General features: G+C 45.9%; 1 protein-coding gene across 1 annotated transcript; it reads left to right on the top strand.

Moving 5' to 3' along the window:
• The first annotated feature begins 10,259 nt into the window (after positions 1-10,259).
• EIF4E3 (eukaryotic translation initiation factor 4E family member 3) lies at positions 10,260-133,263 on the top strand. Its single transcript, XM_086938916.1, has 7 exons — positions 10,260-10,594; positions 54,086-54,158; positions 63,602-63,696; positions 82,535-82,595; positions 88,361-88,427; positions 91,143-91,298; positions 131,016-133,263. Exons 1-7 carry the CDS (start codon positions 10,446-10,448, stop codon positions 131,060-131,062), a joined length of 648 nt encoding a protein of 215 aa, XP_086795042.1. The 5' UTR covers positions 10,260-10,445; the 3' UTR covers positions 131,063-133,263.
• Positions 133,264-251,377: the final 118,114 nt, after the last annotated feature.

The following is a 251,377-nucleotide window of genomic DNA, read 5'->3' as shown; positions in this document are numbered from 1 at the left end:
TAGTGACGAGTAAAGTGGAGGAGGACCTCCAGGCCAACCCCCGGCCTCTCCCCACCCTGCGCTAAATCCTCACTGCAATAAACAAATCTGGATACAACCAGTCTGCCAGAACAAAGGATTATAAGAATCTTTGTTAGCCTGCAAAGCTACATAGTCGCATAACCATTCCGTGCCTTCCTCCCCTCCACCAGCCAGTTAGCAGTCCTTGCGTAGTGAAAACATCCCTAACCTTAGCCCCCCCTATCAAGCTCACCCAAACATAGCAGCCAGTCGGCATCAAAGAAAGTTTTTACGGAAGACTCGGGTGCACCGAGTGGGGGGAGCAGTCGGCCATGTAAAAGAACTTCGTCGCAGGAGTCAATCCACCCCAATATGTTCACCAAACATCGTGGCAAGTCTGAGCGTGGGGCCCTTAGTAAGTGGGGAAGAGTCACATTGTCAATCCACTGTCGGAACCTTGTCGGATTGTTCGAGGGCGCTGCGTGTTCAACCGTCCCCTTCGGCGTTGCAAGTCCAAAACCTCCCGAGTCATGTGAACCTCTTGTGGGCCAGATAGGAGTTGTAGGGTTCCGCCCCCAGAGTCTCACTGGTCGGTGGGGTATCAAAATCACTACCCACTGATTTGGAATCAGGCAAATTTTCAATCGCCCTAGATCCGACTGGCGTCTTCCTCCTCGGGGGGCCATAATGGCGTCTAACTTTTCACCCAGGTTTCGTGTGCCACAGCCTAGGGCAATGCGCAGGGCGCCGAGAGCCAGAACAAGATCACCAACCATTATCTCTTCGCAATGCGCCCAGACCTTAGCGTGTCTCCCTGCACCGAGCCCCCCATTGCCTTGGGATATATGAGGCAAGGTATTACTGTCCCAAATGGCGGCTCGTCCTGCATCCAGCCCTGTGCAGAATCGGGAGCGGGTTTCAGACAAAGGAGTGGGGGATTCCATGGTGCCACTTCCAAGCCTGTAGGAGCGGGTTCATCAATCAACCCACCGGCGCCCCCAGGTATATCCCTCCATGCACGAGAACAATCTCCTTCGTGTTTCGGGAGACTCCCGCAGTTATCGGGAGAGGCAACACTCCACGTCCGAGTACCACACCAGCAAGCACTCCGGTTTCGGGAACTGATGTAGATGCGGCGGTTGTCCGGACCCTCTCAATGGCACCGCTAGTGGGGCTGAGCCGCTGCCGATGGAACAGGGCAAGTCATTCTCCCGCTCCGGGTGACCGATCAGGCTTCGTCACTGGTGGCCGCCATTGTTGTATCGGCGGTCAGCGTAGTGTCCCGCTCCGGCGCCATCACAGGCCGCAGTCGAAAACGGAATGTATCTCCGGCATCACAGCTAATAGAGACCTCGGAGGCACACGATCGGTGGTCCAGACTACTCATCCTCACAGATCTATAGCGTAGGCACAGGATATCGGGCAGGATATAATCGCGGGGCGGAGAGGTCCACGGAGCCGGGCGGCTAAGCGGCCATCGCGGTCGCCAACCTGGCTCCTTCATCCTTAGAGAATTCTTGAGTCAGATTCTTGGCAAAACTAACTTAACTTAAACTGCAACTCCCTTACTCCTTCCCACGTACTAGGCTTAGGTTAGGTACACTGGGGTAGGCGTATTTAGAAGCACCAGTTGAGTACCTTTAGTCAACTTTTATCATAGTATGTAATTGTATATATTTTATCCGTTTTAAGTATCATATGGCTCAGAAACCATATCAATGCTTTTACAGTATTATTTCATAATACTCCTTTTACTGTACGCACTTTACTTTATAACAAGTATTGCAATTGTGGCAATTCATTTCTCTTGCATGAGAAAGAAGACTGCTCAATAAATAACACCTTTAATTGAAAACGCCTGTCTCTCTATTTCTCTGCAGTCTGATGAAACTAAGTATGCACGGTTGACTGAGTGAAATAGCTATCTATTGTTTTCACATGACTCTGGAGATATACTCCTTATTCTGGGGGAGCAAAGTTGTCATGTTTATGCGGTTGTCAGAAACGAATCCCTTCTTGTCTAAATCAGGGAAGTTAACTCCTCCCTGTTCATTCGAGAAAGTTTCTAGTGACCTCTGAGCTAGCTGGCATACCTAATTAAGTCTAACATATTAAGTAGAGACCTAGTCGACCTCAGTCCTACGTCTAAACTGCCGTTTATGTTATTCCAATGCGCAGAGCCTATTGGGAATATAGGAACTACACTACACCTCGAACACCTACCAGAGAGGTGATGGTGTCAACAGCAGAGGCAGAACAGCGGAGCTGCTGGGGGACAGTGCTGGTGGTGCTGGCCAGGTGGCAACCCTACGTACAGAGTTTACATGACAACTGTCTTGCCTCTTAGTTTGCTAATGGTTTATTTTTTTTAACTAGCACTTTTAATAAGCATTTCTCAGTGCAATGCTGTAATGTGATGTATTGATGTCAAAGCATACACATTACAGTTTCTTCAATTTTTAAGACCCTTTATCATAATTTATATGATGTTTGCTGTATACTTTACATATCAAACCTGTGACCTCTGTTGTCTCGATCACCGCTACCCTGCTGCCACTTATAACTGCCCTGGCTCCCCGGGGAAGTGACTGCGCCGCAGTCTCCTGACCCCTAAGTTCGATTCCGCTGTGGGAACCTCGCCTGCCCACAACTACAAGTCACCTTTAGTTATAAGTTATGTTTTGGGTTGTTTAGCCTTGTTTCTGCCTTAACTCTAATTTAAATTAATTTTTGCCTTGTTTTATCCTGAATTCTAATTTAATTCAATTTTGTCCAATTCACATTACGCCACATGGTTAGTATTCCAGTGGTTGCTTACTGTACTTTGTTTTTTCTGGTCTTAGGATGCCGATTCTCCTGCCTTTTTCTCCCACTCCCTGCTGGCCCTTCCTACCTCCCAGGACTACTGGCTGGCCAAAGGCAAGCCCGTCTGTGCCTGTCCACGCCTGGACCGAGTCCAGCGCCAGGACCCCTGGCCCTTCCACCCCACAAAAATACACCACTGCAGATATCCGAGCCCTGGACACCGGACGCACCAACAATCTCTGCTGCTGCACATCTCCATGGACCAACAAAGGACCATTCTCCTGCCTACACTGCAGCTTCACCTTCAGCACAGAATCAACCAACGGCACCGCCAACATCACTAATGCAGTTACACTTGCTACATTGATTGAGACCGCCACAACGACACTCCAGTGCATGATACTCAATGCAAATTTGCTCGGGAAACATGCCACCGAAATTTGGGAAACAATCTCTTCCATTACCCCTGAAGTCACCTTCCTCATAGAATCCTTGCTTCAACCCCCGTCCACACCAGACGTCCCCACCGCCATCCCCGAAAGTTACAAGATAGCACACTGGGACCGAACCATCCGCTGCACAACATCCCCCAACGACCTAACACGTGAAATGGAACACCTCAATTTCCAACTTCACAGAGAAAGGAAAAACACCGTCAGAGGCATCCTCACCTACAGACCCCAGGACCGCACCCCAGCTTCTGCAACACCATCCCAGAAATCACCACTCCGCTCCCAATCGAATCCAAACACTACATCTTCCTAGTAGACCTCAACGACCCCAGCGACGCCTATTCCACCGACGTCCTGGAAAGCATGAGCAACATTGGTCTCAAGCAGCTAGTCACCGACCCCACCCTCATTGCAGGACACACGCTCAACCCCATCTTCACCTCCAGGGACAGAGTCAGATACATTCGCACCACACCACTCACCTGGTCAGATCACCACAGTGTACACTTCACCATCGCAGGGCCCAGATACCCCAGTGCTGGGCCCATCAAATCCAAGCATAGAAACTGGAAAATGGTATCAGAAGACCAGTGGAACAACACTATTTGCTCCCACCACCCATACTCTTCTGATGACACTAAATAAGCAGCAACGTACATCGCCTTGTGGATCACCAATTGGGCCGATGCCATTGCCCCCGCCAATATGGCAAGGGCCATAAAACAAAGCACAAGAGCACACTGGTTCACTGGGGAACTGCACTCCACCAAATGCAACTGCCGACAACTCTAAAGGAAATGGCGTATCTGCAAAAAAATAGAAGACCCCACCCCGCTCAACCAGTACCACTACCTCCTAAAAGAAACCAAGAACAACGCCCTGTCAAATCACATGGAAGCCAGCAAAAATCACAGCGAAGCGCTTTTCGTCAACGTGAAAAAGTTCACAATCCTGCAACCACTGAGATCCCTCATCCCACATCATGCCCTCCCAGGAAACGTGCAACAATCTAGCGGAGTTCTTCCATGACAAGAACTAGCCCATCTACAAAAACTTTGCTCACCAGCCCTCCACCGCAGACAGCATCAACCGGCTCACACTCACAACCAGAAACATTGGACACCATCTCCATCATGAACCCTGTGCACTCTGGGGCACCCATATTTCCATGCCCCCACCATGTCTTCAACCTCGGACATCACCACAGCCACATTCCCCGAGGACTGGAAACATGCAGAAGTGAGGCCGCTCCTACAAAAACCATTTGCCGACCGGTCCGATTTAAAGAAATACCTCCTCATCTCACTGCTCCCCTACCAAGCAAAAGTCCTTGTGAAAGCAATCAACTAACAACTCACTAAAGAATTGGAAGATCACAACCTCCTGGACCCCACCAAATCAGGATTTTAGGCTAACCACAGCACTGAGACATCCCTGATCACAGCCACAGACCACATCAGAGCCTGCCTAGATCATGTGAAAGCAGCAGCACTCACTTGACCTGTCTGCCGCGTTTGACACAGTCTATCACCACATCCTGATCAACAGACTCCACCACATTGGGATTCAAGGAAACCCCCTCAAATGGATCGCCTCATACCTCACTAGCAGAACCCAAAGCATCTTTCTCCCACCATTCTCCTCAAAGCCCAAAAAGATCGCCTGCGGAGTAACCCAAGGTTCGTCCCTCAGCCCGACCCTCTTCAACACCTCCATGACCCCCCTGGCCGACGCTGTCAGATAACACGGAATCAACATTATCTCCTACACATCCAGCTCATCCTCTCTAGGCATGGGCGGAAAATCCGTTCCGCTCGCGGATTTTGCGGATTTTCGGGAAATCCGCAATCCGCGAGATTCGCGAATCTCCCGCAAAATCCGCAAATCCGCGAGCAGCGGATTTTGCTCGCACTGCTCGCACTGTTCGCGTGAGTTCGCGCCCCGCGAATAAGTGCAAAATTGCAGAAATACGATCTTAGCAAAACTGAAAGTAACTACTTACCAGGTTCAAAAGTTCAGGCTCATCATTAGTAGCCATTTCCTGTAGTGCTTCCTGAGGGGCCCCTCCAGAGTTCAGTTGCCAGTTGAAACTATTATGTGACCCTGCTCTGAACCTCAGAATAGTTACACATATGCCACAAAGGTCCTGAATTACAGCTAAGGGAGACAAGCAGGAGCCAGGCTGGAAGTTAAAATCCATTAATCAGCCCCTAATTCATTATTGTCAGTTGGGGCAGGGCAGGTGTTGTAACTAATTTTGCAACAATGAAAGCACTTAGCAAGTGCAAAAGATCACTAATCAGGGCGCACTAAGGAAGCAGGTGCCAGCTAAAAAAATATTCTGTGACACATTAATCAGCCCCAAATTAATTCAGGTCACTTGAGGCAGGGAAGGTGTGCTTTGCTTTGCCGAAAATAATGTACACTGGACAACCAGAGGGTGTGGTGATGAAACAGAGGGTGGCATGGGTGGGCCAGAGGGTGGCATGAGTAGTCAGAGAGTGGCAGTGGTGACAGAGAGTGGCAGTGATGAAGAAGAGTGTCCCAAACAGGCTGGACACGTAGAAACAACAAGTTCGCGAAACTTGCGACCCGACAGGTAAGTTCGCAATTTGCGAAAGTGTACAAAACCCTCGCGAACTGGCAGAAACACGGGCGAACACAAAAAAAAAAAATTCGCGGGAATTTGCGGATTTTGCGGATTGCGAATCCGCAAATCCGAAAAATTCGCGAACGCGAGATCCGCAAAATTCGCTCATGCTTAATCCTCTCTCTGTCTCAAGATTCTGCTACCACCAAAGCTAACTTCCACAGCTGATCGCACCCCAACTCCATAAGATCTTCAACAGCTCATTCGAGACTGCCACCTTCCCGGATAAGCTCGAAACACGCAGAGATCAACGCCCTACTGAAGAAACCCAAAGCAGACCCAAAGGACCTCAATAAATTCCGGCCCATCTCCCTGCTCCCATTCCTGGCGAAAGTAATCGAGAAGATTGTCAACAAACAACTGACCCAATTCCTCGAAGAGAACAACACCCTGGACTCGTCCCAATCCGGATTCCGCAGCAACCACAGCACCAAAACCGCCCTCATCGCCGCCACCGAGGACATCAGGGCCCTGTTGGACAATGGCGAAACCGCAGCCCTCATCCTCCTGGACCTCTCAGCCGCTTTCGACATCGTCTGCCACCACACCCTACACACACGCCTCCATGACGCGGGGATCCACAACAAAGCCCTGGACTGGATCGCCTCCTTCCTCACCGGCAGAACCGTAAGAGTCCGCCTCCTTCCATTCCTATCCGAAGCCGCCAGGATCACCTGCGGCGTACCCCAAGGATCATCCCTCAGCCCGACCTTCTTCAACATCTTCTACATGACACCGCTCGCCAACATTGTCCGATCACACAACCTCAGCATAGACTCATACGCCAACGACACCCAGCTGATCCTCTCCCTAACCAAAGACCCCGCCACCGCCAAAACCAACTTCCACGCAGGGATGAAGGCCGTCGCCGAATGGATGAAGAGAAGTCGCCTGAAACTGAACTTAGACAAGATGGAGGTCCTCATCCTCGGCTCCACCCCTTTTGCCTGGGACGACTCCTGGTGGCCAGCCTTGCTGGGAGCTGCGCCAATACCCACCGACCAAGCCCGCAACCTGGGGTTCATCCTGGACTCTTCTCTGTCAATGACCCAACAAGTCAACGCTGTCTCCTCCTCCTGCTTTAACACCCTCTGCATGCTTCACAAGATCTACAGATGGATCCCCTCCGAAACCAGAAGGACGGTCAACCAGGCCCTCGTCACCAGTAGGATGGACTACGGCAACGCCCTCTACGCGGGAACCACGGCCAAACTGCAGAAGAGACTCCATCGCATACAACACTGCTCCGCACGCCTCATCCTCGACATCCCCCGCAACAACCACATCACTGCCCACCTGAAAAACATGCACTGGCTTCCCGTCAACAAGATCACCTTCAAGATTCTCATCCACGCTCACAAAGCACTCCATGACGCCGGGCCAGTATATCTCAACAAGGGACTCACCTTCTACACCCCCAACCGCCAGCTCTGCTCCGCTGACCTTGCCCTCACCACCGTTCCACGCATCCACTGCCGGCAGATCTTCTCCCACCCGCCTCCAAGATATGGAACACCCTCCCCATCCACCTTCGACAGACCCAGGACCTGCTAACCTTCAGGAGACTCCGCAAGACCTGGCTGTTTGATCAGTAGCTGCCAACCCCCCCCCACCCAGCTCCTTGAGACCCCCGCGGGTGAGTAGCGCACACATGCCAACCCTCCCGATTCAGGCGTGAGACTACCGATTTCAGGGCTAGTCTCCCGCCTCCTGATTCCTGCAAGCAAAAACCCGATTCCTCTGGGGTTTCAGCGGACAGGGCTTGGTATTGTGTAACGTGCTATTTCTTCCAGCAATAGTCAGCAATAGTTAGAGTGGCGATGCAGGGGCTCTAGAAGAGGTGAAAAACAAACAAAGCCTCATTAACAAGCTAATGGACTTTTAAAGACCTGTGAAGTACTCGGGTGGCTGTGTGTGTGCCCGGGAAGCTGTTTCAGGGGGGACGGAGGGGGGGTTGTGGGGGAGGTTGTAGGCACTTCCAGCAACCTGCCAGGCCAGTGTTCAACTCTTGCATCACCATGCTTGTGAAAGGTAAGAAAAAAACATACATTTGCGTTTCAAATGTCCGATCCTGCAGGAGCACACTTCCAAAGCCCATACATGACAGTAACCCGATTAACCCCTTGGCTGCTAGCCACATTCCCCCGTTGTGCTGGGGGGAGGAGGGCGCGCGCAGCGCCCAGGTGCTCATGACGAGCTCTGCGCGCCCAGGTGCTCATGACGAGCTCTGCTCGTCATGAGCCACGGTGGTCGTGTGCTCATGACGAGTTGAGCTCGTCATGACCACACCCGTTTCTTTAGAACGTTCGCACAGCAGGGGAATTTGCCCAGCGTGCGAGCGTTCTAAAGGTCATGACTAGCTCAGCTCATCATGAGCACATGGGAAGCGTGGCTCATGACGAGCTGAGCTCGTCATGAGCATGGGAGGGGTTAAAGGCCCCATTCTCCCGATTTTTTTTTTTTTAATCTCCCACTTTGCTCTTCTGAAATGTTGGCATGTATGGTAGCGCTTTACAAATGTCTGATTGATTGATTGAAAGATAAGCGATGCAGACTGGATGAAGGATAACTGAACTCAGCAGCAAAATGCATACTAGACCTCCCCAGAAGATCCCACATCACACTCCATCTCAAGAAACTACACTGACCCCCTATGCAGAAAAGATGGTAGTTCAAGATGCTGACCCACGCCTACACAGGCATGCTTAAGGAAGGACCCGGTTTCATCAATAGCAGCCTGACCTTCCAACATCAGTCCAAACCCTCGCTCAACCTCCCTCTCCATCACAGACACCCCACGGATACGTCAAGCCAATACCTCTTGTATTTTGTTTGCTCACTATTGTCACTTTTGCCTCATGTAACTTAACGTTTGCTTTTGTAATTTGTTCACTTGTAATTTTCTCCTCATGTATCAGTTCTGTTCCTATTGTGAAGCGCTCTGACACCTTCGGGGAAAGTCTGCGCTATATAAAAACGCATAAATAAATAAATAGTCGTCTCTACGCAGCAGCAAACTCCAGAGCTTTGAGACCCTTCACATGTGATTTGCTGCGCTCTATAAATGAGTAATTGATTGGACAAACGTTTTCAGGGCTCGGCTCGTGCATGGGGTCTAATCACTAGTATATGCAGTAGACCATTGTACTCTCTACCATTCCTATGTGACTCTTAGAGTATATCCTTTTGTATCCCTTACCTATGTATATAGAGATAACTCTAATCACTAGTTTACGCAGAAGACCTTTGTACCATCTACCGTTCCTATGTGACTCTTACAGTATATTCCGTCATATCCCTTCCCTATGTATATAGAGATAACTCTAATCACTAGTATATGCAGTAGACCTTTATACTATCTACCATTCCTATGTGACTCTTAGAGTATATCCACGTGTATCTCCTCCTTGTGTGACTTTACATCTTGTACATTTGCAATTTGTATCCGTGTGTATCCTTTTTGTAACGCATGTAATCCTAAATCCTTATGTTTTTCAACTGGTGCTCATGTAAAGCGCTCTGACACCTTCGGGTAAAGTTCGCGCTACAGAAAAATCGCATAAATAAATAAATAAATAAGAGATGAGCCAGACCATTGGCCGTGCTCTGGTTCAGCTTTCCATTCATTAGTTGGCTTTCCCTCCTCTAATGTGAATGTTTATATACACATATACATCAAATATATATCGATTACAAATAAATCAGAATCAGGAAACACAAGAATAATTGGAGGTATTTCTACATGTAACTGAAGGTTCAGTAAGGTAGGCCACTTCCTATTCAAAGATGTCCGTCTGCGTTCATGCATTTCACCGTTTTGTTTCTATGGCTGCAAATAACAAAGCACTTTCTTGCTCTGGGGCAATCCGCCCATTGGAGCACTATGAGATGACGACAGGTGCTGTACTCGTGACGCAGGCGTTGGAACCATCAAGAGGGTTGCGGGTAAGGTCAATGAGTCAGCGACCCCAACTTGGGAAAGGAGAGCAGCAGAAAATAGAGAAGGACAATGAAGGCAAGCGCCTCTACGGATTACTGTCTGGTGTTCGCTATCATGGCTGACATTTTGACTGTCCTATTTTTTTTCTCAATGCAGTATGGTTACATCAACTGGTGAATGGTCAAAGTGGGAAAGTGATTGCACTTAGTCAAATCTAGAAAAAAAACATGGCAAATACTGATAAAACTAAAGCAGCAATAGTAGTGTAAACATACTTGACAATGCTATAAACAATTTCGACACTAAATTAAAAAGTACAATATTCTTGCTATTGTTTATTAGCATTTTAATTGCAATACATATTGTATGTAATGGCCCAGTACAAAAAGGCCCAGTTTGTTGTGAAGAAGACACGTAAAAAGTTGTACTAGCGAGAACTTCCACGGTAGAAACGGCAGCTTGCGCGCTATTGTGAGACTGTCCTGTCGGGTCGTCCTTTTTCTATTTCAACCGCCTGAGGCTGGCGGCTGAGAGCCCGCTTTCACTGTCAGCACCGTCGCTATTGCTTCCCCTTCTTCCCCACCGAGATATACCGAGTATGGCTCTGCCAGCCGACCGTAACCCTCCTGTGCGCTCCGAGGAGACCCGGCGCATCAACCACAAAGAGTTGGACAACATCAGTATCAACCACCAGGATTCTGAGCCCGGGGTCCCTTTGCACTCTCCCTGGACCTTTTGGCTTGACAGGTAAGAGGGGTTTTATTATCTCGTCGTTGCAGTTGTGTACCCCTTCGGGGTCCGTTGCGAGGCGCCTTATTCCCTATCGCTATGGTGGGGAGAGCGGTTAACTGTAAGGGTGTTTGTTGTACTTGTTGTGAGCCTAGGTGGGAAACGTTTTGCTGCCGTTGGAGAGTGAACAAAAGCGGTGCCCTAGTAGCCTGTTCAGTCTGACCACTTTACGGTGTTATGGATATAGAAAGATGCGTGAGAGATAAGGTAAGCTTAAATTCAAGTGGTTGATATAATTTGTGGTGATTACTGAAGATTTTTCAACCTACTATGTATGCTGTTCATACCATCGCACTGTTGTTAATTCATGACTTTGTACATATTGTTGGTTTTGGGGAAGGTTGGCTATGGGAAGAGACAGGAAGACTGCCGCGAGAAAAGGGGATAGAATATAAAGGTATGTATGTGGGTCAAGGAATAGACACGGGCAAGCCAGCACATTCTTAAGCAGAGATCTGGCTTGGCCGTAAGAGCCAAAACATGAGTCAAGCCATAAAAATACTTGGCATGTAAAAGATACAGTCAACACCTTGGAAAAATATGATAAACTCTTTGAAATGAAACTTGTTTTTCTTGAATGCTTGTGTTTAACTTTAATGCATACTATGATATCATTGCTTTGCTAGCTGTTTAAAAATTGATTTTTTTTTTAAACGTGAACATACCTCGCTCCTCCCATGTCCTATCACTGTCACAAATAAACCAAGGAGTGTTCGTTTGTTTCGGGAACTCTATACATGGCTAATATTGTTATTTGCCAAGCTACATTATCTTGTAAATCATACACAATGTTTTCTTTTTATACTATACACAACTGCATCAGTGATTTAAATGGGCCTTTTGCTGTCAAGTACTGAGTACCTGAACTTCATATTTTGAGATGGAGTGTACCTGCATTTTCTCAAAACAGGTGTAATACTTTTTAATTGATGAGAACCATCTCATTCTCAGAAACAAATAGGTGCTCTGGTATATGGTATCTGCACTTCTATTTTTCCACTTCAAGTTCAGAACTGAATTGCGTAAGTGTTCTCATACCTGACACACAGTCAAAACAAGTCACAGTGAAGCAAAGTTGAGGTTGCCTAAGGTCACACAACTTCAAATGGGGTAAGAACTTGAATCTAGATTTTCCTAGTTTCATATTGTGCAGTTTAACCTCTTTATCAATATCTTCTTCTTGCACACTGTTTTACTAACAAAGGACAGTGTTTTTTCCCTGTTCTAAATTAGTACAATGTTTTCAATAAGTATGGGTAGCCCATTGTAATTATGTACGTTGTAGCTCAGCTTCCAACAGATTTGCACACAACAGTAAAGCACGTTTTTAGATACCATTCATTTACTTATCCTCCTTTTGTCAGACTTCGCCTTTTAAAACTGTTTTAGTTTGGGGATAGTGTCGGTGTGTCTGATGCTTTGCTCAGCTTTATTTTGACTCCTCATCCACTCGGGACAGTGGGCATTCAGACATTTGGTTCGAGCCAACTCAGCTTGACTTACGTTATGAAGAGGTAGGGAAAGAACAGTTGTATTGAGGACCTAAAGAGTAGTAAGTGAATATTTTTTGTTGAGTTTTTTTAAAATTAGCTACAAAAATATGCTTGAAGAAAACAAAAGCAATATAACTAAAATAATCCTATACAATGCCATACTGTTAAAAAACTTATAAAAATACCCTGCTATTAAGAACCACAACAAAAATTATTACCATAAAAGGATTGTGCCTTGTTCTCAGATATTCATAAAATGGTCAGATTACATGTTTGCAGTGCTTTTGTGTTACAGACCTATATTTAATCGCGCAACAAATTATTTTCCCTGAGTTCATTTTATGGTTTATTTCTTTTTATTATTAAAGTTGCAAGACGAGACACAGGCAGGTGCCTACAACCCTAAAGGGCCCGCAGCGCACTGCCGTTGAGAAGGAAAATGTACAAGCTTTTACCTGCAGCTCTTGGGTCAGTAGCAGTGCAGAAACAAGCAGCCATATTTAACAAACCTCTAAAAACAACGCCCCCCCCCCTTTGCTTACACTTCCGAATCTGAGACTAAGTGAAAGGTGTTAAGGATCAGTCATGTCTAGGGTTGGTGAGTGGTAGAGCTGGTATCTAAGGGAAATCAAGTAGCGGTATAAGGCGCTGATGTGTCAGAAATGGGGAGTAGATTCAAGAGGTGAGGCAGGTCAGTTTGTAGAATCCTGTGGATAGGATGCAAATGAAGGGAGCCCATTCTGTGTTATAGTCTCTGATCTAATGTAAGTGATATTTACTCCATTCCTAGATTGGACAATAGTTTGTGCAACCAAGCCTTGTATTGCAGAATTTTAGCAGTTCCTCAAAAACCGAGTATTACTTGGTGTGCTGCCCCTAGCTCCAGTGCATGTGTTTTCAGCTGCAGGAATTATAGGGAAACGTCAGGGAGTTAGAGAGCACAAGGATTGTGTAAACTGGGAACGTAGGAATGGAGTTCTGAATGCATGGTCAATATTGTCCAAGACCTGTTCCCAAAAATGTGTAAATTGGGATAATGCCACAACAGAGGAAGAATAGAGCTTGTCCCTCCGCAGCCCCTTCAGCACTCTTAGATTACACAGAATGCCAAGTGCTGAATCTGGCCGAGTTCAGGTACCAGTAGTATACTATCTTTAAGGCTGACTCAGTGCTTGAGATGTGTGTTGTGGCGTGCTCTGTAGCAAATGTCTGCACATTCCGTATCAAAGAATGACCTGCCAATCTCTGCTTCCCACCTTCTCTGCCGAGGTGTGTGGGTGATGGGTCCCCCCGGCAAGAATGGCATACAGTTCTTGAATTAGACGTCTGTCGTTGTCCTTGCTAGCTAACTATTTTTCGTAGGAAAATAGGGGCCTCTGTGCATGAGGCCTAATGGAGGGGTGCAGCACCCAATAGCAGACTTGGAGGTATTGGAAGCGATATACCTCCTCTGGGGCCATAGTCTGCCTTGAGCTGATCAAAGGGAATTATCCCTTGAGGGTCAAACAGACATCCTATCTGTTTACAGCCCTCCACGTGCCAGCGCCAGAACCGCTCAATGTGGAGCTCTGGGGAGAAGTCTGAGTTATGAAAAATTTGTGTCATTAGGAAGGAACGGCTGTCAACCCCGACTTCACTGCTGAAGTGACCTATACATGAATAGAGCTCATAACAGGGTAAGAATAGAGTCCCCAAGCTCTGTGCCTCTTGGGGGGCCATGGTTCCTTCCAGATGTGGGAGTCAGCCACCACCTGGTCCATGGAACACCAGTGCTTTTCCTAGAGTGGTCTGGTCCATTCCACTAGAACCGTAATTTCGACGCCTGATAATACCGCTGGAGGGATGTCACGACGAGGCCATCTTTGTGCATAGTGCATAGATGAGATGTTTGTGTAGGCGGGTTTGCCCCCACCATCCCTGCTACCGCAATAAACCTGTTAATTTCTGCCTGTAGTGATGGGAGTGCATACTTGGGTGGAGTCAGTGGTAGAGCCTGGAAAAGATCTAGAGTACGCGGTAGAATGTTAATATTTATGGCTGCAATGCTGCCTAAGTCTACCTTAATTTGTCTGGTCATGGTGTTGTAGGTAAGGGTGATGGTTTCAGTGATAGAGTTCGCCAGTTGGATCCCGAGGTAGGGAATAGAGTACGAGGCCAGCTCAAATAGGAATTGAGTACGCAATATAGCTTCATTGCGGACGAGAACGAGAGATTTAGGATTTGCGATTTTTGCATGTTGACCCTGAAGTTGAAAAAGGTGCCACAAGTTTGAAGCTCTGCGACCAGAGCATGGAGAGGTCATGGGGTCTGCGACAGTCAGGATTATGTCATCAGCGTAGAGGCTGATTAAATGTTCACTTCCTAAATGGATTCCTGAGCTGTCCAATTGAGCACATATATGTTGGTCTAGGGGCTTCATTTACAGAGCAAAAAGGAAGGGGGACCGGGTGCAGACCTGCTGCGTGCCCCAGCAGACTGGCAAGGGCAAGGAAGAAAGCCTGTTAACGCAGACCGTAGCCCTATGGGAGCTGTAAATGCTTCAGACTCATCTCAGAAATCGAGTACCAAAGCCAATATAGTTCCAGAGTTCTAAAAAGGAATGGCCATTAAACTCTGTCGAACGCCTTCTCAGCGTTGATTGAGAGCAAAAGGGCCTCCTGTTGCATCCTTGACACTTTGTCAAACAGATGGTAGATACGTCTGGTGTTTCCCCCCCCATTGATGCCCCGGTATGAAGCCCGTCTGCTTTGGGGAAGTCTGTCCCGGCATGAATAGGTTCAATCTGTGTTCTAAAATCCTTGTGAATAGTTTGGTGCTAAGATTCAGGAGGGATATGGGTCTCTATGACCTGCAGTGTGTCGGGTCTGTATGACCCGTGAAGTGCCTGGTCTTTGCCAGACTTAAGGATGACCGTTATGGAGGCTTCTAGCATTGAATCTGTAAGGGAACCCATGGAGGCAAAAGAGTTAAAAAGTTGTATGCGGCTTGGGGCTAGTTCTTGGCAGAAGGTTTAGTAAAATTTAGGAGGGAAGCTGTCAGGACCCGGGGACTTCATGAGCTTGAGGCAGACGATGGCAGAGACCACTTCTTCCATACTTGGAGATGTATCTAGAGTCAGCCGATTTTGGAGGGAGCAGAGTTGGAGGATAGGAAGACAGATAGTCAGAGGGGTTGGCAGAGGCCCCTGTGGATTCTGTGAATAGAGATTTGTAGAAAGTTTGAAAAGTGTCAGTGATCGGAGGGTCTGAGTGTGCTTCTGTAGTCTGAGTCGGGCGGATCATCCCAATGGACACAGACTATCTTAGCCCATAAGCGGTGGGCCAACAGTCTCCCACATCAGTTGCTAGTGCTACCCAATTAAAACTTGTCTCTCAGGCGGATGAGGGCTTATTCTGTCCTGTCTAAGTCTAGTCACTTAAGAAGCAACTCCGCTCGCTCTACCTCTCTCCACACTCGTTGAGCCCTAGTGCGTTTATGAATTGCCTCCAGTTTGAAGACTTTCGTTTCAACAGCCTTCTGCTTCTCCTTCCTGAGATGGTTTTCTGAGGCAGATATAGCAATAAATTCCCTCTGACCACCAGGGCTTCAGGGCTTCTCAAAGAGAGGATCGGGCTTCCTGCGCAGTGCCATTGGTCTGTAGATAATCAATTTTCTTCTGTATAGTGGTAACCATGGAGGGGGACTGGAGTAGCGAATCTCTGAGGTGCCAGCGTGGAGTGTTTGTCTGTTTAGTGCTGATGCGTATGGTGTTTGTTACAGTTGCGTGGTCCGAGAGTCATCAAGGGGCAATCATGGAGTCGTCACTAAAGTCTTGAGAGCAGAGGTTGCTAAAAAATAATCGATTCGGACATAGGTTTTGTGCACTGCAGTGTAGTAAGTGTAGTCCCTTGTAGCAGGGTGCAATACGCTCCAAACATCAGTCAGTCTGCAGTCTGCTAGCCAGTGGAGACCCTGGGGTGTAAAGCCCCCAGCTTGGTTAGAGCACTGTAACGGGAGGGTGGGTCTCAAGGCTGCCTGCATTGTGATTCAGTCCAACCTCCGTCCCCAATGCCCTCCTGCCTGAGAAAGCAGAGGTGTCGTAAAGGAATTCCTCATTATCAGGACCCCACTGGCATCTCTGCGTCTCACGCCAGTGTTTGGAGCTATGATTGTCTTTCTTTGGCCAAAGTTCCAAGATCCGGTTTAACTCCAGTAGGGGGACCCCTGGTACATTGCCTCAGAAGTTTTTTTACGTTTCTTTCTGTCTGTCTGTCGAGTCGTTGCGACCGTCATTCGTGTCGGGGGCCGTAATGTCAAGTATTTTGCAGGCCTTTGAACCATCGTAACTGGGGCAGTTTTCCACTATGACAAAATATGATCCGGAAGGGGTTGCTCCTGGAGTATGGTATGCCGGCCTCACAGTGGTGAGCTGTAATGGGGCAGAACTCTCAGCGTTTCTGGAGTTATTGCGAGCAAGTCTTGGTACTATACTACTACACTGGGGTGTGGCTCCGGAAGTGAATCTGATGCATCTCCCGGGCTTTGCGGAGAATATTCTTTCACCTGGTAGTCATGCACACAGATTAGAATATCAGCAGGGAGCAGTATTACCCGGTCTTGATGTTCCCAGGCAGTTGCTTGTTCAAGTTTGAGGTCTGTGGCCTCTAACAATTGTACTATTTGGTGAAACAGGCCCCTACATATTCTTGGAGTTCAGATCCTTCTGCCTGAGTCAGGACTGCTTCAAGCGGTTTTCTTAGTCCTCGGCATTAGCTTGTATGTAGACTATTGTTGCTTCAGGCGCAGGGCCACTTGTAACCATTTGATCTCGTCTCCTCCAGTCTCGCTGTGTTCCATAGCAGACACCCTGTCGCCGACCTATTCCAGCTCCCGTCGAACTTCTCATAGGGCTGCAGAGAGATGACGCTTCGCCTCTTGCCTTGCTCAAACAAAGCGCAGCCCCGTGTTTCAAATATGAAATTGGCCACCGTGCATGTAAAATTTAAGCGCTTGACGCCTGTGAAGTGACTAGTATGTTTTTACAATATTTCTACGGCGACCCACGCATCAACAAATTTGTACGGCTGCCATTGTTTAAATGAAATCGCCAAATGTGACGCTTTAATAAACAGACTTTGTTTGCTAACCTGAATACAGCGAAGCGCGAATAAAGAAAGGTACGCGGCCACCATTGTTTAAGTGAAAGCGTGGCATGGGGCGCTTTAAAAATCAAAGACTTTCAGTCTTTAAATTGTAAAATTAAAAAATGGCGCAGCCACTGCCAGAAACTTAGTAAACAGAACAGCGACCTATGAGAGGTGGTCAAGCACTATTGTGGGAGTGGTATGGCAAATGAAGCTGTCAGAATCGAAGTTAAAAGAACAATTAAGGGCAGCATCCGGGCTTTGTCATCCTCGTGCACCTGCTGCAGGTTCCGGAACTGCTGCAGGGGCCCGCCGCTGGCTCAGGATAGACCGGCTGTGGCTCAGGGTAATGCCGGATCCAGCGCCCGCCCTGGCGGTCTTGTAAGGCGACTCTGCAGGAGAAGATGGCGGCTGGTCAGTGAGCCCGTTCGGGAGCTCCGTGTTTTCTCCGGATCAGAAGACCGCTAGAAACGATGAGGATACTCTGCCGACAATAGGAAAATGCACATGAACTCAACCCTAGTGAGATTTGCTGCCTCGATGGGGTCCTATCTCTGTCCCGTTCACCCAGCCGGAGCATAAAAGAAGAAATGTGGAAAGTGCAGCGAAAATACTCGGATCCCGAAATTTGACCCTGTCCCTCTGCTTCCGTTATTTGGCCCATGTGGGAATGCCTAAAATTACTCGCAGCACCGAAAACGAGGACTTACCTGAGGTATTTGGACTGAAGAATTCTGTGCTTCCTGGATATATCCAAAGCTGCTCGGCACACCAGGCATACGCTGGCTGGTGGGAGGTGGCATCTGCAGCTCGAGGAAACCGCAGTAGGGCTGCAGGCAGAATAGCGGTCTTCTTCCGGGGCAAAGGAGGAAGCGTCAGAACCTGCAGCAGCCACGGAACAAGGGTAAGTAGTTCTGAGACCTACGCAGGTCTGAGGGGATGTGTACCAGCTTAGCCACAAGAACGGGCCCGACAGTAACATACGGACCACGGAGACAGATACGTTTTCCAGGGACCCTCAAACTCAGCACATGAACCGGGTAAGCTGGGAAAAAGGTCGAAGGATGGAGGGAGTTAAGGAAAAAGCAGCAGCAACACCAATAGCAGTGAGAAGTGGGTGCCACAAGCAACAAACTATCAGTTTTGAAGCAGCCTCTAGTACACTTACTAAGGAAGGGGTTGAGATATCAGATGGGAACATAGAAAAGACGGATACAGCTCCCTCTGCCAAGGTGATCCAAGCCGTAGAGGAAGAATTAAGCCAAGGCTCAGAATTTAAGGGGCGATCCACTTATTGCTTAAGAAACAGGCTGTTTTTTAAAACTAATCAACCCCCAGAGATAAGGCAACCCGTTGTCCCTCGCACTGCAAAAAGAAAAAACAAGAACACCCCTAAAATTCAAGCAAGGGCAAGCAAAAAGACAAAACAATCAGGGGAAAAAGTGGACATAGGGGAAGGGGCTGACGGCACAAAGATCAAGATAACTCACTCCTTAAGATCTTTCTTTAAAATACAGGAACAGGGCCAAGGCCAGGAAAAACAACGAGAACAAAAACCACAGAGTAAGCCGTTACGCGCAGAACAAAAAAGGATGGAGGTCCCCCAGGTGCCCGCTCCTACCCCCACTTCCTCCAGCCCCCCTGCAGGTTCAGCAGGTCAGGCAGACGGCCCTAGTCAAAGCCCAGCCCAGAACCAAACCCAGATACAAACCCAAAGCCAAATGAAAAACTCCACCGAAGCCTTCTTTGAGAAAATGCTAGATGAAATGAGGTCTAGATTTGTAATCTCAGAAGGGAACCAAAACGAAATCCAAGATGCTTGCGAACTACTAGACACAAAATTAAATGCCCTGGGAGAAAGAGTAACAGCAATTGAGGCAGCAGTAGACTCACTAAGCAGGAAAGTAGAATCAACCCAAAAAGAAATCAGAACCCTGAGGGCAAAAGACAAAAACCATCAACGATGAGCTCGAGGCTTTGGAAAATCAATCCAGAAGAAGTAATCTAAGAGTTTTAAATGTACCGGAAGGACGAAAAGGCACGGACATGAAGAAATTTATTGTCACACTTCTAGAGGAATACTTTCCTTGGAGTAAAGACCTGGGTATAGAAGAGGATATCTAGCGGGTGCATAGAGACCCATTTGAGAAAAATAAAGAGAAAAAATCTGAGAAAAATACTGATTAATTTCAGAACATATTCTCTCAAAGCAAGAATCCTAAGCGAGACCTTAAAAACTGGGTTACACAACAAGGATGACTGGTCCTTCAGAATATGTTCGGATATTGCAAAAGCAACACAGGACAGGCAGTGGGAGCTGGGGCAGATGATGCCAGAGCTAAAAGCCCTCGGAGCCACAATCCAAATGAAATTCCCGGCCTCCCTCAGGATCATGTGGAGGAATAAAATGTGTAACATCAGGGACCCGAAAGAGGTGGAAACCTTCCTAGAACAAATGCGTGATCAAACACGAGATCAGACGCAGTAATAATAATCTCTACTGGAAAGAATAAGAATAAGCAGAGTATGCTCAATAAAGTATGGTAAATAAGTAAACACGGAGCTCAAAGTGGGCTATCAACAAACCCCAAGAAGAAAAGGGGAGGCTTCTCCAGGGAGGAGAATGTTTTAAACATGCACAATACAAAAAAGAAAAAAAGGCAGAAAATAAATATGCACGGGAGATTGGAGCAAGTTAGGGGAAAAAAAACAAAAATATGTCCTCCGCATCACACAAGATATAAGGAAAAAGGAGGAAATCGGGGGCTGACAGAAGGAAAAAGGGAGACAAATGAAAAAAGGCCTAAATTATGTTAAAATAACCTCCTGGAATGTCAACGGGTTACGAACCAAGAGTAGGCGGACGAGAATATTGGAGTATTTGAAAACAATACATAGTGAAATCATAATTCTCCAAGAAACCCTTTGTTAAAAAAGAGTGGGAGGAGATTATAAAAAAACTTCACTGGAACAATACATATATATGCACAGATCAAGATTGTGTTGTTAAGGGGGTTGCCATCCTTTTTAAAAAATCGTTAAAAGCAAAGGTGGAGTCAGCGGAAACGGATTCAAAGGGAAGGTGGGCATTGGCTAAAGTAAGAATACTGGGCGTTGTTTTTACAGTGGCAGGCTACTATGATCCAAACACGGATGATCCAGCCCCCTTACAAACTTTATATTCACAATTAATCTCGGTTACGTCCCCAATAATACTAGGGGGAGATTTTAATATTATTCTCGACCCGGAAGTGGATCGTTTCCTCCAAGGAAGACAAACAAGCCTACTGAATAAAAGGGAAAAGTTAGGGCCGTGTAGAAGGGACCTGAGTCTAGCTGACATCTGGAAAGTGAAAGGGGGGGAAAACCAACAAAATAACTTAACAATCAAGAATAGACTACTTCCTGGTGGACCAAGGGTTAGTCGAAAACACGCTTAAGGTAATACATATTCCAGCTCATCTCTTGGACCACTCAGCAGTCCAGATCACTTTTCAACTAAAAGATAGTATCGAAGGTTCAAGATGGACTATGTATCGCACAATCCTTTCAGACCCTCAGATTGTTTATCAGCTCAAAGAAGAGACAGGGTTCTACTTCGAGGATAATAAGGAAGGCGCCTCAGTGCAGACCACCTGGGACGCGTATAAAGCAGTAATTAGGGGGGAAATCCTTAGTCTGGCAGCATATAAAACAAAATGAATTAAACAAATGATTTATGATCTGGAAAATAATATCAAGTCTCTCGATCTACAGATAGCTGCGGAAACATCCTCCTCCAGCAGAGAAAGTTTGGAGGTTGATAGACTGAAGTACAAAGAAAAAATAACAAATATTGGAAGAACGAGTTAGCGAGAAATGGGAAGCTAGTAAGCTTGCCCACTACGAGTATGGGGAAGGTTGTGGAAAGATGCTGGCACGGCAAACCAAGACCGATCAGTCCAGGAAAAACATTGCTAGCATTGACCCTCGTGATGCCACACACAACGGCTCAGAGGAGTGTGTAATAAAACAAGAGTTTTCCGCCTTCTTTTCAGATCTCTACAGGGAAGACTGTAACCCCGAAATTGAGGAGATAAAACACTTTCTGAATGACCAGAACCTTCCTTCCTTACCAGCTGAGGTAAGAGAGATTTTAAATGCTGAAATAACAACCAAAGAAGTAGAAGAAGTTATAAAGAATCTTAAGAGGGGTAAGGCTGCTGGCCCGGACTACATCCTGAATTAGTTTTACATAAAACTAAGAGTTACTGGTGTCTCCTCTAACAGCGTTACTCAATAAAATATTCTTTAAAAAAGGTGATCCCCCCCCCCCCCCCAGAATCTTGGAACGACGCCACAATCCCCATCCTTTTAAAACCTTGCAAAAATCCCCAAAAAAGCTAATCTTACCGTCCAATCTCCATCTTGAACTGCGATTATAAGATCTTCACGCAAATTATGGCAAAGAGATTGGGAAAAATAGCAGGGTCTTTAATAAATGATAACCAAAAGGGATTCATAGCAGGAAGACATCTACAAGACTTAACGCAAGAACTGATTGGGGCTATAGACATAGCTGTTAATGAGAAACCCCCCCCCCCCCCTCTCAATAATAACCATCGACGCAGCCAAAGCGTTCTATAGAGTCAACCGGATCTATCTGAACGAAGTACTAAAGAAATTTAATTTGGGGACAAACATCCAAAACATGGTGGAAAAGATCTATAGTTGTCCTAGGGCGAAAATTTTAATTAATGGCAGCCTCACTGAGAACATTCAGATAAAAAGGGGTACAAGACAGGGATGTCCTCTTTCCCCTTTACTTTTTAACTTTTATATTGAACCAGTGGCAGAAAGTCTCAGAAAACAACCATTAATATCCCCTTTTTCCTTTCAAGGCTGGGTCAAGAAAGTAGCTCTTTACGCAGACGACTTAATGATCTTCACTAACAACTTGAGCGGATCCCTTAACACATTAGAAGAGACCCTGATCAGCTTTGGAAGAATTTCTGGCTACCAAATCAACAAAGTCAAAATAGAAACCATGAGCTGGAACGAACATACAAAGAGCCCATACACCAAAGATAAAATCAGATATCTAGGTATAGATATTGTCGAAGTCTTGGATAAAGTAGCACAAACCCATATGCATAGAATTTAGGGAAGTAAAAAAGTTATTAAAAGTGTGGAGTGGCCTGCTATTGACATTACTGGGCAAGTCAAACATAGTAAAAATGTCAATTAGACCGAAATTTACCTTTGCTTTTGGCGCTATCCTGTTGGAATTTAAGAGGGAAACAATAAAGAAAATCCAGGGAGAACTCACAAGTTTCATTTGGTCTTTTTCACTCTGAACATTCCTTACTACAACGATCTGGCCCCAATATGGGAATCTCCTGGCACTCCGGAATGTCTTAAAGATAGGCTAGCACTTCCTTTAAAAACAGCAGGAATAACAGAGTGGGAACAACTCTTGTCTCGGAACAAAATAAAGGACTGGGAGATACTATCTTTAACAACAAATGCTTCCCTAGCAAAATTTAAATACTATCCGCTTTCAAGTTGGGCGAAATCGCTAAAAGAAGTCAGGAAGGGAACATAACTCTGGAAAATGCGATGCTGAAAAAGGAAGCTTTCCAAAAGGAAATCTCCTATTGGTACTGGGCCCTAATTGTAGCAGGGGAGGAAGAATTTCTAATTCCAGAGAGAATATGGGGGAAAGATCTGCCAACGCTGGATATAAAGAACCTCTGGCAAGTATCTATGAGCAAATGCTGGTCAATTGTAACATCCGCCGCCTTAAAGAGGAACCATCTATTTACCTCCCATAGAGTATACTGGACCTTAAAAAGCTTTCCAAGTTCAACAAGACAATGGTGAAGAACTGCCCAAAATGCGGTTTGGAAAAGGCTGACGACCTGCATATGTTTCGCAGTGCCCCCTTCTCGATGGTTTTTGGAATGATGTGGGTAAGACACTAGATAAGGTATTGGGAAGACATCTGAATGTAAGTATTGACCTAGTTATTTTTGGGGTAATGGGTTCAAATGTCATAGAAAAACTGTCCAAAACACATGTAAATCTGTTATTTCTTTTGATATTATTAGCCAGGAGAGAGAGAGATGTGTGAAATGGGTAAGCCCTGTACCACCTCTTCACAGAGAATGGCTGGCAACTGTATTGAAAATATACAAATTGGATAAAAGGAAAACACCTAGTAAGAAGTACAAATTTTGGGAGATATAGGAAAACTATCATTTAAGACAATCTTAGATAGTTACTTCGGTATTTCTACTGATAATGCTTCAACTGAATAGCTGGCACAGTTCTCTTTATCCACTGTCCAATGATTGTGTGAGCAATGTTAATTCAGGTGAAGGCCTGAAAGAGTAGCCAGAAAGGCTAGCTCAACCCTCTTTCGTAAAAATCCTTCGTTAGAGTAATGGAAACAAGGGGACCTCTCTCTTTAAAAGCTCTATAGGGATACTGCCTACTCCCACACATCCAGCCAATTGGCAGTGAAGGCAAAGGACAAAGAAAGAAGAGACCACCGACAACTCCTTACCAACAATGTTGCACAAATGAGGACCAAAAAAAAGAACAATTAAGGAGCGGAGGCACACCAAAAAAAATAGTGCAGTCAAAGATCTCTAAATAAATGTGACGAAAAAGACACGCGTAACTGGGGCTGTCCTCATGGGAGGTAAAAAGAAAAGCATTTTGGAAGACACTGCAAGGAGCAAATAAAATGCTTGGGTGGCACATAGGCGGAGCTTCATGCCCATATTATGAATACAGCATGTCTTGAAGAGACAGCTCAAGTGCTGCCTAGGCGAGACCAGCTGTTCTCGTCCCATCAAGTCAGAGGTGTGGTCCACATCCTGCATGGATGATTTGTTGTCTCCTGTATGTCCCAGAGTTTTGATTAGCATGTCCCGGAAGTAGCGGTCCTTCTTTGACTGGACTGTTGACATGGTGTAGAGCTCCTACAAGGATGGTTGTGATGGAGGGCATCAAGACCACCACTAGCTGCTAAGCCGGGTAACCACTGTGGAGGCCTGACAAAACGGCAAACCTCTCAAGGGTAGCGGGGAGGGAGGAGAGTAGGGGCAGCGCACTTTCCTTACCTCACTGGGGCAATTATCTGGAATACCATGCATGTAGTCTGCTGATTGCTTCTCTCATCGTTATACGCGATGTCCGACAAGCTTCCTAGAATCACGAGAGACATGCTATGCTGATTATGCTATGCTGATTTCGCCATGCGAGCAGTGTCTCCAGTACTTGTAGTGTTGAAGTGCCAGTGTAAGCCTTGCTTAGGGAGCAGGTGCCGGCCAGTCATGTGCCAACTTGCTGATCCCATCACTCCCAGGGAAAGTCCTGTTTATACGAACTAAAAGGCAAAAAAACTCAGGAACTGGGCAGAAGTATCTGGGCACCACTGAAAAAGTGGAGAGTTTTAAGATTTTAATGGATCGCCTTCTCACTTAAGAATGATTGCTAAAGTCAATTGTTGAAATTTTAACATCTTGGCTTTTACTATCTACCGGTGGTTATATGTTGTTTATGTACTGCTAATCAACTTTTCTGAAAAGGTATGGTGACTTTTTTATGTATTGTCTAAGTAATAATGAAATTATATCTGTCTTTTTTTTTATATTGCATCAGAAAATCTCAAATATATATATTAAAAAAAGAGCTGCCGATGTGCACATTTTGTGAATTGCCTATGTTCCAGATAAGAGACAATTTAAATGTGGAGATAAGGGTTATGGAGAGGGGACCTATATACCAGTGATCATTGTAAAGAGATTACCCATGAAGAGTCCGAAAGAAGTATAGAAAGCTGAAGGCACACTCTTGTTGGAGCTGAAAAATGCTTCCAAGAGAAGAGTGATATTAAGTGCTGCAATTTACATTAAATCAGTGACTTTTTATAGGGCCACTGTTTTGCTATTCCCAGACCTCAGAAGGTGAAGCTTCAGGACTGCAGCTGATTCAAAGCAAGTTTATGAAGTTGTGTTATCAGCTGCTCGTATGTTATCCGGCAAAACTGAGGGTAGCGTGTGATGGTGTGATTTATATATTTTCAGAGTGAAGATGCACAGCATTACTTATTAAGAAGCTCTGCCAAAGCACAGAATGATCCCAGATGTCTTTAGTTTTACAGCTATTTGCTGATATGTATCTTTTTATATGATAAAGTCTGCTGTCTTAAGTTGTGGGTGGTATGATGGTCTTTGTAGGAAGCTGGCTCTGTAAATGATATTATCATTAGGTGGTAATACCATGTACAGAGTCCAGGGCTTCCCAAAAAGTGTACAGACCTCAATGCAAAACCCATAGAGTTCTATTAGTGGTAGTGGGTGCAAACAGCCTTAGCCCTAACACAGGAGTGTAAGGCATTTATTGCACACCCATGATTAATAATGGACACACGACTAAAGGAGATCCAGACCAATTCTTTAAAAGTATGCTTTGTATTTTTAAGACCAAGACTTCGTAATAAGGTAAGTCAGTTTCAAGTAAAGCTACTTTTCACATTCAAAAATAGACAGTGCTATATTATAATAGTTCAAGATTCTTGTGGAGGGAATCAATTGAGGGATGTATCAAGCCAGCGTCGGATTGGTAACGCGGGCATTCGGGCAATGCCCGAGGGGCCGGTGTCAGAGTGCTGCTGTGGGCCTCTTTTTTGAGCAGACTGTGGTGGCCATTTGGGCGCTGTCTCCATTGTTCGAATACAGCCATCGGCCCAGTAGGTGTCTGAGTGGCCTTTCTAGAGGCAGATGGGCGTTCATTACCTCCGTTTAGCAACAGGTCACCCCCTTTGTCTCGCTGGCCGGCCAATTAATGTGTGCACATACTGAGTGGGGGCAGGGAGCCTGAGTAGAAGTGGCCTAACTTGTTTCACCACTGCAAACTAATGCGTGTAATTTTTTTAACCCCCTCCTAAAGTTTTTTTCATATGATTACGCCATAGCAGTGATTTGAGGAGTGATTATGCAAATGTGGGCCGATTTTCAATCCTAATCCAACCCTGTATCAAGCTAATATACAACTTACAGTTCCAGTCCTCAGGTGGTCAGACCCACACTGAGGGCAGTGTCTGTTGGAAGGGACTAGGGCGCCCATACAGTGCAGATTTTAATACCTTCCCCAAAGCATTGCGGTCGTCGAAGGCAAGGAGCAGGATAGGTTTCAGCAGGCGGCCAACACAGTTACCATCTTGGTTGATGGCTGTTGTTTGGATGGAGGTCCTCCGCCGTCAGATCGTCTTGGAGAGATTGTGGTCGGGTCAGTAGTGCAGGAGGCTACCGGCAGAGGCACTAGCAGGGGGGTAGTGACTCTCTGGCCTGGAGCTGTGGGCAACTCTGGTTGTGGGGGAGCCGAGAGGATTATTTGAGGTTGTGAAGGTCTTCAAGTTGCAGGGAATTTTGTGTGCAGGATCGCGTCGACACAAGTGCTAGTCCTCTACCACTACGGTCTTTGGGAGATCTGTGGTCACAGTGAGTCGTGTCAGCACCAGTGTTGGTCCTCAACTGCAGCGGTTCTTGGAGTTCTTGTGCAGCAGGGAGTCACGTCAGTCAGGATCTGTCCTCCCTTTGGCAGTTCTTGGATTTTGGTTCTTCTCGGACAGGTTCGCTGTCCTCAGGACATTAGAGTCTTTATTGAAGACAACAATCCTCCAGGGGTTTTGGAGGTTGTGCTGCAAGATAGGTCGCAGGGTTTGTCTAAGCTGGAGACAGGCCAAGGCAGTTGTCTTCTGGCTTCTGCTGCAGGGTGTCATCTTGCTTCTTAGGTTGTTGCAGATCTGCGGTCCAGGTCTGGGGAAGCCACCTAAATACTACATTTAGGAGGTGTTTTAGGGGTGTAGCAGGTAGGGCCAATGGACACACACCTGGGGTGACCACACCCTCTATTATGCCACCCTCCTATGGGAGGGGGTTTAGACCTAGCCCTAGCCCTGAATGAAGGGGACCCCATCCTCAATATGCAGGGACGGAAATGCGTGCTTCACCTCTCTACCACCCACCTGAGAGTTTGGGTTGGTAGAGGTGGGCACACCCATCTTTTTGAAATTTCCTGCCACTTTTCCCATCCAACGTGGGGGTGTAAACCAGTGGCTGCCATCTGCTGCCAGCAGCAGAGGCTGAGGATCGCATTACAAAGGCGGCAGGCCTTTGAAGCTGCCCTTCTTCAAGCACTGGCCCATCCCCTGGGAGACAGCATGGCAACTCTGTCCCAGAGAACAGAGGCTTTCTACCCAGGGGCCCAGACACATGTCTGTGTGCTAAAGCCAGTCAGTGCCCTCACCAGGGTTGGTAGGTTTTCAGGGGCACCAGAGGTGCCCTCTGAGTACATGTTTAAATAAGTCTCTCACTGGCATCAGTGTGGATTATTTACAAGGAGCTGTTTGGCACCAAGCCCTCCTGGGTTCAGTGAAGACATCATTGTGCTGTGGAACTCAAGTTGCCAAGTCCCCAGCCCATGTACTCTCTGTGGCTTCCCTGGCACTTAAAATATTTTGAAATAGACACTCCTACTGTAGGGGCATTTTTGTTCATGCACATATGCCCGCACCTGGGATACAGTGCAGCCTGCCTTAGCGCTGATAAGGCCAGTAGAAGGGTGACTTGCCTATATCTTACGCAGTGCTAGCTGGCATGTTACACAGGCAGTGAGCCATGTCAACGTGGTCATTTCGTTACCTCACAGGGGCCTCCCAGCTGAAGGGGCGTGGTCCTAGTGAGAGGATCCCAGGCAGTGCTTAATTTGAGCTGATGGTTTCTAGTGCTCAGTACCAGCACTTAATTGTCATCACCACACTTGTGACACTCTAATTTAGAGATGAGCAGAACTGTTGTTTAGGAATACAATATGCATTAAAAAATATCAATGCTTGCCTCCCCAGCCAATCATTTGGCTTTGGGGACCTGGAATAATCTGAACACTCACACTTGCAGGTGAGAGAGATGCTTAGTTGTTTTGGTACCGCCATTAGCAGCCATGACTGGGCAAGGGGTGGTGCAAGCTGCAGTGGCCTCCTGTTCAGTGTCCTGGTACTTATTATTTTACAAACCAACTAGAGGGACCCTTTTCAGCCTCCAGTCCCTAGGTACCCAATGTGGCACTTATTAGGGACTTACAGGGGGGCATAAGTAACAATTGTGGTCATGTTTTTAGGGAAAGATCCCTGGTACTGGGAACGTGGACAGCAGAGGCCAGTACTCTACAGCCAAAGTTGCATCAAAAGCCAGGCAAAAATTGGGGGGTGGGAGGGGGGGATGTACTGCAGCAGAACCTCAGTCGTCTACCAAGTGAGCATGTACTTTGGTGTCTAGCAACCAGCCTCCCCCGGTTCTCTTTGGGAGCTCTGAACCCTCAGAATTTATTTGGTGCATTACTTCTAGTGTTTAGTATCATATATTTAACCATCTACTTGTGGATGAATTAATCTGTTTTTGAGAAATACCTCGTAATGGGAGCATACTTTGTTTGTGCAGGTAATGTTTTAATAAAGTTTTGGATTATAAACTAGTTAATGGGCCAGTGGTAAGAGAGATAATAAAATCTGGGGAATAAAAAACAAGTAAAAAAGGTTGGAGCTCGAGGATAAGAGATACTGGGACAGATCAGAGTGAGACACAGTAGGGCTGGCCCAGTAGAGTAAGAAATTGAGTGAACAGTCGGAAATTGGGTGAAAAGAAGGAAAGCAAAGAATTGTAACAGGTGGAGTAAAGAAAGATAGACTTAAATACAGCTCATGGTTTGAATGCATTGACAGCAGCTGTAGCATATTACAAAATTTGTAATTGAATTAATAAATCACAGATTTACCATTAAATATAATGCTGATACAAAAAAAATATGAAGCATATATGGTTCAAAATAGCCTCCTTATCGTAAAAACAGACAGTTGGTCTAAAAAGAATGATCAGATTCTTTAGTTTCTACTTCCGGTGACATGTCCCTCTTCTGGGAAGGTATCATCTGTAAATATTTTGCCTAACTTTTCTCGCAGACGAAAAGTATTGAGTTGTAGCTATTTAGATACATGGTGGCAGGAACTCTACACTCTGCAACGCTATGGAACAAGTATTGATTTTATAATTTAACATTTCAGTCTCCAAGCGGGCAGAAGAACACACAATGACAAACTGCATCCTTAAAAGTGCTGTCGTGCAAGTTCCATGCACATTTTCAGTGCCTGCTTACTTTTTGGTCCCAGTTGCCGAAATTGCATAAATGATCGGAGTTTTAAGACCTATGATAAGCTTGACTGATGAAGTACTCGAAAAATGATGTTCATTATACAGTGTCTAAGTCTGTGCTTCTCTGATGCAGGTCTTTCCAGATTTTTGATGGAGATACCGACTCAACAAGCAGGCCATTGAACTGTGGAGTCCCTCAGGACTTTTCCCTAAGCCCTGCGCTTTTTAATATCTATATGAAACCACTAGATGAGGTTGTTCGTCCGCTTGGCATTAAAATCATCTCATACGCGGATGACACTCAGCTAGGGGTCTCTCTGGCGCAGGAGGGCGGCCAATCATCTTCATCAGGACTATCGAAATGCTTGGAGGAAGTCAAGGGATGGATGACCACATCCTCCCTCAAACTCAATGGGGATAAAACGGAGCTGATGCTTCTGGGACCCACATCTCCGGTACACTTCAACTCTCTCTGGCCTCCCTGCCTAGGCAACCCCCCAGCCCCCAAAGACAACATAAAGAGCCTGGGGTTCTGGCTGGACAAAGCTCTCTCCTTTAACACTCAGGCCACGAAACTGTCCGCAACCTGTTTTGGTCTTCTTCGGATGTTGAGGAAAGTCCTCCCTCTCCTGCCTATGGAGACCAAACAGGTAGCCGTCCAGGGCCTGATTCAATCTCGGCTGGACTTTAGTAAGGCCTTGTATCTCGGTCCCCCGGAATACACATTGCGAAAGCTGCAGATAGTGCAGAACTGCAGTGCTCGCACACTGCTCCAGTTGTCCCGCAGACAATCAGCCAAACCTGGGCTGAACAAGCTGCACTGGCTACCCGTATGACAAAAAATCGCATTCAAGGCGATGTGTATTCCCCACCAGGTATTTTGGCGCACAGGTCCAGCAATCGGCTGCGCCAATTAATAACCCAGTACCACCCCACCAGAAATCTTAGATCAAGTCAGTCTTTTCTGGCCTCAGTGCCCAGAATAAATAGCAAGAGCTGGTGGCAGGATGTTCTCCCTCAATGCCGCCAAACTATGGAACTCCCTTCCCCTCCAACTCCGGTCCAACCCCAACCTCCTCTCGTTTCAGAAACCGCTGAAAACTTTCCTGTTAAATGCCCACCATTAATCTCCTAGCCGAACCTCTTCCGTTCAGCAAATACACCTCATACTAGCACTTGGACGCCCCTGGGCAGCAACCGCGCTTTGTAAATACACCATTTCATTTCATTTAATTTCAGCTAGTCATATCCTATCTAGGATTGCATCCTTAAAATCCTCTTTTTATTACCCGAATCAATGTTCTGATGAGTGCCTAACTGATCAAGAGAGGGTTGTAGAAGAAACATATCTCTGAACCCAGAAGAAGAGTCTAAAACATGTTTATTAAGCAAAAATAAAGTGATACCGTTTCTCTTCAAGACGGGGCTCAGCCTAACAAAAAAAGTGCCTCCAATTTGCTCAACATTTATACATTTTCTTCAGATAAGCAATCAAAAATGCATGCATGTATCGGAAACCAAAACTTTATAAAGCCATGTTAGTAGGTGCCTAGACTAGTTCAAAAAGACATTTTCCAAAGATAAAAGTGGTATCTCAGATGCTTAGGTAGGTAGATCGGGATTTCTTGTTCCGCAGTACCAGGCATATGACTGATTAAGTACTTCAGAGGCAAGAGAACTCAATCATGTTAGTATAGCATAGGTATACAAAATGGCTGGAGGTTATTCAACATGGCAGTGTAGCAAATGCGTTACTAATCATTGGCATCTTGTGTGTGGTTCAGAAGCTTGTACTAAACATTACAAAAAAGTATATAATTATTCATCCACATTTAACCCATTAGGCACTTTACAGTACATTTATAGAATCAACTTAGCCTCCAATTTCCTCAATTGTTGTTCTCTATCTCTGCCCTGTATATTTCTAGGTATGTGTGCTATACCACTAAATTGCAGTTTTATTTCATCTCTATTGTGAACTTTATCAAAATGTCTTGCTTCTGGGTATCTTGTGACACTGGTCTTTATTGATCTCAGATGTTGCAGTATTCTTTTGTGTAAAACTTTAGTGTAGTGCTACTTATGTAGTTTTCAGACACCAAATATATATACTAAAAACTTACTTCTGCAAGTTAGTCTCTCTAATTTTTATATTTTTTCAAAATGACATAGCAAATGAAATAATGCTTACAACGTGTTTACAACCCTTACTTAATCTTGCTACATTTCACGAAACCCTCTCTTGGTGTCAACCAACTTTCTTTACCCACTGCAGTTTTCACATCGCTTCTAAGTGTTCTTGCATAGAGCTTCCTCTTCTAAAGCACATAAAAGACGTTTAGGTACATGTTGCCTTATAATCGGATCACTCCTGACTAAATGACATTGTTTAAGGGCCTGTGTAACCTGTGAGTGTGGAAGGTTGTATGTTGTTACAAAGGTATGACCTGTTTCTTTTGATTTTTCTTGATTTTGCGCCAGACCGTTTTCTTGCTGCAGTTTCTAGCCCTATCAGAAGCCATTTTTAAAACTTTATTAGTATATACTCTGTCTTTAAATCTTAACCGCATCTCCTTTTCTGTTTTTTGAATATTCTGTTTCTGTACTACACACTTTGCTAGCTCTATACAGTTTACCAAATGGTATACTCTTTATGGCACAGGATTGAAACTGAGCCTGTAGAATACTTTCCCTGCTGTGGGTTCCCTGAAAAGCGTAGTAACCAACTTCTGTTCATGCACCCTAATTAAAACATCCAGGAACTCAATTTGTGTATCCCATATCATCCTTGTCAAATTCAAATCATTTGTGCTAATTTCACCTACAAACATCAATGCTTCCGTTAGACTCCCCTTCCAAATTATAAATAAATAGTTTATAAAAATTAACCCAGATTATGTTGCTCACCCATTTCTCCATCTCTATGCCTACGACCGCCTGCTCCTCCTACCAGCCCATATGCAAATTTGCATAGCTTGGGGCGAAACAGGTGCCCATTACTGGCCCTCTAAGTTGCATGGATCTTTCTTCATTAAATATGGATATATTTTTGGTAAGGCAGTATAGTATTCGATCATCTTTAATAGCATGATAGTGTGCTTGTAAAATGTAATGGGTCACACTCTTAGGAAATGCTTGACTGCTCTACGCCTGTCATTGTGGCATATGCTAGTATACAATAAAGATACATCTAATGACATAAGCAGCATATCCTCTTCCCAACTAACATCAACATTTCTACATTAAAAATCAGAGAAATCATATATATGAGGGAAAGCCTGAGGTCAATGGATTCATGGAGGAATTTATGTATCTAGAAGGAATTTATGTATCTAGAAAGGTCTGAAAATATATCTCTTAACACTGCTATAATGGGTTGGGGGCAGGGGGAGGGTGGTTACACATTCTTATGAACTTTTAGAATAAGATAAACAGGGAATTTTGGGTGATCCTGTTTCAAAAATGTATATTATCCCAACTGATTAGTTGAGCAAGCATGAGCGGTCCGATTGTATAGCTGTTTGAGACCTGCAGTAAATCTAGTACATTAAAGGCCTTCAAAATTGTGCAGTAATGTGTGACAGATCCCTTCTGTTATTCCTTGCCCCTTCATTTAGTGATGTTTGGATGTACAGTGCTGGTGATGGACAACTCTCAAAGCAGATATCTTATGTGAATTTTATAGGTAGGAAGTTGCAACTTATTACTGACCGCTGCATTATTATTGTTTTAGTATTGTGGGTGATAACTGTTGTGGTTCAACTGCACTTTCCATAGAAGATGTAATTATAAATTTTCCTATAACTTTTTTTTTTTGATTTCAGTAAATTTTTATTGGAAATTATATTTACATGGTGCGTGACATATACATGGTGAGAAATTTGAGTAACAGACCTATGGAAAAAGAAAAACGCCCTGGGCGGGGGGGGGGGGAAATCACAAATAACATAAGTCCAGCATATTGGTAATCAATACTTCTGACTGTGGCTGCTCAGTTCCGGCCGCCCCCTGGACACTGTTCGATTATCTCTCGCGCGGTTGTTGGTTTCCAGCTCCTACAGTGGATAAGAAAGAGAGAGAGAAGAGTAGAGAAGCACAGGGTGGGAGGAATAGGTAGAGTGCTGTTCTGGTGCCGTGTCTTGTTGTTATTCTATGACCCAGTTGGAGCTCTTGTGGCTCCTGTGGCTGTGTGTTGCTTGTTGCTGTGGCTATGGCGGCTTGTGTGAGGACATGTAGTTGTCTAGCGAAAGCCACATTTCGCACTTGTGTGTCAGCGGTGTGTGTTTGGCCGCTATGGTGTCTGCTCCCCTTAGAAATGTGACCCAGTTGAACCATGCCTTGACTGTGGCTTTCGCTGTGTCCTTCCAATTGTTCAGCACTGTCTTGACTGCTGCAGTCAGTAGCAGGTCTATCAGGTCCCTGTCCTCTTTTGTTTTGATTGTAGGAGCCATAAACCCTGTGGCCAGGCTCTGGAACTCAAATTGAAGTGGGGCGCCTGTTATGTCGTTTATCAGTGTGCCTATTGTGTACCAGAACTTCTTGACCTTGGTGCAGTGGAATAGGAGGTGCGCTAGATCACCTGTTTGTTTGTTACAGTTCACACCGGAATCGCTTTCTCGGATTCCTATGGAAGCTAGGCGGGCCGGGGTCCAGTATGCTTTGTGTATCAGCCAGAATTTGGTTTGGTCTAGGGTAGTCGTTACTTTCTTTCTTGACGTTTAAGTCCAGAGGTTGGTTTTTTTCTTCCTCGCTAAGCTCCCTGCCTATAAGTTTCCCAGTATGCCATGACCTTGTTGTTAAGTGTGGTGTATTTAGGGCTTTATAGAGGTGTGCTACCTGGTGTCCCAGTTTGTTTAGGTTGATCGCGTATTGCAGGATTGAGGGTGTGTGTTTGTGGAGGTCTGCCTTGCTGATCGCCACTTTAATCTTCAGGAAGTTGTATAGTTCGATGTTGTCAAGTTTGTGTTCTTCTTTGAGTGTGTTGAATGTGGTATGTGAGCCCTGCTGTTGTAGTTGGCTTACTGTGGAGATGCCATGTTTGTACCAAGAGTGCATGTCCAGTGTTGTGTCTCTGTATTTAATTCTGGGGTTGTGCCATATTGACTCTAGCTGGGACTTCTTGACGCTTGTCTCTAGTAGTTTGTCTATCTTGAGGAGGGCCTTCCTAGTGGTCCTTAGTATGGGGTTGTGTCTAATTGCGGGGTGTTTGGTTGCGGTGAGTAGGGCAATGGGTTCTATGCCTTTTTAATAGTCATCTTTCTAGCGAGAGCCAAGCCGGGGTGTAGTCCTGTTTAGGGGTGAGCCAGTTTAGTCCTTGCTTCGCTATGCATGCGGTTTGGAATGTTTTAAAGTTTATGTTGAGGCCTCCCAGGCCTTTGGCTAGTCTAAGCTTTTGTAGGCTGAGTCTGGGTTTCTTCCCCTTCCATAGGAAGGTGTTGAATAGTTTGTCCAGTTTTTTATGTAAGTCCGCTGTGTTGATCAGTGGGAGCATGTTAAGCAAGTAGTTTACTATCGGTGTGAGCATCATCTTGACAGTCTCCACCCTCCCCCACCATGAGGTGAATTTGGGTGACCACCCCTCTATCCTTTCCTTGATTTTCCGTAGTATTGCTTGTTCGTTCTGGTCTAGTGTGGACCTGAGGTCTTTCTCGAAAAGGAGGCCTAAGTATTTAATGGACTTTTTTTGCCACGTAAGTCCTGATGCGCCTGGTACTGTCTTCGTGGTGTGGATATTTAGGGGTTTGCATTCTGATTTTTCCCTATTTAGCTTGTATCCTGACACGTGTGCATACTGCTCTATGGTGTCCATAAGGGCCTTTATTGACTTCTCCCGGTTTTCAGTTATTAGGACGTCATCCGCGTAGGCAGCTAGTTTGAAAGTTTCTCCTTCTATTGGTATCCCCGCAATGTTGATGTTTGTCCTTATCATATTGAGCAGTGGCTCTATTGCTAGGAGTAAGGGCCTGTGAGAGTGGGTATCCCTGTCTTGTGCCGCATTCTAAGCAGAGTAGCTCGGATGTCCCCCCGTTAACTACTACGCGTGCTTTGGGCTCTTGTATAGGGCCAGGACCATCTTTCCTGTAGTTAGGTCCCAGTCCGAATTTCTGCATGCACTGGTCTAGGAATGGCCAGGAAACTCTGTCAAATGCCTTTTCTGCATCCAAGGCTATCATTAATTAATTGTGTGCTTATATAGCGCTGGAATCACTCCCGAAGGGGTACCTCCGCGCTTCGACCGCTGCGAAACCCTTCCTGGCTTCCCTGAGAGATGGTCCCTTAATGGGTATTGCCAGGGTGAGACCAGGCATCCCCGGCGGTCTGGTGGGGCCGTTAGTGAAGATGAGGCAAGCTAGTGCCCAGAGTTGCCGAGTGTGATCGCTGATCAGAGTGGGCACCGAGGCGAGAGAATTATCGAGTCTGCTGACCCTGGTCCAGAAACCTGCCGCGTCGGGAATCGAACCCTGGTCCCGGGCCGTCCTCTGCTCTCGGGTCTGCCGCCTCTAACCAGTGAGCCACACTACTTCACTGGTTAGAGGCGTGGTTACAGCTGCATTGTTACTTCTGCTGGCGTGGTTTATTAAATGGCGGAGCAGTCTAGTGTTGTCATGGGACGTGCTGTTTTTAAGGTAGCCTACCTGCGAGCAGTGTATGAGTGTTGGCAAGTATGCGTTTAGTCTGGATGCTAGAATTTTCGCATAGATCTTGCAATCTACGTTTATGAGTGAGATTGGCCTGTAATTTTTGGGATGCTGTGTATCCTTGCCTTCCTTGGGTATAACTATAATGTTGGCTTCTGCCATTGTTGGTGTCATGTTTCCGTTGTTGACGCAGTTTGTGAGAACGTTTGTTAGCGTCGGTTTGAGTATCAGTAGGAATTGTTAGTAGAACCTAGCTGTGAAACCGTCCGGACCAGGGGCTTTGTTGTCTTCGAAGCTGGCTACAGCTCTTTCTATCTCCTCGCCTGTGATGCTTGATTCTAGCTTTTCTCGCTGGGTGTCAGTTAGTGCCGGCGTAGTGATGCGAACCAGGAGCTCCTTACCCCCGTCGCCGCCTAGGGTGGTGTCTTTTTTGTAGAGCTGCTCATAGAAGTCTCTAAATGCATTGAGTATCTCCTTGTTAGCGGTCTGGGATTTATTATTGCTATCTCTGACTGCTGCTATCGAGTGCTGTTTGTTTGCCCTTGAGGTAGGACGCTAGTGCCTTCCCTGCTCTATTGGCGATACATAGGTTTATGGCTTTGCACTTGTTTATCCAGGTTCCAGCCCTTTCGCTGAGAATTCTGTTCAGTTCGTATTTCCTTTTTAGGTCTCGCCTGGACATCGCATCCGAAGGATGCGTCCAGGCTGGAGACTTAAAGCTGTCTGACACGGGGGAATGAGGGACAAGAAACTGTGACGAGCTTATCCTGGCTGGATTGAGCTGCGTGCATGCGCGTCAACATTCACGCATGCGCACATCACAGCCACACGCATACACAGCACTCACGCATGCGCACATACACACGCATACACAGGCACACCCCCGTCACCTACACGCATACACAGAGACCCCTCCACACACACCAGCCCCTCTCCTCTCGGCTCCACACACACGCACACGCATTTACACTTACACAGACACGCAGGCACCCAGACAGGCAACCCCCCCCCCCCCGTCACACACACGCATACACACAGACTCCAGGACACATACACACACACATGCACGCTCACACACATACACAGTCCGCCGCCGCGCGCGCACAGATGCCCCCCCCCTAACAAGGCGACGCCCCACTCACCGGCATCCTCAGTGCAGCGGCTCCCACCGGCAGCAAGACTCTTCTTCCCTTCTTCGGCACCGGGGCGCAGGGTAGGCTCCTGCCTGCTCCGGTGCGCCAAACAATCGCGGCTCTTCCGTGGGAGGCGGGGTAGGCTCCCGCCCTCCTACTTCCGGTTGTCCCCCACTCACCGGCATCCTCAGTGCAGCGGCTCCCACCGGCAGCAAGACTCTTCTTCCCTTCTTCGGCACCGGGGCGCAGGGTAGGCTCCTGCCTGCTCCGGTGCGCCAAACAATCGCGGCTCTTCCGTGGGAGGCGGGGTAGGCTCCCGCCCTCCTACTTCCGGTTGTCCCGCCCGGCCTGCCTGACTTCCTGGTCGCAGGCCGGCGCAAAACGACGCTGCATAAAAAATGCTTAGAACAGTGGTTCCCAAACTGTGCGCCGCGGCGCCCCGGTGCTCCGTCATGAGCAGCCAGGGGCGCCGCGCTCACGTTGGGAAAATTGACCTTATTGCAGCTGCAGCGCAAAAAACTTGCTGCCTGCATAATCCGGGAAAATTATTTGGCCCAAGAGCGCACGTACGTACGAGTCGTGCTTTCACAGGCGTAGTAGTCGCCATTACTGGCATATGCAGCTCGCCTCTGACCGTTTGAGGCACGTTATTGCTGCCCACCGTGGGATCCTCTTCGCAAGTAAGGTAAGGAACTGGCATGGGAGGGATTCCTGTTCAGTAGAACAGGAGAACAGGAGTACGGCAGTGATACACAAGCCAAGAAGCCAGACTGTAAAAAAGCGGGCTCCACGGAGCTTGTTAAAGCAGCCAGAGAGAAGGCTTTGCCTTGTCTTTTTATGTCTGATTTCTTTAACGAGCTCCGTGGACCCACCTTCTTACACTAAAACTAACGCAGGTGATACAGGTGTTAAACGGAGGTTGGGCAGAAGATCGGCATGGCATTTGATTATCATCAATTATTAATTAAATGACATGCCGATCTTCTGCCCAACCTCCGTTTTGCACCTGTATCACCTGCATTATTTTTAGTGTAAAAAGGTGGGCTCCACGGAGCTCGTTAAAGACTCGGAATGCGGGCATGATGTTCCCCCCAGATCCAAACAGCGTACAGATGCACATTTGGCTCCCCTCGGAAATGACATGGTAGAAGTAGTTTTGGCTGTCATGGTTGAGCAGCACATATTGGGAACATATTACTACGTGACAAACAGCACATTCAGGCCTAAAATTGGTATTTCCTTAGTATTCCCCCTCAGCGAAAAAGTTGCAAACCTTTGGTAATGTTTCGTGTAATGGATACGGTTTTCTTTCTGCAGACTCTTTTTGCGTTTCCTGACAGTCCTCAATTTAGGTTACTCTGCAAGATAATTTTAGGAACTAAAATAATTAGATGTTGTGCAGAGTGCGTGCAGAAACAGTGAGTGCAGAGTGAGTGCAGAGTGACAGTGAGTGCAGAGTGACAGTGAGTGCAGAGTGACAGTGAGTGCAGAGTGACAGTGAGTGCAGAGTGACAGTGAGTGCAGAGTGACAGTGAGTGCAGAGTGACAGTGAGTGCAGAGTGACAGTGAGTGCAGAGTGACAGTGAGTGCAGAGTGACAGTGAGTGCAGAGTGCGTGCAGAGTGACAGTGAGTGCAGAGTGACAGTGAGTGCAGAGTGACAGTGAGTGCGGAGTGCGTGCAGAAACAGTGAGTGCAGAGTGACAGTGAGTGCAGAGTGACAGTGAGTGCAGAGTGACAGTGAGTGCGGAGTGACAGTGAGTGCAGAGTGACAGTGAGTGCAGAGTGACAGTGAGTGCAGAGTGACAGTGAGTGCAGAGTGACAGTGAGTGCAGAGTGACAGTGAGTGCAGAGTGCGTGCGGAGTGACAGTGAGTGCGGAGTGACAGTGAGTGCGGAGTGACAGTGAGTGCGGAGTGACAGTGAGTGCGGAGTGACAGTGAGTGCAGAGTGACAGTGAGTGCAGAGTGACAGTGAGTGCAGAGTGACAGTGAGTGCAGAGTGAGAGTGAGTGCAGAGTGAGAGTGAGTGCAGAGTGAGAGTGAGTGCAGAGTGAGAGTGAGTGCAGAGTGAGAGTGAGTGCAGAGTGAGAGTGAGTGCAGAGTGACAGTGAGTGCAGAGTGACAGTGAGTGCAGAGTGACAGTGAGTGCAGAGTGACAGTGAGTGCAGAGTGACAGTGAGTGCAGAGTGACAGTGAGTGCAGAGTGACAGTGAGTGCAGAGTGACAGTGAGTGCAGAGTGACAGTGAGTGCAGAGTGACAGTGAGTGCAGAGTGACAGTGAGTGCAGAGTGACAGTGAGTGCAGAGTGACAGTGAGTGCAGAGTGACAGTGAGTGCAGAGTGACAGTGAGTGCAGAGTGACAGTGAGTGCAGAGTGACAGTGAGTGCAGAGTGAGAGTGAGTGCAGAGTGACAGTGAGTGCAGAGTGACAGTGAGTGCAGAGTGACAGTGAGTGCAGAGTGACAGTGAGTGCAGAGTGCGTGCGGAGTGACAGTGAGTGCGGAGTGACAGTGAGTGCGGAGTGACAGTGAGTGCGGAGTGACAGTGAGTGCGGAGTGACAGTGAGTGCAGAGTGACAGTGAGTGCAGAGTGACAGTGAGTGCAGAGTGACAGTGAGTGCAGAGTGAGAGTGAGTGCAGAGTGAGAGTGAGTGCAGAGTGAGAGTGAGTGCAGAGTGAGAGTGAGTGCAGAGTGAGAGTGAGTGCAGAGTGAGAGTGAGTGCAGAGTGACAGTGAGTGCAGAGTGACAGTGAGTGCAGAGTGACAGTGAGTGCAGAGTGACAGTGAGTGCAGAGTGACAGTGAGTGCAGAGTGACAGTGAGTGCAGAGTGACAGTGAGTGCAGAGTGACAGTGAGTGCAGAGTGACAGTGAGTGCAGAGTGACAGTGAGTGCAGAGTGACAGTGAGTGCAGAGTGACAGTGAGTGCAGAGTGACAGTGAGTGCAGAGTGACAGTGAGTGCAGAGTGACAGTGAGTGCAGAGTGACAGTGAGTGCAGAGTGACAGTGAGTGCAGAGTGAGAGTGAGTGCAGAGTGACAGTGAGTGCAGAGTGACAGTGAGTGCAGAGTGACAGCAGAGTGACAGTGAGTGCAGAGTGACAGTGAGTGCAGAGTGAGTGCAGAGTGACAGTGAGTGCAGAGTGACAGTGAGTGCAGAGTGACAGTGAGTGCAGAGTGACAGTGAGTGCAGAGTGAGTGCAGAGTGACAGTGAGTGCAGAGTGACAGTGAGTGCAGAGTGACAGTGAGTGCAGAGTGACAGTGAGTGCAGAGTGACAGTGAGTGCAGTCACTCAGCACCACCACATTATCAGTCAGAACCACCACAGCATCACTCAGAACCACCACAGCATCACTCAGAACCACCACAGCATCACTCAGAACCACCACAGCATCACTCAGAACCACCACAGCATCACTCAGAACCACCACAGCATCACTCAGAACCACCACAGCACCACTCAGCACCACCACAACATCACTCAGAACCACCACAGCATCACTCAGAACCACCACAGCACCACTCAGCACCACCACAACATCACTCAGCACCACCACAGCACCACCACAGCACCACCATAGCACCACTCAGCACCACCACTGCATCACTCAGCATCACCACTGCATCACTCAGCATCACCACTGCATCACTCAGCATCACCACTGCATCACTCAGCATCACCACTGCATCACTCAGCATCACCACTGCATCACTCAGCATCACCACTGCATCACTCAGCATCACCACTGCATCACTCAGCACCACCACAGCACAAATATGTTCTCTCAATGTTTCAAGCTTTATTACAAATGTCACAAAAAGATGTTAATATTTCACTTCTGTTCTTGGATTTTGTTACAATAAAATACACTGAACATAATCTTCACAAAAGTTATTTACAAAAGTTTAAGCTATTGCCATTATAAATTACAATCACTTTTATTAAGTATTAAAAAACATTAAAAGCCATTGTTATTTGTAATATCAATACATCTAAGTCACGTAAATACAAATGTTGCATTACAAATGCTATAGGTGTCACATTTGCGAGTTATAACTATTGGCATTGTAAATGACAAAGCTATTAATTCAGCTATTTTCAAAACCAACACATAAATGAACATTTGGTGAATTTCCATTAAAATATTTGACTTTTTTACTAAGATATTATTATACTGTTTTATGCAAACAAAATTTAGATACTGCATAAATAACTTTAATAAAACATATTTTATATGAAGCTTTTTATGTAAAAAAAAAACTATAGCATAACGCAAAAAACAATTGCCATTTACAATGCTAATAGCTCCAACTTAAATAATGCGAGAATTATTGCATTGCAAATGCTTGTTATTAGTGTTGTGAGTGTGTTCCTGTCTTCTAGGTTGGCTATGTGCCCTGTTTCTAGGTTTTTTATCTCCTTTTTTAGGTCTAAAATCTTTTTGTTCCGCTCTCTGTTTAGCCTGGCCTTAATGTTAAGTATTACGCCTCTGATCGTGGCCTTTAGGGCATCCCACAGGGAGTTCCTGTCTATTTCCGGGGTGTTGTTAATTGCTAGGTATTCTTTTATTGCCGTCTCTATTTCTGCCTTGGCTGTTACGTTTTTGAGTAGGTCATCGTCAAATCTCCACCTACGTGTTGGCCTTTCGTTGTGTCTGCCTGTCAGCACTAGGCTGATGTGTGAGTGATCTGAGCTGGCTCGTGTGCCTATTTCTGTCTGGTTGATTGAGGTGAGTGTGTGTCTGATATCAGGATATAGTCTATTCTGCTATTGGAGTTGTGTGGGGTTGAGTAGAACATGTACTCTCTGCCGTCTGGGTTCTGAAGTCGCCATGGGTCTCCGAGTTTGAGTCTTGTGTAGAGGTTCCTCAGAATGTTCCCTCTGTGATGTCTGGCTCAGTCTCTGCGGGTGTCTGTCTATGGCTGGGTCTAGTGCCTGATTCATGTCTCCAGCTACCATGAGGAGTTCCCCCAGTGGTATGGTGTCTAACTGCTCTCCGACCTTGTCCCAGAAGGACTTGTCATCAATATTAGGACCGTAGATGTTGGCTACATATATGGGTTCATCCCCTCTTGCTAGACTGATCCCTACGAATCTGCCCTATGTGTCCGCCTGCGAGTTTTTCAGTACTAGCTTTGCTTTCTTACTTACTATTGTGATGACACCGTTCTTTTTATTTTGTGCGGGTGATCCTATGACTTTGCTTATCCAGCCAGCCTTTAGGTGGCCTATGTCTTCCGCTTCAAGTCTAGTTTCTTGTAGTACATATGTGCATGCTCGAGTTCTCCTGATAAACAATGGTATTGCAACCCATTCAAATATGTTTCCTTATACAGTTTTATATGCTATCTAATAACATTTCAACAGCATTCATAAAAACCCTGCATCTTTCTTTCGAACAAATCTCCAATTTCTTTCCATCCCCTGCATGCCTCCTCTTTGAGCACGACCTACTTTAAGCCACATGTATGTTTTGCCCTAACCCATATTATCTAAGCAGATTACCCACACCTCATTTCAAGGATCACAACCTCTGCTTAAGTTATACATGCATACCCCTGCATTCTAAAAATATAAACATTTATGTATACCCTCAAATAAAGCCGCCAACCAATGCATGAATTCGCATTTAAACCCCTACCTAAAGATCACACCTCCTATTAATTTAATCTACCACACAGAAACTGGAGTAAAAGCATATTTTCTTTAATAGCGCAAGACTAATCCCAATAATCACCAAAAACGTACTATCCTTGGTATCCGAAGTAGCTTGCTAATAGTAATGTAACACACAGTGGTTGGGCAATCGATTTGTAGTTTATACTGGGTGTATAATAATTCCCTTTTACTGCCAGACACTTACATTCACATATTACAGAACTGCTAAGAGGCATGTTTATCATCCAGTACCGTACCAGTCCACAGCAAATAAATAATCCATCAAACTGAACAGGCATTGAATAAATGAAGTCATATGCCACATGCTGCTAGCCAATGTAGGATTTCAATTTAGTCCACCTCTGCTGGTCACAACTGGGAACGTACTACAACTGCTTCTCGACATCTCACAATGACCATCAGATGTAGGATGACATTTGCAAGGTCCATCCCAGCAGGTTGCTTCACCATTTCTCTATTTAATCTATGCCCGTTTCGGCCAAGTAATCGAAACCAAAGATTTCAGAATGGACAACGCCATGCAGTAATCCATTAACTGGACTATGAAGAAGATAAGAAATACCATAATGGGGCCTGGTCAAAGCTACCACCTTACTGAAAATAAAATGCGCACGTGCCTCTCTCTCACACTTCCAACCATCACACTGCGAAGAGCTGCATTCCATTTCACAAAAAATGCACCTCCAGGGTAATCTCGCATCACATGGAAGCACTTCCTACAGAGGATCAAAACAAAGACCACACCCTTCCAGGCACACACCCATCATAGTGTAGCATGCTACCCATGTATGCAATAGTTTCAGTGCCCCACTTAGGGGTAGTAAGCGCTATACAAGTATTACAATACAGTACCTTGATCCACCCTGTACACCATTGCATCTTTGGTTTGTGTAATCTTGTTATGCTAACCAGTCATACAGGGGGGTGTTCCAAAAAGTCCAGTGCTTTATCTTTTTGTTAATGGAGGCTGTGCGGTCTCCACTACATTTATTATTGTTCTATTCCTAATGTTGAAAACGTGGATACAAATGGACTGTCCTTGAAGAAATCTTATTTAGATGCACAACTCCACTTGAGATTCTGGTCTGCTCCAAGCATCCAACACCTCTAACACAGCCTGCACCTTATCCAGACCTCCAAGCCCAGCACCAGCTCAACCCCACAAAGACAGAAATTCTGCTACTTGCCAAGAATAAAAGAGCAAACAGTAGTCAATACCTGGCTCGGTGACATGAACCTTAATGGCTTCAGACACCAACTATCGCTCAATGCCAAGTCATTTGGAGCATACTCTTCTCACCTTCAAGAATCTCATTGCTGCATGTCTCATCCAGTACCTGAAGAACTATGATCACCTCATCACCATCCTTTGCTGGCTCTCCTTGCTGGCCCACACCATTTTCAAAACGAGTCGGACAATGGTGAGCCATACTGCGTGTAGAGCGGCATACACGAGGGAGACCGCTCAAAAACACATGCACTCTAATGGCGTGCTTCACACGAGACATGCAGCAGAAGCAGTGATGCCAGCCAGGCAGAGATTGCAAAGAGGCAATACTCCATGGTAGCAACAAACACAAGATTGACCAGCTGGGACACCAATAAGAAGCAGGCTAATGAGACTGACCAGGGAAGTCAAACAATAGTAAACAAAGGGCGGGATCTAAGCCCCCTTATGTTCTGGGTAAGCCACATAATGCCTTGCAACACGCAGCGCATGAGCTGTCTAGTAGGAGGAAATCTGGTATCTTAGAGGTCACACATTTCACACCTGCCACAGTAAAATCCATTCTGCATGGAATTGCCTCTCACCTCAGTCAAAAACAGGACACATTCACTACCCATGCAAGCCAAAATGAAAATTAAGTATTTTACTACTTTCAACACTCTCCGTTTCGACCACCAGTCCTCACTGAAGCATTTCCTTTGCGAATGACCGAGATGCAACAGATACAAGTGCCACCTAAGCGTTCTGAACACAAACCCAAGAGCGGCATCCATGTCCTCGCATTTACTGCCAAATGTCTTCTTTTTTTAAGTTCAAGAAAATTTTATTAATAGTAATAAAAAAAGAAAACCAGGTGTCAAAACAAAGTACAGCGAGATATCAGAATAAGAGTCTAAGCAGAATAATACAATCATACAAATGCAAGCATGATAATAAAATAACTCTGGGTGCAAGATGAGAGAAAGGGAAAGGGTAAAGAAAAAATACGATAAGCATAAAATATGAAATACATGAGAACATTGGAGAGTAATAAACAAAATTGGTACAACGAAGGATAAGTGGAATGCATCCGGCATTTAAGGAGGTTCAGGAACTTCCTGTTGTGGAGGCGAGGGGTGGAACAAGCGTTTACTACATGAGTCCAGATAAAGTGTGACGGGAGTCCATAAGTCCATGCGTTTTGTAGCCATACACGCCGGGGAAACATGGGCAGTGTCAAATCTATGGTTATGGCATACATTGAACCACCATGCTTTGAAGGAAATTTTGGAGAAGTCTTTCCAGTTGACTGTAATTTGTTGGAAGGCAGCGGCAAGTAATAGATCAGCAATCTGAGGTTTTAGATCAATGCCATGCCAACAAGGAGAGAGACTACCCATAAAAACATGTGTGTGAGAAAAGGGGATAGAGGTGTGAAAAATTAAATTAAGTTGAGCCCAAACCTGTATCCAAAAATTACGAACATGAGTGCATGAAAATAACATATGAAATAAATTGGCTTGCGGTGACGAGCAAGACCAGCATGTGTGGGGAGTAGCAGGAAAGCGTTTGTGAAGGTCAGAGGGTGTGTAGAGGAGTCTATTGTAAATAAAGAACAAAGTCTGAGTAAGGGTTGCTGCTCTGGAGGATTTGCGAAGTTTGGTCCAGATTTTGTCCCAAAAGGAAACCGACCAAGAGACAGACAAATCATGCTCCCAAGATTCTTCTACTTTAGATTTGGGTCTCGGAGTCACACCAGTGTGGAGATATTTGTAAATAGCAGTAGCTTTTGGTGTAGTGCGTAAGAAGGAATAGAGTGCGGTAGTGGTGGTGGATGGAGCAGGAGGAGGACAGGGCTGAGAGAGATCATTGTATTTAGTTAGAACTGTATTTTTAAGCAATTGATATCTGCGTGCAAAGGAAGTAGGTAAGTCATAGAGGGAGTGAAGGGTGTCAAAAGATAAAAAGGAGGAGTGAGAAAAAAGTTGGGAGATCCACTGTATGCCTCGAGCATGCCAAGTTTTCCAGAAAAAGGGTCTATTACGGATGAGTAAGGAAGTGTTATGCCATATGGGAGAAGAAAGGAAATCAGCAATGGTAGTGGGAGGAGAGTGCGTAGAGGAGAGGAGTAATTTAGTGGTAAACTTATGAATCGGAGTAGAGATAGAGGTGGGTTTACGGGAGAAGGAAAGGTACTCAGCAAAGGAGAAGGGAGAGAGAAGAAGGCGTTCAAATTTGGTCCATAGAGGACAAGGGGTGTCAGAGTCTTGTAGCCAGAAAGAAGCTTGTCTCAACTGAAACGCCTTGTGGTAGGCTGGAAAGTCAGGAAAATTGGCCCCACCTTCCGACTTAGGACGAATCAGATGTGCTAGAGACATTCGCGGCTTCTTTTTATTCCAAAGAAAGGACGTTAAAATAGAGTTGATCTTTTTGAAAAATTTGGAGGGGACAGGAACCGGAATGTTGGAGAGGGTGTAGAGAACAATGGGAGATAACATCATTTTAATAGTGTCGAGGCGACCCCACCAGGATAGGTAAAGGGGATGCCACTTGGATGTGAGATCTGTCAATTTCTGAATGCATTTGGTCATGCATAGGGAAACGGTATTTGGGATGGTGGGAGTGACATGCATTCCAAGGTATTTGATGTTGGAGGGTTTCCATGTAAAATTAGAGGCAGCAAAATCGGGTTTGAACGTAAATTTAGTCAAGGGGAGGATCTCACATTTATCATTATTAAGTTTGTAGCCAGATATTTGGGAGTGAGCGTGGACTTCAGTGAGAAAAGCAGGAATGGAAACGGAGGGGTTGGAGACAAATAGCAGGATGTCATCCGCATAAGCGGCTAGTTTGATGTGGGAGTCTGAGAGTTGGAAACCATGGATGGAGGGATTTTGACGGAGCTTGGATAGGAAGGGTTCTAATGCTAGGTTAAAGAGGAAGGGAGATAATGGACAGCCTTGGCGAACTCCTCTTTTTAAATCAAAAAAGGAAGACATTTGACCGTTAACACAGACTGCTGCGCGTGGGTTAGAATAAAGAAGTGAAATCAAGGATATAAAAACAGGACCGAAACCAAACCATCGGAGGGTGTGAAATAGATAAGTCCATTCGACCCTATCAAACGCCTTTTCGGCATCTAAGGCAATGGCCGCAAGGGGATGGGGTAAAAGGCGGGACTGAGAAAGGATATTGAAGAGGAGTCTGGTGTTATCAGTTATGAAACGGCCCTTGACAAAGCCCGACTGTTCCTCGCCCAAAAGGTCTGGGAGAAGAAGGTCAAGACGTGCCGCGAGAGACTTTGCAAAAATTTGATAATCAATATTAACCAAAGAGATTGGTCTGTAGTTTTTGCAGTGTTGAGGATCCTTCCCCTCCTTGGGTATGAGGCAAATATAGGCATCCGAGAAAGAGCCGGAGGAGGAACCTAAGGAAAGAAAGGTGCCGATGAGGGAATGTAGTCGGGGAAGGAGGAGCTTTGAGAAGTGCAAAAAAAATTCTACTGTGAAGCCGTCGGGTCCAGGGGCCTTGTCTTTTTGGAGGGATTGAAGCGCTTTGAATAGTTCTTGTTGGGATATATCAAGTTCTAATTGAGAGAGATCAAGTGGAAAGTGAGATGGTTTTTGAATGGAGGAGAAAAACGTGTCTAGAGAGTGGGAGGAGGGCTGGGTTTCAGAAGAATATAAGGTCTTATAAAAGCTAGAGAATTCAGTGAGAATGTCTGCGTCTGTGTGTTTGAGATTTAAATCGGTGTCATAGATTGATTCAATGTTTAATTTATTGTGTTTCACCTTGAGATAATTGGCTAAGATCTTGCCAGCTTTATTTTTGCCTCCATAGAACTTGGCACTGGATTTTAATAAGTACAGGGATGCATTGTCCGTAGATTTTTTATTAAACTTCATCTTAGCGTTAACCAGGGCAGTTAGAGTTTGCTGTGAGCGAGAAGTGAAATAAGAATGCTCCAATTTCTTGATATCCAAAAGGATAGCCTTGGTAAAATCGCGAGCAGCTTTACGTTTTTTAGCAACAAAGCCAATGATAAAATCTCTTGCCGCCGCTTTAAAGGCATCCCAAATGGTGTGTTTAGGGACAGGAGAATTATCATTTAGGGAGAAAAATTCGTGAGAGAAGGAAGTGAAGGAGGCAGTAAATTTAGGGTCTAGGAGGAGAGAATTGTTGAAACGCCAACGTTTAGGGCCTGTTGATTTGGGTAGGATATCCAATTGAACTAGTGTGGGGGCATGGTCAGAAAGTAAAATCGGACCAATTTCTGCATGAGTGAGAGTTTGGGCAATATGATGGGTGACAAAAATGTAATCAATCCGAGATTGGGAGTGGTGACAGGGAGAGTAAAAGGTAAATTCCTGGAGTTCTGGATTGCAAAGACGCCACGCATCAGTGAGTTTGTGTTGGGAAATAGCTTGAGAAAAGGATTTGTGAGATTTGTTAGGGACGAAGTGTGCTCTGGAGTTCCTGTCGAGAAAGGGATCTAGGGGCTGATTGCAATCTCCTGCTAGAATAAAATTATCATCAATGAATCTGGTGATGTGTTGGGAGAATGAGTGCCAGAAAGTGGGATCTCCAGTGGTAGGGGCATAAACATTTAGGAGAGAAATTGGAACATTCTTGATAGCAAGTTTGGTATATATCCATCGGCCTTCAGCATCGGATTCTTGGGCAAGCAGGGAATGAGCAAGATTTTTGTGACATAAGATTGCAACGCCATTACGCTTACCATCCCCAGGAGAATAATAAACATCGCCCACCCAACTTCTTTTCAGTTTAACAGATTCATCGGCAGATAAATGGGTTTCTTGTAAAAAAGCAATGTCCACATATAAACGCGAAAGATGAGATAAAATCCTTTGACGCTTGATAGGGGAGTTGACGCCCTTAACATTCCATGTGATTACCTTTAGAGACATAACCTCTCAAAGAAGAGGGAGAGAACAAAGAGAGAGAAAGATGTACAAAGGAGACCCAGAAGAGTGAGGAGACCATGGAGGATAAAAAAGTCAATGAAAGACAGCGCAATATAATAATGAAAGAAAGAATGAGAAAAGAGAGAAGAGGAGAAGGAAAAGGAGAATAGGAGCAACCGATGCCGAGAAAATGAGAAGATAGGCCAGAGACATATCATATCGAAGAAGAAGATGAAAACAAAAGAAAGAAAAGGGGATGCAAAGGAGACCCAAAGAATTGAAAAGCCAAGAAGAATGAGTCGGTAAAAAGCAGCGCAGTATAATAAAGAGTAAAAGGATGAATAAAGAAGAGATAGGGTGAGGAAAAGGAAAGTAGAAGCAAGTTGTGTAGAGCAGAGGATAAGGTAGTCCAAAAAGTAGTCAGAATAGGAGATATAAGACCGCAATAGAAGAGTATTCGAAAACCAAGAAAGAGAGACACCTGTGAAACAGAGAAAATTGGGGGACATAAAAGTGGAAAAGATACAAGGAGGAAAGTGAACAACTGGGAGGAAAGGGAAAACATACTTACGAAGGGTAGAGATGGGGAGGTTTGATCACCAGGGGAAGGATACGCGAGGAGATGAATGAGGGGGGAGCGCCAGGCAAAGGAAGCAAGCGTCCAATGCAAACGAACCAACAGGTCGGGGGAATAACGCCAAACATATTGGAAAACCTGCAAGGAGAAGGGAGGAAAAACAATAATGAATGAGACGAATGAGAGAAGGTGAGAACAAGACAATAATGAGTAGTATAAAGGTACGCAAATAGGCGGCAGTGAACAATACTAATTAACGAACAAGGATAGAAGGAAAACGACGGGGAGTGAGGGAAAGAACAGGAAAACATGAGAACAGGAGCCGCCTGAAAACGTGGCAAGAACAAGCAAAAATACATTCAACAATGCACGACAAGCATGCAGATTAATTGAAATTTCAAAGCTTTATCACGCAGAAATCATGGCGGGAAAGCTGACGAGGAGCTGGAAAAGTCCATGTCAGAAGCCTGAGTTGCATTCAAAAAGCTTCGTAGGCGAACAGGATCTTCATATGTCGTAGTTTTGTTGTTGTAGGTCACTCGGAATAGGCAAGGGTGGAAAAGACCGTATCTGGCTCCAATGGCGCGAAGTTCTGGTCGCATGTCCAAAAAGGCCTTGCGACGAGTAGCTGTAGCTCTTGCATAATCCTGTGCAAAGAAAAGATTGGAGCCTGACCATTGCAGTCGAGGTGAGGCACGGGCCGCTGAAATTACTTTGAGGAGGTCAGTATATTCTAAGAAGTACATGATGATACCTCTTGGTCGTGAAGAAGGAGAGGAAGTAGAAGGGAGGCGACCCAACCGGTGTGCACGCTGCATGTTAAGCGTGGTATCTTCAGGTAGGTGGAGAAGCTTGGGCAGAAATTATTTGAAGAAGGCAATGGGATCAGTCCCCTCACAATTCTCCGCCAGGCCGTAGAGACGTAGATTGTAGCGCCTGTTACGGTTCTCCAATTCTTCAACCTGCTTTTGAAGGGAAGAAATTTGAGATTGCATGTGTGTTACTTTGGAGGATGACTCCTGTAGAGCTGTTAGGGAATGTTCGACTGTAGTCACTCTGGCATCCATCTGAGACCAGTTGTCAGTAAGAACCTGCAACTTAGAATTAGTTTCTTCCATGAAGGGTCTGAGGGCGCGTATTCCTTCCAATAACAGCTCCATAGAAACAGCCGATGTGGACCCCGTTGGCGATGGAGGATCTTTTTTAGGGCGTTTCGACGTGACCTTCCCTGGAGGCTGTATGGGCCGCTCCGTGTTAGACTGCGACATTTGAGTGATGATTCCTTGAGAGGCCTCGAGGTGCGCCAGTGCAGAAAAGACTTTGGAGTTTTTAATGAAGACACGGCGTGGAGGTTTGAAGGTGCGAGAGAATGCCTTCTTTTCCATAAAGACGAAGAACAATAATGTCCACTACTAGTCCAGAGGCAATGAAGAGTATGCGTCGGAGCTTCTAACTGAAAAACCGCTCAAGGTGCAGGTATGCCATGGAGTGAGGAAAATGGGTGAAACAGCAACCAAATCTCTAATTGAAGGAGTTAGAACATAGATGACGATAACAGAGAGCCATCGTGGTGATTGAGTGTAGAGAAATGGCACCTTGTGGAGGAGTAAAGGTCCGTCAAAAAGAGGACATCAGGAGTGCAAGGGGAGCATATGAAGGAGAACGTACAAAAAACCGTACTTAGCACTGCTCCCAATTGTAAATAGCGTCAGACATGTGACCAAGGGAGAAAGCAGGGCAGTTGGTGTATAATTAAATGAGTCTGAATGCACCTGCAGGGTGTCTGAGGAGAGAGAAAAACATTTGCTCAAAATGGCCGCCAGAGAAAAAAAAAACGCGAACCAAACTTGCCAAAGTCCGTTGAGAGACAAATCATAGCATACGCAGGCAGCGGTGAAATATATAAGCAGAAATCACCTCACTATGAAGGGTTGGCGCTGCGTAGGGCTCCATGGTAAATTCGCATTGTTGTGGGACGGGAGCACCGCAGTCCGCGCTGAGAAAGCACAAAATGGCGGGCGCGACTTTCACTCAGCCGCGTCCGCTGCGAAAACACGAAAAACGGCCATGCCGCCGCTTGAAGAGGACCGCAGTCAAGAGCCCCTTTGTCGCTGCAGTCTCCCTTTGCAGAAAATGAGCCTTGCAGGTGCCGGGATATCGGTGGAAGCGGCGAAATCCCCTGGCGACCGGGAGCGCTTACATCTGCGCTGCCGTCCTTGCCGGGCGCCAAGCCACGCCCCCCAAATGTCTTCTTTTTAAGAGAAACCTTCCTCTTCGAACCCTGAATGTGGAATCCCTTCTAAGATACGTCCCGACCCCTATCAACATGTTCTTGATTCCTGCTCTTGGCTTGAGTTATTCTTGTTCTCTTTAGTAAAGCATGTAAAATCGCTTTGATACTCTGCACATAAATGTACTGTAAAAACATTGCAAATACAAACCATAACAAATGTGTGCATGGTCTCCATACAAACTGAGGTGTCCTGAGGTATCCTGAGGCTTCAGAAACAAACGTTTACCCAGGCCAAGTGACTGTGTGGAGTAGTTGGTACATAATAAAAATGTGCCTGGTCAAATTCTTTGATTATTCACGCAATTCAGAGCATTTCGATTAGAAATGTTGTACATGCAATACAGCGGTCGGAATACAGGACATTTATTAGTTTGGATGGGTAAGGAGCTATGGAGGTGACTGATAAATAGTGTATGACCGCATCGTCCAAACTGTGGGCCGGATCCCACTTGTGTTGTAAGCTGATTTTTGTGGGTAGAACAGTACCTGTCTGTATGTAAGTAATATTTAAAATCATTAGGCATGTCTGTGCCCCAGTGCAAATGTGCGGAACTGTGTCTAAGTCCAGTTTTCAAAACAATCCTCACAAGTATTCCCAAGCAAGACTCTGGTGAACCTTCCAGTATTGCTGTGTTTTTTTACTTGACAAAGCCATTTCAATTGAAAATGTGCTCTCTATAGGCAAGCATACACAACCATACTACTTGTGTATGACTTTAACACACAGATTGAGAAATATGGGTGTGGCATAACCGCCAGAGCTGCCGTCTTTGGATCTGGGGATCCGAATACAAGTGCAGATGTCTCAAAATTCTTAGATTCTGGACAAATCATTTAATCTTCCTTGCTTTAAATAAAAAGAATGTGACCTTGTGCACTGTAATCTAGTGCTCATGTAAAGTGCTTCAGTGCTCTTGGGCCATTTTCGCTCTATATAAAATAGCAAAAATGCACCACTTGGCTTTGTTTTAACATAAAAGTTGATATGCGGCCAAACCTCATACTCTGTTGTGGAAGGGGTTTTTCATATGTGTTCAAATCAATGGTATCGACACCACTATTCTTAAAAAGCCTTGTGATTTTACGGATGCCTCCGGCCAGCATCAGCTCCAGACTGAGTACAGCTCACCATCATCTTCCACCTTCATGTGCAGAGGAATATATTGGACTTGGTCTGATATCAAAAGGCGTGGTTTTACACTAAAATTGCTATTACATAAAAAAATTGACCGCTCTTGTGTGCATTAAAGCTAGGTGTGTTGCGAAAGTTTGTTTTTGTTCAAATTGCACCTTAGTTTTAAAAATGTTGTGAAGTATGGTATATGACATAATATACATGTATCATGACATTACATAAGCTCATCATAAAGTCTTTCTCCCAACATTGTACATGCTTCTATTGCTGCGTAAAGTATAATTATATGAAAAGTTAATATACTTTCCTGGAACCTTTCATAGTGTCTTTGACATATGATCTTATCTAACTGTAAATTATTTCTTTTGCGATCTCGTTATCCAGGTGTCTGGTAAAATATTGCTCTCTAGTGTTCTAAAGTGAGATGTTTAAGAACTAGGGCTTTGCATTTGCATGTCTGGGTCTTTACTCCAACACTGCAAATAATACATTTCGCTTACAAGTTTAGTTTGCAATTGCCCATTATATACTCTTGAGTAAGACTGAATCCTTTTGAAAAGATCGCTAAGCTAAATATATCCATTTGGCCAGATTCCATTTTCCTTCCCCGGCATCTCCTTTGACCCGTCGATCACAGTGGCCTCTTGACACGAACGATATCTAAAGTACAGCTGGCAAACAAGATGTAGCTTGTGGCTGCATGCGATCTTTATTAATGCTTTACATATTTTACAGACAGTGTCCCTTCTTAGGGCGGTGAAGGGAAAGCAATCCATCTAAAAATTATATCACCACAAAATCTTTGTTCTGTGTGTTTGAAAGCCCTTGGCTAAATACTTTGAATTGCGTGGAATTGTATTTTTGTTTGCACTGCCTTACATCGCAATTCTTTCTAAATTTAACGCGCTCCAGAACATTCTTTGTTTATCTCCACATTGAACCCAAACTCCCTTACACGAACTACCTGCACCACTAGGGTTTTCAGCGTCACATCTTCGCATATATTTAGTGAATAATGAATTATTTACCTATTTATCATATGTTTATCTTTTAGGTCACTGCCTGGAACCACAGCTGCAGAATGTGAATCAAATTTAAAGAAAATTTATACAGTGCAAACAATTCAGGTAAGGTTTGAATATGCCGTTTTGTCATAGTGTTTTAAGTAAAATGACACTATGTCTTCAGGGAGCGTCCATTTACCAAATGTTTCTGTCCTACTCTTTGGATTGCATGGAAAAACCGTTCCTTTTACTTATGGGGACCCCCACTGATTCCATATCGGCCTCCCCCTTAGGCAAATTCTTCAATTTGTACCTCAAAACAATTCAGAAAAATACATAAACCAGTATGCATTAAACCAACATTCAAATTATAAAAATGTAATCGTAATTTTAATGGATTAGATGTAATAAATCTAAATTTAGATTTATTTTGAAAGAGCAAGCGATATACCAGATTCTAACATATCAGTTTCTCTTTTTCCGTTCTGATGCATGCTCACTTTCTGTCTGCGCATACCAGTGCTTCAGTTGGGGCTACCAAGTGTCCATTTTAGGTTCCGTTTCCTGTGCTTGTACTGCTTGCACGAATCTAGATAAGAATATCAACTTAGTTTTTGGCCTCTAATTTTTCAATTTTAAGTAGTGTTTTTAATGTTCCTTTTGTCTGTACATGTCCTTTATTCTGCTAATATTTACGTTTTGAAACCGTCGTAGACCCTCTGAGTAGGTGTTGTGGACACCAGGTTGATAATTGCCGGCATAGACAGTTGCGTGTAAATGTATAGGGATAAAATGCGCGCAAACATGCATACTCTGACTATTGTATGTCACGGAAGGATTCTTAGACCGCATTTATGCAGAAGCCACAACACAAGTGACTTTTTAAGGTGCAAAACATTGAAGGGACATGAAATATACCTCCTATGTGTATGGGGGGTACTTCATTTTTTCCCCAAATGTAGTGGACAGGTCATGGGTTAGTAGATATAAATGTTGTGCTTCCTTAGTGTGCGTCACTTCTTTCTTCCAATCCCAGGAATTGTGTCTTTAGTCTGTTTGTAGTACCTTTCTTTTACTCTCTTAGGCTTCTGATCCGGGAGGGTCCTTAAATTTGGAGGATAACTGAAAATCTGTCAATCCTATCCCCCGTAAAGCTCATTTGCATTTGTATTTAATTTATTTATAAAGCGCTAACAATCATCCTAGGTAGGATATCACGGCGCTGAGGTTTGGTGCTGAGGGGTACGGTGACCGCATTGATTACTGATTATTCTGGTTTAGGGAAGAGTAGTGTCTTTAATTGTTTCCTAAATGATAAGAGACATTCTGTCAGTCTGAGATTGGGAGGTAGTTCATTCCACTTGGTTGCAGCTAGATGAGAGAAAGCCCGCTCTCCCATCCTGACAGTCTTCACGTGGGTAGTGTTTGCTCTTCCTGAAGTTCTGGATCGAAGGTTCCTCGATGGTCTATGGAATTTGACTTTATTGTGTAGAATGGTAGGGCCTGTATTGTAAAGTACCTTGTGTGTGATACACAGTAATTTGAAGTTGGCTCTTTGTCGCATTGGGAGCCAATGTAGTTCTCGCATGCAACTTTTGGCCGAATCATATCTCTTCTTAGTGCAAAATGCCGCGGCAAAGGCTGTATGCAATATCTGCAGTTTAGAGAAAAGATAGTCTGCCATTCCAACAAACAGAGAGTTGCCGTAGTCCAGTCTGCTCATCAGCAGCGACTGGACCAGGGTCTTCCTACACTCAGTCGGAATCCAGGGGAAGACTCGTCTGAGCATTTTCAATAATGCAAAGCCTCTGCCACAGACAGTGGAGACATGTGATTTCATGGATCATCTTTCTCATCAATGGTGACCATCAGCTGGGTGTCGTCAGCATAAGAACACATTTCAACACCCCACTTTCTTCCAATAGCTGCCAATGAGGAAACAAATACATTAAACAGGGTTGGGCTTAATGAAGCCCCCTGAGGAACCCCATATTTAATGTTTCGCTGGGGAGAAATGAAATCACCCTAGTTGAAGCTCATCTTTCACTCCTTCAACTAGCCTTGGATTTTCAAACTACGGAATTTGTATTTGAGCATGTATGTATTGTTGAAATTTCAATTACAAGTTTTAAACCTCCTTGTTCTGTTGGCTAAAAATCCAAAACTGACTTGGAGAATCGCATTTGATTTGGGACCACTTTCCAGCTATGCCACTGCACCGGAGACCCCAATGAGTTCAACTTTGAGTTGCAATTCCTGAAAAGGATTTATGAACTGATTAACTAGGCTCTACTAACACAATATTGGATACCAAGTATTTATAGAGCTATCTAGAATCATTCCTGTAGTTACTTCCCCAACTCCAGAATGAATAATGGCAGGTAGTTCAAAGGAGATTCCACTGCAAAATGTTGCTGTTTTGTTTATGATCATTTTGGCTAGACTGTAAATAGCTTGTTGAATGAATTTTTGGATGTAAGCTGTGTGGAATTAGCTATTTTTGAAGGTAGCCCGGAAAGGACGGCTAAGGTGCCTTGAGACCCTACGGGTATGTAGTGCGCTTTATAAATGTCATTGATTGATTGATTGAGGCAAATCTGCGCTCCAGTTATGAATTAACTGGATATTAATTTATTATGCAATAATGCGGAATGTTTGTGTGTGTGTGTGTGTGTGTGTGTGTGTGTGTATATGTATGTATATGTGTATGTATGTATGTGTATATATGTGTATATTGCTTTCACTCCGTTCGATACCACTCGTGCAGCATCACAGTCAAATCCAGACAGTTCACCAAACTAATAAGCCAGACCCAGAATAAGGTGCAGTGATTTTAATCCAGTTTACAAAGTAAAACCCAGCAAGCCCGCATGACGCGTTTCACCTCTAGCCAGAGGCTTGATCACATGATACATTGCTTGACATAGATGAGGGTATTTAAGGAGTACAAAAAAGGGGGGCGGCACTGTATAATTCTGACCTGCCTGCAATTAACCCCTTGCTAGACATTTCCTTATTCATGCTGGTGGAGCTAGGTTGAAAGAATAAAGGGCGTAGTGCCCTAGTTTAGAAGACATTGCATGGTTGTGAAAATGTGCAAAATATATCTATTGTGCAAAGACATGCAAATTATAAATTATCTCATTATATACAAAACTGTACATTATAAAAGACATGGAAAAATATATTGTAAATATAAATATGGATAACAAACAATTCTCTATCATTGTAGTATATACATTATTTACAATAAAGGACAAAGTGTCCCTATATTTTCTCCTTAAAATTACATCCTAAAGTAAAAATGTTATGCAGCAAAAAATTGATTGTGCAAAAACTGTCAAGTTCTGTAAAACTTCAATAAAATTTGTACAAAAATCACACGACCAATAAATGAACCATATCTATAGTCAACCAAGAAAACACCCTTTATAGCATTTCATTGTAAAGAAGACAATATTCGCTATATTTCGTGTAAACTCCTAAACTATACCAAAAATTACTCATCAAAAGTTTCCCTAAACCCTAAGTGCAAAAAAGTGCAAATATCTAATTTGTAATTCTTATATTTTACTGTATGTTTAAAAAAAATCATGGTAAAAAAGGGAAAAGTTGTGGGAGGAAAATATACAGTATTCTTATGAATCCTCACTTAGTTAAGATGCTAATTCCCATTGAAAGATTACAATCATTATTACAAAAAAACTCATATTGTAAAGGAGGTTTAGACTCTACAGTATCTAAAACAATTATCTGGACTCGGGTATATGTTATTGGACATCTATAAACATGTGTATAAATCTTCACTCGCGTTAAGGCCCCGCGGGGCTTTGCTGTCGAGCTCTATTATATACCTGGTCTCCAATAATCGGAGCCGTGCATCTCTGTCTCCTCGTCTCATAAGTGGCATTACACAGTCAATCGCATAATATGACAGGACAGAAGGGTCACTGTTGTGCAGACTTTCAAAGTGGCGGGCCACCGGGTAAGTTTGCTCTTTCCCCACAATGGCCCTGATGTGCTGTAGTACCCGTTTATGCACTGCAAATTCCGTTCTGCAGGACATGCGTTTTTTAATCAATACAGGCTTGGTATTAAAAGGCACCATATATTGGGTCTTATTACACCCATTCTTGCATGCCTTGCAGACAGTGCATTTCTTGAACCCTCCTCCGAGGGCGCCCCATGTATCAGAAACCGGCCTTTCGAGGAAGTTACTCATTAATTTATCTCCCATTGAAGTAGATTTTCTAAAAGTGATGTTGGGTTTGTTCAATACAAATTTCCTAATAACAGGGTCCCCTGAAATTAGGTTCCAATTTTTATAGAAAATTCGCTGAATCTCCTTGTGCGGTCTGCTGTATGTGATAATGACCCTGGGTTTTATCACATTATCTTTTGTTGCCTGAACACTGGGTTTTTCTTTCATCGCTAAGGCTTCTTGTCTAGTTATGGATGCCGAACGGTTGATGGCTCTTTGGATAGTTTTAATGGAGTAGCCCCGGGAAAGGAAACGTGCCTTGCTTTCCTCCTGTGCTTTAATGCATTCTGCATCTGTACTGCTTATACGCTTGATCCACAACATTTCCCCGAAGGGAATGCTGCTGATCAAGTGATAAGGATGCTGACTAGAGGCATGTAATACCGTATTCCCTGCGGTTGGTTTCCTATGTAACCTGGTGGCGATTCCAGTGTCTGTTATATATACTTCTGTGTAAAAAAAAAAAACACAGACCTGGCATCTATATGTGTGGTGAATTTCATATTTAGGTCGTTATTATTAATCTCTCTGATAAACTCTTGTGCTTGCTCCAATGATCCTTTCCAGACCATAAATAGGTCATCAATGTACATTACATATATAGGTATATGTTCCTGATTGATATGCCTAAGAGTGTTGCCGAGGACCCGCTCCTCCCACAGTCCCATATGGAGACAAGCCAGACTCTGGGAGAAGCAGGACCCCATTGCAACACCCCTAACCTGCTGATACGTTTGATTATTAAACAGGAAATAATTCTGTTCAAGACAGATCTGGATCATAGATAATAATATTTTGTTATGCGCAGAGAAATTCATAGACCTTTTGTTTAAATAAAATGCAACTGCTTTTACACCGTTGGAATGTTTGATAGACGTGTACAATGAAGTCACATCTAGTGTGCTAAGCAAATAGTCAGTGTTCCAGACAACCTTGTCCAATTTTCTGATAAAATCAGAGGTGTCCTGTACATATGATTTTAAACCGTTCGCCCACTCTTGAAGGAAAAAGTCTATATCGGGAGATATCTTCGATCGAGCTGTTTATGGCCGAAATAATCGGCCTACCTGGTGGCACATTTATGTCTTTATGCACTTTCGGTATCAAATAGAAAGTTGGTATAACTGGATGGTCATTTTTCATGAAGTTGTATTCATCATTAGACAATAATTTGGCGCTTCTCCATGCCATTAGTTTCAGATTTTGCTCTTGCCAGGCCATTTTTAATGCTGTCAAGTTGCTTTTCTTATAACATGTGGAGTCCAAAAGTTGACTTTCTGCCTCTGCAACATACACATCTCTCGGCCATAAAACAATGTTGCCGCCCTTGTCTGCTTGGCGGACGATCACATTTTGATCACGTTCCAATTTATTGATTAGATCATGGTAACATTGATTTTTCTTATTAATGGCTTTGTGTTTCTTGTTGGTAATGGCATAGAGTTGCTTTAAATCCTTGATGACTAACTCATGATAAACCTCCAGATTTTCGTGGGTTAGAATCGGTTGGAAAGTTGATCTGGGTTTAAAAGGGGTATGACTCATTGCTTGGTCTTCCGTTGAAGTTGTTAACAGTAAGTCACTTGTTGATGCCCCCTCTTGTTGTAAACTCCAGATTTCATCAAAATCTATTCGATCTCCGACTTCTAACAATGAGGGACTCTTTGGCGTCCCTATCGCTTTTTTTCTTTTTCGGTTGCAGGAGAAAGAATTTATTGAGTTTTAACTTTCTTACAAAACGATGTGTCCATTCTCGCATCCACGTAATTGAAGTCCGAGGGTGCACAATATGATAACCCTAGGCCTAGGATCATCTCATCATTGGCGGAAAGGGTAATGTCAGTGAGGTTGATAATCGATTGTTTGTTTAACTTGGGGGTTGCTTCCGGTTTGATTTGTTCCAGCGGCCCCTTGCTGCTTGGTTCACATTAGATTGCTTTGTACCTGCGGCATTTCCTCCTGGCGCGCCGCTTTTGGTTAGCCAGGTGGCGTTTGTCTGTGGACCACCTTTGACTCGAGACCACAGTGTGTCTCGTCGATCTTGACATAGGCAGCTCACTTCTTGTGCCAATGTAAGCTTCCCTGACCCCACCGTGGAGGGTCCTGCAGCTTCGTTTTCCGCCTCACTCCCCGATGTAGCACTGATATCTGTTGAGGAAATTGACACTGTTTTGTTATCTGCATTAGTTTGTCTAGTTTTCCTCGCACGGGCTTTAACATTCTCATATTTTTTAGCATATGTGAATATTTGTCCATTCAGATAATCGAGGGGGTCTCGCTCAAACTTGAACGCCTTGTGTTTCTTGATTATTTTCTTCTCTTCTTTTTTTACCCTTTGCATCATTTCACTTCTGAATTTATCAGCCTGTTCACTGGGTCCCAAGTCACTTATTTCCGTCTCAAGCTGTTCAATTTCTGCCTGAATTTTTAAACGGTCACTTTCTGCGTAACGGACCAGGATTCCCATTAATTTGCCGGAGCACTCCAAATTAGTCTCTGTCCACTCGGAGAGCATTGCAGGGTCTGGAGTCTCGTAGCTTGGCGCCAGAGTTATTCTTAAACCTCTCGGAACTCTACCGACTTTTATGTACCTCGAGAGTGATTTAGTTTCCCACCACTTCGATGTTTCCTTTTTCATGAGTTTCTCCATTTTTCTAAAAAGGTCTTTCAATGTGGGATTAGCATTTTCGGTGATGTTAGAAACCGAAAGGCCTTGCGGGTTTGTCTCCCCAGCCGGGGATTTGTCAAACATACTTTCCGCCGCTTCCTCCCTTTCACGCAACGTATCTGCAAACATCGTTATGCTTGCAACCTAAGTTGTATATTACGGGTAATTCGTTAAGGATTATTTTCGCTGACACAGCTGTAGCCGCTTTTCCTCGAACATAGTTAAATTGTGCTTAAAACAGTCTGTATTTCTCCCCACTGGCACATCCGATTAAGTCCTACCTTTCACCCGGGCTGTCTGAGACGCCGTCAGATTTCTTCACTTTCTGACGGACTTGACTCCCGTTCTCCAGGCAGGCTGTTCCTTCGGTGTCCACTAGCAGCCCGTCCCGACGTTGTCCGGGTATGAATTGCTGCCGGCCAGTAGTATATTGTTTTGTAGGATTTCGTTTTGATAGCATTTCTTATCTGTGACAGGCCTGTGAAACGCTCCGATTCACAGTGCACTGCTGATGCACTTAAGAGTGCGCGTTCAGTAGTGTGTGAACTCGAGTTTCCCTACTTTATTTTTCCTTGCAATATTACATAGCGCAAACCCGACAACATGGCATGAGCACAATTTACATTACAGAAGAACACATTCATTTGTGGTAGGCACGCGGAGACAAAACGATTTGCCTGGAATAACAGGATGTTGAGCTGATGCCGGGATTCGAACGTAGCTCCCCAGCTCAAAAGTTCGCAATTCTAGAACTTGTGGCGGGAGGTGTGTCTAAAAGTGTATGTCGGTGCTGGCCATCAATGAGAGAGACATGTGCAGTTTTCAAATCGATGGTGAAAAAATGAGTATGTTGCTGCAGATGTGGGCCGCCGTGCCACCAATGTACTTACCGGGGGAGGGTAAACACCCATTATTCTGCAACTTTCTTTCAGCATACCATCACTCCGCATACTTTCATTACGAAAGTACCATGACTCTGCAATGCCATTATAACGCATGGCGTTACATTTTATATGCGTGTACCACGCATACATTTACAACGAAAATCGTTGCAAATGCATGAACGGTAGTAGAATTTTTTTTAATGTTTGGATAAGGTAAGTATGGGTATAGGGTTATATGTTTTGGAGTTCTGAGGTATATGTTTGGGGTATTTGGGTATTTTAAGCATTCAGATATAGTTTTGGGGTACAGGGGTAGTTTTAGAGTTTAGGGATAAGTATGGGTTTTGGGGGTACAGGGGTATTTTAAGGTTCAGGGCTAGTTTTGGGTTCAGGGCTAGGTTTGGGTTTTGGGGGTACAGGGGTATTTTAGGGTTCAGGGCTAGGTTTGGGTTTTGGGGTATAGGGGTATTTTTAGGGTTCAGGGGTGGGCTTGGATTTTGGGGTTCAGGGGTATTTTACGGGTTCAGGGCTAGGTTTGGGTTTTGGGGTACATGGGTATTTTTAGGGTTCAGGGCTAGGTTTGGGTTTTGGGGTACAGGGGTATTTTTAGGGTTCAGGGCTAGTTTTGGGGTACAGGGGTATTTTTAGGGTTCAGGGCTAGGTTTGGGTTTTGGGAAAACGGGTATTTTAGGGTACAGGGGTATTTTTTAGGGTTCAGGGGTAGGTTTGCGTTTTGAGGTACAGAGGTATTTATAGGGTTCAGGGCTAGGTTTGGGTTTTGGGGTACAGGGGTATTTTAGGGTTTAGGGGTAAGTTTGTGTTTTGGGGTACATGGTATAATTATAGGGTTGAGATGGGTTAGTGTTTAAGGGTGTTGGGGTATTTTAAGGAGTACGGGTGGGTTATGATTATGGGGTGCAGGGGTATTTAAAGGGAGCGGGGTGGACACCCAGAGCTGGAATGTACAGCACCTGGGAAGAAAAAACAATGAAATATTGGGCCATATGCTCGCTTTTTGTTTTCGTAATCCCACGCCCACAGCACACGATATGAGACATGGCATGAAGGGCGGAACGTACCACACGCCCCCAGCGTTTGTCACGCCCCCAGCACACGCCCACAGCACAACGCAGACACGCCCACAAGGGACTACTTTGCTGGCACTGTTCTTTTACCTTTTTAAATGTATATGGTGGGCGTCTGCATAGCCTATGTCCTTCTGCTGCAACTGCCCTTTCCAACGCTGTATTGGGTGTTGTGATTGAGGTGGGTAGTCTCAGGAACCACAGCACCAAAGGTTTGAGCTCTCTCTTTATTATATTAGTATAGACATATATATATATATATATATATATATATATATATATATATATATATATATATATATATATATATATATACTCTAAATGTGTGTTACTGGAAAATATATTCACAGCCGTTTAAGATATGCTCATGCCATCTGTTTGTTCTGCTTTTCCCACTTTTGTTTTGCTTTTGTAACCTTAATCGTTATACTTGTAGACAGATCTATTAGAGTCAATATTATTATATTACGATCTGAAGATCTTTATCGATATGGGAATACAGTCTCTGTGCAGTTTAAAACAAATTAAAACCTTCTAAAAGAAATTGACCCAATTTTGAAATTCATGACATGTGAATGTTAATGACATTTCTTGTAGTCTGATAATGTTAATAGGTGTTGCATTTCTATGCTGAAATAATCATTAAACTCTTCTATTTTTCTGTATAGAGTTTCTGGAGCGTTTATAACAACATACCTCCTGTGACAGTATTGCCTTTGAGATGTAGTTATCATTTAATGAGAGGAGAAAGGAAACCACTGTGGTAAGTTTATACGTATGTGCATTACATATATAAATGGGCACTCTACATAATAAACTTAGCCCTGTGTTGGGTAGGTTAGAATGTTAATTCGCAAATTGGTAAGCAGTCCAATTTCTTATGATTCTGTTCAGATGTATCTTACATTGTTCAGTTAAGCACAGAAAGCGATAACATTTAACACCTGTTTCCTTGCCTTACTCGCTGCAAAATATATTTCCAGTGCTTCATCTTCTCTAAATAGTCTGGATTAGTGTACACCTTTCTAAAAACTGTTTGATATGATTTACGATCACAATGATTCTAAAGGGGGCAGGCTGCTTGCACAATGTTTTTTATTCATTAGTTTTGATGCTATAGTGTCCTTGATTAATCTTAGTTGTAAAGGTAAGGTTAGATCAAAGTTCCTAAAATAAAAGCTTTGCTGTATGTTGGTGTCTCCTCCTTGTGCATAGAAGATAGTTTCTGAGAGAGGATGTCTGATGAAAACATTTGTAAAACGTAATAACCTCACCTTCCTTTCACACGGGCCTGCATTCCTCTGATGTCATCCCTTGTGATTCTATCTACTTCACCCTTCACAATAAGTGTGGTGAGGTGCCCTTCCAACTGTTACTGAGCTTGCCCACAGCAGGGTGGCAAGAAGCTGGTACAGGAGCTGCAGTTTCCAGGCTGACTAGTTGTTACCTTGAGGGTCAGCAGAGTTGAGGTGGTTGGTTTGGGTGCTGGAGGGGGGAGTTTTGAAGTCTCAAGATTTAGTGCGATTCTTGATTGTTCAGCCTAATTCCATTGTCTGCATTATTCAGACCGTTGTACAGTTGTTGAGGCTAAAATACAGGATCGTCGGAGGAAAGAAGGGTGTCCCTGACATTAAACATAGACCGGGAGAGAAACCGCACAAGGCATTCACTGGGCGGGTTTTCCAGTAGTGAGGGTAAGACACTGCCTATCATGGACTAGCAAGTATGCTGAATATAGCTCCTTATGTTGATACAAACATACTGGATTTGGATAAAGAAAAGCCAACTTTTGTTGCTCTTGTTTCCTGGTTTGTTCTTGTGATTACTGCAGGACCATTGATTCCCATTGAAATATGGAGTATGATTCACAGTATGTTAACAGGTTCTGTGCACAAGGAACTACTACTATTAATGTTTGTTTAAATGTTTTGGTGTATAAACTTAATTTTACATGTAATATGTATAAAGCAAAATGGCACAGTATTGTCCCTGCAGCTAGCAATAAAAGGCAAGCAACCAAAACGCATAGCAAAAGCCTAACATCTATAGATTAAATGGCATCTTTAAATTACCTTCCAATGAACCCAATTACTAATCAGCAGGAACTGCAACTCCCACTAGCGAGCAGCTATCTTGTAGCTTGGGCTGTGGCTACCTGTACAGATATGTTGTTCTGTGAACTCCATCATGAAGTGCATCGTTCTGCTAGAGGGGAAAAAGAATATTGGGGTTATACTGTTTATGGCAAGTACCTTGGATGCAGCTTTTCCAGAACAACTGAATTTGGATTTTAATTCATTAAATTAAAATGCCCAAAGACTGCCTCTATAGGCAAAGTGTGGCTTGGCAAATTGTAAAATAAACCATAAGCTTTATTTTTAATTACCAGCTTTTGGTTCATGACCTTCAAAACTACACCTACATGATGATTTAGAACTATTCTCGTGGCCAAATGTTTATTTATTTTTGAAATTTGTAAAGCGCAAACAAATGCCCTTGGGCGTCTCGGCACTACAGATTCAGTGAGGATGTAGGAAAAGGCTGGGATTACTGATTGAACAGCTGTGTTATCATTTTGCGAAATTGTAGCAGAGGAGCAAAGCGGATCTGTAATGGTAGAGCATTCCATAGCTTTGCTGCTGTCACCACAAAACGTCTGTCTCCCCAGGCCGTTGTCCTGGTACGAGGCACCACTAGCTGATTGGCAGTTATAGATCTAAGCTGTCTGGTGGGACGGTATACGACCGGCTGTTTAGATAGAAATGTTGGGCCTTGATTGTGAACAGCTTTGTAAGTCAGACATAAAGTCTTGAATTTTATGCGATTCTTGATCGTCAGCCAGTGGTAGTTACGAATAATGTGTGAGATGGTCTGGAATTTAGGTGTTCCTGAAAGCAAACGAGCACCTGCATTTTGGACCGTCTGCATTTTTTTGATAACCCTGCATTGTGCATTTGCAAACAGTCCATTACAGTAATCTAATGACTACATTACCAGAGTGCTAATCAGTGTCTTCCCTGCACTTTCTGGTAGGAATGGGATACGTTTTTTGATATTAAGTTTAAAAAAGGCTGTGGACGTAACTTGGTTGGCAAGGGAAACAAAATTTAAGTTGTCGTCAAATATTATTCCCAAATTCCTAACCTTTGAGACTGGTTGAGGTATCGGGCCCCATTGATGGAGGCCACCATAAACTAGACCACACTGGGGATAGTTTCCCAAAAATAACCACTTCCGTCTTCTCGGAGTTAAGTTTGAGGCAGTTTCTGGCCATCCAATCCTTGATGGCCAGCATGCCTTCTTGGAAAAATTTTGCCACTTGATCTCCATTCCTGTTAATTGCCAACACCAGCTGGGTGTCGTCGGCATAGGAGGTAAGGCCAATCCCGTGAGATTTTATAACTCTGGCTAAGTCCGACACGTAGATATTAAAAAGTGTCGGACTTAGGGATGAGCCTTGAAGAACTCCACAGGGGAGGATTAGCTCGGCCGATCGAAATGGCCCCAGGCTAACTGCCTGCGTTCTTTCCGACAGGAAGGAGGTCAGCAGATCCTTAGCTCTGTGTTGGACGCGATTGCCTCGACACGGCCGATCAAAATAGCAAGATCGACCGTGTCGAAGGCTGCAGACAAATCCAATAATATAAGCACTGCAGTGCCTCCCTGGTCTCTTATTATTCTAATGTCCTCTGTAGCTTTAACTCCATGGCTGCTATGCGTTTTCCCCCTCTGTGCTGCAAATTGTTCTTTTTCATTGTTTTATGACGAGCTGGGCTCGTCATCAGTGTTTGAGGAGGCTACACCATGACGAGCCCAGCTCGTCATGAGTGTGGAAGGGGTTAATGAGAGCGGTTACAGTTCCATGAAGTTTACGGAACCCAAAGTGCGTATCATCCAGCAGATGATGATTCTCAATGAATTCCGAAAGTTGCGAATTTATTGCCTTCTCTGCAACCTTAGCCAGAAACGGCAGACTAGCTATAGGTCTATAATTTTTCAATTCATATGCCTCCAGGTGAGGTTTCTTTAAGAGAGGTTTGAGAAGTGTGTTTTTCAGTACGGCTGGATATATACCTGTCTCAAACATGGCATTACAAATTAGGGTTATCACTGGCGCAATCAGATTCGTGACTGGGGAGAGAGCTTTATTTTATTTTTGGCCTTCATTACGTCCACTATATCCTGTTCATTAACTTCCGAGTAATGTGATAAACAGTGGTCAGGGGGGTTAATACTAAATAGGTTATTAGAAGTGGTTATTTTAGAGGAGAACTCTACATAGATATTAACTTTTTCAAAAAAGTATAGAGCTAGGGCGTCAGTAAATGCTTGCGTTTGAGAAGGAACAGTAGCTTGTGTGCTTCCAGATAGTTGATTCACAACTTGGTACAGTTCTCTATGGGAGATTTTAGCTGTTTCAATCTGTATGGCATAGAACATTCTTTTTTTCTTCCATAATTATTTTTTTATACTTATTGAGTTCTTGTTCATACTGCATCTTTTGTTCTATGGAGTACGATCTGCGCCAGTGTCTCTCATAGTTTCTGCACTTCTGTTTTTGTTCTCGGAGTGCGTTGGTAAACCATGGCGCCGAGGGAGAAGATCTGTTTTTAGAGATGGTTTTGATTGGTACCAGTTGATTCATGGCATTACTTATCCAGTCCATGAACTGTTCAGTAGCTATGTTAGGGTCAGTTGAAATAGCCGGGCAAGTGTCATTTAGGAGGGTGGATAAATGCAAATTGTTTATATCCTTCCAAATTCTAAATGCACAATGACCTGTTATCACCGCTTTTTTAATAGGAGGGCATTTAAAGTTTTTTTTAAAGATGATTGCATAATGATCAGACCACGGAAGTGGTAGAATATCTTGGATGAGGATTTTCTTAGAATTTGTGAAAATACCGTCCAACACATGACCAGCTTCATGCGTGGGAGAAAAAACTAGCTGGACCAGGCCTAGGGCTTCCATGTCTGTCAGTAATGTGTGAAGGTGTCATTGCTGTCTGTTTTCTCCAAATGAATGAAAATCACCCAGTACGTTGAGTGACTCATCTAACGCTAATGATTCTAGTAATGTGTTAAAGTTAGCTAGAAAATCAGTCCGTGCTCCTGGGGGTCTGTATTAAAGAACTCCTTTTGAAATTTTGTGAGGGAGTTAATAGAATGGAAAAATGACCAGCTTCGTAAAAATCTGAGGGAATAGGATGAGTTCTAACTAGATATTGTTTGCGAAAAATGATTGCCAGCCCCCCACCTTTTTTATTACGTCTATCTTGTCTTTGAACTTTGTATCCTTCTGGGATCGCAACCACCAGATCCGGATCTGATGCATTGTCCATCCATGTTTCAGTCATGAACAATATATCTATATTCCTATCAGTGATAAAATCGGCTATCTCCTGTTTGTTTGCCTAGTGAGCGAACGTTGATGAGTGCTATCACTAAGCTAGATTCTTTATGGGTCATATCCACCCTAGATCTAGAAACGGGGTTGATATGAGAGAGCAAAGACTTACAGTGTAAGCAGCTGATTGTCTGGTTGTTCAATATATCCTCAGGTTCCACGCGAGAGCACCTGTTACATGACGATGGGCGTAACCACATTAGATCATTTCTGGAGTAGGGTATCGAGGTGGATAGAACAGGGGGTATGACCGTGGGCCCGGTCCCGGCGCAGACGGGCTTGCCTTTGGCGCGCCATCGGCGCGCCCGCTGCGCCCGCCCGGGTAGTAGGGGTCATTTTATAGGAGGGGAAGGAGGGCGGGAGGCAGCTAGAGCGCTGTCCTCGGCGTCCACCCAAGATGGCGTCCACCCCTGTCTCCTACCACGTGAGCACGCAATCTGCTACGCGGGGTTCGGGATGCGGCCAGTGCAGTAGTGCAGTTGATATTTAGTGCAGTATCTGCAATGAGTTAAAATCTAAAGAAAAACGTGGCGTTTTGTTTAAAAATGATTCACAGCACCTCAAGCCTATCCCCCGGCTTTCCGCCTCAGGGGAGATGGCACAACTAAATCTAAGCGCACGTGAAGTGGCGCGATTTTAAATAGCCAGGAGAGCGGGAGGCAGCCAGCAGCTAGAGACACCCCTGTCTCCTACCACGTGAGCACGCAATCTGCTACGCGGGGAGCGGGGTTAACCGCAAGACATCTGAAGTGAGTGGTACATTGAACTATATTTTGACCTTTTAAGGCTATACTCCTATTTGTGTTTTCCCAGAGGAAACCAACAAGCTTTGTTAAACTTTCTCTACAATGTGTGTGAGGTTTTTTGGAAACAAGAAGGCCGTGGCAAGTTTTTTGGTAATAGAAATCTCAAGTTGAAATGCCCTTCCATCCCATTCTGGCAGAGCTGGTATGTTTTGTTTTTTGTGTGCAGAAAACCCATCTCACAGGTTTTCTAACCTGGGTTGCTATGTTGCTTTCTAATAAAATAGTAGACAATGGTGGCCGATGGGACCCCACCGCAAGTTTTTTCACTACAAGATATAGGTCCCAACTGATTATAGTAGTGTGGAGTATACGTATTTTTAGCTATACCCAATGGGAACATTATGTGCTTGCTGGCTGTGACAGTAATCTGGAGTAGTTTTCATGACCTGGCCAATTGATGTCTCTGTATTGTATGTGGTGTGCATGAGTGCTTGGGTCAGGAGAGATTGGGTATACCTGATCTAGGGTACACTTGATTTCATGCGTCCCCTTAATGTGTAGCACCCTCCTTGGGGTTTAGTGGAAGCATATGGTTCAGTTTGACTGGGGGAGAATGTTTGCATTGTCCGCATTCCGTCCATCATTTGTTTGCTGTAACACTTTTCGCTTTAAGTGGGATGGGTATGCCCGGACGCGGGTCCCTTGCTCACTGTGCCATTGGATTCAAGCTAGCGTGGCTGAAGAAGGGTGGCATATCCTGAAACTGGTCCCAGGATGCTTGTTTCTGTTCCAGGGAGGACCTTGCCTGGCAGTTCGGTCTGGACTGTTCCCATGAGGCACACTGTCTAGACTGATTTGCATATGGCTGGGTCCAAACTGGGGTGGTGGTGTGGGCAAAAGAACTATGGATTTAACCCAGATCTTTTGACTGGGGGAGAATGTTTGCATTGTCAGCATTCCGTCATCATTTGTTAGCAGTATCGGTTTGTGCTGCTGCCTTCCTTTCTCTCTACATATCCCCTGTGCTGCCATATTGATTCTTCCCCCGCCACTCCTGCCCAGTAGAATATGTTAGAAAGACTAGTTCTTTTGTCTTGGTTTGTAGTCGTATTCTTTGACTAGGAAAATGTTGTCATCACTTAACCTACACCAGTGCAGCCCATGCAGCTCAGCATGTGGTTTGAGGGCAGCACATGAACCAAGACTGTGGCCAAAGGCATGGAATAGTATTATTACGAATTACAAGGAGATGGGCTACCTACCCACTTCTGTGATATGTTGTGCTAAAGAGGCATGATCTTACCACCACCACCTGAATGCCCAGTGGTTGTGTGGATTCCATAGACTCCCCGAGAGAGATAGCTTCCATATAGCTAATTGCAGTAAAGCTGTGGTACACCTGAAATTAAAAGGCACCTTGGCATGCCTTTGCTCTCCTTGAAAATTGAAGGCCAACTTGAGTCCTGACCAACCGACCACCCAGATTCTGCTACTGCACTGAATTAAAGTGTACCCTTTTCCCTTATCCACTGTTGTGTTTTTACCCAAAGATCTGTATTCCCCTGCTTAGAGAATGGCTACTAATACAAGAGGAAGACTTTCTGGCTGTCTCATCCAGAGGGATATCCACCACTTCAAAGAAAAGACTGCTTCATTTGAAGAAAGAGGTTTACTTACCTGCTTGTCGATTAGCTGTCTTAATTAACCTATATCCTAATTGTAATATTTCACTTTGCAGACTGCCTCTGCAGCATACAGAGACGCTGTAGAGTAACACATTTATTTATTTTGGTTTTTTGCATAATGCAAAATGGCACCTTGTGGCTAGTTAAAAACACTTAAGAGCGCTACCGCCGCCTCTCCTCGGCTCCTGGACACTGCAGCAGGGCTGCAGCCCAGACGAACAGGTGCCAGAGGAGACTGGCGCCCGGGGAACCGTGGGTGGATTGAAACTTCAGACTCCTTGGTGCTGTGCAGGCCCGCCACAGAGAGATGGACCACCGGTTCAGCAAGTTGGGGAACAAAAGAACAGGGTTTACGATCTGACACACCAGGCGATTTGTATAGGGCCACTAGAAAGTCCACAAGGTTGTCCCTGTCCGCCCACCCCCCCAGAATTAACCATCCTGGTCAAGCTGCACGCCTTCAAAACGAAAGAGGCCATCCTGAGTACAGCGAAGAAGAAGGCGGACATCTCCTTCCATAACTTCAAGTGCTCCATATTCAAATGATTTGGCGCCTGCCACCCTCGCACAACGACCACTCCTGAGGCACATCACCGCCAAGCTGAGAGATTAATACATCGGATATCGTTTGTTGTTCCCCTTCGGCTTGGCTTTGAATACAAGAGTAAAATGACCAAAGAGGCTGCAATGGAGGGAAGGTGAACGAGGGGTGGTAGTGACCACTACCTAATCAACACACACTGACAATCTTTGAGCATACTCCTAATCCCCATCCTGACAGCGGAGTCCGAGCACTATGTCTGACGCCCGGTGGAGCTGCTCTGTTGAGGTATTGAGGAGATCGACCTTGGTTCATCCCCTGACTGTCACCTACCTAGCCGGACTTTGGGCACAGTTTTCTCCCCATCTCCCTGTCTTGCCCACCCTCCTATTTCTGTGACTTTGCTTTTTCCTTGTCTCCTATCGATCTGTTCCTATTCAGAATTCTTTTGTTCTTTGTCTACTTCCTTGCTCCTTTCCCCGCTCACCTGAATCTTTCCCCTAGACTGCTTCACCGCCTAGCCCCCTGTCCTTTTGTGCCCTTTGACTAAGCACTCCTTCTCCCCTATTTAGGGAAAGATCCAAGATATATACGCTAGAGTCTCAGCATACCCGCTGAAAGAGTCCACAGTGCCAAGGGAGCCACTCACAATTGAGGTGTTGTATGGCACCCCTTGCCAAAGCACTCCCTCTCCCCTTTTTGGGGAAGGATCCAGTAAAGTAGGCCTTGGAGTCTCGGAGACCCCTCTGAGAGAGTCCACTGCGCTTAGGGAGCCTCTCGCAACAGAGATGGGGAAATGATACCACTCCTCCTGGGTTCACAGGTTACTGGACTTTGGTCGCAGTTTTGACTCGCCTACAGATTTGTGTCCCTGTCACCCTCCCCCTCCTCTTGCCTTGCCGTGTCTCTAATCCTACCATCCTCTTTCCCTCCTCCACTCTGTCTACTTCACCTGTTCCTACCCCCCCCCCCCCCCCCACTCTCCGGAATATCTCCCCTTGCCTGCTTTCACCACCTAGCCCCTGTCCTTTTGTGCCCTTTGACTCAGCACTCCTTCTCCCCTTTTTGGGCAAAGATCCAAGGTATATACGCTGCAGTCTCAGCATACCTGCTGAGAGTCCACAGCGCCAAGAAAGCCACTCACAATTGAGGTATGGTATGGCACCCCTTGCCAAAGCACTCCCTCTCCCCTTTTTGGGGAAGGATCCAGTAAATAGGCCTTGGAGTCTCAGAGACCCCTGTGAGAGAGTCCACTGCGCTTTGGGAGCCTCTCGCAACAGAGATGGGGGAAATGATACCACTCTCCCTGGGATCACAGCTTCGGACTTTGGGGGCAGCTTTGACTCGCCTACCGATTTGTGTCCCTGTCACCCTCCCCCTCCTCTTGCCATGCCGTGTCTCTAACCCTCCCCTCCTCTTTACCTCTCCCACTCTCTGCCTACTTCCCTTACTCTTACCCCCCCCTACTCCATGAAATATCTCCGCTTGACAGCTTTTTTCCCTACCTATATGTTCCTTTTTGTTTGTCTCAACTTTACTTGTAAGTAAAATTGCCATGCTCTAATAACAATGTAACCTTTGTAAAGCTGTAACATGCAGTTTATTGTCTGATACCCATGTAAAGCGCTCTGATACCTCCGGGTCTAGCCAGCGCTATATAAAACCTTTTAAATAAATAAATATAAAATAAATAAATTGATGTGCAGAATCGATATTTTGAAGCGCAGGGCAGCCTGATACTGGGTGCAACCACTCTCCGATATTAACTTGCTTCCCCTGAATTTATTGCATGGTATATCAAGCTTGAACAATTCCTTATGCAGTAGTTTTCAAGTGGAGGTGAATTATTTCTTGGAAGGTGTGATTAAAAATAAATCTGGAGTTTGGAACCCAGTACCCCTAGGCTGGCCTCTGTGTTTTTCCCATATGAAGGTCTGCAGTGCAATATGGTGCAAGTTCGGCAGGTAAGCGGTTTCTGGAGGGGGTCCAGTGAGAACCCAGTTTTTGAAGGTATGCTGGCTCTTGTTCCAGCTAGTCTTGAGGGACAAACGGAATATAAACAAATGGGGAGTACCACTGTATCAGTAAAAGGAGTATGCTGATGTCCGCTAAGGAAAGCGTTGGGTATATGGGATGTTATTATTAAATTAGGGTTTAGTGAAGTACATAGGTTTGTGGCATGCAAGAAATCAGAACTAGAATGTGAACCATCTTCAGGGCAGAAATAAATAATGTTTAGTGGCCACTTAAAAAAAAAAACATATATATATATATATATATATATATTACATTCTCTAATGGCTAGGGTATCCTTAAAGGTATCAAAAAGAGGTTATAGCTCATCACATTTGGAATGCTCACCCTGACATTACTTGCTGACAAGAAAAAGCATCTCATTTACAAAGATGGGCTAATGGTTAATTGTCAAAAAATGTATTTCCAGAGCACTCCTCTTCTGCAGCAATAATGCATGTGGAGTAGCTGTTTAGTTTTAACAAGGGTTTAATGTCTCCAAAGTGTCTTGCTATAAAAATTGACAGTGGGTTATTCTTCTGTTCTTTTAGCTAGGACAAACCCCATACAAGAAGCGTCACCCTTGGGTTGTCAAGCCAGAAAGGTCACGTTGGCCATCATTTAATGACCACATTTTTGTGGAGGAGCTTTGGCAAAGCCAATCCTCACCAGAGTCTAAAACCTCCTTCCTTAACTCCCATGCCTGAAAGGCATATGTTCCTTGAGGTCCCTTCCTTGACAAACCAAGGACATCTCAACACTGCTTTGTGCACAGTTCTAACCGTCTGTGTTTCCGTTCGTAGTCTCTACGCCTTGAACTTTATTTCCTCCACTCCTACAATCAAACTCCTCCTTCCCACCCATAACCAGCCAGGGCTCATTTTGAAAGTGGTCTTACTCCTCATACCATCTAAAGGAGAAATACCTGGGCGTAGTTCTGTGTGCCCCCACAGTTTGATCTAACCAAAAGCACTCTCTTCTGTAAAACCCTCTGCACAGACCTTTTTGCCAGACTGTAAGAGCCCTTTGTCAAGACATTAACTGGGGGTGAATACAGAGCTGTACTGTGATGAGAATTGTTAATCTTCTCAGGAAATCACACTTTTCCTCTGAGGTGCACTGAACTCCAATGTTAGTCACTATGATCTTGGACACACCTTCCCTGACACATTCATCCCTTAAAAAATCGGTTACTGCGCTTCTAGTTACTGAGTTGAGAAACATGGTCGTAGCCCGCATAGTCAACTGAGACCATCACAAATATTTCCAGTGGTTGCCGCAAATCAGAAGGTCCTACCACATCTGTCTATTTCCAACCAGGTTTACCAAACACTTCCACAGATGATCCAAATTACCCTCCTTGTAGTTTTGTTTTTATTGCTATTGGCACAAATCAAACATTCATTCACTAAAAAGTCCACTGTCCCATCTAACCCAAGTCACCACTATTGTTCTCTGACTCTTGCCTTAGTCATAGTCCAATTTCTACCGGGGCGGCCTTCATTGACAAAGTTCACCAAGTTTTTTCTCATTCCCTAAAATGGAACCTTCCTTTCACTTCTAGATAACCAGTTGTCTTACACATATAGGTCATCATGATCCACAACGTACCACTTCATACCAAAACTTGGGGCATTGCCAAAAATGTCATCGTGAACCACCCCCTTTTGCAGCTTAAGCGGCAGTTGTGCTGACACAGTTATTTATGAACCTGTCCTGTCTGCAGCCCTGCAGATAAAAGCTCTTAAAACAAAAGCAAGGGAAAACTATGACAGTGGTCAGGGATGCAAAGTTAATTGCAGCAAAGAAATGAGGAGACAAAGCGAAAAATGGACACAGGCCTGGTAAGGGAGAGTGAAATGAAGGACGTTTGAAAAGAAGGAAGAAGCAGTCACAAAAAGGAAGGCTCAAAAGGATGAAAAGATGGATGGAAGGGTTACAGGACTGGTGGATGGAAAGGTAAAACCACATTTGCAGAGGTGGGTGAAATAATGGCTGGAATGGTGAAAAGCTGAATGAATGAGTGGACCTCTTGCTGGAAGGGTGAAAGGATGGATTGATAAATGGTGAGTGAGTTGGTGGATGGATAAAAAAGAATAGCTGGATAGGTAAAAGGATGAATGAACAGTTGCAAGTGAGTGGAAGGATGAATGACTAATAAAAGGTTATATTGACTGAATGGTAAAAGTATAGATTTATGGAGCAGGAGAATAAGGATAGATGCATGAAAGGTAGTAACTACGAAAAAATAGACTGAGGGTCCCAGGGAATATTTAACGACCACACAGTTACAGCCCCCTATTTGTATAGATGCATGAAAGCCATAAAGATTGTTGAATGAAGGGACCTCCTCTATGGTAGGTAGGGCTTATTATCTTCACTCACCCTTTCGCCCTCAAGGGATGGATTAAAGTGGGTGGGTGTTTTAAATGTCTGGAGGCTCTCTTGATTGACAACTCTTTACTATATATCACTTAACATTTTAATTACAAAATATGTCTCTTTGGCCTTTTTTCACTCTTCTCTATACAAAGCATCCACACACACACACACCCAACAACACTGATCACGCTTCTTCATCTGTGTTCTTTTCTAATGACTGACGGGGGAAGTTGTCTGCAGCACCATGTTTTACACCAGTCAAATACTGCACTACAGAATTGAGCACCTTAAATCAGTCTATCCATCTGCTAATATTCGGGGCAGGTCACTCACTTCCTTTACAGGAGAATACAGCAGAATACATTTGTTACATTATGGTCACTCATGACTAAGAACGACATCTGTTACAGAAAGACTTTGAAATGCTTTATGGCCCATGTGCATGCCACAGTCTGCTGCTTAGTTACAGAATAATTGGTTTCTGCCCCTTTGACTGAATGAGAGGCTAAATCTACAACTTTATGCTTTCAAAGTACCACTTGAGATAAGACCTCTCGCCATCCTTTGAGACTATCATCCATTATCAAAACACTATCCTTGTACATGTCAAAATGCCCCAATGTGTAGATCCAACCTAACTACAGCTTCACCTGCTCTAAAGCGTCCTAACATTCATTAGTCCAGGTGAATGCTTCACCTTTCTTCATGCGACTTTTAATGGCTGATTTAAACTGACAAAACTCCTGATCAATTTGGAATAATATTTAGCTAGTCCTAAGAACAAACGCAACTTCCTTTGTTACATGATCCTGTTGACTTAACAGTGGGCCTGCCATGTTTTTCTTTGCCCTCATTATTCTCATTAGAGATGGTAGGACACATTGCCTATCAGAAACCAGCATTCATCTCTCTTCACTCTCTGTTCCTTTCAACTTGACCAGCACTTCCATAAGGATATGATCATGGTATTTGCTATTGTTCCCCATAGACCAGGATCTCATCCTGGAAAAACAGGACCTGTTCCACATTCACCATCACCCTCTTCATTCCTCGTTTGAAGCATGCTACAGCGAACGTGAATGTGAACTAAAAAGGCATTCTTATGAATGGGAATGCTCCATGCAATGTTGAAAAGGCTGTCAAGGGTCTGCATTCCTCACATAACCGCATTTTATGGTATGCGGAAAACAGAACCATCATGCTAAAACTTGTGCACTATTCAACATTTATATTTCATAGGAATTTCAAGTATGGGTTGTGGAGATTGCGAAGGTCTATGCTCATATGTATGTTTCTCCCTCCATCCTTCTGGACGAAACTACTGGGGTAGGCTATTTAGGGAGTACAAGGTTCTCCATCACGTCTGACCTTCATAATTTTGTGAGATCTTCTCTCTACCGCTCCATAATAAGATGCAGCACCTTTCGAACATTGTGCACCACAGGTCTTACACCTCTCTTGAACACCGTTTTATGCTCCATCACCCAGAAGTCTATATACTTGTCGCCTCGTCTCAGGTCTGCTTCTTCCACAAAAAGACAGAGATCATGAAAGGTGAACCTTGACTTTAGTCAAAGTAATCTTTTCAAGTCAAAAAGACTGCAAAGCATTGCTCTACAAAGCCTCTGACTCAAAGAACCATCAGAGCCTTGCAGCGTTGCACTATAGGGAAGGAGCTAATTAAATGGGTTCATTCTATTCTTAGATTTCCCCCCCAGAGACCTAGCCAGAGCACATCGCACAAACCAGATGGGTTTACACAATATTCATAATACCCAGTGGGTTGCAAAAAACAGTTTTACTCTTGTCTTCCTTTTATACACCTTGCATATCGAGCTTAGTGAACACCTGTGCCCCTTGCACTGACTCCAGACTGCCTTATGTGAGCAATAAAGGATATTGATCTTTAATTGTAACTTGATTTAAACCTGTATAATCGAATAAAGTCAAAGTTATGCCTCTGTTTGGTATAGAAAATAAAGGTTCCCCAGGTGGTGAGGAAGATGGTACAATGGACTCCTTTTTCAAATTCTCCTATAAGAAAGTTTTCATTATGTCTCTTTCCAATAAAGAGTAAATGTGTCCTGAAGGAACAGTCACACCAGGTTCAGTTGGTATGGCATAATCCTATTCCCTGTGAGGGGAAAATGAACATATCTTGGGTTCAGCAAAAACTGTAGAACAGGCATGATAACTGAAGTGGAACCAAAGAGACAGCAGCCACTATTAACTTGATGTGTTATCTTGTCACTTGGTGACCAGGAACATCCTGAAACATAGCAATGGTCGAAACATAACTGTTATAACAAGGACATTTATCCATTAGCCCATTTAGCATGCAGATAATAGTTCTTAAAGGAATTGAACATGTAGCAAAATTGGTAGATGGTATAATGTCAATCAAAGTACTTCAGTATGATTTCCAAAACTGGCCTGCTAAAGTGAAGTGGATTTCTGTGCCAGATCTGAAGTTAACCAAATAGATAACCATCAACAGTTTGAATCACATGAGGAGTTTTCTTAGTTCTGAATAACCTAAATCAGATCAATAAATATTCCAAAAGGAAAGAATGATTGCCAGCATTATTCATAAAAGATAGTGTGCGGAAACCAACACACTTGTTTTCTTTTTCCAGGAGGTTATTGAATTGTGCTCCTTAAGTGAACTTTTTCTTCGCAATTGAATTGTATTGACCACATTTGATATACGCCATATACAGTCTTTAAAAATAAATATATATGAATAATCCTTAACTTCTTGGGATTCCAAGAAAATATGAGGTGCTTGAAGGGACAACTGGAAATTCAGTAAGACCTTTATACCTAGGTGTACTTAAAAGTTGACATTTTAAGCAGTAGTTGTAGCATTTGTGGTAGGTCCTAAGACTGTGAAGATCTGTCAAGTTTGTGTGTTGTCTCCTTAAGAGGTGTTAGGAGGCAATAGACACATCGGCAGCAAAAAACCTCTTCAGCAATCATGTAGTTTTTGACCAAAGGAGATAATTCATGCACTAGTAGATTACTCTGTTATCACACACTTCCTGACATAATAGCAGAGACCTTCCAGGAGAGATCTAAAAGAAGCCTAGCTGCAAAGGAGCAGAAAATAGGGCCTATAATAGTAGCAACTGGACAATGAACATGAACAAAAAATAAAAAATAAAAATGGGGAACAAATAATTTAAAAGCAATGCATCACTTGTTAATACCTCCTTGTCTATGGGTCAGGCCAAAACGTACCTCACATGGTGCATGCACTTTCTTCTTCCAAATTCTTGCCACCTCAGATAAGTTGCTGGCATAATAATAATAATAGGGAAACTTATAAAGCGCCTGGTTACGCACCCCGGCGTGTCCCTGCGCTGTAGTAAGTGGAGGCAGCATGCCCTCAGCTCTGCTCACTGCTACTTAGCTACTGCACAAACAGATGGGTCTTGAGCTTTCCCCTGAACCTTGCCTCTGATGGCTCCAGACGGAGCTCCAGCGGAAGTTTATTCCAGCTCCTTGCTGCAAGGTGCTGGAAAGACCTGCCCCCCATACGGGCTTTTTTAATTCTGGGAATCACTAATAGACCACCACCAGAAGATCTAAGGGAATGGGCCGGCCTGTACTTAGTAATAAGGCTGTGTAGCGCCTTTGGTGCTTTGCCTCAGATAATACGGTGGCACATATACAGAGCCTTAAACTCAATTCTCCTTCTAACCGGAAGCCAGTGTAGTGCCTGCAGCGCGGCCTTCGAGGCAGATCTTCTAGGGATCCTCAGAACCAGCCGGGCTGTGGCATTTTGTAACACCTGTAGGCGATCAAGGCTCCTCACCGTGGCACCCAGATAGGAGGTTACCATAGTCCGTCTAGCCTCCGTCAGGAGGAGGTCCAGCACTTTCCGCACACCTTTCAGGACCCCAAAACACCCTCCCACCACCCGACTAATCTGGGGCACAAATGTTAAATCAGCGTCGAGCCACACGCCTAGATTTTTGGCTTGCAGGCACGGCGTGGAAACCGGGCCCAAACAGGTGGACCAACATGCCGATGACCACACAGACGGGCCTCCCCCCCCACCACGAGCACCTCTGTCTTGCTACCGTTCAACCTCAGGCAGTTAATAGACATCCATGCGGCAAGCTCCTGCATGCATGCTCTGAAGTTGACCGCAGCCAGATCCGGTGTCCGCGACAGGGAGATGACCAGCTGCGTGTCATCGGCATAGGACACAATTCGCAAACCATAGCCCCCTACTATAGTTGCTACAGGAGAAACATAAAGATTAAATCGGGCTCCAGGCCGAACCCTGCGGTACGCCCTGACCCATGTTGACCACTCTAGAGTGGTAATCTCCCTGCCTAACCTGAAATTCTCCGATTAGACAGGAAGGACTGACTCCATTTCAGCGCAGCCCCTGAGATCCCTCCCTTATTCAGACACTGTAGCAAGGTGAAATGTGCTACAGTGTCAAAGGCTGCGCTCAGGTCTAGGAGGATCAGGGCCATAGTCTGACCCTCGTCCACCCCCTGTCTGATGGTCTCAACAGCCATTAGCAGAGCTGACTCCGTAGAGTGGCGGGGTCTGAATCCAAACTGTGTTGAGTGGAGTAGATTCGCTTCCTCCACATACGTCATCAGTTGGGAATTTACGACCTTCTCTGCCACTTTGGCCACATAGGGTAGAAGCGAGATCGGGCGCAGGTTCTTCAACTTCTCATAGCTGATATTAGGCTTTTTCTGAAGGGGGAGCACCACCGCCTGCTTCCACCCCTCAGGCACCATATGCGTCCTAAAAGATACATCTAACAGATGTCGAGCTGCAGATCTGTCGTAGTGCTTCAGGGGGAGGAGTAATAAAATTCTCTAGTGTGTTCAAACCCCTGACTTCCCGCTCATCCTCCATGAACTCAGATCCCATTTTAGTATCTCCCGGAAAAGCGGAGTAGATCTTAGCTACTTTCTCTGAAAAAAATTCCGCAATCAGATTACATGAGTCTACTGAGCTTTCCATGGGCATAGCCGGTGATTTAGACTAGGAAATTTCCCTGTAAATTTTAAATAGTTCCTTCGTGGAGTTTTCCGCATAGCCAATTCTACCTGCATAGTAGGCTGCTTTAGCCCTTCTAATAAGTCCATGGTAGGCCCTCCGCTTAGCTTTGTACCCCTGCTTGGCCTGATTCAAAAAGGCAACCCTCCACTGCCTCTCAAGATGTTTGCATTCTGCCTTTGCTCGATGCAAATCCTCATTATACCATGGAGCCGATTTCGGTGACCCCCTCCGTGGATTGTTCAAGCATAGTGGGGCTGTACTATCCAAGGCCTCAATTATGCGTCTATTCAGATTGTTACGTGCAGATTCAGCATCCCTCCTTTAGTCAAAGCAGCATTGAACTTGGCCTGGGAGAATTTGGCCCATTTACGGCTGGGGTAGTTAGAGAGAGGCTGTTCCTGAACTCTAGCATCAGGAATTCGCACCATAAAGGGCACAAAAAAGTGATCCGAACAGGGGACGTGGATAGGCGGATTTACTTCCACTTCTTCCCAGTTGGCAAGTACGGGATCCAATAAGTGACCCTGCTGATGGGTGGGGACCTTTACTTTCAAATCCAATTGGAGTGCCTTCAATTCCTGACAGAAGCCTGCCAGCCCTCTATCAAGCGAGTTCTCCAAATGTATGTTGAGATCCCTTAGCACCAGAAATGTATCCCTCTGTAGAGCCGCTTCCGTAATTCCCTCCACCAGGCTGTCTGTGAAACTGGTATAGGGGCCTGGCGGTCTATAAATCAGGAATCCTTTTATTGTAGCACGGGCATTTACCCTAATAGTAAAAGCTCCCGTCTCACTATCTGCTACCGTTAGCTGTTCCAATTAGTAGCACAGCTGCTGTTTGGAAACAATTGCTATTCTCCCCCCCTCTACCTAAGGCCCGGTCCTGCCTGACCATCGTATACCCTTCAGGGAGTGCCTCAATTATGTCTGACTCCAAATCCGCATCCGGCCATGTTTCCGTAAGGAACAGGAGGTCCAATTTTTTATCTGTCAGACGGTCATAAACATCTAGCTTGTGTTTGTGCATAGATCTGACATTTAATAACCCACATGCCAGCCTAATTTCCTTCAGCTTTACTTCATCTGCCACACAGAGCGTATATTGTCAGTTTCTGCAGCAGACATCCTCCTTCACCTTCATGCTATGGGTACATAAGTTTGGGGTTTTAGGACGGAGGTCCAGGAGTTGGGCCAAACTCCAATGTGTTCTTACCCCATTTTGTCCAGGGGTTGTGGCCCCGGTCCCCGCATGGCTGCGGAAGGGCGCAGACGGCTTGCCTTCGGCACGCCACCGGCGCGCCCGCTGCGCGGCCGAGTGGACATCCGCTTTTTATCCATCCCAGCGTCTAGATCTCCTGATCACTAGAACGCTGAGCACCCCCCTGCACACCGGAAGTGGCTGCCTCTGACCTTCCTCGCCCTCCGCGCAACGGTGCTTGTCACCGCGTCGGACCAGGGCGGGAAGGAAGAGCGACGAGAGCAGCCCCCGTAATGGCATGTGTCTAACAGTTTGTGTTAACCTATAGTGGCAAAATATTTATTGCTCTTCACTCTCATTATTAGAAACCTTTCAGAAGCCTTCATTCTAAAGTGGTTTAACTTGGTCTTTGATAAGCCGATTGTAGCCTTCCATCACTAAATTTCTATATAGGCAGAATGATAGATTGCCTCAAGACACAATTTTTTCATATAAATCCTTATTCTAGACTTCTGTTTAGGTTGGTGTTCAAAATGTACACCAAATCGGCTTTCGCGTTTATGAATGCAACAATTTCATTCTCATTTTCCTTCCAGGGAAGAGGCAGCCAATGCTAAAGGAGGTGTATGGAGAATGAAAATTAATAAAGAAAGTACGGTAGGTTGTATGATTATACTTTGGCACAGTACTATTTTTATTGCTTTTCATCAGTGTAAAGGTATCCAGTTACTAAATGTTGAACCCACACTATTGACGTTAAGTACCTTAATTATACTTTTGCCCCATCATCCACCTAGCTAGATGAATATGCATTTAGGTTAGGGAGTATGTAAGACAATTAGAATGTTTGATAATCTATTCTCTTCTTGTATTGTTAATTACTCTCTAACATTTTCTGGTACACTATAGATTTAAATCTTGTTTAACAATGTACCATTAGGTCACCCGTACAATGCATGTGTTTTTTTTTTTTTTTACTGTAGCCATGAAAGCTGATAACGTTAGCAGGTTTCATGGCACTTTGTATTCTAGCAGTGGCCTATGTTGAAACGATCTTGTGTAGTCTTATTGTAAAGGGTGCGGGATGGCCATTACCGAGAGGCAGAACCTTCATATGGCAAAAGTTGCCCTTTAATGCAGGCCGGGAATTGCTCTCTTTAATTTTTTAATTCAGGCAACACTGTTTTCAGCATGGTTTTTAGCTATTGTCATCCTAATGCACCCATGGAAAAGCTTATTGAAATTCGTGGCGCCATTAGGGCAAATAAAGTAATTATTTTCGGCCATTTAAATTTGTTTAAATTCACCTGAGTGCAATAGTGACATACTTGGAGGAGCTAGATCTTTAACAAAAATGATCACCCATTCAGACAAGGCATCTGCAATACTCTATTTATCCACCAGTAAACGTTTCTGCTAGATGACCTAGTTTATGCAATATGGACTGACCAATTTGGGATTTATTTCTGAGATGTGCAGTGCAGCTCTGATTTTAACTCGCCTTTTGTTGTGCTTTTCCAGCCTTGTTGCCTTTAGCTTCCATTGTTATCAGGCAGTGTGTTTCAGCACCATTCCATTCGTGCTAGAGTGACATTGTTCAGTGGAATAGGTAAACTATCAGCTGTCGGATGCAGGCAGCCAAACTAAGATGGTGAACTATCGTGGTCAAACCATAGAGTGCCATGAGAAAAGAGTCCAAGCCAAGTTATCATCTGAACTTTTGCGCTTTTCCTCATTGATGTGAGGCAGAAAAGCACACTCACAAAGCACTTTCATTTCTAGGTGTTTAGGACCACAGATGGCACAATTAGTACCAGGGATCCCTGAGAGATTTAGTCACCTCACAGGAACAGTAGAGCAATCATGTGAGGCCGCGTATTCATTCATTCAGGACGTTAGTACAAACAGTTTGTGTGGAAAATATTTGAGAGTAGGTATAATTATGATCATTTTGTGTTGTGATTCCTTAATTTAATAGTTCTCGGTTGCTTGTCTTGGCTCAGAGCCTCAGTCTCAGATGTGCCCGAACAGCTCAGTTTTGAAGACCCTCCTGAAGTGCATGTGTTACTGTCCTGCCCTTGTGCATTGGTTTAGCACATTTTAGAGTAGGGCTGTGGGCTTTCGAGAATCTGTCTGTCTGTTTTTGAAACTAGTAGGGTTGATGTGACTGGTTTGAGTAGTCAAACAAAGATTCCAGTCAGTGTGTGGCCTCGCTGGGCCTATATGCATGTGCAGTGATGGGAGTTTGATCCCAATTCCAATAGGAGCCAGCACAATGCTGAGAACTTCACATGTCTGTCTTTTTAAATATTCATGTACATTCTGGCCTTAATGTTTTGATGTTTTTCTGCTTATCTGTGATCTTTATGGGGAGCTTGATGTCAATTACATCACAGTAATCCAAGTGTGCCATCCCTTCGAGAATCTTTGTTATGTCAGGAAAGTTACCAGACCATGTAGGGTTGCTTTTTGGACATCTGCGTTAAATGCATTTCAATTGAGGTACAAGTTAAACTGTATCCATTTTTTTGCTTTTTAATCTGCATCAGATTCTCCACAGCTAAGATTTCAATTGTGTTAGCCTTTTAGCAACATAGAATGAGCCAGATTGCCAAACACGGACTTCTGAGATGTCAAGTTGTATCCGATTGGTTTGAATATCTTCGTTTGTTGATGAGGTTCTCCCCCTTGTTTGCCAGCCATCATTCAGCACTTCTCAAGTGCCTATAGCCCGATTGCTGGGTGGCCTTAAAGATAGTTTCTTTTCCCTACACATTGTAGCTGTTTGTTTCTCTTTTCAAGATGTAGGTTGTAGATCCACTCTTTAAAATGTTTCAGGAGGTTTGAACGAGACTCCGTTAATAATGGTTGCAAGTTTTTAAAGTTTAGCACGCCTCTTCACCATTTCTTTTTAGTGGGTCTGTAATGAGTAAATTAAGTTTGAGGAGGAGCAGTTGTAGGTGTAGAAGGATCGAATGAAGGTGTAGAGTAAAAGGTTATGAAGAGTCTGAATTTGTTGTTTTGGACTCTTAACATCTTGGCTTCTACTTTGAAAGTCACTAGCGACTTTGACTGGTACAGAAGGAGGAGGGCTGAGGGGAGGGAGGAGGGCCGAGGCGAGGGCAGGAGCGAAAAAAAAAGAAAATAAAAAAGACTGGTACAGTGCCACTTTAACACAAGCCTTTAAAAAGTGGTGAGGACGTGTTGTACATAGTCCAGAGGTGATTTAGAGCTTATGTTGTTTGAGAAAGCTGCTTGACTGGCTCACTTTTACGTTGCTCGTTGAATACATCACATCAACCTACTCAGTTCTATAATCCTAGAAGGTTCATCACTCACTTAAATGTTACGCTTGAAATCAGACCCATAAACAACATGGAAGCTCTAGCTCTCCTCTCTTGAATATGTATTATATGTCTTCGCCACCACGTTGTCCTGCCCGGGACATGGGGATTTTCTGTGAACTTCGGAAATATTAACATTGACAAAGTCTATTGCGGGCAAAACATATGTTGGCTGTTGTGCTTTTACCAGGCTGTTTAATTGTGCCTTTTGTCAGTCTCACTCATCAGCTCAACAAGGAAAAATAAAACTTCTCATTGTTGGAACTTTCATTTACTATGTACACTGCCTACTCATCACTTTCTAAATTCATTGCTGACTTGTGTGCTCCATCCACTTGTTTGTATAGGCACATACATTAATAGTTTTGAAAACAGGTGTGGGGTTATCCACATAATCGATTGGATGGGAGTGCAGCAAGTGATGAGTCTTTCTCATGGTTCCAGCTGGAGATGACAAAATCTGCGTGGTAGCACTAACTACCCCAAATACAAAGCCGATATGGAGCTGGGCCAGCAACCTATTTATTTTTTGTGGTGTAGTTGAGCACAACCAGTGAGAAGTGGAGTGGCCATCTTGTACCTGCAGACACTGCGTCTAGGCCAAGGTACACCAAGTAGTGACCTCCCAATAGAGAGATTCAGGGCAGGATTGAGACCACCTGATAGCGGATTATGTCCAGTTGAGCTGGAGACATTGCAGAGGGGTATGTAAAGCTTTATCGTGTAGTTCCTATAGTAACTGTGCAGGACCTGCACGTTTGGATAACATAAACTGTGGGATTGGTGGCAGACTGGTTCCGTACACCCCCATGGGAAATGTTAGCCTATTTGCATTTAGCTAGCTCACAGTGCCACTAGTGTCTCCTCTTATCGGGGAGAGATTTGTTTCTGGTAGCCTTAGAACTTGACAACCCTGATCCCTCGGGATCGTGGGAACAATGTACTACTTTTTGCTCAGTCACTCATGCTCATTTAGTTTAACTCCGGGATACACCGAATAAAGAGTCTGGGCGTTTCAATAAGAGTTTATTGAACAATTGTTATTCTTGTGTAAAATATATGAGCTGCAACAACCATTAGACAGTAGCAGAGATATATGATTAGCAGTACAGTGAATATAAAAGGATAGTACAGTTCTACCATCTTACAGTAAACATGAATAAATAGAGGAATATAAAATGCATGATAAAGTGCGCGTACTCCCACAATGCCTATCTAGATATCCGTAAGTATACCTAGCATGTGAGTAGGTGTGAAGCCAAGAATCCCTCTAGTATTTAGTCCAACTCAATTACCTGAAGTATGAGAATGTAGAAGCCCTTCTTGGTCTCGAGTTGGATTCCCCGCCAGGGATGTTCATACCACTGTCAGCTGGTGCGTCTGCATGCAGGAGCCTCAGCGTTTCTGGTCAGTGTGTCGGCCTGGAAGTCTTGTTTCTCTCTAACAAAGACTAGCAAGAGGTGCTATATTTATAAAGAAAGTATCTAGGGCTCCTTTGTCCAATGTTGCTTGTATTAGCCATTGTTGGATTTGATGATCACTTATGGGATGAACCGTGCACATAGATATGGGGAGGAAGGTGGTGTAGCCCCAGCCTGGTTTTTAAGAGCCCTTTCATACATACTCATTCATATTTCATTCATACTGTGTGTCTATTGATGGATTTATAGGACTCTATTGTTTAGGAGAAACACTCCTTCTCCTTCCAGGACTAGAACTAGCTAAAGGTTCAATCCTAAAAGGCTCCTTACAGCGTAGTGTAGGGGAGGTCGTCTAGGTGAAGGGGTATGATGTTGCCCAGGCCTATATTAGGGTACCTATATGAAACACAACAGCTTGGCATGAGATGGCTGTTCGTTCATGTGGGGGAGCCAAAACAGAATCCCCTGGGATGGCTTGGGGGTACAGAAGAGTTGTCTTATCCCTCACAATTGACCCACTGATTCGGCAATCGTGGCTTTATCTCTGGTGTCAATGATGGCGGATTCAGGACCTGGTGAGAAGCTAAATGCTTGATTGCAGGATCACTGTAATAAAGCGAAGATTACTTGTTTTGAGGAAATTAAAAAAGACTTTGGACTGCCAGAGATGAAAAGGTTTGATTATTTAATGGTAAGACTACAGCCCTTAATTAGTACTACAACGTCTCGTGACCTCACAGAATTCCCAGGACAGAAACATAGGGAGAAAAGAACTGGAAGTGAGATTGCAGATAATGAATGGGACAAGGCCTATGAAAAGGCCCATACAGCAGTACACACTGAAAGGAAAAGAAACTCTGAAAAGATGATTTCATACTGATACCATACTTCAGAAAGGAGGTCAGGCTGGAATAGGTCTGAGCAGAGCACCTTGAGGAGGGGAATATGACATAACTTTTACCTTTGCCCATCTCCTTTGGCAGTGCCTTAAACTAAGTAGGTACTGGGCTGAGATCCAGCAAGCAATATACACAATGTTTAACATTCAGATGATGCTGGTCACGATGTCTGAAATTGCAATTGAACGAACAGTTGCCACTGGCCTTGATGACCACAATGCCATCTATATTTATACTGGTCACCCTTTGTGTACTTCCCATTGAAGGAATTTAAAGCATGCACATGTTCCAGGTACCTCCTACTAAACATTTGCAGCACCTTTTAAAGGTGACACACTGTAATGTTTAAAATTGGCATTGTGTGCAAATGTTACAGATGTACAAGAGGCATCATTTATAATTCACTGTACTAGTTATAGATACACTCTTGAGTGGGCTGGGGTGGGGCAACAGTAGTCTTACTAACCAGGAATTCATGATTGTTCGCCGACTGAATAGTTGTAGGTGATGGTATGTGTATGCAGAAACCTGGTTAATCCTGAAACCAAACGTATATAAATGGGTACACCGCAATGAAAAGAGTCTGATAAGATAGCTGTCATTCTGTATTACGTTCCGCACTTTTTATATGTTGCTGCTTATACCAATGACTTTCCTCTTGATGCTTTCGCATTTGTTTGTTGCATCTACCGTCTACGAGGAGTGGGTATGTTTAAGAAGCTTTGCATTTATATTAGTATTTTTATATAACGTTTTAGGCTGTTGTTTGGAAGGAGTTGCTGCTGGCCACTATTGGGGAACAGTTTACAGATTCCTGTGCAACAGGTAAGGTTTTTTTGTTAGGTATGCTGCTTTAAGACTAGATAAGGGCTCACGTGGCACTGACAATCCCTTGTGAATTGCATAGAGGAGTGTACTCTGTCCCAAACTTTGGTGGGTTTGTTATTGCATTTGATGATTATGTTTCAAAGTCCACAGTATAATGATCATATAACTAACTAAACCCTGCTATGCATCCCTTCTATCCAAGTTACTTGCCATCCAAGTTTAATTCATAAGGAGATAGAACCCCACAAAACAGGTACCTTAAACAAAATCAGCCTCTATAAACCCTTTAATGGTGATTGAAAAGATTATCAACATGCAGTTGTCATACGAGTGTCTTCCACTAATGACAAAATAAAGCAGTACACACACACTTGAAAAAATGCTTTTGGATGTAATCCAAAATTGCAGTGAAGTGATAACATGTAGGGTCCTCCTTAGCATAGTTGGTTTCAAATGTAGACCAGGAGTACCACCCTTAAAAGAAGGCAAGATTGACAAACAGCAAGTATTAAATAAAAGCACATGGCTTAGTACCCCACCCATAGAGCAGAAGAGGTAGTGACTGTAGAACAAACCAATTCATATTCTTTTTCCAACAGTGACCAAAGAATCATAATTGTCGGATGCCCTTTTGAAATTCCCCATGTAGCTTTCAAACAACTGGCTAATTGATTTTATTGTTGAGGGAACCATTGTGCCGCAGGTCCTGCAAACTTTGTTAAAGAGGGCTAGAAAAAGACCCCAATTTCGATGTCCCAACAGGCACTGGCAGTTCTGATCTTTGTCATGGCCTTTCCAGACCTCAGTCCCAGCCACTCGTATTTGAATTTAAAAAAATGTAGAACACGCATAAATGTATAACACGCTTAAAAGCAAACTGCATAGAAGCGCTGTCACTAAATAAGGCACCAAAAAGTAGGGGACAACCCTCGCAATATAAATGCCGCCAAACAAGTCCGGGTGTCACCCAGGCAATACAATGATAACCTGCTCCATGCGTTGGAATGTAACTTTCCCCTGTGGATCTGTATCTGTATCCAAAGTTTGCTCCTCAGAGTGCTCAGCTATACAAACTAGACACAGAATGCAGAGACTAAGTCTGGTCACCAGGGTGAGGACTTGTTTCATACCAGGCGTTATCATACGGTCCTGGCCAAAGTCTGCAGCTTGTTCACCATCGAGACAATAGAACATCTACTGGATAATGAAGTTATGTATGCATTGGTAGCATCAGTACATTTTCCGCCAAAAGTGTACTAAGAATTTGAGGAGTACACCTTGTAAGCTGCAAAAATGATGCAACTTTTGCATTTTCCAGCAATAGTTGCATGCATACACATTTAACTGTTAGTAAATGCTGCAGGTGTCTGGGCACAAGTTTATTCAACCTTGTTAACTTTAATTTATTTTGTCAGGTTTGTCAATGCGGAAACAGTTTCTTTGTAGAGAAACATGTCCGCTTCAAGCTCATTAATAGTGGTGTCATGAGAGCAGTGGGAAATATCCTGCTCAAAAGTAAAAAAAACAAAAAAAAACACAAAAATAGCACGTGCCCAATGCGTGGTTAGTGGCTTCCAAAAAGAAAAGTACCCTCTATCGTGCATGATGCAAAGCTTGTTTTCTTTTTGCTTTTCCTGTTGGAATTGGGAACCAAGATATATTCTTGCAAGTGATATCTGGGAACAGTTGGTGCTCTTATAAGTTCCAAGAAGAATTTTCTTTGCATGCACCCTATCCAGTTTAAGACAAAGTTGTTAAAATGTTCATTATTGCGCATAAACATTTTGAAATTGAGACTTCTAGTGATTGGATACCACTGTCTCGCTGGTTATAATTTCTTGTAGTCCACTTGGAGTGATATAATGGAAGACCTTCTTACAAATAACTTTAGATTTTATATCATAATAACAAGTTTGACTTTTTGAACCACCCTTACTTTTTACAGAAGGTCTTTTTGGATTTTCCCATAAACCCACAAAAATATTTCCCTTCACATTTCAGAGCTCCTCCGATTGATCGTCATAGTAAGCATGTCCAGATAGCAAACAATTTTTATTTTGAACTTAAAATCAGATTTTCAGATGCATGTGTTTGTGGTCTTTTGTGTTCCTTCTACAATTAAGCTGATGTCAAAGGCTTAATTAGTCCATTTTTGTTTCTCTATTATGAATATTACGGTCAGGCATTCTGCTGGCTTCATTTCCACCTTGAAAATAAAAGAACATATTAGGGGCTGGGGATGTTTTATAGCTCTCACTCTCTTCACTGGTATCTGTCTTCACTGGTATCTGCATCAGACTACTGGGCAGTTACTATCCATATGATATAACTTCTTCTCTCTTGGAAACTTTTATATCTATTAACATTGTGGGCGGTGAACAAAGACTTGGTGCCTTTGATTGACCATTTGAGGTGCCACAAGTTTCGAGGGCCGTAGTCTTGCTTCTACTTGGAGTGCTGAATTCAAACAGCTGAATGCAGTGCAAAAATACTTGCATTCTTTGCTGCACTACGAGGTCTCAGTACCATGGAGAATGAGACTACACTTAGGAGTGCAAGAGTTGTTTCAGTGGGTACTTGGCTCCACCACCACATGCTTGATTTGACAACTCTGCCTTATTTCTCTTGCATGTTATGTATATTGTGATAAGTTTTCAAGCCTACTTTAAATATTTAATTCTTTGTATTTTTTTCTGGAACTTATATTTTTAGATGATGAAGTAATTGGTGTTAGTGTCAGTGTTCGTGATCGTGAAGATGTTGTACAAGTTTGGAATGGAAATGCACTGTTAGTGGGCGGAGCAACAGTTTTAGAAAAGATTTACGAGCTTCTTCCAAAAACTACTTTCAGAGCAGTATTTTATAAGCGTAAGTACTTCATGAATATTTCAAATTGGAGTGTGTGCAATCTGAGGTAATTGATCTACAGCTGTACCATGTGACCTTACGCATAAACCTCGAGAGAACCAGATTTGCCTAGTAGTAATAGGTTTGCATTTGGGTTTGTATGAGTTTATAGTCCAACCCAAGGGTGTTGTATTTAATAAAGTTTCTGCTTCATTAATCTACTTGTCCTGTTAAAGTCCACATGGCCCTTTGGTAGCAAGAAATGAGGAGACAAATTATGGCAGCATTATCATTACATCAGAGCTCTGATTATAGTCTTTCTGACTATTCTAGGGCTCATGTTATGGCAGGGTTTGTAAACTAGCAACTGCCTTACTTTGCCACTTTTCTGCAAATCTACATACTGGGTCAGTGAGTAGCAGGAAGCTGTAGTTGTAGGGTTTGATTTCCCTTTAGAGTCTGTGCACACCAGCAAACTAACATGCATGTTTAAGGGCTTACACAAACTCTTCTTTAATCGCTAATTATTGCGGAAGTTTGGAAATTTTCTCCTGACAAGGTCAAAAGGAAAACTTTTTTTAAGGATGGGAGAAAAAAAAGAGGTTGTAATGATAGTGAACTTTCAAACACTCAGCTGATATTCACACTGTGAAAGGTTGGAAATTATACCCAGGGCCGGCATAACTTAAAATAAAGCAAGCGAAAGCTGCATAGGAGTGAACATTTGTCCAATATTTTAGACATCAGCTAATGATGACATCCAGAAATTCTGACTACTAGTTTGTGCAAGAGGTGGGAAATTCAGGAAGCCTGAAGTAGTCTATTCTGTGCTGTGAATGGGATACCCACTTTGTAAACCTTTATTCCAGTGGCTACTTATTAGATCAGGCCTCTCTGTGCTTGATGGACGTCTCCACGTCTCCACGTCCAACTTACACTCCACTCCTGTCGTTTTTTTCTCCAGCAGAGAATGCTTTGGCTGTAGTCTCATTGAAACGAGAGAAGGCCCCTGGATTAGAAAAGATCCCAGCTTTTTAAAATCGTATCCCACCATTTGGGTTCTCAATGCGCTCACAAATGAAATTGTGGCGAGGTAGCTATGCCTGCTACGTGGAAAGGGGCAGAGATTGTCCCTATTTTCAAGAAGGGGATCCATCTCTCCCCCTCAAAATCCTGCCCAATTTTCCGCTTGGACAACTCAAAAAGGTCTTCTGTAAACCAGTCTTGGAGCAGCTTTTGTACTGAACCGACGAAAACCATATTCTATGTCACCTACAGGCAGACTTTAGGTCAAAGACTAGTTTAATCGACCAAGTCTCTGCTTTCTCTCAGTTAAGTGGAAGACTGTAGATAATGGAGGGAGAGAAGTCGTTGTAGTGCTTATCGACCTCTGCTGTTTTTTTTAATCTGGTGCCCAGAAAGAAACTCTGGGACGCCCTGTGTGGGATGGGGATCCCATGTTATTTGCTAAATATAATCCTGTTCCTCCATGTGGAGAACTATGCTAGAGTCTGGTGTGGCATAAGAGGGAAGTTCCTATTGATAGGGGTGAGCGAATGGGCTGCATCCTGGCTCCTACCCTCTTTCTTCTTAATATTTACAATTTTATTTGCCCAGTTGCTTTCCCTTCCCTCCATCATGGCAGAACTGAAAGTTCAGTATCTTCTTTGCACAGGCGATACCCTTCTAGTGGCCAAAACTAAGATGGGCCTCCAAAATCATGTGGACAATTTCAGCCTGTACTGATCTGAATACGATCTTGAAATCCATGCTACCTAAACAGATGACCTATTCTAGGAAGAAAAGGGCGAAGGGGACTGTAAATGTAGGAAAAGAAGCTCTGGAAAGGGTTGGGGAGTCTGACTACCTAGGGATCCACTTGACAGTTTCAGGTTCTTGGGCCCCACAGATTTCTAAAAGTTCACACATGATAAACCATAGAGCGGGTTCAATTCTCATGTTTGCAAAAAAGACTTCTTGGTTTCTAATCCTTCCAGCTATGGAAAGATGCAAGAAAGGGGTGAAGCACAATATGGTGCTGAACTATAGGGCCACTGTAATATGGGTACCTTAGGCACCACCAAAAACAATGTTATCAGAGCTCTAACTGGTCTAGGGAGGGATACGTCCTTGGTGCCATTAATACAGGACCTAGGTATTAACCCTGTTACTGAGTTGGGCGCTCTGAGGCCATTAGTCTACTGGGTGTTTGTGGTTTACCAGTGAACTCCCCAACTATAGAGGGGGACTTCATGAGATTATAAAACTGCCATCCTCTATGGAGATTAAGTAGTTGGCTTATGCAAAAAAAAAAAAAAAAAAGCACAAAAAGGCCTAAGCCTACTTAATTTATGGGAATATCCATCCTTTACCTCTGGCAACGCTGGTTCTGGTCAAGTCGCAATTTTGGGAGAGCTGCTTCCCATAACGAACTGTTGAGCTGTGCGGGCAGCTTTACAACACTTATTCTGCTTTTAACACAAATCTGTGCCCAAAGCAGAGTAATTTTTAAACTACACTCGTCCGGTGTGTGCCCGTTGATTGTTTTTGCCTGTTTAAATTTGGAACCTCTGCAATTGCAGCTAATACTTCAACATGGGATTCTGTTAAACCGGTGTTGCTTTTTTTGTACTCTCCTAGACGAAACTGAGGAACACTTTGTTGTTTTTCTGTCCAAAATATGCTGAACCTAGAAGTACTGAGATTGTTACCCTATCACGGTGCCTAAGTTTGACAGACCAAATACAATCTCTTAGGATTTGTAAAAGTGATTCTTCAACTGTAGTTGTGATGGCCTTATTTAAATGTTTGTATGTAGCATGGTCTAGTAGGCAAAACTTGTTATGCCAATCTTAAGGAATTGATGTCTTGAGATTTGTCCATGCTGTTTTTTAGTAATTTAAACTTTTTTATTGTAGTTGTGAATATGTTGGAATTTTAGAGATGTATCCATATATAATGATTTAGATAAACCGGCCAACAGGGCGTTATGGCAAGATATTATGCCCACCTCAATATTCAATACTGGCAAACTCAAATACAGGATGAACCCTCAGGGTCTGTCGGTAGTCCACCTGCGGAGAAAATGATGGTCTGCAGACCCAAACCCAGTGCCCACCCCCACCCCTGAATACTACAGTGTGAGCCAGTGAATTCCGTCAGCTCTAAATCACACCTACTAACCCTGTGCAAATAACACCCAACAAATCCCACCTCCCCGGCCTTCCCAACTCGCCCCTAACCCCTCTTCCCTCCTCACCCCCTAGGAGTGCTGCATTTGAGCATTGGTTGATCCAAGAATGCATCGTGGGCTCTATGCCCTTGATCCCCGGCTAGTGGTGTAATGGGGTAAAATGTTCACTATGTCAGCATTCCCCAGCAACAGGACCCTCTCAGAGCAACAAGGTGACCCCGAGCACAGTCTCCTGCCAGAGGGACCACCTCCTCTTGGTCGTCAACAGCGTCGTCAGTCTTTTTTTTCCCCCAACAGTGCCACCCATGCCCTAGCCATCTCCATTGATTTTTCGTTCCCAGTGAGGAGGGCCGTCTGTAAGCGAAAGGTCCCCTCTCAGTCCGCCCACTTCACTAGTTCTCTCATCCACCTTGTCACACTCTGGCCACTCTCCGCTTCCCAATGACTGGTGAGTTCTCTTTCTGATAGATACATCTGCCAGTGGATTCCTCACCTTGTGAATATCCCCCTTGCGTCAGCAACATTCGGAAATTCTTTCGTAGCTTCGCGCCGACGTGGGCGACGTCATAGAGGCACGGCATCGCGCGCGACTCCGCTGACGTCACCTACACCATATTAGGCCGACGCCGGCGTGATGACATTAGTTCCCTTTTTTCCGCGTTGTCGGCGCTAACGGTTTTCTAGGGATCGTCCGTAGCAATTGCTGTAACATTGTGATAATTGTGCTTCTTGTCTTCTCACTCGACATGTCTTCGAAGAAGACCGGGTTTAAGGCTTGTGGCGAGTGTGGGAAGACTATGTCCATTACGGATCCACACGAATGCTGTATATGTTGTTTAAGCTCCGACCACGATGTCGAGGACTGCCAGTCTTGTAGGAAAATGACTTCCAAGGCCCTCCGAGAGAGAGAAACCAAGCTTCTCGTGGCGAAACTTAAAGGCAGAAAAGAGAAGAAAAGTTCAAGGTCGCGAACTCTGCGTTCGAGGTCTCGATCGAGGTCGCGCTCGGACTCGACTTCGGCCCATGCATCACATTCTTCAAAGAAGAAACACAAGAAGAGAACCCATGAGTCCAGGCATCATTCGAGGAAGGGCTCTGGTTCAAAGCCGAAGTCGCAGGTGAAGCTGGTTGAAAAGGTTGTGGTGTCTTCGGCTTCGGAAGAGCAGGACGCCGAGGGTGAAGTGTCGCCTGCGAATTCGCCAGGTTCACCAGGGTAGGTAGCGAATCCATCTCCGGCACCATCCCATCCTTCAGGTCGGGAGGATGAAGGTGAGGAGGAGGAGGTGGTTGGTGAGGAAGAGACTCCGTTGCCAGCGGGTCCGTCTACTCCGGTGGACGAGCCCGAAGAGGAGGTCGACGTCCCTTCGACTCCACGCCCTCATGAGCAGCCCGGGGGTATGTACCCTGCCTTCCCGGCTCCAGGTCAGGATCCGTTGCAGTTCCTGAACGCGATGTTTGGGATATATAACAGGGCTATGTATCCCACTGGGGCACCTGCTGGTCCCAAGGGTCCGTTGGCGTATGGTTTGGGTGTTCCCCAGACCATGCTCCTGCTCCCTTTATGCCCTTCATGCCGGCTCTGGCGCCGCATTGGCATTTTTCGACGCCAGCGAGGCCTTCGACTCCGAAGCCATCGACGCCGAATCCATCAACTCCGATGCCGAACCCTGATCGACCTCGTCCGAAAATCGCTCGTCCGACGTCGATGCCGGCGCCGTCTGAGTCGACAGTGGATCCGTCTGCCTCGTATTTGAAGCACAGGTCGAGGCGTGAAGCCCAGATGCTTTTGGAGGAAGAAAGGTTTCGAGAAGGTAATTTAGAGGAGGGTGAGCTACAGGAGTCTGAGGACCCATTTGATGACCTAACAGTGGCTAGTGGCCTTGAACTGTCTCCTGAGTGGGATTTAGTTTCAGTGCCGGATGCACCCTCTAAGGATGTGGCTCCTTACCATATGGTGATAAGGAAGGCGGCAAGTTTGTTGAACATTACTCTACCAACTGCTGAGTTTAAATCGAACCTTCTTACGAAGGTCCTTCTCTCGCCATCCTCAGTGGTTGAACCAATTCTGCCGTTTAATTATGCACTGGCAGAGCCAATTTTGGATGTTTGGAAGAAACCTTTGTCCGCTCCTGCAGTATCTAGGGCTGTTGCCAGGAGATACAGAGTTGCTCCAGATGAACCTGAATTTTTGTCCACTCACCCTCTGCCTGAGAGTTTAGTGGTGCAGGCTGCCTGTTCCAGGAAGTCAACGGGAGCATTCCCACAGGTACCTGCAGAAAAGAAGTCGAGAAAACAGGATCAGGCTGCTAAAAAGATTTTCTCCTCTGCCAGCATGGCGTTAAAGTTCACAAATGCGACCTGTCTGATGGGACGTTATATCCACGCCCTTATGGACACTGCGAAACAATCGGTGCCAAAGTTACCGAAAGATGATTGAAATTACCTCCTGGAAGTCCTTTCTGACACTCCGGCTGCAGCAAGGCAGGTAATCCAGAGTGGCTTAGACACAGCGCATTCTGTGGCTAGGGTCATGGGCTCTTCGGTGACTACGAGGAGAGCTGCATGGCTAAAGTCTTCTGAGTTTTCCACGGATGTCCAGTCTGCGTTGTTGGATCTGCCATTTGACGGATCTGGTCTGTTTGGCAAAAAGGCAGATGCTGCCTTAGAACGTTTTAAAGACAGCAGGGCGGGGCGTGGCCAAGATGGCGGGCTGAGAGGTCGCACTTGCCGAGAGCTCCCGGACCCCTGAATCCCTGCACCGCTTGTAACCGCTGATTCCCCCCCGGATTACGCGGCGACTGAGCCTGGTGCCCACGGTGGAGGTGTGGAGCGACTACTGAGCCCGGTTTGCGCCGTCGGGGGTGAGATCCTGGCGGTGAAGCCCGGGTCGGGGCCCGCTGCATGGCCCGTGTGCGAGCCGGAAGCCGCGAGTCTCCCGACCCTCGGAGCGTGACGGAGCGCCCAGCCGCCTGTGTGTGAAGCCCGCAGCGGCGCATGAACTGTCGGAGTGGGAGTCAGCAGCGGCTTCGCGAACGGCTCGGAGTTGTCCGGCGGTTGTGCGGAGCGGAGCAGAGCGGAGGTGAAGAGCGGAGGCGGAGTCGACATCGCCTCACTACGCCAGCCCGTGGATTGAAGAGGCCCGCTGGGAGAGGCCGCTCCGGCCGGTTGTCTGAGCGGAGCAGAGGAACGGGGCTCCCGGGGCAGATCTCCCCCTGAGGCTACGGGCCCCGGCGACCATCGCACCGTGACTTTGCCCACTGGCCGGATTTTTGGGTCCCGGATCAGAGACGGAGAGGGGTTCTCCATCTTGGGCGTTGGCCCCTCGACATCACAGAGCGGCCATTTTGTGGTCTCCGGCCGGACAGCTCGGCCTTCCTGGTGCTCTTTGTGTGGCGCGGCCCCCGGCTGGCATATAGCTGCTTTCTTTGCCCTCAACGTCCTCTACTCAGCTGCGATGTCGAACGCTAGAGGACAGCGACGGGGCGACCGAACCTTGCCGGACATGCTGGGTCGCGGCGCCCTACGCAGCGGTGGAACCCAACCCACCACGACCTCCCCGGCCCCGACCAGGGGAGCAGATGGCGGAGAACCCCCGGTGACGAGATCATTTCTCGAATCGCTCTTTAGCTCCCTTCGGGAGGACTTTCAAACGCTCAAGCGTGAGGTGGCCGGGGAGGTCCGCGAAGTAAGGAGAGAGATGGACTCCCTGGGGGAACGTGTGAACACAGTGGAGGAAGCGGGTCACTCCAGGGATGAAGAGATCACCCATCTGCAGCAGGAGGTCCTGCGACTGCGGGAGCAGCAGATTGAGCTACAGGCCCACGCCGAGGACCTTGAAAATCGGTCCAGGCGGAACAACATACGGGTCCGCAGTGTGCCGTCCGGTGAGGAGGGTGAGGACGTGACTGCATATCTGGTGGCCCTCTTTCGTGCGATCCTGGGAGAGTCGGAGGACTTTCGGATCCGCATAGACCGAGCACATCGGGTGGGCCGCCCCCGCAGAGCTACGGCGCCCGCCCCGGACATTCTGGCCTTCCTCCCGAACTTTCCCTTGAAGGAGCGGATCCTCCGAGAAGCACGAGGGCAGCAATCTTTCCGATTCCGGGACCACCCTGTGACCCTGTTTCAGGACTTATCTACAGTCACGCTGCAGAAGAGGAAGTCATTCAAGATTGCCACTGACTTCCTCCGGGAGCAAGGGACACAGTACTCTTGGGGGCACCCCTTCCGTCTGATATTTCGATGGAACGGTGTTTTACATCAGCTTCGGTCCCTCCAGGATGTCTGCGCGGTGTTGGGCCTCACAGCATCGGATACAGATACCCCGGCTCCGCGGCGGAGGCGAAGCACTCGTGACGGATGGCAGCAAGCTGGAGGGGGGACCTCTTCTCAGTCGGAGCGTCCGGGCTCGCCCATGATCAGGGCGGACATGGCGGCCGCCATCCAGGAGGCCTCCAGAGTGGCGGCGAACGGCGAAGTGGCCCTGACGGCCTGAACTCACTCCGGGGGGAGTCTACTCTAGCTTATTCCTCTTGCAGGTGCGGGGATCCGGGGGGTGGGCTGGGAGGAATGGCGAGTGCTGGAGGAGGTGGCTGCACGTCCACTAGACTGATTTACCACGGCCCTGCCCGTTACGGGCCGGACTGGGACAATGTCTTTTTTGGAAAGTTTGAGTAGCAGGGAATGGGGTTGGGACAGGTGGGCAGATGTTTTGATTCTGGGGCCTAGAGGGGGGGCCAGTTGCGGGGGATGGTGTAGATTTGGTTGTGTGGGGACATGGGGTTTTTTTCTAGTTGTGGGGTGTTGGGGTACGGGGACTGTACTGTGCCAGTGGACGGTTCAAAGTTGCTCTGTTTTGAGGCCTCGAGTTGTGCCTTCTGTGTTTGCCTGCGGGGCTTTGCCTCTTGACATGTGCTCCATTGATCCCCCTCCTTGATGGCTCTTAAGGTGCTCACTCTCAATGTGAAAGGGCTGAATAATCCGGTTAAGAGGCGGGCAGTGTTATCCTTGTTAGAAAACTCACAAGCGGATATCTGTCTGTTGCAGGAGACCCATTTGCTGGCTAAGGACTACTCGAGGTTGCGTACCCCTAAGTTCCCCACGCAGCTGTTCTCCTCTAGCGCCTCCAAGACGGCAGGGGTGGCGATCTTGTTTTCTAGAGGGTTCAGGGGTGAGGTCGTGTGCAAGGTAGCAGAACAGAAAGGGAGGCTTCTAGTGTACAGGATCAAGATGGGGGGTTTAGCACTGACTGTTGGCACCATCTACTGCCCCAATGATCACAAGGACCAATTCTTACACAGGGCTTTGGAGGACGTAGCATCCACCTCTGATAGGCACATAGTGTTGGGGGGTGATTTGAACCTGGTTTTCGACGCGGCGATGGACAGGTCTGTGCAGCGGCGCCACCAGTTGGGTGAGCTTTCGGGCTCGATTCGAACTCGACTTGAGGAGCTGGATCTGCATGACATGTGGCGCCACCTCCACCCCACCACCCGCGCATACTCTTACTTTTCACATGCCCATAGATCTTATGCGCGATTAGATCATCTCCTTGTGTCGGGCCCAATGCTCCCTTTGGCTTAGAGTGTGGACATGGGGGTCCTCTCTCTTTCTGACCACGCCCCGGTGGAGGGCGCTTTCACTCTGCCCCCGGTGGTTCGGCCGAGAGGGGTCTGGCGGCTCCGGGACACGCTTTTGCACAGGTGGTCGGTGGTGGATCAGATCCGGGCGGCCATTTTGGATTTTCAGACCATAAACGATACTGGGGATACTTCTCGTGCGACACAGTGGGCAGCCCTGAAGGCGGTGCTCCGAGGCGAATTTATAGCGATTTCCTCGGCCGAGAATAGGGACCGACAGCTCAAGAGAGATGAGCTCACCCAGCAGGTGAGGGAGCTGGAGCAGGTTCATCACAGGACAGGGGCCCCCAGGGTGTGGCGGCAGCTGAAGGCGGCACGGAAACTCCTGGCGGCCCTTGACACGGACCGGGCGGAGTATGCGATGCTTCGCCTGAAACACAAATATTATACAGGGGGCGATCGGTGTGGGCGGCTCCTGGCTAATAAACTTAGGGTGCAACACCAGCAGCACCGAGTGAAGGAACTGGTGGACCCGACCGGTGGTAGGGTCACGGCTGATGAGCAAATAGCAGACGTCTTTCGCAGCTTTTATGCTGACCTTTACACCGGGAGGCCCCTTCGGCCCGGGCTGAGATGGCCTATCTGGACTCGGTCCCGCTCCCGTCGTTGTCTCAGGAGCAGGCTCAGTATCTGGAGCGTGACATCCGTATCGAGGAGGTGATCACGGCGATATCCCGGCTTAAATTGGGCAAGGCCCCGGGTCCGGATGGCTTTATCCCGCTGTTCTATAAAACTTTCTGTCAGGAACTGGCGCCTCTACTGACCCGCCTTTTTAACTCCTTCGCAGAGCCGGGAGCCATCCCCTCCGAATTTCTCCAGGCCACGGTTTCCGTGATTCCGAAGCCGGGTAAGGACAGGACCGCCTGTGGGTCCTACCGTCCCATTTCGCTACTGAACACAGATTTGAAAGTGTTCACCAGTATATTAGCTGCACGCCTGGCGTTGCACCTCCCAGGCCTGGTTGACTCGGAGCAAGCGGGCTTCGTGCCCGGTAGGCAAACAGTAGATAACACAAAGAGGGTGACGCACATCCTCGAGAAGGCTTCCAGGATCCCTGGGGAGAGGATGCTCCTGTCCATAGACGCGGAGAAGGCTTTCGACAGGGTGCACTGGCCCTACCTAGAGAAGGTCCTGAGCAAATTCGGGATTGGGGAGAAGTTCCGTCATCTGATCTTCACTGGATGATCCGCGGAGATCGCTGCCGGCCTGTGTAGAGGAACTGAACTTATTCGCCGACGTGGCGGGCTTCAAGGTGAACCTGGGGAAGCCGGCCGCCCTTGACATTTCGCTTACTAACGCCACTAGAGCGGAACTACAGAGGCTTTACCCTCTGAGCTGGTCCAGGGACCGGATCCCGTACTTGGGGATCCTATTGGCGTCCTCCCTCCCGGAGATGGTCACGGCCAACTACGCCGCTCTGGGCGCGAAAATCAGGGAGGAATTGGGCCGGTGGAATAAGGGCACGCTGTCGTTACTGGGCAGGGTGGCCGCGGTGAAGATGACCCTCCTGCCTCAGGTGCTTTACCTCTTCAGAGCGTTGCCGCTCCAGCCCCCCGCGGGGTGGCTTGCGGAGACACAGACTGCCATTGCGCGGTTCGTGTGGCAGGGTCGCAGGCCGAGGATCAAGAGAAGCATCGCTATGCTGTCACCGGAATCCGGGGGGCTGGGGATACCGGACTTGCGGAAATATTTCCAGGCCGCTCAGCTCCGCTATCTAGTGGAATGGAGCCGGTGGGAGTCTGATAAGCACTGGCTGTTCCAGGACCAGGCGGTGGCGGGTAGGACGCTGCAGGAAGTACCATTCTTGAAGCGGGCCCATCGACCCCCCAATCTCTATGGGTCTCTGGTAACGCGGGTCCCGCTCCGGACGTGGGACTCGGTGGCTGCCAGGTGCGAGCTTACCACCTTCCCCTCTCCCTTTACGCCGCTCATTGGCAACCCGGACTTCGGCCCCGGGATGGAGCAGGGCGCTTATGAGCGCTGGCGGGTGGCCCGCTGCTGCACTCTGTATCACTTGTACTGCCCTGAGGGAGTTGTCCCCTTCCCGGACCTGAGGAGGGATTATGGCCTCCCGGAAACGGAGCGCATGCGATACATGCAGGCGCGCCACTGGGCATTACAACCCCAAGTGAGCGACGTGGCACACCGGGAAATCACGGCGTATGAGCGTTGGTTAATTACTCGCACGTCGGACGCTAAACTGATCTCAGACCTGTATAAAATGCTGCAGCCCCCCTCCTTTCATATTCACAACCCCGGTCGGGAACGTTGTGAGCGTGAGCTCGGGCGCGTGTTGAGCCATAAATAATGGGAACACATCTCCTTCCGCGCACGTCATTCGGCCTACCACACGGGTCTTACGGAGACCTTCACTAAAATCTCGACCTACTGGTACCGTACTCCGGAGAAACTGCACGAGATGGACAGGGCAATACCAGGGACGTGCTGGCGCAACTGTGGCAATACTGGTACCCTAACACACATACTATGGGAATGTCCCCTGCTGGCTCCTTACTGGGAAGAGGTTTTGGGCGAAGTAGACAAATGCTTTGGGATAGAACTGCCTAGATTCCCGGCCTATGTTCTGCTAGGGTTGCCGAATGGGCTGATGTATCCCCTTAGATCTAAGAGAGGTAGACAGATCGCAATTGCGCTGGGGTCAGCGGTGCAGAATATTCTCATACACTGGCGCACTACCACACTTCCCTCTGTAGTTGGTTGGCTGCACAGATTCTAGCATGTCCTTGGAATGGAGAAGATGTCCTTAGTAGCCTTGGGGGATACTGATACCTTTGAGGAACTGTGGGAACCCTTTCACAGCCTGTTATGTTCTGAGTTTCGGGAGATCACCTGCCCTAGATACCTTAGGTTGTTAAGACTGACACCGCCACCGGACCCGCCTGCTTGATTGGGTGGGGTCGGTACTGTATAGCGGGGATTTTCGGAGAGTTGCATGTAGTGGAGACTGTAGATATTGGCACAGTACAGGGGGTGGGTTAGGGTTAGGTAGTTGGGGGTTCTGTTTGGTTAGGTAGGTTCTTGGAGCGGGGTTGCTTCTCCTCCCTTCACCCCTCCCTTTTTTCCCCTCCCCTCTTCCCCTCCCCCCCCCTTTTTTTTTTTTCTTTTTTTTTTTTCTTCCGTTCTCTCTTGGTCCCCCCCTCCCCCCCTGATTTTCTTTCCTCCCCCCCCCCATCCCGTCCCCCCCTCCCTTTCTCCTCCCCCCCCCTCGTTGTTTGTATGTGACCACAGGTGCGAAAGCTATGCTCCCGAGTCGGATGGGGCCTCTTGCAAACTTGTAACTGCATTACTGTACTTGCTGTATGATGCACATTGCTGTGCGGTTCCTGTGGTTTATTTGTTCCTTGCCCCCTTGTGTCCTACCCCACCCTGCTTCAATAAAATACTTTAAACCTAAAGACAGCAGGGCAACCGCTAAGTCATTGGGCCTTCAGACCAGGGGATCCTTTGGAAAACGCTTTAGAGGTTTTGGCAGAACTTCTTTTCGTTCCTTCAAGTCCAATCAGCAGCAGCCTCAGCAGCAGCCAAACACTCTGTATAAGGCGTACAGAGGCAGACTGAGAGCACGCCCCAAAGGTCGTCAAGTCGCCGCCTCCTCTTCATCTTCTCCTTCCCAGCCCCCTGCCAACGCAGCAAAGCAGCCCTAGATCCTCCATTCCTGATCATGCCGGCCCAGTGGGGGGCCGTCTTACCCATTTCCTACGAGATTAGGAATTGATTACATCGGATCTTTGGGTTCTCAATCTCGTGGGGAATGGGTATGCTCTTCCTTTTCGGGAGTTTCTCCCAAATTACCCTCCTTGCCAGGGTTATTGTACGGAGGACCACCTGCTTCGCTTGCAGGAAGAAGTCCTGGCGCTGTTCAGAAAGGGTGCGATGGAGGTGGTTCCAGAGCAGGAAAGGGGTCAGGGGTGCTACTCCTGGTATTTTCTGATCCCTAAGAAGGATGGCAGGCTTCGGCCAATCCTGGATCTCAGGATCTTGAACTTGTTTCTGAAGAAGAAGTTCAGGATGCTCGCCCTTGCTCAGGTTCTTCAGGCGCTGATGGAAGAAGACTGGATGGTGTCAATCGACTTACAAGATGCGTATTTTCATATTCCCATCTTGAAGTCGCACAGAAAAAATCTCCGTTTTACGGTTGGGTCGCAACACTACCAGTTTGCGGTCCTTCCGTTTGGCCTTACTACTGCGCCACGAGTCTTCACCAAGGTGATGGCAGTGGTGGCGGCACATCTCAGGAGGTCGGGGATTCCTGTATTCCAGTATCTGGACGACTGGCTGATCAAGACAGAGTCGCCGGAGAAGATGCTCCATCACCTGCAGGAGACAACTCGGTTGTTGCACAGGTTGGGTTTTTCGATAAATGTACCCAAATCTCACCTGGTGCCCTCCCAGCGCAACCTGTTCATAGGTGCGGTACTGGACACTACTGTATGTCGTGCATTCCCTCCTCCTCAAAGGATTCGTGACATATAGGAAATGATTCCTTTGTTTCACAGTGGAGCGGTCATTCCAGTCCTGAAGGTCCTTCGCTTGCTCGGTCTAATGGCTTCTTGCACACTGCTGGTCAACCATGCACGCTGGCACATGAGGGCACTCCAGTGGTGCCTCCGCAGGCAGTGGTTTCAACACAACGGAGATCTCAGGTAGTCAGTGAGGATCTCCAGAGAAACTGCAGCGGATCTGACTTGGTGGAGTATGGAAGGCAATCTGTCACAAGGAAAGCCTTTTCATCTACCTCCATCGGTGGCCACGGTTATAACGGATGCATCCACTCTAGGGTGGGGTGCTCATCTGGGGGATCTGGAGGTCAAGGGTCTTTGGTCTCCAGAGGAAAGGTTGCTTCTTATCAACCTTCTAGAGTTGCGGGCAATACGTTTGGCACTCAAGGCCTTCCTCCCTTCCCTTTGCGGTCGGTCAGTTCAAGTTCTGATGGACAACACGACCGTGATGTGGTATGTCAACAAGCAGGGAGGAGTGGGGTCGCAGTGTCTCTGCAGAGAGGCTCTGCGTCTCTGGTCCTGGGTTCAGGACCACCAGTTTTGTCTGATGGCAAGTCATCTGGCCGGGGTACTGAAAGTACGTGTGGACACTCTGTCGGCAGTTCTCGGCCGACCACGAGTGGGGGCTCCATACAGAGGTAGTTCGTTGGGTCTTTTGGACTTGGGGAACTCCTCTGGTGGATCTATTTGCCACTCACGAGAATGCTTACTGCCCGTCATTCTGCAGTCTCCAGTTTCGAATGCAGGGAACCTTGGGGGATGCGTTTCAGTTGAGTTGGGACTCACAGCTCCTTTACACGTTTCCCCCCCATACCCTTGATTCCTCGGGTTCTGAGGAAGGTTCGCCAAGACCGGGCCCAAGTTATATTGATCGCCCCGGATTGGCCAAGAAGGGTGTGGTACACAGATCTTCTCCACCTCTCCTCGTGCTCGCCGCTCCGTCTCCCTCGCAGGGCAGAGCTCCTCTCCCAGATGGAGGGGCAGGTTCTACACCCCCACCTCCAGACCTTACACCTTCATGCCTGGATATTGAACAGGGCAACCTGAGTTCATTTTCTCTCCCACACGATGTGGTGGATGTCATCTTATCGGCCAGGCGTGACTCCACTAAGTCCATTTATTCCTATAGATGGTCTAAATTTGTTTGGTGTGGGGAGAAGTCCATTGACCCTTAAGGGCTCGTTTGTCCAATATTCTTCAATTTGCTCTCTCCTTGGCCCAGCAGGGTTTTGCGGTGGCAACTATTGAGGGTTATTTGTCGGCCTTATCGGCATTCCTTTGTTTGCTGGACCAGCCCTCTTGGTTTAAGTCACCTACTGTTTTATGGTTCATCAAGGGCCTAACCAATAAATTTCCTCCAACTCCTTTTATTGTACCTCAGTGGGACTTAAACCTTGTACTAAGTTTTCTAATGGGTTCGCCTTTCGAACCATTACACAAGTGTCCCTTGAGGCTTTTGTCCTTAAAAACTGTTTTTCTGATAGCAATTAGCTCGGCAAGGAGGGTAAGTGAGCTTCAAGCTCTAAGTTCAAAGCCCCCGTTTTTATCCATTCATGCTGAACGGATGGTTCTCAGGACCAGGGCTGTTTTCCTGCCATACGGTGGTAACTCCTTTCCACCTGGGGCAGTCCATTACCCTTCCTACCTTTTATCCTCCCCCCCCCCCCCCCCCCCCCCCCCCCCACGGAGGATAGACTTCACCGTCTTGGACCCTAAAAGGGCAGTGAGCTTTTACCTGGACAGAACGAGTGAGTTCAGGTCAGATGACCAGCTGTTTGTCGGATTTGCTGACTGCAGGAAGGGGAAGGCAGTGCACAAGCGCACGCTATGAAGGTGGATAATTTTATGCATCAAGATCTGCTACTCCCTGGCGGGTAAGGAACCTCCAGAGGGTATAAGGGCTCATTCCACTAGAGCAAAGTCTGCAACATCTGCTTTGGCCAGAGGTGTGCCTGTAGAGGAGCTTTGCGGAGCTGCGACTTGGGCCTCCCTCCACACTTTCGCGAAGCATTACTGCTTAGATTCCGAAGTGAGGGGGGACGGCCGCTTTGCACGCTCTGTCCTCCAGGATTTCTTGGTATAGAAGAGTGGACATCCTCCTCCGGGAGTGGGGACTGCTGTGGGAATCTATTCACAAGGTGAGGAATTCACTGACCGATGTATCTATCAGAAGAACAAGTTACTTACCTTCGGTAACGCTTTTTCTGGTAGTTACAATATCTGCATGTGGATTCCTCACTGACCCACCCGCCACCCCGTTGTCCACTCTTCTATACCAGAGTTACTGTAATATGTTTACTTTATTGTCAAGGAGTTGATTATTTCAAATGTTTTATTGCATTTGTTTCACACTGCGTATGTTACCTTGATGTTTGTGTACTGTGTATACTATGTATATTTCTACTGTTATTGGTCTGTCCGTGTGCCTCGAAGGCACGGAAAAAAGGGTGGAACTGATGTCATCACGCCGGCGTGGGCCTAATATGGTGTCGGTGTCGTCAGGGGAGTCGCGCGCGATGCCGTGCCTCGACGTCGGCGCAAAGCTACAAAAGAATTTCCGAATGTTGCTGACGCAAGGGGGATATTCACAAGGTGAGGAATCCACAGGCAGATATTGTATCTACCAGAAAAAGCGTCACCGAAGGTAAGTAACTTGTTATTTAGCCAGCACCAATCCAAGGTCTATGAATTTACTAGTGACTTGATTCCTGGCATTGTGGGGAAACCAGTGCAGCAAGCAACAACCTGGGCCCAAGTCTTTGTTCCTCTGTCGTGATCGCTAATCCAGTTGTCACCCCTCTCCAAAACTCTCCCAGACATGGACAATCCCATAGCATGTGGAGCAACCCTGCGCGTTCTAATTTACATCTCGGGCACCTGGTCTGGGCTCCAAACTACTCCTTAATCTTGCCTGGGGTAATGAAGTGAATTAACTGGGAGCGTTCATTCCTGGAGCTCTTCCAGGCCCTTTCCACAAGTTTCTCCCAGGATTTTTCATCAATCGCCTGGGTGATACACCCGTAGAGGCAAGTGACTGCTTTGAAAGTACCCGCCGCCATGACCACATATTGATTCAGAAAAGGGGGTGGTGATGGACAGAGTATCTGAATTAAACAGAACACTCATACCCAGTCAAGAGATCAGGGCTTGATCCATCACCGTTTTTTAGCTCACTGCACCATCCCAGCTCAGAACCTGGATATATTCAAATTAGTCTGTCCCTGGCCCAGTGCATCATGGGAACAGGGCAGACCAAACTACCAAGCCAATTCTTATACTGGGAAGGAAAGAAGCTTCCGGGGACCGGTTTCTGGCATTACAGCCGCCTTCTGCCCGGCTTGCTTGAATCCTGGTGGTGCAATGAGCAAGGGACTCACATCTGAGTATACCCTTCCACGCTTATGGTGGACAAAACGATTCAGAAAAGGGGGTGGTGATGGACAGAGTATCTGAATTAAACAGAACACTCATACCCAGTCAAGAGATCAGGGCTTGATCCATCACCGTTTTTTAGCTCACTGCACATCCCAGCTTGTCTCCTTTCCGGTGAAGAATTGGCTTGGTAGTTTGGTCTGCCCTGTTCCCATGAGGCACTGGGTCAGACTAATTTGCATATAGCCAGGTTCTGAACTGGGGTGATGCAGTGAGCTAAATAACGGTGATGGATCAAGCCCTGATCTCTTGACTGGGTAAGAGTGGTCTGCTTAATTCAGACACTCTGTTCATCACCACCCCCTTTTTGAATCGTTTATGACCACATATTGGCATGCCAGGGAGGTCTGGGGTTCCACCATCCCCTCCCGCCAATGCTTTCAGATGGCTGCCGTCCGAGCGGGATGTAGAAAGAAATCGCCTCTTGGGAGGTCATGGCGCTCCAGCAGATCATTGAAAGGGAGCATGGTAGAGTCTTCAAACAAATCCCCTATTGTAGCGATCCCAGCCTCACTCGATAATCGCAAACTGTTCCTATCTCCACCATGTGGCAGAGCCTCGCAAGCGATCAACTGGATCTCAGGCGCGTATGGGGTTCACGCTTGTCGAGCTAATCGGTTCCAACACTGGCTAACCGTATGGAGGTCTGAAGGAATCGTTCCAGACGCTCCAGACGCAGTAACACCCGGGATAGATACCCCCTGCTCGGGTCCGGGCTACCAAGTGAAGATCTTATGTGGGAACCAGGTTGGGAGCGACCCAAAGAAATAGAGAAGTCTGGGTAACGTTACCATTTTCACCAATGCCACCCTTCCCGCCACTGATAGAGGAAGAGTCCCCAGGAATTCAAAGTTACTTTTGCTGTGCACGGTGCAACCTATATTACCCTCTAACAGATCTACAGGGTCATGATATATCCGAGTGCCCAAGTAGGGCAAACATCTGGTTTCCCAAGGCACACCCTCTGTATCCCTTAACCCGTCTCTGCCCGAGCATGTAGGAAAAAGGCACGCCTTGGCCCAATTTACTCTGAGCCCTGCAACTCTCCCCAAGAGATCCAGCATTTCTTTGGCCCCTTCCGAATTGGCCAGTAGGAGGTCATTCGCATATAAGGCTATGTGCTGTGGTTGTCCCTCTACCAGTATCCTCAACATCCCCTGGTAGTAGCATAGTAGCAGTCCGATCTGGCATGTACAGCCATGGGTTTCATTGTCAGCGCGAACAACAAGGGTAACAGCGGACAGCCCTGTCTCGTACTCCTATCCACCATGCAGGCCTCTGAAATCAACACCCCACCTCCTTCCCCCCCCCCCCCCGGTCCCACTCTGGCAGTGGAATTTATATACAATATTGCTGCCCATTCCTCAAAGCAATCCCCCAAGCCAAATGCTCGCATTACCGTAAAAAGTTATGACCACTCAAAGGCTGTCAAAAGCCTTCTCAATGTCGATCGTGAAAATACATGCTTCTTCCTTACAGTAAGTGTCCGCCCTCAATATGCGCAAGAGCATATGGTCCTTCATCGCAATGTTCCTGGCTGAGATAAATCCTGCCTGATCCATGTGAATAAGCGTTTGCATTTGAGCCTACAGTCGACTGGCCAATATACGGCTTAAAATTTTGTAGTCTAAATTGAGCATGGCGAAGGGCCAATATGTAGCCGATCCCCGGCCGGTTTCCCAGGTTTAAAGAGTGGGATGATCACTGCTTCCCTTGTTGAAGCAGGGAGACAGCCCTCCTGCTTTGCTCTTATACAGTGCCACTAGCTGCACGGCCAAAACATCAATGGCTGTGGAGTAAAACTCCACCGGGAGCCAATCCGTCCCCGGGGTCTTGTTCCTAGCCATATGCCTGATTGCACTACGTACTTCCCCCAACCTCAACTTCACTACCTAAGTCCTCCACCACCTTGGCATCAACCATGGGAAGCTTCACCTTGTCCAGGAAAACCACCTCGTCTTCAGCCCCAGGGTCTAGCCTGCTCCGGTATAGAGAAGCGTAGTACTCCAAAAATTGAGCGTTGATATCCTGTTGACCATAGTATACCTCATCTCCCTGCAACTCCAAAATCGTCCTCCGTCTACACGCTGGGTTGGGCAGCCAGGCCAACGACGCCGCAGATTTATTCTGTTCTGCATGGGCCCGAGTGATTGATATATGCCTGATAGTCGAAGCAGCGCTGCTTTTCTACCTGCGTCGCTAGGAGTTCTCAAGGCACAACGAGTTCAATGGCCTATCCATTCGCTCTGGCCTCTCCTTCAATTCCCGAAGCCTGTGTTCCGCAGTTTGCACGTCTTGGAGCAGCACCGTCCTCACTCCTACCATTTCTCCAATGCAGCGTCCCTTGACGACAGTTTTAAAGGCATCCTACTCGATGCAGACCCGGCGTTAACCAAAAAATAATCATTGATAACTTCCTATTGTGGCCCGAAAAACTGAATCTTCTAGCGCCTCAGGTCGCAAGTGCCAAGTAGGTATGGTAGGTCTAACCCTTAGCCGATCCAAGGACACCAGGAGCGGGTTATGATTTGATATCGGTCTAGCTAAATATTCGCAGAGTATGGCCCCACCCTGCACGTCGGGGGTGCATAAAATGAGTCCAACCAAACATGCAGTTTGTGTAATGCAGAAAAATAGGAATAGTCCCTCTTGTCTGGATGATGTGCCCTCCAAGTGTCCGTCAGCCCCCAGTGTTATTGCCAGATGTGCCTGATCGCTGCCAGTCTGTGGATGGGAGCGTCTGGGAGTGGAAAGTGTGAACGGTCCAAGCCTATGTTAGTAGTACAATTAAGTCTCCCCCCAGCAGCACCAACCCCGTTAACATGGTCGCCAGCGTCCTCGGCAGGAGCGCGAAAAATGCAGGCTGATTGACGTTGGGGGGTATAAAGGCTCCCTATCACTATGTCCCTGCAGTCTAACCTCCCTGAAACCACCACATATCGGCCATCTGGACCTATCAATTGTCTGACACTCTAAAAAGGGACTCCCACACGTACCCAGATCATTGTACCCCTGGCGTATGCCGACTACGTAGTGCAAAACACCTGGCCCCTACATCTTTTCTGCAATGTGACCCCTTCTTTCTGTGTTAAATGAGTTTCCTGCAACAGGGCAATATGTACCCCTCTCATCACTAGATAGGTGTGGATTTTATGGCGACACATCATAGTGTGCATCCCCCCAACATTCCAGGAGATGCATGTGTTTCCTATTGGGAGTCCCATTGCACGAACTGTCTGTCCTCCTTCCCATCTCCCCGCAGCGACATGCCTGGCCCCAAACATGAACCCCTTATTAACCAAACCCCCCAACTTTCCCTCCCCAGGACAGGTACAAACTAACTAGTCCCCATCCCAACTAGCAACATAAACTACAAGACACAAAGTGGTAAGGTGTAGACTGGCCCTGTCGAACCCAGAACCCCTAGGCTATCTCCCCCACCGCAAAATCTGAATGGCAGTCCCATCAGTCGCCCTGATGCCAGCAGCCTGTTGCCACCCCACGGTGGCCTCTTCAGTATTCAATTCCCGCCGTCGTGATCGCTATTTCCATGCATCTTGGCGTGCGACCATCATATGATACCATCTGCTGTTTGGGGTGTGGTGTCGGGCAAGTCTGCCTCAGAGTCTCCATTCATGCTACTGGGATGCGAGCTTTCGGATCCGCCCTTGCCATGGTCGCTGTTAGGCGAGTTTGGACTAGCCTCTCTGTGGCTTATCTTCACGACGGCCTGCACGGCCATGTGTCTTTCTAATTGGCGCCCCGGTGGTTTAGGAGTCCTCGGCAACCGCGTGGAGTGACTGACATCCACCCTGTGCTGCCCTTTGGTGAGGCCCCCTTTGCCTGTGGCCGCCGTGTCTCCAGCCAATGCCAAGCGTCCTGTGGAGCTGTAAAGAAGTGAGTTTCGGCTCCATTGATCTCCCGGAGGCGTGCTGGGAACAACATGGCGTAGGGAATCTGCAACTGGCGCAGCCCCCACTTAAGAGCTTAAGAGTTAGGAAAGAAGCACTTTGACTTTGTATCTCCCTGGTTAAGTCCAGAAAGACCATCACCCTGGCATTCCCAATCTGTACATTTTGTTTCTCCCGGGCTTTCTGCAGGAGGTGGTCCCTGTCCAGATAATGAAACAGCTGCACCACCATCTGCTGAGGGGCAGCCCCAGGTTTGGGCGGTCTAGCCGGGACCCTGTGAGCGCACTCAAGTGCATAAAAGGAGAGGCCTTCTGGGGCAACCTTCTTTCTAAGCCAATTTTCCATGAAGTGCATTGCATCGTCCCCTTCTACTCGTTCCGGGACCTCTACGATTCGCAGATTTTTCCTGCGGGATCGCCCTTCGCTGTCTTCTGCTCTCATTTCCAACACTTTGACATTAGCTTCTACCACTTTGAGAGAGCATTGCAGTGTGGTGACTACCTCCGGTACCACCTCCAGGGCTTTCTCATTAAGTTTCACCCGTTCCTTAAGTTTGCGATGATCATCCTACAGGAGATTGAGGTCTGTCCCGATTGAATCCATCTTTGTCTCCAGAGCTTCTCTCGAGGAAGTGATGGCCTGTATGATATCCACCAAAGTGGGGCCCTCTGGGGCGCCATCTTTCCGTCCCGCCACGATCTCGTCATCATCATCTGTGTTGTGTCCCGTCTCCTCCACATGTAATACAGCGAACCCCTTCTTTCTGGACACCCTCCCCATAGTTGATGAGTACGTAGGGCCGCAAAGGTCTCCGGTTTGGCAGCACCAGGGCATTCCAAGCGTTGGTGGCGAGAACGGCGGAAGGGTGAGCCAGCTCGCACCTCCAAACCACAAGTTCAGGATTCTGAGCCCTCTTCCTCTTCCACGGGCCCTCAGTGCGAAACGCAGGTGTGGGGAAATGCCTCCTCAGTAATCGCCACCTGCACGGGCGTCCAACAGGTCAGTTCATACCTGCAGCGTTAATGCCCTCCGTACACCGCTCAATCAGCTCACAAGAGAGCACTCACCCTCTCGTCAGCTGCCGCTCTCCGTCCTGGCACACTCTGTTAGAGTCCTTCGTGGCACAGGCCCAGCACACTGCCGCCCAGCTCCTCTTCAGGACCTCCTGCACAGCACATGGGGTGGCCGCCCCAGCACACCACAGATCTGCAGGCAAAAGCGGGTCGATTTACAGCGGCCACCCCCGCTTCTTGCAGTTGCCTCTCAATACTCAATTTGTTGAGGCCCGGCAGCGCCGTCCACAGCCGCCAGTTTGTTGATGCACTGCGTCTCCAAGGCCTGAGGAGCGCGTTCTGTTCTCTGCCAGTATCGGGGCTTCGCTCCCCCCTCAGTACTGTTTCCCAGCCTGCAAGTATCAACCGCTAAGCAGTACTTACGGGAAGCCGCAATTTGCGTTCTACAGTACGTGGTGAAGGCTGCCTCGTTAGCGCTCCGCCGCCATTTTGGACTCTCCTTGCTCAGAGCCTTCCGGAGATTTATCTGTTTTTTCGGCGCCGTCCGAGCACCGCTGCCCCTCCAGTGCCGATCAGCGCCGGCACCGGTGTATTCGCCACCAATTTGGCGGCAAGGGACCACACTAAGTCATCAGGATCATTGCGGGTGAGGGGAAGTTACGGACAGAGCTCCGGAGTCCGCTTCCTCTCACATCGGCGCCTAGCCACGCCCAAAAGATTTATTTCTAGTTGTTATATTTTTTGTATATATTTTATGTTGAAAGAAAAAAATCGACAATCTTGCTTTCAATGTTCTGCAGTTATTGTTGGAGCATTATAGGTTGCTTCAAATTGTTAAGCTTCGCAAACGTCTGTACACATTTTTATGCTGGAACCACTCTCAGTAGTAGTAGTGGAAGCCTTTAAGTGTTCACCCGATTAAAAAACGGTTTTCCGTTAGTGAACGATGAATACAAATATGAACAGCATTAACAAAGGAGTATACGTATTACTTTAAGAATTCTAAAAGATGCCCTTTCATATTGTCTTTTCTGTATAGGCTATTCTACATGAGTGGCCCAACTGCCATAACACACGATTATTGTTTTGTGACTAATTTCATTCTGTGGAGCCTTCAGAGACCTAGAGAACAAGAAACCAACTTTGAAGATACTTTTAGCCCCTGGGTTATATTGGACAATAATATACTGATTTGTTAAATCCTTTTTTATACTAAAATAACAAGCTAGATAATTGAAAGCAGTCCGACTACCAGTTGCTTCATTCCACCATCGATTTTAAATACTGAAATTCTGTGTCTATGCCAGCTCCTGACTAACTGGCTGCCAAAGGCCTCTCTATGTTTAATCAAAAGGAGACTAGCTCATGTATTACGAAAATACCAAAAGTAAAGGACTCAAGTATGTTTCGTCGGGGGGTAGGAACACCTGGTAAGTGCGCTCATGAAGCCCTCACCCACCAACCTAGTTGGTGGCATCCTTCATCATCGGGCCCACCCAGTGACACCTAGTGTGTCCCGAGTGTGCTTCGACGCCTGATTACAGCGGAGCAGGTATGTCGCTGAGTGTGCAGTGAAGAGTGTTGAAGTGATTTTAAAACGGTTTGGCGGGGGTCCCAGTACCCAAGGGTAAATTAAACTTTAATACCTGGGCCTCCGTCAGCGGTTAAAGATAAGACTGTTGGATGTTAGAGGCGAGTTACGACCTCCCACATCCAGTGGTGGGTCAACATGTTTCAGCCAGTGCCTTATGAATATGCTGGCTTTCTTCAGGACCTATATTAAAAATGTGAGTGTGATTAAACTAGTGGGTGTGTAATTCAGACTGTGTATACACGCCCTAAAGTGTTTATCTATGTGTGAGAGGGGGGATTCCCTTCTCAAAAACACGCTAGTTTTAGCAGTTTTGGCTTCAAAGTAGAGAAGTGGCAAGGGGTTGACCAGCTTTTTGGGGCAGAGCCTGCTCTTGACCTGTAGTGCAGAGCTTTCCAAACTGTGTCTGGACACGTTACTGTGTCGCCTGCCATGTGTTGGTGTGTCGCGCAACAATGAAGTCTGCGGGCAGATTAGTGCTCTAGTATTCTAATATGCATGAACGTCGTAAATGATAAATGTTAATTACATAAAATACAGTATGGCTCTAGTGACGTGTCCCAATTGCACCCTATTTTCCATGGTGTGGTTTTATTTGCATCTTGCACACATTACCGTTCAATAAAAGCACTCGGAAATTAATTTTATTATGCTAATAAGCAGGACGATCTGCGCATGTCAGACACAGTTCGCAGAGGCAGGAGACGACCGTGCCCGCAAAGCCTTGTTCCCTTTGCCATGCGCGTTGAACATTGAATGCGCAGTTAGTCCACGGAGCCGCCTCTGCCATCCCAGGCACTCGGTATGGCGCACATTAAATGGAAGAGGCAGCCCGGAGACGAGGAGCACTGCCCGGAGGTAAAGTCTGTTCAGAACTTTTCAAATGACATGCTGGTAGCGGGAAGGTAGTTTCACCAACTTCAGACTGCCGAGTATGTGGTGCCAAAAGTTTGAAGCAAGTCTGGTGGAACTTCATACTAATGCAAACTGGCATCGTTTAAAAATGCCGGTAGTTAAGCAAAGGTGGGCATTCATCACACTTCAGCATTTTCATTTTATATGCATAAATTTGAAGATGAACCGGGGATAAAATACCGTTTATTTCATTCAATCCGTGACACACCAGATGGCAACACTGAACCATGCAAACACATTATTATACATTTTATATATCACGTTTAGTTCAAAGATAGCTTGAAAATGTGCTTTTTAAATAGGGAAAAGTTTACTGAAAATCGTACGAGAAATACTGCGCTCTGCCCTTTGGTTGCCTAAAGCAAAAAGAAGAGAACAAGATTAACGTTTTTAAGTTAAGGGTGTAGATTAGAAATTTAAAAAAATGCAGCTTTGCGTTATGGGAGCTATAATTTATGATGCTGTCTTCAAGGTGCAGATAATAATTTTGAGGTTGTGTTTTAAGCTTTCATGAATAGATTGTTAATTTAAAAAAACGTACAAAGGTTAGGGCCAGTAGAAGTATACATGTATGTGGCTGCAGTGTTGAGCAAGGAGGTACGGTCCTACCTTCACCTTGTCCTTGATTCCTAATCCGCCTGTACAAAGCCAACCCTTAACTCCCATTCCAGTTACTACTAGAAAAACCTGAAAGGAGATGCTTTTGACAGATTTATTGATTAGGAAGGGGGGGTCAAATCACGAAGGTACCATAAAAATGCATTTCCAGCCTAAAACTCAAGCCATGGTTTGCCTTTTAAACGCCCAAAGCTCGTACATTTGTGGGCATTCTCAAAATCCAATCAATAACTCTCTCACCCTGGTAATGATCAGAGACTTATATCAGCCAAGAAATGAGGTAACTCCTTCCAGGATGGGAAGGGAAATTAACCATCCTCCAATTTAATAGGAGTACACAACAGGCCTTTCTCCACAGGAGATGAAATGTAACTCAGCACCCATTCACCAACCTACTTTTATAGATTCCCATTTACTACTTTCTTTTTTAATTGGTCCATATATTTATAATTGAGTACTGTAAAAGGTTAAATGATGGTGTGACTGAGTTCTTGGAGTGACACTGCATACTGGTAAATGCTTTGTCCGTGCATGAGGGCCAAAGTGTTGTAATATGATGGTGAATGTCAGATGGTGGTTATGAACATGTACCATTGCAAGTGTCTGATGCAGGATGGTAAGTGTGTTGGTTTATAATGGTGCATGTGTGGGCATTTGATGCTGGAGTAGGGATGTATGTTGGCGGGTGTGAGCATATAAAATTAGCCATGTATTTGTCCGTTAAGTAGTGTGAAGTCATATACCGGTGACTATGCCGATTTGTAATGGTGGTTGGGCAGTCCTACATCATGTTGTGTGGATAGATGTTTTATGGGGGATGTGTTATCTTTCAATGGTGGGTTTGTCAACATATATGGCTGACTGTGAGGACATTTAAGAGATGTTGGAGGTGTTGGAATATAAAGTAGTTAATGTTTTACATTGTGTCTAATGTTATATTACATTACTCTGATGGTGAGAAGGCTGGGTGCCTGGCATGACAGTTAAGGATCAATTAGTATGGTGGGGTTGGGCACATGAGGTAAAGGTAGCCCATTTCCTCATTAATTGTACGCCTTGTTAATTTTTATGGCAAAGTCACTGTTAATATATTAGTCAGCCTTAACGCCCATTCAACTTAAGGGTTTTTAGGGAACTTACAGGAGTTTTGTTGTGATGTGGTATGGGTGGGTGTATGGTGGTGTGTGGAGTATATGATCGTTGGTTGTGTTGATACATGGTGTTCTTTGTGTGGCTGTATGAAGGGGGTGTTGGCATAACCTTCTCCCAGTTTTGCCAGTCACTGTCTTTGTTAGAACAGATTCACAATTGCTTTATTAACCTTCCTGCTTTCTCAAATATGCTGGATAATGCACCATTTGCCCACTAATTTTTCAAAATGTTCTTGTGGGTGAGAACCCCACCCCCAACCCTCTTTAGGTGGTTCAGGCTTGCTCGCTCGCTATACTGCATTACCGTGTCGCAAAATGATGCATGTCAAAAAAGTGTGTCACCAACATGAAAAGTTTGGAAAGCTGTGCTGTAGTGCCTCCTTCGCATACCTCTCTCATTCTCTCTTGATACGCATTCAAAGGCCTCTCTATGACAGCCATAAGAACTCTCTAAATATTCATGAGAAAATAATTCTTGAAATGATCTCAATTGACCAGCCCGCTTTAGTATAGTTGAGCTATAAATATATTGGCTCCTACGGGTAAGAACATGTTTACCCATCTCCTTTTTACTGAGAATCGACCATAGGGCACCAACCTAAATGGCTTGATAGAGAATAGGAAATGGCCAGAGATGAGCAGAGATAATTAAACTTGAAGTCTGTGCATCTGATTTCGTTTTTCCTATCACTTTCGTTTTTTTTTAGTATTGATTGATTTTGCCCCTTTTTACAGCCTCTTTAACCTCATCATCAAAACTTCAGTTTTAATGAGAACCTTTTCAATAACTTGCAGGGAAATGGGTTCCTGTTTCCCAAAATGTTCTATTTATGTTGTTAGTCAAGCTTTTCCAAGCAAAGGTGCTTAAAATGAATTTAAAAAAAACACTTTAAACCAGTCCTTTGTTTGTCAAGAGTAAATTCGGATGTGAATGGTTTATTCAATAAATAGCTCAATTCTTCTTTTTTTACATTTTGTAGCACAAATAATGGCAATCAGTACTAGCTTATATCTAAAGTTGTCCACTGTAAACCGTGCAGAACATGTCAATCTTCCCATTAGGCACATCTTGCAAATATACTTGCACAAACACGTAGTAAAATCCAGGCTAGTATTACATATTCCATTGCTGCAAAGCAAGTAGCTGCTATCCATGGGGCATCTACGAATGGCAACTGTGCTTAGCCAATAATAGCACAAGTGGTGTAAAACCTGTATCATCAAGTGGAATTCGTTTAACATAACCCAGTAGACCTATATCTGGCCTCATTTCCACTCTTTTGTCAGTTATGGTAGAAATAGTGGAACGTTTCTTGACACAAATCAAGGATGGGAGGGTTATCACGACCCAGAGTGATGCATTAACTCTTCATGACATCATGGGAAAATATACGGTTATGGTAGATCTATCGTTTTCTGTGTATTCCGGGTAAAATAAGCTCTCTAAAACGTGCAGTGAACCAGCTTATTTTTTAAAGTTCATAGAATAATTTTTGGCTGAGAAAAGCAATTACACCATTTAACATCTCTGATGTGAGAACCCATGCCTAACTCCCAGGCATGTCTACTATTATTAGTGCTGGTCTCTTTTTAAATAGATATCGCCTTGTATTGCCTAGATACCCATCTGTCATTAGATCTGATTATTTGAATCACTGGTATGAGCTCTGCTGGTTCTTAAGGGAATTCCTGTATCACCTCACAGATTGTGTCTCTCAACCTAATGCAAGTAAACGCATCCAGGGGTGTGGTTTTGCATGTAGAATTATATTGCTTAATAATAGAGAATATACCCTCCATTTAGAGATGGAGTAACTTGGTGAGTACAGCTGCAGAGAGTGTTTACATCACTCCATGTTATTTGGTGAGCATGCAAATCTGATTGTGCGCTAGGAAGGGTCGCCGGAAAGTATAACTAACATTGGCATAGCCTATAGGTCTCTCCTTTGGGACCGTGTAAGTAAAAAACAAAAAACTAAAGTGCAAGACTTCACATTTACTGTATCCTAAATACGAAGTAAAATCAAACGTGAAGACTTCATTTTTTTTACTTTCAAGGTCCCAAAGGTGAGACCTATTGGCTATGCCAATGCTTGTTTTCGGACTGCAGTGACCGCAGGCACATCGATGTGCGCCTGCTTACTTCTCACTAGTGGAAAAGGTACGGCATGACGTCATGCCAGGTGAGGGTTGCACACCGATGTGAGTGTGCTCACACTGTTCACTTCTCACTAGTGGAGAAGTTACGGCATGAGGTCATGCCAGTTTAACGTTGTAGGAGAAGGGAAATCCTTTAAAGAGTCATTTTCTCTCTGGATTTCCCTTCTCTTTTTGAAACTCAGGACCAGCAACATCGTGGTGGTGTCAGAAGGTCGTTAAGTGGAAGCGTTTTCAATATTATGTACAACAAGCCATAGTTGCTGCTTATTTGTCTCATGCAACTAACAACCATTGGCAAAGCCAATAATCCTGCCTTGTTGTAGGTATGATGTTACTTCTATCATATATCTGGATGCAATGACAGAACCCGCAAAATACAAGTCGGATGTCACACTATGCTGAACACAGATTTTTAGCATATGTGCTTTTAAGCCACACCCTTAATTGCCTCTTTGAGAGACCCCACAGTTTTTTCATCCCACTTAAAGCCTTGGCTAGGAGCAAGAAATTAAGGACAACATCTCGCTTCCTAGATCTGGGCATGATAACCGCAAAACGCATGATAACAAAGGGGTGGAAAAGGCCAGAACTGCCATCAATAGGGGCATTGAGTCACTCTCTAATGGTGTGGGCTAGAGCAGAAGCCTCTGCGCTCTGCATAGAAGATATTCGGGGGCTCTGCAAAATCCTATTACCACAACACTGGGACACCATGCGGACGTTACAGCTCATTTCCCTGATGGAGATCTTGTGCCGGAGGGAGTATGCAGCCAAAAGGTCCTCATGGGGAACAATGAGTCTGGGGGATAGCCCTGGCTCCTCAGTCACAAGAGCTGGGGCTTCACTTCAGGCGGTAGGGGCTTAACAGAGCTGTGGTAGGAGGGAGCCAGTAGGGTTAGTTCAAACACACTTCTCCCGCTCACGCACTCCCAATTTTCGATCTGCATACGCCAATTGCAGTGCGCCCCTCTATACACAAACATTCCGAACTATTTCCTTTACTGCACACGAAACATAGGGTACAACCTGGAACCTCTACAGGCCATAAGGAGCACTTTCCAAGACGCCACACTTTTGGCATAAAGCCATGGGTGACTTAAGGGTAACCGCGTAGCAGAGAAGTTCTGCATTAGCTAGAGATGTCATTATATTAAACTGCTCAAAGGTTGTTCTTTTTCTTACCCCCCTTTGTTTTTGTACTATAAGACTTAATCGTTTTTTCTAATAAATTGTTACTCAGCCATAGCATTGAAAGGGATAGTGACATACGCCGGACATGGCAACCCCATCGATGTGACTTCTTGCTGGCCAGTAATTGCACCAAAATAATACTGTTTATACTGTTCTCCTCTGCATTATGCAATATGTATGCTACTGTACTTGTACTGCAGTAAAATTAAACCCATTAAACAGATGGTTAAAAAAGAATTGTGGGATGCAAAGGCACAGTCTTTGACGGGTATCCCCACACCGTGGGGTAGCTTGGTTGGCAAAGAGAACTGTATTTGTTGCGATCCTTTGTTGGGCGTGTTCGGTGTTGTGTGTAAGTGATGCGAGGGAAAGATGCTTTTATGTTGTCTTGGAGTCTCTGCCTAGCAGTGGGATTGAGGAGGATGCGTTGGATATAAAAGCACAAGCTACAACTGTAATTAGCTGCTGGTTCTAATCTCCTCTGCAGCTCCTGTGCTATGTTTAGTGGTTTCTATTTTGCTAGAAGCAGAAGGCAGAGGCCAGGATTAACCGTGGTGGTGTGCTATAGGTCGCCCTGTTGGAGTAGGGGGCTGCTGGGCTAAATCATTAAGGCGGCTTTTCATCAACAACACTGAGGGGCAGAGCGGTACGGAGCCGGCAGACACCACAAAAACGAGGTGAATCGAGAAGGCTCGGCAGTTCATATCAGAAGAATTTGCATAAGACAGACGCTCTGAATGCAAAAAAATGATGCCAAAGTGGGCGAGTGGAAGTTGGTGACGTGAGCTGTAGCCATGAGCCTTTTTAAAGGCAAACAGGCCAAGCTCTGCATAAGTGCCAAGAGGACAAGCAACTGGTGAACACTGCACCAGAAATACCACATAACAATCCGTGCTCGATCCAGTCACCTAACCAAGATGAAAGGGTCAACGAACCGCACTGCCCGTTTCAGCAGGACTGGTAACTCTGGACCCTGGACTGACTGTTTTTGGAGCTTTCATTAAGATACATCCGAATGATTCTGCGAGTGGAGAAAATAAAGGGAACAACATCCACCGGATCATGCCTTGGGGATGTAACCTCCCACAAGCACGTTTCAAATGAAAAGATAAACATCAACCGCTTCTGCTTGCAGGAGCTCCCAGCGAAGGAATAGAACGGTGGAAAGTTCTCAAGGCATGAATGAAAATACGTTGCAGAGCAGAGACAACTGGCTCTCTAATTCATGTTTATTCAGGTAAGTGCCTCGAACAACCGGCTGCCAGGACACACTTCACCAGCTGCCCCAACTCTCAACCCGAACACTTCACCCAGGGCACAAGTCCTATAACCAGCACAAGCGCCTTGCGTGGCAGCAGGGGGGAGGAGGAGGGTCTGCGAGATTTACTTGTGGGAGCGATAATTGCTACCATATGGCACCGCTCGCTTCGCAAGTGAATCGCCACACGTGCACGCGTTGCCATTGCATGCACGTTTTTGGCTGAAAAGCCAAAGCTACAACTAAAGGTCTCTTTTGCCTATGCAGCACATGCTCGCTGTGTAGGCAAGACCTAAAAAGAGTCCCTGGTCCTTCTGTAAACAGCTGTCCAAGTCCAGCTAGTAGAGATCACTGTGACTATTTCCATTCTGGGTCTCGGCAAACTCCTTGGTAAGAGGGAGGTCAGTGGGGTGTCCTCAGTTTGTTACCTCTCAGGAGCAAAAAAGGGTAATTTGGCATCCGGGTGGTACCAATACCTTACAACACGGCACTGTGCCGCTAAAAAAGAAATTTCTAGATCTGGTACCTCCAAACTCTTTCTTGTATGGAAGCGTTTTGACTTCCAGCAAACAGGGAATTGTTGGTTTCCCCAAATCAATGTGGTGAAAGGTGTTCTTCCGGACGGAAACCTGCTCGTGTTTAGAAGGCAAGGTATATTGTGAAGTGATACAAGATCTCAGGGAGGGCTACCATTTTTAAAAGTGCCACACAGCCATTGGTAGATAGGAGCAATTTAACCCAAGTGTCAATCTGGACTATAATTCGCCTGTATCGTGGATCTGGTGTATCTGCATAGAACCACTCCCAAATATGTAACTAGCTGCCCCTCCAATGAGTAGAATACTTGATAGTAATCTTTGCTGTTGTCTTTGTAATAGAAAGTATTCCAACTTTTCCCAGTTATAGGTTTTACCAGAAAATCTGCCAAATGTTATCACCATTATTAGGGTAGGGAAGTTATTGAATGGTATCTAGAAAAATGAATAATCTGCTTATGGGGGTACACGCCTGAAGGCATTGTGTGCCAACAAGCTTCCTTGCCTATTGCATCATAATATATGGCTCTAAAGGAAGGGCGGTATGCCCAACATACACATAAAAACGGACCTCATCCACATTTGAGCTACTAAGCTAGGCATCCAACTTGATGGATGCACTAAATCGGGCCGGAGGAGCCTGCTAATAGTCAGCCCTAGAAACAATATTTGCTAGTGGAGAAATGCAGATACTCTGAGATGTCCTTCTATTTTGTATAATTGGGCGTATTCCAGCAATTCCCCACTATTGATGGAAGAAGAGGAATGCTCAGTCATTGATAGTGTCTTTTCATCATTACCATGCTTTTTAGAGAATTTTAACGGTTCCATTTGCCTGTCTGAGTTGGTATTACGTTTTGCAGTGTATAACATTGCATATTTTATTCTTCCAGAGTGAAGGGCTCATTTGGCATCTGCATATTTACATCTAGTCTTATGTACTGCTGTAGTGAAATCCGGATAAATTGCAATGGTAGCACCTTGATGTTGTAATGGGCTCTTTCTCCATCAGCACCTGAGGTATTGTTCCCAGGCTGTCCATATTTGGTGGATTTGATCACTCCCACAATTGATATACTATTGCCCCAGGAGCGCGTCTCCAACGCTTCCTTTTTTGCTGCAGTAGTAGTCATATGTTTGGCTATTTGCAACAGCTTTTCCGAGGAACTGAGTCATTCTCCAAATTGGAAACCAGCACCATCAACCCTTACGCTGTGACGGTCTATACATTCTGTAAGATAACCCAGGCGAGATGTGACCTCGTCAATTTTACTGTCAATGGACTGGCCTTGAGTTCCATGAGGGTCGCTGTTGTATCTCCAATAGTGTTTTGCTGGTCTGAAGCACCCTCGACCACTGCTGGAGGAGTCCCTGTGCATCTCAACTGTTTGCGCTGTTCGAAAAGAAATGGCTCCATTTCTACTTGTTTGTTTTTATGTGAACAGAGTGCAATTTAAAAGATTAGTTTACATACAATTATGGCTCTTCAGTTAATCTGCTTTCTGATCTTTTAATTTCCTTTACCAATTATTTGGTTTCCCAACTACTACTTACCTTTTAAATTGGCTTTTATACTGAACTGCATTTGAAAATGAACAGTGTGGCCCAGAATATCTTTCATTTCCACTTTAACCTGCAGTGTTGCACAGTAGAGAACGCACTGCATGGGTAATGAAAACCACCTAACTATTAGAGGCACCCACAGCCCCCATCCCCCCCCCCCCCCCCCCCCCCCCCCCCCAACCTGGCAAAACATGACAGGGTGATGGAGCAGGCAGGAAAAAAGCTGCATACGTTAAATGACCGCAGGAGTGGTGTACATCAGTGTTAATTGTGCGATACCTAACAGCAAACTCCAACTCGGTCAGTTACTATATATAACGTTTATTAAAATATAATAATGATTTGTTTTTTAAACTAAACCACCCAGCAAACTGCTCGCGCTCCATCAGTTTCAGAACATCTACAAGAAGTGAATAATCCATAACGAAACAGTATTAGAACGCTTTATAATAAGTGGCAACAAATATGCAATAGAAAAACCATATCCCCATACAAAACCAATGTAAGTAAACATTTTGTCCGTTTTATCAGTGTGTCTTTTTTGCATGTGTAGACAGTTGCTGATAATATTCCTTTCAAATTCTGCAACAGGCAACAAAAGTGAATTGTGGGGTTCTATTTCATATACATCTTTGCCTGGAATACTTCTGATTAGTTTACTTTATTTTTCCTGGGCTATTTCTTTATCTTGGTTAATGTTTAACCGTGAACACAACCCAAGACATGAAAACTTGGAATATTTTTACATTTAGAGCACTGCCTTCAGCCCTGCTAGTTTAACTGTAGTCGTACTAATATTGTGCGCTCTCTGATTTGCAATTTTGGGTTAAAATATCTGGCCTAATTGAGATCTTGGAGCAAGGCAATCTATAATGGTGCAGACTGCAAACATATATCAAACCGATTAGATTTCAGATTCCTCAATGTAGGTTTTAGCTGTAAATCAGTCAATGTAATGTGGTTAAACAACCTTCGAGGTCCTTGATCTCGGCCTGAACTTGGGTGAGCACCCTCCAACTTCTGCAGTATGGTTGAAATTCTCTGATCTGTGCCCTCTAGTGTGGTGCTCTGTTCAGCCTCTTCCTGGCTTCCAAAGTGTTTATCAGCTTGAACTGTATATTGTCTTCTTTACGTAGGCGCCTCAGTATTTTTTTTCTGTAGAGTGCACTAGCCTATCTCTTGCATCCCCACATTGATCACCTGTTTGGGATATCGGATTGTCTAAACTCAGTTTAGTTAGCAGTGTGCTGGTTTAGCCGATCAAGGAATCTTGATTACTTGGACATCATTATAGTTGTATGTATAAGCTCAGTAGGACAACCAAGCTGCTCTCGTACTGCAGGGCTCGGCAACTGATTTGCTTTCTCAACTGCAGTGTTAAAAATGTTTTCTAACTACACTTTTCAGCACATTGGCCACAGGTCTAAGTAATATGTTAAGTAAAGCAGGAGTCTCCAAGTCCAGCATTCAGTGTGGTTGTAAGTAGCATAGCTTAAGCATGCTGGACACACCCTGTGCAGCGGCCTGCACTGTAAAATAATCCACTTTTTTCCACCAGTACATCACATCAAGTAAGATACCAACCTGTACTACTTTTTCGAATGCAAGGAAATTACCACAAGACTTGCCACTCCAGCAGCGTACATAGCAAGCAATAAGGAGCAAAGAGCAAGCAAAAGGAGCAAAGGTTGCTGAAAAATAGCATTCGTACTGGTGTGGCTCCAGTTCCACGTCTAGAGGCTCCAGTATACTCTCAGTACATCCATTTGGCATGGCAAATTATAGGGACACATACAGAAGAAGTCTTGCAGAAACACAGCCCCCAGAATTTACAAAGTATCGACTGGCAGTGGTCTATCAATTTTCTCTGTGGTAGATTTAGACCAGTCTCTGTGTGGGGAGATTAACATGATCAATAGTCTCCTTCCTTTCAATATTTGCCAAACAGGACCACTATGCTCACTGCTGCCTCTGACACCTTTACAGGTGCTGTGGCATTTGGGCTGTAAGCAAAATGCCAGATCCAGATTGTGCGAACACCTGTTGTATAACATTTTAGGACCCTAGTGTAATTTTCCCGATTCATGCCCTTATATAGGTATAAATCACCATATCCTTATATAGGCATAAAAATCAATCAGAACCATATTTAGACATAGCCCATGCAGTCCAAATACGGCATGGCTACTTCCACTAGTTCCGAAAATCCACAACGATTTCTTGGAAAACTGGTGGAGTTTTCAAAGAACAGACACTTTGATGACATTATTATGTCCACCTTTACGTCAAACTCTGCACCTTCATGGTATAAATATGCCCACGCCTGCCCTAGCAAACACACAGTGGTTTGGAGCAGTTCGACTCTTTACTTGCCCGACGCATCCTGCTGCAGCAAGTCCCGAATGAAGCTGACCCTCCTGCAGACGCACTGAAAGAGACACTGTCTTTTCTCTTGCCGAGAAATCCAGCTCCAGTGTTTCCAAGCTCCCCTTGCAGGGTGTTGGGAAATAGAGTCCTGAGACTGACCTCCTTCATTCTAAACCAAGGTACGGAGCTGACTAGACCCTAAGAGAAATCTTGGATAAATTCTTGGCAAAAGAATACTAAACTTATGCTACACCACACTTACTACTTCCGTCGTACTAGACTTAGGTTAGGTAAATCGGGGTAGGCGTATTTTAGAAGCACCAGTTGAGTACTTTTAGTCTTCATTTATTCATGTATGTATTTTATGGCTTAGAAATCATACCATGCTTTTACAGTATTATTTTATAATACTCTTCTTGCTGTACGCATTATACCTTACAGCCAGTATTACGATTGTAGCAGTTCATTTCTTCTGCATGAGAAAGATGACTGTTCAATAAATACTTTTTATTGAAAACACCCGTCTCTCTATTTCTCTGCACCTCTGGTAAAAACGAATCATGCACGAATGAGTAAAATATCTATCTATTTTTTCCACGACTCTGAAGATCAGTTTTATCTTGGGGAAACAAAGTTGTCATGTTTATGCGGTTATCAGAAACTAATCCCTTCTTGTTCATTCGAGAAAGTTTCTAGTGACCTCTGAGCTAGCTGGCACTCACAATTAAGTTTAATATATTCGATAGAGACCTAGTAGACATAAGTCCTACGTCAAATCTATAGGATATATTATTCCAATGCGCAGAGCCTATTGGGAATCTAGGAACTACACCACACACCTGCTAGGCCACCTCTGATAATACTACCTTATTTGTTCTGCTTCACTGATGCAGCTTCTTTTAGCGTTTTTTACAAAATAGTGGTGAAAAGAGGTAGCACTGAGGAGGAGGCAGAGACCTTCTTTAATAACCAGTCTCTGTACTCGAAGCAGCGAAAGGAGAATCAGATTTGATGTCTGGACATGTGTTTATCAAATAAGTACCACTATGCCGTGAGCACCCTACCTCTGCGCTACAGGTGCAACAACATTTGGGCAGGTGAATTTATTCAAGATTTTTTGTAGTTCTAGGTGTTTGTCTGAAAATTCATCATTGAAATTAGATTTGAAACTGTGTGTAGAATTACAATTTACTCAGTGTGCTGAGCGATGGTGTTTTCATAACTAAAAAATCAATAAACAGATTGCTTAAAAATCATTGAATTTAGACACCCAACAGGTATACAAAAGGTCTTGTTGACGCTTTTTTCCACAATGGAATACTGTAGCCCAAAAGCCCAATGGAGGGGAAAGAGTTGATTACCTTCTTCAGTGGCTAGCACTGGGAATAGTTACTTATGTAAGTGGCGGCAAGACGATACTGGTATATTAGAGGCTTAAATATCAAATAACTTATTTATCCACAACTGCTTTTTAACGTATTAAGGTTTACAGCAGAACGTGTGTGAAGGGGATAAGGTGATGACTAGTGCTTATAATCACAGATTCTTTTTCATTGACTTGAATACCAAAGTAGATATTCAGGTATGTAGGCTTTGGCTCTTTCTTTCTGAGCCTCAAACACAGTGCCTTATTCTTCTCAGTGATGTTTTGCAGCAGCTCTTTAAACTCCATTAAACTGCCTTTTCAGTTTTCCTAGCTCAGTGTTGAACCATTTGTTGGTGGCTTTGAGACGCTGCTTTGGTTTCCTCACTTTGAAGGGTCCGTTTTTCAAGGGAAATGTGATGTTTTTAATTTGTTTTTCTCAATTGCTTTGGTATCGATAATTGCAGTGAGTGAATGGCTCTGCTGTTTTGTATTGATTCTACATTCTGCTTTTTAATCATCACAAAGAAGTGTGTTTTAATCATTCCTAGTCCGGGGCCATGGACTGCACAACTATTTGGTGCAAAGTACTCAATTAATGGACCGACTAAGTCTGAAGATGGATTAGTAAATTAAACAATGTTTTTGAGTCCAGGATGTTATGCTACGTTTACTGGGCATTGTCAACTTGACTTGGATTGTTTTTAACGTAATCCTTTTTTACTACCCACAACTTGATGGCACGAAGGTCTGCAAGTGTACGGAAATGTCTATCATAACTTCCAGAAATGTTCATTATTATCCTGCGACTTAGTATATTGCTGCAATGATGAAGGAACTATCTGGGTTCAGTGTCGGGCATTTTAAAAATGTAGTTTGAACTGATGAACGTTTCCGATAGGTTGTTATGTTTAAGTGTATATTGGTGTCATAGAATGCAAATCTAAACAGATGACCTAGCTATGTACTTTACATGGAAGACCTGAAATTAGTATGGGATGGGAATATATTTTAATCATGTCCAATATTTTGGAGACTGCAAATGAGTGGTTAGGGCTTCATTGTATATCTCGAGTCTGGTGGAGATTTGTAGATCTTAACCCCTTCGATGCGTGTGACAAGGTCAACTCGTCATGGGCGTTACCTGCGCTGTGCGTGTGACGAGTTGACCTTGTCACGTAACGCGGGATTTTTGAAATCTCAGCACTCAGCGGGAAAACCGCTAGTGCGCATGCGGTTAATCGGTGACTAATAAGTGCTCCTACAAGTGATGAGTTTATAAACTGTTTCAGTGAGATAGGGTTGTCGCCCCAGATCTTCAGGGCATGGTGTGACAAAGCTGATATGGCTGTTTCTTGTCTTTATTGAATTAAGGCATGGTGGTGTTGTAACTCCTTGTCCTTTGTCTGCCAGAGGTGGTTAAATTATGGAGCAGGTATGTTTGTGTGCTATTTTTAAATATCTATAGAACGGGTAAGAGGAGGGCTTATAGCTGGAACTTAGTTATTGAATATATTTTACTAAGCATGAGCGTAGAACGCACTTCACCGGGAAGACTGAGTGTGGACACCGAAGTCCAGGAGTGAGTTGTCCTGGGCTTTCACAATTCTGTTGTGCAATTCAGGAACATCACGTTTTAGTTTGTGTGAAAGTGAACAGTGACCTAATGCCGTTTTAAGTTCCTGAAACTGATTTTATCTGGTGCTGTCGACAGTTAAAATGAAGTTAAAAAAATTGAGTGAATGCAATATCCGCACAGGAGATTGGGTACATTTATCCTGACCTATGTGAAGGATTGTTTTGACTATATTGGGCAATGGTGCAAGCTCCCCTCTGTTGAAGGACATTGTCACGGGTATAGCCTTTGTATGTAGTGGTCTTAAAATAGAGGTTGTGTTGTGGGCGGAAGTCTGCCTTTAAAAGTAGTTTGAAGGTGTTATTATTGTCTCCTTTTGTGTTACCAATATTTAATCTGGTCTAGTCAGTCTCTGTAAAGTTTAGGTTGAAGGCCTTGCAATAGTCAGTAGCCTTGGGAATGACTGGGTTTGGAAGAGGAATGACGATGTTTGATATCTGTGAAAATTGCTATGCTTTCGTTCGAGGCTTCTGGGATGTGTTCACATGCAATAGGTTACTTTCACTGGAGTGAATTGGGTGATTTCAGCAGAATAGACTGATTTAAGTCTTTTCACCGCCTTCCTGGTCCTAATCAGTGTAGAATCATTTGCATTTAGCGACATTGACTTACCAAAGTACAGAGAGGATTTATTTTGTGGAGGCATGGGGCATCCTTTTGACTTTAATGGTAACGTTTTATCTCTTAGTGTTCATGCTGGTTGAATCGTGGTTTACAGGATGATGCCCTGTTTTTTGGTCGTAACGAAGGGAGTCTTTGAAGGTTCTTAGTAATGGTGTTTTTAGTTAATGCAAGTTAGTGTGACAGGGAGTTTAGTGTGGTGAAGTAGTCTTAGTACAAAGGGGCCAGAGCTGCAAATACGTAATGACATAAGGCAAAAGGAGTATGTTGATGAATGGTTCTGGTAATGTGGGTTAGTTTAGGGGTGGTGTGTGATAATTAGTGTACAACGGAGGTCGAAGACCTTTTATTTTCTTGGTTGATTAAGTTCTAGAGACTTTCAATCTCGGAGGAAGATATTGTTTAAATGTTTGGTAAATGGTCCGGTGTGTGGGTTCTTTTGCATGTAAGGGAACCTTTCAGGTGATGAGCAGCAGGAAGTTAAAGTTTGTGAGTTCTTGGAACGTCCAGGATTTAGACTACTTGTGGATGCCTGCTTTTATGTCTTATTCTTTGTGCTGTATGCAGTATCCTAAGTGGAAGATGATGTAAGGGATTGTGAAGGCAAGTCCGGTTTCAGTGATGAGACTAAGTTGACATTTTATTTCCACAACATGAAATATTAAGTTGTGTGTTGGTGCACATGTGGCCAAGGGCATTAAAAGGTGGTGGGTTGTCGGTGGGGGAAATTGGGGTGTGATTAAGGTTAAGCTTTGAGCTACTTGGATGTTTGTTTCAGGTGTGTTTAGATGAGGTAAATGTACTTGCAGATAATCTAAATGGAGCCCATTTATCTGGAAAATACAGCATTGACTCAGTTCTCCAGGACCTAAGCTTGATACCCCTGATCAACAGCTAGGATTAATCTTGGAGGACTATTATTGCTGGATATGACGTGTGTCCCACCTTACAGTCGTTTCATTGAAAGTTTAATTTGAAAGGGAACCATGTACAATTTGAGTTCCTTGTATTCTGCTTTGAAAAAACTGAATTTCATTATGAAATGTTTTGTCTTTTGCAGCCCATGAAGAACACCATGCATTTGAAGGTGGACGTTCAAGGCATTAACTGTACCTTCCAACGAATAAACTTTACTTTGCCATCTTCTTGAGCAAATTCTACACAGAAGGGAGGGTTGCTTGATGGACGTTTAGCTGGAGCACTATGCTTGTCATTTTTAGATATTTTTTAAATACCTTCTGATTAAATATTTGGGCAATTAGTACTCAAAGTAAAAAATATTGTATATATATTTCTAAAGCAATTTTTTTAGACCTCCAAATTTCCCTTTTCTGTATGATCTGGACAATTTATTTGTTGCTGCAATGTCTTTTAGTCCATTTGTATATGACGTTTCAATCGGGTATAAGCCTTCCAGATGTTATGTTAATTGTACTGTCTTTAAAGCTAAATGCAAATATGCACAAACATGAAATGCTGCTTTTTTATAAACTTGCTGTACATATAGAAGTAATGGTTTGGTTAAACACACTCAAATTTTTTTTTAAACATTCCCATCATGTGGAGAAGCTGTCTGTGACTGCCTTGGTCCCAGTAAAGGAAAAAAATGCACTGCATTTTTTTAAATTAATCTTTTATTGCACTGACAATAGCACACATACTGTAAATTATTGCCGGGTACTAACGTAAAGCTAAAGATTGTAAATTGGTCAATTTCACTTCAGGGGAAAATAATAGTGGGCGACTTCCTTGTGCCATTTCTCCCGTAGCATTCATGCTTTTTGACTTGGAGGACTTTATTCCTTTAGCACATTACGTTTTTTGGCCACTGTATTTGACAATTTTATTTGGTGAACTATTTCAGTTGAAATGTCGTCACAATCATGATTTCCCTACTTTTTTCCTACATGTTTTTAGTAAACCACCTATCTGTACCTTTGTAGTTATTTTTTTTTTGTATACGCAGTATTTAGATCTGAAAGCACCTTAAGCAATGCGAGTCATTTTAAGTCCAAGCAGCAGAACTACCCAATATAAGTAGACTGTGTCAGGCGGCCAAAAAAAAAAGGCTAGATGTGCGAATAGGTCCAAAATCTGAAACTTGCAGTAAATGTGACTTTTTGAAGCCTTTTCTGAGTTTTCAGCTCACCTCTTCCAGTTACTCTTCCCTATACTTCAAAGTAGGACTTGAAGTAAGAGGGGGACGTGCGTTAATGACTCTGCTAAAGGAAGAGCTGCTACCATGGGTGGAACTCTATGAAAGGTGTTTCTGTTGAGGAAGAAAGTGTAAGGGTGTGTGTCGGGGATGCACAGATAATTCATAGTCTTGTATGTTTAGAAGCAGGAAAACTGCATTGCCAGATCCTCGTTGAAGTGGATCTAAACATGGTTTCGTTTTGGCAAATTAGATTTATGTGCCTGTTTTATTAGGGCTGCCAAACTTAAGATGAGCATCTTGGTAGCACTGCTGCTTTCAGAAAGGGTCTGAGTAAATTTCCAGTAGAACTGTGAACGTGTACAATGTTAAACTTTGAGTGCATTTTGTCCTTATTTTGGGAGCTGTCCATAGGTTTTATTCTTCTAGTACCAAAGATTATTGGTTTAGTTGCCTTTCAAAGATGCTGCGAAGCACTTGTTCATGTTTGCACCCGACTGAATAGTTTTGTTTCTGGGAGCCCTAGCCTGCACGGATTATTTAATTGAATTGAAAACCGGAACCTCTCTACTCAAAATCACATGCTAAAGAGGGCTTTTGGTGCTTTCATTTGGAAACATTGAGGTTGCACTGATTTCCACTCATTTGTAGCAGAAAGGCAAGCATTTACATTGAGTCCGTTTTTAAATAGTTTATATTTTCAGCTGTATTTAAACATTAACCAAGTGTGCTTTTCACTTCAATCATGAAAGGTATTTTGTGAAGAATGCTTTGCTTCAGTAATACTCAGGGCCCTGTTTTAAACAAACTCCTGTTTTGTTATTTCTGGAAAGAAAACATTTTGGAATGGAGAGCCATCCATTACTGAGGTTTAAGTGTTGCAGACCGCCTTTGCCAGGTCTGTTTCAGTGAAAATGCACAAAATGTCCGGATCAGTTGAACCTTTGTGGATGATCACTACTTAAAAACTAGATCACAGATATAAATCTTATTTTATGCAAGCATACCTAATGTTTTCTGTCATGTTACAATGGAATATGGTTGACTTTTATCTTTATCAGATTTGTGCCTTGTGTGTTATAAAGAGTAAAACTAGTTTAGAAATGTGTTCAGTTTGAACGTCTTATTTAAATAAATTCTATATATGCCAAAACAGTTTTCTTTATTGTTTCTGCGGTTCCAGTTAAGGTATTTTGAATAAAGCATTTGTGCATTGAACACCTATAAGCTGTGTACACTATTTCAGTAAATTCCATCACACCATATGTGAAATCTGAATTATTATTTGTCATTCTGTTTTCTTAAACTCCGTTATAATGCTCAATGCAAGAACTCCGATAGCCAGCTTGACAAACTCTTCTCCATAGACTCAAGAAGATCTGCAAATCACCCATTAAGAAAGCAAAATTATACTATTAATTGAACTGAACTACCAAAAATGGAAGTGTGAAAGGTCTGTGTGGTAAGGGTAAGGGTCAAAGATAATGGGGAAAAGGGCGCTAGAATCAGAATATTTCTCCACAGTGCCCCTTATGAATAATTTCTTTGCACAGCAGCATCATTGGTAACCGGTCAGAATGGGGATGATGAGCAGGAGAGACCAAGACAGAAAGAGAAGACAAGAGACCAAGAAAGTTGTTCGCTACCAGGAAATAGGCGTCCAGAGAGGGAGCAAATGAAAGAACCTGTTGTGCTCTATTGTGAAAAAAAAGTACTACGATGTTTGAGTTGGTTATTCATATAGCTCTTTAAGTCATCATAGGGTCCTGTCCCATTTCTGAGGATGGTACCGGACAGGAGAGATGGAAAAAAAGAACATGAGAGAGGAAACAAGAGAAAATAGGATTGATTGAAAAAGAGGTGTTTCCTTCCCATAAATATAATTCTCTGAACAAAGAAACCATTCTTTATGTGTAGATGGCATTAGGCATCTGGCCAAAAGGTAAGGAGTAAAGGAAGTTAGAAACTGGATGCAAAAGGCAACAGGAAGGAACAAGAGGTTGAAAAGATAGTAGTTGGTATGATGGTTGACAGAGTGGAATCAGGGACTGGTTGAGTTCTAAAGAAGAGTGCAATATTCAATAGATACTAGTGGAGGCAAGAGTCAGACTGCCTACCCATTCAGTTTCAACAGCCAGATCTGTCATAAGTCTGATCCGTATATTTAAATTTAGGCAAACTACCCACAGCTAAAGAGGGAGCAGGAGGGAGAATGTAAGGGTTTTCCAGGTTAGAGATGTCCGTTGTTTATCAGTGCCTTAAGGAGGAAATAGAGTGTTTACCTATCGGGTAAGGCAGTGCTTGAAATGGAAAATACTAAATGAGAGTATTTACTGTCTTGAAGTATCCACTTCCTGCTTATAGTTGGTATTTAACCTCTGCGGAAGGAGATTGGTATTGCCAAGCCCGTCTCAAGAGCCTACTGTACTTTCTGCAGAAGCAGTAATTTAGTATGCCTAAAACTGACACCCTTCTATGTTGATAGCATTTACTTATAAAAAACCTTTTTAAATTGTACTTATAAACTCCACCTCTCCACTTAAGTCTCTTCTGAAAATTCTGTTGAGTTGTAGCAGTTGTGTTAAATATTTACACAAAGGGTATTTCCATTTAAATTCTGCAGTTTGTGAGTCTTTTGCACGTTTGCGTATCCATTCCATGTTGTGGGGGCACCTTTGATAATCATACGGTATACTGTACTTTTTGTACCAAAAGTGGGCTGTATTTCAGGCTATCATAGTGCCCATGCCAATCACAGCCAAGAATGTTTAATAGGAGCTAAAATTGCTTTTAATGCCGTGATTTTTATTTTTTCTTCTTTAAGTCTTTGTCGAGACAATGTAATTTTGTTTGATTGTCTGGCCACAAAACTATTAAACCACTGCCTGTCTAACAATAGAGCTGCTCTGTTTGTTATTTGGATGAGAGATGAGATTACCTGCCAATGCAAGTTGAGTGCCAAGAAATTGTTCCATTTTATGTTGGTGGACTTCTTGAGGACTGTTGCTGTAGCAGTTGGTATTGCAAGAGGGTGACAAAGGAGATGACGTGGTGGTTGCTCCAGATCATTGGGATTATCCCGTTACTGTGATTAATCCAGACCGATATGAGGGTTGCTGCCATGGTGTGGCCATCTTTATGTGTAGAGCCAGACAGAGGTTGTGAGTAGTTGAGAGCCTCTAGAAAGGCCCTACATGATCTTTATTGGAGAAGATGGTTTATCAAAGTAGATGTTCACGTCAGTCTGAATGCTGTTGAGGTGGGTTAATGTCAGAGATGGCATCCAGGCAGATGTATTTATTTATTTAAAAGGTTTAATTTAGCGCTGGCTAGACCCAGCGGTATCAGAGCGCTGTACATGGGTATCAGACAATAAACTGCATGTTACAGCTTTACAAAGGTTACACAGTTATTAGAGCATGGCAATTTTACTTACAATTAAGGTTGAGACAAACAAAAAGGAAAATATAGGTAGGGAAAAAAGCTGGCAAGGGGAGATATTGCGTGGATGTATGCATGCAATTTTTTTTTGTCAAGGGACAACATTTACAGAAGAAAGAATCTAATGCAGGGGGTTTTAGTGAGAAAGGAAGTGTTCGGGACAAAGGTAGGGTAAGGAGGATGTAAGGAAGAAGAAGGTGGGGAAGGGGAGAGATTTGAGAGGATAACCTTTGAATAGATGGGGTATTGACATGGCTGGCCAACATGAGGGTTGCAATGGTAAGAAGTGGGCAAAGCAGTTGAAGTGCGGATCGTTTACCTGAGGTGGGCTAGGCCTCGATTGGCTAATCCTGCCCCATTAGCTCTAGCAATTACCACATAAAGGTTGTTGAGTACAGGACAGGTCTTAAATTGCACGAGCAGTGACACATGGTAATGTAGGTAACCGACCTGGTGGAAATTAATGTTTTGTATCTCTATTTAATTCAACTTGTATCTCACAGGAACGTCATACCATGACTGATTTCTTTCAGAATTTGTGGAAATTGCATCATCCATCTGAAAACCAATGAGAAACGCAAATAATTTTATAGTATGCAACACATGTATGTTATATCCGGCTTTTAATACCCTATATTCCTTTTTAAACAATGTTATATAAAGCATGACTGGTATAATGTTATGGAAATTTGGAGACATTTTAAACTTCTGTGCTTCATGTTTGGTTGATATTCTACAAGAAACATATGTTCGCACTATGGGGCTGTAGTATTGTTAACTGTATCTGCAGGGTTTTTTATAGTGTATACCAGACTCACGGGTGTTTAAGTGCTTTTCAGGAGCCAACATCATAGCAATGGAGCACAACTATAACTGTATAATTAGACATCAAAAGAGGGAATATTCTGTTTTCCCTTTGCAGCATAATAGACATAAAATTAGACACTTAGAATCAACATATATACAAGATTTTTTGAGGACTATATCATTGGAGTAGTACATGTTTGCCTTCACTTTGAATGTTTCAAGAGAGGGATTTGTATGTATCTCAGGGAATGGTTGGAGGGGGCTGTTTAAACAGAGTTCAAGGTTTTAGGAGCACTTCCCAAGAATGTTTGAGAAGGGATTCTTTTGTTTCTTGAACTAAGGTTGCTCCACACATGGATTCAGTTGTACACCGTGCACGTGAATCCCCAGAAATTACTGCACTTTTGAATCCTTTGTTTGGGGCTGACTTGGGGGGCATGTCTGACCGCATCCTGGAAGCCCTGATTGCTTCTGCCCGCATCTTCGCCATCTCGCACCTCACCCTGGTGGGACCACGAGTCTCAGGGTGCATCGGCCACTTTCTCCTGCCGCCGCTCACAAGAAGGAGGCACCACCATCGTGCTTAAAGTTCTGCCTCGCTCCCCGCGGTGCAGGTCGTGCCCTGGTGAAGCCCGGGCAAAGGGCAGGCCTGCCTGCGCCAGTCAGCGACTGCAAGAGGCTGGGCTGGGCCATCCCTCTTTGCTGCTTTATCGGGACACAAGCTACCTAGTCCTAGCCAACGGAACTGGTACTGTAATCATCTGGAAGGCAAGGCGGTGAGACCTAATCTCCATTCCCCCATTTCTTGCTCCTGTAGTCATTTCCCCTGGGGACTGGAATCTCGTCAACACTGCCATTAACTTGTACAGATTGCTTAATTAGTGGAGGCAACCTCCCCCAATGTGGCACGAACGAAACTGTTAAATGAGGTTTTGTGCTTTTAATTATTTACTTAGAGTTAATGACCAAGTATTGGATTGCATATTCTATTCTTTTTAGTTACTCTGTATTTCTATGGACTTTACTTCCACCACAACATTGGTCATTAAACTGCATCTGAACCAAGTTGACCTTAGCGTTGATTGCCCCTTGTGATCGGGTTGCAGATAGAGCCTTTTATGATAGGCATTCTTATCTGTTAGCCCTGCTAACCCTATGTAGATTCATACTGGGGCCTGTTCCCACCTGCACTTGCACTATTGTTTTTTACGTTTTTGTGCAGATTATCTGGCATATTGTATCTGCTCTCTGTACTTTGCCTGAGCTCCTACGTACTTTGATTTTCGCACTTCTTGTCTCCAATTAACTCTCCTTCTACCCTGAGTTTCCAAGTTAATTAGTAGTGCCCAAATGAAACCATCTATAGTACAAAAGGTAATCGCCACAAGTAAAGTAGAATGGGTAAATGAGGGTGTACAGAAAAGAACCAAAAGGCCCCTCCTTTGCCTTAATCTAACACCAAATCGACCTCTATAGATAGGATGTTGAAAAAGGCTCTTGGAGCAGTGGCTACTGAAATCGAACGGACAGACAGTTATCCTTAACCCCTAACCTGGAAATCCCTCTGGGAGATTCAGACTCCTCGCAAACCTCAGGAGTCTTGATAAACGATACACCCAGGGCCCAAACCCCAATAGCCTGTCATTAACTTTGATCAAACCAGGGTGGAATCTCTTGTACAGCCCACTATAAAAGGGAGACCTAAAATACAAGTAAAAACAGTGGCAAGAAGGAAGAAAGCCATGGGAGAGAAGATAGTTAATAGTAACACTGGGACAGGAGGACTAGTAAACAGCATTGAAACAGCCAGTGTGGGTCACTAAGCTAGTGGTGGATCTGCAAATCCAAGTAAGGGACATAGTCAAGGATGAACTTAAATCACTCGTAGAAAAGGTTGACAAACTGGCCTCACTACTTAATGACTGGACAAGTAACAGGGTGGTAGTAGATGGGAATGTAGGACCTGACACAAGACCAGGCCGCTGTGAATACCGTAAGGGCCATTCCGGCCCCCAAACACAATGATTGCCCAGCTACTCAAGTACCAAATCTAGAGACAGCAACCATCAGCCCCCACTAGAGCCAATGGAGAGAGGCCCCTCACCACCACCACTAACAGAGTAAATCCACCCCTTTACTCCAACAACCCATCAGGCAATGGCAGCCGAATAAACAATGGGTATGGGTAGACTTTCCCACACTCACAGAAGCCACTAAAGAACCCCCCCTCCCCCATTTATAAACCTACCACCGGCTTCAACTCCATATATTCTCATCCTTGTAGGTATCCCCGAGCTCCGAAGGGGCCAACATAAATCACACCAAGAACTAAAACAAAAATGCATGCAATGGCTAGCCAATCATAGGCACTTCAGGTACGACGATGCAGGAGAGATCTTAACTACACGCAGCGTTGGATGGCTAGGATGGAGGCCTAAGGACAAGCAAGGAGACTGTATAGTGATACATTTTAGAAGTCCTTGCATTCTCCAAGAAATTTGAAATAGAGGATGGGAGACAAACTGGTACTATCCAAGCCCTCCTACTGGGTTATTTCTATCCCCCAGAGAGGGTCCATCACGATATAAAGCATTATGGGTGTGGCCGAGACACGAAAACTATAGCTATAATATAGCTGCTTTGGATCACCACTGGCCCAGGCAACCAATCTTTAATATTCCCACAGCAAACAGATTTAGCAGCCTAGAAGGAGGGGATTGACTTGAAGCTCAGGCACTGCACGATGTTAGGGGAAGAAACCTGTGTGAGCATGAGCAGCTCCCCAGGAAACACCCATAAGGGCCTAAATATGACCATCTCATGCAACCAATCCCCTCTATCGAATAGCGGGACCATCACGAAAGCTGACTCTGGGCTTTGCGGGTCTCCCCTTCAATCCACCCCCCCCCCCCCCCCCCCAGTTGCCGATCAATCCAACTCTGCTGATCGCCCAAGGCTGCAAGTCTTAACTTGGAACGTAGCAGGTCTGAACAACAAGATAGATGACCCCGAATGGGGCCATTTAATCGACCAACATGAGATGTGCATGTTCCAGGAGACGTGGGCAAGAGGGGACGTCTCGAAATCGGGTTTTGCATTCTTCAATATTCCTGTAATATCTGGTGGAAAAGGGAGACCCTCAGTTGGACTAAGTACATGGGTGGGAGTTCACCTAGGCTGTTCAGCAAAACAGATAGAAACATCTTGAAATAATATTCTGTGTGTCCCCCTGCACTTCTCGCCCAAGACCTCTATAGCCCTTATAAATGTGTTCTCAAGACCAATTAGCCAGGGACAGGAGTCAAAAACACTCGAGGAACTAATGTCATTTCTACCCACCATTAAAGACAACCATACGGTGATTGATAGTGTGCTAGTGATTGTTCTGAGGCGGAAGCCGGGACTCGTGTGCTCTCATTTCATTGTATGCTTGTGTGTTTTAAAACTGCACTTTTCATTTCGTTTTGCACCCAATTTGTTTTTAATCTGGTGGCACTGTAATAATGTTAGTTACTCTTGTGCAGCACTGACCTGTCTCTACCTGACCAGTTACTCAGTCTCTGCTCCCTCAGCCTCACCGCAGACGATTAGGTGCTGCCTGGGGTTCGGTCTCTTAGCGTCCACCATCTTGGGTGTGGAGCAGGCGAGCGGTCTAGTGCTCGGCCCCTCCCACCCCAGCAACTACAAAATGGCCCCCCTTTACAGGGAGCGCAGCGGGCGCGCCAAAGGCAAGCCCGTCAGCGCCCGTCCGCGCCAGGCTGGGCCCAGGGGCCAGTGATGCTGGCCGACTCTTCTCATATCCAGCAAACCTCCTCAGACAGCTACAAACCACGCATTTGCCACTCTCCCCTGGTTCAGTGAGGCAGATTAATTCTGCTGGCATTGCTCGTAGGGCAGCTAGCACTCCCGACAGCTGTAAGTACACTGTGTGGCCTGTAAGGAGTGAGACATCTGTTCGTGTGATGTACTTGAACACACGCTCCTTGGTAAAGCACTATTTAGACATCTTTATTCTCCTTACCACTGAAAAACTCGATATATTACTAATCACAGAGACATGGCTCACCACTGACTCCCACCCCGATATCCTGGCGGCCCTTCCGCCAGATTATTACATCCTCCATGCTGATCGCTCTCCAGGTCGCACTGGGGGCGGGGTGGCGGCCATAATACTGAAACAATTTAAATTTATCTCCACTGCTTCCCCTCTTCCAGAGGTGGACAACTTGGTCATCAGTCTATAAATAGAGGCTGGTGCCCTCACACTTATACTTTTATATCGGCCTCCCCATTCCATGCCTCGTTCCCTATCTCCATGAGTGAACAGTTGGCAAATGTAATGACACATCACGTCAGAATCGCTCTTTCAGCGATTTTAACTATTGGTTCAATGACGAGAAAGCTGGCCCTCATGCCACGGAACTGTTTGAAGTCTTAACCAGTCTTAATCTTGTTCAACAAATCTCGGTGCCCACTCATATCAAGGGTCATACCCTTGACCATATCTGGACTCAAGAGTTAGCATTATCCTGTCCAGTCATCTCCCCTTGCATCTGGTCAGATCACCATCTAATTGATTCCACTATTACTGTCAGCGGCAGGATCAAGGTCCCTATCCTGGCAGGTGGGTTATCACGCAAATGGAGCTCTTAGGACTCCCAAGGCTTCTTCGTGCCCTGGCCAAGACTCAACCGACACTGACATCAGCGCTAATGTCGAGGCAATGGTAGGTGACATCTGCAACTGGCTAAAGATGGCCAGTGACCAGTTTGCTCCCTTTACTAAATTTCCACGCACTAGACACAGCAACTCACATAGGTGGTTCTCTAGCGCCCTCAAAGAACAGAAACTGAGGGTGCGTCAGCTGGAACGGATTTGGAGAGGCAACTACTCCGACCTCAACAGATTGCTCTTTGTGGCGGCTCGCAAAGACTACAAAGGAGCGATCTCCCCGGCCAAATCCACACGTCTGACAGAATTCTTTCTGCTCATAACAAATCTAAAGAATTTTTCAAAATTATGAATGAGCTCACTACGGATAACAGAACCCTTCCCACCCAGGCTCCAACCCAAGAGACCTGTGATGCTCTGAACTCCTTCTTCATTGAGAAAATAGTTAATATCAAGAACTCCATTCCTCCCCTTACCCCCGCGAGGCTATCGGACACCTCTCCTACTAATCAACTGTCCTTCACTCAGTTCCCTATCCTTAACTCCAATTCTCTGGCCGAGCTCGCGGCCCGTGTAAAATCAGGGTCCCCTAATGATTGTTGCCCTTCCTCTGTCCTCCGGGACGTCTGTCTCACTATACCGGATTGCATACTGCCCTTGTTGAATGCTTCCCTCAACACTGGCGGGTTCCCCAACTGCTTCAAGGAGGCCATTCTAGTGCCCCTGTTGAAGAAACTAGGTGCGGATCCTGTCGATCCCTCCAACTATCGTCCCATTTCCCTCTTGCCTTACCTGTCCAGGCTCCTTGAGGCTCATGTTACCCGTTGCCTCTCAAATTTCATCGAGAGCTCCTGCTTTCTTGAACCTAATCAAGCCGGCTTCAGGCCGGCCCATTCTACGGAGGTCGTCATTTTGGCAGTTTTGGATGCCTTGAGGGGAAATGCCGACAAAGAGACACCTCAGGCCCTTGTGCCACTGGATTTGTCGGCTTCCTTCAACACGGTGGACCATAACATCCTTCTCCACCGTGTCGGACAGGCCGGCATCCAGGGCTCTGCCTTTGATTGGATCGAGTCTTTCCTCGCTGGCAGAGCACAAGCTGTTCGTCTGGGCCCTTTCACGGCAGCCAGGGCAACCACGACCTGCGGAGTGCCTCAGGGCTCCTCTCTTTCCCCCCTTTTATTCAATTTATACCTCCGGCCATTGATCCACTCGCTCAAGAGGTGGGATATCACAGTGTTTAACTATGCTGACGATCTGCAGATCATATTTCCTCTCAACTCCCCTGATGCTGCTAATAGCTTTCAAGCGGTGATGATCCATATACAGCTGTGGATGAACCACAATCAATTAAAATTAAACCCAGGGAAAACGGAGCTCATCCTTCCGAGTAATAGCCCAGCATACTGGGGTCCCCAGTTTTGGCCCAAGGAGCTGCCCCCCCCCCCGCAAGTTCGGTGAAGAGCCTGGGGGTGGTCATTGATGCGGAGCTCTCTCTCAAGGCTCAAGTAGGGGCTGTGATCTCCTCTACTATGTTTCAACTGCGTAAAATCCGCAAAATAGCCCATCTACTACCGCATGCGGCATTGGTCCAGGTTGTGATCTCCTTGGCACTATCTCGCCTCGATTTCTCGAATTCCCTATACCATGGACTCCCACACTTACTGCTCCGCCGTCTGCAGATTGTACAAAACCAGGCTGCCAGACTTATTTATAAAACTCCAAAGTGGCAATCAGCGAAACCATTACTGCGCAAACTGCATTGGTTGCCAGTCGAACAAAGGGCGGCCTTTAAGATCGGTTTCCTGACCTTCAAGGCTCTCCACTGTACTAGTCCTGATTTCCTCAAAACATTGATTACGCAGCACCGTCCGGTGCGCAATCTTCGGTCGGCTCACCTTCACCTGCTGGTCGCCCCTACAGTAAAACTGAAAAAGTTTGGCGGCCGCAAGTTTGCTCACCTGGCCCCTAAACTATGGAATCCTCTTCCTCTGTTAGCCAAGTTAGGCTGTTCCCTACTGAATTTTAGGAAATTTCTGAAAACCCGGCTTTTCACTCAAACCGGTTAACCTGCCCCCTGCAATCTATACACTCTCTCAGCGCCAGGAAACTTATGGTGTCTGTGCGCTCTATAAATTTCGCTTAAGATAAGATCATTGGTGGAGATTTCAATTGTCAGTATGAGCCATTAGATCTCATGCTTAAGGACAGTCTATGTGAAGAAAATAAGTACTGGGCCATCCCGGAGACTATGTGTCCACCAGTTAAAATGTGGTCCCCTTTGGTGATCCAGAGGAATTGCCTTGTTTTGAAATATTCCTTAAGGGCATGTAATGGAAGAACACAATCAGGTAAATCTAGTGACTACACCTTCACTAGAAATGGGCGAGGATCCTACTGGACTATATTTTAATTGACTTCAAATCCTGGCATAGGGTAATTGACTTCAAAGTCAAGGTAAGGCACAATAGTGACCATAATGCCCTTGCACTAGAACTAAACACGCTTAATCCCGGGAGTGCCACAGGTGTATACTCCCCCACTGATGAGTTTGTCCCTCTCAAACTGTAGGAGGAGAGTGCGTTGGGCAGACATAAACCAGTCTCAAGATAGACTAGGCCCCCTGTATAAAACCATCATCCTGGTGCTCTCGACTGCAATTAATTCTGTACTTACTAACTGTGCCAGAATTGATCCCCAGATGGTCTCCCAGAACCATATTAGGCTAATGGCAATCACTGTAGATTTCTTCTTTCCCATAAAAACACCAAGCCAAATAGGAACCCCACCCCTGGTATAACAACCAATGCCGTAATGGCCAAAATAGCCCTGATGACATCTATTAAGGCCAATGACTGCTCCTTAAATAAAATATCTAGAGCGGCCTACAAGGCCAGTGTTAAGTAGGCAAAAAAAAGGGTGGGAAAGCGACAAGTGGGATACCCTGAGAAGCTCCTGGGGTGCCAGTGAGAGAGAGAAACTTGTTTATTTAGACCATGGTCTTTTAAACAATACAAACAAAATGCAATTAAAATCCAGAAAGTACGAACAGACAAAATTTCTACTACATCATAAATAATTAAAATTCAATACAGGTTAAAAAAGGTTAAAAGCGGGTGGCACCCTCAAACGCACAGTTCTTTAAACCCAAATTTTATATAAGTTCTCACATATCTAGAGGAATAAAAAGACATTTAAATTTTATGAAAAGGCTTAAATAAACTTAAAATCAGTGTCCCTCCTTCGATAGCTCCCTTCCAAAATCTTTTATGGCCTTCAGGAATTTACCTGGGTGCCAGTGATATGAGGACCTTTTGGAAAGTGGTCAACACAGGCTGTTCCGAGGCTAAATGACCGATTGAGCCAAACCTGGAGGCAGATGTATGGAGGGACCATTTTGAGTCCCTCTATTCAAGGGTGGAAACACTGGACGACTCAGCCGCCAAAGGCTGTTCTGCGGGGATCTATCATCTGATTGCACCCATGCTTACTAACAGAACTTTGGATGACACCCCGATAACAACTCTTAATGATATAACTGGCACCCTCTCCAAAATAGCCCAGGGCAAAGCTCCTGGATTAGATAAGATCCCAGGGGACCTATTCCGCAGCGAACCCATCGTCTGGACAACATATCTCTGGGTCCTATTTAATGCCATACTCCAAGGTATGAAGATCCCTGTTAGCTGGGCTGATGCTGAAATAATACCCATCTACAACAAGCATTTGCAATGCAATAGGTCTCGCAGCATTAAAGTTTGAGTTACTGGCATTGTAAATGACAATGCTTAGCATTAATTTTCTTTTAATTTGCAATTGGTATATAAACATTGTTTGTGAGTGGTTAGCTGTTGCTAACAGACACCCTCACAGACCTAGAGCACTGCACAGCTCATATAATCGAATATGCACTGAAATCAGAATGCTGCAATGGTGATTGAATGCATAGGGCCCAGGGCCCATGCACACCCGATGTGCAGCCGAGGCCTACCTTACAGGGGGCCCAACACACCCCCACAGGCCATGGTGCCAAGTAACCCGGGAGCAAACAATGTGTCACGTGAGTGGATGCCTGTCATCAGCTGTGGCCCAGCACCACACTGGCACGAAATGCAGCACACAGGCCTAGAATTCGGCATGGCCTCTTTTTAGAATCACTATGCATCCAATCAGCGGTGCTAAGAGGTACCTATGATTAAAGTCACAGGAAAGCAGCTTTGGCATGCTGGGGAAAAGCCCTATGAAGTGAAACTCACACTTTGTTTTGCTTTTTGCAGTTTTATATAGCACAAACTCGACCTGAAGGTGCTGCAAGGCACCGGGAGATAAAGTGACTTGCTCAGAACCACAGGATGTGGAGTCCAAGATGAGGCTCGAACCCGGTAACCCAGCTCCAAGGTCGGCAGCTCCGGCCGTTATGCCACATTCTATTTTTACTGCAGCGTCCACGCACACATTACAAGAAGCAACTAACTTCATGTACAAAACGCACATTGTATTTGGGAACATGTGGGCTGGCGCCTTCTGCATTTTCAATGGCACATATCCACATCTCCATGGTGTACTCTGCTCATTTGTTAAGTATCCATGGCTCTGCTAAGCAACTTCAAGCACACAAATCCCCCGCCCCACCAGCTGGGTAAATGTGGCACATTCTATCCCAGAGTCAGTGTGGGAGATATTTTGGCACGGAAATGCCTGACGGGGCGGGGTCCTTCATAATTAGCTAGGTCTGAAGCGAAGGAAACCCCTCTAAGCCACTGCTCCTTTGCCTCAGTGTTGTTCTTGCCAGCTGCCTGTCCTCTTTCTATCTCGTCTATCTTTCCAGGCAGGGTGAGAGGTGCGCGCAGTCCCCAGAGAGCAAATAAACCCGCCTCCTGGGGACTCCTCTTCAGAGCGGGGTGAGAAGGGGTGCGAGGGGCTGGGGAGGGTAGTGAGGGGACATTAGTCATTCTGGCATTGGGGAATGCTCGCCTCCTGCCCTTCTCGAGCACTAACTCCGGTCAATCGCACTATCTTGCCAAGAAACCGAAACCTTGTGGTATCTCCCGGCAACTTTGGAGCACTGACTCCTTAGTACTTAAAATCCCAGCTATCCAAAAAAAAACACGGCGGACCCTGAAACAATCATTCCCTGGGACTCAATTAACATGTGGAAATACCTCCGGCATATGTGCACTAACCCTCAAAGGCTCTGACCACAAGTTCACCATAAACTAAGTGCCGGCGCTGGAATGAATGATTGTGACTGGCCTGGTAGCTCCCGATGAGGTTATGGCATACACAAGTCTCATTGTGGAATAACTACACCAATCCAGTGCTACGGGTATAAAAAAAACAAAAGCCTTACCCAACTCCATGGGTGGGGGCGGCTCACCGCACACGCACGAGTGAAAATGAGAAACCTAAAACCGAAACCTACAAGGCACGCAGCTTCCAGAAGCATGGCAGCGTCGGATTCCGGCACGCGCCTTGGGTTGCGCGCGTGAGCTGTCTACGTTACAAGCTCACGCGCGTGACCCAATCTGAAGGCGCGTGTCTGAATCCGACGCTGCCATAGACAATGCTGCGCGCGTGGCCAGCTCTTGTCTCCCCTCGTTGTCGGCTGAGCCGACAGCTATAGTTCTCTGGCGAGAACGTGCTTCGCGCGTTTCTAGCTGACCTAAAAAGGGCTCACTGCTGTTACCATTAAATTATAGGCAGATAAGCCTTGTAGATATTATACAAAAAATCTTTGGACACGTTTTGGTTCTCCGACTACAGAGCTGGATGGAGGAACACAAGATACTCTTCTTCAGGCAGGGTTCAGAGAAAAAATGTCCACACTAGATCAAATCCTCAGGCTACAAATTTTACACTGGAAGATCGTGTGTTTGGAGGGTGGTAGTCTCTACCTAAAATTTGTAGACCGGAGGTCTGCGTTAGACCTTGTCCCAAGGGAGAAGCTGTGGGCAGTTCTCCATGAGATGGGGGGTTCTGCCTTACCTGTGAAAAGTCATTAAGCTGCTGCATGAGGAAAACTGTGCCCAAATTAGATATGGCAAAGAAGGAAAACTTCCGGCCCTCATCCCCGTAAATAGAGGCGTTCACCAGGGATGCGTACTCGCCCGACCCTTTCCAGCTTTTATATAAATTGACTGGTTGACTTTTTGCTCAGAGAGAAAGACTTGAACATCCCTAAGTTGGCATCACGCATGATCCCAGCTATTGCGAGTCCTGCCATAGAAATATACAAGGTCCATGCCAGGGGAAGGGCGCTCTATGGAGCAGAAATATGGGGCCACCGCAGTTCTGAGTGTCTCAGACAGAAAATGCCTTTCTCAGGCAACTGTTTAGCCCCCCACGAAGTACTCCTCTCACGCTGCTCTGACTAGACCTCGGGGTAAGGGCCATTGCTGAAGAATCTAATCTCAGACCCCTTCTATTCTGGCGGCGTCTGTGGGTTACCCCAGAACTTACAGAATACAGGGATGAATTGAGAGGGACCAGGGGTGGGAAATTACCCTGGCTCTCCTATATTCATCACACGTTAGCGAGTTTGGGACGGGGCAACCTTTGGGGTAACCCGGAGGTTGCTTAAATGCTAAAGGACTAAATGCTATAGGACTGCTTTGGGAAGTTCAAACTGGCCCAACTCCAAAGCAACCCTTTGGCTGGTAAGTTGACTGCAGTGTTCCTAGAAACCAAGGATAGGTATAGCCTAGAGACAGCACTGAATGACATCAAGCCGGCAACCGCAAGAAAGCTTTATTTGCAGTTCAGACATGGGGTCCTGCCACTCCGCTCATTTACAAACAAGTGGGCGGGCTCACAAACTCTGGGTACCCGGCATGTGACTGCCCCACAGAATCAAACCTTCATGTGTTTTTTTAGCTGCCCCGGTTACCATAAAGCGATAAAACGTTGGCTGGTCCAGATCTGTAGAAACTTAGGTACCAGGCGCTGCTGTGAGGCTTTTAGGATATTGAAACTCGATTCTAGTCTCTCGAAACTTTACTCGGTAGCAGGTTCTCTATTCTCTATGTGGTGCACGTGTAGAGCACTTTTAAAATCAATTTAATAAATAAGGTCCAAAGTATCGCACAAATGAAATGAGGGACTTGAAAGGGTCTTCCATCTTCACTGTTCAATTGAGATCATTTGCATTGATGCAGTTCATATACATTTTGAATTTACTGTTATATTGGTTTGTTGCTCCCGAGAATCTGTACCTAGTGGCTAAGATAAAGTTCTGACCTCTCATATTTGGTCCGGTCACTTTTGTATATAGCTCGCACATGCACTTTGAATCGCCAGCACTGTTTCTATCTTTGATTAATTTATTGCCTCATATGATCTGATTCTCTTACCTGTTGAGCTGCCTGCATAGATCTCACCATACTTAATATTTGCGTCAGGCCATACCTTTGTATGTTTTACCCAACTGTTTTAACGTATGTATCCAATCTTGCTCTATCTCTTTTTCCCCATATCTATTTTAAAGCAAATAAATTGTATGCAATTTTAGATGTACTTTTTAAGGTCAAATTGGCCGAAATAAAGTTATTATTGACTGACTGACTGGTTTATGCACAATGTATTTCGTTGGAGTACCATGGTGTAAGACTTTTTGTGTGGCACAAGTCTTTGTAAAACCGTGTTCGGGGCATATGAGCTGCAGATTACACACTGTGCATAGATCGCCACCTAGTGTTTGGCCCGGATGTTTGCAGTTTGTTGTTGTCCTGAAAAGTTCTTTGGAAGTCACGAGATACGTGACTCCTCCTTTGGACCTCATTGAGCATGGGCATCAGCTTCATCCTCAGATTGTTTTTTTCCGCCATCGGGTTCGGATGCGTTTCCTGCGCTCCGGTTTGGAACAGAATTTCCTTTGGCGCGCAATCCTCACCCAGTTCGATGGTATTGTTTAGATCGCGCTCCCCATCAACACGATTCTGCACCACTTCTAAGTCTTCGATTCCGGTTGTCGACAAAGGTCTTCCGGCCTACCTGGGCCTTATTCTCTGTCTCATGGAAAGGACGCCATTCAAGAAGTGTCCTCGATGTGGGTCGAAGTTTCCTCACACGGTCTACATGAGGTGTGCAACTTTTGCCTCTCACCGGAGCACGAGGCCAAAGACTGTTCCACTTGTGCCTCTTTCCACTCCAAAAAGACGGTTCGGGACCGACTAGCTCAAAGAATTATGGCTCACTCGTCAGCTTCGATCCCCTACGACATCTTTGAAGAGGGCATCGACGTGCCAGAACACCAGCATGCCGAAGAAAGTGCCAGCCTATCGGATGCCGAAGACTCTGACGTTGAGGACATCACTCCAGCTCAACGGGTCGTAAGAAAGACAGTCTACCCCAACCCTTCCTCAACACCCTCAAAAAAGGCTTCGGTCACACCATCACCTTCGGGCCCGGGTGCACACCAAGAGACTGCTTCCTACGCCCCGCCTTTGGGCCCGGCAAAGAAGCCTACTAAGCCTTCAGGCGGCTCGGGCTTGAGTCAGCCTATTCCTGGTGCTGATCCCATACGGACACCTAAGAAGAAGCCATCTTCCTCAACCACGCGGCCGCTGCTCTGACACCTAAGTACTCGGCGCCGAAGACTGGCACCGGCTCATCGATGCCAAAATCGCACTCGGAGCCGAGTAAAAAGCCACCTAAAGGTCCCGAATCGGAGCCGAAAAAACACCCGGAACCGGAAAAACACGTTCCGGTAAAAGACTCGAAAGGTCATACTTCTAAGCCAAAAGACCCTAGACCAGCTACCGAGTCGGTGCCGAAAAAACCTCAGGAATTGAAAACTTCGTTCCAAAGGATCTGCCCTACAGATAAGAGCTTTTTACACCAGATCTTACTTAAGACTCTTGTAAAGGATCCTAAGACTGGCCAACTAGCCCTTAGCTCCAAGAAGAGACCACTAGAGGCGCCTGCACCTCCTTCTCCTCCTCCTCCTCCTCCTCCTCCTCCTCCTCCTTCTCCTCCTCCTCCAAAGAAGAGAGACCTTGCAACCTCTTCATTAAGGGTCCCTTCTCCACCACCTCCCCATACTGTTCCTCCTCCACCACATCATTCGCCTACACCATCCACTTATCCAGATGATGATTTAAATATTGACTCTGATGACACAGGTGGGGGTGCACATGACCCAGCAGGGACCAATAGTCCCCCCTCAGTCACCTAATGCATGGGATGATTATAACACCCCTGATGTGCCTTACGTCCCCCAAGACGATATATATCCTTCCAGGCCTTCCCCACCAGAGGACACTATAGGTTTTAACCTACTAGTGCAGAGAGCTGCCCAGTACCATGGGGTTGACTTGCACACCAATACTATGGAGGAAGATTTCCTATTGGACACTTTTGATAATACACAAAGGTCCACTGCCATTTAACCAATGCTTAAAGGGGTCACTAAGCATGCAACAGAGGTATTTAAAGATCCTGTCAGGGCTCTGGTCCTCAACCCTCGCAGTGAGAAAAAATACAAAGCTGCCCCTACAGATTCAGTTTACATTAGAGGTCCAGCATCATTAGATTCTTTAGTAGTATCCAATGCACGTAAACGTGCCAATTCAGACATCAGGTGGGGCATCACCACCAGATAAGGAATCTAATCTCATTGACGCCTCGGGTAAACGTACGGCGTCACAGGCAGCTAACATATGGAGCATTGCCAATATTCGAGCGTTATTGGCAAGATATGACAGGGCACATTATGATGAACTGAAGTCCATAATGCAGCATCTACCAGACAAGTATAAAAATAGGGCCAATGAACTCATACAAGAAGGTAAAAATATGACTAATACTTCCATTTGTTGTGCTCTAGATGCCGCAGATACTGCCTCAAGGGCAATCAATACCAGCACCCTTTTGCGTAGACATGGCTGGCTACGTATTTCAGGTTTTGAACCTGAGATACAAAATTCCATCCTCAATCAGCCTTTTTATGAGACACATTTATTTGGCCCTAATGTTGATGTGTCTTTAGAGAAAATGAAAAAAGATACTGACGCAGCAAAATCCACGGGAGCCTTGCAATTGCAAGCTCCCACACGTTCTTTTTCGTCGCACATCATATAGGGGCACTGCAAGAGGCTTCTCCTCCGAAAAGCCCCTCCACTTCCTACAAGACAACTAGCCAAACCACATTCACTAGGGGCTACCAAAGAGGGGGTTACAGGGGTAACAACAACAAAGGCAGAGGCAAAACCAATAACTCCCGCTCTGACTCCACCTCAACCCAATGACTTTCCTCCCCTTCCCCCCAATATTCCACTCCTGTGGGGGGAAGACTGCAACAATTCCTTCCTGCCTGAACCAACATCACATCAGACAGGTGGGTGCGACAAATTATTCAGTCCGGTTACTGTCTAGAACTAACATCTACCTCCCACCAAACATACCACCCAAACTGCGTCCAATGTCACAAGAACATCTATCACTGTTAAAGCAATAAGTATTATCATTGCTAGAAAAAGTGCAATAGAACCAGTTCCTCTGCACCAACAAAACAAGAGGGTTTATTCCCTATACTTTCTTATCCTAAAGAAGGACGGCTCTCTAAGGCCTATTCTGGACCTCAGACCGCTAAACATATACATACAGTCAGACCATTTTCACATGGTCACACTCCAAGTCCTTCCTCTCCTGTTGCAAAATGACTTCCTTGCTACTCTAGATCTCAAGGACGCATACTTCCACATTCCCATTCACAAAGCTCACAGGAAGTATCTCAGATTTGTAATAGACGGGCAGCACTATCAATTTAAAGTACACCCATTCGGAGTCACAACAACACCAAGAGTATTCACCAAGTGCCTAGCAGTAGTGGCAGCACATTTAGGAAGACACATCCATGTCTTCCTGTACCTCGACGACTGGCTCATAAAAGCCAGTTCATACAATCAGTGTGTGGAACACACTCCTGCCACGATCCAACTGCTCCACAACTTGGGGTTCACAATAAACCACACCAAGTCTCATCTGCAACCATCCAAAGTACAACAGTACCTCGGTGCCACATTAAACACCTAGACCGCGCTAGCTTATCCTACTCCAGTAAGGATAGACCGCATTCAAACTCTTCTCACAAAGTTTCAGCCACAACACTCCCTTCCAGCACGACTGTTCATGCAGCTCATAGGGATGATGGCCTCTTGCATTTGCATAGTGCTGATGCAAGACTTCAAATGCGTCCTCTACAAGATTGCCTATCATGTCAATGGAACCAGGCTCAAGGTCAATTAACAGACCTAGTGTTGGTAGACTGTCATAATCATCGCTTTCTGCAGTGGTGGAACACCAAAAACCTTTCCAAGGGACGTCCATTCCTAGAGCCAGTTCCTCAGATAATCTTGACAGCGGACGCATCGCCCTCCGGTTGGGGGGGCCCACCTACTGCAACACACCATGCAAGGCAGGTGCACATCGCAACAAAAGTTACTTCACATCAATCATCTGGAGTTACTAGCTATATCCTAGCACTGAAAGCTTTCCAACAGCAAGTATCAAACAAAGCTGTTATTCTTCACGGACAACATGACAGCCATGTATTACATACAGAAACAGGGCGGAGCACACTCCCTGCAACTCTTTAATCTAGCACAAAACATATGGCCGTGGGCTATACCTCAGAACATATTCCTCTAAGCCCAGCATGTCCCAGGAGTACAAAATACCATAGCAGATCTGTTAAGTCGTCAGACACAACAGATCCACGATGGGATATTCATCCGCAAGTTCTTCAACCATTCTTTCAAATGTGGGGACAACCCCAGATAGACCTCTTTGCCACCCGCGAAAATGCCAAATGCCCAAGCTTCGCCGCCAGATATCCACACCCACTGTCCAAAGGCAATGCGATATGGATGAACTGGTCAAACAAATTTGCGTATGCTTTTCCACCTCTACCACTCATGCCACTAGTAGTACGCAAACTAGAGCAGCATTCTCTGACCCTCATCCTAGTAGCTCCAACGTGAGCCAGACAGCCGTGGTACACCACACTGCTACAACTGTCTGTAGTACCGCACCAAAAACTATACCTGTCTCCACGCCTTTTAACAAAGAACCGTGGAGAGACCAGGCACCCGGACCCAGCTCAGCTCAACCTTGCGATCTGGCTACTGAAATCCTAGAATTTGGATATCTTAACCTTCCTCCAGACTGCATGAATGTCATAAAAGAAGCTAGACGTCCAACCACTATAGCCTGTTATGCAGCTAAGTGGAAACGCTTTGTAATATATTGTCACAACAACATTAATCCCCTAGACTTGTCTATTCAACACATTATAGGATACTTACTACACCTCCAAAGATGTAACTTAGCCTACACGTCTATTAGACTGCATCTTGCTGCAAAAGCAGCATATCTGCAAAACAGACAGCATCTATCTCTGTTCAGAGTGCCTGCTATTAAAACCTTTATGAAAGGCCTTAAGAGAATAATTCCTCAAAGAGAACCATCATCACCTGTGTGGAATTTAAACATTGTTCTCACACGGCTAATGGGACCTCCCTTCGAACCCTTACATAAATGTGAACTACAATTTTTAACATGGAAGGTTGCATTCCTAGCAGCTATTACTTCTCTGCGGAGAGTTAGTGAACTACAAGCACTAACAATTCAAGAACCCTTCTTGCAAATGCATAACAATAAGGTCGTTCTCCGTACTAATCCAAAATTCCTGTCCAAAGTCATTTCTCCCTTCCATCTCAATCAATCTTTGGAACTGCCCGTTTTTGTCTCGCAGCCACAGACCGTAGCAGAAAGAGCTCTTCATACCCTAGGTGTCAAAAGAGCATTTTTATACTACATCGAGAAAACACAACCTTTTCATAAGACCAAACAACTTTTTGTGTCTTTCTCACCACCACATAAGGGCAATCCCATTTCAAAATCTGGGATAGCTAGATGGATTGTCAAATGCATACAGATATGTTACCACAAAGCTAAACGTACGTTATCTGTTCCCCCTAAAGCCCACTCTACAAGGAAAATAGGGGCTTCAATGGCATTTTTAGGGAACATTCCCCTAGATGACATCTGCAGAGCAGCTACATGGTCTACACCGCACACATTCACAAAACACTATTGTCTAGATGTGCAAACCAAGCAACAAGCTAATGTGGGCCAGGCTGTTCTCAAAACATTATTTCAAACTACTGCAACAGATGGGATGGTCACCGCTAAGAGTGAGTACTGCTATACAATCCATGCACAGTGTGTAATATGCAGCTCATATGCCTCGAACGGAAAATGCTACTTACCAGTATGCATCTGTTCTTGGCATGTAGAGCTAAAGAGTTACACACGCCCACCCGCCTCCCCGGCTACCCTTGTCTGTTCCAATATTATTTTAATTAGATACAGCTTACATGGACATCCTTCCTTTTCTTGCAAAGCTCCATCATTTCCCTAATGGCGAAAAACGATTTGAGGATGGAGCCAATGCCCTTGCGCAATGTGTTCCAAAGGAGTCGCCGCCTATCTCGTTACTTCCAAAGAACTTTTCAGGACAACAACAAACTGCACACATCCGGGCCCAACACTAGGTGGCGATCTATGCACAGTGTGTAACTCTGCAGCTCTACATGCCAAGAAAAGATGCATACTGGTAAGTAGCATTTTCTTTCTTGCTTCTACCTAGAGCCATTTGACTGCTTTTAGCTGGGCTGGTGTGATAGGTGTAATCATGCTTCTGAATGCAAGATATACTTCAACTGAACATGGTGTACTTTTCTACTACTTGAGAGTAGGGTAATCCTGGAATAGTCTTTACAAGATCACTGTGTACTTTCTTCTTGAAGTCTTTTCTTGAGGAAATGATTTCACTCCTCTCTCTATAGTGTTGTGTTCTTTTCTACTGTGTATGTAGGTTTACATTTTAGGTTTAAAGCATTTTATTAAGCATTCACAAATGAAAAGAAAAATAAACAGTTGTCACAAAGAAGCAGTGCATAGGATACAACCATATAGTAGCGCATCCGCGCGCTAGGCCTTTGCAAAACGTAACGTTCATCCAAATGTGATGGCTGGTGCGTATGCTGCAACAAGATGCTCCAAAATGAACAAACCCCCCCCCAAACTTCCCCACTCCTCCCCGACCCTACAAAGCCCCTTCCCCTCCACCCCCGTCCAGTGCCTCAAACCTTCACCCGCCTCAGCCCCCCAAACCGCCCCTCCTCCCCAGCTGCTCCCAGGTCTAGGCACGCTGGCCATCTGAATCTGCTAATGTAGTCAACCTCAACAAGCGGAGATATCTGGGGCATGTGAGTTTTGTGAATTCCCCTACAAGCAGTGAGTGAAACGGTTGCCACAAGTCATTAAACTACTCCACCTCTCCCGCCACCATAAGCGACAATTTTTCCATTCCCAGGACATGCCATAATCTATGCAACCACCCTGTGGTGGAGGGGAGTGTGGTGGTGCGCCAGTGAATAAGTATATTTTGCACAGCAGAGCCCAGTGCTATCGCAATTTGCCTCCCTATAGAGGCCTCAGAGGATACATCAGCCCGTTGGGCAAGCCCAACAGTACGTATGCTGGAAAGTAGGGCAATTCAATATTTAAATTGGAGTCAATCTCATCCAGGACCTCTTTCCAGTAGGGGGACAGCAGTGGGCAGTCCCATAAGACATGAGTGAGGGTGCCTATCTGCCCGCAGGCCCGCCAGCAGGTGTCGTCGATATTGCGATTCATCTCATGCAGTCTCTGAGGCGTGTAATACCAGTATGTGGACACTTTAGTGAATGTTTCCGTAAGCCCAGTGTGATATGCGGAGTGGCGAGCTCGATAGGCGATGTGGTCCCAGTCCTTGTGGCTTAAGGATCTCCTCAGTTCTCTTTCCCAGCGTTCCCTACCAGGGTTATAGAGGTCAAAGGAGGAAGGCTGCAAGAATTTATACAAATCCGAGATAAGTTTTGTGTCTGAGGTGCGTGTTACGAGCCATTTCTCGTAGGGAAGGAGCTTCCTATCTGCCGACTCACGTACCTGTGGCTGCAGCGCCCAATGGCGCACCTGCATGTAGCGCAACCGTTCCACTTCAGGCAATTGATATTCCTTCCTGAGATCTGGAAACTGAATGACGCTGTCCTGACTATATACATGAAATAGTGCTCTGCATCCCGCAGCGCGCGAAGGCCCCTGGTTCCATCCCAGGATGGAAATCCGGGTTGTCGATCAGTAGTGTGAACGGTGAGGGGAAGGTGGTGAGTGCGTGAGTTGCGTTCGTGGCGTCCCACACCCTCATTGGGACCCGCGTGATAAAAGACGCGTATAAGTTGGGTGGGCGGTGTGTCCTACGTAAAAAGGGCACCTCCTGCAGAGTCCGGCCCGCCACCGCCTGGTCTTGGAAAAGCCAGTGTTTGTCAGACTCCCACTTGCTCCACTTCACTAGATATCGTAATTGTGCTGCCTGAAAATATTTGCGCAAGTCCGGTACTCCCAGTCCCTCGCCTCAGGTGCCAGTGTAGTCAGGGCCCTCTTAAGCCTGGGTTTGCGACCCTGCCATATGAAGCGCGCAATGTCCGCCTGAATCTGCAGTAGCCATCCTTTCGGGGGCTGCAGCGGCAGGGCACAAAACAGGTATAGCGCCTGCGGCAAGATGGTCATCTTCACCGCGGCAATTCTGCCCAGCCAGGACAAGGTGCCTTTGCTCCAGCGACCCAGTTCCTCCTTTATTTTTGTACCTAGGGCGGTATAATTCGCGGTCACCATAGCGGGTAATGTGGGTGCCAGAAGTATGCCCAGGTAGGGCACCAGATCTTTAGACCAGTGCATGGGGAACCGGCCCTGCAAGTCAGTTCTGGTGGCCGCAGTCAGCAAAACGTCAAGGGCCGCCGATATCCCCATGTTCATCTTGAAGCCTGCGACGGCAGCAAAGGCCTCCAATTCATCAATGCACGCAGGGAGTGCCCTCTCTGGATCAGCCAGTGTCAGTATGATATCATCTGCATAGAGACTAATGGTATGAGTGTACTCCCCCATCTTAATTCCCAGCGCATTCGGATTTTGGCGTATCCTCTGGGCCAGGGGTTCCATATAGAGTGCAAATAGTAGCGGGGACAGCGGACACCCCTGCCTAGTGCCCCTTTTTATCGCGAACTGTTGGGAGCTGCAGCCGTTAACTCGCACCACTGCCGATGGGAACTTGTAGCAATTGAACACTAGGGTGCGAAATTTCTTGCCGATACCCGCTTTCGCTAGAACCTTCTCTAGATATGGCCAATGCACCCGGTCAAAGGCTTTCTCCGCATCAACTGCTAGCAGCATCCTCTCCCCGGGTATCCGGGAGGCTTTCTCTAGTATATGGACCACCCTCTTGGTGTTATCCACCGTTTGCCTCCCGGGGACAAATCCGGCCTGATCCGGGTCCACCAGTCCCGGGAGATGAAGCGCCAAATGGGCCTCCAGGATCCCAGTATACAACTTGAGATCGATATTCAGAGAGAGATCGGTCTGTAGGAACTACATTGCGTCCGATCTTTCCCCGGTTTAGGGATGACCGAAACCGTTGCTTGAAGCAGATCTGGGGCGATGGCTCTAGGAGCGGAGAAGGAATTAAAGAGGCGCGTGAGGATCGGGGCTAACGCAGGGCAGAACGTTTTATAGAAGAGGGATGTGTAACCGTCCGGGCCCGGAGCCTTCCCGTGTTTAAGCCTGGAAATGGCTGTAATCACCTCCTCAACTCGAATGTCCCTTTCGAGGTATTCCGCCTGTTCCGGAGTGAGAGAGGGAAGGTCAACCGAGGCTAGATAGTCTGCCTCTGCTTGTGCCGACGGGGGTTCGCCTTTATAGAGGTCAGCATAGAATCGGCGAAAGCCCTCAGCTATTTGGCTGTCCTCCGTAACCGACACCCCCGTAGGTGTCGATAGCTCCTTCACCAAGTGCCTCTGATGTGCTTCCCTGAGTTTATGTGCCAGAAGCCTGCCACACTTTTCCCCACCCGTATAATATGCATGCTTCAAGCGTAATGCAGCATATTCCGCTCTGTCCATATCTAAGGCTAACAAAAGTTTCCTTGCAGCCTTAAGTTGCTTCCAGATTCTGGGAGCTCCCGTCCTCTGGTGAACCTGTTCCAACTCTCGCACTTTGCTGGTGAGTTCATCCCGCTTCTGCTGTCGTTCCCTATTCTCCGTGGAGGAGATGGCAATAAATTCCCCTCGGAGCACTGCTTTCAATGCCGCCCATTGTGTCGCCTGGGTGGTGTCATTATTATCATTGTGCTCCTGGTAATCCCGTATCGAATCGTGAATATGCTTCACCACCGTCTTTTTATGCAACAGGGTATCCCTGAGGCGCCATACCCCACGCTTGGGCGACATCGGTGGCAATTGAAACGTCCCTGTAACAGGGGCGTGGTCCGACAGAGATAGAACCCCTATCTCAGAAGCTGTGGCCAAGTCGCAGACCGGCCTCGTGACTAATAGGTGGTCAAGACGTGCATAGGTCTTGTGTGCGTGCAAGTAATAAGAATAGTCTCGGGCGGTGGGGTGGAAGCGGTGCCAAAGGTCGTGGAGATCTGACTCCTTTAATTGGCGTTTGCCCGTCTGCGAGATCTCCCCAGTCTGCGGGTACCTCTGCATTGACCTGTCCAAGGAAGAATCGAATACCATGTTCAGGTCTCCCCCTATGATTATGTGCCTGTCCGGTGTGGCGGTGACATCCACCACAACCGAGTGAAGGAATCGTTCTTGGTGTTCATTGGGGCGATACATTGATCCGATGGTGAATATCAATCCTCCGTATTTGACCCTATAAGCGAGGAGTCTACCTTTCTGTTCATCAAACTTATGGAGGACCTCTCCTTTAAATGTTCTGGACATCAGAATTACTACCCCAGCGGTCTTAGTAGTATTGCAAGAGAAAATTTGCGAGGGGAACTTGTGGGAGCGCATCCTCTGACAGTCTCTGGCTAGGAGATGAGTCTCCTGTAGGAGACAAATGTCCGCGCTGGTATTCTCCAGTAAGGAGAGCACTGCCTTCCTCTTGACAGGGTTATTTAACCCCTTTACATTAAGGGTGACTACTGTAAGAGCTGTCATCTGTGTGAGTGAAACCAAAATTCAAGCAGTGGGTCACAGCCCAAGAGGGGCAGGTGCGGTGCAGATAATGTGTAGGAGCTCGGTGAAGCTGTAATGACTGGTTCAATAGCACTGGACTGTCCCTGTTCCTCCCCCCAACCTCCCTCGAACTTCCCCCAAACCACCTACCCTCTCCCTCCCTCTTCCCCAAACCCCCTCTACACCCCAACAAACCCCTCATGCAAACAACCAAGCTCTCTCCTCCCCTTCCCTCCAGCAAACCCCTGAAATCCCAACAATTGTCAGTCCCAGTCATGCCCAGCGGGCAAGTCTGTGGTGATTTACTAAAGTGGACGTCCGGCCACTTACTCCCTCTCCTTCCTCCCCTCCACCCCCCTCCCTCCAAGACCCGAACCTGCTACATCAGTAAGGCTGTGGTGTTCTCCCCCCGGAGCGTCATTATGCGGTCAGCGCCACATCACCGTTAGAAGCATTGTCTGGCTGCTTCGGAGAATGCATTCGCCATGCCAGCTCTAATGGTGGGCGAGTCCGGCCTTCTGGAGCTGGCAGACACTCGTCTCCGTGATACCCTCTGCCAGCCGTCTCTGGGGCTGCGTCTCTGGCTCGGTGTGGCCATGTCTTCCTCCTCCGCCGTGATCCCCAGAACCTCACACGTGTCTTGTAGCGATCTAAGTTGATGCATCGTGCCATTCCATCTAAAGATAAGGTGGAAGGGGTGACCCCAGGCATAGGACGTTTCATGCTCTCTCAGAAAGTCAGTGACGATCTTAAATATTTCCATTTTTGAAGAGTGATGGCGGACAAGTCCTGATACAGTCCCACAGAGTGACCACGAAAAGTGAATGCGGGTTCTTTCCGGGCCTCTGCCATAATGCGTTCCTTCAGTGGGAAGTCTGGGAGGAACGGTAGGATGTCCGGAGGTGGTGCCGATGCTCGTCGCGGCGGTCCTACCCTGTGCGCTCTATCGATCCGGACTGGGAACTCCGGCGATTCACCCAGGATAGCCCGAAACAGGTCTCTCAGGTAACCAGCCGCGTCAGAGCCTTCTTCTGCAGACGGAATTCCCCGGACCCGGATGTTGTTTCGTCGAGACCGGTTCTCAAGGTCCTCATTGTGCGTTTGCAGGTCTAAATGCTGGTCTCTGAGGCGCGACACCTGTTGCAGTAGTACGATGTCCTCATCGAGACGGTGGTTCATGCTCTCCACTGTGGCCATTCGCTCCCCCAATTCATCCACCTCTCTGCGCACCTCCCGAACTTCACCCGCTACTTCCTGTTTCAATGTCTGAAAGTCGTCTCTGAGGGTGCTGAACAGCGATTCAAGGAATGATCTGGTGACAGGGGGTTCCCCTCCATTCGCACCCTGCGACCCTCCTGCTGGGCTTGAGGATGGTTGCCCCCTGTCTCCTCGTTGCTGGGACCTGTTGAGCATTTTGGGGAGGGTGCGCTCTCCCCGCTTGGTGCCTCTGCCTGACGCCATCTTGGATCGAGTGTAGGCCAGCGAGCACCGTCGAAAAGAGCGCTACCAGTGCCGCCACACTAGGCTCCAGGCGTGGCCACTATGGCAGGCGCCATTACGCCGTTCACTCTTCCCGTAGGCCCCGCCGGTCTTCATCTGCCGCGGGCTCTGCCAGGCGTGGGTGTCGCCCCTGTGATCGTCTCCTCCGCTTGACCTCGATCACACCGGACGGGGGAAGCGCTATGTGGCCCTTCGGTTCGACTCAGGACCTCTCAGCCATAGCCGCCAACGTAGGCCTTTCAGACTGTCCCCGCCATCTTCCACCTCCGCCCAGTCATGCCGCGTGTCACGGAACCAGCGGCCGAGGATCGTTCAGTAGGCATCAATGCAAGCTCCGGGACCTCCAAGGCCACCGGATTTTCTTCGGTGCTTTATGGGCGCCCGCCGAGCTGGGGGGGCCCCTCTCTGGGGGGAGCGGGGATGCAAGACGCCCCGTGGGGCTCCGATCCTATACCCTTCCTGCTCCGGTTCTCTCCCAGCGGGTGCTCAGTCGAGTAGGCTGAAGCTCATACGCCGCTCACAGCTACTCCCACGGGGCCGGCTCAGTGGTCTCCGCCGGCATTCAGGGCCGTCCGGGCGTGATGGTGCAATACCCCCTCTGGCTGCGCACTCCAAGCGGCAATGGGCGCGGCGTGCGTCCGGCCGACGTGCCTCGGGTTCGGCCTCTTCCTCCTCCAACTTCCCGGTCCGGACCTCCAACGCCGTACGGCGGGCTGTCCTGAGGCTAAACGGAGACTAGGACCAGACCAGGGTCTTCACGTCTGGTTCCGCCATCTCTCCCAGTGCCGTTAAGCTCCGGCGGGGGGAGAAAAGGCTATATTTCAAGGCTCGGGCCTAGTCTGATCGGAGAGCTGCGAGAAGAAGCGTCCTCTCACTCCGCCATCTTGGCCACGCCCCCCCCAGGTTTACATTTTAATAGAGTGGAGTCCGTCAATCTTGTGCATTAAATCATATAAGATTTGCATTTCATACCTTCTAGTATACCAAGCCATTACTGGACGGAAATTGAGTTCTCTGGGATAAAATGAGTAGTAATTCAGTCTTGAGTGGGAATTCAGTTTTGAGTGGGATTAGTTTCAAGTGGTGAAAACCAGTTGAGGATTGAATGACTTTTAGGTAAAGATCGGTATGCTCTTCATATAGGTGATATGAGATATTCGGCTGTTTGAGGGTTGGGATTAGAGTTTCCAAGTACCGATTTAAGAGTGTGTTTATAGTATTTAGCCCTGTTGAACTTCTTACATTAGCAGTGAAGGATGTAAGAGTTTGTTTTATTTGATGGAATCAGTTTTTAGTTAAGAATCTGTCATTGATGCAAATGTGTTAAGGAAAATGAGCATGATCACCTGTATTGAACAGTGTTGATAGGTTGAGGAGGAGACCGGAATCATCCTTAACTAGTAATCGTAGTGCATCTTCAATATTTTTCAGAATAGCTGTTTCTGTACTAATAAAAAAAATCGAAATCCAGACTATTTATCAAGTAGATCAGTCAACTGTTATTTGAGCGAGTTGTGACTGAGGTGCTTTACAGGAGTTTTGCCAGAAATGGAAGATTATTTACAGGCTAAAAGCTTTTTACTTCCTTGTGGTAAGTTCCAATTTTTTTCAGGATTTGAATGACATGTCCTGTTTTTAGATAGTCTGGGACTAAGCATTGATCAGGCTCTTCCAGTATATGGCAAGAGAGGGACTGATCCCTTTCAGTACAGAGTCAATTTGAAAGGATCAGTCGCACTCCTTGTACGTATTTAGTTTTTAGAAGAAGATTATGCTTTAATTAAACAAAGTAATCTAGAGGTTTGGGTGCTACAGGATGTCGCCTCCTGTCCTTTAGGCGAATGCAATGTAAATGAAAAAAAGTTCCCTTCACTCAGGAAGGGTCCTACCTGTAGACTCTCCAAAGCGAGCCTGTCGCTTTTAAACAAATTATTTAGCTCAAATTCTTAAAAGGATTTTCTGTAAGACATTCGATCATGGCGTATATTGAGACTGGCTTCACAGGGAGCACCCCCTGAAGAAGGGCTGGTCCTGAAATGTAATGGGGGTATAATCACATTGCTGTGAAGCATTAACAGAACACATATATGTCTATATATGCACTAGAATGTTTTGAATAGATATCAACTATATCACCATGATGTGGTTTTGAATACATTGAATACCCACAATTGGAAACATGACAAAATAAATGCTTTTTGGAATTTCAAGAATTTGAGCTAAATCATTTATTTAAAAGTGACGGGCTCGCTTTTGAAAGTCTACAGGTTTGACCCTTCCTGAGTGAAGGGCACTTTTTTCATTTTTTTTCCAATCCCTTTCAGTATAGAGGCAGGTATCGGATCTGAGAAGTGAGAGTATGTGTGATGTTTATAATGATCTCCTTAAGTTCATTTTGTGTGTTTTGAAATCATTCCATTGGGGGCGCGGCCAAGATGGCAGGCAGCTAAGACATGTCTCTCCATCCTTGCCACTGAAAAAGCAACTATTAGTGCTCCCTGCTGTGCAAACTACCCTTGCAGACATGATTTAGTGGTGGAAATAGCATAGCATCGACAGTGGCACTCTTGGGGATCCTCCTGCAAGCGTGACTGATTGGGTCTAGGGGAGTCCACGAGAGCCGAGGACCATGGCAGGCTGCAAGATGACAAATGGCGATTGCTGAGCTGGATTGTGGCCTTACAGACTGTGCACCGCAGATTGGACACCTAGTGACCAGGAAATGGAGAGCCCCTGCGCATCCTGCCATACTTTAACCCCCGGTGCTGATTGGGAGGCCCCTGGTTTATTCCCTAGGGCCCTCTCACTGGAGGAAATTGCTAAACTGTCCAGTGGCTGAGGAACAGGGGGTAAGAGGTCCGTCTGAGCATCTGCACGCCCTGGAGCTGGCCTTCACCCCTGGGTCTGCTTGACACCTACAGTGCTTGTCCAGTCCTGGAGCCTTGACCTCCCAAATTGGAGCTCCGGGAAAGCTGCGCATAGGGGGCATACCCTGGTCAATCGGGGCTGCCGGAGGTGGATTGTCTGGTGGTTCTCGGCCTGCTGCCTCTTGTGGCCTGCCTTGTGCTTGCTCTCATGACCATGGGTCCCAGCCTAGGCTTTTTGACTGTGGGTGGTTCATGCCTCTGCCCCTGGGATGAAATTGCCTTCAGATCGCACCCCTAACTTGACTCTGGGGGTCGGTGGGTCCTGGGGCCCCTGAAGTGATCCCTCTCAGAGTAAAGGGTTGTCTGCCTCCCTTCTTGACCATCGCCTGACCATCTTTGCTTCTGCACTGACTTTGAGGGAGTGAGGGGAAAGTGCTTGGTGCTGGGGCCTGGGAATTCTCCACTGGGGGAACCCACGAAGAGGGCTCTCATTCTGAAGCAGTCTCCCCTCTCTCTCCTGGACTGGGGCATCATAAAAACGAGTGGCGGCTGCTGCTGCTGTTTCTGCGCAAATTTCGCCTGGTCTCGGCTAATCTAAGGGATGCCTGCATCTTCTACTCCTGGGGCCATCCGTTCTGGATCATCTATCTCGAAGGCAAACTCTATCAACTCCGATCCCTCAAGGAGACCTGCCGAGTGCTAGGCATCGAGGGGGTGACTGGCCAACCCACAGGGCCAGATGGCACAAAGGTGCCCATGCTGGCAGCAGTAGAAAAAGGCACCTGTACTCTGCATCCTGATCTAGAGACTATGGCGATGGAAAGTAAGTGTGTGCAAGAGACACTGACAAGGTCAATGCATCTTGAGACCATGGGGACATTAGTTACAATGTACTCTCTTCTGGCGGTGGGGATGTGGGCAGCAGGGACGGGGCGAGTGAGACCTAAAGTCTAATACTGGTCCCGTGGACTTTTCCTTGATGGGTCGTTTTTTTAATTTTTATATTTCTTTTAATTGAACAGTTCGACTACATCACATAAATTTATTACAAGCAGGCAACTTCATTATTTCACAGAGACATCATGCACATTGCAAATTACATTACAGTTATCATATTGCTTAGATCAACGGGTTTCCAGACTGTCCGTGTCCGTCTGCCGACCAGGCGGGAGACAGACGTCGCCTCTGTAGCGGTTCCAAGCTCCTCATATCTTATTCCATTTCCCAGGGCACCCTCTAGCTATAAAGACTGACTTTTCCCTGTGAATGCACCAGTCTAGATCTTCCTTCCACCACAATATTCAGTTTCTGCCAAGCTGTACTGCGTTTTGAGCGACGCAAATGGCAGAGCTGTTCCTTCCCCCCCAAATGTCTTTGATTCGCGAGATTCCTATAAGTTCCCATTTATCAAAACCCTTGGATTTCCAGAGGCCCCCCAGTTTCTCCGAATTCCACAGTAGTGTGGCTAGTGTGAGTTTATTCTCCCACTTCAGGTGTCTATTGACTGTATGCCGTATCTGAACGGCATGCGCTGTTGGTCCAGTTAGCGGGAATCTACGGAGCTTGGCGTATAATGGCCTAGTATAGTCTCCCCCTGGGAGTAGCCACCTATCCATGGCATATCCGGGATCATCCAGGCGGCCATTGATCCCGTGGTTGATAGCTGCAAGCTGAGTCGCCCCATAATACTTCTTTAGGTCGGGAAGACTAATTCCCCCATCGTACCAGTTAAGATCTCAATTTTGAGAATGATATGCGGACCTGCCATCTCAGAGGAGCTGCCTCTGGAGACTCTTAACCTCCCTGAAGTAGGACACTGGGACCAGATCCATAGCATTCTGGAGTGCATATAAAAAATGAGGCAGAGCCATCATTTAAAAAAGGACTGCCCTACCTAATATGAAAAGAGGAAGGGATCTCCAGTGTGCGACATTGTTCTTAAGTCTTTGCAAGGGTGGGTCTAAATTATGAGCGAAGAGGAGTTTCGAATCCAGCGTCACATAGATGCCGAGATATCGTAAACCTTCGGGTGCGATCTGGATATTTCGCTGTAAAATAGGCGGGTCGCCCTGAAGGATGTAAACTACCAATTTGGACCAGTTTATAGCGAATCCGGAGTATCTTCCGAATATCGCCAGCACATCTAGGAGGTAGATCAACGATGCTCTTGGATTAGTGAAGTAAAGAAGGTCATCTGCATATAGGGATATCTTGTCCTCCCAACCCAGTGACCACCGCATTCCGCGGATGGATCGGTCCTGTCTAATGCAGGCCGTCAGCGGCTCTAATGCTAGCACAAAGAAGAGCGGAGACAGGGGGCAGCCCTGCCGAGTGCCCCTGCTCAGCTGGAAGTCTGGGGATTTGCGATTGTTTACTACCACCCGGGCCGGAGTACAGGAGGTGGACCCAGCCTGTGAATTCCAGGCCAAATCCCAATTTGTCTAGAACTGCAAATAGATAGGGCCACTCAACCATGTCGAATGCCATGGTGGCGTCTAATGATACTAGAGCTGCCGGTTCCAGTATGGTTGGTATTCTACTCCGTACTCCATGCAGTCTACGCAGGTTAAGGGCCGTATTGCGATGGGGCATACAGCCCGACTGATTTCGGTGGACCAGGGTGTTGATGACTTTGATCAGCCGTGTCGCTAGCAATTTTGCAAGGACTTTGGGCTCCACATTTAGAAGTGATATTGCCCTGTAGGAGGCGCAGCTGGTTCTGAGTTTGCCTTCCTTATAGATGACCACTATGTTGCCACCCTTTGGTCATACGGGAGCATTCCCTTCTCTCTACTCTCCGCTAACATAGAACGGATTTAAGGGGCAAGTTTATTAGGCAGCAGTTTATACAGTTCAATGGGTATTCCGTTAGGCCCAGTAGCTTTACCTGAATTTACACCCCTGATAGCCTGTGCCACCTCCTCATCAGTCAGCAGGGACTCCAGGTAGTCCCTGTTTTCGTCTGAGAGCGTGGGAAGTCTAATATCTCTAATCATCTCTGTTGGACCTGGCATCTTTGGCGTGGTTTCCCCCGTCTTTTTGGCCTCTACCTCCTGTATTTTTAATGTTGTGCTGGATTTTGTTTTTGCTGGTTTAGATGCTTTTGTCACTTTGCCACTGCTGATCAGTGCCAGAGTGTAAGTGCTCCCTGTGTAAATTGTTATGATGATTGGATATACATGATTGGCATATTTGTATTACCAAGAATTCCCTAGTAAAGTGCACTGGGTGTGCCAGGGCTGGTGATGACAAATGCTACTAGTGGGCCTGCAGCACTTATTGTGCCGCCCACATGAGTAGCCCCAAAATGGTGTCTCAGGCCTGCCACTGCAGTGCCCGTGTGCAGTCGGTGAACTGCCATGTCCTTCTGGTCAGTGTCCCCACTGACCAGGCCTAACCCTTCCCTTTTTGTGCACATTGGTCACCCATATGTAATGCCCAAAGTACCCCCCTGGGCAGGGTGCAGTGTATGTGAAAGGTAGAGCATGTGCTGATGCAGGTGACATGCTCTGGTAGTGAATTACAGCCATTTTCGTTTTTCACTATTGTAAGGCTATCTTGCTCCATAGATTAACATGGTGGATGCTGGCTACAGTGGCTACCAGCATTTCTTCCCATAGGAACAAGATGGGACATAAGAGTCTAGTATCCCTGAACTCAGAATTTAATAACACATCTTTTAGGAAAGGTTGTTTTTGAATCCTGTGTTTGAGAACAGCACTTTTAGAAAGTTGCTGTTCTCTTGTCTGACCATCCTTTGTGCCTTGGCCTGTTTGTGTATTGACTGTCTGGTTTGAGAGTGACAGGGGCTGGGGATTCCCCAGGAGGCTGGCTGAGTCAGCGCTAGGCTGAATGACTGCATTTGCAACTTGAGTGGTGGGAGGAGATAGCACCTGGGCCTGAATAGGGCTATGGCTGCCTTCCACAATGCTGGCTCCACCTCCTGCTGGGCGGCTGACGACCCTGCCCCTCACTCTGAAAGGAAAGGAGAAGCCAGGAAAACAAAGTGCTCAAGAAACACCCAGAACTGGTTCAGACCGGGCTCAGGGCCCACTTGCACAAAGAGAACAAAGAATTTTAGGGGTGTAAGTACAGGACCCCTGACAACAGAAAATTAGATCATCCTGGAATCAAGAAGGAACCTCTGCCAAGGAGAAAGCTGAAACTGAAGAAGGAAGATTGTCCAGCTGTTGCTCTGCTGGATTGCCCTGCTGTTGCTTTGCTGCCAAGGAGAGGGGAAGTACTTTGCTTTGTGCTGTGTCGTCTTGCTTGAAGGAATCTCCAAGGGCCTGAGAAGAGCTGGCTCCCTGTTTTGAAGTCCCAGGAACCAAAGGACTTCACCCCCAGCTTCCCCTGAGCTCTACTGAGAGAGTTCTGTCCTTCCTGGAGTGCGTGGCCCATGTGTGGTGCCTCTGGAAGTTGTACCTGTGCTGGGAAGCTGGAAACCAAGATTTGAGAGACTTTGCTACAGAAATGGTATCGCATCGCTCGCTGCGGAGCGCATCCCCGACAGTGCAAGTAAATTCCCGCCGCTACGAAGGCCGAGATCGTCGCAGCGCCTGTTGCCGCTGCCAGAGCCATCGCATCCTTAGTTTGCAGGGCGCACCAGACCGGTGCGGGAAGACTAACATCGCTGCGAGTGTCGTCGCAGAGCCTGTCGTCACTGGGTGAGAACGCCGCACCGCTTGCTTGCGGACTGCATCACGTCGCTGCGAACATCGTCGCAGATCATCACATCGAGGAGCTGTGAGAGATAGATCGCAGCTGAGGGGTTGGGGCAACGATGGCGGATGCGTAAATCCCGAGCTCCGCGCCGCCGCCAGCAAAATCCGTAATTTAACTTGATTTTTGCAGAGTCTTTGGCAACATTATTGATACCTCTGATGCGGACTATCCCCCGGGAGGCGTTGGGGGCTGAGCTGCGCTGCTCCGTGCCGCTATCGCCCTAGAGGATCCGGGCTGTCAACCAGGCCCCAGACAGCGGACTCGAGTGAATCAGGCGCCGCACGGCGTGCTTCAACGTGCGGCCTGAAGCGACCGCCCAGGTCCGACAAGCTACGGAAGCCGGACTCCTGACCGAAAGACTGTGGCGATATAAGCAATCGTGAGGCCCTCGACACCCGGGGCAGACCTGGAGGTCAACAACTGAAAGGGAGTAACAACCGACCCCCTGCATCGGGCTCCTGTACATCGCCCGCCATTTTGGAACCTACGCGGCCTGTAAGCCTTGAGGTGCAGTATCCCTCCAGCGGCATAGCCGCCATGGGGAAAGTTGACAAGACCCAACGCAAACTCCAGTTCGAGACCCGCCGCACAAAGACGAGCGACCCGCAGGAGGGAGCTCAGATCTCCCCCACGAATGGCGCCGAAGATGCAGACTACTCGGATATAAAATCTATGCTGTGGTCTATGGAGAAGGGCATACAAGACAGTATAACGGCTATTGGCCCTAAAATAGACGCCCTCACATACCGCATGGACCGCATGGCGCAGCGCGTGGACAAGCACGCGGAGCGCCTAGACATGTCTGAGCGTCGAATCACAGAGGTGGAGGAGGCCCAAACGGAGCTGGATAAAGACCGGCAGACCGTTAAACGGTTACTACAAGTGATCCAAGATGAGACCGAGGACTTGGAGGCCTGCTCTCGGCGATCCAACATACGCATCAAGGGCCTGTTGGAAACGACGCATACAGGGAACATGGAAAAATTTGTGGAGAAACTCTTGGTCACTCTGCTGGTAGACGACGTTTTTTCACCGGTGTTCATCGTTGAGAGAGCCCACCGCTCGCTGGGTCCGCGCCCTCACCCAGGGGCCCCGCCACGGCCCATAATAGCCAAGCTCATGAACTATAGGGACAAAGACACTGCCCTAAGACTTGCCCGCGATAAGAAAAGCCTGCAATATGAGGAGCCGGCCATATCTCTGTATCTGGACTTCACTGCTAGGGTGCAGGAAGACCGCAGACTTTTTGCGCCTTATAAAAAGCAGCTCCGGGACCTTGGACTGGATTATGCCATGCTATACCCTGCAAAGCTTACGATAAACCCGCAGGGTCACTCCCATTTTGTCACGGACCCAAAAGCATTACAGCAGTCCCTGAAAGGGTGGGCCAAGGACCATCGAAGAGACAATGGTAAACGCCCGGAGGCAGAGGTCGGCGGGAGTCAAGTTGACGAACAGGAGTGAGGCAGGATACCAGCGTACTGAGCGGGCCGTCTTGGCCCCCCTTGAGCCTGAAATTCGGGCTGGACATACCTGCGCATGGGCCCAGGCTACCAGTTATCTGAAGTGATCTAGGAGACGTGGCGCCTCCACAACAGACATGCGGTGAGACTGTTCTGATACACATATCTCCATGTGCCGGGTCTTGGGAACTGGTGGCTAAACTTTGATACCCGCCGAGAAGTGTGCGGGGGCCGCTGTTGGGGGCAGCTGTGCCCCCGTGCTTCAGCCCGGGGTGACTGTTCAGTGCTGTAAAGACACTTTTTGAACTTTCTAGATCCTTATGGCGGCAGTGCGTGAGGCGGCTCTCAGGCTCGTTTTGAAACCACTTGGTTACTGTTTGCCTGGCGACCTCGGCCCCTGCTCTGTATGCATTACCTGCCCAAACAGTGGGGCTTCACTTGTTGTATAACGGGGTAGGGTGGGGGGATCTGAGGGTCTAATCATGCAAGGCCGAATTGGGGTTGGTCTGCTGTGGGTGGGGGGTTGGATTTGTTTGAGAGGGGATTGTTACGCTATTTTTGGGATCTGATCAATCTGACTTTACACTCTCTAAATGTGATAGGCATTGACGTAAGCTTGCTCCATTTATGCCCAATGGTATTGTGCTATGGCCGACTCCACCTCAGATAGCGGGACATCACACACACCTAGACTAAAGGCACTTACTTGGAATGTTCGTGGCCTAAATGACCACCGCAAAGTCAGGAAAGTCCTCAGTTATCTACAGCGCCAACATATAGACATTGCCCTGCTCCAGGAGACGCATCTCTCTACACACAGTCACATGCTCAGATGCAGGGGGCTTGAGGGTAATATCTCCGAAGCGAGGTTCACCTCCAACTCCAGAGGAGTTTTGACATGGGTAAACCCTAAGTCCAAATTGCAGATACAAACCCTGGAGACAGATGCCGAAGGCAGATTTGTTATATCGAGATGTCACGGCCCTGCCATAGACTTCACTGTAGTCAACACCTATGGCCCCAACTTTGATTCACCGGAATTCTATAAGACTCTTGCTGCCAAGGTCAAACATTTTGACCAGAAAAACATGCTACTGTGGGGGGGAGACTTCTACCTCAACATGAACCCGAATCTAGATAGATCGTCCGGCCCTGCTCGCAGACATACAGCTGCTGCTCTGAAGCTGCAAAGTGCAATGATTTGCCTGGGCTTGGGGGACGTATGGCGCTCTCGTAATCCTCAGCAAGGTGGGTACACGCACTTCTCAGCATATCACAATGCCCATACCAGGATAGATTACTGGCTCGCTCCCTCTTCCCACTTTGACCGAATTAGAGACTGCAGAGTGTTGCCCAGAACATTGTCCGATCACTCGCCAGTGCTGCTGGAACTATTTATTCCAGGTAAATTCTGGACCCGGTGTTTAAGGGAGAGCTGGCTTAGGCCATAGATGTATTCTTTGAAACTAACATTGGCTCGGTGGATAGCTTCCAGGTGGTCTGGGAGGCTTTCAAGGTCTATGTCCGAGGGGTTGCAATGTCGAAACACTCGGGCATACTTAAGACCATTCGACGGAGACTGGCGGACCTCGAGGAACAACTAGGCAAGCTGGAGCGCAGACAGTGCAACCTGGTAGATAACACAGTGGGAGAAGAGATTAAGACCTTGCTTGCAGAATATCATGAAGAAGCAGATAGGGAGGTTAGACACATGGGCAAATATGCCACTGTCAGGGTGTACAGCGAAGGGGAACGGCCGAGTGTTGTTCTGGCCAATCTCATGAAGGGTGCAAGACGGCGACAGCACATCACAGTGGTAAATTCTGCCGCTGGAGAACCGCTCACAGACGAGAGGGACATAGCTGATGTCTTCAAAGGATACTACTCGGATCTGTACTCCTCCAAGTGCGATGATCTGGAAGATGAAATTGATGACTATCTAGGCCACATTGACATCCCCACATTGACCAACTCAGACAGGGAATTCCTCATGCATCCTATTGAAAAGGATGAAATCCTTGAAGCGCAGGCCAGCATGAGGTCGGGCAGTGCTCCGGGAGCGGACGGACTTACGGCGGGCTTCTACAAAGCTTTTAAGAATCAACTACTCCCACACCTGTTGACTCTCTTCGATGACATAAGCGTGGAGGGCAGCATGCCACACTCTATGAGGGAGGCACTACGTGTTACAATACTGAAACCGGGTAAGCCTCATGATGAGTGCAGCTAATATAGACCTCTGTCGCTGCTGAATGTCCATACCAAACTGTTTGCCAAGGTCTTGGCCACCCGTTTAGCGCTCCTTGCCGATCGTCTGGTATCCCCGGAGCAGGCTGGATTTATCCCTGGTAGGAACCTAGTCTACAATATACGTACGGTCCTGGGCACGATTCAGCATGTGAGACAAGATAGGAAAGCACTGGCTGTATTTCTAGATATGGAAAAGGCCTTTGACTCGGTGGCCTTTCATGCGTATGGTGCTGCAGTGCATGGGTCTAGGGCAGCCGTTCCTACAGATGATGGGGGTAATATATCATGATCTGCGGGCTCGGCTCCACATGGGAGACCTGGTTTCGGACCCTTTTCCCATCAGTAGAGGTACTAGGCAAGGGTGCCCTCTCTCGCCCCTCCTATATGCTCTGGTGGCTGAACCACTAGCGTGCGCTCTGCGAGAATACCACTGAAATGAGGGCATAGGATTCCCGGGCTATAAGATCATAGTGACGATGTACGCAGACGACACCCTTCGGTATGTATGCGACCCTAATGACACGGCTCAACCTACACTGTTTCTAGGTAAACGCGCCGCATTTCCTAGTTGGAGTCTCACCGTGGCTCATACGTCTTTATGCAACGTCTTTATGCAATTTCTAATACTGGGCAATATTTTATCGGTTTTTCCAACAGCGCGGCTGTATTTTCCAACGGCTGTGAGGAGCCCACAGATATCGTAATTGAAGCTCCCACATGTTGATACAATTGCTCGCTCTTTATCTTTTTAGGGTAAGCGAACATGTGTTCACGTTAATACTACAAAATAACGAACCTTCATTAATAGGTACTGTTTATTTTATCCTATCATCTCCAACACGAAAAATAATTATATATTTCTCCACGGAATCTTTCCTAACAGTGTGGCTATCCTTTCCAACGGCTGTGAGGAGCCTGTGCATATCGTAATTGAAGCTCCCACAGGTTGATGTAATTGTCGGCCCCTTATCTTTTTGGGGTAAGCGAACATACATTTATGTTGGTTTAACGTTGAGCTTTGCAATCAAGGAGAATATTTAAAAACTGAAGTCCTCTGAGTTACATGATCATCTGTTTTCACGTGAAGCATAAAAACACACGCTCGCTTTATAATAAGTATTAATGTACTGGCCTCTATCATATGAGGTGCAAGACAAGGTTTGGTGAACATATTACAACAAACCCACAATGTTAAGCAAAAACACCCACATTTGGAACTTGATTTTTTCGTTATGGGTTGCCAGAGAAGAATCGATAACTTGATTAAACAAGGGCATAATGATAATCATAGGCCTTTTACGTTGTACTTTCAGCATCTTGACACAGAGTGCAGGATATTGGCAGCCAGCTTTAATATGACTTTCTCATACTGATAATCTTGTTCATTTGACAAGACTCTTTATGGTAAGTCATACTTACAGATTAAAACTTGATCTTCTAATTAATAGTTGACAAGACCATCTTACCTATATGGGATCACGATGTTCCACCATAAGTCAAAGGAGAGCTAAATATAACTCTGTTGAATCATGATGCCTTACCATAGGTCAAATCAGACCTAAAAATCAAGAGGTCTATTTAGGGTTTTAGACCATTATAATATATGTTTTATATTTCTTTCAGCCTAGACAGTAAGCCAGGTGAAGTGTAGCTCCAACGAGAATAAAGGTGTTGATATATCTACAAGAAATAATTAGAGAACACTCATCCCGTGTTTCTCCTAGGTAAGACTTTGATTTCAGCCTATATACTCATGCACTTTCTTATTTCTTAGCCATCACGTTATATCATCAACAAAATTATGAATATTCTGATGGGTATAGTCACTACATTAGATATTCTATAGGATTCCAACTTCCCTGAATCTTCTATCCTTGATTCCCATTGTCCAAATACATAGCCACTGCTTAAATGTAAAATCTTTAATGTATATATTGTGTAGCTATATGGTTCAGCTGCATTCTATAGGGAGTTTTTGTTATGCAAGCACAGTTTAAATATGTACAATGAATTGTATGTTGGGAGTTCTTTGATGTCCCTTTCATGTTTTTAATTTATTCTGCATATGTCTTACAGATTGATTGTGGCTCCTGATGAAGGCGTTCTGTTAACGCCGAAACGCGCGTCGATGTTATGCATTTTTCGCCACTGTTTTACTATATATAAATTGGTGTAAATTTGTTTAATATAAGTTATTTATGTATGACTGTTGATTTTTTAGAATTAATTAGTGCATATGATTTTGCACTGAGTCTTTTTAATATGAATATGTACATTTAGAAATAAACTCAACTTTGTACTTTTTAATTATTTGTTGTACTTTTTAATTATTTGTTGTGCTTTACATACTGTTTTTTACCCTAGTTGTGATATCAATTGTATAACTTTTCTCACACTGTTTATTTCCCTGTATTACGAATTCAGTATTTGAACAGGGGGTCCTTGTTATTTACATAGAGTTTCCCACAGCTTGTCTGTGTAGGGCCTACTTCTTCCATATTCTGGTGTTACTGTCAACTATTGTATTACATTTGAGCAGTGTGCTATAATCCCTCTCTCTTCCCTCATCCGTCCCTCTTTTCCCATCTACCCCCGGCAGCGATGGCCAATATGAAGACCTTCGGGTTCACAGATGAGGAATTTGAGACACTAGTGGGCACATCAATTCCTACCGCTAGTACCAATTCTGTAACTAGGGGGCAAGATGAAGGTAAGAAATTGCTAGACTTAAAGAAAAAAACTCATCCGCATGGAAGCCCATGGGGAATTTATGATAGCTTATTTGAAGACTGGAGTTATCCCCAATGGACTGCGTGTACGTAATATACCAGGCCTCTTTGTACACCACAGACCATTTTTAGAAAAATGGAGCTTTATTGCAAATCGCTGTTCTCAGGATTTGATGATATTAATAGTAGCCACATCGAAAGAACTAGCCTTAGAAATCAAAAAAGAGATAGACGAATTAGAAGAAAAACTAAAACAGCTCACAGGAGTTGATGATGCCATCAGAAAAATAGAGGAATACAACAAAGATCTAGAATCATTCAGTAACTATTTAAATAAACGAAAAACTGACAAACTGAATAAAGATAAAAGATTCTACTCAGAAGAAGTGGCATATCCGTACCTACATAAAGATTTCTATCAACAGAACCACTACACCACCGAGTCAGGTAATACTCAACAAAGAATCAATAATTTTACTGATTCTTCAGACTCGGAAGGTGAGGGTGCAAGTAACACCTATTATGAATCTGATGGTGGCTTCAATTCATACACCAACTCCAGGCCACAGCGACGCTCTTTTTTATCAAACAGGGGGCCTCGACGCAGTCGCCCCAGAGTAAGATTCCAAAATCAGGGACAATCGAGAGGTACCTTTCAAATGAACCAACATACACATCAGGCACAGCATCAGCAGATAACACACCAACAGCATCAACAACAAGAACCCCAGTTTATCAGGGAAACCCGCAACAGGCAATATTGGGGTCAGGGGATATAATCCCCACTTTCAATCTGTCTTCCAAAGAGCTGAATAGTTCGAGTGAATCTTTGTTGTCGAAAGGTTTATCCTTTGTACCCCACTCGTTTGTAAATACTTTTGAACTACATAGGGATATAATTGCATTCTTCAGGAAAATCAGATTAAGAAAATTCTTTCAAGACAAAGAGGAGAATATATATGATTCTATAGCACAGAGGAATAATGAGATTTCATTACCCTCTTCTTTCACTCCCGGTTTAGAGCAGCTAGGGCCAGAGGTAGCTGCCTTTGAACTTGTAGTTATGAAGAAATTAGAAAAAACCTTGGAATACATTCCTAAACCAAAATACAATCTAACTTTGCAAGAATCATTGGCCCTTAAAGATTTCACAGACAGTAAGGAACTTACGATAAAGGGAGCTGATAAGGGAGGAGGTATAGTTGTCCTTAATTCTAGTGATTATGAACAGAACATGAAAAATATGCTAAGTGACAGCTCTACCTACCTACAGAATAATAGCAATCCCATCAAGACTATTACCAGAAAAATTAGTGTTCTAACAAATGATGCTTTATCAAACGGCGACATTACTGCTAAAGATCATGAATTTCTTAATACCAATAAATTTAAAACTGCATGTATTTACGGACTCCCGAAAATACACAAAAATTTGGAAAACCCTCCATATAGACCTATAGTGTCAACTATAGGTACCCCCACAGAACCCCTCTCCAAATTTGTTGACCATTTTTTAAGACCTCATATCCCCAAGATCAAATCTTATGTGAAAGATACATGTCACATGATCAACACAGTGGAAAACTTAGACATCGTACCAGGGAGAGATATTCTAGTAACCCTAGATATCGAATCTTTGTACAGTAATATACCAATAGATGACGCTATTAGAGCAACAGACTGGTTTATAGAGAAACATAACATCGCCTGTCCAAAAAAAATTCTGATAGACTGTCTGTTTATAGTGCTCACTGAGAATGTTTTTGAATTTGGTGACAACATCTACCGCCAATTGAGAGGCGTAAGCATGGGAGCCTCAGTTGCCCCTTCAATAGCTAATATATATATGTCCTACTTTGAGGAGCGTTTCATAGAGAATGAAATTGCGCCCTTTTTTGAGTCTATTTCCCATTGGTCCAGATATATTGATGACATCTTTTTTATCTGGACCAATGGGAAAGACGCTCTACTTGAGTTTCTAGAATGGATTAATCTCACCAACAGCAATCTTAAATTCACCGCACATTATGATGAAACTCAGGTTGAATTTCTGGACCTTTTGATCAGAGTTAGGGACAAAAAGTTAGAGGTAGATTTATTTGTGAAAGAGACAGCTCGCAACACCTTACTGCATTTCAGCAGTTTCCACCCCAAATGCCAACGGGAAAGCATTCCTTTCTCCCAATTTTTGAGGGTTAGGAGGAACTGCTCCAACCTGTCAGATTACGATAAACAGGCAGCAATTATGCGGAACAAATTTCGTGATCGAGGATATCCGCACAGGCTGATAAGAGACTCCTACAAACGCGCCCGGTTCTTTGACCGAGACGCGTTACTTGCCCCTAAAGAGAAACCAACTAACGATCGCATCGTCTGTGTAACTACCCATTCAACAATGAATGAGCGTATTAGGCAGATTGTCAATGCAAATTGGCATATTCTAAATTGCAATCCGTCCTCCACCACTACCCTAGCGAAACCTTTATTCGCCCATAGGAGAAATCGGAATTTGAAGGACAAAATTGTCCATTCTAAATTTAGCCCTAGGTTACCAAATGGGAACCACACCCAGAGATCAATCCTGACGAACCTACCAGTACGCGGCACGGTCCCGTGCTCTTCTTGCAAATCCTGTAAGAACATCATAGGAGGAGAGCTATTCACCCACAATGGTTCCACCTTCAAAGCAACTGACCTTTGGAACTGCAAAACCACCAATGTGGTTTATTTCATCAGCTTCCCATGTGGTTTGGGGTATGTTGGTGAAGCATGCAGATAGGTCCAAACACGACTAACGGAGCACCGATCTGCTATTAAGACCCAAAAACTGAATGCGCCGTTGGTGAAGCATTTTCTGGAAATGCAACATACATCTGATGAAATCCATTGGCGGGTTCTAGAAAAAATTAAAACAGCAGACAACAAAGGAGGATGTGCCATTCGCAAAAAACGTGAGGTTTTTTGGATTTTTGTTCTGGACACGCACAAAAGGGGATTGAATAATGAAATCCCCTGGGAGAATGCCATCTGCCCCGTGTAGAATGAATATCATAGTCATGAATGGGCCTCTGGTTCCTGTATTCTAGCATATAAGAACCTCTAAACGTGCATGAGACACTTTTTGTTCGCCACGCCCGTCACTGATTCTCAAGAATTAACTTTTTCTTCTTGAATTAAATTAATTGCAGAGACCTTTCCTTCATTTCATTTATTTCATTGATTAATAACCCTTTATATGTCCCACATTAGTAAAGTTTCTGTCTCCATACTGTATTTAAATGTATGGATATCATTCGGAAATAATATGGCACAATTGATTATTTCTATGCAATCCATCCGAGCTTATATCGAATCCGGCGTTAACTTCTTTCTAAGACGCCACTTTGAAGGTGTAACTTTCCCTTTAAGACACCATTATGATGGCCATTACGTCAGCAGCAATCAAGTAGCTTTCGGCCTTTTAAACGTGCCTCCGTGAACCGGCTGGGTTATTCAACACTTCCAACGGCTGCGGGACGCCGGTTTTGATTGTGAACACGGCTCCCGCGGGTTGATGACACGGCTCAATCCTCACCGTCTATAGGTAAGCGCGCGGCACTTTCGAGCCTGCTTCGCACCATGCCATGCACGTCCTTAGGCATTTTTTATTAATGGGCATTTCTCTATCGGTTTCCCTTACAGCGCGGCTGCATTTATCTGCGGCTGTGGGAGCCAACATATATCCAGATTGAAGCTCCGGCGAGTCGATGTAATTGTTCTCCCGGGTTGATGACACGGCTCAACCTACACTGTTTCTAGGTAAACGCGCCGCATTTCCTAGTTGGAGTCTCACCGTGGCTCATACGTCTTTATGCAACGTCTTTATGCAATTTCTAATACTGGGCAATATTTTATCGGTTTTTCCAACAGCGCGGCTGTATTTTCCAACGGCTGTGAGGAGCCCACAGATATCGTAATTGAAGCTCCCACATGTTGATACAATTGCTCGCTCTTTATCTTTTTAGGGTAAGCGAACATGTGTTCACGTTAATACTACAAAATAACGAACCTTCATTAATAGGTACTGTTTATTTTATCCTATCATCTCCAACACGAAAAATAATTATATATTTCTCCACGGAATCTTTCCTAACAGTGTGGCTATCCTTTCCAACGGCTGTGAGGAGCCTGTGCATATCGTAATTGAAGCTCCCACAGGTTGATGTAATTGTCGGCCCCTTATCTTTTTGGGGTAAGCGAACATACATTTATGTTGGTTTAACGTTGAGCTTTGCAATCAAGGAGAATATTTAAAAACTGAAGTCCTCTGAGTTACATGATCATCTGTTTTCACGTGAAGCATAAAAACACACGCTCGCTTTATAATAAGTATTAATGTACTGGCCTCTATCACGTGAGGTGCAAGACAAGGTTTGGTGAACATATTACAACAAACCCACAATGTTAAGCAAAAACACCCACATTTGGAACTTGATTTTTTCGTTATGGGTTGCCAGAGAAGAATCGATAACTTGATTAAACAAGGGCATAATGATAATCATAGGCCTTTTACGTTGTACTTTCAGCATCTTGACACAGAGTGCAGGATATTGGCAGCCAGCTTTAATATGACTTTCTCATACTGATAATCTTGTTCATTTGACAAGACTTTTTATGGTAAGTCATACTTACAGATTAAAACTTGATCTTCTAATTAATAGTGGACAAGACCATCTTACCTATATGGGATCACGATGTTCCACCATAAGTCAAAGGAGAGCTAAATATAACTCTGTTGAATCATGATGCCTTACCATAGGTCAAATCAGACCTAAAAATCAAGAGGTCTATTTAGGGTTTTAGACCATTATAATATATGTTTTATATTTCTTTCAGCCTAGACAGTAAGCCAGGTGAAGTGTAGCTCCAACGAGAATAAAGGTGTTGATATATCTACAAGAAATAATTAGAGAACACTCATCCCGTGTTTCTCCTAGGTAAGACTTTGATTTCAGCCTATATACTCATGCACTTTCTTATTTCTTAGCCATCACGTTATATCATCAACAAAATTATGAATATTCTGATGGGTATAGTCACTACATTAGATATTCTATAGGATTCCAACTTCCCTGAATCTTCTATCCTTGATTCCCATTGTCCAAATACATAGCCACTGCTTAAATGTAAAATCTTTAATGTATATATTGTGTAGCTATATGGTTCAGCTGCATTCTATAGGGAGTTTTTGTTATGCAAGCACAGTTTAAATATGTACAATGAATTGTATGTTGGGAGTTCTTTGATGTCCCTTTCATGTTTTTAATTTATTCTGCATATGTCTTACAGATTGATTGTGGCTCCTGATGAAGGCGTTCTGTTAACGCCGAAACGCGCGTCGATGTTATGCATTTTTCGCCACTGTTTTACTATATATAAATTGGTGTAAATTTGTTTAATATAAGTTATTTATGTATGACTGTTGATTTTTTAGAATTAATTAGTGCATATGATTTTGCACTGAGTCTTTTTAATATGAATATGTACATTTAGAAATAAACTCAACTTTGTACTTTTTAATTATTTGTTGTACTTTTTAATTATTTGTTGTGCTTTACATACTGTTTTTTTCCCTAGTTGTGATATCAATTGTATAACTTTTCTCACACTGCGACCCTGATAACAACCTATCATCGGTTTTCAGGGAGGTGGTTCATTTTGGGGCACTCTCTCGCTTGAAGGTCAATTGGACCAAATCGCTGGCTTTTCCGCTGACCCCGATCACTCAGCCAACACCAATGGAATATCCGCTCCAGTGGACCACAGATTCGGTCCATTATCTGGGGATTCAGTTACACACGGATGCGGAAATCCTCTTTAGAGCTAACTATGGCACTTCCTTTGTCCTTAATGGGACGCATATCAATAATGAAAATGGTAGTGCTCCCCAGATTTTTGTTTCTGTTAATGACCATCCCAATGGTTCTCCCCAAATCATTCTTTGCACGGCTGCAGCAGCAGATGACCAAGCTGGCCTGGGCGGGCGGGCAACCGCGTGTCCGGTGGACGATACTTACTATGCCATATTCAATGGGGGGGCTTGGAGCCCAGGATCTGGAGGCATATTACCGTGTAGCTCAGGTGTCATATCTACACACTTGGCTACATTGGGACCGGAACATACTGCATGTCCGCATGGAGACTCTATTTGCAAGCCCTAACTCACTCCCAAATACGATCTTCCGATCGCTTGATCTCAGAACGGGCCTATAGGACTCTGTAACTGCCACGAATCATGCATGGCATAGCCTCTTACAGATGCAAATTGGCGTGCTGCTATATTCGCCAGAGATGCCAGTAGACTGGGCCCGATGGTTGCCCCCGCTTAAGGAGAAGGGAGTAGTTACTGCCTTACAGAAACTGAACATAAAAACAGCGAGTGACCTATTCATTGATGGGGTTGCAAAGACATGGGAATAAGCCCTGGGAACCTGTGACACGCCCCCACTCCTGACACGATTCCAGTTCCATAGGGTGCGCCACGCTCTCAGTGACCTGCTGGGCGGGGACATGGCAGAGCCCCCTGAGGTTCCTGGGCTCACATATGTCCTTAAAACTGCTTTTCCCCGGAAACTGCTATCCAATTTATACAAACTAACACAAGCTAGCACACAACACACATACACTAAGGCGCGATCAGCATGGCAGACTGATTTAGACGCTGTATTGGACGATGACACGTGGCGATATTGCTGTACTAACACTAAGAAAGTATCACTCAGTGGCTGACATAGACTGGTTAACTTCAAATTCCTAAATCGGGTGTACTACACCCCGGCTAGACTCTGCAGATATAGCTTGAGGGATTCTGCTCGTTGCGAGAGGTGCAGCGCCCCAGATGCAGACTTCCTACACCTCGCTTGGCAGTGCCCTGGCATCTGGGACTTTTGGGGAAAAATTTTCGCTGATATTAGCGAGCTGACGGAGGTTGTCATCACACCTGACCCCCTGGTGGCCCAATTAGGATACACCAAGAAGCTGCAGAGGGCGATCAGACATCTGGTAGACTTGGGCCTGCTCGTGGCCCGCCGGGTGCTGGCTTGTTGCTGGATGAGAGGCCCATTGCCCACTCCTAAGCACTGGGCGCACGACATGTTCTATTGCTGCACTCAATCTGAAAATTATAGTGAGCTACAGCCCCCCACTAGCAGACCTAAGAACTTCTGGGGCCTGCACCAAACTTACTTGGCGAACAGAGAGGGAACCGACGGGGCCGCAGAGTGATAGTGCACTGTGTGCTATAAAGACGGATGTGACTGGGCTGGGACTCAAAGTGTTGCCTTTGTATTGCTGTTGCGAACTGGAATCCATACAAGTGGCCTACCTCCCCATACAGACTGGATTCGTCGTAACACGCCCACCGCTGCAGCGGGACTGTCGCATCACCTCCCCAGGGTCTCAGGAGCAACGCATCGCTTGTTTTCTACCGCACCAGCTTCTGCTTTTGGAAATTTGTTGCAACTAAAGGTACTGTGTCTGAAACGTGACGCAACTGTGAACTTTTCACGCAACTGTGGATTATTTTTATCGCAACCTGAAGAACTTTATCGCAACCTTAAGAACTCTTTTGAAACCATATTCTTGAACTGTGTATGTTGGATTTTTGTTGTTTTGGTCTTGTGCAGTTTTGATTAAATACCTTTCTTTTTCTAAACTGTTGTGTAGTCAGTTTGTGGTGTTTTCACAGTGTTACTGTGAGTGAGTGTGGTACAAATACTTTACACATTGCCTTCTGGTTAGCCTTGACTGCTCGTGCCAAGCTACCAAGAGGGTGAGCAGGGGTTATCTCAGAGGGTTTCCTCCTTATCCTGACTAGAAGCAAGGGTCCCTATTTGGACAGTGGTACCTACCTCTGCCAACTAGAGACCCCCAGTTCTAACATTGTTGGTCAGCGGTGGGGATTTGAATTTGTATTTGTACTAGACCCACAGTGATTGGTGTACATCACTAGTGAGTGCAGACCACTACGCCACCGCATACTACCGGTTTTGATTGTTGGTTCTATTTTTGAGTAACTCTCCAAGCATCATCATGTCTGTGAAAGGAAAGGCACTCAGTGAGGGGGCAGAAGTAGAATTGGAATTTGTCATTGGGGATTTATATTCATACAAAGTTGAGCATCTGAAGAAATTCTACCATGAGTTTGAATGCCCCATAAAAAGCACTGCCAGGAAAGAGGAGTTACAGAGAATCTTGAAGGCCCATTGGGAGGCACAAGAGGGAAATGATGATGTGGACACAGGGAATGGTTTTCAAACCACAGATCTGCCCGTGGGCAGAATCGGCTCAGGAGCCGGCAGCAACCATTCCGGTAGTGGCCTCACCCCAGAAGAGTTACAAGAAAATCAAAGAGTAAGAGAATATGACTTGAAAGTCATGAAGATGAAAATGAAGCAATTGGAAATGGACAAGGAGAGGAAAAGGCTGTCGGAGGAGAGCAAAAGTGCCCGCACCTTGGAATAGAAGAAATTGCTTCTGGCTCATGAGTTGAGCATGAATGAACTGGATCTTAAAGCCCGGGAGGTGGATGCCAGTTCAAATGGTGGCAGCGCGCAGCCAGTGCATGGGGGTAAAGTATATATTCCCAAGGATCTGGTACATAATTACACTAGGAGTGAGGATATTTATGCCTGGTTTACTTCCTATGAGATTGCATTGAGGATGAATGGTGTGCCTGAACAGCATTGGGGGGCGGGCCTGTGGAAACATTTTGAGGCTTCTGGGAGGAGTGCTCTAGAGCCCTTAGAATTAGCAGGTGCCATGACCTACCCCAATATGAAGGAGGCCTTATGTCTCAGGTATGGACTTACTCCAGAGCAGTACAGCCTGCAGTTTAGAAATTCTAAGAAGAAAGAATCTGAGACTTGGATGGATTGTGTGAATTTGTACTCGTGTGCACTGAAAGGTTGGATGAAGGGCAGCAAAGTAACTGATTATAAGGGGTTGTTGCATTTAATTAGTTGGGAGCACTTGAGTAGTCTTTGTGTTCCAGAGCTGCGCCAGCATCTTTTAGACAGCAAGCTGACAGACCCCATTGAGCTTGCTAAGGAGGCGGACCGCTGGACCAGTACCGGGGTCAACAGAGGAATTGTGGGTACCACAGCCAAAGGTGGACTGGGTCCCCAGAAGAAGAATGGGGGGGACAAGGGTAACCAAAAGAAGTCCTCGCAAGGGCCAGAAAATAGATTCCAGGAGAAGGAATCCCAACCCCCCAAAACTAGACAGCCATGACCCCCTAGGGGCAGGCGGGACTACAGAGATCCTAGGGACAACAGAGGTCCCCCTACCTGCTTTCACTGCAGTGAGGTGGGACATGTTATCAGCTGGTGCCCCAACAGACCCCCAGCACCCACTGGGGCTCCAGCCCCAGGGTTAGCAAGTGTAGCTTTGGTGGGGGATTTGATTTCTAGTGGGGAGGTGGGGCTAGCAGTTTTGTCCCTTGTCTCTTTAGGAGACCAAGAGATGGTCCAGGAAACCTTACTGCCCATGAACACTAAGAAATATGGGCAGAAGGTGACCGTCAATAGGAGGGAGATAGAGGCTCCGAGAGACACAGGGGCCAGCGTGACATCCGTGAGGTTTCAGTGGGTGTCTGAAGAGCAGTGTATCCCTAATGTACTCCGCCATGTGGTAGCAGCTGACAGTTCAGTGCGCCTCTGCAAAGTGGCACGTGTTCCCTTTGAGTGGGGGGGGGGGGTCTCTGGTCTTTTGGAAGTTGTTCTCAGTGATGCCTTGCCTGTAGACTGTCTGCTAGGTAACAACCTGGAGAGTTCTCCATGAAAGGATGTAGAACACCAAACTCATTTGGAGATGTTGGGGTTGCCTGCGTGGATCTGTGTGACCACGCGTGCTATGGCAGCCAGTAGGGGTGATTCAGCAGAACTGGAGCCTGAAACAGTGGCCCAGAGACCTGCCAGGAGAGGACAGGGCAAAGGGCGCTGGAAACCAGCCCCAGCTGTTCCCACGGTCCAGGAGGAAGCAGCCCCTGAGGGGGATGCCCTGGAACCTACAGGGGAACAGGTAGCCGAACTGGGCGACCTACCTGAGATGACCCATTGGCAGCAAGAAGGTGGGCCCTCCAGGGAGGAATTCTATCAGGAGCAGAAAGAGTGCCCGTCTCTCATGGGTCTGCGGCTACAAACTGCAGACCAGGCAGCAGGTGGAGCGGCCAGAGATCACTTCATCTACTGGGAAGATGACTTATTATATAGCAAGCCTATGTTTGCTGAGCCCGGTGCAGCCCATGTGCTGGTGGTACCTGTGCGCTTCAGGGACTTCCTACTGGGTCTGGCTCATGACGTGCCTCTCGCAGGACATCTGGGGCAAGAGAAGTCCCTAAACAGGCTTGTCACACACTTCCACTGGCCCTAGATGAGGAAGCACATTGATTCCTTTTGTAGGTCTTGCAAAACATGTCAGGCCAGTGGCAAGACTGGAGTGAAGTGCAAGGCACGCCTCCAACCCTTCCCGGTGGTGAGCACCCCTTTCGAGCGGGTGGGCATCAATATCGTGGGGCCCCTGGACCCCAAGACAGCCTTAGGCAACAGGTTCATCCTGGTCTTGGTGGACCATGCCACCCGGTACCCAGAAGCAGTACCTCTCAGGACAATCACAGCACCCGTGGTGGGCCTTGCATTGATGGGGATCTTTTCCCGTGTGGGGTTCCCCAGAGAGGTTGTCTCCGACTGGAGTACCAACTTCATCTCTAGGTACATGAAGTCTCTGTGGGAGGAGTGTGGGGTAACTTATAAGTTCACCACTCCTTACCACCCTCATGGAAATGGGTTGGTTGAAAGGTTCAACCGCACCCTGAAGGGTATGATTATGGGCCTAGAAGAGCCCATGAGATGGAAGTGGGACGTCTTGTTACCATGCCTGTTGTTTGCCTACAGGGAGGTGCCTCAGATGTCCTTAGGGTTCAGTCCCTTTGAACTTCTGTATGGCCACCCTGTTAGAGGACCTCTCACATTGGTGAAGGAGGGGTGGGAGAAATCCCGTGGGTAGACCCCCAGGATGTGTTCAGCTATGTGTTGGCCAGTCGCAACCAGACACACCGCTTCAGGAAGCTCGCACAGGAGAACTTGGAAGCTAGCCAGGAAGAAATGAAAAGATGGTACGACCAGAGCACCACTCTGGTTGAATTTCAACCTGGGAAGAAAGTGTGGGTGATGGCGCCAGTGGAGCCTTGTGCGCTCCAAGACAAGTGGACTGGGCCATATGAGGTGGTGGAAAGGAAAAGTGAAGTAACCTACCTCATTAACTTGAGGACCCCCAGGCAACCCCTGAGAGTCTTGCATGTGAACCGCCTCAAGCCGCACTTTGAGAGGTCTGAAGTGACAATGCTTATGGCTACAGACCGGATTCGTCGCAACACGCCCGCCGCTGCAGCGGGACTGTCGCATCGCCTCCCCAGGGTCTCAGGAGCAACGCATCGATTGTTTTCTACCGCACCAGCTTCTGCTTTTGGAACTTTGTCGCAACTAAAGGTACAGTGTCTGAAACGTGACGCAACTGTGAACTTTTCACGCAACTGTGGATTATTTTTATCGCAACCTGAAGAACTATATCACAAACTTAAGAACTCTTTTGAAACCATATTCTTGAACTGTGTATGTTGGATTTTTGTCATTTTGGTCTCGTGTAGTTTAGATTAAATACCTTTATTTTTGTAAACTGTTGTGGAGTCAGTTTGTGGTGTCTTTACTGTGTTACTGTGAGTGTTGGTACAAATACTTTACACATTGCCTTCTGATTAGCCTTGACTGCTCGTGCCAAGCTACCTAGAGGGTGAGCAGGGGTTATCTCGGAGGGCTTCCTCCTTACCCTGACTAGAAGCAAGGGTCCCTATTTGGACAGTGGTATGGTACCTACCTCTGCCAACTAGAGACCCCCAGTTCTAACAATCTCACTATTTTCTGCTTCCGAGAACCTGCCAGTCGTAGTGTACACCTTGCGATAATAGTCTGCAAATGTGTCTGCTATGGCCTGTAGGTCTGTTATACAGTAGAAGTCTTTTCCCTGCACCTCAGGCACCAATCTCAACGCCCACTCCATTCTGTCTAGCCATGCTATCAGCTTACCTGCCTTGTCCCCATGCTCATAGATTCTACCCTGGACCTCTCTGCTCTGCGCCCTGGCTCTATCTCTGGCAATACTGTTGAACTCATCTTGCCTTAACCGCAGGAGGTGAAGGTCTTCAGGGGTCACTGCTTGGGGCTAACATCTCTTCTGACTTTAACACGTCTTCCTCTGCTCTTTCAAGTTCAGCCTGTCTTTCCCTCTTTTTCCCCGCTATCAGGGAGAGTGTTTCTCCCCGCATAACTGTTATATATGCCTCCCATAGGGTCTGTGCGGAGTCGACCGTACCCTCATTTTTTTTAAAGCAATTATCAATGGCTTTGACAATGTTCTTCCGGGTAGTTGGATCTTTCAGATACCACAGATTAATGGGGGCAACTCTGCCAATGCTCGTGTGATCAAATTCCATTCTCAGCCACACAGGGGAGTGATCTGAAATGCCCCGCCCCAGATGACGTATGCCGGGACATGGATATAATCTATGCGTGACAAACTGCTGTGTGCACCAGATATGTGGGTGAATTGTGTTCTGTCTGGGTTGTGTATTCACCAGCCATCCACCAGCCCCACTGTGTCTAAAAACTCTGGCAGCCACTATGAGCGGGTCTGATTACACGAGGCGGATGTCGGTCTAGGTCCCTGGCCATCACGGCATTGAAATCTCCTCCCAATATCAGGGTTCCTAGCTGAAATGTAAAGAAAATCGAACCCATGTCTTTGAATGTTTCCGTCTGTAGGCCAGGCGGGACATATACTGAGATAAATGTAGCTGTCTTCACTTCCCATTGGCCTGAAACTCATATATATATATATACCGCTTTGGTCGGGCCATGTGGCCTGTATTGTGAAAGAGAACACATTTTTAATTAGTATTCCCACCTGTCGTGACCCAGAGGTAAATCCTGCGTGTGCCACAAGTGTATACTCTCCCCTATATAAGGCCATGCATTTGTTTCCTATCACGTGAGTTTCCTGTAAAAGGATCACATCTGGGGCGTGCCTTCTGATAAATTGGTTGGCCATACCTCTCTTTATTTTATTCCCCAGTACATTCACGTTACAACTGAGGACTCTGACACTTGATCCCTGTTTACCGCTCATCATTGTGTCTCTGTGTGAGTCGCCCTCTCTCTGCTTTTCTCTTTGATGGTGTAGAAGAAATCAAAACTATAAACAATCCAAATTTAAAGTTAAGAAACATTACATACCCCTCCCAACTCCCCCCCCCCTTCCTGCACCCCTGCTCATGGTATCCGCCCATAACAAACTGGCAGAGTGTCTGTCGCCCTACACACTAATACTAATAGATAACTAAAGGTAGTAAAGAGGAGGAATGCCAGCTCTCCATCCCAAAACCCATCTCTACACATACAAATTGCCTCTTGAGGATCAGAGAGTGCAAGTCTGAAGTGCAATAATATAGTGAGAGTTTATATTCAACAGTGGAGACCATGACTCCTGTACCTGACTACGTTCATACAGTCTGCAGGCCTATTTGCCGAAACTCAATATTGGTCCTGAGTCGTTCGATCTCCGCCTCGGTCACGTGTCCCAAAGTCACTGGGGGATGACTGTCCAGCCAGTCAGATGCCACTTCAGGATTTTTGAAGAACCACGCTCTCCCCTCAACCTCCACCCGCAGACGAGACTGAAACATCATGGCGTACTTAAGTCCTTTGTCTCTAAGTTTCTTTTTGATGGCGAGAAAGTTCCTGCGTTGTCCCTGCACCAACTGTGTGAAGTCAGGGAAGAAAGAGAGGGGGGCATTCTCATAGCTCAAGGGGGGCGCCACTCAGGCAGCTTGCAGGATAGCGTCTCTGTCTCTAAAGTTTAGGACCCGTGCAATCATGGGGCGCCCCAGGCTTTGGTTGTACACCTAGGACCCTATTTGCACTATAAATGGTGAAGAATTTACCTAGTCCCTTGGGCGTAAGGTGATTTAAGATAAGATCCTCCACAAACAGATCTTGGGCTGGCCCTTCTGATTTTTCGGGCACTCCCAGAATGCGGACATTAGTGCGTCTTAATCTCCCTTTGTAGTCGTCCAACTTCCGTTCGTCCGTTTCACAAAAAGATTTGAGGTCACGTACTTCCTGCTGTAGCTGCGACACATCGTCTGTAAGACTGGCTGTCTTTATGTCCAGGGATTTGACTTTTTCATTGACCTTGGTAAGATCGAATGATGTTCACCTCTATTTGTGGTATCGGGTTCTCCAGGCCTACATACTCCGCAGAATACCCTCTACACCATAACAGACGTTGGCACGGAAACTAGAAAATGCAAAAGACAAGTTTATTAAGACCCCATGGGGTGGTGGTACATTCCTACAGCACCCTTCGGTAATGCAAGAAGTATCACACCGAACATCGGTGTAAGTCCTTCTTTTATACAGTTTTACAGTAATAAAAATATAGGCGGTACACAGTTACAGAGTTTTAGGTACATATATGGTCAATTTTGGAACACAGCCAACTCGTGGGAGGAGCTATAACACCACTGGTCAGTTTGGCGGAACATTCCTAAGTGATGACTGGTCAATCTAAACTGCGCATGTGTGAGCCTGACCACTACTAAAAATAGCCTGTTGCTGGGCAAACTCGAGTGGTCAGTGGTACAGAGGAAGGACAAAGGACATACTGACCACGAGGCAATGCATTCAACTAAAATGGCCGCTGAAACATACAAAATGGCGTCCGACAACTATAGTCAAGATAAGGGGAAAATACGTGTAGCAAAGCTTAACGCTAACTCGATCACCGTCAAATTACGACAGACGACCCTTTTAGCGTTTAGCTGAAGCTACCTCATAGTGGACGTAATCGGGGTACTCATCTTCAATATCAATAGACATGATTTGTGCTACTTCTTTATGAATCATTTGTTCATGTTTAGCAAATGCTCGTTTGGATGGAATACAAGCAGAAAGGCACATGGAGCAGAATACAGGGCCACACTGGATACAAAGGCATAAAAAGAATAATATCCCAATTATTACACATAGAATCATCAGTAACTTCCAACCCCAGGTACTAAGAATTGACCAAAACCACCCCGAAAATGTCCATGTACCATTATCAGGATGTATCTCAGCAGCAATTTTATGTAATTTGGATATGGCATCATACACAGAAGGTGAATTATCTGGCACGTATACACAACAACTACTTCCGATAATGCGGCATGCTCCTCCACGATCAGCTAATACTACATCTAATACCATTCTGTTTTGGAGCGTTACAATTCTGGTAATCTGAAGTTCCTCTGTTAAGTTTCCTAGAGCAAAAGAAGTATCATTAGCAACAGCTTCTACAACACGAGTTAACCGTCTTATTTTTCGACTATTCAAAGCAGCTCCAACAAATGAAAAGAGACCCAAATTAAAATCGACATATTGTTGCAACGCAGTGTCAGTTTGGTAAATGTCTTCAAGGACTAATGCTCTCTTTACCCTATTCAATATGAAGTCGTGATAAAGGACATAATTGTTATGATACATAGGTGGGGCGATAAACACAGAGGGTAATACAAAAGATATATAACATGTTCCTAACCATCCTATTAGGAGACGATGATAGCCTTTATTTCCACATATAAAGTACGTATTTCGGGAGGCCACAAATGATATGCCATTTGGAGTGTCTAAGGTAAGAGTGGTGTTACATTTACTTCTGCTGACGGGGATTGTACCTTTATTACGAACACAGAGATCAGCTTTGGTATCGATAACAGTAATTACATGTGAACTGGGCATATTTACATTTCTTTGATTATTATAAACTCGTGGTGCTGACACGTTTTCGGGGCGGTACTCCTCCCATTCAAACTTAGTTCCTTCAGCTTGCGGATAACCATCTCGATCATTGTAGCATATTTTGTTGAGTCGAAAAAGCAGCCCCCCTTTCATTGGCCATCGCAAAGTGAATAGGAGTGTGTACCAGGCATTGCAAGAGCCATTATGGGAAAACGGGAGTGGGATAAGTGGTGTGCCCCTTTTCTTTTGATGTCCAGGCAACATCCCACATACCCAGCAGTTCGAAGTGTTAGTCATATTGTGGGTGAGATGCAGAATCTGAATAAAACTGTTGTTCAAATAAGTTTGTCGGTGTCGCTCTTCATGATAAGGCAGAGTAAAATGGAAATGTTCAGATGGAATTGGAGTAGTTGGCAATAAATGTTCTCGTACCGGTACCACAAGTTCTACTACCCAAGCTATCACAGCTATCACAACAATTGTCAGAACAAATAGTACTGCACCAATAATTCTCTTGTCTCATACTGCAGAAGATGCCAAAGTTCAAAGTTCAAAATGTCTCAAAAAACACAACTAAAAAATACAAATATGAGTGCTGAGCTCCGAGGTAGCCGTTGGTTTCTTCTCCGAGATTCAAGATGGGTGTCGCTACACTTGGCAGAACAGACCCCCCCCCCCTTGATATTCCCGGCTTCCGTTTCACAAACCCCAGAGCGGTAACTCAACCAGTCTCGCACAAAAAAAACAACTGCTTATCGTGGTCGTAGGTTGTATCTCTCTCTTCCAGAAACAGTGTGGTCCGGGAAGGCTCCCTCCGATTCGGCAGACGTTACAGCTGGGCTCTTCTCCACGTCCAAGATGTCTCGATAATCAGACAGCACAGTTGGGCTCACCAGATCCGGAGAGACGCGGCGGCAGTGAGTGGAGTGCACCCACCGCTTCCTGTTGGTGACTCGCACAGCCGTACGAGTTGCAAGCAATACCTGCTCGGGGCCACGCCACCTCGGTTCCAAGCTGCTTGTTCTCTCGAAAGACCGGATCATGACATGATCCCCAGGACGAAGATTATGAGCCTCTCCAATAGAATTGTCGGGAAGCGCTTCTCGAACCTGTTGATGAATGGAAAGTAAATCATTTGTTAATCGTGCCAAATAATCATTCATCATTATACAAGGCACATCATGTAACAATCGAGGCTTAGGAACTCCCCATATATTCATAGGCCTTCCGAACACCACTTCATAGGGTGTGAGGCCAGTTCGGGAATGGGGCACTGATCTGATAGATAGCAATGCCAGAGGCAGAGCATCCGGCCATTTCAAAGATGTGGATGCCACAATCTTTGCTAGCTTCAATTTCAGAGTAGCGTTATACCGTTCAACGAGACCTGCTGACTGAGGATGGAACACAACATGAAATTTCTGCTGAATTCCCAATCCCTTCATCACGTATTCCACAATTTTCCCAACAAAATGAGGACAATTATCGCTCCACAAAAATTTACAAACGCCGTATCGAGGGAAGTACTCTTTGAGCAAAACCTTAGCTGTTGTCAACGCTGTATTATCCTTCGTGGGGAAGGCCTCAATCCATTTACTGAAAGCACACACCACCACTAGGACATATTTAAGGTTATTACAACGCTCAAGCTGGATATAATCCATTTGCAGTACTTCAAACGGTGCAGTAGGTGGAACAAACCCTCCTCTCGGAGTATGCGTCCCTTTTGCAGGATTGTGCTGTAAGCATATCAGACAGGTCTGCACTACTCTCTTGGCCGTATTGGCAATCTCAGGATGCTCCCAAACTTGCGTTAGCAATCGAGTCATTGCAAGAGCTCCAACATGTGCCAATCCATGTGTCATTTGAACCATCGCTTGCAAGTAAGCTGCAGGCAATTTCCATCTCTCCATATCTTTACTTCGCCAGCAACCCTCATCATCCAGCACTCCCTCAGCTGCCCAGGTTGCAAGTTCTGCTTCAGACGCTGATTTCTGAATGTCTAGTATCTCCTCTCTAGCATCATGCCATCGCTCAGCCTGTGATTTCACCACATACATTGGTGAGTCATTTCGTAACATAGCCGTTTGTCTTGCTATACTGTCTGCAAAAGCGTTACCTTGTCCCACTTTGTCAGTGACCTTTTTATGTGCACTGCATTTGATTATCGCCACCTTCTTTGGACAAAGTAACACATTCAAAAGATCACGCACTAGTTCTCCATGCATAATGTGTACTCCATGCGAAGTAAAAAACCCACGCTCTCTCCAGAGTAGGCCAAAATCATGCGCTACTCCGAAGGCGTACCGGCTGTCTGTATAGATGTTCAGGGTCCACCTCAAGGAGGTTTTTTTGTATGTATCCTGATGTCTCTGGAGTACACACATTTGTTTAAAATACCCCTCACACACCAAAAGGGCCCTTGGTGTCATGCTTCATCATCGGGGTCTTCCCGCCCGGCTGCCGGACGGGGCAGTGCTGCGACAAGCGACTACGCTGGAGCACCTTTTTAATGTGGGTGCTATGTGAGTGAAATGGAGTGAGTGTCAGTGGGGTCAGGAGTGATATAAAGGTGATGTAAAAAAATACCTGGCCTAGTGATAAAAAAACTATTTAATAAACACTGGCTGGTATTATTAAAAACGTGAAGTCGGAAAGGGTAAGCGAAGTTATGAGCTTACTTTCCTGTGTGGGTCGACATGTTTCGGGGCGCCATGCCCCTTCGTCAGGACCGGGGTAAGAGATCCCCCTGTCACTCACTAGAGTCTTGCCACAGTGGGTGTATTTACAAAAAAGTGAAACACAGATCAATGTGTATGGATTTAGAATTAATATTATAATTCACATCCCTTTCTAAACAAGATACTTATGTAGTATGCTCATTTTGAGGAGGAACAGTGCCTCATGGGCCAACACTAGATGGAAGGGTATAAGGGCGGTCCAGTCAACCCCCAGCCTCGTTGTGCTTCCTCCTCCGTCCGTGGCCACCGTACGGTGGCCACGGACGGAGGAGGAAGCACAACGAGGCTGGGGGTTGACTGGACCGCCCTTATACCCTTCCATCTAGTGTTGGCCCATGAGGCACTGTTCCTCCTCAAAATGAGCATACTACATAAGTATCTTGTTTAGAAAGGGATGTGAATTATAATATTAATTCTAAATCCATACACATTGATCTGTGTTTCACTTTTTTGTAAATACACCCACTGTGGCAAGACTCTAGTGAGTGACAGGGGGATCTCTTACCCCGGTCCTGACGAAGGGGCATGGCGCCCCGAAACATGTCGACCCACACAGGAAAGTAAGCTCATAACTTCGCTTACCCTTTCCGACTTCACGTTTTTAATAATACCAGCCAGTGTTTATTAAATAGTTTTTTTATCACTAGGCCAGGTATTTTTTTACATCACCTTTATATCACTCCTGACCCCACTGACACTCACTCCATTTCACTCACATAGCACCCACATTAAAAAGGTGCTCCAGCGTAGTCGCTTGTCGCAGCACTGCCCCGTCCGGCAGCCGGGCGGGAAGACCCCGATGATGAAGCATGACACCAAGGGCCCTTTTGGTGTGTGAGGGGTATTTTAAACAAATGTGTGTACTCCAGAGACATCAGGATACATACAAAAAAACCTCCTTGAGGTGGACCCTGTTGATTACAGTTACTTTCGCTTGAGGAGGACGTGCCCACCTCGGTGCCACGCAGCACTACCTCTTACTCCCCCCTCTTGATATCCCTACTGTGTAGATGTTCACACATAAGCCAGCACTCAATTCGCAGGTTCTTGTCAAGGCTATTAGCTCCGCTGCTTGGGCCGATTTCTGTGGTATTCGTGCTGTTTCTACCACTGTCTTAAATGTCGTGATCGCATATGCTGCAGAAGTTGTGCCATCTGGCAGCCTTAAACACGATCCATCAACCAACAGTTCCCCATCCACATCTGGAAGTAGCGTATCCTGTAAGTCGACACGACCCTTTGTTTGTTCTTCGGTCAGGAAAACACAATCATGGTGTTCTTCCTCCTGGCCCTCAGCAACCGGATACGGCAATAAAGTGGCAGGGTTCAGGGTAGCACATCTCTTTAGTGTGATGTGTGGCGCCAACATTGTGAGCTCATATCCTGTTAAACGTGCACTCGTGAGATACTGGGACTTCGTTTGATTTAACAAAGCATCTACCGCATGGGGAACTAACACCAACAATTTGTGTGACAAAACTATTCCCTCACTTTGCCATATAGCCACTGCTGTTGCTGCGACTGCTCGAAAGCACCCAGGTAATCCTCGTGCTACAGGATCAAGTATTGCCGAAAAATACGCGCAGGGCCTCTGCTTATCCCCGTGTGTCTGCACTAACACCGACAATGCACACCCATCTTTCTCGTGTACGTACAACGTGAAAATCTTTGTGTAATCTGGTGTACCTAATACTGGTGCAGAACAAAGGGCTTGTCTTAATTGTTCAAAAGCAGTCTGACATTCATCTGTCCATTCAAGGGGCATTGGCGTAGTTTTGGAGAATAATGCTAACAAAGGTTTTATAATGTGCGAAAACCCCATTATCCACTGCCTACAAAAGGACGTTAAACCTATGAAGGCACGCACATCTCTCTGAGTACGGGGGACTGGTGTATCTAAAATTGCTTGAATTCGATCAGATGTTAATGCACGTCCCTCCTTAGACAAAAGATGACCGAGGTAGGTCACCTTTGGTCTTTAATATTGTAATTTTTTCCTAGAAACTTTATGGGCCTCATTTATGAAAAGTGACGCATCCTTGCGCAAACGCAAGGATGCGTCACTTTTCCGTACGACGCGCTGCGTCAGAAACTTGCGGCGCGGATGCGTCATATTTACGGAATGACGCACCATGCCGCAAGGGGAGGCGCAAGGCGGGGAAAAGTGACGCAGACGCGGCCGTCCTGACGCATCGAAAAGACACGCAAGTGAGGGAAAAATGCCGTAAGTCGCATTTGCGGAACAACGCAAGTGTACGCATCGCTGCGTCACTATCACGTTGCGTCAGAATCCGGAAAACGCCAAAAACACGCGCATCTATCACCAAATTCTCCCGCAAATGGAAAAAATTGCCACCATGGAGCCTGAAGGACAGAGCAGCAGCCAAGGAAACCTTCCACATGGCAGCCAGGATGCCCAGCCTGCAACACAGGGAGAAACCCTTGGAAAGAGGAAGCGCAAAACAAATTTCAGTGCTGAGGAGAACAATACACTGATAAATGAGGTAACAGACCACCAGCACCAGCTGTTTGCTAGTTCCAAATTGCCACTATCCAAAAAAGAGGCTATTTGGCAGGACATATTGACCAAGGTGAACTGTGTGGGCCAATCTAGGCGGACAGTTATTGACCTCAAAAAACGGTGGAATGATATAAAGCGCCGCACTAAAGAAAAAAAGGCCAAAAAACGGAAAGACTCTGGGCTTACAGGAGGAGGCAGCCCATCACAACAAGAAGAGCTGGATGACCTTGAGGAGCGGGTTGCAGCGGTCATCCCAGAGGAGTTGGTTGTTGGAATCCCAGGGCAGGACAGTGCACTGCATGAGGAACTGGAAGACACACAGGAAGACACACAGGGTAAGTCCCTACAAGGGGAAATGTGCAAAGAAGGTAATGTTGTGCTGTGCATAAACTAAGGTGGCTGGTTCAATTACTGACGTGTTGTGGAAAGAGAAATCATGCAATGTCATGAACTGTGAAGGGTCTACAAAAAGTATTGTACCAGGGACATGCACACATTACATTTGGGAAACAGCTACCCCTGTGTAAGTAAACATATATGTCCAAAGTGAAGTCCCAGCCCACTGCTGCACCTGACAAGTGCCACACGCAGGTGCAAAGATATAACTACCCTCCTGAAAATAAAATCACACAACATCCTGCAACAGACCGAGTTTCACACTTGTATAACTTGGACTGCTACCACTGTGCTGGCAGGATGTTATTTTGTTCATGTAGTGGTGCCACAATGTGCCACACCCACAATAATAGGCCACAGACAGCCATGTAACATAGTACAACATATCATGTCATTGCATCATTCCCACATTAAAGTGTCAGAAAGCGCACTTCCAGGGCTGTTGCTAAGGGTATACCCAGAAACATCTATGTCCAATTGACAATGTACAATAGGAACGTCAAAATGTAACTATCATGCTGCGCCACAAAGATATGCATACACAGGGTCTGTGTAAGGCATGCACAACCTGAATTAAAACGTAATCTTCCCTCCATGATAAAACCAACATATCTCTTTTGCATTCAAGTGGACACATAGAAAGGTGAAAAATCTTTTCATGACTGCATCATGCAAGAATGTGTCCCTTCCATGCACACAAACACTGATCCCCTGCACCGCTGGACCCCCTGCAACATGGTGCAAGTCAAGTCAAGTCAAGTCAAAGAATTTATATAGCGCACTACATACCCAGAGGGTCTCAAGGCGCTTAGGGAGGGGAGGAGGATTACTTGTCAAATATCCACGTTTTAAGTTGCTTTCTGAATGCTAGGTGGTTCTGGGTAAGGCGAAGGTAAGTGGGGAGTGAGTTCCATGTTTTAGCTGCCAGGTATGAGAAGGATCTACCTCCCATGGTGGTCTTGTTGATGCGAGGTACAGTGGCGAGGGCTTGGCTGGAAGAACGTAGTTGGCGGGAGGGGGTGTAGAAGGACAGTCGTGAGTTGAGTCATTCTGGTCCGATATCGTAGAGTGATTTGTGTGCGTGGGTTAGAAGTCGGAAAGTGATCCTCTTATTGACGGGTAGCCAGTGGAGGTTTTTCAGGTGACCAGAGATGTGTTCGTTACGCGGGATGTCTAATATGATCCTGGCTGAGGCGTTTTGGATTCGTTGGAGTTTTTTCTGGAGTTTAGCGGTAGTACCTGCGTAGAGGGTGTTTCCGTAGTCCAGTCGGCTCGTGACCAGAGCATGGGTGACTGTTTTTCTTGTTTCGGTGGGGATCCAGCGAAATGTTTTTTTGAGCATGCGAAGAATGTTGAAGCAGGATGAGGAGACGGCGCTGACTTGTCTGTTCATTGAAAGTGGAGAATCCAGGATAACGCCTAGGTTCCGTGCGTGGTCTGTCGGGATGGGTGCTTTTCCAAGGGCTTCCGGCCACCAAGAGTCGTCCCATGCAGAGGGGGATGTACCTAAGATGAGGACTTCTGTTTTATCTGAGTTCAGTTTCAGACGGCTGTGTTTCATCCATTCGGCAACTTCTTTCATTCCTTCGTGTAGGTTAGTTTTGGCGGTGCTGGGGTCATTGGTGAGAGAAAGGATCAGTTGAGTGTCATCCGCGTAAGAGATGATGTTGAGGTTGTGTTGGCGGGCGATGGCCGCGAGGGGGCTCATGTATACGTTGAAGAGGGTGGGACTGAGTGAGGATCCTTGTGGTACGCCACAGATGACTTCAGTGGCCTCGGACTTGAATGGTGGAAGGCGGACTCTCTGGGTTCTTCCGGTGAGGAACGAGGTGATCCATTCAAGTGCTTTTCCTTGTATTCCGATGTTTCTGAGGCGTTGTAAAAGGGTGCTGTGGCAGACTGTGTCGAAGGCTGCAGAGAGGTCGAGGAGGATGAGGGCGACTGTGTCTCCATTGTCCAGTAGAGTTCGAATGTCGTCTGTTGCTGCGATGAGGGTGGTCTCAGTGCTGTGTTTTGCTCGGAAGCCAGACTGTGAGGAGTTGAGGGATTTGTTGGCTTCGAGGAAGGCGGCGAGCTGGTTGTTGACAGCTTTCTCGATGACTTTGCCTGGGTTGGCGCATGCCAAGCATTGTGCACCTGTGTTGTTGTGAAGGACAGGTGTGCTGCTGAGTATGGCCATGGGCCTGGTCACGATAATGTAGTTGTCGTAGTACATGGTCAACCATGGCACATTAGAGTGCCTGCTCATTCTGAGTGTACCAGTGTATGGGTTAACAATGCCTCTTCGATGATTGTCGTGCTGCCACATGCAGGTGACACAGAAGTTGTCAGTGACAGTGATGGTGATGTCTGTAGCAGAGTTATGTCCTGGCAGGTGAGGTGGCATACAGGGTTGAAGGTGAGGAGGTACCTGACATTGTATTCTTGCAGTGTTCAAGAGGAATAAACCTTTGTTCACAGTGTGTACCTGAGCCAGTCAAATGCAAACAGCGTACAGTATGGTTGCCGTAGTGTCATGCGATTACCATTTCAATGTATGCTGCACAATGTCAACTATGCAATGCATGTGTACCAAAATAATATATCAAAATTCTTCTTCTTTGTGACCCCAATTATGTTGTGATATAAGTACTACATGTGGTAATGTGTGTCAGTATGTAAAAAAAGAAATATTGACAAATGTGAAAGAGTAAGAAAAATGTTGTGCATTTATGTGTCAAACAATAACAATTGGTTGTGTCATGGGGGGACATATGTCTGAACTATTATTTGGATAGGTGTACATCATGAGAAATATGGGGTAACATTACAGATTATGAACTAATGCTGTGTACATAATTTTTGGCTATGAAAAATGGTGTGTGCATCACTCACTAATCTGACTCCATTGTGTGTGTTGTGGTTGTTCATAAAGGCATTTAATGCTTCAGGTCTGGGTGTGTGGTGACAAGGAAACTTAATCCATGTACTCACTGAACTTTGAACAGTGTATTTAAAGTCTCCGCTGTGCAACACCTACTCTACAGTTGCAACATGCCTAGTATGAACAATGAATGAAATGGAATGTCATGACATGGCATGTTTTGGTATAATGTATGTGCCTTTTTGTACAAGAGTGTCACACCTGTTGTCCATGGGGGCACAGTGTCAAACATTGGCAATTGTGGAGGGAGAGCTGTGAGTTAACAAATGCAGGACAGAACAATCAATGTCTCATGGTTGCAGGGATGTGTGTGTGAGTGTGTGCTGCAAAACATATTGAGGCCCCTTCACAGAATGAACTCAAGACTCAATTCTAATCTTACTACTATATTGTAATTCACAGAATGCACTTACTATTTTTTACATTCACAGAATGAACTTAATACGTTTGGTATTCACAGAAGTTAGGATTTTGCCTAAAGTGTCTCTGAAGACAGACTTAAGATAGAGTAAAGGCAAAATCCTAACTCCTGTGAATACCAAAAGTACTAAGTTCATTATGTGAATGCCCAAAGTAGTAAGTGTATTCTGTCAACACCAAAAATGTATCAAGTTTACTATTGAGTCGCAAGTTTGTTTTGTAAATCTGGAACACATTGAGGGAAGTCACACCTCAAAGATGTGTCCCAGTTCTCTTCAGCCTATGCAACCCTGGCTTTGTGTCCCCTTAAAGGAATCAGCCAGCCAGGCTCACTACTCTGAGTCAATCACAATGCTGTGAAGTGCTGGTGTGACTAGTAATAGTAAGTGGGATAATACATGCTGGAATGTTGGCCATGTTTGCCATGGAGGCTGAAATGCAGCCTGCATACCAAACATGCAAGTGGGTATTACGGCTCTGGTCATCATGGGTGGTACCTGAGTCATCTTGCCAACATGCACATGAGCCACATCATCTAAGATGTCCCCTACCCACCCTCCCATGCCATGATGACACATAGCATTATCACATCAGTCATTCATCCCTTGGGTCTCCATAATAAGTAATTTCAGTTCTCTCATCTGAGCCCACACTCCACATATGGTCTATGAACTACCACTAAGGCTACCACCCCTGTGTTCATGTGTTCCGTCATCACTGAATATTGTAAGTCGCAATTAGCCTACTCCATGTCAGCCGCTGTGCAAGCCCACAGCAGACGGATGTACATGGTGTGCTGAAGCCACGCCTATGGGAAGTCCAAATGTGCCCATCTGGGTCTCAAATGCAATCATTTCCAGCAGCAACTGATATACAGTCATTCACTGATGCAGCTCAGCCAGCCTCCATGCACTCATACATGGAAAACATTTGAGAATGACAACAGGCCTTTCCAAACATGACCCACAGACATTGCACATGCCTACACTGCTGACAAACCTCAACCACCACCCTGGTCTCAAACACAGCCTACACCAGCGTTACTGCAAGTGAAAGTCACACCTGGATACACAACTGTGCATACCACACCTCCACCCTCTGCAAACCTAACAAACAGCACTACAGGGACACGGCATGGTAGAGCACTGATCTCTAAGTAGCAAGAGGCACCAGCAGATACCTTGGTAAGAACTGTATAAACACCAAGACACCTGAAATGTAAAACACATACATGGACCCAATGAGGGAGAACCACTAATAAACAATCCTACATAATGGAAAGTACTGCTAACTAGTCAAGGTTCTGCATTTATACAACAACCTATGCTGCAAAGCCACAGACATCACCCTGGCACTACAGACCTGTGATAAGTGTCCAACAAAGTTCACCATAAACAACAACAATTTCACTACAATAACTTTGCGGTACACATGAGATGCCACAGGCAGCACCACCCAAACCTCTCACAACACAACAGCCATACTACCATACCCACCGGGACACCAGTCACAGCTCAATGCACACCCTCAAACATGAGATACAGCCACCTGTGGAAACACTACAGCCCTGTCCTCATTATATCAACAACAGCACCAAGATCACCATATTCACAGCCACAGGTGACATCTGCAACCTCCGGGACCAGGAGCTGTGAGTGTGCTCCAACACAGACTAACACCACACAGATTTGCTACACTACATGATGCAGGATTCTAAGGAACAATGCTTAACTGGGTCACTCACCCCAGCAAGAGGTTCAAGGATCAGACTGACAACCTTCGCCTTTAAATGCACGTTATTACAATGCTGAATGCAAGAGGGACCATCCATGTGTCTGACCCTTGTCAACATCAACAGGGCTGCCTCAGCACCATTTGTAACCAAATACAGCCTCAACATTGTATCCATTGCTGATGACAGACAACTCATACTCTCTCACACCTAAGACTACACCAACTAAACACATGAAAAACAGTGAGGAATGCAGTACGTCCCAGTCTGCATCAACCACAGCTGCATGTAATCAAAATCAGAGAATACAGAAGTCTGTGTCCTTGGAACAACTCCTTCAGCATGTGAAAACACATGTTGCATCTACCACTCTGATGGGAAGGGGCTGCCACTAACGCTCAAAGAGATACGTCTTGATGAGTCCTCTGAATGGGAGTAGGTCCTGGGTCTGCCGTAGATGGCCCGGGAGTGCAAGGTCTTGGCGGTGAGGTAGGACAGGGAACTGCTGCTGGAGGTTGGTCATACGATGCGGTGGACAGCGGTGAGGGCGAGGCTGGTGGAGCGGACGTGGCGTGTGGGGGTGTAGAAGCTGAGTCTGCTGCACATGTAGGCTGGTCCGGCCTAATGGAGTGCATTGTGTGTCTGGGTGTGGAGCTTCAAGCTGATCCACTTGCTGATGGGGAACCAGTGTATGTCTCACATTTGGGGGATGATGTTGCTGCGGTGGGGGACGTTGACAATCAATGAGCCGTAAGTGCATTGGATGTGTTGCAGTAGTAGTAGGTCTTTGTCAGGGAATCCTGCCTACAGTGCGTTGCAGTAGTCCAGTCTGCTGGTGCTCAGGGCCTGCGTCACAGTTATTTTTGTCTGGGGTGGGGATCCACTTGTGGATCCTGCATAGCATGTGGAGGCAGTTGTTGCATGAGGGGAAGATGGCGTTGACCTGCTCAGACATGGAGAGGGAGGAGTACTGGAAGTATTGTAAGTTGCGTGTATGGTCAGTGAGTGTTGTTGCTGTTCCCAGTGTGGTTGCCCGACAGGAGTTGTCCCAGGCTCAGGGTGTGGGTCCGAGGATGAGGACCTGTGTCATCTCCAAGTACAGTTTCACACTGCTGCTCCTCATCCAGTTGGTGAGGGACTTCATTTCCACGTGGAGGTTGCACTTCCTACTGTGCTGGAATGTGTCCCCAATACACACCAACAAAACAGACATCAGGACATGCACTCAAGTTGAATGTTGCAAGTGTGCAAGCACTGTCTGCCCATGTGCTATGTTTTTTGGTAAACATTTTGTATCCATCAAATGATTAATGCCATGTCACTTTTTGTACACATGAGTGATGATGTGTCGCTTGAACTTTGACATGTTGAAACACAGCAAAGTCAAAAAGGGTAGATGACTCTAAATTGTGCATTTCTACACCACATGTCAGACATGATCATAAACATACATCAATTTTTGATTTCAGGCCATGGTACACCTACTCTGGAGCTGGAAGCCATGTTTGAAACGGACAATGAGGGTGGTGAAAGTGTAACAAGTATGGGCACAGGAATCATCCAGGACATAATACAATCACTACAAACTCCCTCTCCACCCACAAGAAGGCAAAGCAGCCCAGTGGGATCTCCGGTTGGCCAACAGGGAAGCACTCCAATGCCACCTCCCACAACATCTGTGCCTCACCAGTCGCCAAACACACTAAATGCCTTTGAACAGCGTGTAGTGGATGTGCAGAGTCAGTTGGCACAGGAGGTGCGTAAGGGCATTGAGAGCATGGCAGGGACCCTAGAGGGAGTGCTCCGGTGCCTAACATCAAATAATGCCAGTGCGGAAACTGGTAGCACCACTGAAGCACCACCACGCACTTTGTTTGACGCCATGACGGAAATTTCCGAAGTCATGCAGCAGAGGCACAGACAAATGCCCACCACAAGTGCCAGCTTTGAAGTGGCCAACACTCTGAAGGAAATACAGGACACCCTCAAACAAATGACAGCCAAACAGGATGCACACCTCACAAAATTGGCTGACTACCAACAAGATGTGACAGCTGTGCTTGAGAACCAGCAAATAATGCTGAATGCATTTATGCGGTACCTGATGGGCATCGAACATGTAGCAGGTCCAACACCATCAACATCTGCAGTCCATGATGTGGCTATGCCTACTGTGTCGACTGCCCCACTGGTCACACCATCAGCTGTGCCAAACACATCTGATGAAGATCAATCTGAAGATTTCCCACTCCTCCGCAGAACAATGCGTTAGAAGCACATATTGTCAGGAGTCGGATTCTCCTTCAGGAGCAATTGTTGTCATCACAAACTACATGTTCCACAAACCCTGTGATCTGGGTGGAGTATATAAGGGCAGAACTTTCAGAGAAAGACGTTGGATTATTTTTGTACCTGACGCGGAGGTGGAGTAGGAGGTTCATCCTTGGGAGTGCTTGTTCCTTGTGTTTCCTTGTCTTGGTCCTCTCTGTTCCTACCTGCCGATTTTGCAGGATTCCCCGTTGGCTGAGCCTTATTGCACCGGCTCGTGCGGGGAACATTTCTTTTGTTTCCGTGCTCGCCAAACCTCGGCGGGTTTCCCAAGTCCTGGAGGTGTCCTCCGTTGGCTGAGCCTTCTTTCTTCGGCTTGTGCGGTGGACGTGTATAGTTTTCCTGCTTTCAATGCTCTCCGTTGGCTGAGCCTTCTTTCAACGGCTTGTGCGGAGTAGCTCTGTTGTGGGTTCTCACGTCTTGTGGAACCCGTCCTTCGGACCCAGACCTGTGAGCTCTTCGACCAGGTACTGTACTTACATCTTATAGGGGTGACGTAACCCCAACCTTTTACTTTGGTTTGGTCCGTATGCAGAATGGTCCTTGTTAGGATATGGTGAAACCTGATTTCGGACATTCATCTGTTCGGTTATGGTATGTACTATTGAGTACTATTGTCATTTGTAAAGTAGGGAAAAGGTCTACCCTAGCTAAACTCACGGCTGATTGTGTATTTCAGGTGGAGAACCTACACGCTTCATACACATATCCAGGACCACTTAGTAGGGGAAGAGAATTATCTTCAGGGCCTCTCTTATTTTCGTTACAGGTATAGGGAACTGATATCTAGAGTATTTCATGTGTACATCCTTTACTTTAAAGAGAGATACGATCATTATTGTTATTTTGTCGTTCCAGATCTCCCTCTCTGCCGTTCCCTTCCTTTCCTCCCTGTTCCCTTCCCCTTTGCCCTCACTTGATCCTTCCTCGACCCAGGCTATCATAGCTTTCTGGGCCCGGTTAGATCAGGAGGTGGCTCCAATTTCATCACCCCGCTGATCCCGAGGACTTGGAGGATAACACATATAGTAGCAGCACAATAAATGAACACTGTCTGGTGCTCATCATACCCCAGTAATGTCGATAAACACATTACTGGTAGGCAAAGGATGAACAATAAATTATCTGTGGCCTCCCTCCAAGAGGTGAACTCATGATGTTGACATTCCCTTATCACACAATTAAAAACTACTCACTCATGTTTATGTGTGGACTGTGCATGTACATCCTCAACCCTACTGTATGTCTCCCTTCAGTATTAGAGTCCTCTCATACCTTGATACTTGCTAAGTTGTCACTTACATCAATTTGCTAACACAACGTGCAATGTCCAACTGGAAAGGTTCAGAAAGTGACTAGGAACGTGTGTACTACAGCATTGCTAATGTGCTACATAACGAATGATGTAATAAGTTAGAATGACTAACACTACAAGTTTGTACAAGGAGGGGGTGAGTGTTAAAATCAGATCTGCTTGCACACTACCATTAATGTGGGTGTGTCCAAGGTGTATGTATGTGATGATGAAATATCTGACATACCACATGTATATATGAAAGCAAAACATCAGTACGAGGCTGGCATCAAAGGCACATCCTATGGATTATGTATATAGGGACAATTGTTGTGCAGAGTTGAAGCACATCTGTGAACATACACAACATGCGCAAGACCAGCTGAAGTTAGCCTGGATGTGAAAACTGCCCCCACTACAAATGCAGCACTCCATGTATGCAACCTTTTGAGATAATACAACTGTCTGCTCAGGACACCGTGTAAATACCAAGCAACAGTCTCATGTTGACACTGCTGAAGCACCTTACCCCGTCAGCTGACAATTACAGCTATGAACACCCAGCTGTATGCCAATGCACAGTGTTGCCTGAGCTGCATCCTCCTACACACATGTCCTGCCCACAGATATGGCATAAAAATGTGTGATTCCAACTACAGCCGCTGGCACTAGTTACGTTGCCTGGGTCACATCTGCAACTGGCATTGCATACGCAATACACAACTTGTACAAGATCAGGCAGACATACGGGCACCAACACCATGGAGGGATGCCTTGCCATCATCTTCAGGAACTGCCTCCAACAGACTAATGCCATTATGACCAGGTGATAGCACAGTCCTGAACATGTCCACTCCTGTATCAAAGTCAACTACAGGACAACTCCATGTTGTACCCTTGCATACAGACATACTTGATGTGCCACAACATTTGGCAACTACAATGCAGATCACAGACAGCACAACTACCTACAATACGTGGACTATGTACAGCTCAGACACCAGTGTCACTCATTGACAAACTCAGCCTATTCAACCTCACCGCACTCCTACACAACATCACCCACATCAGATATACCCAGGTTGTCATCAACACAAGTCACAAGGTGGAACAAACCCGGGCACACATTGTCATCCAAGGTAACTACTGTTTCCTTGGCCATCCCTCACATCCTCCCTGATCCAAGGCCCAATGCATTGTCTCATCATTCTGAAAACATACCATACACATGTCAAGGGCACAGTCCCTGTGCAGACACTGGTGCAACATCAACACAGAGCCCCTTGCCTTAGCACTGATACACACCCCTCCATCCACCATGTGCCACACTAACTCAGATCATTCCCAATCTGAGATGTTGTAGTACATACGCAAATACATGGCTGCAGACTCACTTGAAAATTACAAAAAACAATTTGATGGACAGAATGTAGATCAATGTCTTACATTCACCCCAGTACAAAGATCTGGGCCTAAATCCATCGTTTTTTGCACTCCACACCACCCTGGGTCAGATAATGGCTTTATGCAAATCAGCTCTGACCCTGTGCCCCATGGGAACAGTCCAGTCCGAACTACAACAGCCATATCTTTCCCAGACCGGAATCAAGCATCCGAGGACCGGACCGGTTTCGAGGTAACACCTCTCATCAGCCCGGCTAGCTTGACTCCAGTGGTGTGGAGGCTCTGGGACCCACGTCTGAGCTACCCCAGTACACTCAGGGAGAAAATTACAAAAAACAATTTGATGGACAGAATGTAGATCAATGTCTTACATTCACCCCAGTACAAAGATCTGGGCCTAAATCCATCGTTTTTTGCACTCCACACCACCCTGGGTCAGATAATGGCTTTATGCAAATCAGCTCTGACCCTGTGCCCCATGGGAACAGTCCAGTCCGAACTACAACAGCCATATCTTTCCCAGACTGGAATCAAGCATCCGAGGACCGGACCGGTTTCGAGGTAACACCTCTCATCAGCCCAGCTAGCTTGACTCCAGTGGTGTGGAGGCTCTGGGACCCACGTCTGAGCTACCCCAGTACACTCAGGGAGAAAATTACAAAAAACAATTTGATGGACAGAATGTAGATCAATGTCTTACATTCACCCCAGTACAAAGATCTGGGCCTAAATCCATCGTTTTTTGCACTCCACACCACCCTGGGTCAGATAATGGCTTTATGCAAATCAGCTCTGACCCTGTGCCCCATGGGAACAGTCCAGTCCGAACTACAACAGCCATATTATCTTTCCCAGACCGGAATCAAGCATCCGAGGACCGGACCGGTTTCGAGGTAACACCTCTCATCAGCCCGGCTAGCTTGACTCCAGTGGTGTGGAGGCTCTGGGACCCACGTCTGAGCTACCCCAGTACACTCAGGGAGAAAATTACAAAAAACAATTTGATGGACAGAATGTAGATCAATGTCTTACATTCACCCCAGTACAAAGATCTGGGCCTAAATCCATCGTTTTTTGCACTCCACACCACCCTGGGTCAGATAATGGCTTTATGCAAATCAGCTCTGACCCTGTGCCCCATGGGAACAGTCCAGTCCGAACTACAACAGCCATATCTTTCCCAGACCGGAATCAAGCATCCGAGGACCGGACCGGTTTCGAGGTAACACCTCTCATCAGCCCGGCTAGCTTGACTCCAGTGGTGTGGAGGCTCTGGGACCCACGTCTGAGCTACCCCAGTACACTCAGGGAGAAAATTACAAAAAACAATTTGATGGACAGAATGTAGATCAATGTCTTACATTCACCCCAGTACCAAGATCTGGGCCTAAATCCATCGTTTTTTGCACTCCACACCACCCTGGGTCAGATAATGGCTTTATGCAAATCAGCTCTGACCCTGTGCCCCATGGGAACAGTCCAGTCCGAACTACAACAGCCATATCTTTCCCAGACCGGAATCAAGCATCCGAGGACCGGACCGGTTTCGAGGTAACACCTCTCATCAGCTCGGCTAACTTGACTCCAGTGGTGTGGAGGCTCTGGGACCCACGTCTGAGCTACCCCAGTACACTCAGGGAGAAAATTACAAAAAACAATTTGATGGACAGAATGTAGATCAATGTCTTACATTCACCCCAGTACAAAGATCTGGGCCTAAATCCATCGTTTTTTGCACTCCACACCACCCTGGGTCAGATAATGGCTTTATGCAAATCAGCTCTGACCCTGTGCCCCATGGGAACAGTCCAGTCCGAACTGCAACAGCCATATCTTTCCCAGACCGGAATCAAGCATCCGAGGACCGGACCGGTTTCGAGGTAACACCTCTCATCAGCCCGGCTAGCTTGACTCCAGTGGTGTGGAGGCTCTGGGACCCACGTCTGAGCTACCCCAGTACACTCAGGGAGAAAATTACAAAAAAAAATTTGATGGACAGAATGTAGATCAATGTCTTACATTCACCCCAGTACAAAGATCTGGGCCTAAATCCATCGTTTTTTGCACTCCACACCACCCTGGGTCAGATAATGGCTTTATGCAAATCAGCTCTGACCCTGTGCCCCATGGGAACAGTCCAGTCCGAACTACAACAGCCATATTATCTTTCCCAGACCGGAATCAAGCATCCGAGGACTGGACCGGTTTCGAGGTAACACCTCTCATCAGCCCGGCTAGCTTGACTCCAGTGGTGTGGAGGCTCTGGGACCCACGTCTCAGCTACCCCAGTACACTCAGGGAGAAAATTACAAAAAACATTTTGATGGACAGAATGTAGATCAATGTCTTACATTCACCCCAGTACAAAGATCTGGGCCTAAATCCATCGTTTTTTGCACTCCACACCACCCTGGGTCAGATAATGGCTTTATGCAAATCAGCTCTGACCCTGTGCCCCATGGGAACAGTCCAGTCCGAACTACAACAGCCATATCTTTCCCAGACCGGAATCAAGCATCCGAGGACCGGACCGGTTTCGAGGTAACACCTCTCATCAGCCCGGCTAGCTTGACTCCAGTGGTGTGGAGGCTCTGGGACCCACGTCTGAGGATGCCCAGACGTGGGTCCCAGGCACTCCACACCACTGGAGTCAAGCTAGCCGGGCTGATGAGAGGTGTTACCTCGAAACCGGTCCGGTCCTCGGATGCTTGATTCCGTTCTGGGAATGACATGGCTTTTGTAGTTCGGGCTGGACTGTTCCCATGGGGCACAGGGTCAAAGCTGATTTGCATATCGCCATTGTCTAACCCAGGGTGGTGTGGAGTGCAAAAAAACGATGGATTTGGGCCCAGATCTTCGGACTGGGGTGAGTGTGTGACATTGATCCACATTCGGTCCATCACCTGTTTTGTTTGCATATTCCGCCCTGGGTGCGCTGGGGATGCCCAGACGTGGGTCCCAGGCACTCCACACCACTGGAGTCAAGCTAGCCGGGCTGATGAGAGGTGTTACCTCGAAACCGGTCCGGTCCTCGGATGCTTGATTCCGTTCTGGGAATGACATGGCTTTTGTAGTTCGGACTGGACTGTTCCCATGGGGCACAGGGTCAGAGCTGATTTGCATATCGCCATTGTCTAACCCAGGGTGGTGTGGAGTGCAAAAAAACGATGGATTTGGGCCCAGATCTTCGGACTGGGGTGAGTGTGTGACATTGATCCACATTCGGTCCATCACCTGTTTTGTTTGCATATTCCGCCCTGGGTGCGCTGGGGATGCCCAGACGTGGGTCCCAGGCACGCCACACCACTGGAGTCAAGCTAGCCGGGCTGATGAGAGGTGTTACCTCGAAACCGGTCCGGTCCTCGGATGCTTGATTCCGTTCTGGGAATGACATGGCTTTTGTAGTTCGGACTGGACTGTTCCCATGGGGCACAGGGTCAGAGCTGATTTGCATATCGCCATTGTCTAACCCAGGGTGGTGTGGAGTGCAAAAAAACTATGGATTTGGGCCCAGATCTTCGGACTGGGGTGAGTGTGTGACATTGATCCACATTCGGTCCATCACCTGTTTTGTTTGCATATTCCGCCCTGGGTGCGCTGGGGATGCCCAGACGTGGGTCCCAGGCACTCCACACCACTGGAGTCAAGCTAGCCGGGCTGATGAGAGGTGTTACCTCGAAACCGGTCCGGTCCTCGGATGCTTGATTCCGTTCTGGGAATGACATGGCTTTTGTAGTTCGGACTGGACTGTTCCCATGGGGCACAGGGTCAGAGCTGATTTGCATATCGCCATTGTCTAACCCAGGGTGGTGTGGAGTGCAAAAAAACGATGGATTTGGGCCCAGATCTTCGGACTGGGGTGAGTGTGTGACATTGATCCACATTCGGTCCATCACCTGTTTTGTTTGCATATTCCGCCCTGGGTGCGCTGGGGATGCCCAGACGTGGGTCCCAGGCACTCCACACCACTGGAGTCAAGCTAGCCGGGCTGATGAGAGGTGTTACCTCGAAACCGGTCCGGTCCTCGGATGCTTGATTCCGTTCTGGGAATGACATGGCTTTTGTAGTTCGGACTGGACTGTTCCCATGGGGCACAGGGTCAGAGCTGATTTGCATATCGCCATTGTCTAACCCAGGGTGGTGTGGAGTGCAAAAAAACAATGGATTTGGGCCCAGATCTTCGGACTGGGGTAAGTGTGTGACATTGATCCACATTCGGTCATCACCTGTTTTGTTTGCATATTCCGCCCTGGGTGCGCTGGGGATGCCCAGACGTGGGTCCCAGGCACTCCACACCACTGGAGTCAAGCTAGCCGGGCTGATGAGAGGTGTTACCTTGAAACCGGTCCGGTCCTCGGATGCTTGATTCCGTTCTGGGAATGACATGGCTTTTGTAGTTCGGACTGGACTGTTCCCATGGGGCACAGGGTCAGAGCTGATTTGCATATCGCCATTGTCTAACCCAGGGTGGTGTGGAGTGCAAAAAAACGATGGATTTGGGCCCAGATCTTCGGACTGGGGTGAGTGTGTGACATTGATCCACATTCGGTCCATCACCTGTTTTGTTTAAAGACTCACTTGAAGCACGACATACAACACACCAACAATGTCACCTGTGTATCCACTGACATACAACGAACAATGCTCATGTGCAGGCTGCTGGATTTAGCTTTGAGGCTCAACCAGACCCCAGGAATTGCACTCCGCCTACAGGGATAACATCACAGATAAATGTACAACTCATCTGATCCACACAAATGCAACATCATGAAGGGCACAATCCTCTACACATCATGCCAATCCATGGCAAGCATAAACTCCATACCAAATTAAACAACATGACTGAGCTCAGCCCTCACTCACTTCACGGGAATATCATACACACTTGGTACAGTCTCCTACCACTAGATCAGCAAATTGAATGTCAACTTAGATGAACATAAGCAAGCCATACCACAAAACACCTTAGCCCAAGTAAGCCACACTACACAACATCCTCTGGAGGCCACATGTTTCACACCACAAACACCGTGATGGACATACATTAAGGAGCACCCGCACACACCTGCCCACATCACTTCTTCCACAGGGCTGCATCCCCCATTGCACACGAACAGTGACAGTACATGGCCTCCAACATTGGAACATGCACCTCCACAGTAATTGCAAATGTTAACAAGTAAATGACATTAGCAGTTACACCCCTGCCGAACAAACAGACGTCAAGACCCACAGGAACATCTTTCAGCACACATTAGCAGACAGTCATTAACCAGAGGGTCATCATCCACCCAGTGATGTTCATTGGAACATACAACATCCCCAATCCTGCTCCATGACAAACAGCATCAAGAGGTCCCTCCTACACGCCACAGCAAAATCCACACAATCCTCAAAGTCGGTCACACTGCCAATCCATAGACAATATACATTGCTTCATTTCCAGAAACAATGTTCCACAACACACTAGCTGCCACACTCCACTATGGCATGCGGCAAGGTAATACACCACACTGGATTGTCTCCTCCCTTGCAGACCAGAGCAGATGATTCTGCATAACACATTTCACAGTACAACACACAGAGTACTGACGCTGAGTCCCTCAGTGACTGTCCCTCAGTACCTTTGTCTACTATGTGTACATGGCCCCACTTGCTGAGAACATCAGTGGACATGGACTCTGCATAGTACCCTACGCCTAATACACCCAGCTCTGCCTCTCCCTCACCAAGGTACACAACATGACAGGACACAACTAACCACAATGGATGCAAGATGTGCCAACAAGTATGTGCCTCAGCTGGACCAATCTCCATTTATTGTCAAAAGAGGTCATCACCCTCACAACAACCACTACCACATGGGACTATACCTGGGGGTACCCTGGGCTGGATAAACAGTTCACCACTCATATGTCCAACACAAACTATACATTGTACAGAACACATCCCTCACCCTGTCAGTACGGATAATAGTAGTATCCTCACCATAGTTCTTCACCCTCTGCAAACTGTGCAAGAGCATCAAAATTATTGTCAACTGATGCATTGATTAGACCTGCCACACATCCATCATCATCATCCGGTTCAATGTTAATGCCCTCAATATCAGTATCAAAAATACCCTCCGGACAAAAATGATTAACGTCCAGACAACCGTAGGTAGACGTTCCCAGTGGCTCCCATGATTATACCACTACTGCCAGCACATACAGGATAACTACTGCATCCACACCCATACAGATATACTGACACTCAAGGAGTTCACCCACACACACAGTCAGCCACAACCCTGGGCAACCAAACCTCTACCAATGAATCTGCTTCGAGGCCCACAAGACATACGTCTGAAATACAGACCTAGCCATGGTCACATTTCCCTGCATCTACATAGCCAGCTTGTGAACCAGCTTTCTTTTCCACTTTCAGGAAAGACGTGGGTCATAGTGGCCCTGAGCATTGTGAAACACTGCAAACATTGAGCTACAGTCTCAATACCAGGTGGCCCAATTGATGACGGCCATTGTGCCATCTGACCCTCACTTGTTGTGACGTTGTGTGACGCCTAACCCTGCCTAATAGTCATCATCCATCACCAAGGCACATGGTCATGCGATAATGCTGCATGCATCAAATCTGACCCTTAAACGCCTTGTTCTGCGTTACAGGCACGTGCAATGGGTGTTGCTGGGTGCCTTACCAACAACATCCATTTGCTTTTCACACTGCCCCAGATGTAATAGGAACATGAAATGGGAAGCTCTGTCCAGAAATTACACAGACCCAGGGCAGGCTTGAGGAAGGCTCAATGTTGACAATTATGATGAAGTCTACTTGTCTCACCTTTTTCACACAATGCAGTACATATTGTAAGAGGAAGAGCCCGTTGTGATGATTGATTAACTGAGAGGTGTCCGTTCCTGTACAAGTCTGATGGTCCCCGCAAGGCAGACACACTTGCCCCATTATGCAAAGGTGACTGCGTTAGCGATGAACAGGACATTGTACAACAGTGATGGTGAGAACAACAGGACTGCGCTGTATCTTGCAGACATGGCACAGTCCTGCCCTCCCTCCTGCAAAAGGGTAGCGCAACAGGAAGGCCTGCTGTGCTTCACTATGGAGAAACTTATTGAAAGAGGTCCCAAAATCTTTACACATGATTGTTGATCACATGGGCTCACCTGAGACGCATTAGCTAAAGTCCCTCAAGGGTGAGTATTGGCCTGTATGAATTAGTGATAGTGTAAGAACATCTGGCTTACAATAGCTAACATGTAATGGTAATCTCAGATATGAGATCATTGTTGAAATTCCTTGTCCTGCGAGGATAACGCTCACCCAGAGCTTATTTCACAACTTCATATGCCTACAAGTCAGACTCATTGTGAAAGAAAAATATAATTTATTTGCAAAAAAAGTTCACACTAAATTAAATCTATGCTAAACTACACTACACTTATCAAAACTTGAAATAAAATCCTACACTAAGCTAATCTAAGGCGCTAACATCTACACTCATCTTGTCTAACTGATCCTATACCTACCTCACACATACTACACAACACACAGATGACCCCCCACCCCCTATTCAACAATCACACATCAGGCACACATACACTTAATCTAAACACATACTAATTAACCTACCTAACTAAACAAGGATATATTTTTTTGCATTTTTTTTTTAATTTTTCAAAACATTTAACATACACTATACATCAATCCCCCACCCACTCCTAATAACTTAACACTTATCCTAACACTATTCCTAAGTACTACAACTATCCTAAAAACTATCTGACTACTTAAACATGTAAACAAGAACAAGGTCCGTAACTTGACAGGTGCAACACCATGTCATCAACAACCACCACAGTTGTTCAATGTCTTTATTCCTGCTCGTCCATTTGAGCAATGGTGGCCTTCATGTCGGCAACCATGGACAGCAGGGTGGCCAGCTGCGGTTGCATGCCCGCAACCTTCAAAGTCAACTCCTTTTGGCCCTTTTCAAAAGTTTCCATTTTGGCCTCTATTTTGTCAATTTTGGCCATCAGGAGCACACCGTCTATATCTGCTTGCGCACAAGCCTGTTTAGGTGGCACTACTGCAGCTCCACCTGTCATTGTCCCAAGGGCCTGTGCAGTGTTGGTTCCAGATTTTGGATGAGTGCTTGTCACTGGGGTCAGATTAGAGGCATGTCCAGATGTGGAACAACTTGCTGATCCTGCAGATTGACTGTCCATTGGGGGGTCTACATCTACATGTGATCCAGTTGCTGGTCCTGAGTCAATGTGTGACCTTTTCCCCTTTTGCATCCTGCTCCGCATGTTGCATGGGGAACTGGGAGTTGGTGATCTCCAGGCTCCTTCAGCACGTAATACCTCATGTCGGCGTCCCATCTGTCTGAATGCACGACCAACATTGCGTATGTGTCGGTATCTTTCTAGACGGATGCGATACTGCCTCTCCTCATCTTGTGACATGTTGTCTGTAATGGAGCAATGACATCCACATCAGTCTGCACTTACACATTGACACCTGTACACATGCACATTATGCGATCTTCAGAACATTTTGGCAAGGGCCTATCGTTAACAGGGCATGTATTTCAAAGCATCGGGTCATCATCATCGATTGTCATACACAGGGATGCTAAGTGATGTTGCGTAATACCTAAGATGATAATTACTGTAGATGACATGTAAGGCCTCAATACATATGAGATGGTACATTCAAATGCATTTGTCCTGGGCATGAACCCAATGCCCCCCATTCACATATGCAGGCTCCTTCTCAACATGATGCAAGAGCATCTGTGTGCAGGCAAGTTTTCTCTAGGCATTGTAATTTGACACTTCATACGCAGATACAAAGCAAGGTATATGGACCATCAGCCCTGTATGCTGCACAAGGCAACACACATGTGAAAAGCACCATGTAAACAAAACATGGGCACACTAGCATTGTATTGCAAGGAGAAACACAGGTGTGCACTGCAATAGATTTGGGGACTGACTCCTATCATGTAACTCTTGTACATGGGGTGCTGCTTGGGAGTAAATATGTGGTGTGTTTTCACACAAGGCAACACACACTGCACAACACTTCCATGGTAGACGCTTCTTGACAGAGGACAACATATAGACAGCATTAAGGGCTGGTATGTGGATTGACTATGCATGATCATTGATGCAATGGACATTTAAGCACATGTATATCATACCATATCAACTACTGATGTCAATAGGGAATTGTGCCGGTGACCCTTTTAGTTGCATAGGTAAGTGCATGATTGTTGTGCTAATTAATGATGGACTTGCAGCACTGTTCCATCCCTCTAACAATGGCAAGTACTGACACACGTGGGGCACAAGGAATTTGAACTTGTAGGAGGAATATCTATGTTGTACTACAATGAGCATGTCTCATGTAGCCATGGTATTAATACACTGACTGTCACGTACCCCAAGGGTCCTTGCTCAGCACAAAAGTCTTCGACATCTCCATGAGCACACTTGCCACCATTGCATGCACACACCACCACAACATAATATCCTATGCCAATGACACCCATCTGGTACTGTGCCACACCCAAGACCCAGCCACAACCAAACACAACCTCCATGAAGGAAAAATAGGCACTGCAGAATGGAAGAAGGTCAGTCAGCAGATACTGTAGACACACAATACAGAGGTTATCATCCTTGGCAAATCAACAAGCGCCAGGGACGACGCCTATTGGTCAACAACAATGGTCACTGCAACAACACCAACGGACCATACACCCCACTTGGGATTCTTCCAGGTCTACTCACTCACAATTAACAAACAAGTGGACATCATGTCATCCTTCTGATTTTTCAGCCTGCGCATGCTCCAATAGATATTCAGGTGGATCACCATGGGAACATGTGAGACGGTCACCCAGGCCCTCATCAACACCCAACTGTACAAGGGGAATGCCCCATACACAGGAATCAATACCAGACTTCACTTAGAACTACTACCCATAGTAAATGCATCGGCACAACTCTTCTACGACATCCCTCACCACTGCAGCATTTCTACAGGCCATAATGACCAACACTGGGTCACCGTCAACACAAGGATCACGTTGAGGCTCCTCACACACACACACACACACATACATGACATGGGCCCAGAATGACTCCTCAAGCGCCTCTCGTTCTCTGATCCTACCGGCCACCTCTGCTCCACCAGCCTCCCACTAGCCACCATACCAAGGATTGACTGCTCCACCACTGGAGGTAGATCACCCTCCTACCTGGCCACCAAGACATGAAACACCCTTGGGGGCACAACTACGACTGACCAGGACGATCTTACCTTCATTTAATTACTGAAGACCTGACTATTTCATGAGTAGCAGCACACCCCCTCCCTTCAGTGACTTGAGACCCTCACACCTGAGTATGGTGCTCTATGGAGGGCTAGATGTATTGTTTGATTGTGGTCTATTTTTGTGTGATGTATACTTACAGCAGCACAAGAAGTGTTACTGTGTTCCATGCACACTGTAACACCTCATACATGTGACCCTTATATTTGTGTTCATGCATTTCCACATGGTGCCATTGAGTCCTTGACACTTCCATGCACATGTGATGTGTAAACATGATGCATGCAAGAATGATGCTTTTGGACTGTCTGCATACATGTCATGCATGAGGAGACATTGTAAGCATACAGACAAAGATAGTAATGATTTCACACTCACCAGTTGCCTTAGGATTCTTGAAGGACTCCACCTCATCCCTTGTGTATGGTGGTGGCCCACCTACAAGTGAAAGACAATATACCAGAATGTCAGCGTATGCAGCATATTTCCACACAGTACAGACATTACATGAGAGTCAGTTGTATCTTCAAGATTGGCTTTCGTGCGTCCCATGAGGCAACGTCAATCAGACAACAGTCTATGGCTAACTGCTTCACATGTGAAGCACACTCTTGCACTGCATGTATTACACACATGTGATCCCTTGTTTGTGGTGTCACATTGAGATGGCATTTGCTAAAAATCTGCACACTTGGTCCATTGAGAAAATATGTTATTGTCATGTAGATGTATGTGATTTTGCTTTTATAGGGGACGTTGGTACAATGGTGAATGTGAACATCTGAGTATTCACAGATGTGGCAGCAGATTAATGCGTCACACAACAAAAAATCCACTATCCGCCATATGTATTCAAACAATTCTCGATTTTACGTTGCCTTTTTGACAATTAACTCCTCCCCAATACACATATGGCTTATCATTTGCTTATTCACCATTCACAGATGTACTGGCACCCTTAGATGTGTCAGTGTGTCAGCTTCATTGATGGGTGCAATGTGACAAGAACTGCAAGCAACATGCATTTACACACATACACATTGATGTGTGTGCAAATACAACATGTACACGGTATTCACATTACATGCAAATTTCCAGGCCTTGTAGATGTGTGCCTATTTCCAACGTGACTAAGCACAAGAGTGGATTACAAATATGATTGATGTTGTTGTTTTGGCACAACAAACATGTCACCAGACATAATCCCAGCTGTATGATGTATCCTATGTTTGGGTATGCAAACAAACCTTACTCAGCCCATGGTATGCCATCATGTGTGCACATTGTTGCATGAGTGTATTGTCATTATCATGTTGTTTTCCATTCTGCATTGCATTTTACATCACAAGTAGTTAGTGTACATCCAGTCATTGTGTCAAATCCAAGTAATGAAATGTGATACTTCCTGCACACAGTCATGTAGGAGGGTTGATGCCATTGCATGTTTTGCACTCAATTGACACTTGTGCATCTTCTTTGCACACAGATGGTACTGTAGCACATTGTGTATTTAGAAAAACACATACAAAGACATGTGTGGATAGAATTAGAAACACTACAGGGTTACTTGTGATGTTGGAAGACATATGCTCCTCTGAGGTGATGTCCCTGTAGATTATTACTCAATGTACAGGGCCTACACTGTTTGATGGAGTGTGGATCATGAAATTTGCATCCAAGTAGCTGTTGATGTTATGCAATACTTAGTATGTTTAGACCCATTTTTAATAGGATATTGTCACTGCGTGACATATTGTCTCAAGAATCCTTCATGCATACATATGATATACCAGGATGGAACATGTTGTTCCCTTAAGCTAGCATATTTGTGCCTTTCCCTGGCCTTGACCACAAAGTGCTGTCATGCAGTACGACAATACCTATTGCACCATGATGCAAGGGTGGCTGTGTTGCTTTGAAGAATGTATTTGTACCGTATGGGATACCTTCCTGTACGTCAATGGTCAAACTGCATACACATTTTTTGTTGTGTGCTGCACAATGCAGCTGCACACAGGGAAATATGACATACATGGATACATGTAAACTTCACTCCCTGTGGCGCCTCACTTACACCTCCCCAGGGCAGGCATGTGCTTTTACGCTGCCTCACACTCGTACATCTCTGGCCTTATCTTCATAGGGCTTGCGCCGCCAGAGCGTAACTTTACCACATGTTAATGAGTGTTGCTGCGGCGGCAGAAGGCCTTCATTACAGAGGCCCCTGGAGCATTGACTAAAGTCCATGGATGTTGGTGTGAAGATGCCAAAGAACACCCATTGCATGCCCTTTTGACACATAACAATGCATTGAAAGTGCTGACCTTTATCATGCATGATTATGCCTCAATGAGCGGCATAGTCCAGCATGGTGAAGATCAATCTTGCTTGTGCGTTACCACTACCTCAGTAGAGGCCATGTGTATCATGCCTTTTGTGAATTGCTAAGTCTGACAATTGCAGGATTTTGCCGTTGGAGCATTTCAAACAGACTACTTCCATGGCTTAGGATGTATGAAACATTTGCCATTTACGGAATTGCAAAATTTTGAAAAACCTCATTTTGCCATGGCATTTTGGTACTTGCAAATTTGCTATTAGTTAAGTGCTATGGGCCTCATTTATGACTTTTTGCCGTAGGGAAGCGCAGCAGGCCTTCCTGCTGCCCTTCCCTACGGCAAAAGAAAAGGGCAGAAATGCGCCATATCTATTAGATACGGCGCATTCCTGTCCTTTTCCCCTGCACCGGTGCACAATGTGCTGCCTGCGCCAGCACAGGCACCCTTGCACAATGGTGCAAGGGTGGCAGCGTTGCGGAGAAGATTATTTTTGTACAGGAAGGTAAACCTTTCTGTACAAAAATAAGCACAAGAGCCTTTTCCTCTTTCTATGTGTGCTGCAGAATGCAGCACACATGGAAAAAGGAAATACGAGGAGAAATAATGACATTTCTCCCTGTTGCGCCTCCCTTATGCCTCCCCTGGGGAGGCGTAAGCTTTTGGCACTGCTTCAGAGTTACGATTTCTGGTAAATGTGGGGCAGTGTCAAAAGGGCATGGTTGTTGCTGGGAACGCCCCCAGCAACACCCATTGCACGCCCCTTTAACGCAGAACACTGCGTTAAAGGGACTGATATTTATCAGGCAGCAGTACGCCACAAAAACTGGGGTACTGCTGCCTGATAAATACCACGCAGGCTTCTGCGCCACGGAACTTCATGAAAAGTGAATTTTCGATGGCGCAAGGGGCCTCATAAATGATGCCCTATGTATGTATATTTTTTGTGTATCAAATAATGTTTCAGATTTAGCTAATTGACAACAACCTGTATTTGATGGTAAGTAGCTATTTTAGTGAAATATGCTCCATTGCACATTTTTGAAGGTGCCAGGTGATGCACACACATGGCCATAGTGCATGTATCTGCACCATATGCACACACATCATTTTGATGGGTCCAGCATGGTTTTTTTTAAAAACCCCTGCACCCTTTGGATAAATCACAATTTGCAAATAGCTAATGGCTGATTTGCTATTACAGTATTTAGTGAAAAGTGATTCCTATGTCCCTCCTGGGCCATGGGAATGAATTTTGATTGATCCCTTACTTACAAATTAGACAATGCAAAGTAGCAACTATGGGAGATTATCAAATTCCTACAAAGTAGTGAATTTTCTTTATCCATACCATTTTGCGATAAAAAGAAAGCGATTCCATTACAACCTACATTTTTTTGTTGAGAAAGGGTTTGTTGATAGATATGGCCCTATGTCTGAGTTTACAGGGGCACAAGGGGATCATCAGTGAGGCCCCTGTGGTTAGACATTTGATTAGCTTTACCTTAGGATACCGTTGTTAATACATGAAATAAATGTATATTGACTTACCAATTGTTCCATCAACCTCAATTCCAAGGTGGTCCAGGAGATCCTGCTCACGGTTGATGAGATCTGCCCACCGATGTTTGTACTGTCTCAGGGTCCGGTCCACTCCAAAGATTCTCAACATCTGGTACCGGACCCTCTCCCACCTCAGCTTCCTTTCTCGGGTTGGGTAACCCTGCAGTACCCTGCCTCCATTCCCAATCATATTTGGGAGGTAGTGGAGTATCAGCCACAGTAGCCCCCCATACTCCTTCTCACTTAGGTTCCTAGACCTGGGTGGCATTGTGACAAAGCACAAGCCACGCTGTGTGAATGCCACAAAAAAAATTTTGCTGGCACAGAAATCCTAATAATACACTATTTCTCCACTTAACAGAACACTAATCCCCCTATTACTAACTATGTAAAAAAAAACCTAAACAGAACAGTAATCCCCCTATGAAAAAGTATTAAAACCCCTAAACAGACAGACACCCCTTGACACACAAGACACAGTTAGACAATACACAACACTACAGACACTATTTGGACACAGTTACCAAGACACACACTGTAAAACAACTGCAGGACAGGACAAAACTCTCAAGCACTTTGCAAACACACTCCTACACCTCTCAGAGACTACAAAGGAGTGAAATAGAAAGTGAAAGTATCATATAACTTCCTGCTTGTGAGCAGGGCAGGCTGGGTACATCATTTCCTGTTGCGATGCGACTCGTTTCCGGGGATGCGTCATTTTTTGACATGCGAATATAACCGATTTATGTCGCATCGTTAATTTTAAGCATGGTACACTGATAATACATTTTCCCTTACGGTGCGACCTGTTATCGTGGGAGCGTCATTATTGTGATGCGACTAAATCAATATTATGTCGCATCGTTATTTGAAGCATGGGTGACAGATGCCATATTTTCCCATGAAGGTGCGACCAGTTGTAGTAGAAGCGTCACTATTGGCATGCGACTGAAACCTATTTATGTCGCATCGCAGATTAGACGCATGGTACAGTGATGACATATTTTCCATTACGGTGCGACCTGTTATCGTGGGAGCGTCATTATTGTGATGCGACTAAATCAATATTATGTTGCATCGTTATTTGAAGCATGGGTGACAGATGCCATATTTTCCCATGAAGGTGCGACCAGTTGTAGTAGAAGCGTCACTATTGGCATGCGACCGAAACCTATTTATGTCGCATCGCAGATTAGACGCATGGTACAGTGATGACATATTTACCATTACGGTGCGACCTGTTATCGTGGGAGCGTCATTATTGTGATGCGACTAAATCAATATTATGTTGCATCGTTATTTGAAGCATGGGTGACAGATGCCATATTTTCCCATGAAGGTGCGACCAGTTGTAGTAGAAGCGTCACTATTGGCATGCGACCGAAACCTATTTATGTCGCATCGCAGATTAGACGCATGGTACAGTGATGACATATTTTCCATTACGGTGCGACCTGTTATCGTGGGAGCGTCATTATTGTGATGCGACTAAATCAATATTATGTCGCATCGTTATTTGAAGCATGGGTGACAGATGCCATATTTTCCCATGAAGGTGCGACCAGTTGCAGTAGATTTACAAAAAGGGGGGTGGTGATGAACAGAGTGTCTGAGTTAAACAGACCACTCTTACCCAGTCCAAAGATCAGGGCTTGATCCATCACCGTTATTTATCTCACTGCCCCATCCCAGCTCAGAACCTGGCTATATGCAAATCAGTCTGTCCCTGGCCCAGTGCATCATGGGAACAGGGCAGACTAAACTACCAAGCCAATTCTTCACCAGAAAGGAGACAAGCTACCGGGGACCGGTTTCTGGCATTTCAGCCTTCTTCGGCCCGGCTTGCTTGAATCCTGATGGAGCAGTGAGAAAGGGACTGATGTCTGAGTATACCCTGCCACACCTATGGTGGCCAAAAACGATTTACAAAAAGGGGGGTGGTGATGAACAGAGTGTCTGAGTTAAACAGACCACTCTTACCCAGTCCAAAGATCAGGGCTTGATCCATCACCGTTATTTATCTCACTGCCCCATCCCAGCTCAGAACCTGGCTATATGCAAATCAGTCTGTCCCTGGCCTATTTTTGTCCACCCTAAGCGTGGAAGGGTATTCTCAGATGTGAGACCCTTGCTCATTGCACCATCAGGATTCAAGCAAACCGGGCCGAAGACGGCTGTAATGCCAGAAACCGGTCCCCGGGAGCTTGTTTCCTTCCCAGTGTAAGAATTGGCTTTTGTAGTTTGGTTTGCCCTGTTCCCATCATGCACTGGGACAGGAACAGACTAATTTGCATACAGCCAGGTTCTGAAACTGGGATGGTGCAGTGAGCTAAAAAACTGTGTTGGATCTAGCCCTGATCTCTTGACGGGGTGAGAGCTTTCTGCTTAATTCAGAGACTCTGTCCCTCACCACCCCTTGTTGTAAATATTTTTGTCCACCCTAAGCGTGGAAGGGTATTCTCAGATGTGAGACCCTTGCTCATTGCACCATCAGGATTCAAGCAAACCGGGCCGAAGACGGCTGTAATGCCAGAAACCGGTCCCCGGGAGCTTGTTTCCTTCCCAGTGTAAGAATTGGCTTTTGTAGTTTGGTTTGCCCTGTTCCCATCATGCACTGGGACAGGAACAGACTAATTTGCATACAGCCAGGTTCTGAAACTGGGATGGTGCAGTGAGCTAAAAAACGGTGTTGGATCTAGCCCTGATCTCTTGACGGGGTGAGAGCTTTCTGCTTAATTCAGAGACTCTGTCCCTCACCACCCCTTGTTGTAAATATTTTTGTCCACCCTAAGCGTGGAAGGGTATTCTCAGATGTGAGACCCTTGCTCATTGCACCATCAGGATTCAAGCAAACCGGGCCGAAGACGGCTGTAATGCCAGAAACCGGTCCCCAGGAGCTTGTTTCCTTCCCAGTGTAAGAATTGGCTTTTGTAGTTTGGTTTGCCCTGTTCCCATCATGCACTGGGACAGGAACAGACTAATTTGCATACAGCCAGGTTCTGAAACTGGGATGGTGCAGTGAGCTAAAAAACGGTGTTGGATCTAGCCCTGATCTCTTGACGGGGTGAGAGCTTTCTGCTTAATTCAGAGACTCTGTCCCTCACCACCCCTTGTTGTAAATATTTTTGTCCACCCTAAGCGTGGAAGGGTATTCTCAGATGTGAGACCCTTGCTCATTGCACCATCAGGATTCAAGCAAACCGGGCCGAAGACGGCTGTAATGCCAGAAACCGGTCCCCGGGAGCTTGTTTCCTTCCCAGTGTAAGAATTGGCTTTTGTAGTTTGGTTTGCCCTGTTCCCATCATGCACTGGGACAGGAACAGACTAATTTGCATACAGCCAGGTTCTGAAACTGGGATGGTGCAGTGAGCTAAAAAACGGTGTTGGATCTAGCCCTGATCTCTTGACGGGGTGAGAGCTTTCTGCTTAATTCAGAGACTCTGTCCCTCACCACCCCTTGTTGTAAATACAGTTGCAGTAGAAGCGTCACTATTGGCATGCGACTGAAACCTATTTATGTCGCATCGCAGATTAGACGCATGGTACAGTGATGACATATTTTCCATTACGGTGCGACCTGTTATCGTGTGAGCGTCATTATTGTGATGCGACTAAATCAATATTATGTTGCATCGTTATTTGAAGCATGGGTGACTGATGCCATATTTTCCCATGAAGGTGCGACCAGTTGTAGTAGAAGCGTCACTATTGGCATGCGACTGAAACCTATTTATGTCGCATCGCAGATTAGACGCATGGTACAGTGATGACATATTTTCCATTACGGTGTGACCTGTTATCGTGGGAGCGTCATTATTGTGATGCGACTAAATCAATATTATGTCGCATCGTTATTTGAAGCATGGGTGACTGATGCCATATTTTCCCATGAAGGTGCGACCAGTTGTAGTAGAAGCTTCACTATTGGCATGCGCATTAAACGTAATTATGTCGCATCGTTGATTTGTTGCATGGTACGCTACTTCCTTATTTCCCCTTACGGTGCGAGCAGTTATCGTCAAAGCCGCATTATTGTCATGTGACCAAATCATTATTACGTGGCATTGTAAATTTGAAGGATGGCTGAGTGATGATATATTTTCTCCTCAAGGTGTGACCAGTTTTAGTACATGCGACATTATTGGCATGTGTCACAATCTTCAGTAATGGGGCATTACATTTTTTATCTGTCAATGTTTTTGCATATATTAGCTGCTGTTTTTTTGATGGTGGGCAAAAGATGCATGTTTACGCTTAGCATGGAAGTGTCTCAACAGGGACAAACCATGTTAGCCTGCAGAAAATGTGTGTTTGTATATTCAGCTGAGTCAGACTAAGACATATGTTGACCAAAGACACTTTTGGGCCTTGTGTTATGTCACTTTTGTGCCTAGAGTCAGCAAAGCATGGGTCAGTTTCAGACTCATGCAGACCTAACGTCTCCCATATCCCTCCTCCCGTCTTTCAACATTAATGGAGGAGCATGTTACCCGATGTCTATCACACTACATCGAATCCTCCTGTTACATGGAGCCCAATCAAGGCGGCTTCAGACCTGCCCACTCAACAGAGGCAGTTATCTTGCCACTCTTGTACACACTCAGGGGCAACGCGGACGCAGGGTCCCCCCAAGCCCTCTTACTCCTGGACCTTTCGTCAGCGTTCAACACGGTGGACCATAACATCCTTCTCCACCTTGGCAAACATGCAGGCATCCAGGGAACCACTCTTGAGTGTGTCGAGTCCTTCCTAACTGGAAGAACTGAAATGGTCCGCCTAGGACCCTATCGTGAAACAAATACCCCCACGTCCTGTGGAGTCCCACAGGGCTCCTCCCATTCACCACTCCTGTCCAATCTATACCTTTGGCCGCTGATCCATTCTGTACAGAAATGGGACCTTATTGTGTATTACTACGCTGACGACTTACAGATCATCCTCCCGCTCAATTCACCTCATGCCATCAAGACGTTCCACGCTGTCATGATCCACATCCAATTATGGATGTACCAGAACCTATTGAAGCTTGACCCCGGTAAAACAGAGCTCCTCCTCCCTGGACTCAGTCAAGGCCACTGTGGCCCTCAGTTCTGCCCTCAGAGCTAGGTTCCCCCCCAGCCCTGGTAAAATCAGTCAAGGGTCTGGGAGTCATCATTGAGGCTGAACTCTCCCTCAGGGCACAAGTGGGTGCGCTACTTTCTTCCTCTATGTACCAGGTCCGGAAGATCGTTACAGTCAGTCACTTACTCCCTCCCACCGCACTTACCCAAGTGGTGTTCTCACTCGTATTCTCACGCCTGGACTTCTTAAAGTCCATCTACTATGGTCTCCCACGATCCCTGCCACACCGCCGCCAAGTTGTCCAGATTCAAGCAGCCCGTCTAATTCACATTACACCCAGATGGCAATCAGCCAAACCTCTACTCCACAGTCTTCACTGGCTCCCAATAGACCAGAGGGCATCTTTTAAGGTGACCTGTCTCACATTCTAAGCCCTCCACTGGTCCCGCTCCACGTTTCTCAATTATCTTATCTGCCCTCACCGCACAACACAAACACTCAAATCAGCTCACTGTCATCTGGTAGTCACTCCCAATACTAAAACCCAGAAATTTGGTGGTTGCACAATTTGTCATCTGCCTCCTGGGCTTTGGGATCTCCTTTCTCTCTCCTTCAAATCCTCCCCTTCCCTTCTGGACTTGTGGTAAAGGCTTCAAACACACCTTTTCCCTTCCATGGGCTAACTCTCGGCCACTCACGCTTCCTTCCTCACTCACTCTGTCTTATGGTGCCAGCAAGCCTATGGTCTCAGTGCTCTCTATAAATTTCACCTATGAGAAGATTACATCAGATAACGTTACTTTTCTGCTTCGAGTCAGGAATGCATGGCTCAGATTCTGACGTTGTCAGACCTATCGTCACTTATGTGCGTGGAGTCAGGAATGCATGGGTCAGATACTGAGGTAGGCAGACCCAACGTCACTTTTGTGTGTTGAATCATGAATGAGGTTATGAAGTAGGATACACTAACTTCATTTATGTGCCTACCACATTTGTTTATTTTTGCAAACTTGTGTGAGCCCTGAAGGCTACTTTTTGATGGATGGTCAGATTTTGACGCACATCCACTGTGTAACATGTTGATGATTGTAATTTTTGTCATATTACTTATTTACTTTCATCATGACTTTGAAACATACAAGTACTTTGTTGTCATTTTTCCTGCTGTGTGATTTAATTATGTGGACTCCTCTTCACCAGTGCTTTATTAACTTTCTGCACCACAACATATGGATGGTAAATGTTGCTTTTTGACAATTGTGAATTTACAACCTAATTTATGACGTATTTGCGTATAGTATTACTGCATGCATTCCTGCGGCACTTCCCTACAGCAAGCAAATAGGGTGGGAAGGTGGTGTGTCTATGACATATGGGAGATTCATGTGCTTTTCATGTGTGCTGACGCGCAATGGCCGGCCTGCCTACCTGCAGTATGTTTGCTGTGTTGCATGGAGGAATACTTTTGTACAGGAAGGGTCACCTTCATACACATGTGCATTCATACCCTGCACACCGAGACACATGCACTATGGTGCCAGGGTACCTGTGTTGGCCAGACACTGGTGAGTGTCCGCATTGCAGGTGAAATAGCAAGGCAGTACAATGTAAATGGATGTGTGGGCTGATGCATGTCTGATGTCAGCCTCCAGACATGAGAGTAAGTGTAATGTATGAACTCCACATATGAGATTGTCATGCAAATTGCATTGTGAATTATTGTCAATTAATCATGCACAAGGTACAAAAGGTTGTATGAAGTATTTTTATTTGTGCAAACACAAATGTAGATGCATGATGCGGATGTTATTAGTGACATTCTTAAAAAAAATTACGCACTATCTCAGCACGTCTACGGATGCCTACTGCTGTGCTTGGATTTACAGGAGCATGGCCATCCTCCTGGTCATCCTCTGGCATTTCTGCATTCAAATCTGGATCATCATCCCAGGGAACACGTGTGCGAACACAAATATTGTGCAGTATTGCACAGGCCAAAATTATTTTGCACACTGTCTCTGGTGAATACAGCATGCGTCCACCAGACTTGTCCAGGCGCCGAAACCTGGCCTTGAGCAGACCAAATGTTCTTTCCACAATGTTCCTTGTCCGGCAATGTGCTTGATTGTACACAACTTCCTGTGGTGTCTGTGGGTTTCCATACGGTGTCATCACCCACGGCTGAATGCCATACCCCTGGTCAGCTGTAATAGAATAAATGAGAAGGTACAATGAAAAGTTTGATATGGTTGTGGTAAAGTAGAGGCCATATGTTGTGGGTAATATTTCATTTGTCAGTGTCCATTGGGCATGGATGTTGCAGAGAACACACCCAGGGACTCACATGCAAGACACCTTTGCAACATAGTTCTGCTGTGCAATGGACACATATTTGGAAGAGACAGGTAGTGTAGGCAAACCACTGATATTAACAGCATATCATTCCATAGCATAAATTGATTTCTTCAAGTAGATAAGTATGAAGTCCTCATATGCATTTTGGCCAGGAGGCCCTTTGTCATGGAGCGTTCATATCTACGCGTAGCAAGGACCGTTACTCGGCTGTTCTAAGACCGGTGTTCTGTAATGCTGGTCTTAGAACAGCCAAGTAGCAGTCCTTGCTACGCGTTGATATGAACGCTCCTTGACAAAGGGGCTTGTAGAAATGAATTTTTGCTATGGATTGATATGCTGTTGATATCATCGATAACCCATTAACTTGAATACTTGTGAATTAAAAACAGAACTTGGATTACAACTTCTTTGAATCATTTTCATGATCATATACGGAGTGCCTCGCCAAGGGGATGTATTTGCAGTGGTTTGTGTACACTACCTGTCTTGCACTTTTGGCGCTTTGACGGAAGCACCACCCTTGGGAGCACCCTCAGCTAAACAAGATTCTACAAACTTCATTTACTACCGCTGTGCACCACCCACATCCTTTTGTATTTTCACGTATTTGGAAGGACATGCATTGATTCCCTATATGCCTCTACATGACCGTGGGCCTCATTTATGAGGGACGTGCACCACTGGTGCGTGACCTTTTGCCATTTTAGTTTTAACGCACCAGCAGTGCATGACCGTCATTAATTATGGCCCTTCTATTAATGTGTATGTATATGCTATTACATGGGTACTCACAAACTTTATCTCGGGGCCAAATTTACAGTGTGGCTTGTGGCCGAGGGCCGCAGTGGTGGGGCGGGGTAAGTGGGGGAGCGGGCGGGGCTAGAGCCACAAATACAAACTGACCATGAGGTTGGACACAGGCCGCAGCAACAGACGCCTTTGTCTACTGAGCGACCAGACCTGGCATACACATCTCTCTCACTCTCTCACTCACTCACTCACTCACTCACTCACTCACTCACTCACTCACTCACTCACTCACTCACTCACTCACTCACTCACTCACTCCTCACTCACTCACTCACTCACTCACTCACTCACTCACTCACTCACTCACTCACTCAGTCTGTCTGTTTCCCTTCCTCTCTCTCCCTCTGTCTGTCTGTCTCCCTCCCTCTCTCTCCCTCTGTCTGTCTCCCTCCCTCTCTCTCCCTCTCTCCCACTCTGTCTGTCTGTCTGTCTCCCTCCCTCCTCTCTCTCCATCTGTCTCACTCTGTCTGTCTCTCTCCCTCCCTCTCTCGCCCTCTGTGTCTCTCCCTCTGTCTCCCTCCCTCTCTGTCACTCTCCCTCTCTGTCTCTCTCTGTCTCCTTCCCTCTCTGTCTCCCTCCCTCTATGTCTCTCTCTGTCTCCTCCTCTCTGTCTCCTTCTCTCTGTCTGTCCCTGTCTGTGTCTGGGCCTGTCTGTGTCTGGCCCTGTGTCTTTCTGGCCCTCCTCCCCCTCCCTCTGTCTCCCTCTCTGTCTCTCTGTCCTTGTGTCTATCTCTGTCTGTCTCTGCCGCTATCTGTCTATGTATGTCTGTTTCTGCCCCCATCTGTCTCTGCCCCCATCTGTCTCTGCCCCCATATGTCTCTGCCCCCATATGTCTCTGCCCCCATATGTCTCTGCCCCCATATGTCTCTGCCCCCATATGTCTCTGCCCCCATATGTCTCTGCCCCATATGTCTCTGCCCCTATCTGTCTCTGCCCCTATCTGTCTCTGCCTCTGTCAGTCTGTCCCTGTCTCTGCCTTTCTCTGGCCCTGCCCCTATCTGTCTCTCACACTATCTGTCTCTGACACTCTGCCCCTATCTGCCCCTCCCTCTATCTGCCTCTATCTGTCTCTGCCACTCTGCCCCTGTCTGCCCCTGCCGCCCCTGTCTGCCCCTGCCCCTGTCTGCCCCTGCCCCTTCTGTCTCTGCCCCTTCTGTCTCTCGGGTAGTGCACACATACTGTGTCTACACGTCCCCGTCACCAGCCCAGAGACAGCCTCCCCCCCTGTAATGTAAAAGCCAGCTCGTTTTCTCTCAGAATTTGGTGCTTTGTAGGGTCTGTGTCCCACCACTTGTCCCATCACGGCACCCCCAGCAGTCAGACCAAAGCCCCCTTGGCGCCAGTCAGCGGAGTATTTCACGGGTCTTTGAAAGACCATTTAATTGTTAATGAGGCCTTGTTGAATTTGATCTCTTCTTAGCGCCCCTGCATCTCCACCCTATGCCTGAAATCACCCGGCCCCCATAAATCAACAACCGGTGGTGTTTGCAGACACTTTGCAAAAAATTTTAATTTAACAGAGGTACATGTCTGCAAGGTCCGCGGGCCGCACAGGAAGGCTTGCCGGGCCGCTGACGGCCCGCGGGCCGTACTATGGATACCTGTGTGCTAGTACAACATTATTACATGCAGAACCTCATTTATGCGTCATTACAGCAATATTAGCAGTATGGTAGCATGGATGGTGCATTGTATCATACTCTTTTGCTTACCTACAAGTAGTCCATTTCCATACTGGCCATTCTTGAAGCGATCATTTATGATGCAGTTCCTGAAGATGAACGCATCATGTACACTGCCAGGGTATTTTGCCAGCACATTAGTAAATAGTCCACGGTGATCCACGATGGCCTGTACATTAATTGAATAAGTATGTTTGCGATTAATGTACAAATGTGCTGTTGCTGCCAGAGGTACTAATTGCACATGCGTACAGTCCATGGCACCCAGCACATGGGGTAAGCCTGCTATGGCATAGAATCCTTGCTTTATCTCCATCTGCTCTTGTGCATTGTTGGGAAAACGGAGGTAGCGGGGTGTGAGATGGATGATGGCATCCAGGACAGTTGGCAGGAATGATGAAAAAGCTGGCTGGGATATTCCTGCCAGTTTGGCGACTGTTGTCTGAAAGGACCCCGACGCTAGCATGTGCAACACAGCCAGGAGCTTTGCCTGTGGCGGTATGTTGGTAGGCCTGTTGGTTCCTACCTCTAGCCTTGGTCCAATGAGTCCCAGTAGATGTTCAATGGTCTCCTTCTTCAGGCGGAATAGAGTTATGACCTCCTCATCCCTGAGGCCTCTCAGGACGCTCCTTGGACGGAATAACTGCTCCTTTCTGCGGCGTTGCCTTGGGGGGGTGGTGGATTTTGTGGTGCAGGGGGGTGTGGTGGGATTCCTGCAGCTAGTCGTCTCCGTCTGGCAGCTACTCGCAGCATTACGACCTCCATGGTGTGGGTATGGTTGCAGCAAAGTTCACAGGTCTCCTCTCTCCTCTCCTCTCGCTATGTGCCGATGCGTCATTTACTGCGCGTCCTTTTTGTAGGCGCACCAATTCCAACGCATCCGCAACGCTGCGCCATTTCCGTCGCGGATGCGTCAAAAGCTGGAAAGTTAGTAAATGCGGATGCATCATTTTTGCGCAAGTTTTTCCGCGGTAACGCCCACATTGCATACATTAATATTTGCGCGTCGCAGGGCATTCTGATGCAGTGGATTTTTTAGCGCAGTGAGGTGAAAGTGACGCATCGTTGGAGATGCGTCACTTCATTAATATGGCGCATGCGTTGCGCCGAAGATGCGTCATTATTTTTGACGCATCTTCGGCGCAAGCTCTTCATAAATTAGGGCCTATGATTGTTCTGAGCAAGAAAGGAGAGCAAAGCAAGAGTACTCTCCTCACACTGTGCATATGTGTCTGCAGCCAGTAAAATATCATCAACATACTGGATAAGGCTACTCCAGACTGCAAATCAAAAGAATCAAGCTGTCTTTTTAAAGCCTGGCTATAGATGCTAGGACTTTCTGGATAGCCTTGAGGAACTCGACAAAATCTATACGATTTATTATTTAACGTGAAGCCAAATAGATATCTGCTATCGGGATGGATGGGAATGGAAAAGAAGGCATTTTTAAGATCAATTACAGAAAACGTAGTAGCAGTGGGGGGGACCAAAGTAGGTAAGGTGGTGATATCAGACACCACCGGGTACTGGGGCACTACAATTTTGTTGATTTCCCGCAAATCAATAATAAATCGATAGACTTTGTCAACAGTGTCTTTCTTTAGGATCGGAAGAATCGGGCTGTTACAGACATTGTAGGGAACTTCCTCCACTACTCCTGCAATAATCAAATCCTGAACAATGTGCGTCAGGGCAATTTCACCTTCCCTAGATATTCTATACTGGGGTACACGTGTCAAAGACACTCCCTCCTTAACAGTTATTCGAATAGGCGGAATGAGCATCTGTCCCACATCCGTGTCTGATGTTGCCCATAACGTGTGTGGGAGAGAGGCTAATGCTTCAATTTCTTGCATAGTGCATAGTCTTCCTACATCCGGATAATTGTCATTCAAAATAACCCGCACTCCTTCAGGAGTGCAGCGTATTGTTGCTCGAAAATATTTAAGCAAATCTATGCCCATAATATTGTCTGGGCTATTCTGCGACAATAAGAATGGGCACGGGCCAAAAAATCTGTCAATGTAAAATGTAAGAGGTTGTGACAATGGGCTTGGAGAGGGTGTTCCATCGAACCCTATGCATGTAATCGTTTCGCCAGACAGGGGAGCCCTTGGAACCAAGTTTTTAGACAGAGCACTACGAGTAGCTCCTGTATCAACCAGAAACTGATCAGTAGAACCCAAAACGCCAGCTGATACATATGGACCTCTTTGATCTACTGGCACTTCAACCGATTCCACACCCCATCCTACGCAATCCTATGCGTGCACATAATCCTGAGACTCCACATTCTCACCCTCCGATATCTGGTACTGATTCCGTCGATCAAAAGTATTACGATCATCCTGACCATGACTCCTCGCCTCAAACCTACCACGATCACTTACTCCACCTCTCGCTCCCTAGTAACTATTCCGTGTCCTTCCACCTCCTCGACCACGCTGATCACGTTGCTCACAAAGCACCGGACAATCTTCAGCCCAATGCCCAAACTCTTTACAGTATGCACATTGATCCTCAGCAATGTCGGTGCGACCATAGGGCGTACCATACCCTCCTCGCCTGCTGCTATCGTTCCCTCTTGGCTGCGTAGCACCAACCTGAGCCAACATCACCTTCGTCTTTAACTCCTTCGCCTTCTTATCAGTACTTTCTTTAGCCTCTAATTCCTGCCGCTCATAATACTGAGCCATAGTTAACAAGGACACAGGGGTCGCCGTGGTCCAGGAACTTTCACTAGTTTTCAATCGTTTTGCAATCTCCGGCAGGAGATTAGCCACATACTTATCAACAAACAAATGCCTACCCGTATCATCCGTTAATAATTGCCCGCTGTAATCATGAAACGCTTCTTCGAATCGCGAAAAGAAGTCAGATACTGACTCGTCCTGTTTCTGTTTGCAAGAGGCTAACATAGTCCAATCAATCTTTTTAGGGGGAACAAGCGTTTTTAATTTATTCAAAATAGCTGTCGGGAGATCTAGAATTAATTGGCAAGGCTTACATGCAGGCTCCCTATCTAAATCAGCTTGGGCTATAGCTTTCCAATCTTTTCCCCCCAAAATCGCTTGGTCATCAAACTTACGAATCGCTCTCCACATATCAGGGGGCAGTATTAACCCAAAGAAAAGATCGATATCAACTAACGTCATAACACATGAAGAAATAGCCCCCTCCACTCCTTCATAGAAAGCTGCCGGATTTTTACGGGGATCAGGTAAAGCATTTTTCAATGCCATAACATCTGCCCTATTCCAAGGCGGATACACCCAATTATATATGAAATACCCTTTTGCATCCCCGGACGATTTATCATCACTGGTACCTTGCCCTTTGGGGGGAACATACAAAGGTGCGGCTTCACGCATAGGGATAACATGAACTGTAGAACGCTTATTTGTTCCAAACACAGAACACTGTTTGAATAGTCTAAGAATAGGTTTTTGAAGTGTTCAGAAATTTTTGGCGCTCAACTTATCACGGTAAAGTATTTGATTGATTTGGTGTCAAAGTAGGTGCTTCTTGGACAGAGGAAAACCTTAACCTCTGTGAAGAAAGAGGTACACAAACCTCTATCTTATTTTGACTGGGCAAGGATCCAGAGCACACTATACACAATTAGATATCGTTCATATGTTCAACTTTTCACTCCTTTAGGATAGATCAACCAAATGTGTTTTTTTCAAAAAAAGTTTTTATTGTCATCAGCGTTCCCCACTTGGGAGTCACTGTGCTTTTCACTTAGCCTACACGTGTTTCATCACAGCATGTGGCTGTGAATCTTCAGGGCGGGGAACCGGTGATAGTTCCAACCCGGTCCTTATCGGGTGGTATATTAGCGTTCAAAAGATATACGGCACAAGTCGGTATGTCCGGTTGCCGTCAGCGAAATGTTTTACTGATAAGTATCACAGTTGCAAGTTTCTAATTCGCGGTAATCAGGCCGTGTTCAGCCCGCCGTGTATAAGCTTACTCCAGCTTCGGTATCGGTCACCAAGTGCGGGTTCCCGCACTTGGTGACCGATACCGAAGCTGGAGTAAGCTTCTACACGGGCTGAACACTGCCTGATTACCGCGAATTAGAAACTTGCAACTGTGATACTTATCAGTAAAACATTACGCTGACGGCAACCGGACATACCGACTGGTGCCGTATATCTTTTGAACCCTAATATACCACCCGATAAGGACCGGGTTGGAACTATCACCGGTTTCCCGCCCTGAAGATTCACAGCCACATGCTGTGATGAAACACGTGTAGGCTAAGAGAAAAGCACAGTGACTCCCAAGTGGGGAACGCTGATGACAATAAAAACTTTTTTTGAAAAAAACACATTTGGTTGATCTATCCTAAAGGAGTGAAAAGTTGAACATATGAACGATATCTAATTGTGGATAGTGTGCTCTGGATCCTTGCACAGAACACTGTTTGGATGACTCCGTCGACGGCACGTCTGATGCTTTTTGTGCTTCCCGCAATCTGGACGCCTCATCCCGTAGGTGGACCAACCGTCGGAAAAATTCATCCGCATCTGTAATAACAAATAAACCTTTACTCATATTCTCACGATGAACTGATATATCCTTAGGCTCTAAATCAGTCGAATATTTCCTAAATCGTTCTACAACTTCATCTCCAAGAGCGCTTAAAAAGTACAACTGTTCTCGCTCTGACCACTTACTCATTTCATTTTTAATCTCTGACATAGTTATTTTATTCAAATTAAGTTTGCGAGCACAACTAGGCAACTCCGCAGCTACACCAGCACTTAACCTCATACTCTTACTCACGTACTCCTCATTGTCCGAGTCCGAGTCCGGGGCCGTAGGCGAAACGTACGGAGGCGGGCACCGATCTAGTAATGAAAAATCATCAACTTCATTAGTAAGGACAGGATAAAGCAGACGCCGAGTAGGAAATTGACCACTCGTTTGCAAATTACGTTCCCGTGCCTCCCTCTCTTTCTTTTCCTGCAACTCCTCCTCCTCCAGCTGTAAAGCCTTATCTCGAGCAGCCTTACGCTGTTCTTTTTCTGCCAAGGCTATTTCACGCTTCATTCGTTCACGCACTGCTTTCTCCCACATTCGTACACAATCAAACATATCTTGTCTAGACCTGCGCTGAAACAAACATTGCTCCACAAACTGAACCTTTCGTAAATCAAACGACCCATGTAGTGGCCATTGCAACTCGGGATCAGATCTGGTGTACTTATTCCATAATTTACTGTATAATATAGGGGGAAGGCCGAATTTTACGTACATCTCCCGATTTGGAGTCCCCTCTGGGGGAGCCGGCTGAGATTCATTTAATCGATAAGTGGTACCATTTCCAAGACAGCACATTCCTCGAAGTGTGCTTAAAACAGGCATGTTCAAAAAGTATCACGGAAACATGATACCACAAAAATGGCACTTACTATACTTCACACAAATGTGCCGTTCAAACACAAACAAATTTAGAGAAATATCTCTACATGCCTGCCTATGTGAAGTGCACTGCACATATAGTTCAAATCATAGGATGAAATGTTAGCTAACTCAAAACATATTCATAGAACCACAGTAAGCGTCCGCAGACTACCTTACCAATCGCAAGCTTACCAAATTCTCAGATATCCAGGTTCCAACTGCCAAGGTCTTTGATCAAATCAGCCAAATCGGCACTGAACGAGCAGGATCTCAGTCGAGGACCGGCGCCACCTGGAAGGTCAGATCAGAAGGAAAGGAAGAAAACACAGTGGGTGCCAAGACTCGGGTCACTCAGTGGCAGCGTACGCGTCCATGGTGAGTTTCCAATCCTTCGTCACAACTTCTCCTTCGGGCATCCGAGTCGCCGATGAGTCCCTTCGTGGTCGCCAATTTGTGGTATCGGGTTCTCCAGGCCTACATACTCCGCAGAATACCCTCTACACCATAACAGACGTTGGCACGGAAACTAGAAAATGCAAAAGACAAGTTTATTAAGACCCCATGGGGTGGTGGTACAATCCTACAGCACCCTTCGGTAATGCAAGAAGTATCACACCGAACATCGGTGTAAGTCCTTCTTTTATACAGTTTTACAGTAATAAAAATATAGGCGGTACACAGTTACAGAGTTTTAGGTACATATATGGTCAATTTTGGAACACAGCCAACTCGTGGGAGGAGCTATAACACCACTGGTCAGTTTGGCGGAACATTCCTAAGTGATGACTGGTCAATCTGAACTGCGCATGTTTGAGCTTGACCACTACTAAAAATAGCCTGTTGCTGGGCAAACTCGAGTGGTCAGTGGTACAGAGGAAGGACAAAGGACATACTGACCACGAGGCAATGCATTCAACTAAAATGGCTGCCGATACATACAAAATGGCATCCGACAACTATAGTCAAGATAAGGGGAAAATACGTGTAGCAAAGCTTAACGCTAACTCGATCACCGTCAAATTACGACATATGGAGACCATGTCCAGTTTTGTTCCAGGGACTCCATCTTGTGCCCTAGTGATGACTTGACCCCGACTATGGCAGCCATGACATCATGCAATGTCAGTTCCCAAGCGGGGATCGTGAAATCCCCCCCAACCGCATGGGCGTGACTCAAATCAGTCGGTGATGTGCGATAAACAATTCCTTATCAATCATAAATGAAAACAAATATACATATGCGGAGGGTGTGGCAAGAGTCCAAAACAATAGTGTTCTATAAAAAATATATAGTGTATTTATTGTTCATTGGTTAAAATTCATGACACATTAAAAAACATCAAAAATTAATTTCATAACACATCTGTATCAACAATAAATTTTACAATAAAAAATACAACGTTGCAAATACAATGAGATTTCAATCAATGAGTAACTATCATTAATATATAATAACAATCAAATCATTAGTAACGTAGTAAAATGACTATGTTACTAATGATTTGATTTTTATTATATTAATGATAAGTTGTTTTCATTTATGATTGCCTAGGAATTGTTTATCGCACATGTTCGATTTTCCCTGTCCTAGGAATTGAACCACCATATTTCAGGGGGCCTTTGTTTATCTCCTATGCAAATCAGTCGGTGAACCTTTGGGCCTGGTATATCGATCCAATTTGTTAGTCTGGACCTGCCTCATTATCTTGGTCATCCTGGGCTGGTTCTTATCTGCCTCCGGTTTGTTCGCCATTTATAGGCTAGGGCGCTAGGTACTTTATTGATGCATGCGTAAGGAACCTTGAGGCTAAAGCCAAATGTCAGCGGTAACGAGGGCGGCCTTCCGCGCGGCGATCGGTCTAGCAGGATCGGTCAGCCAGACAGAATTCGTGGGGCCCAGGTCATTTGTCGGTAGCCAGTGTAAGGTGGGGGTGCCTCCGATCACCCCGGGCCATCCGATAGAGCCCAGATTCCAGCAGCAGCTGATCCCACACCAGCCCGCAAAGTTCTGTATACACTGTTGGGGAACGCCAATGGTGGGGGGGTCCGCAACCCCTGCAAAGGTCAGGCGTCCGTCAGCCCACGCAGTTTTGGTGGTTCCCTATGTGGCTTTGTACCGGCCCTGGGGGGGGCCACAGTCACTCCCTGTCACTGTCTATAGCCGGCAACTCCGCCTGGTCCTGAGCAATGGCCGCCAGATAGCTGGCCTTGCGCTGCGGGCAAAAGGTAGGTCTCCGATCGCGGCCTCGGCTGCACAGCAATCCCCTGCAATTCAGAGGAGGGGGGAATACAGTATCCCCCCCACTCCACGTGGTCCCGCAGCGCTCCGGCCCCCCCAAAGCAGCACGGTGTGCACGGGCACTATGGCATCGCAGGGGGCCTTTCTCCACACCCGGCTCCGGAGGGTAGCGGGCACATGGGCGGGTGGGGCGGGGGGCCGCCTCTCTCCTCTCCGGTGACAACGTATGTGCCGCCACGGGTGCCGCACCAGATGACAGGGTGCAATTCCGGCACGACCGGCGGCTTCCGGTCTGGCACGCCGAGGTCAACCCTCTTCCTGTCGGCAATTACTGTAATTCAGTCCCCGACTCTACTCCCACAATCAGGCTCAATCTTGCGGGGTATGTAGCTCTGGTTCTCTGCAACGCTGGGAAACCGGGTTATCGGCAATTTGCACTGCTCTCCTCTCAATCGCGGTAGCTGCACCTCAAAGGCAGGATAGTTTACAGGATGCTGGGTTTAGGGACGGTAGTGGTGGAGCCAAGGCTTCATGCGGCCATCTTGGTCCGGCACTTTGCTCCTCCCCCTTGACGGGTCATTTTATCTCCTTGAAACTCTCCTCTGGGTATGGCCACGACTACTGGGACCATGCTTCACCTATTGTTACCATGATTGATGGACTAATGCAGGTATTTGCTGATTGTTTTCACAATTGCTTTGTTGGGGTTGTTTTATAGGAGTTCTTACTCCTATCCTGGTCAACCCTTGGCTATCCAACTTGCACTGTAGTGGACAACTTTCGGGGGCTTCATGCCCCTCCGGACCCCTGTAGGAGTTCTCAGCACTCTGCTCCAAGCCCAAAATTCCTGTATCTTAAGATCACTAGCCTCCATGTACAGGGCCTTAATAATCCCACTTAGGTCAGCGGTCCTTTCCCTCTTCCAACAATCTGGTAGTGACGTTTGTCTCCTGCAAGAGACTCACTTGATCTCTGAGGATATCCATAGAATGCAGTCCTGTTGTTTCCCCCTCCAGCTCTGGTCCTCTTGCCCTGTGAAGAAAGGCGGGTTAGCCATTCTCTTTTCACATGTTTTGACAGGAGAAATTCTAACCACAAAGGCAGATTTCGGGTGGACACCTTCCTCATTACCCTGGTGAATGTGTATGCCCCCGACGAGTTCCCTGGCCCCTGTGCATCAGACTCGTAATGTAGCTATCCTGGTAGGCGGGGAGATGAATTTAGTTATGGACAATGACTGCTCCGGACAACACTCTAACCAAACTGCTTCCTTCTCAGCTGCAGGTCTTAGTTGGCTTAAGGACTGTGGACTTCAGGACGTGTGGCGACGACTACACCCCCTACTAGGGATTACATGTACTATTTGGCTGTGCATCAGACATATGCACATATTGATCACTTCTGGCAAACTCCAACCCTGTGATCCAGCGGGCCAAAAGAAATTCTGTCTCATAAGCACAACTCTACACCTCAATACTCACCATTATTCATAAATTCATCACTTGGCCCATAAATGACTGAGACAAGAATTGACCAACTGAATCATGTGACCTAATTAATCGCAACTATTCGCAAAACTATTTATAACTATATACATCTGCAGATTATCTTTGTCATATTATGAAATGAACATTGAATTAAGCCACTTAGGCAATGGATTAACTAATGGTAACAAGACTCGAAATAACAAAGACCAGCTTGTCATTTCAAAATCAATTTTTATTAACTTTATTAACAAGTAAAGAGCATTTTCAAAATATTAATTCTTTATTTGCATTTAATAAGCATCATTTTATTTAGTAAAGGCACGTTAGACTGTCAGTTTAAATCAAATCAGCATGAAAAATATTTAAGCAAAAGAAACTCATTCCCTAAACCCTATTTCCCTGTCTAAACTGAATGGAACCTAAAGGGAAAAAGCAAAGTTAAAAGTTTTCTTACGTGAGTCAAAAGCCCGACAGCATCTCACGATCACAGGAACGAGCCAACAAAGCTCCTCCCAAGGGGCCAAGTTTTATACCTTTTCTCTATCTAAAACTAGCTAAAAGAATACAATTAATAAACCAACTCGCGAAATCATTGGCTGACAGCCGTCAGTCCATGAAGTCATCGCCTTCTCATTCAATATCATATTTTTCTCAAAGCGGCCTTGTCCATTGTCTACGTGTGACATTAGCTTCCGAGGATCTTCGCAACATTTTATTGAATAACCGTTTGTTGCTTCCTCAGCTTAAGCTTTTCCGCTATGTCCTGTCCTTGACAAAGAAAGTTATACAACGCTAGGCACATCCTGCACAGTTCAGTTCCACGTATTTGTTTTTCGAAGATTATGAACAATAAACTTCTTATTCATTCTTTGCTGTGCGTGGCCCATCATGGCAGGACTTTAGAAACATCCATTTTGGATCAGGCCTCAGGCCTCTTTACCGAGACTCTAGTATGCAAGAAAACACAAGACATCAATTAATTTGAGTAATGAAAATTATTCTGTTACCCACCCCCTTCACTAATGTTAAACCATTAGTTTATGTTACCTAGCTTTGAGCACAAGAAATGAACAAAACTTTGTCACATAAAAGACACGACCTAGACAAAAGCACATTTAAAAATAAGCACATGCTATTGTTTAATCAGCAGCAGTTAACATTGACAAAACGAAAAGACAAAGTTAATGTATTATTTAAACACACTGGCAAATGCAACAAGAGCACATAATATTAATTGCGCTTGTTTATGAAAGTGCACATTATTGTAGGTTGAATTAATACAAAAACATGCAAAACTCATTAATATTATTATTATTTATGGAAGTTCAAATCAGCAAACGAAAACATAATACATTTTAAAAGTTCGCTTCATCACCTGCTAGCCCTTACATCTAAATCATCTATTGCACCAGCTCACTCTTATCTCATCCCCCAATCCCTGTCTCTTAGACTGTTCGTCTCCCAACCAGGAGTACACATTGGCTTCTTTGGGACTCCCTCCTTCAGTTCACTCCATTCAGGAGGTAATTGTGGCATATCTCCAGGTTAACGTTCCAGGCAGACCTCTTTCTGGGAAGCCTTGAAGCTGATGGTGAGGGTGGTGGAGCTTATAGCCCCTTCCGCCCCAGAGAACTGTCACCGCTGAGATAAACAGCACATTCTAGAAAGGACTGTCTCCGAATTGGAAGCTATCCAAAAGCAGGTAGAGGCTCCTACGGTGTTGAGGGAGCTAGAAAAAGCCGGGCTCCTCAAGTACCTGGATTTGGAGAGGGGAGAATATGCTATGGTGCGCCTCAAACACAAATTTTACTTGGGAAGTAACAGCTGTGGGCGCATACACAGCAAAATCCATTCAAAATCAGTGAATATGATTTGTGAAGGATCCTCACGGCGGTCATTTCAGATGAGGGGATAGCATCACCCTTCCAGACCTTTTACGGTTCTCTCTGCGAAATGTCCGATAGTCTTAATGGAGTTCCTTGAGATATCTCCAAAATGTAGCCCTTACTTCTCTGCATGACACTGAAGCTGCGGCCTTGGAGCAACCTATTTGGTGATTTCGGCTAACGTATGTTTAAAACCCATGAAGTCCCTGGGGACCTGACTGCTTTAGTCCGTGATTTTATAAGACTTTGTCACCATTTAGCCCCCATGCTCACTTGGCTTTATAATTACTTTGCAGAGTTGGGCTCCCTTACTTACTCCATGCTATAGGCTGCTATCGATAATTCTGAACTAGGTAAGAACCCGGCCCTCTGAGGGTCGTACAGACCTATCTCTCTTGAATGTTTCTTTTTTAAACAAACTTTACTGACTTTTCCAGGTATCAATATTACAGTCTTGTACTTAGTTCAGGTTGCCTAGCTAAGCATAATATTCTGACGATTAACACAATATCTATGATCCAACAAAATATTAGACCCTTTTTTATTAAACCACTTTTGAAACAGATGTTGTCAAATAGTAGCTAATGAACACATAAAGCAATAACCTATCTAGCAAAGAGAGTGAACAACTCAACCCTCACCCCCAACCCTTTCCTAAACAAGCTTGAGGGGTTAGGTGAGACGTTTTAGTGACTTCTGGGGAGCAGAAGCCACCCAAAGGGGCCTCGGTGCTAATACAGTGTTACTTGCAACCTATTGTGCGGCAGTTGGTGGGGTAAGACAAACCGTGTGCTATTTTGTTTAAGTATCAGATATGTATGCCCGGAATTGTTCTAACAAGTGAGCCCAGTCCATCGAGACTGGGTTCTTAAGAGGCCCTCTGGATTCTTCACATCGTGATGCTGCGCTTTCTGCATCTGCCTAACGTTGGGCCTTATTTATGAGGCCGTGCTTCACTTTTATGCCGCTGGTGCGTCACTTTTAGTGACGCACCAGCAGCGTAAAAAATGTGCCTTGTTGCACCATATTTACAAAGTAGATGCGTAACTTTGTAAACCCCTGCGCCACATTATACCTGCACCAGGTATAATGTATGCAGGGGGGCGTTCTGACGCATGAAAGGGTCATAAAAGTGACGCAGTGAAATCTATAAAATTTCACTGCGCCACTTCTAGGACGCAAATGTGTCAATATGTTACGCCTGCCTCCCTGCAGAACTAAGACTGATGCAAGGACACATTGCACTGAGAAGTGAAGCATCGCTGCTTTCACACAGTGATGCGTCATTTCTCATAAATGTGGCCCGTAGTACTTTGTCTCACCAGGCCCCTTCCCTGGGTGGCTTTGTGATTTCCGGCGTTGTCAGGGTTTTTTTCGCCACTAAAGGACAGATCAGTGAACATGTGAAGCATTTGGCTTTCTGTGGGAGTGGGGACATACCTAGCATGCCAATTTTAGGTGAACACCACATGGTTATCCCCGATAGATGAGAAAGTCCCTCTGTAACCTCGCCCCAGAAAGCAACTATGGAGGGTCATGTCCAAAGCACGTGGAACAGATCTGCGGCAGGCATTTGGCAGCCTGGGCACCCCGAGGAGATTGAGGGGTTCATTGTGTGTAGTTTAAGTGGAGTTAAATATGCCCTGTGCAGAACTAAGAGTTGTAAAAACTTGAATTGAGTATTGTGAGAGACTTGTCTCAGGTATTCTAGCATCATGGTCCAGTCTTTCTCCGACAGAGGCCTTACTATGTCAGTGTCCCATTTCTGTTTCAGAGGAAGTAATGAGATTGAAATGTGTTCTCGTATGGCCTTGTACAACCAATGTACTAGGTGGTTCCTGTGACCCATCGTATACAGTGCCTGGAGAAGTTCACAAGTAGGGGGCTCCCTGTCCTCCATTAACCAGTGTGACCTTACATAGTGTACAATACTAGCATAAGCTAAAATTAATGTGTTGGGTTCTCTGTGTGTGCACAAAGTTGGAGTGCAGCATCAAGGAGCTGCCCGCAAACAGTGACCCGACCGTCGTGACCCCTTTCCCCAGGGGATTAATTTGCAGCCTGTCAGTATACCCATTAATGTAGGGAGACCACATTACCATTGCCTATCTCAAGGGGAATGGATGAGTCTATTTTATGTAAGACTAATATCACAGCCCTTACTGTTCAATAATGGTTTGTATGGTAAAGTTTAGCTGGTGGTGGGTCCCTCTCGGTGTTATCTATACACATTATATACATTGTGATTAGATTGTGGTTATAAAGTGTATGTTTGCTAGCACAATCACCTATTGTTTATTAACTGTCTATTGTACTACGTCCTGCTGTTTCACGGTCCTCTCTGTTTGTTATTCTTATATTCTATATTTCTTTTGTACGAACTGGCACTTTTGAATGTATGTAGAACACCTCATCCATTTATTTTCTTTTACTGTAAAGTGCTCTGATACCCTCGTGGGTCACGTTCGCGCTATATAAAACTTTATAAATAAATAATGGAATGTTTGGGCGTTTTGGAAGGGAATGTTAGTGTATTTTAGGGCTAATCTCTCTTGAATGTAGACACAGTTATTCACCAGTATATTAGCGCACAGCCTTAACCCTTATGCCAGGCCTGATCAAGTTGGACCAAGAGGGATTAATTCCCACCACCAGTGTGCGCAACACCAAGCGCCTTCTGCATCTTATAAAGTCCTCATAGGTTGCGCATAGAGGCTTGACTTCTCTCCATTGACGTAGAGAAGGTGTTTGATCGTGTCCATTGGCCTTACCTAATCGAAACACTACAGAAATGTGGTTTTAGTGTGAGGTTCTACAAATGGGTCTAATGCATTCATAGTACCCCCAAGAGCCTCAGTCAGGGTTTAGAGTATATTGTGCCCTCCATTCGCCATACAACGGGGTACTTGCCAGGGCTGTCCCCTCTTTTTTTTGCTCTGTATAAGGACCCTCTGGCTCAACTACTGAGGGATTACCTGGACATTGCTGGGATTCCCTTTTGCAGTAACCATCAGCTCATCAGCCTGTACGCTGATAATGTTAATTTATGCATCACAGAGCCGATGCCGTCTCTCCCTGCATTGGTCACCGAACTTCAGGCTTTTGGGGAGATCTTGGGTTTTAAAGTGATCATGCAAAAGTCCCATAACCTTCTTTCTTCTGAGTTCTCAGAATTGACATGACCTGCCTATTTGCAACTACTTTGTTTGATTCCTAATATGACCCCCCGCTAAGAACTAGGCTATTTTTGAGGTTTCCACAAAACCAGATGGGGGATAGCTTGTCAAATATCATAATCTCCGTTTTATCAGAGTTCAGCTTAAGGCAATTGCTGGCCATCAAACTACTGATGGCCAGCATGCCCTCTTGGAAGTTGGCTGCTACCCTTTCACCATTATTGTTTATTGCCAGCACCAATTGTGCATCGTCGGCATACGATGTAATGCAAAAACAGTTGATAGACAGAATGCAGAACAATGTCATACATTCACCCCAGTACAGAGATCTGAGCCTAAATCCATCGTTTTTTTGCTCACCACACCACCCCAGTTTAGACATGGCCATATGCAAATCAGCCTTGACCCTGTGCCTCATGGGAACAGTCCAGCCCGAACTGTCAAGCCATGTCTTCCCTGGACCGGAATCGAGCATCCTAGGACCGGTTTCTGGCTATCAGCCATCTTCAGCCAGGATAGCTTGACTCCAGTGGCAGAATATATCAAAATATCATCGATATAAACTACCACAAAGAGATCAAGATATTCCCTCAATACTTCGTTTAAGAAGTATTGGAATGCAGCCGGGGCGTTACAAAGCCCAAAGGGCATCACCAGATATTCTAAAAGCCCATGCCGCGTCTTGAAGGCGGTCTTCCATTCATCACCATGTCATATTCGAACAAGGTGATAAGCTCCTCTGAGGTCTAACTTGGTGTAGATGTTAGCGGCTCTTACTTGCTCCAAAAGAACTGAAATCAAAGGTAATGGATATTGATTCTTCACAGTGATAGTATTGAGAGCCCTGTAATCAATGCAGCATCGCATTTCCCCATTCGCTTTCGGAATAAAAAACAAAGGGGATGCGGCAGGGGATCTTGAGGGTCGTATGAAACCTAAGGCTAGGTATTTGTCCAAATATGACAGTAGGAATTTGTTTTCTGGTATGGTGAGGGCATAAATCCGGCCACTAGGGAGCACAGCGTCTGGGAGAAGGTCGATCCGGCAATCATATACTCTGTGTGGTGGAAGGACTTCAGCCTGTTTGTCGCTGAACCCTGCTTCGTACGCCTTGTATTCCTCGGGTAAAATCACCGCCTTTTCCTCTGCAGTGGCAATGTGTTGACTCGAGGCCAATGCCCGAGAGGGATTGCTGAGGTCTTGATTGCAGTGCTCCTGACAATACGGGAAGTAAATCGTACTGATCTAGAAGTCCAACATATGAGGGGTTCATGTCGTTGTAACCATGGTAACCCCAGTATTACTCCGTATTGAGGAGCCTTGATGATGTTGAACGACAGCCGTTCATGGTGAACCATCATAGGTAAGATCATAGTCAGGGGTGTTAAATTGGATGGGTCCTGATTCTAATTCTTTACCATCCACAGCATATACAGTTTCAGGATAACTCTTAGCTATAAGGAAGGCTCCTAAGCGAAGGGCTTCGTCATAATCCATAAAACGTCCTGTGGCTCCAGAGTCTATCATAGCACATTGGACTTTTTCCTCAGAGTCTATATTTATGGACATGTGAAGAAAGAAATGATTCATTTCTTGGACACTGACCGGAGTTATTGAAGGGATGATGTTCTTGCTTGACGGTTCCCCTTCTTCTTCCTTCAAGCTTTGGAGTTTTCCGCCCCTTTCTCTGTGATTCCAGCAGTGGATTGTCCATTCCGGAATCTTCCATATTTGGGTTTCACAGGACAATCCCTAAGGTAGTGCCCTTTTTTACCGCAATAAAGGCACAAGCCTTGTTTTCTGCGGTGCTCTTTTGCTTACTGTCAATGAAGCTCATACTGCTCCTATGTCCATAGGTTCTGTGGACGTTGCTGTTTTTTCTCCTTGCCCGGAATGTTCAAATGCCTGAACATAACGTTCTCTCTTCTTGTGATCACCTTTCCGCTCTTTGATCCTGTGGTCAAGACGCAATGTGAGTTCAATGAGGGCGGAACAAGTGCGAGGTTGAGGGTCAATGTGTGCCAACACGTCCTTCATTTCATCTGTCAGACCCTGATAAAAAATAGCAGATTGCTTAGATTCGGGCCAATCGGTTTCTGCTACCAACCTACGGAAACTGTTAAGGTATGTCACTAGATCAGAGGTACCTTGTTTCAACTCCAGGAGATCACGATCAGCAGAAAACGTTTCTACTCTACGGTCGAATGTTTTTTAAAACTCCAAGCGAAATTCACCCTAATCGTAAAGAAGAGGGTCATCACGTCTCACTCTAGGAACTGCCCACTGTGCCGCCCCTTCCCCCAGATAGGAAATCAAAAAAGCCATTCAGGCTTGGTTTGTGGCGAACATCTTGGGTTTGCAGGTAAAGTGTAATAACACTTGGGTCATGAACACCTGCACCTTCTTAATATCTCCATAAAACCTTTCAGGGGGAGCCAAGGGTATTTGAGCTGGCATTTCCACTACTATGGAAGACGGCTGGGGAGGGTTGCTACCAACATCAAAGGGATTCCTTTGTATCCGGTCTACTCTACTCTGTAGCTGCACTGTCTCTAGTTGTGACGCTGCCACCTCCTGTCGGGAAGCTGCTAACTCTGTTTGTACCAACGCCAGAGCCGCCATTACATCTTCTAAAGTCGCCATTGAACTCCCTCGGCACAATCAAGGAGTATGAGTGTACGTGGCCCGATAATTCTGTCAGGCTCCTTCTTCCAGATATCTCCGGGATTGTGCCGATGCTATAAGGGGTCCACCTCTCGACGACCCCAGAGTCTGAATTAAATACACAGACTACCAGGATAGTCAAGTGAGGGAAGGAAAGGATCGGGACAGCAGGGAGGGAGACCTGTGAAGACACAAAAGAGACAAGCCACACATTATCAGTATCTATAACATAAATGTAGTCCCTCCCTCCTGTGATTGCAATGGATTATTTCCACTCTCCTACCTGTAAAGAAAAATACTGGTGTCTATAGGTACAAGGAGAGGATAGAGTGTTATCTGGAGTCCTACCAACTAGAAAGGGAAAACAAGAGAACACGTTGTAACTACTGACTCTATTTCTCATGCCATCCACACTAGACTCGGTTATATAACATACCCAACATATTCTGTGTTAATGCAGTAGTCAGTTAGGTCCCTCCGATATGATACACCCTAGCTCCTTTCTCCTATGATTGGATAAATATTTAAAGGATTGTGGAGAGAAATCAAACGGAAATAGCAGACATAGATAATGATTCTTAACAATGTCTGCCCCATGATATTGTTTATGGTGTCCAAAAGTGTTCCCAGTAACAGCGATATGCTGGGTTAGACACCTAGCGTTCCGTGGTGTAAGAAGGATCAATTTTGAGCCCAAAATGCCCCCTTTGAGAAATGCACCAAAGTAAATACTTCCCCGCAAGAGACATAGTTTCAATGTCTCCACCAACGGGGAAACGTATGATGAGCAGCGTGTTTCCCCGCAATGATACTCTCGGAAGCACCCGGTCTCTTCCAACGGGGAAACGTAAGCACTTTCAGCCGAAAGCTCTCACCGAACCAAAAGACTGTTACAAGGATATGGAGGCCAACAGGACGCGCCTTCAATCCCCCAGACAGAGCTCACCATAGAAATATCCGGGCCAGGATGCTCCGATTCGGATTCAAGAATGACGGATCCACAAGGGAGTAACAAAAGCTCTTACCGCCTTGCTGCTACAAACCGATCAGGAACTTCATCAAGAATTATCGGCAGTGCTGCTTCCCCACTGCAACGATTTGTTTCCTCATTTGCGTGCCACACGTTGCACGCACGATGTGATCCCAAGCATGCTGGGAAACGTAGTTTTTTGCCCAGCTTCAACCTTCGAGTCAAGTATAGGCAGATCAGCGCTTACCGGAGAGTCTCTAAAACCTGACTGGTATTGTCATCAGGTGAGTAGGTAGGGAGTTTATAATACTTAAAAAAAAAATCAACAGACAATGTCAACTTTTTTGGGCTGTTTAATAGCATAGCCTAGTTGACATTTGAAAAGGCTGCATTTGGTGAGAAGATAATGTCTAAGAAAATGATAAATGTAAATAAATAAAATCTGCCCTTTCGGAATGTTGACCGTAGATTTTTCGCCTTTTTGTATAGCCTATGTTTTGCTGTTTTTAGGCACTGTCAAAATTGGTTTCACACAAATGGTCTATTAAACTTTACTGTAAGTCCACAGTAAATGGTACAAAACATGCAATAGTATGGGACTTTAATTTTCATATGTTGGGTTCTAATGTTTAATTACATCAAGGTAATCAAGAGGAAGAAATGGACACTTGTAACAATTCTAAACCATTGGTTAGAAATACTATGGTATCCTCAAAAGACCCAATGTGTGCTGGTGTTGCAGTATATTTCTTTCATCCGCCCCTACATTGTGGTTTTCGGCAGTTATCATCGGATACCATAGAGAGCGTGGGTGCCTGCCTCATCCAGAGGCTCCTCTGGTCTAGATTGCAGTGTCCAGAGATGAAAAATAGGGTCAGTGCAAAAAAAGAGAAAAAGGATAAAATAAGATCAGCACCTAAAAAGGTTTTTAATGAATTGGTGGAGATCTTATATTAAAAATGAATGGGTACTTGTCCTAGATCGATTTACTGGATCTAGAAGTGTGGATTTCCAAGGAGTGTCGACATGTTTCAGCCCCCTTTGGCTCAACGGAGTCTATGGGGCTTTCGCCAGGACAGAGTGGACAAACAAACATAGAAAATCTACTCACACTATTTGTGTGGTGTTCAAGGGTTGATTTTTGGAGGGTCAACATTAACCACTCGAGTCTTATTAACCTGAAAAAGAAAATAGACACAGACATATTGTACAAGGATAAATATCCTACACACTCACAGTATTTAAGGAGCAGGGGTAGGCACCGTAGTAAGCTATACTCAAAACTACTGGGTGAATGCATATTAACCAAGTTTAGCATGTACATTTAGCACGGTGGAGTAAAACCTGGAAAGGCAGAGGAAAGAGGGAGGGAGGCGAAAGTGAACAAATTGTAGGGCTAATTCTTAGTAAAAAACACTGCGATGTTGTGGCAATGAGCAGGATATGACTAAGTCATGCTAGTGGATTATCAACATCATGTGGAGCTTAATTCTGCGCTAGGACCTCTATGAAAATAGAAATCACTATGCCAAGGTACCGGATTATTAAAGCAAAAAACTGTATTTAGAAATAATTTCAGAATGAGAATTTGAAGGGTGGCCCTACTAGTATCAAGGTGTTATTAAGGTAGAAGTTGTTAAAAACCTAGTGTAGAGAAGCGCGGAATAGCGCCTGGGTCCCTTCGTGGTTTGAAACAAACAGCACAAATAAACGCTGAAAAACGGTCACTCGTAAAGCTATATCTTAAACTTACCCCGATTTGCAGAGTAATTAGCTTTCTTCGAGGAGGCCCAGAGCTGGAAGAAAAGGGTGGGGAGAGGTGAGAATCTCCTTACCTTTTGGGAAGAAAATACTTCCCTGTCTAGTGGATGCCGCCATTACCCGCGTGTGTCGGAACATTCGCCGCTTGTGCTGACTCTGCCCCCGGATGTGGAACCTGCATCGGGGGAGGCGTTTTTAGCGGAGTTTTTTTAAAGAAACAACTTTATTGGCTGTAAATGGAATCAGACAGCGGTAGTGCTCGTATATAGTATCGAGAGGCAGCCAAACATTTGTGGTGAAGTAAAACCTGCATCGAGGCGTTTTTAGTAGAGTTTTTTTATTTTAAAAAATGACAACTTAATTGGCTGTGAATGGAATTAGACAGCGGTAGTGCTCATATTAAATATCAAGAGGCAGCCAAGCAGTTATGGTGATCTGTGAGTACTCATTTCACAAAATAGCTGCGTGAAGAACATTGATGGAGTATTATCATAATGTTCAAAGGCAGCCCGATAAGTTGTAGCCATCTACTTGAAAGTATTTAGCAAACTGGTGAAAAGAGGATGTCAGAATAGTGATGACATAAGTACTAAAGAACAGGCAATAATAGGGTCAGGTTGGTTATTCATATAGACAATGTTGAGTTAGTGGGCAGCAAACTGGTGCCAGGGGACATTATCGTTCAAGCCCGTGACATTGGTTTTCAAACGGTCCACCCATCTCTGTTCTTTTTCATACAGTTTTTTCTCTGCATTTGTGGTTTTTTCAGTAAGCATTTCGATGACAGTCCATCTGATGTCATTACAAGAATGACCCGCCTCCACAAAGTGGGCACACAGTTTTGTTGTTGTCTTTTTAAGCCGGATATTGCTCCTATGTTCCCCTATTCTGGTTTTGACCTTCCTGCACGTCATTCCTATGTACAGTTTTTTGCAAGGACAATTGGCCATATATATTACATGGGAAGAGTTGCAGTTCGTGTGTTGTTTTTGGGTCCATAATTACATCACCCAGAGGTTACAAAAATGTATGGCTATCAGGCGTACCACTGCGCTCTGCAGTTCATAACCTCTTCAATGGCACATGAACAGAACAAGCAGTGGTGGCTCCTCCACTGGGGTGTGCGGGCATCGCCCCACTGCTTTCTCGCAGTGCGAGAAGCTGAAACATGAAATGGTAAAACTACTATTTCATGTTTCTGCTTCTCACACGGGGAGTGTGCCTGGAGTGCCTGGTTGGTGGTGGGCGTTCCTGCTTGAGTACAGGGAGGCGTGGCTAGCCCACTGTCTTGGGTGCGGTTTGTTAGGCCCCAGGGCCGACCAAACCAGTCACGCGCATGCAGCCTACATAGA

Source organism: Lissotriton vulgaris, chromosome 9 (genome assembly GCF_964263255.1).
Source record: "Lissotriton vulgaris chromosome 9, aLisVul1.2, whole genome shotgun sequence".
NCBI lineage: Eukaryota > Metazoa > Chordata > Amphibia > Caudata > Salamandridae > Lissotriton > Lissotriton vulgaris.
This window is presented reverse-complemented; position numbering and strand designations above follow the sequence as displayed.

Coding starts and splice junctions, on each gene's coding strand:
- EIF4E3 (XM_086938916.1), top strand. CDS start 10,446: ATGGCTCTGCCAGCCGACCGTAACCCTCCTGTGCGCTCCGAGGAGACC. Junction 82,596..88,360: donor AAATTAATAAAGAAAGTACG/GTAGGTTGTATG, acceptor ATAACGTTTTAG/GCTGTTGTTTGGAAGGAGTT. Junction 91,299..131,015: donor CAGAGCAGTATTTTATAAGC/GTAAGTACTTCA, acceptor TGTCTTTTGCAG/CCCATGAAGAACACCATGCA.